Source organism: Haemorhous mexicanus, chromosome 3 (assembly GCF_027477595.1).
Source record: "Haemorhous mexicanus isolate bHaeMex1 chromosome 3, bHaeMex1.pri, whole genome shotgun sequence".
NCBI lineage: Eukaryota > Metazoa > Chordata > Aves > Passeriformes > Fringillidae > Haemorhous > Haemorhous mexicanus.
Window position 1 is genome coordinate 19207543 of NC_082343.1, and position 288358 is coordinate 19495900.

The 288358-nt window shown below is 41.7% G+C and overlaps 6 protein-coding genes, 2 long non-coding RNA genes and 1 other non-coding gene across 17 annotated transcripts; 4 read left to right on the forward strand and 5 right to left on the reverse strand.

The window, feature by feature from the left end:
* Positions 1 to 15906: 15906 nt before the first annotated feature.
* On the reverse strand, positions 15907 to 105813 carry DISP1 (dispatched RND transporter family member 1). 3 transcript variants are annotated; one of them, XM_059840982.1, is made up of 8 exons: positions 105662 to 105813; positions 47152 to 47688; positions 31887 to 31916; positions 28243 to 28366; positions 27129 to 27256; positions 26598 to 26695; positions 24432 to 24529; positions 15907 to 19562 (listed from the first exon to the last, which is right to left on the reverse strand). In XM_059840982.1, exons 1-8 carry the CDS (start codon positions 105781 to 105783, stop codon positions 15918 to 15920), a joined length of 4782 nt encoding a protein of 1593 aa, XP_059696965.1. In that variant the 5' UTR covers positions 105784 to 105813; the 3' UTR covers positions 15907 to 15917. The 3 variants fall into 3 exon arrangements, with proteins under 3 accessions (XP_059696965.1, XP_059696964.1, XP_059696967.1); XM_059840981.1 differs by lacking the exon at positions 105662 to 105813 and adding an exon at positions 54853 to 55159; XM_059840984.1 differs by lacking the exon at positions 105662 to 105813 and having other exon boundaries at positions 47483 to 47622.
* LOC132324642 (uncharacterized) lies at positions 59735 to 85008 on the reverse strand. Its single transcript, XR_009485691.1, has 2 exons — positions 84479 to 85008; positions 59735 to 60402 (listed from the first exon to the last, which is right to left on the reverse strand). It is a non-coding gene; the product is annotated as an uncharacterized LOC132324642 (long non-coding RNA).
* Positions 105814 to 117610: 11797 nt separating the features above from the next.
* BROX (BRO1 domain and CAAX motif containing) lies at positions 117611 to 135395 on the reverse strand. Of its 4 annotated transcripts, none has more exons than XM_059840991.1 (13): positions 135291 to 135395; positions 133268 to 133463; positions 132232 to 132338; positions 130635 to 130731; positions 129253 to 129348; positions 128532 to 128604; positions 128093 to 128198; positions 127452 to 127541; positions 126631 to 126716; positions 125231 to 125312; positions 124053 to 124203; positions 122478 to 122637; positions 117611 to 122013 (listed from the first exon to the last, which is right to left on the reverse strand). In XM_059840991.1, the coding sequence occupies exons 2-13, from the start codon at positions 133366 to 133368 to the stop codon at positions 121927 to 121929; spliced, it is 1236 nt and encodes a 411-aa protein (XP_059696974.1). In that variant the 5' UTR covers positions 133369 to 133463; positions 135291 to 135395; the 3' UTR covers positions 117611 to 121926. The 4 variants fall into 4 exon arrangements, with proteins under 4 accessions (XP_059696974.1, XP_059696972.1, XP_059696973.1 ...); XM_059840989.1 differs by having other exon boundaries at positions 133268 to 133398; positions 135291 to 135393; XM_059840990.1 differs by lacking the exon at positions 135291 to 135395 and adding an exon at positions 134862 to 135015 and having other exon boundaries at positions 133268 to 133398.
* Positions 135396 to 135443: 48 nt separating this feature from the next.
* AIDA (axin interactor, dorsalization associated) lies at positions 135444 to 193440 on the forward strand. Its single transcript, XM_059840993.1, has 10 exons — positions 135444 to 135717; positions 139405 to 139474; positions 145805 to 145858; positions 148334 to 148388; positions 153833 to 153896; positions 154339 to 154445; positions 158875 to 158997; positions 161237 to 161359; positions 190118 to 190235; positions 191115 to 193440. Exons 1-10 carry the CDS (start codon positions 135608 to 135610, stop codon positions 191209 to 191211), a joined length of 921 nt encoding a protein of 306 aa, XP_059696976.1. The 5' UTR covers positions 135444 to 135607; the 3' UTR covers positions 191212 to 193440.
* On the forward strand, positions 139481 to 142547 carry LOC132324647 (uncharacterized). Its single transcript, XR_009485692.1, has 2 exons — positions 139481 to 139680; positions 142260 to 142547. It is a non-coding gene; the product is annotated as an uncharacterized LOC132324647 (long non-coding RNA).
* Positions 193441 to 194365: 925 nt separating the features above from the next.
* On the reverse strand, positions 194366 to 222922 carry MIA3 (MIA SH3 domain ER export factor 3). 4 transcript variants are annotated; one of them, XM_059840985.1, is made up of 30 exons: positions 222727 to 222922; positions 221921 to 222054; positions 217343 to 217393; positions 216581 to 216667; positions 212058 to 214986; positions 210855 to 211142; positions 209121 to 209182; positions 207847 to 207978; positions 206485 to 206506; positions 204424 to 204512; positions 204198 to 204275; positions 203990 to 204100; positions 203101 to 203172; positions 202789 to 202893; positions 201893 to 202015; positions 201683 to 201800; positions 200955 to 201010; positions 200784 to 200874; positions 200536 to 200674; positions 198132 to 198233; positions 197970 to 198030; positions 197814 to 197849; positions 197655 to 197722; positions 197311 to 197408; positions 197063 to 197194; positions 196788 to 196856; positions 196596 to 196672; positions 196380 to 196451; positions 195593 to 195758; positions 194366 to 195225 (listed from the first exon to the last, which is right to left on the reverse strand). In XM_059840985.1, the coding sequence occupies exons 1-30, from the start codon at positions 222905 to 222907 to the stop codon at positions 194981 to 194983; spliced, it is 5994 nt and encodes a 1997-aa protein (XP_059696968.1). In that variant the 5' UTR covers positions 222908 to 222922; the 3' UTR covers positions 194366 to 194980. The 4 variants fall into 4 exon arrangements, with proteins under 4 accessions (XP_059696968.1, XP_059696969.1, XP_059696970.1 ...); XM_059840986.1 differs by lacking the exon at positions 217343 to 217393; XM_059840987.1 differs by lacking the exon at positions 196380 to 196451.
* A 3442-nt stretch (positions 222923 to 226364) lies between these two features.
* Positions 226365 to 238815, forward strand: TAF1A (TATA-box binding protein associated factor, RNA polymerase I subunit A). Its single transcript, XM_059840995.1, has 10 exons — positions 226365 to 226691; positions 228182 to 228351; positions 229174 to 229287; positions 230264 to 230462; positions 231172 to 231302; positions 232837 to 232995; positions 234067 to 234133; positions 235239 to 235359; positions 236519 to 236679; positions 237840 to 238815. Exons 1-10 carry the CDS (start codon positions 226553 to 226555, stop codon positions 237980 to 237982), a joined length of 1404 nt encoding a protein of 467 aa, XP_059696978.1. The 5' UTR covers positions 226365 to 226552; the 3' UTR covers positions 237983 to 238815.
* A 7171-nt stretch (positions 238816 to 245986) lies between these two features.
* Positions 245987 to 264886, forward strand: HHIPL2 (HHIP like 2). Its single transcript, XM_059840429.1, is given in 13 exon segments — positions 245987 to 246236; positions 248140 to 248246; positions 254704 to 254830; positions 255148 to 255441; positions 256540 to 256684; positions 257021 to 257190; positions 257731 to 257851; positions 258401 to 258558; positions 260014 to 260098; positions 262353 to 262408; positions 262411 to 262431; positions 263085 to 263166; positions 264373 to 264886. Coding segments are annotated over 13 exon segments (2130 nt in total).
* TRNAT-UGU (transfer RNA threonine (anticodon UGU)) lies at positions 264818 to 264890 on the reverse strand. Its single transcript has one exon. It is a non-coding gene; the product is annotated as a tRNA-Thr (tRNA).
* Positions 264891 to 288358: the final 23468 nt, after the last annotated feature.

Below are 288358 nucleotides of genomic sequence, written 5' to 3' on the forward strand. Positions count from 1 at the left end.
ACAAAATGTGAGAGTAAGTTATTATCTGTCATTTATGTTACAAGACTCAAAATGCCTGTCTTTGTGAAGATTATACTCTTATAGTGCTATGCAAAATAGAAAAACCTCCATGTACTGGAACTACCTACTGCTCCAAGGATTCAAACCAGTGTCAGTGTAACAGAGCCAGCCCTCTCTATTTCTGCCCTATTTTGTAGTGCAATACTGTAGGATTTGTGGCTGCTGTAGAGGGGATGAGACGACCCTCTCAAGCCTCTCCTACTTGAGGGAATCCTGGGCGGGTGGTCCAACTCCCAGGAGAGCTGTCTCCTCGATTCTCCTCACGCGCACACAATCCCAGGTAGCTCAAAAAGGTCCAACCAGATGAAGAAGAAGGACTCTGCACACTCTACGAAGGGTCCAGCCGGGTTTATTGAAGGAGCAGTAGAGGATCTTAGGCAGGGTGGGTAGGAGAGAAGCAGGGATACAACCAGGCTGAAGGAGAGCAGGTGGCAAGAAGCAAAGAGCTGGGCGGGAACAGGGTTTATAACAGGGTTTATAATTGTAGCAAGTAGGAGGGGCTAGGGTACAAGGAACCAATGGGATAGGGGACCAGGGGAGGAGCAGGAATGAAGTGATTGGGGATGTACAAATGAAATGAGGGGAAGAGGGTGGCACCAACATACAGGCCAATGGGGAAAGGGGAACCACAGAACTTTCTAGTTCTCTGGGAGGGAGCCATAGTTGACGGACACCTACAGGGGAGTGCCCTCCCAAGGCATCTCCACCCCACTGTCCCTAGGGTCTCCTCCCACATCTCCCCCTTTTCTGTTTATTAAAAAAGCTTCCCCCAGACTCTTCTGCAGAGCCTTCTTGAAACAACTAATTACCGCGAGTACAATCACTAGGATGATGATGATCCATAGAAAACCTTTTAGGATGGAAATCAGCCATTCAGGGACCCCCCATCGTCCAAACAGTCTGTCAAGCCAGTCGGCTGCCTTCTTCTCGGTTTGGATGTTTCTGACTTGGTTTTGCAGTCCTTTGATGTTGGATTGAATCGAGGTGCTGTGCGAGGATAGATTGAAGCAGCAAAGTCCCTCAAAATCTTCGCAGCCATGACAATGGGCAAGCAGAAGGAAGTCAATGGCAGCTCTGTTCTAGAGTGTGGCGTGTCTGGTGGTTTCCTCGTCCGCCAAGAGGTCGGATAGGGCGGCGGACGTTGCGTTGGCCTGCTTACTCAACCAGCACCCCAGGTGAGAAAGCTCACCGAGGGCCTTGGCAGCTGCAACCCAAGGAAGGAAAATGGACACCACAACCCTCTTGGTGGTACCCCAATTATATATTTGACTATCGCAGTTGGGGTCGAATTCTTCAAAGGATCTTTTTTGGCGGGCCAATTTATTTTTCTTCCAATTATTTATTAAGGTGGAATTTGGGGTGAGGGTAGTTAGCTGGCCAAGGCTGCAGGGACCCCCTTTGATGTTAGAGGGGATTCCTGCCTAAACCCTGTCGCCGCAGATGAGAAACACTCCCCGTGGGAGCACCCTGGGATAGGACATGGACTTGGATGGTGTGGTGCTGGTGTAATTGCACCATTCTGCTATATCGTATCGTTTATCATGGGGTGAGACATCTGTGCTTTGCGGTTTAGCTGTGGATTGCCAATTTGGTCTCGCCCTGTGCTCAAAGGTGACACAGTAAGTAGCTTTGGTGGTGCCCAGTAGATCTAATTCTTGGGGCTCCTGTGGTGCATGCGGGAAAATCCTCGTCCATTCATCCCAGGAGTCTGCAGGGTTGGGTTTCTTACCTACGTAAGGATATTCGTTTTGCGACAGGGGGATTCCCACCAGACACGTGGAGAGTGGGTCATCCACACTTCCCATGGTCATGCATAGATTTTCCTGTTGGAGGGACTTCGCTAAGGTGACCCATACGTTCTGTTTCGGCTGTGGAATGATCCAACCGCTGGCCACCTGGATGGTCAGAAGGAGATAGATGGTGGCAGCACCTGTGGCAGCATTCTTGGCGGCGCCAGTGTTGTCATGGGGGAATCTCGGGATCATCATGGAGGGAATTCTGGTTTTATAAAGCATGCTCTAGAAAGAAAACATGCATGAATTTCATATCATCTGTCGGCGGGTGGCCCATCTTTTCTCTCCCCATGGCTCTATCGAGCCTCCCCCTTCTTTATATTTAAAGAAAAGAGAAAGGGGAAAGGGGTGGAATACAGGGAAGAGCAAAGGGACAAGGGTCAGGCGGGGAAGAGTCAAAGGAGGGAGGGCTTGGGGAGGTCAACCTCTAAAGGTAGTGACAAAGGGAAGGTAGCAAATTGGAAGGGGCTTTAAGGGTGACAGTAGCTTGGAAAGGGTGGGGGTATGTCTTTGTCTGATATGTGGGTACAGTGTGTGGAAGGGATGTATCGGCGCGTTATAAGGACTCGCGCAACAAGGTTTGGATACGTCCCCTTCTTCTTCCTCCTTTTCCAGGAGAAAGCAGAGTTGTGTGTCCGGTGGTGCGTATAATTGACCTGCTCGTTGGCTGCTGCGTCTTCAGGTGTGCAGTCAAGGTATGGTTTCACATACCTGCCGGGAATCCATTTTGGTCCAGACCCTGTAGAAACACAAGCAAAGCCTCTCCCCCACCTAATCAGTGGAAAAGGTCCTTCGATCATTTTTGATTCTGGATCTCGAACGAGCACGGGAGGTTTTTCCTTGAGTTGTGCATGGGTGTTATTGTGAAAATGTTTGAGAATAGGGGGATTGGGCTCCTTCTGGGAGCAGTTCATGAAGTTCATAACGTACAGATCCTTGCACAACTTTTCAGGAGGGGAGGAGGTAACCGCTGCGTCATTTTGCTGTTCTAACAATCTTTTAATTTCTTTATGTGCTCGTTCGACGATTGATTGACCTGTTGGGTTATGAGGGATACCTGTGTTGTGTGAAATTCCCCACTGCTGGGTGAATTCCTTGAATCGTTTGGAAGTGTAAGCTGGACCACTGTCAGTTTTTATGGTCTTTGGGACTCCCAGGGTAGTGAAGGCCATGTAAAAATGTTTGAGCACGTCCCGTGCTTTCTCGCCTGCATGGGCTGGCGCAAACACAGCGCCTGAAAAAGTGTCGATAGACACATGTATATGTTTGAGCCTCCCAAAGGGGGCGTAGTGAGTAACGTCTGTCTGCCAGAGTTCAAGAGCACCCAAGCCTCTGGGATTGACACCGACTGACATTGATGGTAGGGAAAAGGCTTGGCAGCTGGGGCACGTCGCTATGATTGCTCTGGCTTGTTCCACAGAAATTTTAAATTGCTGCCTCAAGGCGGGGGCATTTTGGTGGTAAAACTTGTGGCTCAGCTGAGCTTGCTGAAAAGTGTCCGGAACAGTGTGGAGGGAGACACCCAAGGCGGGACTCGAGCTGGTTGCCATGGCTAAGTAGTCTGCTCTCCGATTACCCTCAGTGATGGGACTGGGCAGGTCTGTGTGAGACTGGACGTGTGTGATATGGTAAGGTTGCTCTCGGTGGGATATTAACCAAATTAATTCAGAGAGCAAGTTAAACAATTTTTCATTTTGGACTTCTTTCAGCAGAGCATGTTCTACCCGCTCAGCTATCCCGGAGACGTAGGCCGAATCTGTGACCACATTTAATGGTTGTTGGAATTTCCGGAATGCTCTCACGACCGCAGAAAGTTCTGCAATCTGGGGAGATCCATCAACAGTTCTGACATTGGATTCCCACTTCCCAGTGTCGTTGTTTCTCCAGGTGATCACTGACTTGTGGGACTTTCCAGACCCGTCAGTGAACACCGTGAGAGCATTCTTGAGTGGTACGTTGCTTTTGAGTGGTAGAGGAGCTAATTGTAATGAGTCTTTAAAAAATTTGTGTTTTGGATAGTGAGTGGAAAGTTGTCCGGGATAGCTATCTAGAGTGACCTGTAGATGTTCATTTGTCTGCAAGAGAGTGTCCAAATGATTGAGGGTAAATGGTAAGTAAAAACACGCTGGCTCACAGCCCGCAAGGGTCCGGAGGCGACTCCTAGCCTTAATTATAAGTTGTGACACCAGTTCTTGTGGTGTAGTGATGGTTTTATGTGGCTGGTGTGGCAGGAACAACCACTCGATGATGATGAGCGGGTCTTTTGAATTTGCGTCCCACTGAAAAATGAGCGCGTGGAACTGAGGGGCCTTACCTAACACCGCGATTTCCAGCGGAAGGGACCGGTCTACTCGATGGGCTTGGCAGGACTCCACCGCAGCTGCAACTCTGTCCAATGCTGTCCGAGCCTCTGGGGTCAAGGCGCGAGGTGAAACGAGGTCTCGGTCACCACGTAGCAGGTTGAACAACAGCGCCAATTCTTCTGTCGTGAGACCCAGGAAGGGCCGAATCCACGTGATGATCCCGCAAAGTTGTTGCAGATCGTGTAGTGTGCGTGGATTGTTCTGGATGGCAAGGGTCTGAGGCACGATGGTCCTTTCAGTGATCCGGAAGCCGAGATATTTCCACGGGCTGGAGAGCTGAATCTTGTCTGAAGCAATTTGGAGTCCTGCTTGCTCCACAGCAACCACCGTCTTGTCCAATGCCGCTTTTAGGTAGGCTTCAGTTGGCACGCATACAAGGATGTCATCCATGTAATGCAAGATGATGGCTTCAGGAAAAAGCTTGCGTACTGGAGAAAGGGCTTGAGCAACGAAAGTCTGGCAGAGCATTGGGCTGTTTTTCATTCCCTGGGGCAAAGTGACCCAATGGTACAGCTTATACGGTTCTTGTCGGTTGGTGGAAGGTACCGAAAAAGCGAACCTGGGGGCGTCTCCAGGGTGCAGCGGGATGTTAAAAAAGCAGTCTTTGATGTCGAGTACCGCGAGCGGCCAGTCTCTCGGGAGCATGGAGGGGGAGGGGAGACCAGGCTGAAGAGGACCCATGTCTTGAATGACCTCATTAACTTTTCTGAGGTCTTGAAGCAGGCGCCATTTGTCCTTGCCTGGTTTTTTGACCACAAAGACTGGGGTGTTCCAATGACTGTGGGAGGGGACAATGTGTCCCACGCGCAGCTGCTCTTCAACCAACTCGTTGAGCGCTTTCAATTTTTCTTCAGGAAGGGGCCACTGCTCCACCCATACCGGCTTATGTGACTTCCAAACAAGCGGTGGGGTGGTGCGCTCAGCAGTGGCCCAGGCTAAAAATCCCAGGTGACATCAGGAATATCAAGACGAGCCCCCCATTGAGACAAAACATCTCGGCCCAGTAAGGCTATGTCTGCGGTGGTAATGAATGGCCTTACCATTGCAATTTGCCCCTCCGGCCCCTCTATGGTGACAAGGTGCTTGCTCCGCAGAGAGTTGACTGTTCCACCAATCCCAGAGACAGTGCCGCAAGAGGGCACCAACTCCCAGTCGCGGGGCCACTTCGCCTTGGGGATGATGGTGACATCGGCTCCCGTGTCTGCCATCATGGTCAGCTCAAAGTTCCTGTCTTTCCAGGAAATTAATGTGCCAATGTTGGGTCTTTCCCTAGTAAGCACTCGAGAATAGAAAATGTCATGGTCAGTTTTATCACTGTCCTGTCCTGGGAGTACATACATCTGAGCAAAAGGAGCGTGCTTGCAAAGCGTAAAAGGTAGAGAGTTGCACGCAACTGTCACGGTGACTTCGTTGTACGGCCACACCGTTACGACCTCGGGGATGATGGAGAGTTCAAAGGGGGTGTGCTGGTTGTCCCCTAAAAGGAGTACTTTGACGGCTTGATTGTGAAATGGCGGAGGTAAGTAGCCTGCAGGGACTCGGACGATCTCTTCGTCATCTAACATGAGATGAACAGAGCTGTAGAGGACCCTGCAAAGGCGTTGATCTAATGTCCCTGTCCTTCGGAAGTATTTAAGTCCGTCTTCGTGGCTCCGCTCCTCTGAGATGATTCGACCGGGAGTGGGCTTTCCTGGATGGTGGGGAGAAACGACCTGCCATTTGGTGTCGTCACGCGGGGCCGCGGCGCGCTCTGCCACTCGTTTCCCGGCCGCCGAGGGGCATGATGGAGCCTTGGTGCATGTGGCGAGGTGTTAGAAGATGGGCATGCCGATGGCGAGGGCACAAAGGAGGAAATACGACCGTCCGACAGGGGATACGGGCAGTTGGCATACACATGACCATACTGTTTACAATTAAAGCACTGGGTGTTATGCAATGCGACCATCGCTTCCCTGACACCTTTGCTCACCGCTGCTGCTACCGTGCGTTCGATGGAGATGACCCTGGTGCAGGCGGTGACCATCTGGGTGATGGAGGGCTCAGGATCCTGAGGAAGGGCCCTGAGCACCTTCTTGGTGTCTGGGTTAGCATTGCTCATGGCCATCTTCCGCAACAGTTCATCTCTCGCCTCTACATTGTCGATCTGGCGCTCGATGGCTTCTCGCAACCGATCAACAAACTTAATAAAAGGCTCGTTGACTCCTTGGTGGATGGAGGAGAAGCTCTGGAGCGGGGTGGAACTGTCGGGCAATTTCAGGAGGGCGGTTCGGGCTGCTAACTTGATGTCATTCAAAACATCCATCGGCAGAGCGGCTTGGTCTTCGGGCCTGTCAAACACACCATCTCCCGAAAAGGGATCCAGAGCATCAATTCCCAGCCCATCCACTTGATGTTTCAAAAGGTTTCAACAGTTTTTTCCACTGAGCCTCCCAAAGGAGGAACTCAGTGGGGGACAACAGCGCCGTCATTATATAACGGAGGTCGTGGGGGATTAGAGTGTGTCCCGTGAAAGTTAGGTCTAGCAAACTTTTAAAATATGGAGAACCCCTCCCATAGTCCTTGGCCGCCTTTCGTAGCTCTTTTATTTCAGAGTACTGGATTTGCTCCCACCGCGTGTTCCTGTCTCGGCTCACGATGACTGAAGCCACGAACCGGTCGAGGTCCTTCGCGAACTCGAGGTCTCCCTCCCTGACTGCCTCCTCCCGGATCCGTGTCCAGCTACTACCCGGCCTGATAGTACGGCCAGGAGTGTAGCAAGCGACATCCTCATCGGACGATGAGACTGCACAGGCCAAGCCATGAGACCTACGGCTGACTGGAGGGTCCCGGTGACTGGAACTCCGGTGATCTAAGACGGCTGTCTTCCGGCCTGGCCCATTTCCGGTTCCAGTCTGGGAACTGGAAGAGGCTGGAGACCAGGGGGTGTGGCCCGAGGGGGCGTAGCCAGGTGGAAGGCTGACGTCACGCTCGGGGGTGGAGCCCTCTTGGGGAGTAGAACCACCCACTGAAGGCCCACCCAGGGGAGGCGCAAGCGAGGCAGGAGGGATGGAACCCGACGGACACGTCATCGCCGCGTTGGAAGGGGCGGGACCCGACGCAGGGGCGGGACACAACGCGATGGAAGGAGTGGTCGAAGGGGCGGGAGGTGCTGATGAAACGGTGGGAAAGCTATGAGGGGGTGAAGGGAAGCCATTTTGGGGCACCATGAGGTTGACGCCATTTTGTGAACCTGAACTGGGGACAGAACAAGGCTGTGAACTAGGAACATGGGTGTTTGGATTGAGAGTGAGGGTAGAGTCCAAGCTGGGGTGGCCAGTCCCAGGTTGGTGTAGGGACTGAGTGGGGCAGGAAGCAGCAGGGAGCAGGTGGCAACCCTGTGCCCTTGGGCAGGATCTGGGTCCTGTCCCACTCATAGGGGAAAAGGGCTTAGGGTCATGTGGGGAGGAACACGGGGGAGGAGAACTGGGGACCCCAACTTTCTCCCTTTCTTTTAATAACTTAAAAATCGGATCGAAAATAACATTGAATTTTCCCGTACGATAATTCCCTTTAACCTGTTCATTATAAATGCATCTCCCCACTTTTCCCCAAAACGAAAGAGAAGAGGCATCTCCCTGAGAAATGTCAGGAAAATGTTCAAAAAGAAATTTAACAAAAGATTTAAGTTCCCTCTTTTTAAAAGAAATGTTCCCCAACACCAGGGTAGTTTTAACTTGGAGATAAAACTCCTTCTCGGGGCGGGTTAATTTGAGACCCATCTCCCCGAACTCCCCCCAACAAGGTAAATGTGAAAAGGAAAAAGATGAGCCCAGGTGGAGCGCCCTTTGGCGCAAATTGACTCACCCAACCAGTCGGAAGCACCGGGCAAAAGGAAAGGTCCTTGCGGGGGCTGGCTGGCTCCTGCCGGTCCCTCGGAGTCGCTGATGCTCCCTCGGAGCTACTGAAGTTGCAGCAAAACGCAGAGGGGTGTCGGCAGGCCAGGCAGAGCAGTCCTCTGCACAATTGAGGAGTTTGCTCTCCCTGGAGCTGGAACAAAACGGCGCTTGTTTCCTGTCATGGCTGCTCACGGAGTGCCCACGTCGAGGAGTCGCTCTCAAGGACCTGGACGAGCCAATGACTGCCCAGGCCCCACGTTTGGGCGCCAGCTGTAGGATTTGTGGCTGCTGTAGAGGGGATGAGACGACCCTCTCAAGCCTCTCCTACTTGAGGGAATCCTGGGCGGGTGGTCCAACTCCCAGGAGAGCTGTCTCCTCGATTCTCCTCACGCGCACACAATCCCAGGTAGCTCAAAAAGGTCCAACCAGATGAAGAAGAAGGACTCTGCACACTCTGCTAAGGGTCCAACCAGGTTTATTGAAGGAGCAGTAGAGGATCTTAGGCAGGGTGGGTAGGAGAGAAGCAGGGATACAACCAGGCTGAAGGAGAGCAGGTGGCAAGAAGCAAAGAGCTGGGCGGGAACAGGGTTTATAACATTGTAGCAAGTAGGAGGGGCTAGGGTACAAGGAACCAATGGGATAGGGGACCAGGGGAGGAGCAGGAATGGAGTGATTGGGGATGTACAAATGAAATGAGGGGAAGAGGGTGGCACCAACATACAGGCCAATGGGGAAAGAGGAACCACAGAACTTTCTAGTTCTCTGGGAGGGAGCCATAGTTGACGGACACCTACAGGGGAGTGCCCTCCCAGGGCATCTCCACCCCACTGTCCCTAGGGTCTCCTCCCACACAATACTGCTGTGAAGTCTTAAAAAGCTGATACATTATACTCCCCAAATGTAAATAAAGCTTCTCTAATAAGAAAGGCTCAAAGAGATTATCCTACACCACTACAGAAGCTGTACTTCAGGAACTTGAGACATAAGACACCAACAAAAGGAGAGAAGGCCTGCTACAAGCCATTTTATGAACCCATGGGATACAGGCGAATTAGTTACCTTTAATGTATACTAATGACAGAATGAGCTACATTTGGTTCTTAACAGATTCAGTACTCTGTCAGGAAACAAAGCAAGCTCTCAGGGCATCTAAGAAAGGCAAAGAACATTTTTTAGGGAAAAGGCTTGATGTTCTGCCATGGCATATCAGGCCACTTGGAAAATTTTGGGACAATACTATCATATATTATAAAAGAGATATTTAAAACATGGGTTTTAAAAACATAGATTTAAAAATATATATAGAAACAGACTATTTTTGTAAGAGAAAGTGAAGGATAGTATCTAATTTTGTACTGCGGGATGACTCCAACAGATCGCTCCACTCAAAGCATAGCTAAACCTGCTTTTCTGTGCTGTCAAATCTTTCCAGAGATTCACATGCCTTCAGTTGCCAATTTTTGTTTGTTTTTACCTGGACTGTAAGAACTTTAATGGGTTTTTGTCCTAGGTTGACTATATGATGCTTTTATCCCCAATCGTCTCATTCTGTTTATGCTGATTAGTAAGTTTTGCACCTTTAAGACTTGCTTCAAAGATTGAGGTGGGGAGAGGAGGCACGCAGTTTGTTTTCAGACACTGAACTCACTCCTACACATTCCTGCTTCTGGACTGTGTGTTTCTGCGGGTGATCAGACGGCGGGACAGGGCTCTTTTTTTTTCCTTGCTTTTTAGTTAGCTTAGCTAGCTGAGGCAAAGAAGTTCCCTGGACTGCGCTTTTTTTCCCTTTTATTCCCCTTTCTCTGGACCTGTTCACACCTGCTCTGGACTGAACAACCATAAGAGCACCAGCAGCTCGCCTCGGTGGGCCGGGCCGGGCCTGGGCCACGGCATTTCCAGCGCCGGAGGGACTGATAAGGGACTGAGTGAGCTGAACTGGAATCTGGGGAGGGGACCTTCTGGGTTTGTCATCTCCTTTGGAGTAGCAAGGGGTTTTATTGTTTAATATTAAGTTTTCTTGTTTAATAAACAGTTTTTTTCCACTTTTCTCCAAGGAAGTATTTTCTCCTGGACCGGTTGGGGGAGGGGGTGGTAGAATCCGATTTCCTAGGGGGGTTCTCTCCCAAATTTGCCCTGAACCAGGGGATTGTGCATTTGCACATAAAAATACCTCCTCAAAAGTGGATTTTGGGCCAAACAAAATGGAATTTTGGAATTTTTACAAGAGCCAATAACTCAGCAGTTGTGATACCTCTCTTTCTTATACTAACGCAGCTCAAATAACTCCAATTAACTTACCTCTGATTTATACCACTAAAACAAGAGGTGAATTGCTCCAACACACAACATACTGAAAGGGTGTTTTATTACCAAGTGGAGAACTTTACCAGCGAGGGAGGGGGAGAAGAGGAAGCTGATGCAGTTGCTGCCCCTCTGCTCCCCATTACGCTGCAGGTACCTGGCTGCTCCTCTGTCAGCTCCTGAGTGCTGCCACCACAGCTAGGGGATGTCATGTGACCTGCTCTGAGAGTTGAGTGAGAGAGCAGACAGCCAGAAGTACCACCTCAAGAGACAAGCTGTCCTCACCTGTCACTTGTCCTGAAAATGACTTCAAATACACAAAAACTCAGTAAACTTGAGTACATCATCAATCTTACAATTTAAACTATGACATTTTCAATTACTGAATAATATTGTAAAAATATTATTGTATGCAGAAGACATGGCTTAGGTCAAATTTTTAAGGGCCTGCCAATATTGAGTGTGTATTTTAGTCACACTGTTTTCCAAGGATCAGGGCACTGTAAGAAAGACAGCATAACTAACTAGTCAGCCATGAATGATCTGCTCCTTTCCTAAGCCACAGAGAAACATTTCTAGAATTGCCATTAAGATTAATCTACAGAGAATTTTGGTTAAGGCTTTACAAGGGTTTGAGAAACTTTGTTTAGGCCTCAAAGCAAAGCTATCCTTCTGCTCTAAAGACTCACTGCTGGAAGGGTTCAATTTTGAACACTGCCACCAATTGTGGCCAGCTCTCAGCAAGAGAGCAAGTACTATCCTGCTGCTTTTAAGACAGATGAGCATCAGTTTTAAATTAACAGCTTGGGAACTAGACTCAACATACATTTCTAACTAACAGAATTTAAATAAAAGCAACAAGCAACAGCTCCTCTAGAATGTGTCTATCCATTTGCAGGTAAAATGACATTGACCAAAACTTAAAATAACAGAATCCAAACCCAAGCTGGACATATTACCTTTAATATATTTCAGGTGCACCAAAACAACCGAAATTACGTGTCTCCAGGAGACACCTGACTCCATGGAACTTTCTGAGGTGGGGATCTTAGGAAAAACTCTTGGAATACAGGCTGCCAAATAAAGGGAAACAGCAAAGTCAAGAGTCCTTGGTTTCAGACTACTTAGTATTCAGACAGTACTTCCTAAAAGCTGCAGCCTCTCTAAGCTGTGCATGATCTATGTCACAGGCTCTGCAGACCTCAGAGACCTTTTTCTGATAAAGTGAGTGAATAAATAGTCAAAGGATAACACAGTTAAAGTGTGGGTAGCTCTGCAATGGTGACACTGGATCCAAATTCATGAGTCTGCAGATATCTGTGATAAACTTGGAGAAGTTCTCGCCTTTCTTCCAGACTATAACTTCTCCAGGCTGAGCTTTTTATTGCAAAGGCAAGCCTTGTTTTGCACTGTGGGAATATGCAACACTTAGTAGGATGGTGTCCCAGCTCACCATCATAAAACAAATGCTGCATGTTGAGGCACTTCAGATGTTATTGGCAGAAGTAAAATTTAATACACCTTGCCAGCATGTGGAAAAAATTTAAGGTCCAATTCAATGAAGTCAGTGTGATTCTGGACTGAATCACCCATCTGCTACCTGTATTAAGTAGTATAACATTCTTTGTATAAATAAAAACATATTCAAATTTTATCACATTTGACATTTCTGATGGTGCTAAAATTTTTGTCATTTGTCAACCTGTATTTTTAGAGCTCTCTTGGACTAACTGCCAGGACTCCATCTGGCAATATGAGGGGTATTCCTAATCCAAAGCACTTCAAAGCAATTCTCCCATATCAGTTCAAAAAGATCAAATTAAAGTGATTATGGGTGATTGTAAAAAGATGGATTTTAATTTTCTTTAAAAACACAAACAATGAAACAGTAATTTAAAACTCCTTTATGTTACTCTATCAGCTACCTACCCAGCCCCCAGTCTTTTGTATGAGGTAGGTGCATTTCCAGTGGTTATATATTGAGCCAGGTTTAATATTTTAAAGAATTTGCTGTAAATTTTTTATTTTTTGCTAAATTGATCAATCTATTACCTGCACTATAAATGTGATTATGACCCGAAAAACACAGATCCTAAGGACAATACATAAGATAACTAAGGTATATATTATGTTAAACATAATTTTCTTTCCCCCTGCAAATTTGAGTGAGTTGGTCTCAGATACAAGCCCCACTCTTAGGAAGATTTTGGCTTGAAGTCTTTATTCCTGAAGAAAGCATACCAGCAACTTAAGACCTACAAAGAGACCACTGTCTTCTCACATAAAGTTTCTTTCCTTCCGTGAATAATCAAAGAGATGTCACTTTAAAGACCCTCTTGTAACATGTACAAGTAACTTAAGTCAAGCCTTTCCTTTCTGCCTTTGGAGAGGCAGAAAGCTCACCTGTCATGTCTCAAGCTACACGTGTCATCACTGACAGAACAATTCCCAAACAATCCCAGCATGGATTATCCATGGAAATATCTGCATCTTCCAAATCCAGGACCACTGGCTCGCTCTTCCCAGAGGAAGAGCGAGCCAGTGGCAGGGCCCTCAGCCCAACTGGGCAGCCTAAAGGAGAAGCACCTCATTAAGCCAATCTGTGTAGTGTGCACACATCCACATCCCCATGCCACCCCAAAGCAAGGCAGGACTTCGGTGACAGGAAATTAGTTAATGGAAATTCCAGTATTTTAACGTAATCAGCTTCCCTTGGGACTTGGCCATCACTGGCAAGTCTTTGAGAGATGTCTCAGCAGGATGTAATGGTTCTTGTTAAAATTTCCCGGAGCAGAACAGAATTCCACCTATCCTTGCTTGCTCCCAGTAGCCTGTAAAAACTTAATAATTAGCATTTATTCATTTCTCTCCTGGATTTTCTAGGGATGGAGTAATGCATACCCTCATCTACCTTCATCTGTCACTGGAACCAATTCCTATTCTCTTCCACTCTCCAGGAGTTGCACTGGCTTGGGTCTTAGAGTCTGAATTGACACAGATGCAGCACACACACACACATACGGTGCTACATCCATAACTATCAAACTTATTTAAGCCAGTGATTGCTCCTTGTCCAGCTAACCGATTTGGAAAAGATAAAGCACTTTGCAGGGAGGAAATGGCAAAGTCACAAAATATTAAGTAGCATCCATGATGTTTGTACATCTGAGGTGTAACACAAGACAAACTCCCTTTTGGTTATCAGACAACAGCGTCATTTATTGTGTCTTGCACCCTTTTATCCCCTTCCAAACTCCCAGGTCAGGGCAGGTCATTGGTCTATCTCTGTGTCTCCAGACTCTGAACCAATAAGATGCCTGCATCCTAGGAAACCTCCCATTGGCTGTGAGCTTCTGTCAGCTCAGAGGCTGCTCATGGAGCTGAATATAGCTGCTTACTATACTTGATTAATACTACTGCAACAACAAAAGGCAGATACAGCAGTGATCCTGCCCACTAGCCAAGCACATTAGTTCATTTTAATCTTTCCTAAGAGTGCATTACACCAGAACTCCTTATCTGCCCCATTTTTCTCACTGTATCAGCCTTTAAGAACATACAAATCATTATGGAAACATAACAATAATCACTATCACTTACATAACTGTTTCAAAACTAGTTATTAATACAAGCAATCGAAGGCAATTTCCTTACCCAGAATGCAGGATGGAAAACTGGCTTACAGAAAAATCTCATTTTGAGTTCATCAGCTGACAAAGTTCTCTGTTCTGTAGACACATTGGCTGGGGACCTCCCCAAAGGCCCATGTCTCAGAGCTGTGAATGACAGCTCATGTGACAGGCACTGTGGTAAGCATTACATGCTGCTTTGACTAGGTCTGACAAACTACACTTGAGCAGGTATGGTGGGCAGAAAAAAAGCTGGACAACAGCAACAGTCCAGTTTCTTTCTTATTCCCTTAAATAGCTTGCTATCACTGCAAGTGTTAGCTTGTAATTAATGGTGTCTGTAGTGCACGGAAAACTCATTACAGGATAAAGAATCAGGCTCTAAACTGAGTGACAAGTTCCAAAAAACTGAGTTTCTTTTTATTTTATAACTAAGAAAGAATGACACTCTTCTTAAACCATGTAAAACTAATTTAGGTTTTTCTGTAGATTTCAACCCCTTCCAGTCACTGGGACACATCAGCACTAATATCACTACTCCCAGCCAAACCAAAGTGGTTTTTTGCATGTTATGAACCTTCTGCATGCCTCCAACATGAACACTAGGACAGAATTATCCAGGCTTTTCCTCCAGTGATTCATTACACACCAAGTACCTGATATCACATCAGCCCATGAAATCTATCTTCCGTGTCTCATAAATCAACATCATCAGCATAACCAAGCGATGAAATGAAGAGATTTGTCATTAAGATACTCTGAAATTATGACATGCTACACAGTTCCAGCTCTCAAATCCACCCTCTTAGAGTGGTAAGACCAGCAAGTATTCCCATGATTACCCACAGCTATCATGTGACTAAACCCTGTGCTTACACAGATACAATATCTGAAATCCAACGTCTTGGTTACATGGGTAAGTTCAGTATTTATAACTTCATCTTGGTACTTCTCCAGATAGAACACTCAGAACACAGTATTTTAATTTATGTTTCTGAGCCTTTGGAGTTGACTTAATCTGATACTTACTGTTGGCAGTAAGTCTAGAGCCTGTGCATTAACACCTTTCTCCACAGCAGATTAACTCTGTGGGAGAAAGTTCAGTATTGCAAGGCACTTCATGTCCAATTTTACAAGTCCTGATTTTACATACGTCTGTCAGCTGCATAAACTGTATTTTTGTTGTCATCACTGAGAAGTCAATAATGTTCACTGACTATTGTTTTCACCTGTATTCTCTGGTATGTAATGGTAAAGTCTATACAGTAACTGTCAGAAAGGCAGTTTAAAATGTTTTACTGCACTATATATACAGAAATGCAACACAGGCAGTGCAAATGTTGTAGACCTCCACGAGCTTTTCTTTAGATTTTGTTAGGATGAATAGTTTAGAATATTTCCCAAACAGGCTACCCTGCAGAGCTGGTCTGTCAAACAATCCTGAAAGAACACAGTTACAGTTCTGCTGCCATTTCAAAGTGTGCAGAAGCCTGCCAAAGCAGCAGAAAAATAAAGGCAAATTATGTGCTCAGGAAATGTGGCAATCTCAGTCTGCCCCAAATGTTATTGATCTCACAAGCCCTGGTTTCAGAACAGGGAGAGCTTCTTTGTAATGCTTTATTTCTTGAAATGGTTTATAAGGAGAAATCAAACACTAATGCCCTGGAACAAAATCTAAATGAAGCATAATCTACCTTATGAGTTATAGCAAAAAAACATTCTGGACAACATCAGGTTTTACTACATGTAATGGCTTTATGAAATGTATAAATGTTATTGTTCTATAAAATACATTTTTCATTCCAAAAGGCAAATTATATTTCATATTTATTCACTTTCTAGTGCTTTAAACTTATTTTTAAAAGAAAGACACAGGATTGCCAAATTAAAGGTTTATTATAGTGTTTTTATTAACAAACTTTCATTGGAAAGTTCTGGGCGCATTAACATAGGAGGCACATTGGCTTCGATGTTTGGCGTTTGACAGTCAACAGAACTACACTTTACTGCAATTGCCTTGCCACAACAGCGTGAACTTTCATGGCAACCCTCAGAGCGAGCCTCTCTCCCTGACCTTTTCAGCAGGTGTTTTTTATCATTTTGGTCTACTTTCAAAACTCGGTCATTCTGCAAAGAACGCTTATCTATCTTGCTCTCAGCTTTCTTTTTCTGCTTTGACAGAGAGGCTTTCTTGCTTTCCACCTCATTTGCTTCTATACCACCCTTTTCATCACACTTGTCTGTCTGCTGACAGAATCCCTTTTGGTTATTTGAGACACTGCTCTCACATTCAGAGCAACGCACTATTAGAGGTGCTGCGTTTCGGCAGAGGAACTGTGAGGAGCTCATTACCTTTGGAACAGTCCTTAAATTTTCTTCTGGGTTTTGATGAACATGTGTATCTCTCCTGTTTATTCTTTGATGTGCCTGGAACTGTTGCACGGACTGGAGGAAAAAATTTTTAGGCAGAGAGTTTTGTGTCATCGTTCTTTTGAGCCTTCCTTGAAGGCAGCTGCAGTGGAGCATATGCTGGACTGGATGTACGTAACCCTCAGCAGCTTGCTGTAAAGCATTTATAGGAGCTACAGAGCTTTGGATCTGCACGGTCCCTGGGGAGGGAGAACACTGGTAACAGAAGGTGTCACTTAATTGCTGAGAGGAGTGTGGACTCCACTTCACTGTCACCTGCTTATATGCATCAGGACAGCTACACTGCCTGTTCTGAGAGAAAACTGGGCATATGGTGTGTTGGTCAATAGAGGTCTGGAGCACAGATGAATTAGCAACGTTTTTGATGCCTTTACTCACTTCACTATTATAGGCAGGATGCATAGGCACAGATGAGTTTTGGGGCTTGCTGCTGAAGAGCTCTGAACAGATATGAGTTTCTTCATATGCCACTTTCTCTGCAGGGTTACAGATTCTGGTTTGTGATGCCAGAGGTTCAAGCTCATAGTGCTCATGCTCCATTTCTGGTTTTTGGCTTCTGGAGTCCAGGCGGTACTTGCTTACAGGATGGGATTTGTTTTGACTTCTGCCCCCTTGGGGTCCTGAAAAGGTCTGAGAGAAGGCATTACACCGCATTTTTTTTGGTAGTGGGATCTGGCCACAAGTGCCCTGGGGCCCAAGGCATCGGCACATGCACTGGAAAAAGAACGTTGCAAAAGCCCAACTAATGCACATTATAAGCATCATAAAAGTGCCAAGCTGAGTGTATGCCAACACTGTCGAGGGCATCATCATTGCCCCAGCTACAAATGTAGTCAAGGCAGCCATTGCAATAGCAGAACCCATACGGCTTAAAGAAAAAATGACCTTCCCCTCTCGGTCAGGGTCTGGGGCCAAGCGATAAGCCACTCCATAATGAACAGCAAAGTCCACTGACAAGCCAACAGCCACTGAGATTGTGACAGATTCCAACACATTCAGCTCCCACCCAAGAAGAACCAGAGAACCTACAGTGACAAAAATAGTTCCAGCTATTGAAACTATTGCATAAAGGCTTATGATTATGTTCCAAGTTGTAAGAAGCATTACGCTAAATGCAACGGCAACTGAAAGGCCCATGGCAATCAGAGTACCATCAGAAAGACTGTCCTGAAGATCATAAAATTCAAGGTTACTCACAAACCAACCATTGCTAAGACCTTCAGGAGCAGAACTAAGCTCACTTGAAATCCACGAGTCCACCTCTTTGTAGAATTGATGCATTTTCTCATAAGCCAGTGTGAAGAGGTAGGTGCTTTGGAACTCTAACACTACTGCCCTGATGGTGTCATTAAGGTCAAAGCGAGGCCCTGGGGTTTTGCTATCTAAATGGTACCCTGTGCTTCTTTCTAGCTCCATTATAGCTCTCTTGATACATAATTCAAAAACTTCTTGTTTGTATGGAAAGCTCCAGTGGCTGCAGCAGGGGTAAAGAGATGGCTCATCACAGTCTTGATTCTCCATCCACTGCTTAAATGTTTCAATGAAGCAGCTTGTGAAGTCTTGTTCTTCTGTCTGATAAAAAAAGGTTTGATTTCTTAACTTTTGACAGAAACGTAAAATCCAAACCTGCGAAGCTGGGCTAGCAATATTAAAACTGGTATCTAGCTGCAGCTCTCCTTTGCTTTTAGGGTTTAAAGGGTCACCATTATCCTCAGGTGTGACACCCCAGATTACGGTAATCGGCATGTGGAGCTCTTCTCCATGGTGGACACGTTCAAACATAAAAAGTTTTTTGTATTCAGCATCGTATCGTTCAAATGGGTGAGAAGACCTAAACACCTGAAACTCTGAAAGCTCCAACGACGGCAGTTTCATCTTTGGATTTACACACACGATATATGCTCCACCAATTGTTAAGGCAAGGAACCAGAAAAGCCAAATATACCGAAATTTGATAACAATGCATGGCAAAACTTTCTCAAAAAATATCCTGGATGCTTCTGAGACTGCAAAAATAATCTTTTGGAACATTTGGCACAACACTGTCCAGCAGTTTTTGTTGTTGCATACCCTCTGCTGAGGTTTCTTAAAACAACTGAAAATACTGACAAGGTATCGTTCATGTAATACAACTACAGCAGGCAGCCATGTAACCATCAAAACATAATTAACCAGAATGGCTGTGCCAGCATAAACACCAAAACACCTGATTGCTGTGATATTGCTGACATAATTAGCATAGAAGGCAGCAGCGGTTGTAAAACTCGTGACAAACATGGAAAGAGCAGCATGTTGCAATGTGATGCTCACTGTCTCAGAGGTGCCAGCATGAGGTTTATCAAACTTTGTGTAGTTCCAAACATCACATAAGACAAAAGCATCATCTGCTCCGATCCCAACAAGGATAATCAATGCTGTGAGATTCATGAATGGAAAGAACTCAAAATTAAATACTACCCGATAGAGAAAATAAGATATAATCAAGGAACTAATTATTGCAAACATAGTCATCAGCGTGATAAACATGGACTTGGTGTACACACACATAACTAACAGGACAATTACAATGGCTATGGCAGGATACACAGTATCCATCAACAGATAATCCTGAAACAACCTATGTTTTATTCCGAACTCAATCCCCGTGACGGTTGTTACACCATCAGAAGCGTTCCAGTTCTCAAAGTTATCTAGGTAAATACTCATCATGCTTTCCCCTTTCTCAGTGGGAGAGAAGAGCATACTGTATTTTAAAGCTGGTGATACAAAGTCAGCTGTCTTTGGGCTTAGGAAATCCTTGTCCACTAGGTAGTGAAGGATCTGGTAAACAGCATTGTACTTGGTACATTTTCGAGGCACGTTTGTACACTTGAGTTGGTCCTTCCTTTTGGCATTCATGTCCCAGCAGTCCGGCCCCAGGGTTCCATTGTAGTAGTATTTGGCACAAGTGCGAAGCAGCTTTAGGGTGTGAGAGACATCCCGTTCGACGATTTTCTGACACGATGACCTGTTGTTCAGAATAGCAATATAGTTGCCTAGTGTCCAGCTGGGACAGCAAGAAGCAGCAGTGGCTCTCTGGCAGAGATCACCAAACTGGGAATGGGATCTGATCTGTATAAAGACAGACAGGGAGAAAAATCCAATTTAAAGTAACACTCTGAAACATTCGGTAACCAGAAAAAAAAAACAACCCAAGAAATTACTTTAAATTATGAAAATTCAGTTTACGTTAACCTTTGGCATTAACATATTAAATTCTTATTTCTACACACACTGCTTTTGATCGGTATCCTCTTGCATGCAGCAGACCAAACCAGTCAGTATACAGACTTGTCACAGTGGCACAGAATTGGCCAAACTGTTAGAGTATTATTTGAAGATCCACTGAGGTGTTTTGTTTCTTTCCAGTCTGAGGACTGTTAACTCTCTTCTATTATCTCATGCTATACTCCTGAGAATAAACAATCAGCCATCCATCAGTGAAGTTTCATTCTGCTTGGAATCATATCCCGAAGTTCCTAGGAGAGGCAAGGACTTACCATCCTGAAAGGAAGGATGTGACAGCTTTACCACAACTTCCATCACCTGATCTCTCTTCTACTTGAGACAGAGTAGAAATTTTCCAGGTTCCAGGGTAGAAATCCATTTTGATTTAGGTTAAATGTACATCTTTTAGTTAAGCCTTGGAATCTTAGCTGTTTAGTCTGAGCTCAGAGAAATTGCTTCAGTGAAAGACAGAGATAAGGGGGGGAGACAGGTCAACTTGGCCTAGGAATTCTTTCTGATAACAAAAGAACTAGCGCTAAATGTCACGAAAAGTCTGTAAAATGAATATGTATGAACCTATTGTGAAATTGTATGCATATGTATTTGGGAAGAAAGATAAAAAGGGACCTGAAGATCCCAGAGGCACGCATTCCTTTTAAGGGGAGTAATCCCCGAATGAGTCCAGCGCTGCAATAAACATACCAGCTTTACAACTTTTACAAAGTTGTGGAGTTTTTGATTTTCTCCGCAAAACATACTAGCCTGATTTTATTAATCTCTCTCAGCTCTTGTACAGCTGGCAGGCACTGTCCCCAAACAGCTCAGCTTGCCACCGAGGCACTTGCATGTCCCTAAGTCATGCAGGATTTCCAAAGCACAAGGTAATTCCACTGTCATGAAGCACCCCAAAATAAGAAGTCATGCCACTGAACGCTGCACCCACAGTGCATGGCACATTGTGGTTAAAGAGGTTCCTCAACCAAGTGAGTCTTACTCCCTTATGGGGATATTTTTCTTTTATTTCCAGAATACTCCAGATTTAGTTGAAGACAGTAAGAGCACGACTTAGCTAAATCACTTCAAGACATTTCTACACAAACTGAAAATAACTATAAACCAGAAATGAAACTCTAACAAGGCTAGATAGGGAAATTCTCTCAAGATGAGAAAACTCAATCTTTGTAGAGCACGAGGAATAAAAGTCTCCAAAACCAGAACTTCTGTTATATGTGACAAAGTAGAATTAGTCCTTCAAATAGTTAAGATATATGTCAAATTTATGTTTTGATCAAGTTACACAGAATCTTACACATATTAATACAGTCACATAAATAAAGCCATGTTCTTCAGATTTTATAGGAGTGCATCCTGAAACAGTTGTCCATGTATGCTTTAAGTGATCTGAAAGAAACCACTTAGCCTCTTTTTCTTCAGCAGAATTACACAGGCTTATTATTAGCAATCCTTCATAATGCAGACCAAAAAATACACTTAGGGATTCTCTCAGCAGTTATAAAAGCTTTAATATGGACCCAATTTTGTCAGCCAGTTTCTGAACAACAACAAATTGGCATTGCAAAACACCAGGGTAATTCACATTTGATTGTTTCCAGATAAAAACACACACACATGCAAACTCGGGAAAAACTGAACAACCAACTAAATAAAAGGAAGCAGCATATCTGGAATAGCATATCTGTGTTTTTCATGGCACATCTCCAGGTTAGTCCTATGAGGATATAATAGGCAAACTGGGAGGAAAGGATTGATTTGTCTTCTCTTTGTATTCAAGTTAAGATGGGACAACAAGGTTTATACACTGTTCTTCTATACTTGCTGCAGGCCATAAACATTCACTGGCAAAGTAACTGCTGCCAAAGATAAAGTAACATGAGCTGGTGGCTGGAAATTAGAAAGTAAAATACAAAACTTAGGTCCTGATAGCTCATTAAAATACTACATAAAATGTTAATAGATTGTAGCATTAGGCTTTGTTGGTGATCCAAAGGAACAGGAAAGGTCATTCTGGTGTTTTCAGACCTGCTCTGCCACTGGCACCACTTCAATTTACTTTGGAACAAGTAAGGAAATGAAACTGTGCAAGCTGCACACATCTGGGGGCAGATCTGCCCAAATGGCTTTCTGCAGTGACAGAGAATCACAAATCCACTGCTTTGGGGAAGCAGTCTTAAGACATAATATACAGTCATTAAAGTTTATAAAGTAACTGTTTACAGTTTATAGGGAAAACATTCTGCAATTTACAGGTGGAAAAAAAAAAGCTCTTCTAAAAAAATGAGAACACCTCCTATAACTATTTTGTATATAAAGTTTCCATGATGATTATGGGACTTGCATACGCTGAATGGCTGCAGGGTAGAGCCCCTAAATGTCAGTAAAACCTATTGTTAAAGTAGCTGCAAGCAGATAGGAATACAATTAATACATAGAGGATATGCTGTTAGTTCCATACTAAAGCCAGTACTAGTTGGTGCTGATATCCTACTCATCATCAGAAAAATACATAAATTCAAAGTTTACACTTCCAGCAAGCAGCGCCTGATTTTCCTGTCTTTGAATACAGAAAGCTTTTCCACTTAATTCAACAGAACTGTGGCCCTAAACAAGCAGGAGCTCAAAACCAAAAATAACTACAGCCAGAACAGAGTCTGTAAGACCCGAAGGTCACCAAAGTCATCGATTTTTTGTTATGGCTGCAGTGAAAGTCAGAATCCTCTGCCTCCCTAGGGACTGGCTGCTAGCAGAACTTTGCATTTAGAAGTGGGACATATCACAGCACTTTGTGAGTTCTAAGAAGTGTCAGAAGTACTTAAAAATTGCCAGAAAGTGTTCAAATATTTAAAAATATTATTTGTAAGTAACAACCATTTAAAAAGAAGCGATGAAAAAAACTTCATCCCTTTCTGAGTCCTGAGTAACTAATTTTTAAAATAAATTTATATGCACAGACCACCAAAAATACCAAAACCTAACCATAATCATTTTCCATACTAACTAGCTAAAAATCAATGCTGCTACCATGATGCACTATTATTCTGCTCAGCAGATGTGTTAAATTACTTTATTCCTAAGTAATTTACAAAGAAAGATCTGCAAGGCCATTATTTACAACAATATTCTTTATAAATATCTACACAGTTGTGGGTGTAGATGATGCATCAAACATATCATTTTCTGAAGTGTTCTTATTTCAAAGGAAGAACTGGTTTTATGGGCCTTGTTTGTTGTAGTAAAGTAGTTTCATCCTTTCCTCAGAAGGTATAGCTATTTTTGATATAATACATTTTTATCAAGGTGAGCAGATGGGGAGGAACAAAAGAAACAATTCTCAGTAGTAATGCAATCATTAGAGAGATACTCTTCAGAGGTAATTAACCATCGTCTGTTAAACAGAATTATGTTTTTTCATTCAGACTGCATTGCTTTGCAACAGTCTGCACTACCTGGGATTTACCTGCATCAGCTGCCTGTGTGACTGAACCTCTACAGTAAATGCACAGATTAGCATCTCCTCCCTCAGCCTCAATTTTTACCCTTTTAAAAGATTATTCTCCCCTGGATCTCCTGACTGAACTGGTGATGTGATGACTCCCTAGCTCAGCTCATTCAGAACTGAGCTGGGCTGCTTTAGATCCTGTACTCTTGCTCACCTGGCTCATTCTGATTGCAAAAAAAAAAAGATAAAACCACATGAGCCATCCTGTCAGTGCAATCATCTCTGATGGGGAAATAAGGAACATTTACAAGCATGTGAGGACAAAACTCACTTCCAACAGGGGAGCCAACCAGGACAAAATGCCTGTCAGCAGACTTCCAAGGGAGATTCATTATACAACGTTCCACCACAGTTCAACATTTTAAGCCAGCAAATGATGGCTGTTGTAGAAAAAACAGTTTGGGAATTTGCTAAATTAATATAGCTGTCTAATAGGCAATGATCAATCTAATAATGAAAATATTTCTCATTAAATAAATGAGAAATATGAATTAAGTTGTCTATGATTATTTTTGTTTTGGAGAAAAGCAAAGTGGAAATAATTTGTTCAGTATTAACAGATTAAAAACATATTGCTTCATTTCCATGCGAAGTCATCAGTATGTGAACCAAAAGTTCATTGTTACTCAGTTCAAAGGAGTTTGCTCCAGCAAGTGACAAGCTTATATTTTACAGATAAAGTTTAAATGAAAATTAGTACCTCTAGCTATTTGACCTAAGTTCCTTTGCTGTCCATTTAACAGTCTATTCTAAACTAACCAAAAAAAAAATTAATTTGAGTGAACCACCAGGTGTCAGAAAACAATGCATATATTACGAGATTATAGTTAGTTCACCTGGAGGTGAAAACACTAGAAAAATCAAATATTTGCTGGGACCCAAGTACAAAACTCCACAGAATAATATTCTCTAAGGAAACACACAGTAAAAGTTAAGATAGTCCTTTCCGGAAGCAACCCTATTCTACCCAATTCTGGATGCTATTAGTAGAAAATTCAAAGAAATTCCCCAATATATAACCTGATCCACAAATGTAAAGTTGTTTTTTAACTGTATGTACATGCTGACTGATCATTTGACAGGAGTTGAACCACATGAAGTCCTCTCATATGCTACTGGATGGCACTGGGCAGCAAAACAAAGTTTCAAATGCATGCTCTGTATCTGAAAGTGAAACAAATGCCAAATTGACTTACCCTCAAGTTGTCTACATTACACATTGATTTAATTGCATTCAAATTCCATAAATTCTCTCCTTCTGTTGATGTAAACACCACTCGTGAATAGCGATCACCTGAAATTACAGAAAAGGGGGTTTTTACTGATTGTTTGGGTGGGCCTGGTATCAAAGGCTGAGGCAAAATCCCACCATTCAAATGGCACACGGGAAATCTTTGTCGAGTCATGGGAATTCACCTCCTTTTCAAGATGAGCTGATTATCTGTAAGACTCACTCCACATGAAAGTTTCCATTTCCTTAAGGTGCTTATAGTAAATATGGCATCTTCAACACTACACACTACTCAGAAGCTCTACAGACTTCTATTCAAGCAAACTATCTTCTGAAATATGACAAACAAAAATCAGAAGATCTAATCAGCAAACTATGAAATTCTTGGCACAGTATAATGGCAGTACACTGATAACAGTAATCAAAGGGTGATTTAGTAAGTAATTTGGGAATATAAATAATAATTATAAAGCTGTTTCTACAAGAATGTTTTTGCTTTAGAAGCAAAAGACTGCAGTGGAAATTGTTGTGATATCCTTGAGGCCATTTTCAAGAATTCCACAGTTTAGACTCATGGAGCTTAAATTACAAATTAAATCACATTTATCAGAAGACAGATTTAGGAAAGAAAATAATTACTTAGTGGCAATGAGATCTGTCTGCAGAGCTCACAAGGGAAACAAATATACAAACACAAATATATACAACAGGCTAACACAGTTGGGTACTCTGGGTTAAAAAACATGATCACATTAATTAAAATATTCCAAAAACCCAAAAGGCTGAATTTTCGCCACTGCTGTGCAGCTGCAGAATTTCTGCCTTCCACAAAGCTGCAATGAAAAGACTCAGGGGCAGTACTTTATGATGTCCAACCATGCTTTACGATCAAGAGAACTGAAATCTAGAGGTCCTGGAGCAGACAAAGAAAGATACCAGGAATGACAAAAGTGGATCAAGAGGAAATCAACTGTTTTCTTTACATAATGGACTGGCAAATTTTCCCATAGAAATGCAATTCCTTCATGACTGTCACAACTGAGACTAGGCAGAAAGAGCAGAGGAAAGGAGGAGAGTGAGACTGTGCAGAACAGCAGCCTGGATAAGAGGAGTCAATTCCGCTTCAAGAATGCTCAGTAAAGTACCAACTACATTTTCTCTCCCTCACTCATGATATGCTAATTTGGTTCTGTTCACAGGAGTAGAAATTATGACCTTGCTCCCATCCTCTCACTTAAATGAAAGACTATACTGCAATTGACAAAAAAGAATAAAAATCTGTTTTTCACCCCGTTTTTCCCTGGTCATTGCTCTCTTAGACCAAGTAATCTAAACAAATAATTTCACAATTGTGTTTTTGTGCTGTGTTATCAGTCCTCACATGTGGAAGTAGCCACATAAGAGCTCAGGTTCTTCTATGAATAGAGGCAAGATCTACATCTCTCTGCCAGAACAGGAGAACAGTTCTGCAGTGTGCCTTGTAAAAAGTCAAAAGACCTTGTCTTTTTTGTCCTCTAGTTTAACTTAGTCAGCTTCATAGCCTACAGTGCTTTAAGATGGGGACATTTTATTTTTATTTCTGATTCTTTGAGGGGGATGTTTTCTTTGTTGCGTTTTTTTGTGTCTTTTTTTTTCCCCTACATAAACCCCTATATTCTGTACAAAATATAATTGGTGGATGCCTTTAGGACATACACAGGAAAAGTATTTTGATTTAGGTTTTTTATAATTAAATTAATGGCATGGACAAAGCATAACTCCTTCCCAAACGTGAATTAGCCACACACAAAACACTGATTTTACAATGTTCAGCACTATCAACAACTAATAAAATTCCTTACAGGAAATGGAAACACTTAAAGGAAGCACTTCAAGTAAATACAGTTTTTTTCTGAGAAAGAGCCAGTAGAATAGAACCAATAAGGCAAATCTTTAAATAATTCTGAAAGTGATTTTAAAACATTTCAGTCCAATTTTACCAAGATTTCTGCAAAGAGAAAGAAGGTATTTAATGTGCTTATATATTAAGTTAAAAATATCTTCCTAATATGGTATACAATATACAGAAGAGTTCAGAAAACTCTGAACTGTCAGAAGTTTTTAGCTTTCCTTGTATCATTTCTCCACTTACTTGGAATATCACAGAAAAAGGTATCCTTGTGGAAGTTCCAGTCTGCTTGCCTCCTCTCTCTTTCATAGTGATCATCTGACCATCTGTCATCTTGATGACTAAACCAGAACAAAGGATTTCACTTTACCTTAGCAAAGAAATCACTAAAAGAAGCACCATCCAAACAAGTCACACAGCTTAACAGCTCTGACACCTGATAAAACATATTTTTACCAATGTGATTTTGGGATACAAAAACTGAAACAGTAATTTAATTTTTTCTTTAAATTAAGAGACTTCAAATGAAAGGACATTGAGTCCAGGACCGAAAATATCCATAGAGAAAAGTACAATTATACATTTTTTAAAAAAGCTTGCACTGGGAAATATCTAGCCTGGTATGAAAGGCCTTAAATACTGTAGAATATTAGATTCTGCATTTATTGAAATCAGTGGCAGCACATATATTAACTTCAGAGCATACTGGTGAAAGCACGATATACATACAAAACCACCAATAAAACAAAATGCATTATAACTATAAAGCCTTACCTTTTAGCTTGCTCATCTGCATATTTGAAAGGGTAGTTTGCAAGTGTTGCTTTGTACCCTGTGTTTTTCACCATGTTGTTCCATGTGACAAGTCTCTGTCCTATGGCCGTCCCTCTGGGTTCAAAACCCTAAGGGAAGAGAAGCAAAAAATTCCACAATGCTATTCATTCTTCAGCTCAAACAGGAGAGTGGAAACACGATCAAAGTGATGGATAGCTTTCACTATGAAGCATAATTACTCCAGGCATCTACTATTAGAGGTAAAATGCTTCATGACAAATAATGACTGATTGTAGAGAGTGGCAAGGGATTAAGAATTCTTGCACGTCTTACTGCTCTCCCTGAGAAGAGATGATTTGGTCCATCCAATGTTCAACACTTGGTTTTCAGAGGAAGGGCATTCTACAAAGTACTCTTCTGTATCTCAATTATCACTCTTAATTAAGAATAAGGCAAATATTTAAATAATTTTGAAAGTGACTTTGAAACAATTTTAACAAATTGGCTGTTTTCAAGAAATATCCATTGCATATGGATTTGTACAGATACACATTCTATACTGTAAATACCAATAACTTACAGGAACAGTTTATTTTTATTTGAGGATACTGGTTAAATGCCATATTTTCAATTAAAAAAATCCTGAAAGCTACTCATGCTTAAGACAACTCATAAAAAGTAAAAAAAATGAGTGCAATATTTAGTGGAATCTGATAAAAATTACTTTTATCCTTTCAATACGGCTATCACTTCATCCTCAGAGGGGACTTAGAATCCCCTCTCCTTTAACAGCTCCTGGCCTTCATTCTTTGAAGCCTGATTTAGAAAGTATGGTCTGTGCTGTACACCTAAAACTGGGAAGAATTTATATTATTTATTCTGAAGCAGTTCTTTTGAAGGACACATGACCTTAGCAAAATGCAGAGGGCATGGAAACTAGTGGGTAATATACTTTGATGGCAACTGCAGCTTTGTATTATCATTTGCTGTTCCAATGTCAAGATTTAATACTGTATCATTGCTCTACTTGCATTTACTGTTTACTGGTTCCAATGGAAAACATGGCAAACAAAAAATACTTATTTGACAGGACAACTAATGGGCATTGACTTACCAGCAGTGGATCAGAGAAATCTGGAAGATCTGGAACTAATATTCCCACAAGTGCACACACCACTATGAGCACAGTGCACATGCCCAGGACCACCACAGGCCAGTCAGCGATGAGCGCGGCGTAGCTATGGGACAGGAGCAGGGAGAGGTGCTACAGCAACAAACACTGCACACAGAACTAATCCATACTTCTCTCAGGAGCTTTTCAGTTCAGACTATTATTTTTCCCCAGGATTTTGACAAAAAATGCAAGCTTATCTATGATTGCAAGCCACTAGAAAAAGATGATTTGTCAAAAATTTAGTGAGAGATAATGTCACTACTTGGGATCTTTTTTAAACTTAGGCATTTTAAAGGAAAATATTGAAGAAAGAAAAAGATCTGTTTTAAAGCAGAACTCAAAGAAAATACTTCCTCTACTTTTAAAACAGTCATTTAAAAAATATTCAAACCCTACATACTCATGATCCATGAACTCTGTTATAGTTCAAAGATGCAAGGGGTTGGCAACACGATATATAAACTAACATTAACTGTCTAGTCTTACAGCATAACATCCATTCTTGGGTTTTAACACCTAGTTCATTCTAAATTTTATAAGTGGAAGAATTGTTATATGCAAACCTAATTTTCATTATTTTTGTAAAATATTTTTATTTTTGTTAATTCAAGAGAAATTTTCAGAAAATTAAATGAAATCAAGAAATCTTCATTTCTAAATGATTTTTCTTACAATAAAGACTTGAATTCATAGAGTTTATGTCTCAAAAGCAACACTGTTTAATATTGGGAGAAATGAGTGCATAGGAAGTCCCAAAAAGGCGTTAGAAAAATAATTACAGGCTATGAATCCTTCTATACAAATGGTCTCTGTACACATTAAATACTGACCAAGATCTCCACTCTTATTTCCTCATCAACTTAAAGCAGCATAACATGAAAGTTTACTACAGAGAGCTCCTTTACTTATTTCTACTGTCTTGAAAGATTATGGCTCTTTTTCAGTTTTAAGAGCAACTTGCTAATTAATCACAATGCAATTATCAGCTTGACCGAAATTTTCTGTCCTGCTGCTAAGAAGGGACTGATTGTCCATCTCCCCACTCCAGATGTGGGTTACCAGTGCTCTGACTGCAAAATCAATGGCATATGCAAACTTATTCCTGTTTTTCCATAGCATGTGGAAATAGGCACCTCTAGGGGTCTAAGTACAGCTTTGAGGATCAAGGAAATCCAAAGCACTGGGTGTTTCTCCATTTCCCATTAAGTAAACATGGAATAATTCTGACATGCTCACACAAGAAGGTTAATTAGCAAAAGCTTGAAAAGCAATCTGAAGTCAAAGTTTTCATTAAAGTCAATCACAAAGCTTGCCAAATGAGCAATTGTACAAAGCTGAAGTGAAGTAAATGACCAAACAGAATTTTCCTATTTATAGTACTAAATGTTTTTCTAAACTCCATTACAGACATTTGCTCTGAAGTCATAAAAGTTATACCCAAAAGATTCATTTTCCTATTCATCACTAGTGCCAGATTTACCACTTTGACATGTTGTCTCTACAGTTCCATTCTCAGCTGAGCACTCTTAAATTGGGTAAATTCTTTCAGCAGTAAAAGAAACTCTGTCCTAAGAGTTTAATGGGATAATAAGCCACATACGAAAGTGCTTGTTTACATCTGCAAATTTCTCTTCTTTCTTTTACCACATACTGAACTAAAGACAAGCAAAGCTCACATGGGCTGACAAGTGGACTGACCACTCTATTTTTAATTTTACCTGTCTGAGTATTATTTATGCTGCTGAGGGCTCCAGCTCCAACTAAGTTACCTAAAAGCAGCCTCAACCCCAACCCACTGTACATGGCTAAAGAAATGGCAGGTTTTAATTTTTTTTATTCATTAAAAAGCTATAACATGAGTTTAGTTACTTTTTGTTTCTCTGTGAGGAGGAAGCCACCACCCTGACAGATTGGGCATAAATGACCAATTGCCTGAAAATGCCTGAGTACAAGGAAAAAGCTTAAATCAATTCCTCAGTGGAGGAATCCCATTCAGAAAGGGTATCCTTAGTGCTAAGCACATTCTTAAGTACTTTTCTAAATCAGGATAAAACCTCCCACTTTTGGATGCCTAATTAAAACTATTTCTTGTTCGTGCAATGACCTAGACATACAGCCACACTTACACCTTGGTTTTGTTTCATCCAAAATATTCCAGCACTGAATGATGAACTCATGTAAGTTTGACACTGAGTGAAATACCATTTTTATGCCATTTTTCACTGTTTTCAGTCTGTAAATGGTACTAATTTTAGCTAGCTATGTACCATTAAAATATAGCTTTCATTAATTTATTTCTTCCTGATGTTTTTTACACACCAAGAAAAGGTTTGATTTGCTTTTAGTATTTTTTTTTTTAATTCATGCTCTAAGTAATTCAAAATGCTTAGGAGATACAGTAATTCAATCTATATTTAGCACAATTAAAAGCACCACTGTTATAAAGCAATTTGTCTAAAGGTGATCCAAGACCTCAAATGTTTTCTTCAAAAGGAGAAGGTAAAAAAGAGAATGTTTAGGTTCTTTTCCCATTTTAAGCATAATATGTGGCTAGTGAAAAACTTTTCAAATCAGCTCCAAAATACAGATGTTCTCAGGTTCAACCACTCCTCAGGTTTGTACAGAGACAGAAATGTACCATATATAGATTTTGTATTGTAAAAAGGTCACTATGAACAATAGTTATTTGTGTGACCCAAATCATATCAACACACAGATTTCTGTAACTCAAATACTTACATATTACATGACATTTAACAAACAGGCCTGCTCTTTACTGAAAGCAAATCCTAAAGATGGACTGTGTTTTTAATGTCCTTTCACTTGAGATGGTTTCTTGTTGCCACTCTGATGCACTGACAGTTTTAGATATAATGGTCTGTTATTTTCTCTGTCCCTGCCATTCTACAGAACCTACAGAATCCAAACCCAGTGTTCTAAATTGCCTGGGAGTTTAGAAGAATTAAAAACTACTATGACAAAATTTTCAGAACTTGTCTGTCAGGTTTGTTTATCACTACTGATGATATGACCAAGCCACTTCTCAGAGCAACCCTTAACCAAAAAAGCACTGAGACATGGAGTATCCAGGCACAGATTGTAATAAAAATGCCTAAAATAGCTGAAAACAAGAAGCACTGAAATCTGCATAGATTTTAAAGTTCTGGCCTAGTATTAATGAGGAGACTGCTTTTCTGCCTGTAAATGGAGCCTGAGTTTGGATATCCTGCATGTTCTATCCCGTTCCTGCTCCCCCCCTATGATTCACAGATGTGTTTTTAGGGACATAAAAGAACTTGGCTCTGGCTCTTTGTTTCAGAGTTTATTTAGAGACCCACTGCAGATCAATTCTTCTAAATGTTGTTTGACCTTGCTGATAGTATCTGGTTTCCCATAGCAGTAGCAGAAGTTTACTACCCACTGCCTAAAGAAATACTTTTAAAGTCTGATTTAATTTGAATGTTTACTTTTTTCTTTGAATATTTCTTATTCTTGCTTTGTATGGGGAATAACAGTTTTGCCATCACCTCATCTACCACCTTTACAATTCCACAAACCACAGCTGTGACAGCACTGAACCTTACCTCTTTGGTAACTTCAATGGTCTGGCTGGCCTGAAAGAAGAGAAAAAAAGAGAGAAATTGAGAATGCATGAAATATGCATGCACACATCAATTTGTTTAATTATTCTCATACACAAGTAAGAAAATAAATTATAAAAATCAGATATTTTAGGATATTAATTATTTTGAAAGGTTCACAATCATATTTAATTGAGTCTTTGCAAACAAGTAGTTCAGAGAGTAATTACAGCTACAGACAGCTGGGTTTTCAAAAGTGGAATTTTATGCAGCTGATTTTTGGGATTACTATTCCTGAGGCTTTTCCAGTTTTCAACAAGAGACCAAATAAACTAATAAAAATTCAAATAAACGAAAAAAATTCAATACTATTGAAAATCATGACAAAGTTTGCATATGATGGAAACAGACAACCACAACACCATGTTCTGAGTGTAATTCACAAAACTTCATAGTTGTCCTTTATAATTTCATTTTAAAAAATTATTTTGGCCACAAATTCCATCTTGCCATAATACAGGAAGTAGAAAGACATAGGATACCTCTATAAAATATTTTTATCCAAGTTTTTGTTACTTCTTAAATGTCAAATATAAAGTATATTATTCTGAGAAGGAGGTGGCAAACCCAAGTGAAAATTATTTTAACATTGTTCAGCGTGCACTTCAATTTCTTAGCTACTGGACCAGTAAGATTCACATAAATTTCACTTAAAAAAACCTTTCATAAACAATCTGCAAATAATTTCAAGAATGTGACAGAAAATCACTCCGAAGCTGTAACCATACAATGGCTTCAGTTAAGATATGGATTTGTTTTACCACCAAGGACATTTAATATTACTTCTTTTAAAAAGTATGGAAAGCACTGAGTTAAGAAGCAGGTGCCTGCATAATATAGATCACTTAGTAACATCACACTGAGGTTGCCAAAAGCATAGATTTGCATGCTTTCACACACAGATAAACAAGTCAGACTCCTCAGAGATTTTCAGAAAAACTTAATCCCCTACATAGACATGAAATTTGCTGTTCTTCAAAGTAGTAAGAGTTGTTTACTACTACACAAGAGTAAGATTTGCTCCTTTCAGCCACAAGAAAATTGGAGAAAAGCAGATTCACCATTCTCTAGTTGTAGAGCAACTCAAGGATTAATGAAAGGTACAGACAAAGATTCTCGGTTGAATGCAGCCACAAGATTAAATTTATGAAGTGTCACCAACCTTCAGACTAGGTGCACAAATCTGACTTCCAGAGGTACAGAACATACCCAATTTTCCAATTCATGCTAAAAGCTGCTGGTGGCACTACAATAGACTCACCAGCAGCCAGAATGTAGAGAAACCCAACTGAACTGAGTTCTGAAATTACTTTGAACAGTAAATTCCCTGAGGCTGAAAAGAAGCTGTGGCAGGCTTGGGGGACTGCTCATTGTCTGATCTACAGCTGCAACCACAAAATCAACTTTTCCCAACTCAGGCTAGACTGGAGGATCAGAAACCAGGTACTGAAGTCAGAACTCACTCGAACCTGAAGTGAACAGTAACAGGACTCTGGATGAAGAGAAATGCTTAAACAGACAGTCCCTTTCATGAACTTGCACCAAGGCAGAGCACACACTGAACATGCCTTCACGACTGTATGGAAAAGGGGGCAAAGTCAGAGTGTTGGAAATAACAATTTTTTAACTGCAGCATAGAATCCTGGGTTTGATGAGAAAAAAATATAAGCAGACATACTTACTGTTGGTAAGGTAATTTAAACATTAATTTCTAGCTTTCGTTTCTAAAGATCTGAATTTCCATATATATATTCTTTGTCTGTGCCATAATAGGCTCTGCCGTGAGTAACAGTATCAGGCAACACTTTGGCACAAGCAGAGCCACCCAATAATGATTAGTACAGGCTTTGTATTTATGCTGACTTGTATAAAGGTTTCTATGACAATTCCGGTTTATATTAGCAGATTAAATTGTTTTCTTCTGCATGGGGGCTACTTTAAAATTAAATTTGTCTAATTTGGTTTACACAAAGTGGGTAAAAATACCAACACAGTCATTCCTCATCCTCCCCCAGTCCCATCAAAACCAAACTACATTTCCCTCTGTTTCCTCCACCTGCAAAATATATTCAGTGCTGAACAAATGATGATGCTTAAGTTCTTCAAAGCTAGGCAGGGTTAAAGGTCACACCTGCTATCAAACTTTTGTTTTGAAAAGCATGCATTGAAAAATCCTGGGTACACTCCGGTAAATTCCAGCAGTGTAACCAATCCCTTGCAGCTGTTGTGATAACTTTATTATATTGGTCAATAGGAAAAGTTATCCCTGAAAACTATGCCCCAAAATTCTTTAGTTATGCTCTAAAATACAGAAATGCATGGCAAAATGAGATCTTTCCCACTTAATGAATGTTGCTGTATCTAATTTTTTAAGTATTATACTTTCATTGAGCCAGTTTTAATAACAGCATCAGCCTCCAAAAAAAAGTGTGGACAAAAAGAGTCCTCATGAGTTTTTGTAAGAAAGAAGTGGTGAATTCCACTCTTTTGCTGGGACAAAAGCCAAGTTGATCTGTGTATTAAATTACCTTTGTACTTAGTTCTCACAAGTCTGATAGCAGAAAGTGACAATCACAGTTGTTGGTGACAAGACCAGCACAACCAAGTTACTGCACAAACTGCAGTCACTGATAAAATCTAACACACTGCACCAAGAAGGGAAAAGGGAAAGAGGAAGAAAAGGACGGGTTCTGTTCTAGCACCATTTACTGTGAGTGTCAGCCACTGCTCAACATATGCTTTGCTTCATCCTGTCCTTTCCTAGTGGCAAGTTTTGTCTGAACATCACACAATTAAGAAATACATAAAGAAAAGATAAATTGATTGGTTAAAACCCCCATATGTTTCTCAGTATGAAATGTATTTTGGATGCCCAGGATCCTTCTGTATAACATGCTGAAAAGGAGGAATGGTGTCTTTAAAAAGGGCTGCTGTAATATCAGCAAGTGTACTTGCTGATACTTACAAGTATCAGGAGGATTGATCAGCTTTGGACTGGACTACTACAGCTCCAATTATTCACTTTTCCAGCATAAATAAGCACTGAACCTCAGTGTTTCTATTGCTATTTTGAACAGTGATGTAGTAGAAATCATTCGTTTCTTTGTGAAGAAACCTACTTGAATAGGGGCAGTTCACAGGTATAAAAAATATGATTGCTTTTGATATTTTTCAACATGAGAAAGATAACGAACAACACTTGAGCTTCCTGGAGGGGAACATGCTGTGCCACATGGCAACATCCTGACTTTGGGTTCCCAGGGAAGCCAAAGCCTCCTTTTGATTACAGCACTAAATGAGTTTTCTCATGAAAGTTAATAGGGTAATCATAGAGGAGAGTTTGATCCTAATTTCAAATATCACACTGGAAAACAAGCTTTTGGAAATCCTACGTATTATTAAATCTAGTTCATAACCTTCATGTCACCTGGACATCACATGGCACAAGGCAATATTTCAAAACACATTCCACAGCATGGGACTTAATAATAACACTATGGCTGATTAACTTCATATGCAGTGTGTTTTATTAATCTAATGCATTTCAGGGAAATACAAACCTGAATGTGTCAGAGGACAACAAAACTATCTAGATATTCCAAGGCATTTTTTTCAGGCTTTCTTCACAAACCTCGGTTGTGAGAAAGGTATCAATATAAGCAACCCCTTGGCCTCACACCCCAAAGAATTAATGCTTGCTGCTTCCTTAGTGGGTGCAAGAAACCCTGAAGAATGTAGCCATGAAAGAGAAAATTAGGAAAACAGGCTCTGTTTTGAAGCGTACTTTGAAGAGTTTTCTAACTGTTATGAAGCACCCATCATTTCAAAGAAGTGTTAAAAAGGCAACTATCAATACCCTAAGAGGTTGAAAGAGATATTAATATGATTTTAAATAGGAACATTCCTGCTTACACTGGCAGTAATGTTGGTTGGGGTCTTTTTTTGAGTCAAAAAGCATCAACATATTCCAAATCATATCTTTGTACTAACTTATCCAAACATTACCTTCCTAAAATTCCTGTTACAATTCTGAATACTGCCCTGGCTAAACACTTGATTTCTGATTTATGCCATTTCACTTAGCTGCAATTAATTTCTATTTCACCATGAGCAGATGTAGAGACTGGAACTTGGATATAGAAAGGCTTTTCCTCTTTTTTTCTTTGGAGGAACAATAAGCCAGTTAGACTTTAAGCTGAAATTAATGGCTACCAGCCTGACATGGGGCAGCACAAAGGCTCTGCCTGTGATTGTTGTGCCCTATTTTTAGGTCTAAGGAAACAACAAAGAGCACTGGATAAATCCGAGACTGTCAGTGTGACTCCCCTGTCCAAGGATTATGAGGTATTTAACCTCAATGCTTTACTTTGCCAGAGGGAAACTATTCTCTTTGTTGGTAGATCTGGTTACCAGAAGTGATAAAACATAGCTTTTGGTCATTATTATACTCCTGGATAAGCGAAATCCCTGCAGGATAGAATGACATATGTATTGTGTTGTACATTCTCCATCAGAACATACAATACAAATTAAATCCCTGCACAGAAAGAAAATCCTTGTGTTTTCAGAATGTCACTGACCCAAGAGAGCAATCTGAATTGCTCCTAAATATCAGGTTAGCTTTTGCTGTTATATCTGACGTAACACCTATGTGCTTTATCATTTTAACAATCACTCAGACAACAAATCCAACAGATTGAGTTGCCAAAAAAGTTTTTATAAGCCTCCCAATTTAATTTTTTTGCTATGATGAGCAGTTTTCCATTATTTTAAGAATGAATTCTATCTAGATGTTCTTTAAACATGCAAAGTTCATTGTATTTGTCTGCACTTGTTTAGATCTCTAAGGAACAGGACAACCTACAGCAAAATGATGTTGTAAAGGAAACAGAGAATTCAGTTTTCTGGTAAGTTGCTTTTTTAAGGTTTAATAAAAACAAAGAAGAATGCAACTAATTTTCATGGGTTTTCCCCCACATAAAATATCAAGGAATAATCCAAAAGGATTTAATATTTTTTAATGTCTACATTATCAGGGTAAAATTATCTGAAACTAACTGCTATTTCATCCCGTAAAAATGTGCAAAATGTCAATGTTGCAACTTTTCTTAATGCTGTACACATGACTGTTCTTTTGCTTAAAATTAAGCAAAATGCAACTTAGCAGACCAAAAATCAATATGCTATTTGGCAACTGTATTACAGATGTCAATTCACATTTTTACAGTTGAGACATCAAGCTTTATAAAAGTTCCCATCTGCTTTTCTTGTTGTGTTCTTACTTATCTCTTCAGTTCCAACTGAGCATCTGCTCTATTTTCACAGCAAATAGGAGCATATAAGATTACCTTTCTGTGAAGAAAGCAACTGTAAGGAAGGTGTTAACAATAAAATCATTGTCTGACTGATTCTTCCTCTTACTGATTTAGATTCAGCATAGAAGTTTAAGCTTTACTGACCTACAGCATGCCCACTGGAAAAAACTCCATAGAGTGGGGCAAACCCTGTATCCTTAACTAAGCCAGCATTTCACTCACTCCCTTTCTGCTATAAAATCAATATTAAACTTTATTAACCTACTCTGCACAAGTAACAGGGAGTTTTGACACCTCTCATGGACAAAACTCTGGCTCATGCCAGAGTACAACAGGGAAATATGCTTCCATTAAGGCACCAGAGATGGAAATGATATTAACAAACTAGATGTATCTTCATTTGCAAGTTTAGTAACAGTACTGTGAGGAATGTCCTAAGAAGATGGGTTGAGGACTTTGGACTTGTCTAATTTGGAGAAAAGGAAGCTGAGCAGTGACCTCACTGCTCTCTACAGCTTCTTGAGGCAGGGAAGTAGAGAAGTGATCTCTTCTGCCTGGAATCCAGTGCTGGGACATGCAGGAATGGTTCAAAGCTGAGCCAGGGGACCTTTAGACTGGACATTTCTTTATCTAGAAGGTGGTCAAACACCTGACCAGATGGTCTTAGGAATGTGCTGATGTCCCAGTCCTGTCAGTGTTCAAGAGGCATTTGGACAATGCCCTTAACAAGATGCTTTAACTGGGTCAGCCCTGAATAGGTCAGGTGATCCTTGCAGGTCCCTCCCAACTGAAATAGTCTATTTTATTCTAACCCTGTATAAATCATTATATGCTAAAATTAAAACTTCTATAAATTTATAACATACAGAGGATTTGAAACAGAAATGATCCTCTTATAATTATCTCCAAGGCTGGGGGGATTGTTGGGTTTTTCCCCCCTCTCCTTTTCCTCACTGCTCTACAGGGATGGTATCCACATATAAGCCCAGGATTTACTGGCCAAGTCTTCAGTTTAAGGCTCCTTAGAAACCCATTTTTGCAATACTGACTTCTAATGTCTTTCCTCTTTCATCTTCAACAACTGACTAAGTATTATCAACCACTGGGAAAGCTGGCTCTTTATAGCATCTGCTTGGTTCACCTGTCTTGAAAAGGAATTAAATATCTTCTCTGTAGGAAAATCTGAGAGCATATGAAGGAGCCAAGTCACACACACTCCCCCAAACACTTTTTTTGTTTTCTTGTTTCCCTAAACTTTTCTCCAATGAGTGTAGCCACTTTTAAGCACTGCTCAAAAACTGTCAATAAGAAGATTGCCACCAAGCATACTTCAACTGGATTCTCCCTGCTTTAAATGGCAAAGTTTATACACAATTTAAAGTATACACTTCTTCAAAAGGTTTAATTGAAGCTATATATATATTCCTTAAACTTTTGAAACACTGAAGGCAAGACTACGTAGAGCACTGCCTGGCAAATTAAACAAACGTTCTGATCTATTAAAGAGAATTTTAAAAAAGATTAGTAAAATACCACCATGAATCATTATTTGAAAACAAGCCAACAGCTAATTTGGAGCAGACTAGTATTATATCAAGATCTTTCACAAGTCTAAAACCATTAGTCTTTTCTCTTTTCTTGGTAACTACAGTGAAATGAATAAATATGTTCTGGGATTTAAATGATGACTAGAATAGTTTTCAACATTTTTACTGGCAAGAAGTCCCTTCCTTAGAAATATTTCATTTCAAAGCTGTTTTTATTACACTTCCCAGTTGAATGGAGCAACACAAGGTCATGGCCACATCTTGGATTTCTCTGACAGAAAATTAACATGACTCAAGGAGTCACAACATACACAGAAGAAAACCCCCATCTCATGATACCACTGAGAATGAAAATGTCCAAGAGTGCCTATTTTTATGACGATGTCTCTCCACACAGGCTGAAGTACATGTTCCTGTAGATATTAAAGACTGACATTAAGCAGATGGAAGTTTGGTTCTGGAGTAGGGAGACTTGGAGTGTCATAAACCACACTTCAACTGATACATGCTTCAGTCTTCCTTTCTGTGCAGATATAAGACTTTGTGATTGTAAGTTACCAGGGAGTTCAGTTTTGCTCTCAGAAAACCTTCTTCAACCAGAGAGCCTTTCTAAAGATAGACTAAAGCACTTAAAATTTCTCCAGATTATTCATCTAACAACAGGGACAAACAACAGTTTTTACCTTTCCGCACATTCAATCTCTTGCAGCAAATGAAAATACTGTTACTTCAGATCTTTGTTCTAAATTTAGTCAAATATTTCTCTTCAGTGTTGAACTCCTGTTCCAATATCTGTGAATTTAGTCATTTAGAATGCTGTAACTTTTAAGTGATATAAAACAAATGTCTATTCAACATAATTAATATATTTAAAAGGATTTAAATATATAATTGCACAAAGAAGGCTCTCTAGCTTTTGCTAGTGCTAATGAAAACTTGTACAAATATAATGCAACATTATCTTCTGGATCTCCTGACATGAAATTTGTTTTGTATGCTCAGTAACAAGCAAGCAAAAAAAAAAAAAAAAAAAGGAAATATTTACTGAACATTTAAGTAGCTAAATACATCCAGTATTGCAGCTAAAACCCCAAAAAAGCGCTCTAGGATTGAACAGACTATAAAACAGATGTAACATAATCAATGTTCAGCAAAATGTTTGCAAAAGTTCATCCCTTTGACAGAACAAACTAAACATCCTACAAATAGAAATGTAACATAAGACTTTTGAGGAAAGGCATCCTATCAACATGCTAGAAAATATGGGAGAAGTGGCAGAAGTGATTCAAATCAGCTTTTCCAGTCCAGAACATAAATCTATGATTTTACTAGAAAAGAACTAAAACACAACCTAATATGCCAATAGTGAGACTAAGCTATCTGAAATATCAGCAGGATTTCTAGCTGTAACTTCACTTACCGCCACTGATCTGTCAGTGGTTCCATCTCAATTCTATTTTGCATTGATAGTCCAGTTTTTAAGAGATTTCTTTATTTAGTAGAATCTCACTGCAATTTTTGTGTAGCAAAATCGATGCCAAATTGCTCAGGTATCCTCTGTATTTCCCTCTGGCACTGTGTTTAGGGGTTTTGTTTTGTTTTGCTATTCTAGCACCACTGACCAATTAAAAGCGTGGACATCTATTATTATTCACTAGGAGATGAAGACGACGCTGAAATTATCAGAGAGGATGAACAAGTGATTTTAGAAAGAGTTAGAGACAGAAACAATGATGGTAACTCATAAAGAGCTTTCTGAAGGTGATGTTGATAATTTTGCACTTTCCCCCATAAAAGGAAGACTCAAAATTTTTATGAAGGAATATGCAAATCTTTCAAAACCCATCTCTTAAAGGGTGATGAAAATCAGGTCATTGGCCATGCATAGTTTAGACTGTTGTTCTTTGTTGTCTGGTGTTATCCACACTTGAACTTTACTACAACCTCATTCTAAATTAAAAGTATGTGAAAACAACCATACATCATCAAAATATTCCAACAAGCTGACATAATTTTGGATGTTGTGGGTTTTTTCTAAGTGTACATAAATGCTCAGTTTTAAAAGTCATCTCAAACCCCACACCAATTAGTCCTTTTCCAGAACAAGCACAGCTGATGCTGGTTTTCCAGTCAATTTGGTACAAAAGAAAGGAGCCATGCTTTTTTATGGTTTCCCTCCCATAAAGCTGAGTTTCCCGCAGCTTTTCATCTTCTAAGGAGAGCAGTTCAAAGGCCCAGCAGATTGCTAGTTATGAGTGAGCTCCTCTGTTGTTCAGGGAAAGGTGAGGGATACAGGGCACAGGAGATTCATCACAGGACCTGAATTCCCTAAGGAGCAGAACCTACACAGCAAAATACAGCCAGGCTGGTCTCCAGCTGCACTCAGACCAAAGCACCAAGCACCACATTCCTATGGCAAAATTGCTGGATTCCAAACAACCTAAAGTCTAGACCAACACTAATGTTTAATTAGTACAATTCCAAAGCCTCTAAAAATCCCCTGGAGAGCCCAGAATGACATTGGTTTCTTAAAATGCATTTAATACTTTCTTAGCCATGCTATTTTTAATTTGGTCAGCCACCAAATTATAAACGGCATTTTAATTTGCATTCTGGTATCTATGTGTCAGCTCTTTGCTTTCAGTTACAGAAAGTGCAGCAAGTTGTTTGCACTGCCAACAATGCATGATATTTAACATGGGAAGAGTAAATGAATTAATAAAACCAGAATAAAACTCTTAAGGTATCACACTCAGAGATCATGCAAGACTAAAATAAAAATGTGTGAAAAAGAAGAAGCACAGCTCAAATTAACTGACATGAAAAATTATTTCAAAGAAAGAAAAAAAACCCAGTTCATTTGGTCACAGGGAAAATCTACTTTTCCACACATGCTCAACAGAGAATCCCACATTTGGACTCGGATGCATGAGATGGCTTCACATTTCTTTTTTCTCAACTACATCAAAATCCCAAGTATGCCATTGGGTTGTTAATGCTTCATAATAAGGAGAACTCCTATTCTGGCATAGAAAAAATGGCTTAAATGAGAACAGAGCCAGAATTTGTATTTCAGGAACTCCTGATCTATAACATGAACCAAAATATTTCTAACACCCTGAACTATGAATGAAATGATGGTCACAGCTTTTGCTTTTTAGTTGCTAAACGCTGATAAAACATTTCAGAAATCCCACTTCCAGAAATCTAACCTAAAGGTTTCTTCTTAAAAATTCCTATTTTAATCTTCTTAGGGGAAGGCAGAAAGGCTCCTTTATTAATTTTTAAATCATTATATGCAAATGTATTTTGTACAAAAGACATTAGTATACGATTAAAATAAAAAGTAAAAACTAAAATATCTTTTAATGCATCAAATAAAGCAGAAGCTAATATCTTTCAAAATAGGATAGGTTGTTAAAAAAGCTCAGTGGAAAAATTTTTGTGAACAGTTCATGTTGCTGAAATGAGGCTATTTGAAAATATTTTATACATATGTATATGCAAAATCAGCTCTGCAAGCCATGCAGAATGTACTAGATAACCATGATACTTTTCCTGGAATCAAGCAGGGAAGTGTTTCATAACAAAGTCTCATTATTAAGATTGGCATTTAACAAATATTCCCTTGCTTTTTGAAAAAACAGGAGATTTTATTTTTTTTCTGGTTCTAATATTTATGCCAAATAACTAGAAGGAAAAATCTAAAATGGGTAAGAGGCAGCTGTAGTGCTCTATCCTCACTTCACAGCTTTTTCATTTCTACAGAGCTTTGTTTTAAAGTATTAAATGAAGTGTAAGTATTCACTCATGTCTGCAGTACTGTTTGAAACAGTGTGCAGTACAGAACGCTGAGACACCGCAAAACCCAGAGTCCCAGAACCATCACATAAATCTGCAATGCTAAAACACTCCAAAAGAGGTTTAAACTGAACTGAAAGCAAGATGTACAATACGTCTGGATGCTTTACCAGTTTCCTGACGTTGTCTTTTGGCTTTTTTGGAATATAAACTGGTCTAACAAGCAAAAGCTTTGAATCCAGCAATTTAAACTAACTAAGCTTTGGGAGCTAAAACCTCCAAAGTAGGCTGGCGGGGGATGAGGAGTAACTCTTAAATTTTATCCAAAGTAAGGATTCTATGAGGCTTTAAATAGATTTTATTTTCCTGTTCCAGCTTGAGATGATTGCATGATCATGGGGAGATCATCCCATATATTCTTTCAGCTTGTTTTTTTTTTTTACCACAGATAATTCAGATGCTTTTCAGAACAGTTTTCTTTACTTGTCTGCTTTAGTCAAAAGCATCAACAGTTTAGTTTAAAAAGTAAATAACAGTGGGTGACACAAAGCAGGTTCACCCTGAGCCAAGAATGCTTGTATGAATTTATTGGTTTGATACTGTGAAAGTGCAAGCACTGCACACACTGTCTGTCTGGAGCATTTTCCTTAGCAGCAGCACCAGCAGTACCTTCACAGCTCCCTGACCTCTTCTGCCCTACCTTTTATCTCTGAGTCCACAGACCTAAGCTTTCTAAATTTTATCACCAGAGAGATTCCAGCAGAGTTGACATCAAGATTAACAAGCACACAGGTAGCTTTTAACTGGTGTTTTCCTACTAAAAACTTCCCATACATGTCTGAAGGAAGCAATCCAATTTGGCACCAGAGATACCACCACTGTTATTCCATGCCTTCCTCAATCCTGAGACAACTTCCTAAATGATCTCCACACATCCTTCCTCTGCCACTCCTATTCACATGCATACATTCCTATATGAAGAAGAGGTTTTGAAAAACACCGGGAAATATTTTAAGAGTTTTTTTGCTTTTTAAAAATTGTAGTGTATAGTTCTTCTAGAGAACTATGCAACTGTTCACTATTTATTTTATCCTCCTTTCATCCCACTAAGCATGCTACTGGCCTGCACATTTTTTGCTTTTCCCTAGGGACTCCAAACTCAGTGCTTCCAGTCATTATGGATCAGTCTTCATGCTTCTTTCACAGTCTTACTTGGCTGGTTTTCCCCATTTCTACCCACCCTGATGAAGGCTGCTGATGACTACAGAAGCAGCAGCAAAGGGGGGGGCAGTAACTCATATCTTCCAGGGTGTCTAAGCCCCCAGGTTTCTTGAGATACGTAAGTGCATTCCAACAAAAACGGATACTTCAGCATGAGCTCCCCGAAGGGGCAGGGTAGGGGAACAAAAAAAACCCATCCAACAGTACTGAAGAGAATGAAATGTGTCATGCTCGTACACAGGTAAATTTAGAAATGGCTAGAGCAAATCAAACCCCAAGATAACTGCATTGTCATATGGAGAGATGGCTAGAATTTCCTAGGGAGTGTTTGTGCGGTCAAGATATTATGGCCACTGAAAAAAAGAAGTATGAACCAGTTTACATGAGCTACTTCTTAAATATGTGCACAAAACACCACAAGAAACTTTACTCAAGATCTTCCAACCTCAGAAAAACATACAAAAATCATCAGAATCATTACAACCAAATGTTGACTGCTTTTACCTATTTTTACAATATAATTTTTTACCACAATCATGCTGCAAAACACCAAACCACTCAAAATATTTCTTTTTATGCTACAGAATGTTTTTATCAACCTAAAAAAATTAACAGTTGTCCGGACTCTCAAGATGCAGTGGATAGATGATGTTTCCATGTAATTTAGTTAAACTTCAAAGCTGAACCCTCTACAAATTTCCAGATACAGCCAGCTCTAAGAGGATAGGAAAAGTGTGGCATTATTTCAATCTGCCTTTACTCACTCCAATCTGCAATGATATACCAGAGCCACATTCCTTTAATATTCGGTCACTGACAAATGTCAAGCCTTGGGCTTCAAAACCTGACAAAGCCTGTTGTGCTGAAACAATTGGTTACCTGCCCAGAGCCATAAGCATCAGTGATACAGTTTGTAAAGAGTGTTCACTGTCCTCTATCTAATCACAACTTTCCCCCCTCTTAAAATTATAACAATATTTGAATGCATTTTTTTAAAAAAGAAAGAAGCTAAATTAGGTGTAGTTTGACTACATACTGAATTTAACTAATGTATTGTATGAGAACCTGCATTTTAAATAATCCTGTTAAAACATGCACATTTCATAAAGCTGGATGATTTCCAATGAACCTTGTAATAAAATACCTGGAGAAGAAGCTGCTGTGCAGATTATAAACTCAAACTGCAATAAAATTAAGAGTGTGGAACAATACCACATTGAACTATCACACACCTAAGTGTTACTCTTCTGTTTACAGGAAGTGACCCAAACACATAAAAAATAAATACACATTTATCACCTCTCCTTTTTAGCAGTGCCAAGGAGCTACAAATGAGGCAGTCTGCTTCCTCCTCAGTGCACAGCCATCCACCTGCAAGGCTGCATCCAGTTGCTCCCAGTTTTTACCATCTCCCAACATGTCTACATTGACAGTGGCCTCCCAGGGTGATAACTTCACAATGTGATGACAGACTATTGTATTTAGACACACCTTCCTGAGTATGAAGAGAGAAGAGAAGTCTTTGGTTCCATGCTAAGTGATAGTTACATCAGTATACACTGTCCATTAATGCAGCCATGGGCAGTTTACAGAGTGAAAATTCATGGAAGCAGTACAGTAATCATTTGATAGGGATATGCAGGGTATGCTAACAGATAGAGCTGGTTAAATAAGTGTAAGTGCTTTAAAGGTTGGATTGCATCTTTGTTTTGACTGCTAGCAGTAAGACAAACCATTTATCATAAATCATTATTCATAATTCCTGTACATTTTTGTAGAAGGGTATGGTATGGCAAGGAAGATGAAAAACCAGTGTCTTGGCTCAAGAGCCCAAAATCAGAGCAGTTCAAACAGTTTTTGTATCTGTGAAGCGTGACGGAAAACATTATTTTATCATATACAGAAGAAATTTTCACTGGCTTTATTTCTAGACTAAAACCAGAAACCCAGACTATGGATGGCATTTGTTCCCTTCCTCATGACTATGGAATACAGATGAAGTTTAACAACCCTGATACACAGGGAGAAAAACAGTGAAATCAGTGCAACCATTCTGACAGTTTGAAAAGTATGACTGATCCTACAATAGTTCAACTTCCTGCATACCTTTGCATACAAAATTATACAACATCTTTGCTTGACATTTAAACTAGAATGGGGTGGAAAATAATCTTTGATTATAAGCAGTTTTGACAACTAAGATTTTTTCCATTTGTAAGTGGAATAACTGGCAGGAGAAAGCTGATTTGCGCTCTGTATTATCATCTATTTTTCATCTGCTTTTATCTTAGGTGAAAAAAGCTTTATTCACTTTGAGCTTTTCCACATGTTTTTCCCAGTCTGATATTTTTAGGAGTTTAAAATTAGCTCATATATTTCATCAAGACAAAATCATTGTAACTGACTGAGAAACACTTACAGCTCCAAGTTCTTGAATAAGGGTGCAGATGTTGGAGAACAGGGAGAAGGGTAGTTTTAATGCTCCCATGAAAATCCACCCCTTTTAGCCCAACTGCAACTCAGAAAAAAAAAAAAACCTTGCTTAAAAGCTTCAAAGTGTCTCCCTTCAATGGGAATTTGCTTTTCAGAAATTGCCTCTTAGATTGGCTTATTTTGCCTAGGACCAGGAGGCTGTAGAAGATTTTTCTTGTGTTTGTTGCTCCAAGAAGCTCTGGAACTCTGAAGCAACATATATAAAGAGGCAGGTTCTTATGAAATAGAGAACAGAAAGGACTAAAACCTGGAACAATCCCAAATTTCTCAATCCGAGCACAATTTTGAAGTTTAGCAGATAACCTACACTAAAAAGACATGAGGGCAACCCAATGAACCAGCTGACCTGGCAAAGAAAAAACACTCTGTACATTTGAGAAAAGAATTGTTGAAAATATTTTTTAATGCACCTTTTTAAGGAAATATGTATTTTGATTGGACTGTGCAGACATACCAGATCTTTCAGTGTATTCTTAGCTATCTCTATACTGGACTGTTTTACACAATAGAGGTGTACCCTGTGTCTTCTAAAAGAACTTATGGACTTCCAAACAATCCCCAAGAAGAAAAAAAAAAAACAACTGTTTTTTTTCTTCCAAGAAAGAACTGTTTCACTTCAGGTATATTCATGGAGCCCAGTAAAACAAATCTCCTGACTTGTTTTCTCCTGGAAATAATGACTTGGTAATGCATTGAAAATTGATCTGTAAAATCACTGGAAAAGAAATTTGGTTCATCTTCCTTTCAGATCTTCTACTTCTGTAAGAAAACAAAACAGTTCAGGGAAAGATTATCCATGCTGAGTACTAAGAAATAATGTAACCTGCTTACCTTGCCCTGGCTATGTGTTGCCGCACAGGCTGATGCTGGAAATGGTCAGGCCACTGATGGTGAAGGCAGAAGGATGGGGAGGGCTGAAGACAGCAGGCAGGCTGATAGACAGGGGTGTGTTTTTGGCAAATAGAGGCTGAGTACTCACTGTGTGGCTGCATACAGCATGAGGTCATAGGAGATGGTGCTGAGCTGCCCACCACTGAATGACATTCTTGCTTGCTATTATGGCTACTTAAAGAATTATGGTATGGACAAGGATGGCAGCATTGCGACAACATCTGCTGGGTTCTTTGGTTGTCTAAAGGCAGAAAGGATGGTTTGACTGTACCATTTAGTTGCAGGCAGCCATTTGGACTTGGTTTTGTTCTTGGTGTTTCCTTGGATGGCAGCTGTTGGACAGTGATGTCTCTGTCATTCGCTGCAACAACCCCTGGGCCAGCAGCATTTGACAAGATGCTGCCATTGCTCAGGACCACAGAGTCACTGGTGTTGCTCATAGCCATGCTCCAAGTTCTCAATGGACACGTGATGTTCCTGAAGAAACACATAAAGCATAGTTTAGAGAGCTGCAGTGTTTACAGATGCTCAAAAATAACTTTAAATTAACATGAGTAAAACTCTGCTCTGAGCTTCACCTTTTGCAACACAGCGAAAACAGGGAAAGGAGCCATGCACACTGCCAGGAATGTTTTAAAGTACTTAAATTTGTTCAACAAAATCTTAAGAGGGAAGTTACGTCAATTTTCAGTGATTACACCAAGCTATAAGTCAAATGAATAGAGATTTGTCAGTGTCTGTGTCACAGCTAACTAGTAATGGCTGACATGCACAGAGCAAGATCATTGTGCACAAAACTAAGCTATAGCCACTATTTATAAAAACAGATTTTGGTATAAACAATGTCACCATCCACACCTTGCACTGCAATTTACCCGTGTGCTTTGAAAAACTGCAGGAGATATGCCCACACTATAGAGATTATTTAATAACCAATAATGGGCTGGTTTCAGTAACCTCCTTTCCAATTTCTCTTAAAAACGAGGCATATTCAAGTTTATAAAGAAATTTTGAAAAGCCTTATTTGAATAAATCAAGCCATTTCAGCAGACATATCAAATTTTCTGAATAGTAGACTAGATCCTTAGCAGAAGCTCAAAATGAACTGTTATGAATACTTAAAAGATAGAATATAACCACATGTTTTTCCCAAGTTGACAAAAAAGTAATCCCAGGATTGAATTACTGTTGATTGAGAACCTCTCGCTTCTCAGTGACATGCAACATGTACTCTAAAGGCAGGGCATAACGTAACATGTTGTAAATAAAGGATATTAAAAGATTTTCTCCTAAGGTTTTTCAGGCAATATGTAGGTAAATGAGAACTATTAACATTGTAGATGTGACCACAGCTCAAGATCAAAACTTGTGTGAGGTGCTTACAGCAGCCAATTTCTCCCATCTTAAATACAACTTTCTTTTAATAAGATAAAAAGGTAAATTGGAGGTCATTACTTTGATAAATAACATGAAAGGTCAAACACCACACTCAGGTAAGAGTTTGCTTTCAATTTACATGACCCTGGGGGAGGGAGGAGGAAAAAGAACATGAAAAACACAGTAGTTATGTGCTACTCAGAAAAATCGATCAACACTTGCAGAAAAAACAGAATCAGTTAATTACAACTGCTTTGACTTTTTAATACCAAATTTAATTAACATCATTGTAAGTCCAAATTGCAAGGCTTGCATTACAGACACAAACTTTGCGGGGAGACACAACATACACAGATTAAGGCAGAACAGCAAGGAAGTTTTTAACTCATTTTCTTCCCTGATACCTTCGCTGAATGCTCAGAGAGCTAAGCCTGCCCAGCCAGCTGAGCTATTTAATTGCCTGAATGCTAATTCTGAGCAAAGTGCTTTGCAGACTGGAATGCTCCCCCTTGCAGTCCCCTGCGTAGCATCTCCCTGAGACAGACCTAAATCCTCCACTTCTGAAACAAAAATTAATCCTCTGCTGTTTGTTCTAGATCATGTGCAGAACCAGATGCCCTTGGAAATCACTTTCATTTAGATACCCACTCAGAACAGGAGAATATGCTGCTTGACAAGCAGATTTTTCCAGCCTTCAATTCCACACATTCCTGCTGGGTACCCTCTCCCCTGGCCCAGGGAAGTCAAGCCCAAGGAGGACTTTCTGCTGAGCACAGAGAGCAAATTCAAGGGGCTGGCTAAACTTCAGTTTGGTCTGAAGAGATGTATTAGTTATGTGAAATTCCACTGTGTATCAGCAGTCTGGTTTTCTCTCACACTGCAGGCAACATGAGAGCTGGACACTAAGGCAGAGAAAGCTCCTCTCCAGGTGTCTGGCAGCATTTTTGGAATTTCTGGTTGCTTATTTTTACATTCACTCACAGAAGAGATAGGCTGTACAGTGATGCTGTTCCATTTGTTCTAGGTTAGTTGGATCCATCCATATCATGACTTGAAACTGCTGTACACTGCTCAAAATTACTGTCTACTGTAATAATTGAACAGAAGGGACAGAGAGACTGCAAATATCTGATATTTCAGGAAGAGAGACACACATTCTTTTGCTTTAAACCCGGGACACTTACAACATTAATTTTTAATAGAAGTTTTCAACCACTTCATGAAGGAAACCACACATATCTGTGCCAAACACAGATGCTCAAACTCGTGCCTGCAGCTGCTGGGCAACCCCAGCACAGACACATGGGCTTGGCCCTTCAGCGTATCTGTGCCCCTTGAGAACACTGACATGGCAGTTGTAACTTTTGTCCAGACAGCTCAGCTGCCTTCATTTAATATGATCAAAGAGAAATGCTTTATTTTCCACAGATATAATAGCTACCTCTGTACCTTTTGTTCAGAAATGTTTTAGAACTACTACATTTGAAGAAAAGATCCTCAGTACCGCAACATATATTTCTGCCTTTGTTCTCCTGTTGAGCAAGCAATTCATGAACCATTTCAAACATTAACAGATAGGGCTAATTAATTCCTTTTTCTTAAGCCCTGAGGAACTCTTGAGTTCTGTTCATTTTTATGGACTCTTTTAGAAAGGCAATGAAAGCACCTGCTTGCCTTGAAGTTCTTTCAATGACACATTAAAGCAAGAGTACTTTGTATGATAAGGTAGCCATCTGATTAAATATTTTTTTCAGTCGCATCTACGAAGAACTGGGACTCAAACCAGTTCTCTAGAATGTGAGCTGGGCTGTACATTTTCATTTGGTTTAGTAACTTTTCTCTTTTGAGTCACTGAATTTGACCAAGCTAATGTCATTGGAGTTTTGTTTCACTCATGTTTGAGAGGATTAAAAAAGGATCTGTACTATGGTACTTCATTTGTGCCCCTCTTTACAGAAGTGGCTGTAAATCCACTGACAGCAAAACTTCACCTGCAGCTGTCACACCAAAATATATTCTTAACTCTCCACTGCATTTTGTCTCCTCTGCCATAACTGCAGTGACTGGGAACTTAGAGAGATGTAACAATGGCCCAATGAAATAGTTAATCAAGAGTCTTTTCTTTAGAGGATGAATAAATAAGCCAATTAACATGCGGCAAGCAAAAGCATACTAAGATTTTTAATACTACATGGGATGGGAAATCTAAGAACATACTGACCATGAAAAAAAGAATGTAAAAACAGGAATCTTTGAAAATTTAGTCTTTGAAAATTCTGAATTATTTCAATGTTCAAGTTTATTTTTGTTGCACTCCTCAGACTGCTTTAGGATCTAGCATTCTCCAGTACAGTGGGGGTTTCAAACTTATAAAAATTTATACCTGAAAGCTCTGAAGCAGTGGACAGGTAGCCTGAATAATGAAGTGACAGAAAATACAGATTCTAATGCAGGCAGCCCTACTTAACAGAAGATTAAATACAATTAGAAAAAGTGTTAATCTACATGTTTAATACATTCCACATCTCTAGCCAGTATTTTAATACATAAGGTATTTTAAATGTGATCATCTCTGTAGAAATTATGCCAGCTGGACTGATAAGGGAAAAAAAAAACAGAATTGTCTTTAATTACTGCACTCTTGATAGCAGTAACTGCTCAGAAAGGACTTGAGCCATGCAGTTCAAAACAACTCTTGGAAGAGCATCATATCTGGAATGTACCACAGTCTGCAGTGGCAATGTTCCCTCATAACAATTTTATGGAGTAATCCATCTATTATTTGTGGAGCTAACAGTGAACACAGCTCACCCAGTAGACAAGCATTGCAAGCCCTTCAGGAAATAAAGTAATCCTGCACAACACAAACTATGTGGGATTTGGTGTTCCCCAACTAGCATGATCTTTTAAAACTTGTATTAAGTTCACCTGTTCCTTTGGCTGCAACTGAAAGATTTTTTCATTGATTTAAGTTTCTCAAAAAGAAAAAAAAAAAAAAAACAACAACAAAAAAATACCAACCAGACTTAAAAAACATTGGTTCAACAAATCCAATCTGAACTCAGAATGCCTGCAATTGGGAATGACGGAAGTGCAAATCCAAGAGGGAATGACGCAGTGGAAATATAGTATAACCTAATATATTAGTACAGATAATTTATAGATTTTTAGAAGACAACAGAGAGAACAGCCAAGTGTTGAGGGTTATTTTAACCACATAAGAAAAAAAAAAAACAAAAAAACTAAAATCTGTAATTTGCTCAAAATGAAAACTAAACTGTATTAAGACTTTAGATTTTTCATTTAAGGTAGGAAAGAATTCAAATTTCATTTCAAAGTTATCTAAAGTTTTTCGGCTGTAGTCAGCATTGCACCAGTCAGCCAGCTGAACCAGCCCAGGCTTTATGGACTTCACAGACCTGTCAACTACAAAGCATCATAGTCCTGAGATAAACACAATGTCCAAAGTAACAAAAAATGTCTTTTCATGTCAAAATTCATCTAAAGCAGCTGGATTCTAGAAGCAGTGCATTTCTAAAATAAGCAACATTTAACAATCCCAGTGCTAACTGATAAGACTCCTTCAAGATAAAATACCATAATGGCCTTGGAGTCCTTTAGGATGCTTAAGTTTTCCAATGTGACCAAGTCTTACAGTCTGTAAATTCAGTTAAATCCTCTCCAGCCTTCGTCTGCTGTGCCAGCCAGTGCACAGCCATTCTAAAGGAGGGTTTGCTCCTCTTTCACATTACCAGAATTCTTTGTATCTTTGCTTTTTTCCATACCAAGAGAAGTAACAGGTGGTGCCTGGTGTTTGATACTGGGTTTCATGGGAGATGTCTACTTATCTATCATTGCAATGGTCTTTAGCAAGTCAAATTGCTTTTTAATGCTTCATGGTTGTTGATCTCCATTTTGGCTCCTAGCTAGACATTCTTCAAATTCTCCAGCTTTTACTCCAATGCTATCATATGTGGTACTTGGTTTCTCTCAATACTTCCATTCTCTCTCTTCCATTTCAGCCGTTAAGCCCTACCTCTTCCCTGAAAAGCTTTCTCTGTACAAAATACAGGCTCTTCCCAGAACGAGCCATCCCTGTGCTCTCCTTTTTTTCCCCCAGGTATTTCAAGTACATTAAATATAAGCATTTCAGCTTCAGGAAGTCTCAAATTCTTATTTCATCAACGAGCAAGTTTACCTGGTTTATTTATTAATGCAGCCATTTAACTGAGATTTGGTACAACACAGCTCCTATTTTTGAGAAATGCCATTACGGTCAGTGTGTTTTCTGCACAGTCTATAAATACCCATATTCTCAACTAATGTCACCTTATTAACAAGCAGATTTTCAGCAATTTAAGTCCTTATTCCACGAGGTAGTAGTTAGCAGACAATTATGAAGCAGAAGAGGTTTGTAGAGGGGAAATTTCCCCTCCTCCAAGTGTTCTGAGAGCCAGCTGTCCCTGCCATCCCTCTCCACAGCCTCTGAGGCTTTGAAGCTGTCCTGTTCTGAATCTGAGACTCTATGAGTTCATTTCCTGTGTCGCAGGCAGGCTCGGGAACCACAATTCCTGTAACAGGGTGTTTCCAGACGTCACCATGCCAGCACCACGGCTCATGTACAGATGGGCACTGGCAACCAGTGTTGCTAAACTGGAACAAGACAAAGACAGCTATGGGGTGAGGGAGCTGGGAAAGACTGCAAAGGATGGGAAAACCAATCTCTTCAGACCCTCAGAAATAGACTTTCCTTTGCTTTTAAGCTAAAGTTACTTCTTCTGGCACAGAGAACGAAACAACAGCAGACCATTTCCAGAAATCATTTGCAGGGCTTCAACTACAGAATTTAATGGTAGTGCTTTAACTACGAAGTCTTTTCAAAGTCAAAATTTACAATAGATATAATCAGACTATAGATAGAATCAACAACAAGGAGCTCTGAATTCTCTTCCAGAAGTTTTAATTTAAAAGAAAGAAAAAAAAAAAAGCATATCTATGTAGGGAAAATTGAAGAAAATGTATTAAAGTTCGAAAAAGTTTCAAATACTCTGAGTTTTGGAATGAGATACAGCTACAACCAGAAATTATTAGAACCACACTACTTCAAGAAAAAATGTGCATAGTTCTGGAAAGCAGGTGTATACCTCAGCAGAGTTTAAGAGCCCAGAAAGCTGTTAAAAACCCCAAACACTGCTTACAACTGCCACACTGTAATCGCACTAAATCTTATTTACCCAACTTACTGACCTTCCATTACCATATGAAAGACTTTAAAGTTTTTGTAATTGCAAATATTCTGATCCAAAATAGCTCTAAATCCTGCTTACACAGGAGGGGAAGAAACTAAAATACAGCTCTTTCTGGCTGTAAGAAGAGTTATTTGCATTGACAGTTCCACAGGTTTTTACTTCATTATGCTGTGGGACTAACATTGAAATTATTACAGCTTTAAAGAGACACAAAAGTAACACTTTAAGGTACAGCCCCAGCTATACCTAGCAGCACCCTGGCTACATAAATGTTACATAAGAGGTTAAGAAACCTCTCCACCATCTGCTTAGACTTTTTGGTTTCTGTCCAAATTTAAAGGCTATGTAGGAACACAGTAACATAGTAATAAGAATTGTTACTAATATTAGCATTTTTCTTCCATTTCTAATAGGAGCACTAATATAATCTCCCTCTACAGTACATTAAAGAAGGCAAAGAATCAGCGAGACCGTCAGGGCACATCAGGCAGGTACACACTGGCAGTTACACCTACTTGATAAACACAGAGCATTTTTGCACTTGGCTACAGAAAACACAGCAAAGCACTTTTACACTATCAGTCCAGCAATAATTTTCTCCGAAAAATAACATGGGAGTTGTTTGGTCCCGTCCCCCCCGCCCCGCTTCATTTCCAAAGCGTGAGTGGGTTTAAAGTCTCCCATTCGCTGAGCCGTGCTCTGAAGGTGAAATGATAAACCTCGTACGCCCCTTTTATGACAGCGTATCTACCCCCAAGAGCCGGATCTCGCTCGAGTCGGGGCGGGGGAGGAGGTTTTGCTTTCTCACCAGGCTCTTCAGCGCTGGCAGAGTCCTGTGCTAAGCTCTCCGGCATTTCCACTCAGCTGAAAAGTCTCTCACAATCCCAGGAGCCCATTTACATTACAAAGCAGTATTGCAGGGTAAATAACGCAGAGTTAAATCTCCATCCCCGCGCTTTCTTAAGGCACGGCCAGGTCCGAAGCGACCCAACGGGACGCAGCTCTTGGCACTCACCAGCCGCAAATCGGGGCAGATGGGCAGGAAGGAAGCGGCAGCCCACTCTCGATCCAGGTATCCCCCGGCTCCGAGCCCGCTCTCTCCGCAAACGGAGCCGCTGCTCCGCTCGCCCCAGCACTGGCCCCGAGCGGGGAGTGCCGGCAGTCGGGGCCGCCCCTCCCCGCGGCAGGTCCGGGCTCTGGCAGCGCCCGGCGGCTCCTCTCTACTCCTCCTGCTGCAGCGGGAGCCCCGGGCCGCTCCCCGCCCTCGCTCCCCTCGGATCGGGTTCGGGCGCGGGGCCCAACCGAGCACTGCCGCCTCACCTGCCCGCGCCCGCCGGGGCTGCGAGCCCCGCGGGCACCGCGCCAGCCACTCCACATGGAGAAGACGAGAGGCACTGCCTTAGCACCGGCTGCTGCAAAGGGAAAGAGCCGAGCAAGGCGGGAGACTGAAAACAGCTCCGGGGCTCATTTGGAGTGCTTTTCAAACTGACTTCAGCCCTCATTAGCACCGGGCAAGGGCTTCCCCCCCCAAGCACCAAGCTCTGACTTTATCCTTTAGTTGTCAGGCCAAATATTGGTGTGTGACTACAAATCTCCAAGAAGTCTCCACCAACAGAATACCTACTGGGATTAAAGGGCCTTTACCCCACCAGATTTTACGATATTTGTGCCTAAAAAGCTTCACCCATAGAGGAGTACTTGAGAACCTGCAGTTCATCTCCACATACATCTCAGACAACAATTCTTTATAACACTTTATAAATACAAACATAATTATTACAGACTATTAGTGCGAAAAACTGAACATTTCATGGTTCACAACTCAAAATGAAAAAACAGAGATTACCAAAGTCTGGAGATAGTTAAAACCTCAGTTCTAGGTATTAATATGGGGAACAGGGTACTTGCTTACTTAGCAGAGGTGTTCTATGAGGAGCTTAAAATCCTACCAGAGGAAGTGCTACAAACAGGTCTCAATCTGTGGTTTACTAGGATATTATGTTCAAACTAACTACGAAAGCTCACAGGCTCACAAGCCTTGTGTTTTGGGAGCTGACTCCTGGTTTTTCCTCAGCTCTGGGTATCTCAGATACAAACCTCAGAACTGGCATCTTCCTGGGGCAGATCTTGTGAATCAGTCTAGTAAATCCAAAGTAGATTACAATTCACAGGCCTCTGACTGGCTTTTTGAAGTGCTCTCCTTACTCTCTATTGAAATACAGGAGTTCTGATTTCAGGGTCAGGTTGAACTAGTTGGAGCAAAATTAATTGCTCATCTGTAAACAGCTTTACTCTTTGTAAAGCAAAAGATTTAACCAAAGGAAACACTGAAGCGTGATTTCCCTTAGTGTGACCTCAGAATTATGCATTCCAATAGTGATACAAGTGTTTACACAAGGCAGCTTTTCCTGCTAATTGGATAGGTGGTGAGAAACTGTGCTGCTTCCCCACTTCTAAGGGGAAACTTTTTTTGTTAAACCTGTCTTCCTTGACTTTCTCACTGAGCTTAAACTGGGAAATTTAACTGGCGTCAGCTGCCATCTCCACCTCCTCCACACCATCAATATCCCATCTAGAAAATAATTTTTCTAATATTAATGGATTCTCTAACAGAAAACTTGCTTTCTATCCAAGGTAGAACCATTCAGTGTTAATGATCTATGACAGATTTTATGTAAGAAATGTATTTTGCTCAAATCTATTTATTAAGAAAAACAGCACTACTACAAAGCAGGTAACTCAACCATAATTCAAAATGATAGTAGGATGGCAATACAATATTCACTTTCTGAATATCCGAAACACATAATATAGCCTGGAAGCACCGGAAGAATAATCTCAAAGTTACTCTTCCAAAGTCACACAACTCCATGTATTTTTGAAAAACATATCTACTAATATAAGTATTTCTGAAATGTGTCAATATTACTGTGTATCAGTTCACTGCAGATACTGTGTCCCTTGTATTTGTTAATCACCTAAAAGAAATGACAAGAGGCACATATTTGCTCACTGCTTTTATATCTAGAAGGAAAAGGACTATAAAAATCTAAAGGATTACAGTCTATTAAGATTCTTAAGATTATATGTACTGCAGAAAATTGTGTTAGTTTCTCAGCACATAAATTTAATGCAGATACTTTGTTCCCAAGGGTGACAGTAAAACAAATATATAATGCATGTTCAAAGATATTCTTAATAAAAGTATTTGTCCAAACGTAATTTAAACAGTGTATCATATATTAGAATTACAGCCTTGTAGTAATTATTGCCCTTACAGTATCTGAAAACCAAACTCAACACTAAGTGCTGAGAAACCTTTTCCCCATGATACACTTAGGCCCTGCAGAGCCTTGGTTGCCCTGGGTCCCCCCAACATATTCCTGGTTTGGACATTTCCATTATCCACCCTTTAACATCCCCTTCTGCATCACTTCTAATGTTGCTACTTATCCCACTATTCATCTCCAGCGATAGCGAACAAATGCTGACTTCTTTACTTGCAAGTGATTAAAAAATACAACTATGCCCTACAGCATATGGAATGCAGGTCTAGTGAAAAAGGATGGAAGAACTTAAAGTGATTCAAGGCAGATCAGGAATGTCAGATTTGATCTCTGGAAGCCTCGAGAGGATAAATGAGTTTATCCTATAATCTGTGCTATTCACTGCCTGGAAATGCATCTATGCAGGGAATCTGGAGCACATCTGTACTACTAGATCAGCCTTGGTTTAATTCAAAATGATCCTCAATGCATCAGGAAGTTCTGTCCATAGGTACATGGATCTGCCAATACAATTTACAAGTACTTTGATTGTTCAGGCAACGAAAAACTCTTTAACTTAGAGAAAGCATCTCTTATGATAACTATTTTTCTATCATAAATTGTGGTTTTTTAATTGAGATTTTAAAATAACATTTTTCACAGTATACTTCACAAATGAAATCAAGTAGTAGTAAAAAGACTAATACAGCTCCCAGATTTATGTATACAACACTTCGGAAAAAGCTCATGAAGATAACCGTGGTAGAGACTCAAAAGAGCTGTAGTCTGTGCAAGAAAATGAGCCTAAAAAACTGAAGCTTGTATTTACAAAGCAGGACAGAGTGTTGTAATGCAGACAAGATACAAAGAGCTGCAGTACTTGGCTATGACTCTTTCATAGCCTCTCCTAAACTGAAGACATGAGGCAATGCCATTGAGTGCAGCCACTTCTCCGACCTCTGTCTGCCCATGATCAAGAGCCATGACTAAGCTGCCACCCTTCCACCACAGGAAGTGCAGCTACACCTTGAACCTTCTCCTGGGTGGGTGCCCTCACCTGCCTCTCTGAGCTTAATATGACATTAATTATAGGTTCTTCTTGTCACAGTGTCACTCTTCCAAAGAGAGATCCAGAAGAAGCTGTAAGATTTTGAACATTACCTGTTAATAGGAGAGCCAGTGGAAGTCGTGGGTGTTCTGGGGACAAATGGGTGATTAAGGACTCAGCAAGTGCTCAGGAAAAAAGTGCAGAGGCTTCCAAAATCTTTGAAAGCCAGACAGAAGGCACAAGAGGTGCTGTAGAAATGCTGATGAATTGCTAATGAACTGGGGAAAATAAGGGTATACAGAATAAAAGAGCCAATTAAAGGTTAAAATGACAAAATGAATTCTGCACGTGGCACATGTACTCTGCACATATTTTATTACAATTCCTATCCACCTCCAGAATTTCCTGGCTGGTGGGTTGCTTTTTTTCTTGGATGCAAAAGTCTCTGTTGCCTTTTAGATGCCATAGCACAGTACTCACAGTAGGCAATTTACCAAATGCCTTTTAAAATTAACAACATAGCAGGAAAAATATTGGTTGGTAGGATCCAACCATTCATTTACTACTTTTCATACTAAAGTATATTTTTGTGCAACACTTGAGGTAATATGAACGTAGCAGCACCTAATTTAATTACTCAGAGGCACACAGGGCACAGCCCAGGAACTTCCAGCTTCTAGCAGCACTTGGGTCATGCCAGCACTGCACTGAGAAGTTAATTGGGCTGAGTCAGCTTGATCCATCAGCGATTACAAGGTCTACACTGCCACTGATCCTCACACCTGACAACCTGCAGAGAGATCCAAGAGCCTACATTGTGTTCCCAAGTGCTCTTGGGTTCACAGAAATATGAGGCACAGACACAAAGTGACCCGAGACTGCAGCCATGCCAATGTGAGCTATCTGCTTCTAAGCATAAACTGAACCTGAAAAGAGAATGCCTGTGTCCATAAGGAAATGAAGTTGGAAAGTCTCAAAATTTGCATTTGGAAGCCTCTGAACATTGGAGTTAATAGTCAACCTCCGTTAGCCTCCAGAGAAGAAAGAAAATATTGCAAAATATAAAAGCAAAAGTAGCCAGCAATGAAAATCTGGCACTTCAATCTGTAGGTTTATTTATCTGAGATACAGGCTGAAGAAAATGCAGTGACTGAAATTCAAGGTATTAAAATCTGCATCCTCTTACACTGGTATTCTTCTATACTGTTTTTTCTTCCCCTTGAAGCGTAGAAGACAGACCTTCTTATAATTACAGGTCATACTATAAGCAAAACTGATTCAATGTCATCATATACCTATGGCAGAAGCCTTAAGTACACTTACAGACTCTTCTACTTAGAGTCTGCTGCCTCCACAAAGATGAAATATTGTCTCATCAATAGAGGACGTGAAGTAAATTGACTGTCCTTCAGCTTCCACTCATCCAGACTTTATAATAAAATCTTTCATCCTGGAGAAAGACTGCTTTGCAAGGTTTAAAGATTTCTCAGCCTGTAAACTCACTCAATTCTCAGCCTTTCTCCAAGACTAGTGACAGGGGAAAAGTTCAGACATGCTCACTCTTCATGCTCTATTCCTTATGGTTGTTTTTTGGGCTTTGGTTTGTTTGTTTTGGTTGTTTGGGGTTAAGATATGCAAAGGACATCTGGCTTGGATCTGGAAAATTTAAACTCCACACACTACATTCAATACACCAGCTACCAATTTATTCTTTTTAATATGCTGGAAACTGGACATTTAAGGCCACATCAGCTTAAATAACACTGAAAGTCAAAGCACAGAAATAAATTTCTGGGGGCAAAGAGGGTCTTTCATTGTCCACAAAGTGCCTAGAACAATGTCCTCTCAGTCCCTAGTGTAATGAAAAAGTTAGTTCAGTATGAATCTGCAAACAAATACTGTGGAAACCCAGGGTACCAGGAATATTTCTCTGTCTGCTCTGGGATGCCCTGAGCCCCAGGGGAGCACTGACTTTGACCCTCATTCATGGAGAAAGTTTCCTAGACTTCAAGATAGACTAGAATCCACAAAAGTGTGAAATAGATTATAGAGAGTAGTGTAGGTGTATCAGTTGGTGAGAAATTTAGATTTTGGGATTTTTAGCGTGTTGTGGATGGAAGCAAGATGGAGGGCACAGGGTGTTGTCCTGGGTTTCCTCTTCATGCTTCTTCTTCCTTCTTCTTCATGGGTTTGGGTGGCATCTTGTAATTGGGCAGAAAAGTCCTCATTGCGGGCTCTTTAGGATCAGTTACTGGGTTAAAAGGGAAAATAATTTAGGAGTCAGCTCTTAATTGGATAGTTTAGTCTTAAAAGACCTTGTAACAAGAGATTGTTAGCCATTTTGTGCCTTCTAATGAAAAGCTGCTGAACTCACAGTAATGAGACTGTTTTACTGATAAGAAATAATAAACACTTGAATCCAAACATGAACTACCATTTCAAGCACCTTCAATCCAGACCCAGAGAAACTGACAACTGGGACCCCCACAAAATAGAGCCAGATTCTAAACTATTTTCTTTATTGATTTTTGCCCTTTATTGATTTTTTTAAAAAGCTCTCAAAGTATAATGACATTTTACAGTCTTGCCTCTTCTCCCAACTGAAACAAGTCACTGTCAGCATTTCCCTTACTTTTTTTCATTGAGATCCTGCGATTTTAAATGTGAAGGCTGAGTTTATATGACATATAAGACTGTCTTGTTTTATCTACTTACAGAACAGAAATACTAATACAGATTTAATGACTTTTTTTTTGGTGGACATCTAACACCAAGAAACCTTTTACTTTCCATGTTTCCAAACCACATGTACTCTGAGCTGAAATGCATATCTGAGGTTCCACAGTAACTTAAGTCCCACATTACACAAAAAGCCTTGAAAACCTACGAAGTTTTAAAATTCCCCACACTGGATGAAATTATTTATATTACTAAAAAAACCCTGAAAATTGTGCATTAACCATGAAAACCAGAAGAAAAGATTAGATTTAATACTCTGCAAAAAAGCTTTAATATGGAACATTTATAAGACTGTTTTATTAGCATCTCAAATAGTTTTCAGATACTAATACGAATTAAACTTGTTAAAAAAACAAATAAATCTGGAAGTAGAATTGAGTATCTATGCTTTTGATTTATCTACAGCTTACAGTGTTTTGAAGGAACTTTTAATAGCTCGTCTTCGGCTGTAAAAGTTTCATTCTCTAAACAGAATGCTCCAATAATAAATTACATTAAAACCCAGCTGCATAAACATGTTTACACACAGTTATATTTTCTCATTCACATTCCTTTCTCACAGGTGTACCTTTTCCTCTATGAAGTAACTAAACATAAATGTATCTTACATAGGTGCACACATGTATAATGTCACTTGTAAAATAGCCCAGACAGACCAGGGGGAAAAACTAACAGAATGCTTTATCTGAGTATAAAATAAACAAGTGACATAAATAGCAGTAATTCTACCACTTGTACAACACCAGCACTTAAATTACAACCACTAGCCTGACGGCAGTGAAAACAACTATTGCAGAGTAATTTTTTTTCCACGACAGGAGAAATGTATTTTACTAATACTGTTTTAATAACCACCACATTAACTTGTCTGTAATCAAAGAAGTAACAAAGAACTGTATTTCTCCCATCATTTGGAGAAATTCATATAGCAACAGTCCAGAAACCACAAGTACCACCAATTCCATTTCAGTTAGGGAAGCAAAGGAAATGCCACTTTTTGCAGATTCATATTCTTAGTTCAGGAAACAGCAAAGTCTTGCAATGTATGGGATTCTTTCCAAAGATATCAATTATTTTTAAGGTAGGGACAACTGTTTTGAAATTAATTTAGGGAAACTAAAAAGGTAGAATTCATATTTAACACAACTGCGTAAGTATTGCCATATAATGCTTATGCAATATTAACAGCTGTGTGCAAAATAAACTTTTTTGTCGCAGACATCAGAAAACTATTCATTTTGCTGTTCATTCACTTAGAGAGCTAAGTAGATGTTTCTTGCTATTCATTTAAGAGTAAACTGGGTAACAATGGCAATTCTGAAACATTTCTAAAACGTTAACCTATTGCACGTTCAGCCTTCAGCTTAGCCTAGCTCCCATGGCTTAGTAAAACTAAGGGGAGAGGAAATCCCTACCAGCTTTTTTGTTCTTAAGATTTTCAAAATTAGCTGCCTAAACCTTCCAACAATACATGAAAGAGTTCCCCCTCCTTTTGTGCTCAACCAACATCACACCTTCACCTTTCTTCATCAGAAAAGTGGAATAAGCACCAGAGCTAATATTCCCCCCCCCCCCCCCCCCCCCCCCCCCAGAAAAAAAGAGAGATCTAAGTGTTTGGAGTAAACAAGCATTGCTAGAGCCCAGAGAGAACCTTTTATTTGAAGTGAGCTTTACTGACACACTAAGGAAGGCCTGACAGTCAAGGCAGGAGAAAATGGTATTTGAGCACAACCTCAATGTTTGTTCACCAGGCTGCTTGCCTGCCAGAGGCTTACCCAAACACAGCCCCTGCAATGTGAAGTCAGTCTTTTCTGCCTGTCTCTTAGGAAACAGATGTGAGCCTGAGAATTCCTCATATATTCAGATAAATCAAGAACCAGACTGTTCAGAGCCTCAGCCTCCGTGGCTTTAGAAGGAGATGTCAGATTTCTGCAGAAGCCTCTGATTTCACACTACTTAGACTAAAATACAGTTATTGCCAGTCATGCAAGTCACATAATTTCCAAAACTCTTCACCAGGTTTGATACGCTTCCACTTCACCTGCTACTCTACGGGAAAAACCTTGAGACAACTCTAAACTAAAAAACACCTACGTAACATTCCCCTATGGATTTTTCTATGCTATCCCTATTCCTTTTGTATTATGCCCAAGGGTTGTGTCTTCTTAAAAAACTGATCTGGAGTTTTTTACTGTGCACAGGTTCCCTGGAGTCACACAGTTCTGACTGTACAGTACAAAACTGCAATTGCAAACCTTCCTGATCAATGCTTGACTCAAAAAATCTTTTAGAAAAGCACATGGCACAGAAACATTGCATTACAGTTGTAATACAAACCCAGATAAATTGCTTCTCTGCATGAGGTCCATTTAACAGACCACACTTTTTATACAGAAGATGACCCAGTATTGACCAAAATATCTAAGGTGAGGTACTTGAGAGCTTTTCAAGTTTAAAGGTACCCCTTGAAATTTACATTCAATAAATACAGCTGGATACCTACTTAAAGATGGAATTCAAGAGAAGACTTTGACTAGATTGCTTTATACATTCTGTGATGCATGTAGAAATTCAGTTGGACAATACTGATTTTACCATTTGATTGAATTACTATACAGGCTACACATGCTCAGTTTCTAGGAGTTTCATTGGAATGGGATTTGGTTCTGTACTGGTTGTATGAACTCTAGTATCAGGTTAACTCTCTTCACACAGGAATTAAGGAATCTAAAGAGGATCAGCTGCTGAAATGTATTTAGGAGTACAGTATGCTTTCATACCTAGGATTTGAGGATCAGGACTGTAAAGCAGCAAGACTGATAGCAGTTTGCAAAGGAAGCCAGGCTATGAGAATTGAGAGAACACTACTCAGTGTTGGTCATTAGAGACTACAACTGTGCAGTTGTTTTTTTCTTTTTATATCCTGGCAAAGAGGAGTGCCTGGGTATATGCCAGCAGTACCACAGCTGTACAAAGTTAACACCAACAAAGCACCTCCATATCAGACATGGAAACAAGGAAACAGCAGCTGTGGAAGATTCCTGGCAGCCCTAGGCAGCAGCAGCTGCCCAGCTATTCCATGGCTCCAAGGAAAGCTTGGTCCCTTTGCAATTCCCTCCCTTCCAGCTCCTTCAGTTGCACCATGTACTTGTTCCAGGGTATGGTGGCAATTTTAATGAACCTGAGAAATCTCTTTACTACCAAGCCATTGAACCTTTATAGCAAGTATTCAGATATTAAAACCTGAATATTCTTTTTATAATTTTAAATCTTACTTCACAGAACAGCCTTGTTTAGTCTACAGATTAAACAGTCACCAGCAGATATCATTTAAAAGAGTAACGCACACAAAATATACTGATTTTCCCAGCAAGAACTCACAGCCCAGCTATTAAAAAAAAAAGACCAGCCTCAGTAAGGTTGCTCCATTTGTCAGAAGATACTCATCTTTGCATATGCCCTTTCCAAAACAAGTTAAGTATAAATCTACCAGCAAAAAAAAAAAAAAAAAAATCTTTCTCAAAGAGTTTGTTTTAAAAACAAAGCCAAAAATAATCTAACCTTGAGGGAACCATCCCAATGAATTTTGCATGACTTGTTCTTCATACTCATATGACACATCCATGTTTTTCCTCAGAGTGGACAAAAAAAAAACCTATCACATGGATCTGGTCACAGTACTCAAAGGCACACAGAGGTATTGCTAGAGGCATTAGTAGAGACTGTAATTCCAGGCACTGTTCCTTCCACCTTTCCAGTACAGCTGAGTGTCAGCTGCCAGGCAGGACCAACGCTTTGTGCACACTGAGTGACCGTGAGCTCCTTGGTTACTGCCACATTATAAACCAGGGGTGAGAGCAAACTGCTCACACATATCAAGGGGAAGGGGGCTGGGAAGAAGGGAGAGAAAGGAACCTGGAATTCTTGGCCCAGGGTCAGAGGACAAAGAATTTCAGAGCTAGGTGGCAATTTTAAGAGGAAAGTGCCTATCATGCAAACATGTGCTCATCATGTTCACCCACACACCTCCTCTTCAGAAATTAGTTTTAATCCCAATAAATTTTCTAAATTCAACTCCCCACATACTTGCATAAACTTGTTTGCTGGCATAAGGATGGTGGCTACAGTAGGCAAGGATAACCAGATGGGGGCGATGCATTTCTTTCAGTGGCACTGATGATTTAGTTTCACTTAGGAGAACCCGTGCATATAATGTGTATATTAGAGTACAAACTGCAAAAGCAATAGCCTTTACAGGACTAAAGAGAAACTTTTTAAAAATGCTTAAAAAAAAAAAACATGCAGTACATGGAATGTAATGAAAAGGCAGAAATGCAAATCATAGGGATAAGCATGATGCACAATCTCTGCCTCTGATTTTTCTGTATAAAAGGTATTGCTGAACTAGTTTTGAATTCTCACAAAAAAACAAAGCAGAAGCAAAGGGCTGTGTTCAAAACACTTACAAACTGCAATTCCAGTTCCCTACATACAGGACTTTCTTTCATTAGGACAAGATGGAAAACAAGTCAGTGATTAGCATTCTAATTCAATACCAAAACATAGTGGGGTACAATTGGTAAAGGCACTGATGGGCATTTTTCCAGGTTCCTTGTTGAATGACTGCACTTTTTCTTTCAGAAAAAAATGTCAACTGTTCAACAACATCATCATCTGCTATGACTTTCCTCACAAGTGCTGCAGTAGTAAGCTCCTTCAATGGCTACTGTAAACACTGAGCAGGAGCATCGATGCTCTTCAGATTATCAGCCAGATCATGACTGAGAGCAGTCAGGCTTCTTGGGCACAGAAAACACCCCAAAGACTCCACAGCCATCAGGAGCTAGTTTTCAGGTAAACATGTGAGTGACAGCAGATAAAGCTGTATTCCACTAAAATGGCAGCAGCAAAACCTTCAGAAGGAGGTAATTCAAGGAAAACTGCTGTACATTGATTCTGCACAGTACTTCACAAAAGCCTCAAGATTGCAAAAATAAAAGAACAGGTTCTGTTTAATTTCCTGTGCTTGCTCCTCCTTATATTTAAAGGTGGAAATAAATATTTCCCTCAGGAAAGGGTGGCCCAGTTCATGATTTCTGGATTAAATCCATTACTATTAGCTGCAGAATGAAATTATTAAGTGACAGGTTCACAGAATTACCTCTTTACAGAGGTCACTGGAGCTTCCTAGAAACCTAAAACTGCCACTGTAAATTTAGCTAATAACAACTGAGTTTTTGAAACCAACTAAATTAGAGGGAAACATAATAAAGAACCTGCTTTAATACCCTAATCTAGTCATGCACTGTAGTACAATACATTTTCGTTTCTTCACTTTGAAGTTATAAACTGAGAAATAGAAGAGTTTGGACATTCACCACTATTAAATCAGCATTTTATATCCACATATGTGGATGTAGAATTTCTATTGATTTTAAATATGCTTATTTCTCTTTGAACTATAACACAAATCAAGAATAATTTTTCTGGCAAGTACACAAACCATAGCTTGATTAGCACATTTAAAATAAGATTATACAGAGGCTTAAAATAGGATTAAAAAAAGCTTTCGCCACGTAAAATTCAATTATGAAATGAATCAATTTTGCAATATCAAGAATCTGAAAGAAAAACCCACATGTACAAAAACCTTACTTTCATTTTATGTTTATTACCACCATTTTGAAATTTCGCTCAATTATTGATGAAGCACCTTAGACAGAAATTGTTCAGTTCACCACTTTATAGGTTACACTTAGTTCTCCTTAATCTTCCAAGACAGTTCATAAACTCTGTGTACTGTTTCATGTAAAGTACATACAGAGTCCAGCCAGTGTTTCCCCCTTCCAAGGAAGTGACCTCACCATCAGATTATAAAGTCCTGTTTCTCTTACTAGTGCTCTCTGTTGCTCTGGTCCTGTAAATTATGCATTCCTAGGAGTACAAAGGATATCCTCCATTCCAATCCAGTAAACAGCTGAGGAGTGAAGAGTCCACTACTTGGTGAGAAACCTCAGCTTGAAATCCTTCAGCTGGATTTCAGCATTAAGTCCAAGTCTTCCCTTTCTCAGGGTTATCACACAGCTGCCCAGCAATTATATCCCCACTTTGCAGGGCATGTGCAGACACTGGTGTGGTGCTGGGACACTGGGGCGCTGGCAGGAGCAGCACTGGGCACAGCTCTGCTCCCCAGCACACTAGTTTGCCGGGCTGCTAGGACCACAGAGGGACTGGATGTCACATTTGCTTACACCAAGCTGTCCACTCCTCCCACAAGCAATGAGAGCCTTCATCCCTGCTGTCCCTTCCCAACTTCTCATCTACTTTGTCAGAGGTTACTTCAACAACTCCCAGAAGTAATGCCATTCCAACCTAGCAAAATCCATTTTGACATGTCTGTTTTTACACAGTATAAAACAAACACCTTGAATTCTGGTTCATAAGGAATTGAGAGGTAAAATGGGGTTATAACTGAATTACTGGGGAAGAAATGGAACACCCCATGAGATGGTCCTCGTAAATCTTACACCAAATGAGGGTCACCTGTCACAACTGAGCCCTGTTCATTAGTATTGAACAGAAACCTAACAGAGTTCTTATAGTCTCACAAACCTTAAATAGATTTAAAATGTGCTCTGTTGTGATTTATTTTACCAGTGGAACACTATTGTGCAAAGATCATAGAATCCCACTGACCCTGGTCACGAGTTCCGTGCAACTATTACCAAAATTCCACAGTTGCCAGAGACCTTGAATTTGAAGAAGACTGATAATAATTTGCAATTAAGAGACTAACTTACCATAGAGTGCAGGTTTCTTGGTCTAAATTCAGTTTACTATGAATTCAGTTCTCTCTGTAATTCCTTTTTTTCTGCTTACTATTGTAAGGGGTTTTGTTTTAATAACTAATATATCTCATGGAACAACTAGACATACCCATAACAGATAAAGATGCAAAAGACTGAAAAAAGAGCTTGACTGATCAACTCTAAGATTTAATATCACCTTTTGTATAGGACATATCTGATTCTGAACAAGGAAGGCAAACATGCTCTGTGCTGCGCTAGTCTCTATCTTTGTGGTAGAGAGTAAGACTGTATTATTCCACTTCCTCTTGGCACTGGGTGACTAAACTGAAAAAAATTACCACATTCTCCAGTGTCTAGGTTGAGCAAATGACCTCACAGGAATAAGAATTTCTTTGAATTGTTCTAATTCAGAATTTGCAGAATACTCTCAGTATTCAGAATTTGCAGAATACTCTCAGTAAGAATAAGCCAAGAAAGGACAGGCATTTAAATCTTGAAGTGTTTCTCACCTTGCTAAAGAAACTTAGAGGTAACAAGTATTAATTTAAGAAAGTAACCAAAATGCTGAGAAAGTTTGCAAGGAAACTGAGGCACTGAAGTCTTGGAGTGGTCTAAACTATCTCCAAATATTACTTTACATGGTATTTCAGGAGTCTAGTCCTCTTGCAGAGCAACTTCTGCTAGCCTTCAGACATTAGGTGATCTAAAATTCAACAAACTCTGTCAGGGGCTGTGCTGAATTATCTGCCATCTGGAAACCGTAAAAATCAAAATTATAGGAAGGGACATGAAAAAAATATTAAAACACAACAGTGATGGTAAAGCTTGACAACTTTCCAATAGAACTGACTGAAAACCTGCCTTTTCTGAAGACCCATACAACCTGAAGCAAGCCAAGTGGGAGCTAAGAGCCCTGAGGCATCAGAAAAAGCTACCCAAGCAGACTCCTATCTGTGGAGGTTAAATTCTATTTCCTTCTACAATGAAATGCAGATTTTGTTTTAGCTTTTAAATTGGATGAAAAATATAAATCTAATTTCAAAACACTTGAGTTCTTTCTAAAAGTACAGTTCTCTTTATCCAGCCAACTCTATATAGTCTCTTTCTGAAAAACACAGCATTGCTCAAAATTAAGTTAAAGGATTATTTGGAGTTGTTTTGCATAAACACAAGCCAAGTATCAGCTTAAGTTACTATAATGGTCTTTATATAGGCTCATAAGTCACACAGCAAATTCTGGCAGAAACAGACTTCAGTCTTTGGACACATCTAGGTATTTGAACATGGTGCCAAAAATAAAGATAAGTGAAACACACCAGGTTTTAATATCCGAAGAGTTACTCAAGCTCAATTGAATTTATCAAGATAAAGAATACATTTTTCTTGCTATGCAGAGAACAGACTAATCTTTCTGCTCAATATTGAACAGCTGTTGAAAACAACAGATGCTGAAAACTCTCTAAGAGATTCTACAAAAAATCTTTCATAGAGCAAATCACTTTGCAACCTAAACACCAGAGTTCCTATAATGAAATCAATTTCTATGCCATGGTCTTAATTTCAGTTTACTTCGTATATACATTCAACCTATAGCCCCTTAGCTTTATATTCAAGAAGTTCTCATACCAGCAGTTGTCTTCCATAAAGAGCCTCGTTCCCTTAACAGTGCTAGTATTTGCTCAGTGAAATACTAGCTCCTGCAACCTGTCAGAAAGGGACTGCACAACAACACACTCTGGTCTGACCAAAAAAAAAAAAAAAAAAACCAACAAAAAACCTAAACAAGAACAAAAAGGACACATTTTCAAAACTGGGTGCTTTATTCTACACAGAATGGTTCCTGCTGATTCTGTACTCCACAGCTGAAAATTGTTATGTTTCACCAATTTACCAAAAAGCTTGAGTTTTTTTCACCCAACACTTAAGCCAAATGTGTCTCAGCACTGGATCCTAAACTTTAATTTCCTTCTACTTCTGCTATTGTTATGCCAGCACTTCTAAATATTTACCTTCTCAGATTCCTAAAATGGAAGAAGCCAGGGCTCTTTTGTAGTGCAGATGATTTGCACAGACCCCAAGCAGTGCAGAAATTCTCACGCTTTCATGGGAGGGAACTGGATTTATGGGACACTTTGCTCCTGACAGGGGAAAGTAATCTTTAATAAATTTAAACTGAGGTGCCTTTCTGGCACAGAGGGATTATGTATATCTTCCCTATGTACAATGATAAACATTAAAGGTATTAGGAAGCATTCCTTAGAGAACTGCAGATGTACATTTTTCATAAAGTGTAGATATTATTAAACTGCATCTAAAGCTGGAAATGTTTAGCACTACTGAAAAATCAGTTTTTTGTATATGTCACTCCAATTTATCTTCTGAAAAGTCAAACTGTCATTATAGATAAGGATTCAGTAAAAGCTTAATCAAAAATGTGAAGGCAGTACTAACAAAATGCAAGCATAAACAACATCAAAAAGAAAAATGCATTTTTATGCCTGCTGAATCTTTTGGAGTCTCCATAGGAGCAACTGAGTCCTTGGTATCAAAGAGGGAAGTCAGCTTGGTCTTTGCTGGCATCACACATTCAGCAAAGTGACCTACAAGAGAAATGCTCCATATACTGTTTATTTATTAAATCAACCCCATAGTCTAGAAAGTCATGCTACAGTAAATCTAATGGAGATATAAACATGTAAGATACTACACAGTCATCTGAGACAAAAGCAGTTTTCCTATTTTTATAAGCACACACTGAGTTATAGCCTCCTACTTAACAGAAATCTGTTGCTAAGGATAGAAGACTGTTTAAAACTTGCTGAAGCCATTGATTGTGTCATTTTAGCTGAAGCTGTAAATAAATGTATCAACATAGTATTCTTTATTTTGAAGTTGTCAAATTATGCACTCTAACTAAAGAATATCCTTCCAGAAAATCTTTGTGAGCACTGAGCCTCTTTAGTTATCAAAGTAAACATTTCTTTGTGTGTCCTTTCCATCTGACAAAGTTGGATTTTGCCCCCTTATGGATGCTGAAAACTTGGGGGATAAGAATCTAAATGAGTTCATTGTTTCCACATATTACAGAATTCTTTAAGAATTCATAAAAGTGCATGGTAATTGACAGAGGAATATAAGAAACTTAAAATAAAAGTGGTTTTTGCACAGTGGGAAGTTACAGTTTCTCAATACTGGACTCAGAACACATGGGCAAATCAAAAAAGGAGGGAAGAAAACAGAGGTTGTCCCAGTCTGCTTTTCAGCCTAAGGCAGCAAAATACCAAGTCATAATTTTTAAAAAAAACAGGACAAAAAAATATTTCAAAGGAATGGCTGTTATTGCCAAACCCACTTTACACAGTTCCACCAGTCTATCAAAAGAAATCTCTCCTTATGCTCCTGGTTCTGCACCATTCCTCCTCACTTTACATGGACCTTTGCTTCTTTCTCATCTCCTGCTTCTGTTTTTATCTCCTCTTGTGCTGAATTTCCCTAGTTACAAAGCCTTCCAAATCAGAAGAATCAGAAACTTTGATGAATAATTTCTACAAGAAGCAGTCTAGATAGGGAAGAAGAAATCTGCCTCTGTCCTGCAAGCAATCTCCCTGTGTAGAATACCTGTCTGCATAAACACCACTTACCATGGCAAGCAGTTTAGATGTGCAGGACAGTTTGAACAAATAACCAGAGAACTGCTGTGGGCACACAGGTTCCACAGACCCCCTTAACCATTTTCACCTTTTAATAATTTCAGTGACCTGTACTCTGCACTTGCATCTCACAAAACACTCAAGTGCCAGTCACCATAATGCTCCTTCATGAGGCATTCCTTGAGTTCTCCAATTTAGGGTAAGATTATTTCCAAGCTATTTAACCCCTAAGGGAAAGCGCTGCAAATCAAAATCTGAGGTTTTATTCATGAGACTAGGGAGAAACTGTAACATTCAAAGTTTTCATTAAAATGATTTTGTTTTTACAGACCGACTTCAAAACAACCCTTCAGAAAACCCTTTCTAAATGGTTTTAACTTAACCAGTAAGTTATAATATAGTTACATTTCAACAATTTCAGATTAAGCCAGGCAACTACTTTAAATTCTCAGAAGACCACTGAACAAGCAATAGTTACTTATCACAGAAGCTCCTATCTTTAGAAAATATTAAAAACCAGTGCTGAAACTTTAAACCCTTAAATAGAACTTCAGAAAATAACAGTGGATATTCACAAAATGTAGACACTTATTTTTCTTAACCTTTTTTTTTTTAATAGGTATAACAGTTGCTTTAGAAGTCATAAAAAAAATAAACAATTGTTTACCTCTCCCATTTAAAACTCATAGCTGAACAGTTAGGGTTTCACACATTAAGTAACATAGCTGCTGGCTTCAAAACCAGTAATTATAAGAAAATTTTAGTCTGAATAAAAAGCTAAACTTTTCATAGTCTCCCAACTGCAGTAACCTAAGGTTGAACACGACTGAGCATTGGACCAAACTTTTTAATACTCTTTATTCTACCTTTCCCATTTATTTGACTTAAAAGGTATGCTTTCCCCAAAACTGAATTAAAAGCAGAGAGGTAAGACAGCTAGCTGAACTGGAAACTATAATAGCATTAAAGTTACATAGATATGCAGCAAATAAATACATTGCTAATGCTGACTAGCAAGGTAAGAGTCCTATTTTCAGCTGAAAAACCACTTTTAAAGAGCAGTCAAGATGAATTTGCATAGAAAGGAATAGTCTTAAACTGGGAATTGTTTAGAGAGAGAGTTAACAGTTCTGCGTACATAATAAATAACATCCAGACAACAGGCCACAGATACAATCCTTTCCAAACAGGGTGTTATTCTCAGGAACCTTGCCCTCTGCAATGCAGAATGTATGATATCAGCTCTGGAGAGCACAGGCAAAAGGGAACAGCAGAAGAAAAGGCACCTAGAAAGAAGTAGGCCAGTTTTAGTTGGGATGATAATACACTGAAAGCTGCTGCATAAGGAGAAAAAGCAATTTTAATCAGCTCTTTGTGTTACTCTTCAATAGAAGATTTTAATGATGATGAAAATAAGGGAATCTGAAAAAAAAAATCTAACCTCAAGCTACATAAAAAAGAGAACATGTTCACAAGAAGAGATGAAAATACTTATTGCCCTTTCTTCCAATCATCACTGCGGACCAAGACATTCTAGATCCATATGTCCTATAATCTAAATTTCCATCAATGCTCCTCTCTAAAAGCAAGAAAGAAGTCACTTTCTGGTTCTGGATTAGTTACCTTGAACAAAGTGAGCTGACAACTGTAACAGCACCTTCCCAATAAAGCAAAATTAAAATCATGAATTTCCCAGAGCTGCACAAAGCAACTCCATCCTTCCATACCCAACCACGAGAGTGACTCTTGAAAATCAGCTGACTGCACACAGACTCAAGTCTCTGCTGGAAATCAGGAGCATGTGTTACATTTGATGTACTTCAGGCAAGTGAAGACCTTCATTAGATCATTCCAAACAGGTTTCCAGGAACAGCAGCACACTGAATTAGGGGCTTAAGGAAGAGGAGTTGTCAGTTTTAAGTGTACCAGAAAGAAAAACAGGAACACACTTCCTGTGGCTTTTTAAATTATACTTCAAGAGTTATTGTTACTAATAGCTGCTCTGAACTGTAAAAACTGCAGCCTTGGAGGGTAAAAGTCAAAGAAACCCTACTGTTTTTCCCCAGATTACTCACAGAATTAATAAATCATTTGGAAGGCAGCCTTGAGGTTATCAGAAATCTCCCATCACATGCCCACAGGAAACTTTTCCAACATTTCTGCTTACAACTCTTTAATGAACTGCAGCACTGAAGCAGAAATCCTCCAAATTGCATTCCAGCAGGTCGTGCTGGAATGCAATTTGGCCACCTATGTGCTTTGTGTTTCCAACAGCAAAGTTACCAAAAAAAAAAAAAAAAAAAAAAACAACAAAAAAAACCCAAGTAAGTCTTCAGCAGTTTTCCCCTACATGATTCTGAAATAGCTTTTTAAGGCATTTAGTGCAGTTACCACTGAAAAAATAAATATCAAAACTTATGTTTTAATATTATTACTGACAATATAAGCAAATTCTTTTGATCTTTCAGTACATAATCATATAGAACATTGCCTTAAAGTGCCATAGAAAGTGTTCCTTCTTCAAATACTCTTTAATGCAATAGCACTGGAACAGCTGTCTAGGGAGGTTATAGAGTCTCCCTCTGGAGACAGTCAAACCCCAGCTAGACACATTCCTGTTTCACCTGCTCCACGCGACCCTGCCTTGGCAGGGGGTTGGACTGGTGATCTCCAAAGGTCCCTCCCAACCACAACGAGTCTGGGATTCTGTAATAGGTCTCAGGCAGGTAGAAACAATCCGAACAATGAGTTTGAAGTTGAACTGTTCTGACACACAAAAAATCCTAAATATCAACAAAACTAAAGGCGAATATGATTCAAACAGATTCTTGTCAAGGAAAGAATTGTAGGATTTTAGCTACAGACATGTTTTCGCTGCACCACATTTAGGTACTTCAAGGATTTTGGCCCAAACCACTATTTGTGCACAAGTATCTCATATTCTGAGCACCTGGTTCAATGAAGTTCCCCACAAAACAGACATCAAGGTGGATATCAAAAATACAGCTTGCCAGCCAGAAGCTCAGATATTCACCATGAACTGGGAGCTCAGCAGGATGAGCACCATGACGGGAGCTCAGCAGAACAACCCAAACTGGTATGGCCACTACAGGACAGCTCACAGCCACAAGAATAAGCAGAAACAGGTAGAGATCAGACAAATAAAAATGACAATACTCATGGCAAAGCAGGATTTCAATTTGTCCCTAAAGTGATGGAGTTGGTTAAACACCTAGCATTGCTGGAAGTACATCTAGAAGTGTTACACATCTGAAAATCTGTTCTTTTGGCCTTTTGGACAAATTTTCTGAGAAGAAAATGAAAGGACTTGAAGGGGGTGAACCTCCCTTGGCGCAAGAGTAACATTAGAGAAGAGCAGAGACTGAACGCATGTCATCATCAGGTTGGAACCTAAGAGAATAAAATCCCCAAAACTTACTTCCCTCCCTAAAGTCAAAAAAGAGGCCAAAATCCCCAAAGCAGCCGGTCACAGGTAAGAGTCTGAGTTAACTTTTTTATTAATCTGAGAGTAACCAGTATTTGTGGAAGGATTTTGCTGTTTCATTCAGTACACTCATTGGTGTAGAGGGTGATCGTGTCCCCCAATGAGTTGCAGCTGGACCAGTTGCTGAAGATTGGAGGTGGGCCTGATCTTGACAGGCCACACCTGTAACCAACAAGAACTAGTGATATATAAGAGTAAGGAAAGAGGCGTGAGAGCAGTCAGATTACTACTGCAAGGACCTGGAACAGTCAGTGAGTAGAAGAGTTGCCTGTGATGAACATCAAGAAGGTATGAAGCTCTGACAATACGAAATCCTTGTGCTATGATATCGCTAGAACTTGTGTTATCTAAGACAACACATTGGAGTCTTAAGATAATCAGGCATTAACTGTCACAGCTTAAAACAATGTTTTGCAATATCTGACTTCCCCTCCTACATCCCAGGCAATCCAAAACGGATTCCAAGTAGGCAGAGAAATTAAGGGTCTTTAGCCAGTCACATCTGTTTTAGTTGAAAAGTTATAAGCAGCACAAATTCAACACATCATGAGGCAGAGGGAGCACAGACATCCATCCAAATACATTGCTCTAAGTTTCCAGAACAAAGTTAAATCAGAATGTGGAATGAGGTTGTGTCTCAACTGCTGTACATAAAACTTCACTGTCTTGAGAATGGGTAACAAGGAGAGCTTATTGACCACTTGACCATGCAAACCTTTGCATGTTTTTTTGCACATTAGAACCCGCCCTAATGCCCTAATGAGATATTTTAAGTCATAAATCCTGTTGCATGACATGCAGTTTTAACAAATCCCACGAGACTGCTGTTGTCTGCTATCTGGGCACTGCTGATTCACTGTTTTCATCCATGTGCTGCAAAGTTTGCTGTCACATGCAATGTTCTGCATCCAAGTTCTGCATCTTGTTTGTGTTGGCAGAAACTTTTGCCCACTCTGGACAGAAGCTTAAGATGACGTTTAGAAATTCCTTGGTCAGGGCAGATTCTCCCTTCTCCTCATACAACTCATGTCAGGGAGCAGGGAGGAAGAGAAGACAAGAGAAACAAACCTATTAATAAACTGTCAGACCAGAGAAGCATGGTCACATAAAATTTTGATAATCCAAGTGTCATGGTTTGACTCTGGCGCAATGCTAGTGCTTCTATGAAAATACTTTCTCCTTGGTGTCTGCTGTGAGATGTGATCAGAAATAGAGCAAAGCAGGCTCTAGCTTAGGAATAAAAGGGAAAAAACTTTTTTAACTTACAACTATATATAAAGAGAAACACACAGAACTCAGAATGAAAACTTTTCAAAAACATTCTTCCTCCCCCCACCATATTTCTAATACATCTACTTCTCAGATCATCAATTCTCAGTCCATCACTACACTTTAGATAATCAATTCTCAGTTCATCAAGGAGAGAGGAGTCTCTCTTGTAATACAGGCTTCCCCTGGAAACACAGTTGAAACCTCTTGTGTTTCCATGTCACACATGGCACCGCCCGGTGATCATCTGCCATCGTGACATCTTCCTTCCATGCCCAGTGCTCTCACCACTGTGCATGGACCAGAGCTGCTTCTAGGGTTTTCCTTTTTAAGGGTGCTTTGCCCAGTTCTAAAAAAAGCACAGTCTCTAACTTCTGGGACACCTGTCCCCCCCAAATTTCACCCCCTGGGGCCGAGGGGTCTCAAGAACAGACATCATCTTCCCTGAAGACGGAGAGCACCACCACCACCCTCCTCATCCATCATCTGTTCACGCCACTCCTTCACATACCATCACTGCACTCTCTTGCCTCCCCCCTAAATGCAGTCTCTGTGTCTCACAGGAAAAATGGTTCTGTCCATGGCTATACAAGAAAAGTCCAGCCAAAGGCCACTCCATCATCTCTTCCCAACTAGGATTCTTCTCAACTTCTCTCGTGGCTCATTTCCTCTTATCTCATCTCTGTCTCTCTTCTTATTCAACTCTAGGAAGATCAGCATTTGTAAAGTTTCTATCATCTGAGAAGAGTTAAAAATCTCAGGCTCTGCCTGTCCAGAACTTCCACGGTTGCCCTGCCGGGCACTTTCTCGCTGCACCCCCCCTTTCTCCTTCTTGGCTGGCCTGGCCGTGCTATCAAATTTCAAGGTGGCACAGACACCAGCTCTCCCTCTCTCTCTCACCTGAGGGCAGGAGGGGTGGCTGCCTGATGTCTCCACCCTTCCATCCTGCAGGGGCCTTCACCTTCCTTCTCTGTCCAAGGCCCCAGCCTACCTCACTCAGGCCTCATGGTTTCCCTCCCCCGCCCAGCCCAGAGCAGGGCAGAGGAGGTCCCCTCTCTTTCTCAGATGGAACCCAAGAGAGCTTCCCCCTGAGAGTTCTCTGCTTTTAACCCCCCTGTGTTCTCAGAGGCATATCTATGTCCTCAGTGGCCACACCAGGTGCCAATATTCAAATCTGAGCACTTATGGTTTGACCACAGCATCTCAAAAACTCACTTCCTCTCAAACGAGGACACCAATGTAGTATATAATACAGATAATTCATGCTATGTAGGTGTATAAAATATTATAAAGATCCAACAACTGCTTCTGACCATCATAAGCCGAAGGCAGAGTATTTTTTTATTCAAACAGTTCTCGGACATCATCCAGATAAAATCAGGTTGTCTGCTGCTCTGGCCGGAGCAAAGTCTATGCAAATATTTCCCAGACCTCAATCAGATAGCATCAAGTCCTCAATGTGTGAATGGGACCTTCCTGGACAATAAGTACCAATTTCCCAGGAATGCCAGACACTCACTGGAGACTGCACCTGGAGAGATTACATTGAAATCGGGCGACATCCCTGTTACATGTGAAAGAAAGTTACCCAGAAAACTCAGACGAGCCATTTGGATTTCTGGACTTACTTTTGTATATGTTCGAATCTGTATAGTCCCAGTTATACATATGAAGGGACGTACAGTAGTCTGTTGTCATTTCTGCCTCAGGCAGAATAAATGGTACATATGCCAACTGCTGGAAGCAATAGGGGTGAACCACATTGCAGATGCTGACACTCTGTCAGATGAATCCAGGGTTCACCCAGCGCTGACTCCCGGGGTTGACGCTGTCTTAGCTGTGGTGGGGGTTCTTTTCGCAATTCTATTTTTGTTGTCGATCTAATAAATTTTTATAATTTTTTTTTTTAAATTTGGCTACCGATCTGATCATTTACAACACCAAGTTACCAGCTATCTACATATTTAACTCCAAAGAAGATGGAACAATGGATATGTCTTACTTTCCCTGTACTGCTAAACCATAAGCTTGGACAGCTGCATGTCCTGCCTTGGACTCACTGATTTCCATCCAATCCCAACAGCAGCTCTTGGCCCCACTCCTTATTTTGTACCTTGTTCTCTCCATCAGCAGTAACATGAACCAAATTTGCCATTTAAATAGGTGGATAACAGTAGCTTGCTTGTCTTGGGCCTTCAGCTACCTTTAACTTTGGAAACTGCTAGGTACAAATATTCTTCTATCTGGATGATGCTTTGTAAGGTAAAGCAGCACAGTGTCAGCTGAAACACCCAACAGATGGGACAGAGGTGCACTGGCTGGTGACATCCATACCAGCAGGGATGCCGCAGACAAGTAAATGGTTGTAAATCATGGAGGTTATGAAAGAAAACCACTGTCTCAGAGAAGTCACAATGATAAGATGTGTGGATAATTTGCATTATCTGAAAGTAACAATCACATCAATTTCCTCATATGTCAATCTTGAAAAAAGACAGAAAATTTTACACTATGAAAAACAGGCGTCTGTCTTGAACTACTGGTAGCTAGAGACATCCATCAACTTCCCGACACTTATTTTTGTAGATTTTTTTGAGCCAACCAAATTTGGTCAATAAGCAAAGTTTCATCCTGCCATTACACAGGGAGTCCAAAGACTACTAGCCCAATATCTGTGCAACTCCCTAGAATTTGCCCTGCAAACCCTCTGTCAAAAAGGTTAACAATGACTTTTTTTCCCCCTTTTGCGCTGCTTCACCAGTGACCCCTGTTTTGGTTTGTCTGATACAACTAAAATCTAATTTCTGCATTTTCTGGATGATGACTTCTTGTCAGAACTATGTTATCTTGGGACTTTTAGACCAAGATGCAAGTTTTAGACAACAAGTTTAATAGGAATTATCATCACAATCTTATTCTCTCCACAAAGTAACTGGTACGGATTTATTATTTCATCTATACTATCTTTAAGCAAAAATTTTCAAGTCTGAAACAACATAGTGAAAGCAAACAACATTTACACTCCATATTTGAGTTTAGACATTACCAACAAAACAATTATCAACAAGTGTCTATTTAAATATTCATAAAGCTTTTAAAAACAAAATTTTAAATGCCTTAACCTGAAAACAAGGATTGAGAACTCACAAAGATACCAAGCACTAAATATGTCCACGCAAAATGGTTCAGAAAATAACTATAAAGCTTAGATACTAGGAGTAGGAGAGGAAGATCTCTAGCATGCTAGTTGATATTCAGCTTCAGGCAGCATCCATTAAAAAAAAAAAAAGTAAATCAGACAACTTTTTCACTGCTCATGCAAATTGAACAAATGACTTGATTTCAGAACTGAGAGTAAAAAGCTTTACTCGGTGGAAACATCAGGAATGATGGGAAGGGAGCAGACTTGCCTTCAAAAATGACCTGATATTATTTCAACATCCCTCAGAGATTATCACTGGGGCAGAAGACTCCCAAGGATGTCCCACTCAAAGCCTCTATGTTTGTTGTGCTGCGTGTGGAAAGCCACGTAAATTACCCTTCCAAGGAAATGTAATTCCTTGGCTGAAGCATCACTCTGATCTTGCCTACTACATGAATATAAAGTACCTTACTCAAAAGCCAAAATGTAATCAAATCTGTGTAACTGAAACAATCAAAAGGTGTGCAACTGATAGCAGATTTCTAATACTCTTAATATGTGATTAACATCAGGAATATGATCTCGTTTATCTATTTGACATGGAAAACAAACTAGTACAAAGTATTTGTGCTCATTTAGGAAAATCACATCTCTGCAAAGGATAATTATGAGAAAGACCAGAACGAAGTTTCTCATTATCAGAACACCATGCCACTTCACACTTTCTACATAGTTTTTCTAAGAAATCAAATTTTTCTTAGAGTGAAATATCAGTTGTACCTGGATTAAAAGTAAACAGTCTGAACCGATTAGCCTCATGAGGGGATCTCAGTGTAAATTTTTAAGTGCAGCTCTGCTTGGAATTTCAACAAAGTAATTAGATTTAGACCACTTCAAAGCGGGACATGTCTATACTGATCACTGAAACACACAGTACTGCAGAAAGGGAGCCAGTACTTCTAACAACATTTGAATAAAACATGAATTTAAAAAATTCTGTACTCTACAGGAAACATAAGAACAGACGGAGAGAATATCTGAGCAGGTCTGCTTTTCATTTTTTTCAGCTAACATTACTTACGTCTTTATCAAAAGCTTCTTTGGAAGCACCAGAACTTAGCTGTTGGCTCGAAACACCTTAACATAATTAGCGTGCTTTTAAACTTTAGTTATACGATGCTTCTTCACCCTTCTGTGCATACTGCAGGGGACTGAGGATCCAGTCTGTCTTCCCTCTTGCTGATCTAAGGCAGCATCACACCACAGCTTGTCTTGTTGGAACTCACTAGTGTGAAGCTTTCCAAGTCACAGCTCCTCTTCACAAAAGCTAAACTGTCAGTGTATTAATCTGTCTGGTGGAGAAGTAGGACTTACACCATTCTTTCCCCTCTGTCTGCAAGCACAAGTAAAACAAGTGTTTAATCACAGTATTTGAGAAGAGAATTGGCTGCTGGGCTCCAAGTTAGCTGATGTTGCAAAGCAATAGCTAACACAAGTAGTAGGGCAACTATCCACTGTTTAGCAAAAGACTTCTATGTGCTACACAATATCCAGATTTTTTTAGAAGGAAAAGTGAAAATGTACTTGTCTTTATCCTAAAATAGAATTTCTACTCCTGAGTTTACTGGTTTGGCTTCTTTTATTTTTTTTTTAATAACTAAATTCACAGTTCCTATATATCCCAATGCCCCAAAAAATATTTGCATCAAAAATATATTTTGTAGACTGAGGTGCAAAGACTCAATGAACTGAAACTTTGCCTATGATGACATCAGCTAGTTGCAAATAGAGTCTGGGTACACTGTCAGAACTGGGAATACAGGCCAAAAGCTCTGGCTCCCTCTCTGGAGACCTTGATAGAAAACAGTATTTCACTTTTAGGGTAGAATACAGAAAGAAAAATAATGTATCTGCCTTTTATAACAGAAGTTCATTTGGAGAGATGACCAAACAGGTCATAGCTTCAAATTACCACTATGAGATCCGGGGTGATTTTTCGAAGCTGTTTGTTTGTTTTTAAAATATAAACATACACACTCTTACAGTCATATTTTGCTCAATGAGCTTTATAAAAAATCTGTCATATTCTGCAGCTTTGCAAACTGAGACCATATGAGCATTATACACACCAGAATAAAAAGGCAAGCTGCCTATTCAGCTGAGCATCTCTTCCTGCACATGGACACAGATGGAAGCAGCTGTTGCCACTAAACCCACAGAGCTAAAATGCATATGAGAAACTGCTCCATTCCCTAGGCAGGACCTACTCTTATGGACTGTAGCAGAGCTGGATGGGATAGAAAGCAGATGCAAGTAGTGAGGTGGTTTGTCATTCCCCCTTCTTCTCCTGAAATGAGCTCTGCATAGATACTCATCCAGCTCTGAGAAATGAAAAGATGAATACAAACAGCACTTCCTCCTGTAATCCCTAAACTAAGCAGAAACACAAAGTGCACACTTTATTTTATTTTACAGCACAGCACAAACAAGAATTAGGCTTTTTGTACATTTGTGCATTAAAACATGCAATCAGCTCATCAGGTCACTGTAGGAGGATGACAAAAAAAGTAGTGTCTGCAACACTGGCTTGTACTGGAAAAACAAGGAGGAGGGAGGATGAGGTAATGGAAAGAGGGAAAGCAGTTTACCCCACTCACTCTCCTCTCAGAGAAGACTCAGAGTACTCAGGAATAGCAGGGGACTGTGTTCCTACTCATGACCTTTCTTTGAAAAAGTGCAGTGCAAAGTCTCAAAAGTAAAAATCAGGGAGGAGGCAGAAATCTGTCATCCCAGCACGCCCACTCCCAGTTTAAAACTTCAGGGCATACCGATTGCTATTTCACAGTCTGCTGATTTGCTCTACTTTCCATGAACCAAGAATGCTTAAGAAACTCTAATCTCTGCTTAATCATGTTAAAATTTTGCCTCTGGAATCTTGAATGTCATTAGTGGCAGTAGTGGGCCACTGAAAGTAAACATTCAACAAGAAAAAGAAAACTAAGAATCTCCTTGCTGGAGAAAAGTGAGCCAGAAGTCTCTTTTCTTGAGGATTTTAAAGACAGATTAGTTTCATTTGCATGTTTTTAGACAGGCATGCATCTTTAGGAGGAGAAATCACATGTAAATCAATACAGAAATAACAGAGTTCTCTCCAATATTTATCAGGTTAGGAGAAAACATTAGCAATACTGAAGCATATGTGTTTATGGAATAGAAGAGGCATTCATACTTTCTGTAGCTCATGAAATCATGTCTGTCATAGAAAGCAGATATAATACTACACACTGCAGTGTAAACAACTGTAGGTATTTACATTTCTGTGATTGAAATATAGGAATGATTGTGCTGAATCAATCCACAAAATAAGAACTTTATAAGCCTCAAAACCAAAATATCTGATTCTTCAGATAAAAGTATGATTATGTAGTATATAGTAAAGATAATTCATGCTATATATGTGTATAAAATATTGTAAAATCAAAGTTATATCTTTGACCACCCTGGCTGGGAGCAGAGTCTTATTTCTATTCAATTAGTTCCCAGACAACGGTAAGATAATATCAAGTCTGTTAACTTATGAATGAAACCTTCCCGGGCCATGACTGCTGACTTCCCTAGAATGTCTAAGCCACTCACCTGGGAAGACTGCATCTACCACACTCAAGCACCGGTGCCACTCTGCTACATGTGAATGCAGGCTCTTCCGAAGAATTCAGACAACCATCCAGACACCTGGACTGACTTTTGTATATTTCTGAACATGTATAGCCCCTGTTCTACATGTGAAGGGACACAAAAGAACATTCTGTCATTTCTGCCTCAGGCAGAATAAACGGTATATAAGCTGGCTGCATGAAGCAGTCGGGTTGAACCAATGGGGAGATGCTCACACATTGTCAGTCAGATCTCGGTTCACCCAGCGCCGACTCCCAGGGTCGACACTGCCTTGGCTGTGGTGGTTTTCCGAAATTCTATTTTTGTTAACGATCTAATAAATCTTTGTTAAATTTTATTATAAATTTGGCTGCTGATTTGATAATTTATAACATTTACCACAAAATGGACAATTCTATAGCGAATGCTTTCCCTAGGAGTTATTTGAGCTGTAAGTCCATAACTATGATTTTTTTTTTAATAATGCTTGAATAATGCTTCACTTTTGGAGTCTATGACATTTTTAAGGTAGGTTTCAGACATGGCAGAGGTCCTATCTCTGCATCATCAGTTCTGCACCATGAAACCAAATTGTCTGATCTACAAACTACGCCTCTTATTAACAAAGAACTGCAATTTTTGCATTTCCACAAAGCAAATAAATTTGTAGAAGCAGTTAATGCTGGATGCTGCTTTCCCCATCACAGAACTACTTTGCAATTAAATGACTAAAATTGTCAAGGTTTATATGAACACACAGTACCTCTCTAATATTTAGATATTATTATATAGGTGCAGTTTTGCTTGGACAAGTAGAAGGTAAATATTTTCAGCCACTGGCCCTTTAGAGATGTTGAGTGGGTAATGTAAACATGGAAAGAGGAAAGCACACACATGCAAGTTTTATTTGCAACTTTCACTCCCACTTCTGTCACCTAAAAACTTTATAAATTTTCCATTTCTACAGAGAAACCATGCCGGTATCTTCACCCAGACAAAGTACTTCTTTCATCAGATGAAAAAGGGTTAATTCCAAATTTCAAGTAAGTACTCCTACAGCCACCTTCATTACTTACCCAAGCAATGAGGTAAACCAAAGGAAAAAACCCCACCAAGTCAACACATCCATGAATCACACAGAAATTATTCTGCTTTCGCTGACAGAATCGATGTTTAAGTGAAGCACTGATGTCATTTTAGTGGCACACCCTCCCCTGCTGCTTTTAGGACCTCACCCTCCACAGCCTGTGCCCAGCTTCCATCCCACCCAAGCATATCCATTAGGTCTGCACTTCTGCAGCAGGCTGCACTTATGTCTGCACTATATTTTAAATAATTTAATTGTTCTACCTGCTTTTTAACAGAGTCAAAGCAGATATAACAATAATTACAAGCAGAACAATGAAAATAAAAAGATTCAGTAAAAAGAATCCTCAGTTACTTAATTGCCTCACAAATCCCATACATTCAACTTTGCTGTTTCCAGTTCTTTAGATACAATAATGGCTCATTTGAATGTTCTTATTTAAAAGTCAATTAATGCATTTGTAAAAATTTACCTTTAATGCAACTGCCACCCAAGACCTCTTCGTCATTTTTCTTGATTGATTCCTCTGGTCCTTCTCTCCAAGTAAACATTCTTATCAGTACTGCAGCATCTTTCACCAAGTCCCTGCTTTTCTTCTCCATCAGCATCAAGAAACCAATTCCAAATCACAGAATTTCCATCTGCCCTCCATCCTAATTCCTCCTAGTAAAAAACAACACTCCTGTCATTCTGACTTTCCCAGGTGTAGAGGGGAAAAGAAGCCCATCCATATCAAAAGACACTGAAATTAAAGAAGTTATTTCCCTTGCAAAGGAGCGTGTTATACTTACTAAAAGTTATATGGAGAATAACTTACACAGAGAGGTTCATCAGGACTGGGGAAACTCTGTCCTCATAGTCTCAAAGACAAGAGCCTCACACATTCCTGACCTTGCAATTTATATTTTCACCTTACATTCTTTCCCCCTGCAGCTGCCTGCATCTCCTGGGTTTGCACACAGCACTTTAATTTTCTTCCCCATACTTCACATGCTTTGAGCAAGATTCAGCTGTATGAAGCCACCAGGCATTTGGCATATGGAAATAACAAAGCAGGAAAGAGAGCAAAGCCTTATTACAGGCAGATGTTGCTGCTCTTACTGCAGCTCCATGCTCAGGAGTCTCATTATAAAGAATATTGCTCCCAGTTGCAGCCTAAAAGTGGAGAGAAATACAACAGAAGCAAAGCAAATTGTCTGCTCCTGACAAGGGAACATTCAATAAAAATCTAAATTTGGCACCTTAATGTCTTTGAAATCAATCAGCCTTTAAAATTCCCTGCCACATAATGCTAACCATGGAATACGGCAAAGTTTAGTGCACTGCAAATTTTTATGGTTGTCAGGAACTTTTAGCTGCTCATAGTATTAATGCCAACAGAAGGACTATTAGAAGAGAGGTGAATATCTGCTGTTTAGCATGTTAAGCTTTTCATGCCTCTGGCTCAAATAACTTCACACCCTCAGAGAGTAAGATTCCACGTTCTTCCTCAACTTGCCTTTTCTCCAGCTTAATAATGGTGCATTCTCCTCCTGCTTATTCTGTTCCTCCACACTTGCAAAAAACATCACTGCTCCTATAGACACCCAGCACTCTTACAGGCCTTGTACAAATAAGGATTTGGCTTCTTTCTGCCTTCTCACAGTTATTCAGTCTTTTGACATCTCCATCTCATCCCTCCTCAAACAACTGCAATATCAAAAAAAAAAGTAGTGAATAAATGGTACAGTGAAATGGTACTGAACAGCTCTTCCCTTTCTAATAAGGTTTTTAATGCCTTAGGCTAGATCAGATGTTTCTCTTCATGTTAGTACTGTTACCAATTTAGTATTTCCTTTCACTACACCAAGACTACGGTGCTACCAAATAGTAGTAAATCTCAACTAAACATTCTTACGAAATTAAGTTCTAAAATTAAGACTTGAAAGTAGTATTTTTTTTAGAACCTCTAATGACTACTGGAATGGGGGAAGGTATTAAAAAAAGGAAAACTGATTGAAGTGGTTTCATAGAACAGTGTAATTATAGATGAGCTTCTAGCATTTTATGATGACAAAAAGAAGTTATCTTTCTAAAACTGAATTATGACAAATTGTTCCTTCTCAGGTGTAGAACAACACAAAATTAGTACTACCAAAATCTTCAGCTGAGGCAAGGTATCTTCAACAAAATTTTTTATCTCTATTATGATCTTGTGGTCAGATGACTATTACATGGCCTAGCAACACCAACTTTAATATGAATATATTTCTAACCTATAGCTAAAGGAACCAAAGTAAACATTCATCTGCATCTGCTCCTTTATTTCCATTTGAAGAACATGAAGGTGTAAATACACAATGTTCCCCACAAGCTTTAGGAGATGGGACAATTCAGCTAGAACATTCCAACAGTGAAATCACCAAAGAAAGATCCTGGAGACAGAATATGGGAGAAGAGGAAAGGCAAACTGCTTTTGTGACCCATTTCAGAAGGACAGCAACTTTTCATTATTTAACATTTGTAAAAATCTTTAATTCAGGCATTCAAATAAAACCTTTATGATATCTCTAATCAAAATCTCTACATAAGAACACTATGCCTAGAAGGTGAATATATAAAGTGGAATATAAACATACCAACAGGAAAACTGGGATGAAACTCTCAGATCTCTCCTTCTTGCTTAAAACAGAGGGATTTTTGTAAGAACACTTGGTTTTTTGTCAACTACAGACAAATCACTAAGGTTGTAACTATGCAAAATAACCCATCAAAATTCAAACGTGCTCAGATGAACCATTCTGTAATTTCATCTGAGAAGTTCTGGAGTTTTTTGCTAGAAGTGCTAGTTTTCCCTAGCTCAAATAGCTCCCATTTCTAATATTTTAAATGAAGTCATCTGAAGTCTTTTTCTAATTGCCACTTAGGCCCAAATCAACCATGAGGACAAAAAATAAAACAAACACCAAAAAATTAAGACTATTCTGGTAAACAGTACTTTTGGTACCCAAGCCAAGCAGCACCCACAAGAATGCAGTCTGGCCACAATGAAGCTCTTGATATCCAGTCCCTGCCTCCCTGACTGACCCCTGATCACCCAGAACATTTCAACAATATCTGCAGGTTTGCCCTGAGACATTATTGTGACTACAACATGATACAGAATAAGCAATCTTCATCTTACAGCACTTTAACAATCTCCAGCCTCTCCCACAAATGCAAAGCTATTGATTATTTTATTTGTCCAAGACCAAGACCACATGCTAATGTTTGCCCAGTTTCACTGCCATCATTTTTCAAGACCAACTTAAATATTGTCCCAAAAAGTACTTTTAAAATTAGATCTTGTAAGCAATATATTAAATTTTTCCCTTAGAAGCAGGATCTCATTTTGTGCAAGTTTAAGATACCAAAAGCCCACCTAAAAATGCACATTATTTCTTGGCAAAGTTAATTATCTGTAGATGTAATTATTAAAGCTCAAAATCATGTTTCCTTACAAATAACTGAAACATCTCTTTAACAAAGCAGTAAACTGTTGTACAGCATGAACATTGTCACTGTCTCCTTTTAGCAGATAATTTCATTTCAGTGCATTTTATTGTAACTACCTTCCAGTACTTCTCCGCACTCAAAGTTTTCCTGTTTTGTAACACTCTGGAAACCCAACATCTTGCTTTGAAACAGCTTTGAAACCCTGGCTTATGGCCAACTTGCAACTGATACTACAGTTTAAATACCTTCCTAGCAAAGTTGCACAAACTTCAAAACACTCTGGGATCAGTCATTAAAATGTTTTTGTTTCAGTTACAGCACTAATGAAAACCAAATGTTTACATTTATTTTAGCCAGCTTAATGGTCTAGGGACTTTGCTTAAAAGAAAGCTCTGAATCAACCCTCATTTACTTGAATAGCAAAACAACATTGTACAGAGATACAGGATAATATTTTTAAAGGGTTTAATAAGAGTCAGCCTCAGATTCAATTAAGGAGACCAAATTAATTGCCTCAATTTTCTTCTTCTCTAAAGTCTTCAATTACAGCACACTCAAAACGATGCACTTTTAGCTGCAACTTTACAGGCTCAATTTGCAAACAGATTTAAGACCAAAAACTAATGTTGTGCTACAGGATAGACCATTGCAAATTAAATAAGGTACAAAATACCAGATCCTGCCTGAAGTTTGAGTCTTTCCAAAGTGCTTGCTTGTGAAAGATATCACTGTGCTATGCAAGTGTATCTCCCAGTTATACACACACCACATTCATCGGACATGGGAATATTTGGGGTGGAAATTGCAGCGTGCTAAATGAAATGCTCCATACAAAGTTGTCTTTCAGCTAGGAGTTGTGACATTCTGCTGCTGCTTTAATCCATACCTTCTACAATAAAGACAGCAAATTCTATGCTGGTTTTGTACAGCCTTAGCAATGCAAAATAAATTGATGTTTCAGCAACATTTTATGCCTAAATTCATTTTTGAACGCTTTGTATGTACTTCTCCACAGCAAAGAATACAGAAGGTCTGCTGAAGCAAAACCAACACAAGCTGGCACAAATATCTACATTTCAGTAACAACACTGTTAACCATCATTAGTATCTCAAGATATTTGGAGCATGCACCACCTGTTTCCAACTAGCTCTCATACTGTTCAACCGCATGACTAATGACAGCTGCTAAAAAGTCTAAAATATCAGGAAAAGCAAATAAAAGTGTAACAGCAGCTAGGCAGGATTGAGGCGAGCCACAGTCTTTTGCTAACTATGAGTCATTATAACACATACAATCCTCCGGTAACATGAATTTGCACTTTACAGACTCCCTTCACCACAATTATAACTCAAAAGTTAGTGTTTCTGTCTGCAGGAATGCCAGTGCCTCTGTGCAACAGCTGCTTCTAGGCCAGAAGGGTAAGCAGGCTGCCCGTGCACTTCCAGAGTTTTATAGACCTAAGGAATCCCTAGCAGATATTTCCCAGTACACATCCCTAACATGCACATTCATCCTATTTACCCAGAAACAGAAAATAGAGCAAAAACACTGCTCAAGAAGTGACACCAAGTGCACAAATGCTAATCCAAAAAGCAATTTAAAATGAATGAATCTCAAATAATCAATTTTTTATTCTGCAAAATGTGTAAAAACCGATATATAGCAAGAAAGTAAAGGTTATAAATAACTGATGAGCAAGTAAGTAAACTTGGTAACATTCACTTTAAGTGCATTACCACTATATTTGAAAGTGGTTTTTACTTATGAACACTGGCATTCTTGCCATGCTTTCAAAACTATGCAGAAATCTCCCTGTGTAAAAAACCTTCTTTCTAGTGCAGAAAGACATTGAAAAAAATCACATCCTTACAGTAATTCACTTGATTTCTCTATTTAGGAGATTTTTTTTTTTTCCCCCAGAAATTAGAATACAGAATTCTGGTACTAAGTAGCTGATAATTGCTCTTCTGTTAATCCCAAAGGAGGAGAAAGGAATAATACAGGAAGAAAAAAGAATACTTAAAATTAATACACTTATGTTTTATTAAAAAACCCCAATGCAACATAAAAGTCTTCCAAGGCCTTAGGTCTCTCCCGGTCACGACTTTATGGAAGATGGAGATCACATCAACAGCACCACACGCGAAAAATTCTTTCTCCAAGTTTCAGCTAAATTATCACTAAAAGCAACAGGAAATAAGATCAAATAGTTCAGCTATTTAAATGAGAATGCAAAAACAGCTGAGAATAATTTCTTATTCCTTTATTTTGTAAATCCACATACCTGCTCTTTACTACTTTGAGAAAGAATCATGGCATACTGCTTATATAGTTATTTTTCTTATGTGGATAAGAGAAGTATGAATTTAACCACACCCTTCAAGAACCTTCAAAAATAACATTTCTCAGTGTGAATTTTCTTGGACCCTGGCAGCCTTACAGAACAGTCACAGCCCCAGCCAACAAAGAGGTCCTCTTATAACATTTCAAATAGATACAACAATGCCTTCATTTATTTAACTGACCATACCTGCCTATCACAATTTCTCTCAGGCATTCAGCACAGAATAGTAATAAAGAGCACGTGAATCAAACAAGCAATACCCCCTGAGATCAAGAAAAACAAATTCCTGCAGGAACACAGTTGGAGCTAAGTTCCAACTTTTGAGTACTGTTTGCACAAAACAGCATAGAAGTGCAAATCACGAATTCTCATGAGACTCCCACATCCCATCTGCATACAAAGGGAACTTTTAAGTTTTAAAACCTAACCTATGGTTTGGGACAAACTTCTCAAATATGACTCTTTTAAGCAGAGCAATACACGATCATTTCTCTCTCAAAGGGAAATAATTACACCAAAAGCAGATTACAGAGAAACAGCAATACTGAAGAATTAAGTCTCATTAGTTCAGAATATTAAGACTGATTTTTATGGCTCATAGAACAAGCTTCTGTTCTTGCATGCAACAGGGTGTTTTCTTTTATATGAAAACACCTTGAGGAAAAGAGCCAGATAAATACTAAATATTTTCCAGCAAAACAGAACTTGACACTTGTCATATATTGAGCATTCTCACTTTAAAGCTTCATCTAATTCAGTTCAAAACATAACCCAAATCACATGACCTGTTCCAGAAGAGCAATATGGAAGTAAGGAGAGCTTAAGAACAAGGCGGCTGCTCAGCTTCCTCCACACTGACACACTCATGGGAGCAGTCACGCCTTTTGGAATAAGAAAAGAAATTCTGAGTATCTCTTTTTTAATCCCAACATTCTGCATCTGGGGCATTTTCTCACAGTGTATTAAGGGTTAACCAAAAAGCATTTAATAGAGATTACTCTGTGAATATTAGGATCTTGGTGGTTGGTAGTGTCAGCTTTGGAAGCTGGCTGTTGGGTCAAGCCATAAGGATTGATGAAAACTGAGATAATCAAACAAATGTACACAGCACTTTGGGTTTTCTTCCCTGTCACTAGAGCCAAGTGGCCTTTCTGCGTACAGCACAATCTCCAGGTATGCAAAATCAACATATGGGATGATTGAAAAAAAACCCCAACACACAAAACAAAAACATGGTGGCTTTTTATCTAAAAATCTACTTGGAAATTAGGCTTGAACTGCCATAAAAGCATTCTAACCCAAGAGCATTTGGTCACTGGTGATTATCAGCAGAAGAGATAGATTAGTATTATTAAAACAATAGCTAATAAAATGAAAGAACTGCAAAAGACATTCATCCCCAAGCACTGTTATGTTTTAGCATCCTGCTGAGTTTGTACACTTGTGGGATATGGGCTATATTAGAGCAGCACGTGGAGCCAGCACCACATCAGGCCTCACAATGCGAAGCTAGAAATCCACTTCTTGGCAATTCCAGTAAAGATTCTCACAACTTCATTTAGTCCTGGACATGTCTTCAGATCCATGCCCACTTTCTTCCCGAAGAAGCTGAACTCGTGTGAAAGAAACTAGACTACAGCTTGTCTCACAGCTCTGTAAGGGCTCCCTTCCTGGCACATACTCCTGACTGGATGTTTGGCTGCAGGGAAGGACCCAATGAAACTGTATCTATAAAGAGGTGCAGAAAGTACAGACTCCACATTACTCATTCTGAATGGAAAACACATTTTTTTACTAGCCCCATTCAATGTTTAATGGGGCTAGTATTAAGCTTACATGAACCACTCAAGATATTTTGCACTACATCTATAAAAGCAATGAAAGAGCTCTTCTACGAAACACAAACAGTTTCAAACACAGCTATCTCTGTACCTGTCACTTCACAAAGGCATCTCTGGCTATTGCTATGGATACTAAACCCAGAGAACATCTTGTCACCTTCATCTGGAAACTCAGACCTGCTACACTAAAATAGCACACTGAGGGTATTTCATTTACACTTTTAAAAACACACTTCTTTGTAGAGACATTTCTAGGTTTTGGAACACACAAGGCATAAGACTACCACACTTTTCTCAAAATACTTTTAATAAACTTTACATGTGAGGTAACTCTAAAAGGTTGACAGTATAGCTTATATGGGAACTGACTGGCACAGACTGACCATGCCCAGGCATGCTCCTCCACTCAAGAAACCACCTTTGATTACGAAGTGGAAGGGAGCAGAGTCATTGTGGCTGTGGAGTTTCACAACTAAATTTATCACAGAACGTACACAAGGACCAATTTTACCAAGAAAGCTGCTGCTAATTGTTTTACTCCACTAAGAGTGGTCACCCATTTTTAGCAGCTGCTTCTTTAACAGGTGTTTCTCTCTCTCACCCTTCACTTTCCACAACAGGATATTTACCTTTTCATTATTTTCCACTATGTTGCCTCTTGACTTTTGGTTACTCTTTTGGCTGTTTGACCCAAAACTGAAACAAGTGTCGTGCAGCAGCTGTCTCATCCTTAAGGGCTGCCCAGCTTACAGCGAGACATGAGCACCACTTAGTGACACCTTCACTGTGACACAGGGTTCGTTTTCCTCAGCTTTCAAACATGCCTGCCCACTCTTCTTCTAGTTTAACCTGGGAAAGGAACAAATTAAAGTTTGACTTCTGGTTTAATTGCATACTTTTTCTAGTGGTTACTTGACAGCAGAATCTAGTGCTGTGCAGGTCATTTGCATGGGCTCCAAAGCCAGCAGTTTGTATTTCTGAATCAAGATTTGAATGGTTATATAAACACATTTATCTTTGTGGGCTTTATTTTGGAAGTGGAGAAAAGTAAGTGTGCAGCTACAAAGGAGCAAAGAAGCTGACTTGGAAGGCAGAGAACAGATCAGAAACATACTTCAAGTGTTGTGTTATGTGATACAACATACAAATGCTCTCTCAGGCATTTCATCTATGCATGCAGGATTTTTATGGCTTGATTTCCTTGTTATGCCAGTTCTTAGCCAGAAAAAAATCACGACCCCTTTTCCCAATCACAGCAGGTCTAGGACCTCTTTGCTTTGTACAGGTGCATGAGATGCAGCACATTTTGCAGCAGCAGTTCCTTAGTTCTAGGCGTGTGCATTGCCTCCCTATTTCAAATGCTGACTGACAGACTTCAACACACAATACAAAGCACACAAAATTAGCAGGGTCTTTTTACTGCAGGGGGAATAAAGCAACTTTAGCAACTGACAAGTTAATGCAAAGTAAGGATATACACATGAACATCTCTGTTTTAACTCTTTTCAAAGTGAACTTAATTCTCAAAGCAGACAGACAGAATTCATGTTCGTTGGCCAGTTAGCTCCAGTGAGAACTGCATCAATTGAAAGCAGAACATGCATTTGAAAATAGCTACCATAAACCTTCTCTACCTCATTCCTCTGTAAACAAACATTAAGAACATATCCATGGCAACTTGCTCAGGAAATGAGAATTTAACATAACCTTTTAAAAAATGATGCCAGCTCTTTTACAAAGAATTCACTGAAAGAACTATAAACCCTGTAGGGTGACACCATAATTATAAATTTAAATGTCTGGGCAGACCTAACTTAAAACAAGCACCTGCAGGAAGAAGCCCACAGGGATTTCAACCTCATGCTACCAGTCTTGGAAAAGGTATTTCATTGCCCTAAAGACCCCACACACCCTCTCACTCTTCAACACTCCTGGTCTGTTGAACCAGAATGACATCATACAGCATTGTCCTCAGCCTCTAAAAGAACTTAAATTAAAAAATAAATCCTTTAGCTGTATTGCTGTATCAATGCTCCAAGACAAACCAGCTTATACCAATGCAGCCTCCTTGCTTAGAAAATAACAGGACTGGGATTCCAGTAAAATTTGAATTCTGCAATCTTTCTGTATCCTTATAAATCATGAATGAAGTAAAAAACCACACTGTACATTTGAAGTCTTTGAGAAAGCAGCTGTCTTCAACAACAGCAGGGAACCAAAAAAGGAAAGGAAGAAAAAAAAATTATTTTCCATATATTAAAAATGAAGGAAATTACCACAAGGTTAGATATTTTTAACCTATCAGAATTTTAAATTATTGTACTTTAACCTGAGGATACTGTAGCAGAAGAATTCAAACACAATTTAGGATTTCATGAATGAAACATTGGGCTTATATACTAACTTCTAATGTGGGAAGACAAGTCTGAGAGTTTTAACTCTACAGCTACAGATAAAAATTAATCCTTGCAGCATTACATTCTGTGTGTGGAAAACAGGGACAGGAATTAAACATTCCTTTCAGCAAATCATAATTCAACAACATGTCTAAGATTAAGATGCTGACAGTTCTGTCTCCCAGGCCCCAGTTCCTGCTATCAGAGTACAATGCCTCTTATTCATGCATTTTAATTGCCAGATTTAGAAAAAAAAAAAGGCATGCAAGATAAAGGCTACTATCTGCTAATGAGGGAATGGTTTATTTTATATCTTAATTCTGACTCGGAGGAATGAGCTAAACAGTCGGAAATTTTAGAATCTGATATCAAACTTACCTTGGGGTTTGAAGAGTATAACTTCTCCCTCATCCCCAAAGCAATTTTACATACAGCTAGGGAAGAAAGATGATTCTGGAAGTTTGTAGCCATCAGTATACACTTGGTGTATCAATTGGAAGATATTTACAGATGTGAAATGGAAGTGAGCCAGAAGATTTATAAAAATATTTCCCCCTCTCCCCCAGTGCAATATTACTTTCTTTGAAGAGCAGGGAGTGGAAAGGAGAGAGTACAGAGGTGCAATTTTGACAGCTAGACCCATTATCACAAAATGAGAAGGTGATTAACATGTGTCCAGTGCTATTAACCACTTTGATACCTTTTTAATTTGAATATCCCTGCTTTCTAGAAACCCTTCTAGGATTTTCTAATACTCTAATGGTTAGAAAGCAGCTCAATAAATCAGCTAATCCTGCCTCTCAGGGCTGAGGGAGAAAAACACAGTCTAGACAGAGTTAATCTGTGCCCTACGAGGCACTCTAAAAATGGCAATACCAGAGTCTTCCCAAGCAATCTGTTTCACTGGGTCACAGTTCTTTTCTCGTGTCCATTTCCACTCTCTGTTGCAGTTTAAGCACGTTACCAGAGGTTCTGTTGTCAGAGAGACTAAACTGAAAAATGCTCTCCGTGTTTATACCTCACCTGAAAAAAACTCTTCCTTCCCTCTGTAGTCTTCCATTCTGTAAGGGAAACACTTCTCAATCTTTCTGTGAATAAAATAATTACATTTTCAAGACTTCATTCTTTACTTACCTCTACACTGTCTTGTAATCAAGCTTTTCCTGGAGTGAAATGCTTAAGCCTGGCAAGAAGGACTATTATGTGCTTTGTAGAAACTCATCCTGCTTACATGTCACAGTACATCTAAGCTGTCTGCAGCAGCTGTGTTAACAGAATCATATCTGGCTTCTCAATTGCATCATCCCCAGAACTCTGCACAACACTCATTCTACTCCTCCACAGTCTTCTTGTACAAAGATGATAAATGAAGGATCTTGAATCTTGTCCTCATCCAAAAGGCATAGTTTTCTCCCTTCCAGACTGCATCTTCTCTGTCCTCAAGTCTCTCTGAACCCTATCCAGATTTTCCAACACACTCACAGCAATTCCAAGCTTGATACCATCTGCTGTTAATACTGCACAGCCTTAATGTTTCACTTAAGTCAAAATTAGTGACAGAACCCTGCAGTGAGCATTCAGTCTCCACATCCTCTTGTCTGACAGTGATCCATGAAACTATTTAAGGCTTTTCACCAACTTTATGGTATTTAGAGAAACATCCTTCCTTTAAATACAGAAAAAGCCATTAGAATAACTAACTAAACTCAGAACACATTTGTTCCTCCCAAAAAAGTCTGGATATCATGCCATAAAAGGATTTGACTGGTTATGAATTTTGATTTGAGAAAATCCACACTTATGTTTATTTAACACTTTTTGTACTTATTACTTGAAAAACTTATCCAATAGCTCACATTTGTTGCAGTACTTTTGCAAATGGACGCCAGAACTCTCGTGCTTCTTTTCTACCTGACCCACTTAGCTACAGGTGCCCAGCCTGGCTTGTCTCCCCATTTAAGAACTTTATCTGACAATCATTCTGTGACTAGGAAGCAGGTGAACCTTAATTTATCCTTTAAGTTTCACCTGCTTTCCAAATTACCCCTTGTGTAAGTGTTCTTCATCATCTTCCTTATATAACAAAAATTCCTATGCTTCTGTTTCTGGTGTCAGGCATAACTACAGCATATTCTGTAATGAAGATATATCTAAAACAAGTATACTAAACATACAGTCTAGAATTTTTAAATGTTTTCCTGGGAAGAAAGTTCATTTAAACCTTTTCCAAAAAGGTTGCAATCAATTGATTTTTTAGAATATTTTCACCACTCAGGTCTTTTATTAGTTGTCTACACCCTAATTTATAAACACCCAGTAGCATTTCACATTCAACTTCACAACAGTCCAGTCTGGTAAAGTGGGAAAAGAAAAGTTTTATGTTGCAAACACAAATGATCTCACTGACCACCAAACATCTCCTTGGTGCTAACTGAGGTCTCTTGCCTCCTGTCCTACATCCCACCATGCCTTGAGCTCTTTCTGTGTAGCCCTCAGCCAGGATCTTACAAGGACAAAGGATGACCACATCACTGGAGCACAGCTACTGCACACAGCAGCCACATCTACACCTAAAATTACTTGATATTATTAATTGTAGACAGCCTCTCAGGAAGCTGTCTGTAGATGTCTGAATTCACTGGAAGGAGGTAACTATGAGAAAAGAAGAATTTAAGCAGTGGAACAAAGCACCTGCCCTTCTCCATGTAATAGCCACAAGTGCTTGTTTTGGCCCATGGTTTATTACACGCCACATGCCATGGAAAGCTATCCAGAAATAGCTCACAGAAGAGATAATCACATCCAATTCACAACTACCAAAATATTTACTTTATTTCAACTTTTCACTTGCTGCATTTCTGTCCTCTACTCCACTCCAGTCATTCTGCTCAAAGCTGTAATACAATGGAGGAAATTTGCAACACAGATATGAACACAAATTTCCAGAAAAGACAAAGAAGATACCATAGAACATCCTCTTAACTGGGCTGACAGAAGGGCTGGTGTTATTTCTCGAAGAGTAAAGTAGTACAATTGCTTTGAGCTATCATTCAGACCCATTATTATAACATTTAGTTGACTAAATGTTAACCTAATACATCTTTTACACTAAGGCACTGACCACCAAAGCCTTCCCTGAACCAGAGAGGGCAATGATAAGAGAGAGCACTCAAAATGAAGAATTCCTCTCAGAGTCTCCTAATCCTGTTATTATGGCTTCTGTTTGTGGGTTTTACAGTTTTAGCAGCCCTCAACTTGTAGGTTCTACAGATTTAGCATGCTAAGTTCTAAAATCAGAACCTAAGTTCTAAAATAAGAACTCTAAACAGCATATTAAAATTGTCTTTGGGGGTTTGAGGATAAGATGCCAGAAAAAACAAAAGAAAAAAGAAAAAACAAAATCATGTTTGGCACAAGAAAACAGATGCAATTTTTCCTGCCTACATAGTGAAAACAAAAATAGAAAATCTTATCTTTTTGGAAGTCAGTAACTTCTTTATTGTGTATGCAATTAGTAAAGCCATAAAAGAGGAGATGTTAAAGAGCTTCACAAAGTAACAAAAGCTAAGAGAGGCACAAGCCTTCCCCAATCCATTCAATATCACACATCAGTGATCAAAATCTATTACAAAAAAATTAAAACCCCTTTCAATTTCCAAAAAAAAGTGGTTTGGTTTGTAAAATTCAACCATGTACAGGGAAATAACAAACCACCATGTGACCCTCTTATGGAAAGGCCATGAAAAAAAAGAAATTTGTCTGGAGTTTGTGCTGGCCAGGCAAATCAATATACTTAGTCATAATTCCACTTCACCACTTACAAAGCAAGTAATTGTTTTTCCACTAATGCCATGTTGTCTACCATTTTTTAACAGAGAACAAGTAGCCAAAGTACTCCGTTTGCAGATCAAACTGGCTTTACTTGACAGCAAAGAAAAGTAGTTTACTGATGCCACAGTTAAGCAGTAACACAGAAACCTCTCAGTTACAGCTCACAGTCAACCACAACTACTTTGTTCAGCTGTCATGGTGTATAAACATTATTACACAATGACATTTTCAAAACCCTTAAAGCAAATCTTGTTTGTAATCAAAGTTTATAAAGTTTCACTGTCACAGAAAATACCTGATGCCTAATTCAGGCCCAGAAAGTGTCCAGGACCATTCAAGATCCGAGACTTCACTGCCACAGAAGTGAGTTCTAAACTATATTAATGATCTTACTTTTAGCTTTAATAATGGATTTTGGTTTTAATTCCATTATGTTTTTATAAAGCCATCAGCATGACATACATTTCACAGGACTTACTTCAAAGGGTTAAGTTACTGAATTCTTGCAATACCTACTGTTGTTTTTTATAGTAGTAAAGAAGCTATTAATAATAAGTGAGAACGTATGTTTAAGACTAGGGTAAAGTTTATTCCAAAAGGCAAAAATTCCCTTCAGCTTTATATAATTATTTAGAACAGCATATGTATTAAAGAAAATATTTTAACTTACTTGCATATTCAAAGTATGTGGCATAGCACTCTGTAATTTTCTAAGCCTAAAACATCATAAACACAGCAATCTTTAATTAATTACCTAGTTCTCAAAATCCCCTCTTCCTTCCTCCCACCCAAAGATATCCCTACATCACCCAGTTTTGATGCAACTTCAAGAACTGCTGCCCAAGAGGGGTGTTTCAATATTAAATACTTTTACCATTAGAAATGGATCTTATTAGCTGTATTTCTGAGCACAGCAACTACTTTCAGTAAACACAACAGGGAGAAAATTCCTAAGAAATCTTTCAAGTTCACATCAAGTCTAAAAGCATTTTCAGTCTAAGCTTGTAAGTATCAAGCACCCTCTAGGTCTTACAACAAGTAATAAGAAAGTGCAAAACTTAGAAGACCACAAATGGGGCTTTGCAAAAAGACCAACAAACAAGTTCCAAAACTCCCAGCTTTAATTCCAACACTACCCTGAAGCACAAGTGTAATCTGAGCTGTACCATTCCACTCACATTCCAGGTAGAATGGATTTTGTGTTTACAAAATGCATCTTCTCAAATCTCACTAGCGATACTTCATCCTGTCTATAAATACTTAATCACAAACATTTCACAAAAGGCAGCTCATCGGCAGATGAATCTTCTCTAAGTTAAAACGAAGAAAAATTATGTTACAAATGAACAAGGTATTGGAAAAGAAGCCTTAAAGAGAGATGCATTCAAACAAACAATTTCTTAAGTCAGTCACTTTAGATCTAAAATATTTTTCAAGCATATTCATTGACCAGACATGTACAAGCCACAGGAAGATGATGCTGTACTTAAACTTCAAAACCTGAAACAATTCTCTTCGAGAGTTTCTCCAAACGCTCAGTAAACAGCAGACAGGATACTTTTAAAAAGCAAGGCACAAGCCCAGTATTAGCTGTGGCAATAAACCTTAGTGCCTTTGAGACTGACTTCCTCGTTCAGCTCCAGCAGGCACATCTTATCACATGCAAGGATGGCAAAGGTACAGGGAAATACCAGGAAGTCTAAAACAAGGCTGGTAACAGCCCCTGACCAACCATAGTCACGTAAAGAGGAAAGATAAGAATTTAAGCTCTAGGAGAGGGACATATTCTTGTCAACCCAGGAATAAAAAGTTTAATTTCTAAACACTCTGGCTCTGCACAAGAAGGGAGTACTGCTAAGCACACAAGCTTCACCCAGGAGCATAAGTGTTTTCAGATGACAAGGCAAACATTTTGCCTTATTAAAGCCTATTCCCCTCCCATTTCATCTGCAGTGAAGTTCATTAACAAGGAAATACTACACAAGACTAAAACACAGTTTCCATCTGCTATTAGTTATGGCTTAATTCAGTCACTTTTATTAATTTGTGTTCAATAGCACAAGAGTGATGTTGTACTATAGACAGCACAAGAATGTTTTTATCATGCTGTGTTCGTCTGTTTCTACAAAAACAACAATGCTATACATAAAGATACACAGCAAGACCTTTCTTCAGAGTCTTGAATGCAGAAAGATGTTATTTCCAGTCATATGTTGACTGCACCAACCCATGAAAGCAAGTTTCTCATGTCTCCCATAGAGGATAAAGATGGGGGAGAAATAAGAACAGAGAGGGCAGAAAGAATGTTTCTTTCACAGCTGCGCACACTGTGAGCAGCGCTCTGGGCTCTGCATCACAGAGAACACCCAGCACGGCACACTAACATGCCCCTAGGTTACCATACAGCTTCTCTCATTTGGGGCTGCAAGTGTTTAGCTGTGTCCATATCACAAGACCTCTGCTTCCCCACCTCAGCACTGAGGTTCTGCCCCCTCATGGGAATAGACTCCACATGTCCCTATTTGTGGGAGGAGACCCCAGGGATAGCAGGGTGGAGATGCCCTGGGAGGGCACTCCCCTGTAAACGTCCGTCAACTGTGGCTCCCTCCCAAAGAGCTAGAAAGTTCTGCGATTCCTCCTTCCCCATTAGCCTGTATGTTGGTGCCACCCTCTTCCCCTCATCTCATTCGTGCACCCCCAATCTCTCTGCTCCTGCTCCTCCCCTGGTCCCTTATCCCATTGGCTCTTTGTACCCTGGCCCCTCCTGCTTGCTACTATGTTATAAACCCTTTTCCCGCCCTGCTCTGGGCTTTTTGCCACCAGCTCTCCTTTAGTCTGGTTGTATCCCTGCTTCTCTCCTACCCACCCTGCCTAGGATCCTCTACTGCTCCTTGAATAAACCCGGCTGGACCCTTCGTAGAGTGTGCAGAGTCCTCCTTCTTCATCTGGTTGGACCTTTTTGAGCTACCTGGGATTGTGTGCGCGTGAGGTGAATCGAGGAGACAGCTCCCCTAGGAGTTGGACCACCTGCCCAGGATTCCCCTCAGCGGGAAAAACCTGAGAGGGTCATCTTGTCTCCCCAACAGCAGCTGCAGCTCCTGCACCTATTCTCATTTCCTACCACACACTTCAAGAACATGCACCTTACAATCACTAATTCTTTCTCTGGTGCCTTCAAATGTATTTCTACTTAATTTCAAATGGCACTTTCTTTCCTATATACCACACAGTTTCTGTCTCTCTTCAATGCCACCTTTACTAACCAGAAAACTATGCTCACAAGGTGAGCTCTACACTACTCTACAACACCATCAGCAACTTTTAGTCTTCTGTGATCCCTGGGCTTGCCCTATTCCATTTCCCAATACCACTTTTGCTGATTTTCTTTGCCCCACTCCCCTTACTTGAATGCTTCCACTTCCAGATCTCCTTCCAAAATCACCATCTGACACTGGTTCCCCTTCCCACAACTCTCCCAGACAGATTTATTTCTGTTAATATTGCATGCTGGAGAATCTCCCACAGAGAAACTTAAGCTGCTATTTACAAGCATAGAGTAAAGGTCAGCTTTAAAGATAAAAACCAGGATTTTTCACCTTTATAAAACTGCTTCAGAAGCAGCTCTGAGCTTCCCAATCAGACTCCTCTGTTATCCTAGCTTTCACCAGCTCAGATAGACTATGCTCCTTGATGCCCAGAAAGTTTCTCAGAAATCTTCATTTCCAATCTTAGAATCATTACAATTGGAAAAGACCTCTAAGATGATCGAGTCCAACCATTAAACAAACACCTGCCAAGTCCACCACTAAATCCCATCTGTAAGCACCACATCTGCATGTTTTTTGAACATTTCTAGGGACGGTGACCCCATTACTTCCCCGGGCAGCCTGCTTCAATGCTTGACCCATCTTTTTAATGAAGACATTTTTCCTAATATCCAATCTAAACCTCCTCTGGAGCAACCTGAAGCTGTTTCATCTAGTGCTATCACTTGGTACCCAGGAGAAGGAACCAACTCCCACCTGTCAACAACCTCCTTTCAGGTGGTTGTAAAAAGCAGTAAGGTCCTCCTGGGCCTCCTTTTCTCCAGACTAAACAACCCCAGTTCCCTCAGCTACTTCTCATGCGACAGATAGAATTCACACTTTTTTCATTACTGCAGGCCTCAAAAAATCAGAACTCAGATGTGTCATGACACATTTAACAATAGCATTAATGTATCACACTTCAAGAAGAAAACCCCTTAAAAGGGTATGATACTAAAAGAAGGGTCTCCTTTTTACAGAAGAAGGGTCTCCTTTTTACAGAGACAGAAGGGTCTCCTTTTACAGTTTGTTTATTTACAACTAAACACTGATCAGTTGATCATTATTTGCATTAAAAAACTTCAGTGTCAAACAAGTAGCAGTTACAAATTTGTACTGCTTTCACATAGCAGTCTCCCTGAAAGTGTGATTTAGAGGTTACAATCGACTTTTACCCCAAAGTTAAAGCAACCGTTTTTTTCTCTTTTAATATAAGAACATTTTTACACCTTCCCATAGTATTTATTTTTTGCTGCACTTCACACCAAAGCCCAGCTGACTCTGTAAAAACCACATACAGGAAATCACACTAAACTCAGAAATACCATATGGCTGCTGAATAAGAAAATAGCCATGGTTACCAAACCAAATTCATTGCATTGATCACTTTAAAGAGAGATAGATGTAAGCTTGCTAATTACCTGACGTGCTTATTATATATTTCAAAGTTTGAAAGTAATTCTATCCCTCTATCAAAGCCAGTAAATCAATAATCTCTGTTAAAGGCTGAGAGAAAAAGTCAAGCTTACTGCCCAAATAAATCTATGGTCAACATATGAGAAACATTACTATGAAAGCCATTCAAAAAGTCTCCTCAAGGGAAAGGGTAACATTTTGAGAACTAAGTGTTTTCATATGTTGTTTTTACCTTTGTTCTTTCAAAGTCTTACTTTTCACCTCTTCTATGGCAAGATTTTTTTTGGAGGCCGCTAATCTGAATTCCATCTCTTTCTTCTCAAGGCCCCTTGAGACCTTCTCAAGGCCCAAATTACTGTCCTTTGTTCCTGCTACAGTAATTCTCTGAGCAGTCAAAAATAGCTTCACATAGCATGCTCCAACAGAGCCAGGAATGTGTGATGGTAGCATATTTGGAAAGAAGGAGTGAAAAAAAAACTGAAGCGAAGAGAAAAAAACCTCATTCTCAGCAATGTTGAGACTCTGCTAAGAAAGATTCATCCTCAAGTTGTGTCTCCCTCTGCCCTGGAGAAGGCAAATCCATTGAAGCAAAGGTTTGGCTGTACAGACAGGAAAGCCCAGCCACTGACACTGCCCTTTCCCAGGTGCCTTGAAGGCAAACAGACATCGCTGTGGCCATATTTATCACTTCATATAACTGGCAAACAACCTTAACTTTGCTACAGTGAGCTCAAAAGCAGGCAAAAAAAATGGAAAAAGCCAATAATTGAATTTTATTCCCTATATATACACTGTGTCCCTCAAAAGGGGAAAAAACCCCTCCTGAGTGATGGCACAAGGTTTCAAAACTAAAGGCACTCTTCCATACTTGGCACCACTCTTAGTGTCAAGTCCACACTTCAACATCCATCTGCTTCTAACCAACAAACACATTTATGCTTCTACTCTCAAAGTAACTGTGTCCTCCAACTAGGCTATGACACTAGTACAGGATATCAGTCCCTTCACTCTAAAGGGGAAAACAAATCTTCCTGTGGAATCTGATTTTTCTTTCTATTTAACAACCACCAAAATATCCTACTCTAAACAATGATAAAGCTCAACCACTCTATTCTGAAACAGAACATGAGTGTCAAAGGCTGTTTTGTTTCCTTATTTTAATATTTAAAGACAATTACTTAAGAAAAAAAGCCCCCACCTGGATGTTTGCCTCTTTAATTTGTGTTTCCATTTACACAAGCATTCAGCAATCAGCACAGCAACCCCCCAGTAGTAGTTAAGAGTTGCTGGGAGCTACTAAAAAACTGAAGAAGCACAAGTAATTTATTTTATATTCAGAGAAAAACATAAATATATGTAAAATAAATACAATCTGTAAATGTTATATACATTCTACTATAGGGTGAAGGTTTGATTACAAGCTTAAATATCTGCCACAAGAGACTACAAATCACAGAATCTCCTGGGTTGGAAGAGAACCACAAGAATCATCCAGTCCAACGCCTGCACGGGACAGCCCCAAGAATCACACCGTGTGCCTGAGAGCATTGTCCAAACACTTGAACTCTGGCAGCCTTAGTGCCATGCCAACGTTTGAAATATTTATATATTTTTAATGCACTTTTCCCTGGCCCCACCTAGGCTGTTTGACATTAGATCTCTTCCACACCCATCCCTGCAGGCTGCTTGCTTCAGGCTCTTATTCCTTGATTCAGTTAAGAAATCCCTTATTCCTTCCAGTCTCAATTCATCCCATCTGATTCCTGGCACCTATTTTTGCCTGTAGTTCCACCAGTCAACACTCTTAAAGCTGAGCACTTTTATAAACTCACTGACAACCCAGATGCCTTGTCCTAAGTGTTTGTTACTATTTCACAAGTTTATCCAAGCCAGATATTCTATAACTAGCTACTTGCAAGTATAATCAGAGAGTTTTTGTTCATTTAAATCACACACATGCTACAGACACACTGAGTAACTACAGCTCTTCATCTCTCTCCTGAAGAGCTGGTTCTCATTTACATCCATGCTACATGAACCACCAACCATTCTGCAAAAATCTATTTTTCCATCTCCTCCAGAAGCTGAGAAAAAGAGAGTGTCATATCACAGAAAAGTTTTTCATTAAACTTCTAGTATCCTCTCAATCTCTCCTAGGACAAGGATGTGAAGAACCAGTAGGTGTGCCCCTGATACAGGAACTAAGCCATTCCCAAAGCGGGGTACAGCGAGAGCTCCTGCACTGGCTGCAGGTGCCAACTCCACAGAAGACATGGGAACTGGTTGCTCGCACAAAATCCAGAAATAGAAGAGGTTTCTAACCTCTCTGGACAGACCTCTGCCCTAATGGTCTCACCAACACCTCCAGCGTTTTCCACCGCCACTGGAAGCGATGAGCAACCTTATCACAACATCGGTTGTGCGACCAGAAGTCGGAAATTACCGTATCCTTATTTCCCAAAACAAAGGGCGCCATATGAGCTCCCTTTCGAAACCACTGCCTGTAGACCTGCTCTCAAGGAGTCTTTGCTCCTAACAAATAAAATAGGCAACTACAAGCACCGTGTGTCTGAACAAAGGGCAGAAGCACACGAAAGGCTGATCACATCTCAGCCCGCAGCGAAGGAATAAAGTTAGGTGCTTGAACGCCTTTAAATCAGGAGGAAAAAAAGACCCCAGGTCCCAGAAAAAAAAAAAAAAAACCACAAAAGATTCAGAAGTGAAGGGGAAGAATTAATTCATTTTTACAAGATATTTTAAGGTACGGCTCAGCCGACACAAGGGCACCGCCGCTCGCAGCAGGGCTCTCTCCGCGGCGGCAGGGCCGCCGCTGTCCCGCGGGTGCGGCTCCCCGAGGCGCTGCCCCCGGACCGGGGCTTCCTCCCCCGCTACACGAGCACGGGGCGGCCACGGCCACCGCCGCCGCCACCACGGCCGCCGCCGCCGCCACCTCCTCCCCTGGCGCTGCCAGCCCGACCTGGTACCTGGGCGGCGCGGAAAGACCGCCCCGCGGGGCCGGCCCGCCCGCCCCGGCGAACTCCTCTCACCTCGCGACCTGGCGGCTGCCGGCGGCGCGACCCCGGAGGCGGCGGCTGCCCGTCTTCGCGGGCCAGGGGAGGGCAGAAAGCGAAAGGCGGCAGCAGCGTCCCCACAGCGGCGCAGTTACCATGGGACGGACGCCCTCTCCCGCTCCCTCCGGAAGTCACAGCCGGCGGGGCGGGGGAAGGCGGGGCGGCCGGCGGGGCGGGGGAAGGCGGGGCGGCCGGCGCCGCCATCTTGAGCGTGGCGTGAAGACCCGCTCCGCCTCTTGCAGCCCTCCCGGCTTCTGGGGTAGTGGCTGCGATGAACGGAGCGTGTCCAAACCTCCCCAAAGAACCTCAGCCTAATAGACACACTTTTAAAAATGTATCGAAACTGTGGGAAAGTCTTGTTTGGCGTTGAAAGGATTCCCCATTAGTCTTAGGAGATTACACCGAGACAGTTTCATCCTAGGCAGTGAAACAGATCAGAGTCCATGTGATGGACCACCCTTCATCTATAAAAACATGTCAATATTGCGCATGAAAGTGCACAGAGGAAACAACATTATCTGTACGGATAAACTTGGTGCTTAAGAAGAGCTTACTCCAGACATAGTTGTGCCAATTTGTGCATAGGCCTCAATTTTTAATTACATGGTTGTGTACTTTTCTGTCCCAAAAGGCGTCTTTCCTATTTAGTGCACAGAATGGGCTAAAACACAAATGTGGTTTCCTAACCTTTGAGCCCTTCCTTTTGCAGTTGGAATAAAAGTATGTCTTTGTAATTTTTAAAGCCACAGCAACACACAGGATAATTTGCAGTGATCCCTTGCAGATAATGAGCTGTTTCACTTTCATCGTGTCCTGAGGGTAACTGCCTCTCCAAAAACCCTTCTGAAGCATGTGAAATATCCGGGTCAGGCTGCTGATGGTTTGAGAGCTGGAGTCTACAGCCTGAGTCAGACTCCGATCCCCTCCTTCTCTGCTAATTCTCCCCCTGGGGTTCATTTGGAGTGGTTTTTATTGAGGGCTCATTGTAATCTCCAGTTCTGACCCAGGCCTCCTCCTGAACACAGCCATTGCTGTGTCTCCTCCACCAGCCCAAGGGTTTGCCTTTGGTCATATGGGGCAGAATCAGAGTGTAAAATGTTTTGAAAGTTGATGTTTTTAACACTGTCAAGTTTGGGACTAGAACTGCACTCCAGGAGTGTTGTGGTGACACAGAGGGAGCATATGAATTCTGGAGGAGATTTTTCTGTGAAGCAACATGACCAAGAGAGAGAGGGAAAGTTACATTTCTCCCATCTGCAAAAGACTTTGCTGTCTGCCTTCGTTACTTAATATCACGTTCTGCCACTTTGCTTCTAATTGTACCAATTTCTTCCATAGACATCAAGAAACAACTGAGTCATGCAATAAAGCTTCTGTAATTCCTATGACTCTTTTCTTTCTTCCTTCCCCCCTCCCCCCACCCCCGAATAGATTACAGGATATTCATCCAGTGATCCTCCAATGAGGTGCACGAATATCAGGAAAATTTCCACACCTCAGCTCCTATCTTTCAGTGCCATCTAGTGCCCACTCATGGAAGAGATGGTGTAATTAATCGAATTTCTCCTCAGCAGATCGATTTGCTATAATTAATGCATTTTGGAAATTGATAGTTGGCACCAGTACAAGGTATGTTAATATATTATCTCTCTATATAAATATAGCGATATATACATTCATATTTTTCTTTTATGGCACTAAATTCTGACACAGATCTCTTTTACATTAAATAAATTAAAATCACTAGCACTCACAAATCAAACATATGTATATATACCAGTTATTTATTTTTGGCTATGCTGTTCTCTGTAATTAATTAGATTCCTTTGGAAAATAGTGTTCTTCTTAAAAAAAATAACTGAAATAATTTATCACCTTCTTAATTTTCAGCTCTACTGAAAAGGAGTTACCCCCACCCCGAGCCAAATGACAATTTATTTACAAAGTAAATTTGCAAGGCTTGCAGTAACAGGTCTTTCTATCCATCTACAAAAAGGAACAAGGTGATTTTTGAGGAAAAGACAAAAGATGAAAGGTTATCCAGAGATCATCTGACTTCAGGTTTATATCTTTCATCCCTTCTTGCCTTTCTTTACAGGAATGGCTGTATTATTCTCATCACCAGTGAAATAGTTCTTAACCTTGAAACACCGTTGTCTGCTTTTTACTGTAACACATAAACTTGAGAGATGCACATGATGGAGTTATGTCACCTCCCCATAATACCACAGAGAAAGCACTTAATGGCCTGTACAGATAATTCCCCCTTGAAGATCTCAGATTCTAAATTAAGATGCTAATTGTGGTAGCAAATACAACAAAAGGAATATGAATATGGAATTCTATATATAGAATTGTGCATATTCAGATCCTTTTTTATATTTAACAAATCTTACCTTTCCTACCTGGCCATGAAAGAACTGGAAAGTTACTATTATCTGAATTGGTCCAGCTAAAGAGGAAACAAAACAACATGCTGCTTTCATTCTAGTAAAAACCTAATTTAATTAGGGCATTTTCAAATCACAATTCTGACAGCTGTGTTTATCACACTTTCTTCAAAGGATAGAAATTAGCATTGACTGACATTAGCATCAAAGCTTATTTATTCACCCACCCACATCCTAGCAGCCCTTCTGAGTTTGTCTGTTTGTTTAGCACTGTAATAACACTACAGTAAATAAAATTTCTTTTCAGAGAGTTTCTGGTTTTTGTCAAAGCATTTAGTGCAGGCTTGTCGGAATGCTACAGTAGAGCCCCTCGTTGCAGGTTTGAGCAATTTGATTATTACTCATCAAATACCCAGTTTGATGAGCACTGGGTATTCTCCAGAAAAAGCATTTTAAATGGTTAGCAAAGACATAGTCTGGGATCCAGAATTTCTTTTTCTTTCTTTTTTGTCAACAACTAGAAAATATTTGTCTTTCAGCAGTAGTGAGAGACAACATGTCAATCCTTAAGCTGCAGAAGACTTCTCAAGTCTGCCAAAAGCTTGGATGGGGTGGATATGACCCAGACAGAAATTGCTGACCACAGGCCTCCTCTGTTATGCTTTGCTTACTTTATAAAATCAGGAGAAAGACAAACACAGCTCTGTGAGCAAAGGGGCAGTGTGGGCATTTTCTGCCTTGCAGTGAAACATCGAAACTAATGAGGGAAATAGCTGTTCCTTCCCAAGGTTTATCATGTACAGTCAGGACAGTAACCTCCCATAGACAGTGCTAGCAGCCTTAGTTGAAACAAAAAAAAATCAGATCTCTCGCTGAAAGATGTCATTCAGAACATAAACAAGGAACAGCACAGCTGTAAAAGTTCTCTCTCCAGTGGATATATGATTCTAAAGAGAAGTGAAATTAAAAGAAAAAAAAAAAAAAAAAAAAAAAAAACCACCAAAAACCACCAAAAAAATTTTTAAAACCCCACAGAGAATAACTAGAATAACTAATGGAAGTAAATTCCACTGCTTTGACCACAGAATTACTTTCACAAATCCTGGGACTTAATGTGCAACCGAATTATCATAAGACAGCGGTTCTGTGTAATGGAAATAATTTCAGTTTTGGTATTTCATCCAGCAGTGCAGCCAGGCCTGTGCAGTGTGCTATCTTAGCTGGAGCACTTATTGAGTCTGACCACTGGTTTATACAGCAGGAGCTGAAAAGTGACAAATTCAACTCTCCAATTCTGAAGTTAGGAAAAAGCAGAAACGCCAAGGAAATGAGACACTCAGCAGCTGGTTGGTGAGAGAGAGAGATGAAAAATGAACAACTTTCAATCACTCACAGCACATGTTGTGCAGAAAAAGACTGAGCTCCCAGTTTTGCTTTGGAGGTTGTGTCACTTCCAGTCTTTCCTGTGAGACTCAAGCATGGCTTATGTTGGCGATTTGCATGTGGATGAATGAAATGTCTGCTTTCAGTGATTGTATTTCTGATTTGGTTTTCCCTAGTTGAGAGAGAAAACAGCTTTTGGGAGGATATATTGCCCTTCTAAATATCCCCATGCTGTAAACCATTACACTCAGATTGACTTTTTTTTTTTTTAAAAGGAGGAAAAGGAAAAAGTAGGGGAGGCAACAGTGTTAACACTAATTTGCGTTTTTAACTGACAGCCCAGCAGCTGGAAAATTTTGTTTATTCTGTTTAGCTAGCCAGAAACCACACAGGCCCATGTAAACTCAAATTTTGGGCATGCTTTTTCTCAACTACCATGAAAATGTCAGGCAAAAGCATAATTTAAATATCCCTTCCAAACATGTCCAGAAAACTTGTCTTGCGTAGTACTTTACACAATCCAGTGGTTCCCCTCACTTTCTTCAGGCATACCAGCAAACACAAATGTGTAACCAAGAGTAGCTTAGGACAATATTAAGTATCTCATAGGAGATTACTGCAGCAGCATATCAATTAGGATAAAACTATTCTTCTTTTATTAGATTAGTTGATCTATAAAGCAAATCTACCTTCTTTATGAATACTGACCAACACTTTAATCTGCAACAAAAATATGAAACCTGAAGTGCAAGAACTGAGAAAATCACTATTTTTAATGTTCAACTACTTGCTTTGCTGAATATAGGTAAATTTTACATGTTTCCAGTCAGCCAAAGTTCTTTCTGCTTCCACTTGGTTACTTTGAGGAGTGAGAAAAAACAAAAAATCTACATTTGCCCAGACCGAGAGGATACTGTAGGCTGGTTTAGGGACATCAGGATATTGAATTCCTTTGTAATGGCCCGAGCATGAAGTTTTCCATGTTCAGAAATCATCAGCTAATGACAGCTTCAAGACCCATGCATCAGAAAACAAAAGCTTCAGTTAATGGGAATCAGCTGACAAGCTCCAGTGATTCCTTTAGCTTAAATAAAGCAGTAGATGCCACTGAGATCATGTTCTTCCTCACAAAACTCCGTTTCTCTTCGTGTTTTTTTCTCTACTTCACATTAAATCTTGCTGGCTGGGCAAAGGGAGGGGATGTGTTTTGCCACAAGTAGGTAAGAATTCACTCCTAGCCTGTTAAATTACTTTAGTCAGAGATATATTGGAACAACAGCAAAGAGTGTTTCGTTTTTGAGACACTTTTTGGGTCACATTCTGAAACTTCACTCATATTTGCAAAAGCACGTTGTGAGAAAAAAACATTGTATTCTTTATTGATCTTCAACACACTGTACCCCAAGGTGTCTTTTGTCACTCAAAAAGTCCATGTCATTTCCCTCAGAGCTTTTTCACTATCTCCATGTTCCTGAAGATAAACCAGTAAAACATTTATTAAATAAAGGGCAACTAATATAGGTGTCTTCTGTTAGGAACACTTAAAAAAATTATAATTGTCCCAGTGCTTCCACTTACCTTGCACTGAGACTCCATCACATAAGGCTGATTTATGGAGGTAGCTTACATGGTGAAGAGTGACAAGACATTTGCAGTATCAGAAGCCACAAAACTGTTAAAATAAATCTTGAAAAGCAACAGTGTGGAAACACCATCAACAAATCTGCTGTTACGTTTTAGAAATGAACCAGTTTAGCAGAAAAGAGCTGCAAGAAGCTGTATTAGAGCAGAGAGGGTGAGCTGCAATCATCTCTGGCTCATGTTTCAAGAGCCGGAACTCCTGTGCTAGCATTTTCCTCTCAAGTTACTCTGTCTACTAAGCAAGCCTGCTGTTATGTATCAAAGGTTCAAATTTAAGTCTTGTTAAACAGAAATAAAACAGAATTTTATGGAGAAGAATCAAGCTCAAGGGAAAGATCTCAGATTATGCTGCCAGAGCTGAGGTCCTGTTCTAAAATTCAGTTGTATCACACCTAAAACTTGGAAAACTACACTACCAGTTTTAGATACCACTTTTCCAAAGAAGACATTCACTTTAAAGCACAAACTTGCACAAGCTGATGCTTCAGGCTTTCTGGGAAGTTGTGTTGTACCTAAACTGCAAGAGCCCATGTGTGATTCTTTTAAGTTAAACTGGCTAACTTGAACTTCAAATACAGATTCAGACAGTTTCAAGTTTCAACAACTTTCTGGACCCCTTCATTTATAGGTAATGAAAACTGAATTTAAATTTACTAAGTCCATAATCTGTTATCTTCACATTAAAAAAAAAAAAAAATCCATATTTTCTGTAGAATTTTATTGCTAGAAAACCTCCACTACACATTTCATGCATCCTTAGTTACAAAATTACACCCAGCTGATCATCCATGATGGTCTTGGTTTCCTCAAGAAGTCCTGGGACTTACCTTGGATCATCTGAATGTCCTGTACAGCACCATTGTTGCAACCATAAGTAACTAGTCTAGTGTCACTCGTGCGCTGGGGTCAGGGCAGGAACAGACGAGAGGCAGGATCATAGCAAAGGCGAAGAACTTTATTCGAAAGAACCGCGCGGTTTTTATTGAGTGGTACAATAGATTCTATTCTATTGGCTAACTAACAGAAACATCTTTCTCACACACTGTCCTTGAGAGGAACAGAAAAACAAGGTAGAAAAACAGCACCTGCAAATTGTTTATAGTCAACAGGTTATCTCATCTTTCCAACTCCCTAAAATTTCTCACAAGCCACTGTGAGAAACGCTTGCCGTTTCTCTCTCCCTGTCCCATGGCATCCACAGTCTAGCAGTATAACAAAGAGGGGCAGGTTGTTTTCTTACTGGCAGGAATAAGTAAAGGATAATTGGAGTTACCTTACATTATCCCAACAGCAAACACCAATAATAGAACCAGGAGTGTTGCAACAGAACCACACACTTTAGCAACTTTCAGAGAACTGGTGACAGGAAAAAGGTTTAGAGATGAAAAAGGTTTTGGGAAGAGTTTTGTGTCATCTACATTCCCAAAGGTCCTTTATGGTTAGACAAAGTTAATCCTGTACAGTGTCATGAAGTTAGTGACCCATCAAAAAACTTTCACCTAACTCTTGGATCAGGCTGAATTTGGGATATTGCCTATTGCAAAGATGCACATAAAGGCTCAACTATTTTCTGTTTCATGTAGCTTTGTAGTATCAAATGATCTTCTCTGCACAGCCAGTGTGGTTGTCCTCATTAGCTTTCTCTCCACACCACATCCAGTTTTTTGCCATGGCTTTTGCTGAGGAATGGCACCCCTGCCTCTTCCTGGTCCCCATCCTGCTGAGAAATCTTGTGGCTTTGTGTCCCTCTCCCCCAGGACACACTTGGGCAGGTGCCTGTGACAGCAGTGTCCAGGAGCCCCAGGAAGGCCTTATTTGCAATGCAAGGCAAGAACACACCGAGTTTAACTTCACATTCCAGTGTTGTTCATGGAAAGTGGAAATGAGGGGAATAGACCAACATTTATTTATGGCAATCTTGTATCTCACAGGGTGATAGATTTCCATGGTTATATTGAGATTACTTTCCTACAGTCACATTGATTTCCTCTGAATAATTCCTTATTTGTATTCCTGTAATCAGGCCAGGAAGAATCAAATGTTCCATTTAAACATTTTTTTTTTTCAGCCAGTGGTAAATTTTTCATGCTCTTCTAGGTCTGAGTTCTGGACTAACTGTAAGTGAGTAAAATAAAATTGTGAGGGAAGAGAAAAGAACGAGATCTCCTTTATTTATATCAACTCATTTGCATTAAAATCAGTCGTGGCTGAGACTTTTTTGCAACATGCAGGGGGAGCTTTTTCAGGCCAGGTCCCTCAGCAGTTCTGTGCATACTCAGCACTGGGTTCAAAATTTTTCACTGGCATTCAAGAGTCTGTTAAATTTATCTCATTTTATTAGTATTTATTTATTAACAATTTGCAAAATCAGTTGTTCCCGCACTCTAACTATGCATTATTTATCTTATCCAAAAGAAAAGCTGGACACATGAAATCCTAGGGAAGGTTTCCTACTATAGCAACATTTAAAACTGCAGCCCCAGCGCAGGTTTCAATCTAATGCAGTATTTTTCCTTGAAACCTGCCTGCACATACATCCCAACTCTGTGTGGCAGTGAGGAGCAGTCTGAAGGTTATTGTTGTAGCTATGGAATATCAATACCTCCATGGCCACAAATGCAATTTCTATTTGCTTTTTAAAGCACCTAAACCCCCTATCTTTTACTGAATTATTATTTCTGTTGTGGTTATCTCCAGCTATTAAAAATAGGCAAAGTACATCCATTGGGTAGAAAGAGCCAAGTCTGTGTAAATTGTAAATCAGAACTCCCCACAACTGAACGAGCATAGGGGCACACAATTATTTGTGCCTCGGAATTCTTGCAGTAAGTGGATGCCCTTGGTTTCCTCCACAGGCCGTGCTGCCCATGTGCACTTGGTCAGGATGTTCTCTGAGATGATGGAGGGAAAGAGGTGAAAGGCAGTGACAGTCCTTCATGGCTCATTTCAGGCATGTCACTCAGTAACTGTCATATTTACCTGAAACTCTCCATAAAGTGTTTTCTTACCAAGATTTTTTATTTTGGCAGGAGACAGAAGAGATTGTGGAAGCTGCAGGAAGATTTTTTATCTGCCTTGCCAGTAGAAAGGCTTTTCCATTAATAGTTACAGCATGGCACAGTTTAAAGCTGTGTTGCCAAAAGCAAATGGTTTGAATTTTAATGTGTGGCTTTGAGTTCAACATTTTCCCCTTTCTCTGTTCATTAATTTCCTCTTATATTCCTAAGGATCTACCATGTATTACAGTACTTTTCACAGGAATTCATGTAATGTGATTTTAGGCTTTATGCAGATTCTTTTTCTGGTCAATTCATTAACATTTAAAAGTTTCTGCAGTTTGAAAAACAGGAGCAAGAAAGTCCTTAGTCAGGCTGACTAAACCTAGTGATACATGGCTCAAATTTAAAAAAACCTGGCAAGAATGACGACCTTTCTTGGTCCACCCTTGATTAGAATCATCCTGTTCTGATTTTTCTGCAAGTGCTTTCTGTCACACTGGTCTAGCTGTGAAGTTTGCACAAACTTCATACCATACCTAACATACCACACACTGATTGCTGTCTATCTGTATGATAACCGTGGTTTTCTGCTGTTTTCATCCACAAAGGCTGCATCTGGGCATGCAAAAGCTCAGGAAGTGGGTACAGTAAAACGTAACCTCTGGAAGAAGCTGATGGGCTGATACTATGCAATGTAGTCTGAATTGTATTGATAGAGTTTGCATCATTTGAACAAAAGAAAATAGCTAATTTTAAAAATCATCAAGGGTTTTAAATCCTAGTGATAATCCCTTCAGACACCACCAGTAAGTATTAAAAGGAGAAAAAATAGCAAAGTGCCAGCTTTGTTGCTTGAGTAGTGATTGCATTCCAGTTAATCCATCCTTAAAATTAATCAATCATATTAAAATTTTAAAAGGAAAAAAAAAAAAAACCTTTAACTTCCTAAGGAATTAAATCATTGCAATTCAAACTGTCCCAAACCAGAGATACATGGACTATGGAAACAAGAGAAAGCTTTAATTTTGAGCATAAAAACAAGTTAATCTGTGAAGTTGCCCCGAACACAGTTCTGTACCATTCAGCGTGCAAAACGATCTACCACTGTGCAAAGAAAACCTGTAGCCTCTTTTAATTATCTCCTTAGACTAGCCAGATTCAGCTAATATACTATTCACTTTAAATAATCCTACCATGGGTGGTAGGTTTTGATAGACTAGTTAGTGCATGCAACAGCCATACACCGAGTTTGGTAAGAACCAAGTCTTGGAGATACATCACCTGTATCCTGTTTGCCAGTTTGTCAAATCAAACAAGACAAAAATGGCAAAGTTCCATGTTTTATCCCACAAATTCCCAACTCTATGACTGAGCTCTCCAGACAAAAGGTTCACATCAACCTTAGCTGTGTCATTAAATGTGGCTACAGGAAGGCTCACTTGGCAGTCTTTATGAGTACCATAATTCCTGTATTTGTGACTGTCTCCATTCTTAATAGTGATGTTTTCCTGTGTGGAGATTTCTTGTGATACTCGTGATTTTTTCTAAACATCAACAGCTAAAGCTCCTGTTTCCTGCTGCAGTCCTGATCTGCAGATGCTGCTTGTGTCCCATCATTCAGATGTTATTTGCACAGGGCACTGTGTTAAGGTTTTACAGAAGTCTGTCATGATTTATTCCTTCTTGGCAGCTCAGCACCACACAGCCACTCACTCACTTCCTAGCCCTGAGGGAGAGAATCAGAAAGGTAAAAAAACACTGGTGGGTTGAGATAAAAGCAGTTTAACTAAATTAAAACAAAACCAAACCAAAACCAACCAAACAAAAAACCAACCAACCAAACAAACAAAAAAAAACACAAAGAAGAGGGAGGAAAAAACCTTGAAACACAATAAAAACAACAAACTGATGCCCAGCCAGTTTCTGAGCCAAGGGAGCCCCTGCTAACCTCCATCCCCATGGTTTGATTGCCGAGCATGGCATCACATGCTGTGGGAAATCCCTCTGGACACTGGGGGTCAGTTGCCCCGCTGTGTCCCCTTACAGCCTCCTGTGCACCCCCAGCCCGCTGGGGCATGCTGGCAGGGCAGTGTGCAGAGGAGAGAAGCCTTTGTTTCATATTTCCAGCTGCCCAAAGCCTCATTGTCCACCGCATGGCCTTTTCCCGTCAGCCATGAGCAGGCAGCTGATGACACAGCTTTGGGCAGCTGTGGCTCTGTCTTTGGGCTGGCTGGAAGGGGCTCTGGCCAAATTGAGGTAGCTGCTGCTCACAGAAGCTGCTCCTGCAGCCTTCCCACGTCAAACCCTTGCCACAGAAACCCGGCCTACGACCCTGGAGAAACCACAGAGATATATGCAGCATCTTCTCCCAAAGGGCAGATGCCCTTGAGAGGCTGCCAGGCCCTGGGACAGAGCAGCTGCTGGGACACAGGGCAAGAGATTGTCTGTTTGTCAGTGCTCCTGCTCCATGGCCTTGGCAATGTCCTCAATGGAGGGGTAGCTGCACTCCTAGTCACAAGCATGCACAGGCTCCTGGATGCCCCCCCATCAGTAATTACAGAGATGTTCCACATGAAATGATGTAGAAGGTGTAACTTGTGACACCTCTCCCCATTTTAAAGCTGCAGTGCTGCTCTTGGGTGCACACAGTCTGGGCTGGGCAGCTGTGTGGAAAAACTGCAGGAAAACATGGTCTTCTGCCCCTTGGTGGCCATTGCTTCAGCAGGGCCCTTTCACAATCTTTTATCCATCCGAGAGGACTCTGTTGGTGTTGTTCTGCAGGTTTTGACAATGTTTGGGGAGAAAGTATTCACTGAGTGGTGCTGGCAGAAACTGGGGAAGCATGGCCAGCAGACAAGAGGGTCCATGTGTCACAGAGAACAAGGTCCCTGACCTTGAGATTTGAGAGCAACTCAACAAAGCAAGGGCAGCCTTACATTCCAGGGGCCATCAACATGGACATTGCAAACGAGCCCTTCTTTGGGAAAGCCAGACAGGAAGATCGGAGGCATGAAACAAAATTATTAAAGACCACCACACAGCTCTGAGAGACAGATGGGACTCCTGGAGACAGCAGCAGATGCATCTCTGGTTCAGACAGGGAAGACTGAGCCTGCTGTGCTAGTGAGGCTTCATCCAGAATATCAGAGAAGTTATTTCCAAATAACCCTCTTGACATAGTATAATAGAACATCCCACAATGTCACAGACGTTGGCAAGTAGTGGGATTTTGCACAGCCATAAGAAATTCTGCCTAATTGCTTTCTTTTTTTCTAAACAAGAATTTGGAAAGCCCATCTCCTCTCTTCCTGCCTCAGGACTTGACATGCTTCATTGTAGCTACTACTTCCACAGGCATCCAATTCATGGATCTTCCTTATTTAAGTCTTCCTATAAGCAAGGATTAAGTATTCTCTATAATAACAAAGTTGCATTAAATTGCAGAAAGTAACAATCGAGACAGAGCCTCTTTCTTGCTACTCTATGTAAAATTTTAAATAATGAAACAAACATATTTGAAGATTGTTTATTTTAAATGGCATTCTGAAATTCATGGCTATATACAAATTTTCCAACTATGAAGCTTAAGACTGCACGGTGACTGTCTTCACAAAGTAAGGCTGCTTGGTCAGTGATCTCAGAGCCGATTCCATTGAAGTGGGATTACTCAGAATACAGGATGGCTTCTGGAAGCTTGTAATCCATGAAGACACCAACACCAAAGGAGGGAGGCCTTCCTACATAAAAAGCAAATCAAGGGTACTCTAGGTTGCCATGGGACCTTTGCTGAATTTGAGAGCATCACCAGCAGGGAAAGGTCTGAGACAAGCCAAGGGTCACTGTGGAAAGGCATCTGCACTGCACTCACAACTTGGAGACAGGTAGACACACTCCAGGGGATTTTCCATGCCAGCATACTCACTGTACTTTATTCCTCCCTCAGCTGGGCGAGTGACAGGAAAAAAACACAGAAAAAGGAAAAGAAAAAACATTTTGTGCTACTATGGTAATTTAAGAGTGATCTTTAGAGACAGAATCTTTTTAGGGATAACTAACAGGCATGAACAGGATTTATGTTAATGCTGAAACATCAGTTTAGATATCAGACACAGGGGTGGGATTAAATGTTTCACCCTGCAGCCAACAGACAGAAAGTCTTCACCTCCTAGAATTCCCATGGAAGACAGATGTGCTATTACTGCCTCCTCTCATGCTCCCCAATACTAAAGGCAGAGATATGCTTAATGAGTTTGAAGCACACACAGACAATTAAAAATACATTTTAGTAATGTTTCCCATTAAAACCTTACCCATAGCACAGTACTGAAATCAGTGCAACAAAATGACAGGAAGGAGTATTTACAAGCATATTGTATTGTACCAAATTTGCAAGAAAAGAAAATTCTAAAGTGCAAAGTTGTCTCTATTCTACACAGACACATGGATCTATTTTCCTGCTCATTGTACAAACGACTACCATTGTTACAGACACACCACGGCTCCATGCTGAACATCCAAGGGACCAAACACCATCCCTAGGCTGACAGGCAAAACTCCTCTACCAAATCCAGTGAGAGGAAGACATTAGCATCCAAGGGCCAGGTTTAGTCCCTCAGCTGTGAGTCACATGCTGGATGGAGAGTAACTACTGAAAACTCAGGAACACGAAACATGGAAGAAGTGTATTTAAATACATGGAGAAAGTATAATTAAATACACGGAGGAAGGTATTTAAATAGAAATCCTACAAAAAGCTTGATGGTTTGGTTTACAGTATATTAAAGACAATCACTGCTTTTCTTAAAGCACAAAACAGAGGGCCCAGCACTCTGTGCTTTATTCAGCAGCAGTTCTATCCTGCTTCAGATGGGGCACAGATTTTCAAACATTATTTACCCCAACAACATTTGCAGGCTTAGCCATGAGAGCCTCTAAAACCAGAGAGAGGCCACAAAAACAGGATCTTGCAGCATTAGAATATTAAAAAGTCACCATTCAAAATACCTCACTCCTAAAAATTACTACAGGGAGCTATAAGAGAAGGAGAGTGGCTGCTGGGTTTCCAGATTAACTGAAACTCCCAGTTCATTCACTCATATTCTTAAGCATATTGGACAGTTAATCTATATCTTATTTACAGTAATTCTTGCTACTACCCAACAAAACCAGAAGAGAAAGCTGCTCATTGCCTCAGAGCTCTCTCTACTTTGCAAACTGAACAGTCTCCATCTTCTTATTTTTTGGCAAAACCATCCAATGTTTGCCACAGGATTCCAGCTACAAGTAAACAAGGTTTGTCTTGAAAAGTAACTCATGTTAAATGAATTAATTTGTTCCATTATTCTATTTTTAAACTACTACATCATATTTACTGAAACAGCTATGGCACAAGAGGTTACACAGCTAGGCTTAAGTAATGTCATCACCTGACACAATTCACTTAGTTATGTCCCAAACTATTTACAGTGAACTTGATTCAGACAAATAGCTTGGTTTGAGAAAGTGTCCAAAGAATTCCAAGTCCATAAAATAGTCTTTCCTACCAAGATGTTTGGGAATGATTTAGTCATGATTTATTAATTTGATTTTAAGATACTCCTCTACAGGAACCCACCCATGGGTAAAAGCTGCATTGGAAATGAGTCCCAGGACCGACAAGTGCATTAGCAAATGAGGGTAAGTCTGTGCCACAGTTTGTAGCAGATGGAAGGGAAAATGAGGGGAGGAGGGAAAACAGGATCTAGTCTGCACAGAAAGAAAACTTTCAGTAGAGATGTGTACATATTGACAAAGAATTCTGAAAAACAATGAGTAGCTAAAAAAATTGTGATTATGAAACTATATCATGATCCTTAAAGGGGGCAGGCTGAACAAATATTGGTGACTACAGCTGGAATGCAGTTTTAGAATTAAAATCTATATAAGAAAACTAACTCCACACTCTACTCTGGCAAAACCTAAGCTGTTTTTTTAACAATGCGAGAAGTCTAATGAGTCAGCTGATCAAGTTAGGGACAGATTTGAGTAACTCTTCATGAAACATACACAAGGTCCCCATGCAGCACCAGAAGAAATGGAGCCATTTCAGGTATGTATTCTTCTTGATATTCATTATCTTCTAGGCTCCTGCAGAACAGAAACTTCTTCCAAAGAAACTCAGCTCACTTTACACTTAGTTTTATGTGCAGAACTGACAGAAAGAAAAATACATCATGGGAAGCAAGGAGGTCTGCATTTGATCAATCCATAATAGCCAGCATTAAAAGTCTCTTTGCCTTTTGGATCAACAAATTTTGTAATTCGGTCCAGTATCTCAGGAAGAGTCTTGAGTTCCCTATTAACTTCCTTGGCAGCTTTTGTTCCACAGGCCTTCAAGGAGTTATACACTTGCTCTCTAAGCTAAGTGTCCCCAAGCCCCAATAAGGATTTTAGAATCACAGCACAGTGTAAGGTGAACAAAGAGTACAAAGTGAGGAATGTGTTTACAGTTTACATCACAGTAAGTGCATTTGCCATCATGTTTGCTGGAAGGGTGAACATTGTCAGGCTGCTCAGTTTCTTTCTCAGACTAAGAGAAGTGCAGCAACTGGTACCCAGGGATTGCAAGGCTCTAACTTCAACACATGCACCATATGCCTTTGCATTTGCAACAAATCAGAAAGATGTTTAGTTGTCAAGGGCATTTTGCTGTGCTCAGCACTAAAGAATGCTGTCACATTTTCCACAGCAGGCAGAAATGGAAGCAAGTTCTACAAAATCCTTTCTTTCTCGGCCTTGACTGGGCTTGGCTTCATGCAAGTTTTCTTCAGAAAGAGCTGATTTTAGTGCAATACTGCAAAACCTGAGAAGCAGCACTGTTTACACAGGGCATAAAGGAAATCTAGAGCTTGGCTTCCCAGCTGTGCCATCAGCTCTTCAGTTTGTCTTTCCTCCCTGATCTCTTGACAGCTTCTTATAGACATCACCCAGATGGAAACACAGCAACTTACTTCCAAATCCATTACCTTAGCATGACAGTTTCAGGAATTCCAGTGCCAGGAGATTAGAACTGTCTGCAGCCCTCAAACTTAACAAAGCTTTGAAGATTCAAAAACTCTGAACGAATGACACAGGGATGCTTTGCTTTTAAGCACTTCCATATTGCTTGCTGCATCACTTTCAGATACACTTTGATACTAAAGGATTTGGATTAAAGGACAGACAAAGCTAAGGTACCTTACTACAAATTCTGATATAAAAACCTTAATCTATAGAGGAAAGAAGAGACTAATAGTTTCAGAACATAAATTGTGCTCCTGTTATGCAGAACTTGAGGTTTCCCAAGTCCTGTGAAATACCATATGACCATTACAAACCAAACTCAGATTTTCTTCCCTCACTACTATTAGGTGAATTCAGACACAACAAAGTGCTAAGCCTGAATGACAAAACTTGAATAAATACAACTGTTCATGCAAACTTCTGTTTGCAGAATTGGACATGATATAGCATGTAAGGTAATGGAAAAACCCTCAAGCATTACAATCATGATACTTCCTTTGCTATTTGTGGGTAAAACTAAACCCACAAAAAGAAACTCCCTAGAGGCACAATAGGAACATTTAAGCCCACTCATTCTATGATATCCCACTGAAACCAAAAATAAGTCAGATATAAATAACCTCCTAGAAATCCACCACAATCTTAAGCAAGATAGACACATATTAACAAAGGTAAATTAAATTAGCCTTGTAAATGAAGAGAGGAGAATGAGAAAAAGGAGATCAGAACAAAAGCCCCAGAGTCCTATGAATAGAGTTTCAAAGTGAATTCAAAGCACTTATGGCATTTAAGAAATCTGGCATCCACTGTCTTTTTGAGGCTTTATATTTGGTTCCTTCAGAGGTTTTACTTCTTCATCTGGTTTTGGTTTAGCCTGTAAACAAGAAGAAAAAAAAAAACCAACTAAATATCACAAATACAAACCACTGTGTCTGCATAGTATTTATGCACAGCTAGCTTTACATGTTATAATCTAAGAGTCCCCTCTCTTTTCAAGGCTGAAAACTTTGAGTAACCCCCAAGCAAGAGGGAAAAGACAACTGTTCCAACTGTTCTCTGTTTCAGCATCTTTAAATTAATCATTTTCTAAAACATAATCTTTCTTTAGCATGCTGTAACGTTACAGGACTTGGTAAAAAATTAGCTGATTTTCCAGATGCTGGCAGTGTGGCAGAGGTTAACTGACTTCCCCTGGCACAACAGAAGGATGAGTTTAGGTGGTAACCTTATGTCTGCTTCCCACACTGAGCTGGGGAGTATTATGGAAGAGCCAAACTAACTCTGTGTGATACACAGAATAAAGCCAGAGGGAAAGAACAGCACATGGGATTATCTTACAGGGTCCTCCTTTGGCCTCTTGGTGAGATCAAATGCTGCAACTGTTTCAGGAGTCCAGTGTGCATTCAAAGCTGGAAACTCAAAAGGAACAGGCTCTACTAAGCCATAGTTTGCTTTCAATTCCAGCTGGGGAGCCTCTCCTGGCACCTTCTGGAAATAGCTGGAACAGAATACAGAAATGTACTTAAAATACAGTGCACCATCTCTGCAAGTCTTGTTTGCAATTCTAAACAAAGCAATCTGGATTTTCACAGTGGCAAGCACTGCTGCTCTCTTCCATTTTATTAAGGCACTGCCTAACATGCATTCTGCCAGCAAGGTTCACAAGAACAAAAGCAACCCCTTCCTAGTATTGTTGTTTGTTCCCTAATTGTGTGGTGGGTTTTCTCCTACTTATTAACCATTATTCCCAGCGCTTTAATGAGAAGAGCATCTTTTGTCCAAAGAAACCCTCAAAATACAAATGAGGATTTAAAGTACTTTCCAAAGATGAAGAGGACAGTTATTTTCCTGAACAGTCCTAATGTGCCATAGTGGATGATGGCAACACAGCAGCCTCTCAAAGACTGGCTACAGGGCAAAGCCTGACTCAGGGTGTCCCTCTGCCCTTGGCAGGGCAGCAGGTGCTCACACGCTGACCTCACACTCTACCTCACTTCCTGTGTTGCACAGAGCTCTCCCAAAACAGTCACCACTTTCTCTTTCCAAGTTTCGTTCTAGAGGAACAGGGATGTGCTGAAATCTCCAGTATACTTTTGTTGTAAACTCTGACAATGGGTATTTGAACCAAAGCAGAGCAGAGCATTTCTCTTTCTATTTGCAGCTCACTTTGATGTACTTGACCATCCTTTCCATTTAGTCAGTTCCCCTATTCTGCAGGCCTTTAAATATCATAAAAATGAAAATAACAAACCTATTACGAAATGCTAAATCGTAATAGGAGGGAAGGGGAGAAATAAATGAGCAAAAGAACTCTAAAGACAAACTAATCTTGATTATTTTCAACTGAAATAAAAAATTGGTATTTCCAAACCCTTTTTGGAAGGACATTAATGAACAGAAAGCCCTATTCACAATATTAACTATACTTGGACTGGTAAAGCTCCTAGCACCCTAAGCATGATCTTCACTGAAGGTAGCACTGTTTTGACTTTCCGGCTTGCAAAGCAGAATTGCCTACTGGTCTTCTCCACTTCCCCTTCTGTCCTCTTTTTACCTACTAGACCTTGGGAGACAGGAAGAGAGCATTAGAGCAACACAGAAACTTCTGCAGATTTTGTCCTGGGCAGAAGGAAAAGTAACCAGGTGGCTGAGGAATGAGGGAAGAAAACTGCTCAACCTCTCCAGATGTCAGTCCAGCCCACATTGCTGAACTAGCACAGGACACAGAGTGGGACAGCACAGACCCACTGCAAATCTGCCAAGAGAAAATTATAGAATTGCAAATTTATCTTTAAGTTACATGCCATGCCCTAAAGGAATATAACAACTGGAGACTAAAATTTACCATCCCATCCTGAAATAAGGCAAATGACGTAATAAAACTTCATGCTGTACCAACCATGAGTTACTTACATAAATCCATTCTCTCTCTGGCATTTTTCTAATGTGTTCCTAATCAAACTTCCTAATTTCCTAAAGAAAAGATGTCCAGAAGGTTTGGCAGTAGTCCCAGGCCCTTTCGTTTCTCCATATTCTTTGCACAACACTTCAGCCTTGGCAAAAACTTTGCAAGAAAGAAAGGAAATAAAAATTATTTCCATGACCCTCTTAAATCATGGTTCTGCTCTACAGTGCTTCAGTCTTAGAAGACAGCAGAATCCAGTCAGGCCTCTTTCTTCTTAGAAACAAAACAAAACCAGTTCAAAGACAGTCAAGATTTATTGCATCCAACAAGTGACTAGGAACAGGAAAAGAAAAAGATAGCTTTTTGGGTGGGAAGATGCAGGAAAGCATTCTTATGTGTGGGGAAAAATGCAACAATAAGCCCAAGAACTGTGCCACATGGTAGGGAAAAACAGAGGGTATGAAGGTGTCCACACACAGCTGATGCCCCAAACCAAACAAGAATAACTGATATGGAGTGGGAGAAGAAGCACTCTTCTCTGAACAGCCGAACAGTATTTGTTTTATTCCAAGAAATCCAACTTAGTTTGTTCTTAATAAATTTCTGATTTATTTTTCAAACTAATATTAACGTTTTCACCTTGAAGATTTGAGCATTTTTATGAATTGCAGTAAAGTTATGCAGTGCAGGCCAATGGGGTACAAATAGCTTTGAAAAGAGAAGACTGGACAGAAGACCTTGAACTACTGCAAACTTCCCTGAATATACCTTTCAAATTAATAGAAAAGAAATAAGTTACTGAAATCTGTTTAAAAATAAACAAGAAAGATCTAGATTAACTATTTAACGTCCAAAGCATAAATGGCTGCACTACTCTAACACACAGACCAGAAAACAGGATGACCAGACCATTATGGGTTTTTATACTATATATTGCAGGCAGCTCAAAGCCAGTCTTTAAGCCAGGCTAAGAAGTGAAGAAGAAAATTTTCTGCAGAAATGTTATGAAAGACAGTAATTGGTAAGGCCATTAAAAAAAAAAATAGACTGTCTCTATTCAAAGATGTGCTGGATTTCCATCAGGTGACAGATAAAATCTTTACGGGAGAGCAAATTAACACAATACAGCAAAATAGAACAGGCATGGCATCATCAGACCCTGTACTCCAGTCTCAATCACACTTACATTTTTCTGATTCCTGCAGAGATCTGATTGCTTCCCCACATTTATCACTTGCCAGCAAAGTCTGGCCATGGTAACAGTATGCCTGATGGGAGAGGACAAAATCATTACCAACATCCCTGGGTCCTTCCTGAACCAATTCCCTCCTCCTGCTCCCTACAGGAGCTGCAGCTCTTTGAAGCTGCCATTCCCTGCAGATAGTTGACAGCTGGGAAATCCAAGTCAAAGCAGCATTCACTGAGCCATTAATACAGTTCAACATGAACACTGTGAGCCAGAATCACAAACACTTTGTATGAACCGAGCTCTCTCAGCTCTAGCCAAGAGTAACTGAGCTGCACAGAGCTGTTTGACCTGAAGCACTGGCACACAGGCCAGTCCAAGTTCTCACTGTAGCAGTGTGCAGCATCAAGCCCCAGCACAGAAAGAAGATGAACCCCAGGCAAGTTTACAAAGCTAAGACTGAAAACTAAAACTACTCGAACACTCAAAAACTCCATCTGTGACAAACATCACTGAATCTGGAAATGATGAAGTGTTCTGCTGTCTGAGATATTTTGTCATTGTCCAAATAACTTTTCCACCCCTAAAAAGTTGATTCCTGCACACTCATGCTTGAAGGTGGTATTGTATTCCAGTGAGAACTGAATTGCCTATTATCTGTTATCAGGAGCTGAGTTTAACTAGTAAACACAACAGGTGAAGGAACAATCCCATCAACGAATACCCACCTTGCCTCCCTTCCTTTAGTGTCTGTTCTCACAGGAAAAATCTATCTAAATCTACCACTGCCCAGATCACTTGTATCTAAAAAAAGGGAGAAGTACCACAACTCTGATCCTCACTCACCTCTCAAACCTGCTAACAAGGCAAGCAGATTTTAGCTACAGGTTCAGCCTAAGAGAAAGACAATTATGTAAACTGCTTAGCTTGAGCCTTTTGTACAGTATAAAAAAGACAGATTACAGGCTGTGGCAAGCTACAAGACACAGCAAATTGAGCAGCTGAGGATCTCAAGGGCACTCAGTACTTGCTAGGAGATCCATCAGGCAAATAGGGACAGCTCTTGGAATGGTACCTTTTGGTACTTGATGCAGTTTCATTCAGGGCCTTCATAAAGATGCTTAGCTCTGAACTGTGCCTAGGATCAGACTATGATGTAGACAACAGAGAGCACCATTATGCTCAGCCTGAGTGGCTTCAATTAAAGATCTGTGATCACAACAAATCCACACTGCTGCTATTTCACTTGGATCCACAAATCCAGTTCAAATGTCACTGACACTGCACAATTCCTCTTCACAGTATGCAAAGAAAGCCAAGGCAATACTTAGCCCCCATTCCCTATGCAGCCCTTGGCAGACAAACAACAAGCTGCGACTGCTGCCACCCAAAGTACTTACGTAGGCCATATAGAAACAGCTCTTCAAGTTTAAGTACTTCCTCCATTTACCTGCATAGGTTGGATCCAAACTGGATAATGTTTGATCTGTGAACACATAGGTAAAGTTATACTTAAGACATTTCCAAAAAGAAGAACCCCAAACACATTAAAAGACCAGAATTCTTAAACTTAGCACTAGATCCTAACTCTAAAGTATCCAGAAACAAGGGACAAAAATTCCTCCTGCAAAAGCACAGAAAAACCATGAGAAAACCACCAAAAATATACAGCTACCATGCAGTTGTCCCTAGAATTCCTGAAACTGCTGTCCACTAAGTCTGGATGGCTAATTTTCTAAGTATATTTAGGCAGCATTTCAAAACTTGCTCCTAGTTTAAGTTCCAGTAGTGACTCTCATACTTCTGCACTTCTCCCACTTGCCTCAGTAAGCCCAGAGATCATCTTACTCATCTGGAAGGTGGTACATAATGAACCCACTCCACTCTCCATGCTCTGCATCATGATCTGCTGCCCAAAGGCAGCTGGAACACACTCCACTGACATCAGGCCATTTGTCTGCTGCTAGTCTGTTTTCCTTCACTTAAGTTTCCTATCATCAGCTAGCATTTCCTACCATAGTACAAGATTCCCACAAAACCAAAAAGCCTTATCATAATACATGCTGATAACTGAAGCCTCAAATACGCAAAATAAAAGCTAGATACATACTCCATATCCACCGAGAACAACATTAATATTGCAATTTATGGGTAGGTGAAGTTTATCTGCTGGCAAGAGTGCATAAATGGAGTCACTAAGGATACAAAACAAGACACTCACCAGCTTTTTGGTAGAAGTTGGCTGTTTCATAAGCAAGAGCAGCTATTAGGCCTGGATTATGTTTCAGCTCAATAGCCCGAGCAATTGTCACTGAAAAATAGTTCCACACCATGGTTTAAGTTTAATTGAAATGTCCCATCACATCAAATCAGCAGAGGCATTTAGGGTTTTAAAACCCCTGCATGAACAGAAAATAGATGTTGTGCAGTCAAGCAAACAGCAGAATAAAGACAGAATGATTCCAATTTAATAGAAAAACTGAAGGAATGTTAGCCTTAAGATTAGCTAATAAACAGAAGCTGCAAATATTTTAAAGTAAAAGAACTGGGAATGTCTGTTAGACAAGCATGGTGGTGAAAGGGTTGCATTAAAGGAAGAAATACGAAAAAGGAGTAGTGCCACACACAAATTCTTCCAAAGTGAAAGATATTCCATATTACAATTCTAATATCAGACTGATTTTTGGCATTTCCCTTATATAATTGTAACATAATTTTCTTTAAAAGCAACCTGCCCCACTATGCCACAGTACTTCAGGAGAATAAAAAACCCATGGCCTTGCTACCAAGCAGAATTCATGACACAGAAGTGACCCACAAAGAGTCATTTCCCACAGCCAACCAATGTAGATTAGAAGATACCTTCTTGAGCTTCAGCTTGACACTGTATGATGTAGGAGTCTATAAGTCGAGCTTCTAAATCTCTTCCCTTTTCCACAGGTGTAATCAATTTTGGAATATGACTTTCCTAAATACAAAGCAAGTCTCAGAGTTAGTTTAGGCCCAGTGCAAAACAAGCGCTTCATTCCTAAATGGATGGGACACACTGAGTGAAGTGTCCCAAGACAGCACATGACAGCACATGTAGCACATGATATGGGCAGACAGACAAAACACTCTTCCAGTGCCACTGGGAATGAGTTGCAGGGATTGGGTGGTACCACAACACATCAACACCCTTCTGTTTCCTGCATCATTCAGGTGCTCTCAGGTATGTGTGTATAGCAAAGGCCTCTCTAAGACAAAAAGTCAAGTATTTGGAGACACCTTGAAGAACAGGCAGCAAAGAAGGTCCTTCTACCTTCAGGTGTTTAAAAATCCCAGCTGCTATCTTCAGGCTGCGGTGAACATCTTTTGCTTCATCCTCTGTTATACTGAGAAAATAGAATGAATTGGTAAAATTATAGTTAGAAAGGGACTCTAAGTGTCATTTAGTGCCACCTCCTGCTTTGGGGCACCACATTTCACAGCAGCAGATCAGGTCAGTTATGGATTTGTCTAGGTGAATCTTAAATCCTTCAAGAATCAAGAGCCCACTAAATTCCTAAGTGACCTATCCCACAGCTGTGCTACCCTCAGAGTAAAGAAGTTTCTTATAGTGTCCAATCATGAAATAATCATATATAACTTGCTTGAAAGAAAAGAAATGTAAGATCCTGTGATGACTCTCAAGTAAAAGGCAACATCAGTGTTAGAAGCCAAGGATTTAGAGGTTTATAAGGTTAAATGTCAGCAGAGCTGTGATGTTAAGAATCTCAGTTTTCTACCTGGACATTTAGAGGGGGACTGAGGAAGGGTTTATTGAGAACTGACACTTTCTCTGTATCACAGTCATGTAGTACTCCTGCACTCGGTTTACAGAGGCAAGAAGGGATTGAAGTGCTTGTGTGTAAAGACCAACTGCCTCCTGGAACTCCTCTGCCTGAGCTGGACATTTCCTATAGCAGGCAACCCCCAGAACCTGCTAAATCTTTGGTGGAGTATTGCTGCAGCAGAATTGTTAAGAAAAGAAAACAACTTACTCTTCTTTTCCAGCGAGTCTTGATGCATATTTTGTGTACCACAGAGCTACATTAAATCCCATGGAAACCAGTTCAAACACTACATCCTGCTGGGCACTAAAGAAAGACAGATAAAACCCCCCAAAAAACTTAATGCATTCAGTTTTGTTCTCACATCTCTCTCTGCTGATAGTTCACGTAGCAAAAGTCAACACTTCTCTCCATAAAACATTTTTCATTTAAGATGTCAACAATTTCCAATTCTGAACCTCCTACTTCACTGAACTACCGAAGAGAGACAATTTTTTTTACTTATTCCCTTTAAGAACTCAGAATCTAACACATTCAGACGCCCATCCTTCCCTTTTGGGAACTCCTATTTTAAAACTGTAACTTGAGATCTGTTTAGCTTTGGGTGTGGCTGACATTTTGCCCCCCCCCCCCCCCCCCCTTTTTTTTTTTCCCCAGTCGCACATTTTGTGCAAAGCCTTGCCCTGGAATGTCCACTTTAAAGTTGTACTGCTAAGTTAATAAGTCTGTTACAACTCTCTCAAATGAATGTTATTGCAATTATTTATGTAACTGCAGACAAACAGCATGTGCAAATAGCAGGAAATTTCAAAAGGTAAAAACAGAGTCTTTGAAAAGACTGAACTTGCAATCCCAAGCTCAGTTTAGCTTAGGAACTAGCAAACCTTTTCAAAAGAAAGATGTGGGAGTGGGAAGAGTAATATTGGCACAAGTGCAAGTGTTCATGACTGTGAGAAAATTAGAATAAAGTCCTAATCAACAAATTTTCTTCCGTGGGGAATTACACCTTTGAGGAGGTCAAGCACTTCTAGCTAAAGCTTGACAAATTTGTAGGCATGATTATACAACACAATTACCTCCAATAGCAAGAGACAAGTGAATAATTCAGAAGGTTACAGATCCGTATTCCTCCTGGAAACAGAAGATTTGTTTGTTTGAACCAAGAGGACATGTACTCAGAGCTTCAGAGGACAAGAACAAAATCAGATCACAGAAGTTCCTGGTCAGGCAATAGTGCCAAATTAAGTTTTAAACTGCAGTGAGCTTTGTTACCATGCGCAACTCACCAATACCCTCAAGGTTTTTCTTTGTGCTGCTCTAGCTAACTGCAGGTTCAGTTTGTAGATCAACTGAGACCTAATGGATCCTTCTACCATTATTGTGCATTCTCACAGCTTAACATAAAGGCCACTAGGCACAGTTCAGAACACCTAACATGGTACAGCAGTTAACAAAAACACAGCAACACCTTTTTAGAAACTACTTTATGTTCAAGACTTTGCTGCATTTCTGTTTCCCTTCAGGCCTGTGCATGTGTGTAACAGAGCAGCAGAGAGCAGCTGCATACCCCACACCCAAAAAAGCACACACACCTCGGGACTTGTCCTTGTAACGTGTCTGTCCACTTGAAATTCTGAATATATCTCAACTTGCACTCTTGGGATGAGTCATCCAGTGAAAGGATAAAACCTATGGAATAATAAAACAGGCAATCTCAAAGTAAGAAGCAGAAATGAGTAATGAAGGAGATGGATCAATAAGAATATAGATATAGATAAAGGAATGTTTCTTGCTGAACCCCTCAAAACCCCATGTTTACTTCCTGGGGTTTTTATTCCTCAGTATTTTGAGAAAAAAATGTGGAAAAAAACAACTGGCTACTACAGGAAACTGCTTGCCCAGCATGTTACCAACTCAATTCTGAGAATCTTGACTGTTCAAGGAAAACCTGGCAGACGAGTGTACATCCCATATGGTGACAAGTTGGGAGTGGGACTGGCCCAGGTACAGGATGACTGAAGGTCTTCAAGGTAAGTGAGTGGCTGTCTATGCCACCATAGTGCCAACTAGGAAACTGCAGGAAAAGCTGCCTGGTCAACAGGGAGAGGGAAAAGGGCTTCTAAGCATGGGCTCACCTAGTCATCATCTATCTCCAGGGCTACAGGAAATTGTTTATGTCCAGTGGCCCAGAAAACAGCAGTTAGTGGGATGAGGCTCATGCTATGGGATGTTCAAACCCGCACATATGCAGACCCAGGAATTTTTTAGTGAGGCTGAAGAAGGGCCCTGGTCTGATCAGGCCTTACAGACTTTAAGAGGACAAGAGCTTGCCAAAGCAGCTACTGGGGCTATACCTGTCAGTGTGTCACATATTTATAAAATCAGAAAATACTTGTTCCTTTCACATGCAGGAGATTTTAGTGGCCAAGCATGATATTTTCCTGAAGAAACTAACCAATTCTTGGCTGTTGCAACAGGGACTCTTATCTGACCTTTAGATGTGACATTAGCCTACACAGGAGCTCATTAAACCAATGTTTACTTCCCACAGACTGAAAGATCCCACTTTCCACAAATCAGCTGATTCCTGAAAACTCAGTCCTAAAAAAACTGGCTGAGCATCTGACTGCTAAGGAGAGTTACCCAAATATTGGCAGAAGGAAGGTTTCAAAGGAATGTGTCAGCACAGCTGAACCATCTACTGAAAATGCAGACATCATGCTAATGAACAACTACATATATACACACACCTAAGATAAGCAGCAGTAAAAGGTAAACTTGCAACAAGTCTATGGTCTAGTATTAGACAAACCAGCAGTTTACACTGAATACTAAATGAAATAAACTAATTAATAGACTCAATTTATACTTAGGGAGCAACTCACCACCACCTAAAATATAATACACCTTTTCTCCTCCAACAGGAAGCAGAATGAGGTTAAAGGCGGGAGGGCAGGGCAGCACTTAGTACTGCAAGGTCACAAAGGATACTGAAACATGGAGAAGGGGCCTGGCGAGCAGCCAGCACTGGCTGTATCAAGCACAGAACCCATGAAGGTACTCTCCTTCCTGAGAAGTGCAAAGCTTCTTTACAGGAGATCAGCACAATTAACATTATGAGAACTGCTATTAAAATTGAACTGATAGTTCTCTTGATGAATTAGTAGTACGGCTAACAAATCTCCCTACCTTGCAGGAGTGAGAAGTACAAGTCAGCTGCATTCTTCATCATTTCTGGATTACAACTTGAGTCTGTAAACAGCTCCAATAGCCGTGTTCGAGACAACCGCAAGTCACTAAATGAAAGGAGAAAAAAAAACAAAAAAAAAAAAAAAAAAACTATTAAAAATGTACTAATACAGAAAAATCTTCCTTTCTCCTCTGGATACATATGACTGGACGCACAGCACTGGATAATCAGTACTCAATCTACTGTTCTTACACTAAGTAAAATAACTGTGCCTTTACCTGCCACGAGGTTGGGTGCACAGAGAGGAAAGGGAAGCAACAAGCAGGAACAGTCTTCAACATTAGAATGGGATGATAAGATGAAGAGATAAGAATAGATCTGCAAAATAGGCTGAGATCCCTTTTCATTACATTCCTATCCACAACAGAAGAGTCAGGCCCTATCCACTTAAGGAAATTAAGCAATCTTCTGCAGAGGAACGCACAGTCATCAGAAAGACAATGAAGTGTTTAGTCTTTTGCCTCTGCATTGTTGTAATTGGCCTTGCTGTGCAGAGACTGGAGAATTCATTCTCTGTAAGCAAATGTTCTGTGTTAGCAGTGTCTTACCACCTCCCTGCCTACACATCTCTGTCGCTCGTGCGCTGGGGTCAGGGCAGGAACAGACAAGAGGCAGGATCGTAGCAAAGGCGAAGAAGAACCGCGCGGTTTTTGTTGAGTGGTACGATAGATTCTATTCTATTGGCTAACTAACAGAAACATCTTTCTCACACACTGTCCTTGAGAGGAACAGAAAAACAAGGTAGAAAAACAGCACCTGCAAATTGTTTATAGTCAACAGGTTATCACATCTTTCCAACTCCCTAAAATTTCTCACAAGCCACTGTGAGAAACGCTTGCCATTTCTCTCTCCCTGTCCCATGGCATCCACAGTCTTTAGTCATCTTCATCTCAAAAACTGAAGAGCAACCATTGCTTTTAAGGATTTCCTCCAAACTGTAAGAGGCAGAGTGAAGCTAGTCCCAAGTATACTTACTTGCAAACCTTTGTTGCAGCTGGAGTGGTGGCTACCCCATAATAATTAAATGAAACAGGAGCTGTAGCCTTCAGAGGGTTGCGATGGAACCAGTGGGTCATTTTCTTCCTGCGGTGTTGTTTATGCCGAATCTAAAGAGTGGAAAGACCAGCTGCAGGAACAGGTACAACTGAGATGCTGCCCATGTCCTGGTCCTCTGCTCGCAAAAAGATATTCCAAATGTAAATAACTAATTTAAAATTAATTTCTTTCTTTTCCCCATTTGAAATGCCAAGCTTCCATATGCCTCGTGCTCATTATCCACGTGCTTTGTGTGAGAATTACACTCCCTTGAAATAAAAATGCCTCAGAAAGCATTTAAAGTTAGGCAAAAGGCTACCACCTACTTTGCTCTATGTGAGCACACACATTGCTAGGAAAAAAACCTCCACATTTGTTACCTCCTGCTGAGGTAACAAGGCTGATCATATCTGTAAATTACATGAGAAATATCTAAGAATCACAGAATCAACTGGGTTGGAAAAGACCCTGAGATTACTGAGCCCAACCTTTGTGAGAACATTACCATGTCAACTAGACCATGGCACTGAGTGACACGTCCAGCCTTTCCTTAAACACCTCCAGGGATGGAGGTGGGTGACTCCACTACCTCCCTGGGCAGCCCATTCCAACGTTTAACAACTCCTTCTGTGAAGAAATCCTTCATAATGCAAAACCTGAACCTTCCTTGGCACAGCCTGAGGCCCCTTCCTCTCATTCTGTCACTTCATACCCGGAAGAGGAGGCTGATCCCCAACCTGCCACAACCTCCTTTCAGGGAGTTGTAGGGAGTGATAAGGTCACCTCTGAGGCTCCTTCCTCCTTTCCAGGCTAAATCTCAATTCACTGAGATCATTATACTGTGTCTGGTCCATCTGTGAATAGCTTGTATTTGGGAGCCTTTGGTATACGTGAACCTGCAACCACAAACACTGACTGAAAACATGGATCGATTTACACATGTGCATCAGACCTGGAAGGTTGGGAGGGCAGAGATAAACCCGACTCTCTCTTTCCTTTCACTTCAATTTCAGTAGCCAAATATAATACAAGCTTTGCAATGAGTTTTACAACAGCAGCGCAGGGTGATGGAACATAATGGACACATCGTGAACAAGGGAGGCCCCTACTGGGTAAAACGTCACCATGAGGACAGAAAAACCGAGAAGCAAGTTCTGCACTCTGCCTCTCAAAGGTTTTCCAGATATCAAGGGACAAAGCCCCGAGCCCCTGGTGTGACCTCGTAGCTGTATCTGCTTTGAGCAGGACGCTGGAAAGGAGGCCCCCTAGGACCTCCATCATCCCGTGGTCCTTTTGGAATCCCTTCCGTTCATCCCTATAAAAACACTCTGCAGCTTTGGTGAGAAACAAACAAACAAAACCAAAACAAACGCAAGAAGGTCTGCCAGCACTGATTTCCCGGCACTGCCCAGATCCCCCAGACCGAGCAGGGGGTTCGTTCATCGCGTCGGCACCTATGGCGCCGTGCTTACCGCGCCGGTACCTCTCGGGGTTTGTCCGTCAGGCCAGCGGCTGTCGCGCCGTGCCCACCCACCTGCGCAGCGCTGCTGACACCGCAGTGTCGCGGCCCGGCCCGGAAAGGTCCCTGAGAGGATCTCGAGGCCGCGGTACCCCGGCCCGGCCCCGCCGCTCCCGGCAGTGCGTCACGCGCCCGCTGCCGCAGGCAGCGCCAGCCGAGAGTCAATGGCACCGCCCCATCGCGGCCGATCGCATCGATCCCGCCGCTCGCCCTCCTCCCCACCGGAGTCCCCAGGCCGCCGCCAACAACAGCCCTGCGGCTGTAGGGCGATCCCCCGGGACAGCGGCCGCCGGTGCGGCCGGGGCCCACAGTCCTCCCGCGGGAAGGACCCCTGAACGCCACCAACACTGGCAGGAGTGGGGACGCCAGCAAACCAGCAACGGCACCGACCCTCCCGAAGGACGAAAGCCATCTGCGGCGCTGCTGGTGGGCGCCGGGGCTTACCTGGGGGCGGGCCTGTGGTGGCGGCACGACCGGGAGCGGCGGGAGGAGCGAAGGGAGGAGCGGAGCGACCCCGCCCGGGCCCCACCCGTGCGCACGTGATCGGCGCCATGACAGATACCGGGGCGGAAGTGGCGCCATCGCCTCGGTAGCGATGGCGCCGGCGGGCGCGGCCGGCACCGCCTCCGCGGTTGGGCAGTGCAGGCGGGAGGCGCCACGGCGCTCGGGTGTCCCCGAACGGCGCGGGGCTGGAGGGAGCGGCTGTACGGCGCGGTGGGTTCCCCGGCGCGGGGTGAGCATGGTGCCCTAGCACTGGGGCTATGTCGGAGGCGGCCCGCAGCCTCCTGCAGCGCTGGGGCGCCAGCTTCAGGAAGGGTACCGACTTCGACTCCTGGGGGCAGCTGGTGGAGGCGATCGACGAGTATCAGATGTGAGTGCGGGCCCGGCTTGGCCCCGGAGTCCCGGGCGAGGCTCCGGGGTGAGGGGGCAGCCCCGGCTGGGACGGGGCAGGGCAGGGCAGGGGGGTCCCGCAGGGCCCAGGCCGCGGGCCCCTCGCCCCTGGGGCGCCGCTGGCGGCTTCGGCCCTTCCCCAAGGCACGGGGCCAGGTGCCGAGGAGCTCGCTTGGGAGGTGCCCGGCCGGGGGGCGAGGCGGGAGCCGGCCGTTCTGCTCTCCTGGGAGGGCGGCAGCGGCTGGCGTGGAGCTTGGAGCAACCTGGTTTGGTAGAAGGTATGTCCCTGCCCATGGCAGTGGATGGAACAAGGTGATCTTTAATGACCCTTCCACCCCAAACCAGGTTGTGATTTTTGAGAGCCTGGGCTGCCGGAATGGTTCGTTGGTGGAGCCCCCGAGGCACCATTGGACCGGGATGCCCCCATCCCATCACCCTGTTGCCCTGGCACCATGCTTGTGGCAGTGGAGCAACCTGGCAAATGGGTGGGCTGCCTAAGTATCAGCCTTAACCAAAAAAACTCCACACAACCCATCAGAATGAAAAGGGGTCCATCATATTCTTGTGTGTTGTGTCCCTGATGGTACCAGGGTGGGAGAGTGGGGAACCTGGCAGCCCCAGTCAGGTTGGCTGGCACAGGGTGTGACTGCACTATCCATGAATCCTGTGGCAGCAGAGGAGTATCAGCTACAGGGCACTGATGATGGACTCTTTGGAAATGCACCTGGTACCTTTAGTCAGATGTTCTTCCCTACTACTCCATTTGCCATGACAATGAAAATTACTTTGTGATTGCAGTATTTCTGGCCAGGCTTCTCCTGGTTAATTTTCTGGAAGTTGACAAGAGGGTTCACAACTGTTTGCCAAGAGAAAGTCAGCTGAAAAGATGCTCCCTGAGGGGTCTTTTAGCACTGTTCAGGACTGGTCAAGTTGGGTTCTAACCATGCTGGTTGCCAGTTCAGTTGTCATTCAGAGTAACTGGCCTGCTGGCGACGTACTGGGTGGTCAGGAGAGGCTGTAATCTCATCATTTCATTCACTCACCAGGAAGGATGAAGTGTTACTTGTCACTGCAAGTTCACTGATGCTGACTATGATCACTATGCAGTTTGCTGATGGCCTTTAGAGTAGGGCAGGCTTTTACTCTACAAACCTTGCCAGAGAGATGAAAAGAAGTTCTCTTCCAGATCTGTATCTCAGCAGAAAAAAAGAATCATCAAGAAGTAAAATAAGATATTTTTACTAACTGCCCTTATGTGGATGTCTACAAGGAGTCCAGTAGAATATGAATGCTTTAAACTGTCTAAGCAGTCTGAGCAGTGAGTTTCATATAATGATGTTTCTTTGGAATGAAAAGTCTCTGGGCTCTCCTTCTGAGCTCTCTTCCTTGAGAAGTGAGGTCACTAAACATTTACAGACAGTCCATTTTGAGAATTGAAGTGCAACTTCTGTTGCCTTCCTCACTCTGTTGCTTGTGTCGGACAGAGCTGAGATGATCTCCACACCCTGGTTCTATTCTGACCTGGGAGCAGTGTAGTGTCTTTGGAAGGAAGCTCCTCTTGGGTGGAGGCTGCTCTTATCAGTGAGTTTCTACTAAATACTTGTCAATAGATGAACTCTGTGGTCTGAGGATTAGAAAAGAGAGAGAAGATCAAAGGATTACAGGGAGATATTTCCAAGGGAGGAGCAAAACCTTTTCTGTGTATATATTTTCTTTATCCTGTATCTTTAGGAGTAAATAAGTAAATTAATAACAGTATCAAGCTGTAGGATAGAAGTTGCAAACAAGCAGCACAGGAAAAGATACAGAGCTGTAGTTGCGGATAGATGTTGCAGGATGGGTTTATGTTGTTGCCTTTTCAAAGGCACCCTGAAATGGGATGAGGTGTGGTGCTGCTCTTGTCCAGGTGCTGTGGACACCAGCAGAGTCTGGGTTGATCCACACAAGCATCCTGGAGAGAAGCTGCTTATACAAGGCTTGCTGATGCTGAGAAAGTTTGGATTGGGAAGAATCTGAGTCCTGATGGCTGCTGATGTAAAGCAGAATTATGTACCTCCTGTGTCTATCTGCTCAGGTCTTCATGTTAACCCTAGAAGTTCAAGAAGCTTGGTACAAAGATTGGCCCTCAGTCATTTGGGTGATTATTTATGCAAGAACCCTTCGAGCTGTCAGCAGTGGCTTCCCTGTTAAGTGTCCCCATCATGGAACTTGGTCTTATCTAACTTTGAATGAGCTTCAAGAGGAATGCCAGATGCATTTATTTGGATTAGGGTGGATTTTTTTGTATTAGTGACAAATGGAAAGAGGGTTCTGTTAGTGATGCTTGCAGAAATGTTAATGCTGTGATGCTGCCTGTTGTGGGTGGCATATTGCTGCTATGATAATCTGTTTTCTTAAATCATTACTTTACAATGCTCTTTCTCTGTGTCCTGTGTATCATAGGGCAGGACAGTAGGCAAGGAGTGTACTTTTGCGTTCAAGTATGTTTATGCTTTTTGTCTTTTCTCAGCCCCAGTCTTTCTCCATTTTTGAAGTGGGACAATACCACCTAGTTGTGCAGTTACCTCATCCTGTTTGGTTGTGTTTTTTCTGGTAAGAGTTAAAAGCTACAGTGGCCTCAATCAGTATGGGCATTTTTTGAGAGCTGATTTTGAGGAAAAGCAAAGAAATTGAATTCTGATTTTGGTTCCTGTGGCTTTGACATCAATCTGTTCTGCTGGATGCATCTTGGTGTATATATTTTATAAACCCCTCCTACACTGGGCCAATGCCCACAGTAGTGGTGGAGGGAAGCAGAGTCCCTTTCACAGTGCAAACTTGTGAGGTTCCAGGAGGAAGCCTATTGTGATTTGCCTGGGTTTCCCCTCAACCCCTGTCCTCCCTCTCCCTCTGCTTGTAAAAAAAATTATTTACAAGGATTGGCAACAATTGCCCAGAGGTTTTGCTTGTTTAATGTTCTCCTTCCTCCCAGGACAGAAATTGTAACTCTTCCCATAGCTTCCCTCCAGCTTCTTTTTGCTTTCTCGAGCTGTTTGCTTACTGTTACTTTCCAAACCCCTTGGTATTCCTGTCTTGGTGATGACAAGGGGTGAGGTTTGTGCTCCGCCAGTGATGCTGACAGGCACAAATGTGAGTGGATTCACCCCAGCAGCCCAGGCCAAGCTGCCCTGTGCCTGGCTTCCAGTGCTGGGGGAGTGTGTGCCATAACTTAGGGTGCACTCACCTGAGCCCCCTGGCATCTCACTTGCCTCAGCCTCTCCCGGGAAATGTGCGTGGGATTGCACCACAGTGGGTCTTCACAGAGTCTGTGGTTTCTTATTGTAAAAGAAGGGGATTGTGAGAGGAAAAAAGTCAGTGCTTGTAAAAGGGGCTGTTGGCTATAATGACCCTCTTACCTGTTCTCCTTTCATGACGCATTAGTCTTTCCTGCCTAATGTAGTTGCACACTTTGTCCACCTTCTGCGTTTTTTTTTTAAGTACGAACTACCATGGCTGTAGAAAACTTTGTTTCAAAAGACAAAAACAAAGCAAAAACACAACAGCAAAACCAGCCCAAACCTCTTTGGAGGAGCAGTCTGTGAACCTTTTGGCTGACACATTTTCTGGGACTGGGGTGTGTGTGTTTGTGTTGTGTTCCCACTTTACAATTTTTTTTTTCCCCATCCAGATTAGCCAGGCACCTCCAGAAAGAGGCACAGTCTCAGCACAACAACTCGGAATTCACAGAAGATCAAAAGGTGAGTACTGCTGTTTGCTCAGGCAAGGAGCTTGACTCAGATGTTGATGTGTATTATGTTTTTTTATCTTGCAGGCCAGAGCCTTATGAGACCTTTTTTCCTCCCTCAATATACACAAACAGCAACAGAGCCCAGTGTGGCTAAAATGGTTGCTGTCATTAGATGTGAGGGATGCTCTGCTGCACTATTGAATGTCAGGCATGCTGGTCAGTGTCTTTCATAAACTGGGTATTTCTTTCTCTTTTTTTTTTTTTTTTTTTTTTTTTTTTTTTTTTTTTGATTAATGTTTGATAACTTACTTATTCAAGATTAGCACAATTTATGTTGTGAGTTCTGAATGCAAAACATCTTGAACTGCAGATATTGAAGGTGTGTGAGGGGGATGAAAGCTTAACATGTAACACCTGACAGGGAAGAGTCCTGGCAGAATACTCCCTACCAGTCTCTTAGAATGTTATTTGTTTATAATCTTTCAAAATATTGAAATTACTTTACTCCTCCCTCTCTCCCCTCAGTTGAAAAGGCTGTTTCTTGTCTCAGCAACATACTACTGCAGTTCTGTGATGGGATTTAAGTGGACTCATGCGCTCAGACATTTAGTGCAAAATAAAATCTTTTGAGATATGAGGCCCTACTAAATTTCCTTGTCTTCTATAAAGGCATGCTTTTCTTAAGAATAAAAAACTACAGACGTGTATTTTCAGATTTTCGTGTTAAACATAGCTGTTTCCTCTATGTGTACCAATATGAATAGCAAAGATCTGGTCCTCCATGTTCTGCTTACCTTCTGCAAAGATGATAAAGCTCATGATTGCCTTAAACAGAGCCATAATTTTGGAGAAGAATTTGGTCCACTTTTCCTGATTTGTAAGCCATGAGAGCCTTGTTAATGTTGGACTGCTGTTTATTCCTTGAATGCTTCTGCTCTCCCTCCCTTGCTGGTAGCCTTCACCATCATTCTCAGCTAGAGTCATCTTTACTGTGTGTTTCCCCTCTGTGGAGACTTTTGAAAATGTAGTTACTTCATGAAGGTAAAGCTGTTAATCTCACTTCTGGAGACATCATCTCCTGTGAGTATGGGAACCAGAACCACACAGGGCTTTGCCTCCAGATGTTCCCTGAGTCTTATGAAAAGGACCTTGAACCAGATTGTGGAAGTGAATGAGGTCAGCCATGAGGGAAGGCCTGGGGGGTTCAGGAAGTGGAGATAACTGACCTCAGATGTTTCATGCACAAGTGGTGTCATGTCTTAAGGCAACAGTCTTCTGCAAAGAAAAAAGTAATGGCTGGTGGTTTTACATCCTAGCAGAGTGATCCCCATTTCTAAAGCTGAAATAATTTATAAAAGAGGATGGCATTTCTATCACTGCTGGTTTTGCCGATCATGACATGGCTGATGCACTGAATCTTTGAGTCTGTTTATCAAGTAGCAGTGTCTGTTTCATTAGCCACATGCACAAACCAATTCCCCAACATTTTGTTGAAAGAACACTTTATCTCCTCTACCCTGAGGAATGATAGTCACAAAAAAAAAAAAAAAAAGATTGTGAGTGGAGTTTTGCTGTTGCTTAAAAAAAGCACTTTAAACTCTGCACAGCAAAATCTCTGATGTAAAGCTCCTTGCTGTGCTTGTCTTCCCTATTTCTGCAGGAGCTTGTCCAATATATCATCTAGTCAGTATGACTAATTACTATCATCACTAATATCATTCACATGGCATGTGGCTAGAGGGCTTGGTGCATACTGGGTTTGTAAGCAATTTGATTAAATGGAAATGTATCTTCTTTCCCCCTGCCCTTCTAAAAATCAGCTACAAATCAGTAACTTTTGCTCAACTGTTCTCCTGCCAGTGCACCCACCAGCATGATTTCTGAGGCTCTGTATGTTATACAAGAGCCACTTTTTTTTTTGGTTTTTTTTTTTTTAACTGTGGAAGAGTCTGTAACCTTCAGGGTTTGCTTATCTGATGTCACTGGCCAAGGCTATTTGCAGAATTTTGTAGATTGAAAGACCATGAAGCTGATTATGATTATTTCCAGTTGCTTGATCTACCCTCAGTGCAGTTTTTTTGGTAGATTTTCAGTCAGCTGCTTTCCAAAGGACCATAAATACTGCTGAGAATTGTTGTGAGGCCATCGTTTCTTACTTGACCTACTCTGTGGGGAAGATGGGTTTCAGCAGTGATTCCTCTGTAGCAAGGGGATGCTACTTTCTTTACAGCTGCAGGGGAAGGACAAGACTAGGTTCAAATCCTCATCCCTATCTGTCTGTATGAACTTTTACCATATTTGGGTTTATTTCATGCATCACAGGTTGTGCTACAGTGCAGATGTGGCCGCACAAAAATTGATGGTGTGTTACTTGCTAATGTAATCATACAATCTGTTAGTCTAAGAACACTTGACAGATACCACCAGTTTCTTTCCTGGTCATCCTGTGAACCAGTTATCATTTATCTTCTAATGCATGTATTGTTTATGGTAAGAATTCAGGCTTTTAAATAGTTGTATCTCCCATTTTTGCTCCTAAAGAATCAGTTTTGAAACACTATATGCTACTTGTCCTGAAAGAGCAGACTACAGATTTTGTTGTTCACTCCTGTATTTTCAAATTGTGATGGGTTGTCGTAACTATTGCTGGACATAATTCTGTATTTTTCGTTCTCTGTCTTAACTTGGGTAATTGACTGTGCTAGACTCTTCATTAGTGATTGTGAATTTTATTGAAGCATTTCTCTGCAGATCCTGTAAACAGCAAATCATTGTGTTTTGTTTCCCTTCAACAGCTATAAAGAGGCTGTGCAACAGTTTTATCACTGAGAGGCAGCATGTGTGGAATACTAAGAGATACAGCTCCTGATGAATTTACCTCGGTCCTACCATTTTGAATACTGCTGTTCACTGTTTTACCTCCATTCTCTAAAAATCCTGTCTTCATTCATGATCAACCACTGTGTTTTGTGATAGGAATCGTTCCAGTTAGGTTTGGCTATGTCTGTCAGCTTGCCTCCAGGTACCGTTACTCTCACCCAGTTCTCTGTGCAATAAATGTGACCTTTAAAGCCCTCTTCTAACCACGGTTGTTGCTTCTTGTGTAACTGTTTCTGTGCTAGGCTGAGTTTTCATCAGTGTTACAAAATCCTGCTTTTGAAGCCATGTTAACTTGCTGAAATACAAGTGCTGTTGAACAGTCTTAGCATGATTCATTAAACTACTGGTCTTCTAACAGTCTAAACTCTGGTTAAACCCAAGCTCTGCTCTGGCTCTGTGTTTGTGCAAACATCTTTGCTTTGACAGTTAGCACAGTCCTTACTCACACAACTCCTCTGAAGAAACCTTGACTACAAGATCAACTGACTTTTCCCCATTCTAATCATGAGTTTACATAAAACTGAATCTAAACTATATTTAACTAGCTAAGTTAATTATGGCTTCAGTCTTTCTAATGAGATGCAGAATGTTTTCCCTGCTGCAAAAAGGAGCCTTTGCAGCAGGGATAGTTGCAGCTGAAAATGATAGCAGTGTTTAGCTGCATTTTTAACTTTTGGGTTGGGTGTGGTCCCTTAAAGAAATAGTTATGAATAATGCCTGCTGGGAGCTTGCCATATTTCAATAGATTCCATGTAAAAACTATTCTTTACTATTTTAAGACTCCCAAACTCTCTTAAATTAATGTGTTTCTAGAGCCATTATTGCTCTTCAGCTCCCAGGAGCCAGAGGACACACATTTTGTATCGCTCTTTGTTCTGTGAGGGAGTTCCTAGTTCAGGCAGTTTTCAGAACACACAGTTATGAATCTGCAGGATAGGGAATAGTGGAGTTGTTGAATTTACTGGTGTATTGACGCAGGAGATAGGGGCTGAGCAGTGCTTCTGAGACCTTATTTATGGTGTGGGCTTAATGAGAAACCAGGAGGGGCAGAGCCAGGTGAAAATCTGTTTACATGTTCTGGTTCTGTGATGGAGCATGGAGGCTGTATGCTGGTACCCTGCAAACTCATAGCCCTCTTTCTGTTATGCAAATGGAGGAGTTTTGATCTCACACAGAATGGACATGCTTCTTGCTCAGCAGTCAACACTCAAACCATTGGAACAGCTGGACTTTTGCAAATGCTGGAGCTGTAGTCAAACCTCAGAGATTCCCCTCCCTTCCCTAGGGAACCTGTGGACTCATTTCTTTTACCCATTATTTCACACCTTCCTCTTTAAGAATCTACCTTTGCGGATATATTTTTCCAGATGTTCACAAATAGAAAAAGGAGTTCCTTTTGTTATACTACAGCTGATTAGATGGCTGTAGTATGTTCTGCTTCTAGGGACTAAGAATCTGCTTCTGCAGTACTACTTGGTGTCTTCCCACCCAGCCTGGCAGTCCATGTAAACAAATCGACAACACCTTCGTATGCAGTGTGGGTCTCAAAGTCTGAAAGTGAATTCAGGACTCTATGTGCTCTTTTCTGTTTCAAAATACCTGTGTTTTTTCAAGCTGTGCTGGAGATCCAGTCATGGGTCTCTGTTGCATTGCAGAATTTATTTTGGGGAGGAGGAAGTTTGTTGACTGAACAATGTGTCCTGTGTTAATAGGCATCACTCGCTGCTTTTTGGGAAGGTGCTCAGAAGAACTAAAGTTTTGAAAGGCTGCCATACAATGAACAGTAATAAAAAATTATGGAGATGAAAAGTCTGGCCTAGTGCCATGTTGTAACAATGTTAAGGAGAGATGCCAGCTGGGGAGGAATGGCTTCAAAAACTTTGATGAGCCTGTGGTGGCAGATGAAAATCAGATACCTGAGGCTTTTGAACACTCCAGCTCTTGGCTCTGCCCTTGAGGTATTGATGTCTAACCTACTTATGATTCCTGAATTCTTTCAACTTTCAATGTGACCTAAGGTGAACTGAAACTGCAGTCACTTAATTTGGTGAATTATTGGGGGCCTAGGAGCAGATTGAGAAGGATTTGTGACACCACTTTGGAGGAGAACCAGAACAGGTGATGGGGGAGGCACCTTTGAAAGCATGCATAGTTTTTATCTGCTGTTACCAGCCTCTTGGAGTCCAAGAAACATAACCGTCCTTTAGGACTTGACTGACACTGCATAGATTGCCAGGTGCCCATACTCTTGAAGTTCTTTGATGCTAGAATTGTGCTCTTGGAAATCTTTTCCTCCCCTTGCATCCAGCTTGTGGAAAAGCTGGTTTTATACTGCCTGATTTAAAAGGAGAGAAGGAATTACAGGTGTGTATTACAACTTTAGTCTTCCTTTTGGGGGGAATTATAATTTGAAAATAAACCTCTTTTCTTTGTAGCTTCATTGTTGCTGGTTTTCTTGCCCTATAAATGTTCCATGGAATATTTTGAATTTCTATCTGACACTTATTTCTGCACATCATCTGAGTTTTTCTTCACAAAAAGTTTTAGTCAAGTAAAAAACTTGTGATGGTCAGGAAAAATACACTGGGTAGTTGTGTTCTCTTCGTGTCACTCGTGAAAGTCTTAACTCCTCATTTCAGCTGGTAGTAACAGAAACAAATGTGACTTGCTGGAGAATCTTACTTTGTGAAACATAAAAGCTTAAAATTGTCTTCAAAGCAAGACTCCTTGCAATGGGCTATTTTGAAGCCCTTCCCTCTCTTCTGAAGTTTTAAATGAAAATGAGAAATTACTTCACAGTTCTGCTCACAGATATTTTAGATTGCTGACAAGTTTGAATTCAGGTATATATTCCATGATTCAGTCACAGTTTAAATCTCTTAAAATCACAAAAATAGAGAGTTAGAGAAATAGTTCACCTTTAGACTCCCTCTCCCACCAAAACCCACAGGAGTGGGCTGTGTTTTTTTTAGGGCTGAGATACTGGGCTGCTGTAATGTCTGATGTGAGTGGACTTAGTCTGCTGAGGTTGGGAGCTGTAGGCCTGGCTCCTAAAAGGGCAAATCAGCCCAAACAACTCAGGTTCTCAGGAGGCAATAGGTTGCTTAGCTTGGATTTTTTTTTTTTTCAGTCCCCTATCACCTGAGAGCAGTTGAGTTTATAAACAGTTTATGATGTGGTAGGCTTTATTACAGTTTCTTCAGAGTGAATGACCTCCATCTGTGTTGTTGGGCTGTAGGAGGGGAGTTAAGTGGCAGATGTCTTTCATCTATTGTGCTTTCAGTAAATCCTGCTTGCCTATAAAAAAAGCTTCTGATGCTCAATGGTCTGGTACTGAACAATAGACCTGAAACCTTGGCAAAAAAAACCCCAAAACCAACTGTTTGTGTTTACATTCTTTAAAAGTGTCAATGAGGACAAATACTAGTTTCAATACTAAATTTTTTTTTTTCCATTTCAGAAAACCATAGCTAAAATTGCAACATGCTTGGAACTGAGGAGTGCAGCTTTACAGGTATAGCTCTTTTTCCTATCTGACTTAATACTTTAGTAGCAAATAACTGTAGAGCTTTTTAAAACTTGTTTACTGTCTTCAGAAATACCCAAACTTCTGAAAATGGAGCGAACATTTGGAATTTCCAGGCTGTCGTCATAATGGCCCAGGTGCCTGCCTTAAGAACGGCTACAAGTGCTTATATGAGCATCTATTGGTGCTTGTACAGGAATTTAACTCCACATTTTGTGTCTTTGGTTCTCTGCCTCATTTTCACCCTTCTGAACTGTTTTGTTTCTCTTCCTAACCTGTGTGCAATGTTAAAAAGATCACCAGAATGACCCTTAGACTTATTCAGCTGCTTCACAATCATAATAGACCAGAAAGAAGAATGTCTGTGTAGAATAAAAGTTACTTTTTAGCAGTCATGAAAACTGGCAGCGCTCTAGGAAAATGTGGGAAAACAATAATTTGTAAATTACTCTTTGGGTTTTTTTCTGGACTGAAAGTAGATGTCATGGGACTGTGTTGTGGTGTGAAGCTCTGCTTTCTCCTTGTTTCCCCCCTGCCCTCTTCCTAATGGCTGTCTGTCCAGTTCCACATTCCAGCTAGGGCATCATGTGATTGGCAGAAGTTCAAAAGATGCTTTTCAGACCTGGAGTCATTGGCCTGTCCAGGTGTCATTGTCCCCTGAGACCCTCCCCCTCCCACCTGGTTGGTGGCTTACCTATCCTCTCCCTCCCACCTCCCGGTGAGTTTAAAAGGTGCTGGAACCATGTGGTCGGGGTCTGTCGGAACTGTACTGAGATTCAGAACTGTGTCACCTTGGAATAAACTCTGGATTTAACTCTCCGGCAGAACCCGCTCCTTTTCTCTTCACCATCGCCTGAACTTTTTTCACTAGAGGTAAACCGAGTTCCTACTTCGTATGGGTCTATCCCGAGTGCCTGCCTGCAGCTGCCAGCGAGCTAAAGGTGTCTCTGAGGAGAAGCATCCCCAGCAGTCATCTCTAGCGCAGTGCAATCAATAGGACTGGATATTGTTTCTTCTCAGCACATGCTTATCCCCAAAACAAAAAAACAAGTGACAGAAATTTCCAAAAGACCATGGATAGGGAAGGGATAAATCAAAGGCTGGGTTAGTGGATTACCTCTTTGCCAAGAAAGAGTGATGACAGGCAAATTTTGAATCACAGTTACTCCCAGCACCAGTAGCAAGTACTTCATGTTGCTGGACAAGGTGCTGCCTTCAGTTGTCTGAAAGGCTGGGATACAGCATGCTGGACTCATGAGGTGGGGGGCTGACTAGTCTCTAGGCTGTGCAGAATTTGAAGAATTATTTGGTTACCTCTACCTGTCATTCTATTTTGATCTAACCCTGGAGTGTTTGAAGAATGTTTCATTTGCTTGGAGTCACTGTGACTTTGAGGAGAGCCTGCATATTCCACTATGGAATAGCTTTGTGGGTCAGATCACATCTGGGAGCAGCAGCAGAAGCTGCAGCCATGTCATAACCTGCCAAGCTGGAGAGGTGGATGTTATGCAAGACCATCTCCTTGCTGTTGATTACCCAGCAGTAAGTCAAGGATTTTGTAACCTTATGAGAGAGTGCAAGAACTTCTTGCCTGCTTCACTTTGGGGAGGTTATGGTTTCTTAGCAGAGATTAAAGCAGTTAGTGAGTGTTCTCACCTTTTCCCACTCTCCTAACACTAAGTGTATAGCTGCTTTAATATCCTTACACAGTCTTGGAGAAGGTATTCACTCTTGGACAAAATCAAGAAAAAAAATCTCATTGGACCTTAAATGTTGAAAACAATGGGCAATCTTAAGGGATGCCAAGGGTGCAATGACATAATAGGTAAGACCTGACCATCCACTCAGAAGTGAATGTCCAGTGTCAATCCTCTTATTTCTACTTCTTTTTATGCCAGCTCTGCCACTTGTCTCAGAAAAAACTAATCTTACCAAACTGTTGGTGAGCTACCTCAGAATTAAAAATTAAGAATTTCTCTGTTGAGTTAGTCAGTAAGATAGGCCTTCTGAGAACTGTACATGTATGTGCTACAGAGGATGAAACCATCATCAGAGCTGGAGAAAAGAAAGATGGGAATTCCTCTTCTATTTTCAGTGAGTTCTTGGCTGAGTTTTTCAAGCTCATCCTGTGTACTGTAATTTCTGCTAGTATCACAATGTTGGACACGTCTTGAAATGTGAATGTTCCTGTGTGCAGTAAGGAAAAATTTATAACGAGTTGGTTTAAAAATATTTATCTTTCATTAGAGCTTGGAATATTGGATAAGTTTGTTCTTAATAAGTGAGAAGTAATGTAGTCTCTGCATCACCTGTGAACCTGCCTTTTGTTGGGGAGATTTTCTGGGGGGATGTAGCTTTGTAGTAACTTGGTGTGCCTGAACAAAGGAAGCACCTTGCGTCTTATTCTGAGATGAGGAGGGTGCATCTGAAGATCTGACTCTTTTATTTTTTGTACTGTCCTAGTCCACCCAGTCACAGGATGAGTTTAAGCTTGAGGATCTGAAGAAGTTGGAACCAAGTAAGTGGTATCTTTGTATTTTAAATGCCATTTATCATGACAGGGGAGGACATGACAGCAGCAGGGATATGACTAACCACACTGCAGTTCAACAGTGATGCTGGGTTTAGGTCCTTATTCCAAGTGTCTGTTACCACACAGAGAAAACTTGATGTGTATTAAGGAATGTAATGTGAGTAATTTAAAAGTACAGTAACCCAAATGTTTCAGATAATATATTCATCTTCATTTTCAAATGAACAGTTTGGGCGCTGCTAATTTTTGCACAAAATAGTGTTTTAAGCTATCAGTAGTACATTGTATAATTTACCTGCACATTTATTATTTGAACTGTATTTCACCACTTTGTGGTCTTCCTTCTTGCGGCATGACATTTTTTTTTTTTTCTTCTAAAAGTATTTAACTTGTGCTCATGGTAGCCAATCACCTATCGCCTCCCACTGTAATGTACCAGACCAGCGAAGATGAGAGTCAAAGTGAGGATGTGAGTCAGTCTTTGAAGGGTTTTGTGTGATGTTATTTTTTTCCAACTGATCCTGGGTCAGGTCTTGGTATGTCAATCCAGAAATAACTTTTTCATATAGGAAGTATCTATTTATCTGCTTCATTTTTTTTTTCTGTAATGCTGGCTGCTTTGTTCTCAAAGCATCTTTATGATAAGAGCTTTCACATCTAAGCAATATTATCCTGAATGTTAATGTTTCTGCAATTCTTAGGGAACAGAAAATGTGGAAGAACTTCTTTCATGCTGACTGAAGTTGGTTTTATTTTGCTTATGTCACAATTGTTACATTGAGCAGCATGTTGGGGATAAATATGATGGGCAGGCAAGTGTTTCCCCTTCATGAGTGGGCTGAGCTTCTCTGCACAGGATCCTACAGGGGAGCTTGTTAAGAAGGGGAGCATTGAGCTAAGCTTCCTAGTATCTCTACCAAAACATAGAGTCCAAATGCTTTTAAACTGTTCCTTGAAAGTGCAAAATGAAGGTGTGTTACAAAACTGCTGGGTCTTATGGGTGAAGACCATAACTCAGGAAAGGATTTAACTGTGTGTTGGAATATTTGGTCTTCCTCACACTACATGTTGCATGTCTGGCCTCTGAATTCTGACTTGGGATTTTTCTCTGCAGATTTTGCTCCTCTCTGTTTACAAAGAATTTTAAATGTTGTAATCATTGAATGACTGTGGATTTCAAATTCCATTGTGCAAATGCCCTGTGAATGACTGAATGATGGAAGAGAGACGGGAATCTTGTCCAAAATTTCAATTACGGTGCAACAGTCCTGTTGTTTATTTTGCCCTCCATCACAGAATTGATTTTTAGCTGTCAAAAAAACTGCTCAGCAGTGTGAAGTGCATTCAGCCCACAACTCATACATAAGCAACTTTATTAAAACTGAGGAAGAGTGTGTGGCCATCAATTTTCAAATACACTGAGTTATTTTCCTTCGAGGAGAACGGGTACTTCTACAACAACAATTGAACTTGATGCTCCTAATGCTGCTGTCTTACTTGGATGGTTCTGGCCTCTTTCTTTCTGAATTGTGCCTTTGTTTCGTGTTTTTAAGTATATCTTGAATAGAGTAAATCTTAATCAGGCCAATACCAGCCATTTCATAAAATCCACTGTGAAGTGTTTTAATTCACATGTTGTCAATTTTCTTTTGCATCCCACCAGAAAAAGCGAAAAAATCTGGGCTGGCAATGTAAATGAGTGATTCCTTTGTTAGGTCAAGCCATTCCATTAGGGTGGAACAAAACAGCTATTTATACAAAACAGCTATTCACACAATTCGGCTTGTTTTAATTACTTTTGTGCCTGAAGCTGTCAGAATGGTTTTGGTGTTGTTATAACAGCCAGGACCCTTAGAATTACTTTTTTCTTTTCCCTTAATCTTGTGCTGTTGAGTTCTAACTTTTCCTACTTGAGTTTGCATTTCATGCAGATTGGAAAGTGAAGCAGTTGGCTACTTCTGTTTGTTTATAGGATTTGTCACTGAATAGTTTGTGCTGGAATAATGTTACAGGAGGTTCCATACATACAAATGGCTTTTTTGAGTGTGCACTGTGTGAAGTCATTGTTAACACACTGGATTTCAAATCTATTTCTTTGTGGAAGCTTATACCAGTCTTAGAATGCACAGTACAAATGGATGGGCTGAGGCATCCCTTGTGCTTGGGTGATAATTATAAGACAAGTGGATACTGGGTTGTACTGAGGAGCATGGTGTCTGAATTATTTTATGTTGTTTATTTAAAAAAAATAAGTATAGGTATGAGAAAAAATCACTGTCACAGACAATCTAAATGGTCAGTGGTCTTTACCAAGTTAATGTGTCCTGATCTTCTGGCTTTTGTTGATAATTTATCTTAAAATCTTTCAAGAAAGAGCCAACTGCTGATAAAATCAGACTATGAGGATTGTGAAGGGCTTCGAGGGGTAGCCTTACGAGGAGTGGCTGCGGTCACTTGATCTGTTCAGGCTGGAGGAGACTGAGGGGAGACCTCACTGCTGTTACGACTTTGTCATGAGGGGCAGAGGAGGGGCAGGTGCTCTACTGTGACCGTGACAGGACCTGAGGGAATAGCCTGAAGTTGTCAAGGGAGGTTTAGGCTGAAGATCAGGAAAAGGTGCTACACCCAGAGAATGGTTGGGCACTGGAAGAGGATCCCCAGGGAAGTGGTCACAGCACCCACCTGACAGAGTTCAAGAAGTGTTGGGGTAATGCTCTCAGGTTCATGGTGTGATCCTTGGGGTGTTCTATGCAAGCCAGGAGCTGGACTGTGATGATCCTTGAGGGTCCATTCCAGCTCGAGAGTTTTAGTGATTCTATGCAAATCAAAGTGACACTGTCCAAAGAAAAGGCAACTTCTTTACAAGACCCTGCAGAACACTATTTTAAAAAGATTTCTGTTGGAAATACAGCACAGATGGAAGCTGTGATCTACCCATTAGTTGCACTTGTGGAGAATTTTCTGGGAATCATGTTCTCAAGCAGCAACATTACAGAGGGGAAGGGCTTTTTTCCCCGGAAGTGAATTGTGTTTTTGAAAATGAAACAGAGATCCAAAAAAGCCCAAACCAACCTTTTAAAGCTTGGATGTCTTACGCAGCATTACAAGGGAGATTCCTGTTCGTATTAACCTAATTTTTTTTCCTGTGGTCTGGTATTTTTATTTGAATCAACTGAAGCTCATACTTTGGCAGATGCAAAGAGGATTTTCCTTTTCCTCAAAGTTTTATTGCTTAGCTTTTTCTCAGTGGCTTTGAATAAGTATTTCACCAGGCTGAGTGCGGTGGACCTGTTGATCTTTAAAGGAGGACTTAGATTGCTGTGTTACAACTTTGCAAAATTATTTGCTATTGGTGGTGAGACAAGAATTGAAAGCTCTTAAAAAACTTGAGCCACAGCTTTGTGCAGCAAAAGGCAGGAGGTCCTGCTTCTGGACTGAATATTCAGCACATTTGTTCCTGGCAGGACAGGGTTGCTCAGCCTCTGGCAGCAGCGGCACGATTTTATGTGCTGTAGAGCTCTTTGCCTCTTGCCTGGGCTCACGTCAGTAGAGCTTTTTGGGCCCTCTAGTGATGCCTGAAGTGAATTAGGAGGAAGGTTTTTTTGCTTGTAAGGGGTCCTGGTTACTAGAAGAGGGGAGTCTAGCACTTTGGAAAGTGGGAGGAGAGCTACAGTGATGCCTGTCTCTTCTGTTTAATGTGCCTATGGTCTGTAAAAGATCTCACTTTACTGAGGTTTTCCTCCTTGGGTAGTTTCACTTTCTGTTTCTGGTGTGATGTATCTCTGAGAGCTGGGGAATTCTGAGAGTAATAAAAATCCCCTTCTTTTCCTGAACCTCAGCAGCACTGGAAGATGACTGTCTGCTGTTGATCAGCTGCTTTTCTGGTGGGAAGTGACTGTCAGTCTTCAGATTCATGTTGAGATCTGCATTACTGGTCCCTCAGAGCAGAAGTCTTTGGAGAGAGAGACATGGCATCAGTTTATTCTCTCATCAGACCTCTGACTGAAGGCACTTTAAACTTTTCTCTGTATTTATGTATTGTGACTGGCTGGGATTAGGCACTGATTACCCTCTCATGTTGTAGCACAAAAATCAGAAAAAAAATCAGTATGAGTAAAGAATGGAGAGACTTTTTGGTTTCCTTATAGTTTCCCAGAGGAATAATTTATTCTTAGAGCATTCAGATGGTGTCTGGTAAGCTAATGCAGGAGCCCAGACTGGGTGATGGGAATGTGAAGGCAGACAGGGAAGCTGTCCTCCACTGGCTGAGTTGTAGTGTGCTCGGAGGGGCCTGGCAGTGGCTTCTTAAACATAACTGGTATTTAAGTACCTCTTGGTATTTGTGTAATCTGAACGTTGTTTGAAAAGAGTTTTGTTTTCATTCAGAAGTCTTCAGGGGAGAATTCCTCTGCTCTGAGAGTGCTTATGGTGAAGTGAAGCTTTCTGAGGAGAGTCAGGGGTTTTTCTCTCTGCTCCCCCTTCCAGTCTGGGATATTCATTGTCTGGTAGGAGAGTGCCTCTCCCTGCAGGTATCCTCTTGTAAATTTTTAGGCCCTTTAGCCATCATGAAATGCTTATTTCTTTCACACGTCTTTGAAAGTTTCTCTTTCACTGGTAGTTGTGTTTGGAAATGGCAGCTAAAGTTGGGATTGCTAAAATGTGAGTAAATTTCCAATATAAACAGCAGAGCCATTCTGCATGAAATTCTGAAAGTGCAGGTGATGTCTCTGGGGCTTGGTGCCCAGATATTGTACTTTATCTCTCCTGAATTTCACCAATCTGCCCAGACATATGAGGGCAGGTAGAAAGAAAACACAAACAAACAAAGGCATCACCACCACCAAACAAAAACCCCAAAACACATGACTGAAGAAGTAGAAAATCTCACCAAAGATTTGTGCTAGCAGCACACTTGGTCTCCCATGGTGGCTGCCTGAATGTGCGCCCACATGTGTGAGCTCTGGAGATCTCAGTCTGTTTGGAGCTGATGCCAGTAACGCCACCACCCTGCTCTCAATAGCCACGAGTGATTGCTACCCTCACCCCAGGGGCTGAAGCTTTTTCTCATGAAGATTTTGGTTATTGCCACATTTATCTTCTCTGTCTGTGTGGGTGTGGTAGTAGTAATCTTGTACTGCAGTTGCAATTCACCTGTCTGAATGTTATAGTGATATAGATTTGATCATAGCCGTGCTGGTGTTTAAAATATGAGGGAAGAGGGGTGTTTTTTGTATGATCTGATTATTTTAAGAATTATTATTATTATTATTATTATTATTATTATTATTATTATTATTATTATTATTATTATTATTATTATTATTATTATTACTGTGTGAAGATGCTACCAGAATGGACATAGCTGTGCAAAGTAGTAGAATTAATGCTGGCTTATGAGTATGGATTTTTATTTTTTCTCTTCTCTTCAGTCTTAAAGAATATCCTCACTTACAATAAGGAGTTCCCCTTTGATGTTCAGCCCGTCCCACTCAGGTAAGAGACAACTTCTTGCATATCGCTTCATGTACAGATACGTACTTGAAAGGGAGTACAGCCTGGGCCTGGTATGTACCTAAAACACATTTCTAGAGCCATCTGCTTGCCAGACTGCTTTGTATAAACTGGTTAATAAAAGACCTTTTAAACTCTGTTTGTCTAGGTACCACTAAAAATCAAGACCATACTTTTGGTAAAATCGGTACTTGGTACATCCCTACATCTCTCTGAAATTTCCAGTATCATGTCCTGGCTTTAGATTCTGTGCTTTCCATTGGTCTGAACTCCTGCAATCTCTGTCAAAGTCTGTAGGTATAGGTAGAAGTTAAGAAGTATTAAATGGCATTAAAGAGTGTTGTCCATGCTCAGGTGCTGGATTGTGAATTGACAAGGTGATGGTTGAGTGTTGGTCTCATTTCTTCTTTCTTGTGTTTTACAGGAAGATTTTAGCACCTGGAGAAGAGGAACACTTGGAGTTTGAGGAGGATGATGAGGAAGGAGGAGCTGGAGCAGGGTCTCCAAACTCTTTTCCTGCTAGAGTTCCAGGTAGGGGCACTAGCCTTGCCATGCCAGCCTCTGTAGCATCTCTGAGTTCTGACTCTAAAAAGCTTCTTTTTCCACCTGTGATTTGAAAAGTTTCGTGGGAAGCTACAGGCTCATATAAACAAACCCTAATGCTGTACTGGAGAACCACAAGGGTGTCCAGCGAATTTTTTTTTTTCCAGCAAACAGTATCTTACTGTGAAACAGTTATGGAGAACCTGTGAGGGTGGTACCATCTACCTCAAATAATTAGCCTTTAATCCTGACTCAGACTCGGTATTTTCATACTGGTGCACTTTAACTATGTGAAGCACTTCAAATGTGTTCAAATGTAAGTTGTGGCAATGTTTCTCCTGCAAGGAGCAGCACATCTTTCTAGAGATGTGAAAAGTTATTGCTGCTTATTTTTGTGTTGCATTGTTTCGTGAGACAGTGGCTTAGAGTGAAGCCAGGCTGTGAGAAGAGAAATAGGAGGTATTGATTTTCATAGCTGAAGTCCTTGTCCATGTGAAAGTACTTTGTAGAACCCACAGATTCTAGAGAAGGTCTTCCTGAAGCTTCAGGTTTTGACAATTTAAATTTTGTATCAGAGGTTCTTTAGTGTTCCTGGTTCCTTTAGTTCCTGGTGTAATTTCTTTGCAGAAGAAACAAGTTTCTAATTTCAGAGCTGGCTGGCAAACTTTGTGTTTCAGGAATGAGATAACAAGTACAGAAACCAGTACTGGAATAATGGTCAAAAGAGCTAGGGTGTTGCATTACTTATGCCTGGAGAAAACAGATGATATTCAGATGTGATCCCAAGCACAGTGCTGAATATGGTCCCTCCAGGCTCACCTGATGTGGACATGCACAGTCTACAGCTATTCATGCCAAGCTCCCAGAAAGGCTATAATATATTGTGATATTGACGGCTAACATTTGCTGTCTTGATCCTTATTATTCACCATGATAAATCCATTTATGGAGATGCCTTCTGTCTGTCCCAAGTACAGCAGGAAGACTCAAACAAAAGCAGTTTGCAGCCCTGGGGTGAGCCTTATGAGCAAAGTGAATTTTCCTATCTGAAACTGACAGAGTTGTGTTGCACTCCTTGCTTTGATGTGCCCTTAATCCATCCAGTACTGTCTAATTGACCATGGTCTTGTCTTCTCCATGTATGACTTCATCATTATCACATTATCCCATTCATCTAACCTAGGAGCCAACAAAGGTATGAGAACCTCTTAGTATGTACAGTAATTTCTGTGCTCACATTCATGTAGCTGTGGTCTTCTTCATCCAGCTCTTACTGCCAATCCTCACTACACAATTTTTGGTAACAATCGCACTACTGGGCACCTATCTGTTGGTCTTCATTTGCCTTCAGTAAGGAGAAAAGGAAAGGTCATGTTTGTTGATTCAAACAGCTCTTTAGAGATCCTCCTATACTAATTAATGGGTTCTGGGTTATGGTGTAGCCAAGGGTGGGTGTAGCTGGATTTTATTTAGTGGAATACACATTTTATGGGAAATCTTACACAAAGAGTATTTGTGTAGTTAGACTTCTGTGCTGTGTGGAGCTGAACTGACCAATGGCTTGCTGCCTTTAACAGCAAAGGTTAACAGCAAAGGTTTCCTGCCTTTCTCCTGGTTATATATGACTTTATTCCAGTGCTGTGCTCTTCTATAGACCATTTCACCAGGAGACTTAGCACTTTTTTCCCCTTTCTCTGAACTGGTATTTGGGAGTGGAGAGCCTGAATGCCTGTGTCTTGGTGGCAGTAGGCTGCTGGGCTGGCTTACTGTCCCTGAAACCCACTTGGAGGAGGATACTTTTTGTAGGAAGGCCGCAGGGTTTGCGACCCCAACTTGTGTTAAAAGTCTCTGTTTCAGCCTGCGCGTTCAAAGGATGAATTGAAGCTCTTCAGTTTTTCAGCCTCAAGGTTGTTTATTGTATCTTATCTATAAAATTTTCCTCCTGCCCAGCCGAGGTCCACTCAGCAGGACAGTCAGAGGCACTCTGCCTGCCCCCAGGGCGGTGTAATCTTTATATACTACAAACTACGTATAACATGTTTACAATTATTTTCCAATACCTATCACCTATGTTAGACAGTGAGCTTCTACTCTAAACCAATCTAAAAGTGCCAACATCACCACTGAAGATGGAGGTAGAGAAGAAGAAGAAAGGCTAGACACACCCAAATCCCTCCATCTTGTCCCCAACAACCCCTATACTAAAAATCCCAAAACCTACATTTGCACCCTGTGATAACTTTATTATTACACTATTTAAACTGCTGTGGCTTTCATCTCTTCATGTAAAAGTGGCAGTTTGCTCCATGGTTCGTAATCAAACCCACTGGTGTCCTGGGCTGTGTGCCAGGGTCTCTGAGCCCCCTGGCAAGGGTCCCAGCAACTCCAGACTCCCAAAGGGATGTCCTGAGTTCTGACAACTTTTCATTTGCAGATGCTCCCATCCCCCTCTGGCACAGATGCCCTGTGGTTGTGTCTGGTGTGGCTGCAACTTTATCCTGAAAGGCCTCAGCGTAAGCCTGTTCAGGGGCCCAGGCTGTGGTGGTTGACAGGGGGGTGGTGCCCAGCCCAGGAAAGCTGTACCACGGAGAGGGCACTATTACCTGCTCTGGCTGCAGAGGCTCCAGCATAGCCCTGCCTGGGGCTGTGGCTCATGTGAGACAGGTTACAATCAGCTGCTCTAGTCCACTGTTGGCTTGGCTGTTCCTCCTGCTAAGGGCAGGAAGGAAATAGTGTTCCTTGGATACTGTCTGTCCTACTGTTCTCTTGTCTGCTGGAAGTGACTTTGACCCTTCTGTCCATTGCAATTTCACACATTCTGGAAAGCATTCTTCAAGAACAGAATAACTTCTCTTAAGCCAGAATTTTTATAATAAATTCCAGGCTGAGGTGTCTTTCAGCTGATTTTTCTGTCAAGTGAATGGAGTGATGGGCAGGAAAGCTGAAGGCTGCAGTTATTCCTGGCTTTGGGGGGCCATGCTACTTTTAGGAGACAACTGACATATGATGGAGCAAAGGTTTGTGCCAAAGAGAAGACAGGCTTGCTTCTTTCTTCACTTAGATTGAAATAAGAACTCTATTTTTTAACATCCCTTCAGGAAAGAAACAGAAATATTAGAGCATGAGCTGCTTTGCAGAAATGAGGGCTCTCTACTAAGTTTGCTCTCTAACATTTCTCCCATTGCACTCAGAAGCCTTTCCCATTGCTTCGAACACTGGGCTGAGCTCTGCTGTGCTGTGTTGAAATGTGTGGACACGGTGCTTTGGAGGCCCCGAGTCTCCTCAGGACAGGAAATACAGAAACACACAGCATCAGAGATGGAAATTCAAGTCTTGCACATGATTCTGAGAGGGGGATTGGATGCAGGAATGCTTATGAAATCTTGCTGAAGTTGAGCCTGTAGTTCTCAGAGCAGAATTCAGGGTCCCTCTTGCAAAGCCAGTCTTTCATAAGACAAAATCTTTGTGGTTCCACAGCTCCTCAAGCTGATGAGAGGAAAAAATTGTGTCAAGAAAACACCCGTATTGGACTTGTGGAAGGAAATTATTACATTGTAACTCAAACTTGCTTATGAGTCTGAGTATTTTCTATCCTGGTGCTTGTTTATCCAGTAGGGGAGAGGGGCTTGAAGTGTGCCAGTTTTTGCTAAATTCAGCATGAAGTAACCTACTCCATGTTTGATGACAGAATATTATGACTTTTAGTGAGTTTGAACAGTCTGGACAGCTGCACTGTCTTCCTCAACACTGTGAGGATTCATTTATACTGACCACCAAGTTTTGATGCTAGATATTCTTAATGCAAAGCTGGAGACTCCTTCCTTTAGGCAGAAGGGAACTTGGGGGATGCAAACACTTACATTCCACCCCCCCCCCCTTTTAAGTAGACGCCAGTAGCACTTACTTAAGAATCAATTTTCTGGTTCCCTTATGTTCTGTGTGATTTGCAACAATGCCATTTTCCTCCTTAATCTCCCAGTCTAAATGTTCAATGTGAAGCCAAGTCATGTTCAGTGGGGTTGGACTCCTGATCAAGTGTCTAAACCTCCTGCAACTGCAGATTGAATTCAGCCTCCCAAATTTAATCCTCAGAAATGCTTTCAAGTGAGTTCCATTAATGGTTATTCTGCGAAATAACACTTTAAACCCTGTTCCCCTCTATTTTTATGGCATTAGTTTTTTATCGGTTGATTTGACTTGAGGCAGTCCTGAGTTTTTTCTGGGGGGCTTTAAAGTCTGTCAAAGGACTTTGTGTGTCTGTGCATAGACATTCCCATAGTGGTGTGTACTACTGGGATAGGAATCTTTGGAGTTTCAACATCCTAAGAACAGCATCCTCCATGAGAGAAGATGGGACAAGTGAGACCTCTGCTGTGAGAAGACACCAAGGGTTAATAATATGCTTTACTCTTTCCAGGTACTTTATTGCCCAGATTGCCATCTGAACCCAGGATGACGTTACTCACCATCACCATAGAGAAAATTGGTCTGAAAGATGCTGGGCAGTGCATTGATCCTTACATCACTGTCAGTGTAAAGGGTAATGATTTCTGTTTTGCCTCCTCAGTGCTGCTTTGGAGAGAGTGCATTTTCTGAAGGCTCTATTGATTTTTCAGCCTACTGAGAAAAACATTTGTTGGCACTTCTATTGTGGATGTAGGGCTTCTGCTTTAATCAAAGATGAAAAATTCTGTATTTGACAGCTACTGGGAGGTGAATATCTGCAGGATACACTTCTCTCTGTGCACTTAGGGGTGGCTTGTCTATGCTGAGAGCTGAGTGACTTTGCCCTACTTCTCCATCATGGCTTCTACAGTGGACTCCTAAGTACAGATCTGCTAGGACTGTGTGTACTCCGCGTACTTACTGGTCTCTGGGCTTTCTGGAGGTGGGGAACCACAGCCCACTGACTCCATTCTTGCCCTCTCATTAAACTAATTTTGTAGTAATACAAATGTAATCTTACCAGGGCTTCAGGTTTAGAGGGATAGGTATGAAGCTGGGAAACAAAGCTTGCAAACAAAGTGAAATGAAATAAAATAAAAATGTGTTAGCCTGGCTTGTGAAATGCTTCAGCCAAAACCTGATGGGCTGAAAGGCTCCATGAATCTGGAAGAACCTCTCTCTCTCTGTCAGTCCACGATAGGCAACATGAGGATTTCTGTTTCAGATGGTAGCATAATTGGTATCTTTTGAGGCTAAGATTTTTGATATTCACACTCTTTCTAATGGGAGTATCACTATCCCCCGTTTTGCACTTAGCAGGAAGCCTCTGTAGTCAAACCTGCTTGCCCCTGCCTTGTGTTCTGCTTTACTTCAGGTTCTCTTAACAATCTTTAAAGGTAGGCAGAGGATTTTTTTTTTGTTTATCATGTAAAAATCTGTAGCTGAGCCTCTTGTTATTTTAAGTTGTCATAATGACCTTGAATGTATCCTCTTGAGATGTGCTATTGGATACTAAATGTAGGATGAAAGACATGTGAGATGTGTGATCAGTGCTTCTTCCACCAGACATCCTCTGTCAGGAGGAAGGTTCACAACATCAAATATCCCTTGAATACATACCAGGGCTTGTATAGCAAACATTCCTTGTTCCTTGCCACTGAAGTGTTTGTCTCATTGTACATTGCTAAAACTGCTGCTGTAGCTCTCATTTCCCTTTCTGAGCTAAGGGAAACTATTGCTGGGCTTGCTTTCCCAACAAGTCTCTGTTAACATGATGCTCCCTGTTTCCAAACTCATTCACCTATAAATAGTGGCTGCCAAGTAATGCGGTAGAAAATAGGATCAAAAAGTGAGGGTGTGGGCAGGCTATGGATGAGTCTGCTAATGGTGTCTTTTGATACTTTTATTTCCCAAGATTTTTGGTTAGGCAAACTCTGAGGACTCATTTTTTCTTCAGACTGTTAGGAGTCTGAAGACACTTAGTAGCTGATTTCCTTGGTTTTAAACCAAGCTGCTCTTCTACAGGTTTGGAGAGAGGTTTGTTCCTGATGCAGCATTGGCAATCCCAGGCCAAATCATGGATGAAGGGTATCACTGGTGCTCCAGGGCCTCAGCCTGAGCTCCAAGCACAACATGTGCACTCCATACCTGTAATCTTGGCTACATCGTTAGCAACTTCCTCTGCCTGACGGAAAGGGATCAGGAATGAGAGGAAAGACAGGACAAATGTACCCCTGGAAACAGCAGAGGCTTAGTGAGAAAAAATATTGGCTGTGCCAGCAAAACCAGGGGCTAGTGCTGAGAGCTGGAGTCCAACCCACAGCCCTACAATGCCTCTGTGGAAAACCCAAGAGGAATAATGCTTGTTGTATCTAGGGACAAAGCAGGGCACACACAGGATGTGTGAGCTGTGCCAGCTGTGCCCTGCAGACCCTGTGTAGAGGGCTGTCTTTGGTGTGTATCCCACTTGGGCTGGAGCTCTTCTGGAGTCCTGTGTGCACAGGGAATGGAATCTTTTGCTGACAGGAGAAAGAAATGCACTCTTAAAAATGAAAAGAAGGATAACTACAATTTTTTTATCTGAAATACTGCTAGAACTTTAGCTGCTTTTGTACTAAGCAGCTTTTGTACTTTTTGTTTTTCTTTTTGTTGTACTCAAAAAGAAAATTAACTGATTGTGAAGAGGTATGATTGCACCTTTTTAGGTTTTGTAGAAACATCCAGGTGTGGATTAATTTTTTGTGGCAGGATTAGGAGAGATTTTTAAATCTCTTAAAGCTGAACCCTGAAGTCTGAGAAACTTCTGCCATTCTCATGCCGTTTCTTTCCTGCAGATTTGAATGGGATAGATCTGACTCCTGTGCAGGATACTCCTGTGGCTTTGAGGAAGGAGGACACATACATCCATTTTAATGTGGACATTGAGATTCAGAAACACATTGAAAGACTAACAAAAGGTATGTGCTACCATGTCGGCAATGGAGAGAGAGAGAGGGAAGACTGATTTGGTGATTAGAATCCAATTTCATTGTGGGATACAAATGCTAAACTACTATTTCAGGGAGACTAGTAATGTGTACTACAATGATTAGGTTAAAATCACATACACAAACTTATGCGTATAACAACATCTCTTGCTTTCAGAGTTTAATGGGATTATCTTTTTCCAGTAAACCCATTTGATTTCATTCTCTTGCAGTCTAGGTCTAATTTTCAAAGTTCCGTTTGCTTTTCCCAAGGCATCCTGTTATCAAATCTCTTATGTTAACCAGGTCCAAAGTCCATCATCTGTCTTGTGTCCCCCCAAGACAGGTGTTTCCTTTTGACCAAAAATACTCTTTTAATGGCCTTATTAATTAATCTCTGCACACATTGAAAGGTATAATGATTAATACAATTATTATCAAAATTACCAAATACATACCTATCCTAAAAATAATATTTTAGTTAAAAACTCCAGCCACTAAAAGGTTCAGCCTTGATCCTTATAAACTAAAAACATTCCTTATGATTCCGCATTACTGGATTTAGAAAGGGTGCCGGAAGTGTAATTGTACCAAAAGGTTTGATTCTTATACATGGAGTGATAGGGAGAAACATCCCAAGCTTTAGACTGATTTCTTCCCATGTATCTAAAATTAACACAAAAATCCAATTTTACAGAACCCGGGAACTCTAATTCTTGGGGTTCCAAAGGTGTTTCAGGAAGGTATGGGATTCAATTTGATATGATTTTATTTGCTTTCAAAAAAAAATTTTTTTAGTGTAAAGTTCTGGAGGAGCTATATTCCCCCCTATTTTTTTTTTTTAATAACATGTGTGTTTCTTGTTATGAACATGAAGGTAACATAAAAGCAAAACAATATGTAACATAACAATAAACTTATACTGTAACATAACAATAAACTTATACTAAGTAAATATAAATCAGATAATAGATACAACTAGTAGCACATGAAAAATGGAACGGTGATTTAAAACAATGCCTTATAAATTTCTTTACAATTGTACTGTTACTTAGAGTCTATAGTAATTGGCAAGCTTTATTTTTTAAAGTGAGGGCTTGGAAAATCATTCCCGGGTAAAACTTCCAAGATCACCTTAAAAGGAGGTTTAGCTATTATAGGTCCAAATTAGGTAAGTCAAAATTACTTGAATATAATTTTGGTGCAGAAAATTTTCTCTACTAGTTAAGGCCAGGACTTGGCCAGGGTCCAGGCTCTTAACTGGAAGAGTCTTTTTAATATATTTTAGAAACTTCTTAGTTGTTAGAAAACTAATATATGTCTTATGAATAGCTATATAACAATAAGCTAAGGTTTGTAAAGTAGCTGGCTTTCTCATTTATCGTTAGTCAGTGGTACCATAGACAAATAGCAAATGAATAAAGTAATGCTTGTTATAAAAAGTCAGTTAATTCACATCATAAAATTAATAGCATAATCAGCGTTACTTAATAAATCAGTAGAAATTGTCTTAAGAAATTGAGGTTATATTTTCCTAGATATATATGATATTAAAGCAAAAAAGTAAAAAAAAGCATTAAATAACTCATAACTAATTACAGTCATAATATGGAGACTCATTCTTCAGTACTGAAGTGATATGCAGAATAAATAGACTCCACAACCTGATGTAGTTATGAAGTGGGTATGTATTGTCAGTGCCCGGCACAAGCGAGATAGCTCTTGTGAAAATTTGTGCCCCAAGCCCTGGTCTGAGCCACGTCTTTATTCACAAAGGTGTTCCATATACATTACATTGCACAACCTTTTCATGCATATTCAGCCCCTGGCCCCACCTGTCCTTGCCTCATATGGTAATTAGACCCATGCCCTTCTGAGCATGCCTTGTTCACAGTGGTGGTCTCGTGGGGGTCTTTGGTGGTCTATGAGGCTGAAGGCCATGGTCTTCTTCACGGTTGAACTTTTGAACTTCTTTGCACATGCGCTGCGGTCCCTTGGTGCTTATCTGAGTCTGTCTGTCAATTTTGATCAGCTTGGAGACAGAGCAGCTCCTTTATCTAGGTTTCTTGCATTCCTTGGTCTTCTCCCACTATTGTTCTTTATCACAAGAAGCTTCAGAAATTTTCCTATGCCCTTAGTACCATGGCAGAGGTTTCTTAAATAAAAGGATAAAATTTAACACATCATTCTTCTAGCTAAAATTTAAATGCTTAATTCGTATTGCTAACTTAAGCAAACCCCCAAAACCTCCATTTCAGTCCCTGTCTTTTCTTAAAATACAGTAAATTCTTTTACTACAGGTGTCCTGATCTAAATTCTGACCTGCTATCACGACAGTTCTCCTTCAGCAAGATTCCATGAGTTCTAGAGAGGGAAGTCAAAATGGCCACGCGTCTCAACATCCTCCAATTCCACATGAGTGTTAAAATAGAGACCATTAAACTTATAGTAACTAAAATTAATAAAACTATAATGGGGTGACATAAAGTGTTCATGATCCCAGTTGCAGTTGGTGACCATCCAAATAGTGCATCCCACCAGTTATGACTTGTATCTTGTTTTACTCTTTACAGGACTCTGTTTATTTCTGTTATATTGTGATGGACAGTTACCAGAGTTCTCTGCCCATTCTTTTGAATCTCTTTTACAATTTTGATTAGATCCTGATGTTTCATTATTTGTTTTACTAGGGTTAAATTCATTCTCATGGGTGTGGGTGGTAACTCGTTGTATGTTGTGTAGTTTGATTTTATTAACTGATGGGATATGACTGGTGCTGAATATACAAAGTCACACCCAGTAAGTTGCAAATACAAAAATTGGAATGATTCTTAATGGATAAGGGGACCTTGCTCTTACCAATCTCTATGATATCACACATAGTCCTTAAACACACACAGCTACCACCTATATGCACCAGTACAGTTTGTTGGTTGGTATCCGGGTGAATCTCAAAGTGGCAGATGCTTTGGTCAGTGTCAAGGCATGTGTCCTGAGAACTCATCTAATTACTCTCACAGATGAATCCCTGTTGTTCTTGAGCAATGCAAGGCTCCAAATTTACAGTTTTCCATTTCCCCTGGATTTTCCAGGCCCATGCCCTATTTTCTGAGGGGTATAATACCGACTCCTCGTGACTTAACCCTAAAGCAACAATGGGGTGAATAGCATGGACTGTGGCATTATGTATAGTGAGCACAAAGGCAGAAGCTGTGTTAGTGGTGGGATTATATGTAAAATTTACCACGGTTCACTATTGATTGCACTGTGCTAGAGATGACTGCTGGGGATGCTTCTCCTCAGAGACACCTTTAGCTCGCTGGCAGCTGCAGGCAGGCACTCGGGATAGACCCATACGAAGTAGGAACTCGGTTTACCTCTAGTGAAAAATGTTCAGGCGATGGTGAAGAGAAAAGGAGCAGGTTCTGCCGGAGAGTTAAATCCAGAGTTTATTCCAAGGTGACACAGTTCTGAATCTCAGTACAGTTCTGACAGACCCCGACCACATGGTTCCAGCACCTTTTAAACTCACCGGGAGGTGGGCGGGAGAGGATAGGGGAGCCACCAACCAGGTGGGAGGGGGAGGGTCTCAGGGGACAATGACACCTGGACAGGCCAATGACTCCAGGTCTGAAAAGCATCTTTTGATCTTCTGCCAATCACATGATGCCCTAGCTGGAATGTGGAACTGGACAGACAGCCATTAGGAAGAGGGCGGGGGGGGCAAGGAGGAAGCAGAGCTTCACACCACAACATCTCCCCCTAGTTTTGTTTAAAAAGAAGAGGACTGAGTTCGTGGTGCAGAAATTTTGCCAAACCATGGTTGGTAAATTGGCTCCTCCTCTGCAGGAGAGTCAGTGTTTTCCACTGAGGCTTCTATGTCATCTATTGGGGCACTAAGGGCTTCTAAATGGTAAACTTCAGGAGGGGAAGGTGAGCTTGAAATCAACTTGAGAACCATGTGTTTGATCAAACTGAAAACAAGGCTAACAACTACAATAACAATAATTAAAATAAACAGTATTAAGAACAAAGTTTTCAGAATAGATCCTAGCCAGCCCGAGAGTCCCCAGCCTTTTGAACAGTCCACTCAGCCAGTCGTCAGTTTCTCTCTTGATGTATGTTCGCTTTGGGTTGAGGGACTATCCAGATCACTGGAGAAATGATTGCGAGTAGGGCGAGGAGCAGGCTCGGTCTCATGGCGTCTTGAGACTGCACACTAACAGCGGGATTTACACTGGTGAAAGAAAACTTAAGACAAACATCTTACAAACTATTCCAGATAGGAGGCTTAAATGGAATTTCTTCCAGCGAGCACTCACGGCGTTTTCTTCTCCAGGCAGCATTAGCAACCTGGGGCGCTTCAGTAGATTTTTCTGAGACTTTGGGAACATAGGGCTTTACCCATTTGGAAGGAACCCACTTCAAACTAGAGGGGGTGGACACACAGGCATATCCACGACCCCAAGTAACTAATTTGTAAGGTCCCACCGTTTTCCAAGTCTCAGGGTCCATTACTAAAACCGGAGGCTTTTCCTTCATCAACTTATGACTGCTCCCCCCAAAATGGCGTAGGATGGGTGGATTTAAGCTGTCAAAGGAACAATTTAGAAAATTAATCATGAACAGTGCCCTGGACAACCGGATGTGGGGAGGCTCTACTTTCAGAACTTGATGTTGCTGATCTAGGACTCTTTTGATATCACGGTGAGTCCTTTCTACTATGGCTTGACCTGTAGGGGAGTAGGGGATGCCAGTTTTGTGCCCTACTCCCCATTGCTGCAGGAAGCTCCCGAATTCCTTGGACTTGTAAACAGGTCCATTATCAGTTTTCAACTCCTTGGGGATGCCCATGAAAGAAAAGGCTTGTAAGAGGTGCTTAATGGCATCAATAGATGATTCTCCTGTGTGGGCAGAGGCATAGACCGCTCCAGAAAAGGTATCTACACTAAAGTGAATGTATTTCTGCCGTCCAAATGACTGGACATGTGTAACATCTGTTTGCCACAGTTCACAACTGTTCAATCCCCTTGGGTTTGCTCCTGTACACACTGTAGGGAGTGCATGTTGTTGGCAATTTGGGCATGTGTCTACAATCACTTTGGCCTGTCCTCGAGTGATGTGAAACTGACAAACTAGGCCAGGTGCATTTTGGTGGAAAAGCTGGTGGCTGATTTTTGCCTGTTCAAAAACATTTGGGAGAGTGGCCATCTCTGCAGGCGCAGCGAGAGCATCTGCCCTTCTGTTGCCTTCAGCGATAAACCCTGGCAAGTTGGTGTGTGACCTGATGTGCATCACATAAAATGGTTGCTCTCGGTGGGTGACTAACTTTACAAGTTTTGAGAGTAATTCGAAAAGTGTGATGTTAGACACTTCTTGCAGTATTGCTTGATCTGCCCTGGATACTACTCCTGCCACATATGCAGAATCTGTAATCAAATTGAATGGTTTTGAGAACTTTTCAAAAGCTCTAACAACTGCAGCCAATTCCGCAACTTGAGGTGAACCTTCCACCTCAGCAACGTCCGTCTCCCACTGCTGGGTTTGAGGATCTTTCCAAGTCATAACAGACTTGTGAGACCTCCCGGATGCATCTGTAAAGACAGTCAGAGCCTTTTTTAAAGGTCTCCTACTTAAAGCACTTCTCAATTTCAGAGTGAATTGAACATCTTGTTCGAATGACTTGTGGGCAGGCCTCTGGACAGAAATTTGTCCTGAATAGGAGTCTAGAGCAAATTGCAAAACTACATTTTCTTGAAACAATTGTTCTAATATTTTCATAGTATTTTGGCCTGATTTTAATTCAATTGGAATGTGAATGCACTCAAAGTCACATCCTGCTAGCTCCCTGATCCGGGTCCTTGCTTTCCGGATCAGTTCTGCTACCAGCTCTTGAGGCTTTGTCATTCTCTTGGACCTTTTGTGACTGAGGAAAACCCACTGTATGACCAAGAGAGGGTCCCTCTGGTCTTGGTCCTCTTTTGGTGTATCTTTTGCCTTAGGTGTTTGTTTTTCCTCCCACTGGAAAATGATTCCATGGAGGTGTGGCAACGTACCTAAGATGATAAATTTGAATGGCAGTTCAGGCTGACATCGGTTGGCCTGTCTTGTGGACATTGCAATCTGAACCTTTTCTAGAGCTTTCCGTGCTTCTGGGGTAACGGACCTAGGAGCACCCGGGTCCTCTCCCCCTTTCAATAAATCAAAAAGAGGGGCAAGGTCTTCGTTTGTCAGACCTAGCCATGGCCTTACCCAGTTTAAAGACCCAGACAACTTGTGGATATCCGCAAGGGTCTTGATCTTTGGATTGATTTCTAGTTTTTGGGAAACAATGGTCCTATTTCTAATTTTTAGGCCCAAATATTTCCAAGGTGACGTCTTTTGAATTTTCTGTTCTTGGAGCTCGAACCCTGCAACAATCAATGCATCGATCGTTAGGTCAAGCGCATGTGTGAGTAAATCATCATTGGGGGCACACACAAGGATATCATCTATATAATGATAGATGATGGCTTTTTCTGTGGCTGCATGCACTGGGGAAAGCAAGGAAGAAACATACTGTTGGCAGATTGCTGGCGAGACTTTCAGTCCTTGAGGAAGAACAGTCCAATGGTACCTTTTCATAGGGGCTTCCATGTTGATGGTAGGGACTGAAAATGCGAAATGCGGCGCGTCGTCAGGGTGTAGGGGGATTTGGAAAAAACAATCTTTTATATCAATAACAGCTTATTTCCAATCTTGGGGAAGCATAGTTGGGGATGGCATACCAGGCTGGGGAGAACCCATATCTTCAATGACATTATTAATTTCTTGGAGGTCGTGGAGGAGCCGCCATCTTTTTTTGTCAGCTTTCTGAATGACAAACACAGGAGAGTTCCACGGGGACATGGTCTACACAATGTGACCTTTTTTTAATTGCTCCTCCACCAGCTCCTCAAGCGCCTTTATTTTTTGTTTACTGAGCGGCCATTGTTTCACCTCAACTGGTTCGTCTGTTTTCCACTTCAGTTTATGGGCAGGGCGCTGTTCAATGACCGCTGTACAAAAATCTTGTGGAGAGTCTGGAATATCAATTGTGACACCCCACTGGGCCATTAAATCTCTCCCTAATAATGGCTCCGAATAATCTAACACAAATGGACGGATATTTGCCAATTGTCCGTTTGGCCCCTCAATTTGGATGGCGCTCTTGGATCGTCTCGCCAATTGCAGACCTCCTACACCTTGAACGTGACCGGCACCGTCTTGCAAAGGCCAATGTGCTGGCCAGTCTTGTACTGGGATCACTGTGCAGTCTGCACCTGTGTCTACAAGCATTTCAATACGTTTAGACCCAACACCTCCACTGACATTACACCAGATTTTGGGTTTGTCTTTCCCAATAACTTGGACCCGGGCGACTGTGGGCCCTTGTTTCTCGATGCCTTCAGGTAAACACGGCACTGGGATAGCTTGAGCAACAATTTGTCCTTTGGGAAGAAACAGGGGTGGATGAAAACAGTGCACCCCAAGAACGAATTGCTCAGGATTTGATGATGTCATTCCTGGAGCAATTTCAATCTCTTGTGGTGTGTGTTTGGTGTCCCCAATGACGATGTACTTACAGCGAATTCGGTGCCAGGTACCCTCATGTTCTAGATTGACAGAGACAAAATGCCAGTTAGTGTCTATCAGGTGGAGTGATTCTGTCAGCTGCAACCTGTAAGACTCATTGACAGAAGATGTGGTTAATACGGGTTCACTTAAGTCATGACAAAGGTTATTTGGATTAGTAGACAATGGATTAACAGACGTGGTCTTTGAAGCATTTGCTTCACCTACAGAAATAGTAACATCACCGCGCGCTTGGTCTATTTTGTTTCCCTCATTCTCTTGGCCTGCTCTTTTTGTGTCTGTGCGCCTGGCAGGCCGGCGCTCCCTTGTCAGTTTTTTTTGTTGCTGTTGACTCTCTGGGAGTGTTTGTAGTTCTCTTCCCCTGCTATTTCTAAATTCATCAAATTGCTTTTTCAGGGGGCACTGGCTACTCCAGTGTCCAAGGTTGTTGCAAAGCAGGCATGGCTTTGTGGGGTCAACCATTGCTGGTCTTCACTGCTGCCCAGGGTGCTGCTGTTCTGAGGGAATGGGCGCAGGGCTGGCAACGCCGACACGCTGAGGGAGTCTTGATCTGGTGTCTTCAGCAACACTCATCAGAGGCACTTTCCTGTTACAAACTAGAAGCATATCTTTTAGTGTAGAGGGGGGGTTCTAGGGGAAGACTCAAAATTGCTGCTTGACACTGTTCATTTGCATTGGTAAATGCCATTTCTTCTAAAACTTCTTCTCTTGCATTTTCTTTTTTGACTTGTATTTCAATAGCCCTAGTTAACCTTTCTACAAATTTCAAAAAAGATTCTGATGGTAGCTGCTTGATTTTACTATAAGGCTCAAGAGGCCCTTCAGATTGGAGGGAAAAGAATGCTTTTTCAGCTGCATCTTTCACTTTCTCAAGTGTTTCTACAGGAATTACAGCAGCTTGGATTGAGGGTGAAGACTATTGGCCCTCACCGGAGAGATGCTCAATGGTAATTGGTTGGCCATTGGTATCTTTTGCTGTGTTTGGATCAGCCTGCAAGCTCGGGAGGGCTTCTTTTAGCAGTTGCTTCCATGCTAATTCCCATAATTTGAATTCTGTAGAGGTCATGAGGCATGAAAAAAGCTGTTTTAAATCATGTGGGACTACTACAGTCCTACTCAGTTCAGAATTTAAAAGGCCACGGAAATATGGACTGTGTGGGCCATGCTCTTTATGAGATTTACAGATTTCTTTAATCAATTGTCGTCCAAAAGAGCTCCAACTAGCAGTTGGGGCTGCTCCCCCTTGTGCTGCAGGCTGATATGTAACAGGAGCGAATGACAAAGTGGGACCCTAAACTGGGTCTGCAATTTCTAGCCCTGAATCATTTGAATTAGAAGCAGTGGGAGCACCAATACAGCTGTGTGGAGAAGCAGTGGGCGTGCCCCCACCGTGGGAACCCGGGGAGGGGGTGGGGAAACAATGGGCACAGGGGGCGGAGACACCGTGGGAACAGGGGGCGGGGATGTTTGGTGATGTCACATCGGCAGACGCCCCCTGGGAGGAGTAGAGGGGAGGAGCTGAGGGTACAGCAGGAAAGGGGGAGGGAAGGGAGGTGTCACGAGGAGCAGGAGGGGAGGGGGATGGGGGAGGAATTTTGGGATACTTAGGAGGATCTTGGGAAGAAGATGGCAAGGTATGGGAAGGTGCCACGTGGCATCCTCCATCTTGTGGACCCCCTAGGGCATGAGAGCCATTTAGGGGATCACTGCTCTCCGAAAAGCTAACACGTGCTCTGGGTTTCAGAGCAGGAGACGCAGGGTTTTGAGAAGGACTCCAAGCAGTGTGGCCAGGACTATGTGGAGAGAGAGACTCAGGCACTTCAAAATGCTCAGGAAGTCGAGTTTTCTGAGCATTTGTAGAATGTGCACGCTTTAAAACACTAAGTTTAGTGGTAAGAGGTTTAGAAGTGGGAGGGGGAACGACAGGGAGAGCAGAGTTACATTCCTTGTATTTTGGCTTTTTCTTCAATTCCTTTTGCTTGTGCAAGGCTGTTCGAACTTGTAAACTCCAGAACACAAATTTAGCTGAAGAAATATCTCCAGACTGTCCCAAGATTATCAATTTATTTCCTACTTTATCCCAAAAATTAGTATCATGGACTTCTTCAGGAGAAATTCGTGGGAAGTGTAGAAAAAGCCACTTTATAAACAGTTTCAATTTACCTTTACAGAACTTAACGTTACCACTGACTAAAATCCCAACAATATGATAATACACTCCTTTTTGTGCTGCACTTAAATTTGAGCCCATTTTAGATGTAAAAAAGGCGCAATACACAAAATCCCGCCGACCGAAAACAAAGCCAAATCAACTACTGATTTCTAAAAAAACTACAGATCAGAAGCAATAACGAGCAGACATTAGCTTTTCACAATGCAGCTGAGTACACTACTTTAAAAGTCGCTGCAGCAGCAGCTCTGAATTGGGAACTACTCTGCCACTGCGGAGGCTAGACAAAGCTTCCCCTGCTGGCTCCACGTGGCAAAGCCGAAACTGGGGCCGGCCCGCACCGCGTGTAGAGAGCCGAGAAAGCATGTGGGAGTTCAGCACATCACTCCTGATGTCCAGAGCTACCGAGAGAACCCTTGGGGGGCTCGGGAGTCCTGGAATGTTGCCAAAAGCACTTGGTGGCTTGATTTTGATCCATCTAGAGATGTGCCACCGATGTATGAGGAAACGGAACATGCGAGAACCACTCAGGTGTAAATAGTGAAGGGAAGATATTATTATAGGGTGAATTACAAATTTTGGGGTTTCGGTACAGGGGGATGGTAGAGACAAGATGGAGGAATCAGGGTGTGCCACCAGGCTTTTCCTTCTTCTTCCTGTCTTCCATCTTCTGGGGTGATGTTGGCACTTGTGGATTGGTCTGGGATGAGGGTGTACTTAGTGACGAAGATGATAGGTATTGGGGACAAAAATGTAAATATGATATACGTAGTTTTTGTTATAAAAGATGCGGCCGCCTTAGGGGTGGGCAGAGTGCCTTTGGCTGCCGTGCTGGTCAGATCCTTCAGGCAGAGAAAGGACTTTTTAGATAAGAGATAATAAACAAACTGAAGACCGAAAAAACCTAGCGTCCAGTCTCATCCTTTGAAGCCCAGCGTGCAAGAACCATCCTAAGCGTGTCTGGGGGCAGAGACAGACAGCCGACCCCAGAAAAGCACACCCCGCGCACTGCGTGTAGAGCCACCCCCCTGCACCGAGAGAGAGCAGCCTCCCCCCGCGCCACGTGTAGAGAGAGCAGCCGCTCCCCCGCGCTGAAAGAGCCGAACACGCAGCAGTGCCGAGCAGGGGGCGAAGGCTAGGGAGAGCTCTCCCGCTCTTCCACTGGCACCGCGAATTATGAAAGTGGCAAAGACACGCCGCTGTGAGCTATGTCTCACACGATATCGCTCCGGCTTAAAACAAACAGCTCACGGCAGAGACTGTTTAATAGCGAACAGTTTCACGGCAGAAACTGTTTAAAAGCGAACAGTACCCACGGCAAGGACTGGTGTTTTTTTTTTTTTAGTGGTTTTTCTACTCCCTCTAAAGAGCAGAAATACTCACTGAAATCGAAGTAGTTGCTGGCGAGGTAAAGGCAGGATGTCTCTTCACCAGAACAGGACCCCTGCGGGCAGAAGGGGGCTGCCCTATTCTCTCCTGGAAAATTGCTCACCAGAAAGGAGCTTGAATTTTTCTAGGAGTACCGAACAGTCCGCGGGACTTCTTCTGGGTTTAATCCCCAAGTCTCTACTGAGAGCAATGCAGTCAAAGCTCTTCCAGTGGGTGCTTGGCTGCCTTGAAGCTTTTCCGAGGTTCCGAGATTACTTCTTGGGGCTGCAAATTCGATGTGCCTCACGTTTGGGCGCCAATTATTGATTGCACTGTGCTAGAGATGACTGCTGGGGATGCTTCTCCTCAGAGACACCTTTAGCTCGCTGGCAGTTGCAGGCAGGCACTCGGGATAGACCCATATGAAATAGGAACTCGGTTTACCTCTAGTGAAAAAAGTTCAGGCGATGGTGAAGAGAAAAGGAGCGGGTTCTGCTGGAGAGTTAAATCCAGAGTTTATTCCAAGGTGACACAGTTCTGAATCTCAGTACAGTTCCGACAGACCCCGACCACATGGTTCCAGCACCTTTTAAACTCACCGGGAGGTGGGAGGGAGAGGATAGGGGAGCCACCAACCAGGTGGGAGGGGGAGGGTCTCAGGGGACAATGACACCTGGACAGGCCAATGACTCCAGGTCTGAAAAGCATCTTTTGATCTTCTGCCAATCACATGATGCCCTAGCTGGAATGTGGAACTTGACAGACAGCCATTAGGAAGAGGGCAGGGGGGGGCAAGGAGGAAGCAGAGCTTCACACCACAACAGTTCACCAAGATTGGAAATCTCTCTCAAAGTCTGTAGCACTGTCCCAGACAACCTTTCACACTTCAGTTGGAAACACCCCTTCACCTCCTTCTCTTATGATTAAAGCAGCTGTTGATTGTACCCATAATTGTGTTTGTATACAGCTAAGGACTAAAGATATGTTATGCTGAGCCCCCTTTAATGCATCTGCTAGTAAGCTATGGTCTTGATCTTCAATTTCCCTCCATTTCGGCAGCACCCTCGAGACTTGCCACTGACTATTTCCCAATGCCAATAGAGATGACTGTAAATGCTGTTTCAATTTTATCAGATTGGTAGTTGCTACAGCTGATTTATTCATTAATATTTCTGAGTCAATCCCATTCAAAACCCCTAACCCAGTCGCTAACATCCTGGTTAAATCCCTTTGCATTCTGTCTCTGAAGTGTACTTGTTTTTGTAGCCATCTTGTCCATCCCTTGAAGGATGACCTTAGGAAGGGGGAACAAGCTGGATGAGCTGTTGAGATACTAGTTTGAGCTAACAGTTCGACATGTTTAAGGGACCATTCTGGATTAAATACCAGTTGTTGACCCGTATTCCTTATTACATATGGGCCGATTTCACAAACCCTAGGTTCATGCTTAAATGGCGTATTTGGGTTTGTGCTTGTGTGCTGGGGTGGCTTGTAACGGGCTTAGCTATAGCATTTATTTTAAATTTGAAAGACAGCCCAATAGTGTTGCGGGCCCAGAGGCAAACCACATCGACAGTTTGTCTTAACATGAAGTTCTACCAACAGTCTAATTCATTTGGATGATTGCAAACGTTCTGGCGCTTATTTACACTGATTTGGGCTGCTTTACTATGGGTAGTCTCATTAATAATTTGACACCCTATCTTAATTACCTCCCCTGTAGTCCCTTGAAGTGACCACAACCTGTTTCTGCCACTCCTGCCTTTTATATATTTGGTTTTTGCACATGACCACAGTTGTTAGGTTTAAACCTTTTATATCAGAAGGTTTTCCCATGGATCTGGTGCATTGAGTAAAGGCTTGGGACCAAGGCCATTCAGCATTGCTCTGGCTAGGACTACTTTCTAATTCTTGGATTACGATTGTAAACAACACTTCAGCGAAAATCTCCACCCACCATGATATGTTCATTTTGTCCAAGTATATTTCAGTTTCAGTTCACCATCACCTATTGTTATTCTCCAAGGGGCTTCTGGAGCTTTCTTAACACGGCTGTGGTGGATCCAAGCACTTTGTTCCTTAATCTTCATTGCAGAGAAGGTAGTAAGGAGCACTTGGTACGGTCCCTCCCATTGTGGTTCCAGGGCCTTCTCTGTAAAAGACTTGACATATGCATAGTCTCTGGGTTGTACGTCATGGACTGGTGCATCGAGCCCTATACCCTGAGTTCCAGCCACATATTTTTCAGTTGCTCTAAGTTGTTTGGTCAGAGCGATCATTTAGGAGGTTAGCAACACGTCCTGGGCAGACATTCCCTTCTGCACCCCGTATGGTCTCCCATAAGGTAATTCAAAGGGACTTAGCTTTTCCTTAGTCCTGGGTTTGGTTTGAAACCGCAGCAGCGCTAACGGGAGGGAGTGAGGCCATGGCAAATTAGCCTCTTGTCCCAGTTGCATAATTTGTTGTTTGATCAAAAGATTCATTTTCTCTACCTGACCACTTGATTGTGGGTTATATGGGGTGTGAAGTTGCCAGTCTGTGCCCAAGTAAGTATTGGCTAACCTGTGTCACTAATTTTGCGATAAAATGTGGTCCTCTGAGGAGACTGTGGCCGGGACTCCAAAGTGTGGTATGATTTCCTGTATTATTTACCTCCTGAGCTTAAGAAGTCCTGGTGGGGAATGCTTCTGGCCATCCTGAAAAGGTATCTGTCAGGACCAGTAAAAACTTATACCCCCCCTTTTCTTGGCAATTCTGTGAAATCGATTTGCCATTGCCGCCCAGGTCCATGGCCCTTCCCAGTCTGGCCAAGTTTTGGTTTGGGAATATTCTTGGGGTTGGTCTGGAGGCAAAGGTCACATTGTCGAGTCACTTGGGTGATAGTGGCTTATAAATTTCTAGCAATGAACCTTTCATTTAGATATTTATGTAGGGCATCAATTCCCCAATGTGTTTTCTGATGTTCTTCCCTTATTAGGGACCATAATAAATAGGAGGGTATAACTAATTTTCCTTTTCTATGGTGGCCCATCCCTCTTGGTTATAGGCTCCTTTCTGCTAATAGATCAATTTTCTGGCTAATTTGTTGTATTTTGGCTTATCTTTGCCCGTCTGGAATCAGGGTCACCTCAGTTATTACCTCATTTTTCACTGCTTCTTTTGCTTCCCTATCCGCCAGCTCGTTCCCTTCTTCCAATTCTGAGTTTATCTTCTGATGTGCCTTAATGTGCATGATCACCACCTTCTCTGGTGACTGGACTGCTTCTAGGAGTCGCAGTATTTCTAATACATGTTTAGTGTTTTTCCCTTGAGAGTTCAGCAGTCCTCTTTCTTTCCAAATGGCTCTATGAGCATGCACTACTCCAAATGCATACTTTGAGTCCATCTATATGTTTATTTCTTTCCCTTTTGCCAGTTCTAGGGCCCGAGTTAGAGCAATTATCTCAGCCTTTTGTGCAGAGGTATTGGTTGGCAGGGGTCCAGATTCTATTACCTCCTTGCAGGTAGTAATTGTGTACCTGGCCTGTTGTTTTCCACTGATGACATAACTGCTTCCATCAGCAAACCAGACTTCTGCATTCTCGAAAGAGGTGTTGTCTAGGTTTGGAAAGACAGATGCCTGCTAAGGAAGGCAAGAGTCTCACCTGAAATGGAAAATGTAAACCCCCCCCCTCCAAATTGCTATGAATTTTAAATTAAGGGGCTCTCAGTCAATAAACTATGGGAGCAGGAAATAACAGTTCTTTATGAGGGAAGAAAATAAAAAGATAAAATAAACAATGCAGTAAACTAAAACAACATTGACAGAGTCAGAACAAAACCTGACACCCTGTTGGTCAGGGTGTTATTAGCAGTCCAATTGGAATTGTGCTGCAGTCCTCCTGGAGTGTCAGGCGTGGTTCTGTTGGAGCAGGGATTCTGTAAAAAAGGGTGTAGTCTTCCTTTGAAGATCCATTGGAAGAAGAGGCAGCTGTTCCTCTGGGAAAATCCAGTGGAGAAACCGTGCTGGTATTCCACAATCTCCAGATTATATCTCTGGTAGGAATGCTTGGCTCTCCCCTCTGGGCAGATCATCTCACAATGGAATGCTATAGTTCTTATCAGTCATGCAGTGACATTCAGTAGCCTGTTATCAGCAAATGTCTCCTCAGAGGGAGGAGTGGTTGTGGAAGAGATAAGGAAAACTGCCCACTTAAGAGAAGACAACTGCCATACAGATGGTAAATAGAATACAATTTGCTTGACAATCCAGGACAGGTGTCCTTCAAGTCATGGTGGCTGGAATAGGTTGCCTAGATAGTCTCCAGGTAGTCATGCTCCACTGGCTCCTCTTGGTTTCCACTGAGGAAGGAGGCTGGATTGTGGATGTTAGTCACTACTATGTCCACATGATCTTGTTCCACCATAATAGCTTGGTATCTGAGAAATCTTTGTGGGGAAAGCCAATGCCTGCCTTTCACCTCTAGCACTGTGGACACTGTGTGAGACCACAAGCACAATCATTTTCTGGCCCAAGCTGAATTTACATGCCTCTTGGATATTCAGTACAACTGCTGCAACAGCTCTGAGGCATCCAGGCCACCCTTAAGCTGCTGCATCCAATTGCTTAGAGAAGTAAGCAACTGCTCTCTGATGTAGTCCAAGGTCCTGTGCTAATATCCCCAGTATTGTTCCTCATGGGAAAAAAAAAAGAAAGGCTTACTCACATCTGGCAATCCCAGAGCTGGAGCTGACATGAGGCCTTTTTCAGCTGGTGGAAGGCCTGTGTAGCTTCCTTTGTCCATTGAATGTCCCTGTTTTCAGTTGCAGTAAGTTCATAAGGGCTTAACAAACAGTCCATAACCTGCACCCCCCTGTCATCCCCAGGAAAGTCCATAACTCTTTTGCAGTCTGAGGTTTTGGCGTCTGGCATATTGCCTCCTTCTGGCTTTGGCCCAGGGTGTGTTGTCCAGCACTGACTTCATAACCCAGAGAGGTTACTTTCAGCCTTTTTCTTTGACACCCTTGGAGCCCCAGAAAGTTCAAGAGGCTTACCGTCCAGGCCACGCACGCTTCCGTTGTCCATGTGGCTATTAGGATGTCATCTACTTATTGTGTCAGCTTCACTTCCTCTGTCAGCTTCCTCCCTCTGGAGGGTCTTCCCAGGTCTCTAATTCCTTTGCAAGGTGTTCTCCAAACAAAGTGGGCGAGTATTTAAATCCTTGTGGGAGTACTGTCCATGTAAGTTGAGTTTTTCGCCCGCTCTTAGGACTTTCCCATTCAAATGCAAAAATTTTCTGGCTGCCTTTGTAGATAGGAAGGCAAAAGAGAAGGCTTCTTTCAAATCTAAAATGGTAAACCAAGTTAGTTCAGGTGTTAAGCAAGTTAATAACGTGTATGGATTGGCCACCACAGGATACAGAACCTCAGTTACCTTGTTCATGGCTCACAGATCCTGTACTAACTGATATGACCCATCAGGTTTGTGGACTGGCAGGATAGGGATATTAAAATCAGTTTGACATTCTTTTAACAATCCTAGACCCAAAAAGTTCCCAATTACTGGGCTAATTCCTTCCTTATCCTCCTTCCTCAGGGGATACTGTTTAACCCTGACAGGTTGCTTTCCCTCTTTTAACTTGATCTGTATAGGAAGAGTGTTTTTCGCTCTCCCTGGTACATCAGAGGCCCGTACCCCAGGGAATACCTGATTCATTATTTCTTCATCAATTTCAGTTTCCCTTGTGACTTTGCTAGTGGTTAATATCAAACTCAATATTTCTACATACTTTTGATTGTTTACCTCCAGAGTCATTTCCCCATTTTTGAATGTAATAGTTGCCTGTAATTGTCCCAGCAAATCTTTGCCCAAAAGTGGCTCAGGGGAGTTGTACACATATTGGAATTTGTGGATCCCCCACTGCTTTCCCAGTGTGTATTTAAGCAGCCTAAAGAAAAATGCCTTTTCAGTTTGGCCAGTCGCTCCTGTAACCATAGCATAATCATCCCCTATGGGCATGAAGGCTGTGTTTAGAACCGAGTGCGTTGCCCCAGTTCGACTAGGAATTTTGCTTCTTTTTCCATTCCCCCAGCTTCAGTTTTATAACCAGAGGGCCTGCTGGGGTAGTCTCCTCGGTCTCCCCAAACCTCTTGCACATGGGCAACCACCCCTCCTCTCCTTTGATTCCCTTGACCATTCTGTTTCCATTCTGGACAGTCCCTCTTCCAATGGCCCTGTTTCTTACAGTTTGCACATTGATGTCTGCCTAATTACTTTGTGGTCCCTGCCCGCTTTCACATTTTTCTCTCCGTTCCTCCTGCACTATTTCTATTAAGTTGCTTCATCTCTCGTTTATACCACTCTTCTCTGTTGCTAAAGACTCTCCAAGTCTCTCCCAATAAAGTTTCTAAATTCCGTGCATCTTCTTCTTGGACTTTTTGGAGTTTGCACCTAATATTCCCTGTGGACTGTCCCAAAAATGGATTACTTAGTTGTTGTATCCCCACGTCAGATGCAGGGTCCAGTGGTGTATAGCATTGCATTGCGATTTTCAGGCAGTCTAGGTACTCTGTGGGGGATTCTGAGGGTCCCTCTTTAATAGCATATAAATCTGACCAATTTAAAGTTTTAGGCATTGCTCTTTCCGCTCCCAGTATAATCCAGTCCTGATAATTCTTTAGCCTCTGTCTTTCTGCTGGTAGGTTCAGGTTCCAGCCTGGGTCCTGAAGTGGAAAATGTTCTTTAGATTCACTTGTTGTTGTCTAAAGTGGTCTGCTATGAGGTTCCCAGCTGCTTTTAAAACCAACTATTTTTCTGTTTCAGTGAATGCATCTAATAACAATTGAATATCACCCCAGTCTGGATTGTGCTGCTTCATAATGTATCGTAGACACTTAGCAGTGTTTACTGGGTCATTTCAGTAATTTGCCACAACCCTTTCCCATGCTTCCAAATCAAGGGTGGAGAAGGGCACCTTAACCAATATCCTTTCTCCGCCTGGTATTACTGTCTCCTGCAAAGGGGTCTGCAGTATTTATCCTCTGATTCAGCATGCTATTGGGCTGCCTGGAGGGGTTGGAGCTGCTGTCTTCTCCAAAGGATGAGGAGGAGTAGGAGTAGGAAGAATAGGAGTAGGAGTAGGAACAGGAGTAGTTGGAGGAATAGGTGGAATAGGTGGAGGAGGAGATTCCATGAGATCTATTTATCTCTCATTAGGGGGAGGTGGTGTTGGCACCCCTCCCAAGTCCCTACCTCTTCCCCTCTGCCCTCCCAAGTGAGGGCTAAATAGGTTGGCTAGATCTTGTTTCTCTAGTGCTGCGTGATAAACTTTATCTGTCCTAGTGCATCTCTGTCTTATGCTACAGGCTGAGCAGCACCGTTTAAGTTCTCCCATTTTGCTTCTGTTTCCTCTTTCAAGAGCCAAAACAGGGGGGTCAGAGGGGGCCCGTATGCCACAGTCCCTTTGCCAATCAGGGTTATTTTGGGGGGAGAAGAACATAAGAAACCTCATTCCGCTTCCCTTCTCTCCGTAGAAACAGCATTAGCTAGGAGTCCACCTTGCCCTCTCCTCTAAGCAGTATAATGGCCACCAATGGGAGCAGTATTTAATTAGGCTTTTTTAATTTTCTGTGCTCCCTTTGCCTGCTATTTCTCTCCAATGTGCTCAGACACACCCTAATGGGCTGGCCTTAGGCACCTCCTTACTCTGCCTGGCTCCCATTATTTCTTTTTAAAGGAAGCTTAGCTTACCGAATGTTCTGAATATTCAAATAGGAGTCTTGAAAAATCAAAACTTTTTTTTTAAATAAAAATGTAATAATTAATCAAATAACCAAATTATATTTTAAATATTAATAACTAATTTAATAAATATCAACCAATAATACTTTAAATAATTCTTTTTATTAATAGTAAAATATTAATAATTAATTTATTAATTAGTAGATAATAATCAACCATCAACTTTTACTCCTAAGGGTTCAATCCAAGCCACTGGGGAAGAAAGCAAAAAAAAATTCCTTAGTTCTTCCTTCTGATATGGCTGTGCCACTCCTTTACCCTTTCCCAATCTTCTTCAAAAACTTCCCAGGTCTCAGGGACTAGATGACTTTCCAGAGATTAAACTCACTATTTCACACCTTGCATATACCTCTTGGTTTTAGTATTCCAGCAGTTCAGGGGTACATGCATGACACACAGGTCTTTGTCTATATGAAATACAATACCTCCTCTGTCACCTCCTCTGACACTTTCTGCATTGAAGGAGAACCCAAGCTGTGTGCCAGTCTGGCTTGCAGTGAAAAACTGCCAATCCACACACGAAACAGGGAATCACCCCTTCCAGCCCCCACCTCAAGGGGTTTCTAAGCACTCTTTCAACTGGGGGTTGATCCCAGTCAAAGGCCAGATAGTTCTTTGTTGAACTTTGGTATATCCCTCCCAAGAACACACTGTCTCTCCTTCCGCCTACCCATTCTATGACTACCCAGTCCCCTTCTGAGTGAAGAGACTGACTAGGTTCAAGCTGAAATGACCTGTGTAGAGCCTGTCTCGGAGGCTGGGCTGTCTCGGCCCGGGCTCGAAGTTCATCAGCCACTGTGGGCAAATCACCACTTGCTTGCAGCTATAAAAAAAGCAAGCAGTAAACCCCTTAATGCAAAGGATCTCCTAGCTTTCAACACTGAAGGGCAGTGTTGCCACACAGCAAACAACTCTTAGCCCAGCCGGGGTTGCTGGCTGCCTTCAGCTGGCTCCTGCCCCTTTAGCAACTAGCGATGCTTGTAAGCGGTGCTTGCAAGTCCCAGCTTGTACCATGCTCCTGCTAGCTGTGCTATCAGCGTTCAAAGCAACCCCACAAACCACGGCTTGTGCCTGGGCACCCGCTAGCCGCGCTATCAGCCAGCTACGCCTAAAGCAATTTTGCAAGCCCTGGCTTATGCCTCCATGCTGCGCTCCCTTCCCCCCCCCAGCCCCCCCCCCCGCTCGCTAGAGCCGGCCTGTGCTGCGCAAAGGCTGCCTGCTCCCTCAGGCAGTGCTGACTATGTGGGGAGCTGCTGCCCCCGCCTGCTAGTGCCAGCCTGCACAGCACCTGCCTTTCCCCTTAAAGCAGCGATCTCTGAGCAGCGTCCAGTGCGTGCCACCCGGTGCGCCTGAAATGTTCCTTTAAAAGCCACAGTTATCAGGGAAACTAAACTAAGACTATATGCCCTGCGGCATGTTTCACCGTTTCCCTCACACCCACACACATACAAGCATGCACATCCGGATGTAACAACCACACAATCACAGTTAAACCACCGCTCCAAAAGCTGCACTATCAGCTGGGGATGCACCACCGCTGGCCTCTCCCCCGGCAGGCAGTTGCTTGCAAGCCCCCTGGGCAAAACTGCACGCAAAGACGTCTCTATGCGACTTACCAATAGCCAATCCTGAAAAAATAAATTAATACATACCACTTCTGTCTGCAGTCGCAATGGGCTGTGGTCTGCCCCCCCGCAGTGTACAGCCAAGGCGCAGAGTCTCTCTCGGGGAAGAGCCCCGTGGCGCGCCTGAGGGAGTGTGCTCCCAACTGGACCAGCGGGTGAGCGGAGTCGGTCCTACCAGAGTCGCCAAATGAAGCGATAGGCAGAATAAATACACTCCTCAACCTGATGTAGTTATGAAGTGGGCATGTATTGTCAGAGCCCGGCACAAGCGAGATAGCTCTTGTGAAAATTTGTGCCCCAAGCCCTGGCTCCGCCTGTCCTTGCCTCGTATGGTAATTAGACCCATGCCCTTCAGAACATGCTTTGTTCACAGCGGTGGTCTCGTGGGGGTCTTTGGTGGTCTCTGAGGCTGAAGGCCATGATTTTCCTCAGTGAAATAGGGCAGGAGATCCTTCTCCTTTTTAACACCTTTATTAAAAATCAGCTCAGGTGGGAAGAATTGACAGGTTACACTCACGACACCACTGCTTCCCAGAGTGGCACAGAGGAGGAGAAAAACGTGCAGCTTTGTCCTCCGCTTGGCAGGCAGAGCCTAGGGGTTCCAGCCGCACAGGCACCACCAGGAGATTTCCCCATTTCTTGCTCTGACATTTGAGATCCTCTGTCCAGCCAACTTCTTTTGCGGTTATGGTGAGGGGCAAAAAAAAAAAAAGGTCTCAGCGTCTCTGCAGGCTCTGGACTTTGTTCCTTATGTCCAGACATCACTTTGAACTCTTACTTCTGGGTTGCCTCGTTGTTTTTGGGGGTTTATTTGCTGAGTTTGGTGAGGGGTTTACCCTGTTGCATCCTGGCTCCAAGGTTATTTGCATGTCAACTGCAAGGTCTCCTTTCACCGTCGGGGGGGATGCCATCCTCCTGGAAGCAGGCATGGTGGTACTGACAAAAAAGGGAATTCTCAACAATTGGGAGTTAATGACCGACTCTTAACAGGTGATTACAACCTGAAGCTAACAAAGAACTCTCCTCTGCCATAACTGGTTAAAGTTGTAATTCTACAACCTTTTTTAAAACAATGGGTAACCCTTTTTTTTACTCATAACACTCACGGTTGAACTTTTGAACTTTTCTTCTTTGCGCATGCGCTGCGGTCCCTTGGTGCTTATCTGAGTATGTCTGTCAATTTCGATCAGCTTGGAGACAGAGCAGCTCCTTTATCTAGGTTTCTTGCATTCCTTGGTCTTCTCCCACTACTGTTCTTTATCGCAAGAAGCTTCAGAAATTTTCCTATGCCCTTAGTACCATGGCAGAGGTTTCTTAAATAAAAGGATAAAATTTAACACATCATTCTTCTAGCTAAAATTTAAATGCTTAATTCGTATTGCTAACTTAAGCAAACCCCCAAAAATCTCCCTTTCAGTGTTAATCCTAAAAAATAAAATAGCAAAACCTGTTCTTATTTCTGTAGCAAAATAGCTGTATCTTGTAATTTCAATGAGGAAATTTTAACAAAAAAATCATTCAGTCTTTATGCCATTCACTTGTATAGCAAAGGAATTATATCTTATACCTCAAACAGTTATACTTGAACAAAACTTAAAATCAACTTTACTAAAACTTAACCTTAATAAATATATCTAAAAGGACTTAAAGTTAACATCACCAAGACTAAACAAAAATCAATCTTAACAAGAATTAACTTATTTAAACTCTATTATTACAAAAAGGTTGCTGAAAATTTGTCATATAATTGTTAAACATCAAAATAAAAAACATGCAAGTAAACAACTGTACTGAAGTTGAAATAAATAGGGCAGGAGATCTTTCTCCTTTTTAATGCCTTTATTTAAAGTGATCAGCTCAGGTTGGGAGACCTGATGGGTTCACAGTCACACCGCTGTTGCTCCCATGAGTGGCTTGGAGGAGGAGGAAAATGCAGCTTTGCCCATTAGGAGGCAGAGCTGGGGGGGGGGGGGGGGGGGGGGGGGAAGGAGGAGGCGGGGAGGTCCGTCCTCACGACAGCAGCAACAATACGCCTTGTTCTTTTTATTTTCGGTTTGAACTTGAGGGTGCTGGCTCTAGTCAACATCCGGTTATGGTGAGGGGCAAAAAAAGGGTCTCAGCGTCTCTGCCAGCTCGGGACTTTGTTCTTCAAGTCCAGACATCACTTTGATCTCTTAATTTTGTATTGGCTCGTTGTTTTAGGGGTTTTTGTCTAGGTTTGGTGAGGGGATCCCTCCCGTGGCATGCTGTACCCGATGTCATTTGCATGTCAATCTCGTCCTTTCACCGTCGGAGTGCCATCTCCCAGGAAACAGCCGGGCGATGCCCAGCAGCTGCCCCTGCGGGAAACGGCGACTCCGGCCGGTCCCCGCCCCTGGGACCACCGGTGCCACCCCCGCGGGCCTCTCCCCCGGCTGGGGCGGGACCCGCGCTGCGGTCGGGAGGGGCCCGCCGTTCCTAGGGCGGGGCTCCTCCCGGCCCTGCCGGAACCCATGTTTGAGGGGGGGTGGGCGCCCTGCCGGTCCCCGGGGCGGGTCCACACCCCAGGGGAACCACCCGTGGGGCTCCACCCGTGGGGCTCTCCCGGCCCCGCCGGGACCCGCGCTGAGGGAAGGGGCGTCCCACCGCTCCCGGGTCATCCCCGGTACGGGCGGGCCCGCGCCGAAAGGTGGGCGTGGGTCCCCACCTCTCCCGGGCGGCCCGGCAGCGGCGGGATGGCTCAGGGCACTGTTAAGAACAGGTAATTAAAGGAAACTGTTAACAGGATATTACAACATAAAATTATTAACAATAAATAGAACTCCAACTTGGCGGCAATTGGTTTAACTTGTGAACTTGGCAACCTTTTAAGAAATTGGCAGCTTTTTTTATTCAAAACAGAAATCTTTACAATAAAATTACCTTGTTAGAAGTATGAAGTAAAAAGCAAGCACTTAGTAAAGCTGACAGTGAGTTTATATATTAATTTTAGTTAAGTCTCAAATAATGACTGCAGATAAAGTTCAAGGTTTGTCTTGAATGTAAGCTAAAGAATCTTGAATTTATTACTTATCTAATTACTCTCCGTGAACTATGCAGTTTTGTTATGTTAATAATAGGTAAAAAGACACCACCTCTATACCAACACCTTTGAATTTTTCTAGTAACAATCATATTAAAAATCAAAATTCACAAGTTAGAAGGTAAATCTCAAGACTGGCTGGTGCCAGACGGGGCCGCACCCCCTGCAGCAGCTTTTAAAGATTGCTTGTAGGATAGATTTAAGTTTGACTTAATAAGAGTAGTGGGATATAAACATTGAAGGCCAAAATAAAATAAGATTTAGTTGTATAGTACTAAATAGCTGTACCAAAAAATTCTCAACAAAATACATTGTTTAAAAAAAAGGCAAATAACTGGAAATTTGACCAGGGCTGGGTGTTCCTTAGGGCTTTAGATATGTATGAACTGTGTCTTTTGACAGGGGGCTGGGCTGCTCCTTCCAGTGCTTGAAAGTGCCTGGGGCACTTCAGCCAGGGACCATTGTGGGGGTGTCAAGTGTCCCCAATGACTCCTGTACAAAATCTGAATGCATAAAATTTCCCCACTGTGTTAACACATCCCTCTCCCACAAAACCAGGGGGACAGACATCACAAAAAGTTTAACTGGTGATCCATCTATCAGGCCCTGTTATTTGCACCCAGTGTTGGCTTTGCAGGCTTTTGCTTCTTCCACCCATGCTCAGGAGTACCTGAGGCAGTTATTAGCGGCCACTCACTGGGCCTTTTGCTTTTTGAGGTAACATTCACATCTGCTCCTGTATCAATGAGTCCTGTTAGGAGTGTCTCTGCCTTTGAAAGTCACTTTGCATTGACATGTTGGACGCTCAGATGTAATACATTATGTCCATAAAATCTGTGGGACCCCTGTGGAATCAACCCGGCCTCCCCTTAGTTATGGGGGATGCAGATAGGGGTGCTGCTGGGGAAAATATGAGTTGAGCTATATGGCTCCCTGCCGGGACTACACAGGGCGGCTGGGGGGTGGTGTCCATGCCATGAGTCAGTCAATAGCTCCAGGGAGAACAAACAAACAAAGTATGCATATGCTGTCCAGGTAGTTGAAAACTCCTGTGGGAATCAAATGAAGAGATGAATGAATTAACGTTATTATGGTATTGGTTGGTATGCCCAGTGCTGTGCTGCCTGGTGTGGCTGGGTCATATGTCAGCCATTGAAATAAACAGGGCAGGAGATCTTTCTCCTTTTTGATGCCTTTATTAAAAGTGATCAGCTCAAGGCTGGGAGGCCCGACGGGTCCGTGGATTCGCTGTCGCAGCTCCCTGGAGTGACTCGGAGGAGGAGGAGGAGAATGCAGCTTTGTCCATCAGGGGGCAGAGCTGGGGGGTCCGTCCTCACGAGAGCAGGCACGGTTATATCCCTGGATGCCGATGTTGTAAATGATCAAATCGGCAGCCAAATTTATAAAAAAATTTTATAAATTTATTAGATTGACAACCAAAAAATAGAATATTATAAAACCGCCACAGCCAAGACAGTGTCAACCCCGGACTCTGACGCTGGGTGAACCTGGGTCGAGTCGACGTAGTGTCAGTGTCTCCCCAGAGTGTCACACCAACTGCTTCTGGTAGCCAGTTTATATAGTTTATTCTGCCTGGAGCAGAAATGACCTCAGATTTCTGTAAGTCTCTACATATGTATAACTCAGTCCCGTACAAAAGTCAGTCCATAGGTTTGGATGGCTATCAGGGCTCCTCAAGATAGTCTTCTTTTCAGTTGTAGCCAAGACATCGATGTAATCTCTTCCAGGTGCGTTCTGTAAATGTTCTGGACGTTCCTGGGAAATGGCCGATGATTGCCCAGGAAGGCCTTATTCATTTATTAATGGTCATGATTTTATCTGGGAGTCCGGGAAATTTTTTTGCCCTGCTTCTGGCTATGGCGACCAGAGGCATGGTTGGATCTTTATAATTTTTGTACAGCTACAAAGCACGAATCATCTCTGCTATATACTACACCAAATGTTGAGTTTTCCATCTAGGGTACTGGCCACAGCTGAGGTCTTCTAGTTAGGGCAAGGGACAACTAAGGTTTTCAGCATCTCTGCTGGCTTCTGACCTCACCCCTGATGTCCAGAGACCACTTTGATCTCTAAATTCTGTATTGGCTCACCGGTTTAGGGGTTCATTAGCTGTCGTTTGGTGGGGGGCTTGCCCCGTTGCATCTTGGCTCTAAACTTATTTGCATATAAACTCCTGGTCCCCTCCTCTCCACCGTCTTGGGGGGGGGGAGGATGCCATCCTCCCACCTGGCCACAAGCAGGGTGATGCTGATACAATAGAGTGAATTCTCAACAACAGATGTCTAACGACCTGATACTTAACAGGTGATTACAACATGCAGCTAAGAAAAGCACTCCTCTGAACTGGTTGAACTTGTAATTCTACAACCTTTGGTAAAAAACGGGTAACCCGTTTTTTGTTCATAACAGCCTCAATGGTCTGGCCAGGGCTGCTTGGGGAGACTGGGCTCAGGCTTGCAGCAGTCCACTCTGAGGCAGCGGCTGGGGCATCTGCGTCTTTGCATTGTGAGAGACAGCTGCTCACATTGAAAATTTAAAGAGGTTTATTAAAATTTACCAAAAATACAACAATACTACAAAAGGAAAAAGCTGCAGTGGTGAGAACAGCCCCTCGTGCATACCACGTGGCCAGTTAGTATTCTAGATGGATGCTCAGTCTTTTATTCTCCTGGAGGGTTGCATCAGCCAACCCTGGCCCCTCCCAAAGTCTGTCAGTCAGCTCTTCTTTGCCATTATTAGTGGAAACTGCTTTTATTTAACTTGATTGGAGGTCAGGTGTTGCCATGCCGTACCCCCTAAGCAACAAGCTTTTCCATTCTGTTAGGAAGATTAATCCACAAACCCCAGAGGTTTATGCCCAAAAAGGAGACAGAGGAGTCCTTTCTGGCTTTATTCAAATAAAGGGAGAGGCCATGGGGCATTCCCCTTGGATATCTCAAATTTTTGGAGGACGCAGCCTCCTTTTTATCCTAATTTCCTGGCCACATTTACCTTCTCTCTTTCTGCATTGGCTGAGGTTCTTGAGAGGTACAGACTTCCTGATACACCAGATACCAAAGATTTTCCTCTAATGTATAACCCTCCCTTTTAATTTTTAATTCTTATGGAATTTGGGGGTTTTTCTTCCCCATTGTTTCTTTCATCTCTTAATGTGTAATTTTGTTTATCAGCAAACCTAAAGTTCATTTGTAAAAGCAAATATCTTTTTCCATTCTTTAATCAGTGAAATCCTTCCCATTGTTTCTTTTATCTTCCAGATCTGGTTTTATCTACAGCCAGACCCACAGCTTGTTTGTAAAGACAAATCCGCTATTCCTCTCAACTCTCAACTGCCCAATGCAAGGGACACATGTGCACACCTTTTTTTACCTTTCCTAGACAACTCCAGCTGTCTGATGGCAACAATACAAGGGGTAAAAGGGACCTATGGGGAAAACAGAGGACATCTAAACTACAATAACATAACTATACATCACTTAGGCTTTTCTTAATATTCACACAATAGTTATCCCTTAATTGTGAGAACCAGTCATCTCATTATCCATCTATAACAACATGGTGCTGCTCCGTGCTTTGGCTCCGGTTTCCCAATATCGGACGCCCTTCAAAATCATACTTGGACCGACATTGATTGTGGCACCAAGGGAAAATACTGGGAGTTTTGGATCTGGCCTCCCCCTTTTCAAAACAGTCCTTTTTCAAATGCCAAGATTTCCCGCAAGTTTGGGGGTCTCCCTCCCTCCTTAAGGGCCTCTTTCTTTAGTTGCATTCATTTTTCACGACGGTCAGGAGGGAATGGATCAGTTTCATAATCTGAAAATATTGATCCTGGATAGAAAGGCTCCCCCTCTTCCTCACTGCTAGAGCTGGGGTCAGTGATATAAACTGGCAACAACCAGGATGGATGCCTTCCGCTCCTTTGTCTGGGCAGGGTTGATGGCTGTGGCTGCTCTCCAGTACGAGAGGTGCCAGTTTCAAGCGGGCAGGGAGAGTCAGAGTGAGGAGAGACAGCGGGGTAGGGGGTCGGCAGCATCCGTCCACTCTTGCTTTTTCAACATCTTAAAAAGTATTCTCCAGGACAGGAGTAAAAGTGACTTGAGGTCCTCCTTTAGAATGGGGGAGTTATGCTTGTCCAGAAGGGCGAGCATGGTTTCATGGATGTCTCTCTCTTTGGACATTTCCTTTCCCATTTTTAGTTCCTTTTTTAGTTCCCCTGGCTCACCTGTCAGTCGCAGCAGACAGGCGATTCTGGGCCCAGATGCGTCCTGGGCCCTGATTGTCACCATCATGATCAGTTTCAGGGGCTCGCCGACTGCCACCAGTCAGGGTGGCTCGTTCCCCCACACGGAGGTACCAATTGTCGGAGATGGAGAGAGACGGGGAGACTGACTCAGTGGTCATAATCTGATTTCATTGTGGGATACAAACGCTTATGTACTATTTCAGGGAGACTAGTAATGTGTACTACAATGATTAGGTTAAAATCACATACACAAACTTATGCATATAACAACACCTCTTGCTTTCAGAGCTTAATGGGATTTTCTTTTTCCAGTAAACCAGTTTGATTTAATTTTATTGCAGTCTAGGTCTGCTTTTGCCAAGGCATCTTGTTATCAAATCTCCTATGTTAACCAGGTCCAAAGTCCGTCATCTGTCTTGTGTCCCCCAACATTCCAACAGTACCAGAGTCCTGAAACAGGGCCCAAGAGCTTTGGGAGCACAGACACTGGGCTGCTTCTGGGCTGCTGCTGTAGGGCTCAAGATCCAGACAAGGATAAAAATAGACCTTTGCATCCTGTCCCTTTCAAATTGGTCATTGGGATGGCTTGCAGGCAAGGGAGAAATGAAAAGACATAAAAACAGAGCAGTCTGCTCTGCTACACAGGTATTGAGCTGCTTTATCACCTGCTTAGTCATTGGTACCTGGAGTGAAGAGTTTGAATTGTGGAGTGTTGTGAGCATTGTAAGAAGACATGTAGCTTTTGAGTAAATAACAGAAGTATGGGAGATAATTCCCTTCAATTTAAGTAGAGCAACTTAATGGCAGATAATTTTTCAGATAACTTTTAGCCATAATTGCTAACTTTTCTATTCATTTTCCCTCCAGGTGCAGCTATTTTCTTTGAATTCAAGCACTACAAGCCTAAGAAAAGGTTTACTAGCACCAAGTGCTTTGCTTTCATGGAGATGGATGAAATTAAACCTGGGGCAATTGTTATAGAACTGTAAGTGACTCACAATAATGGATGACAATGACAGAGGAAATGAACCAGCCTTCAGTTACAATGTGTGGCTTGTTGTATTAAGGAAGGTTTATTGGACTCATTAGATTTGCTTCCATAAGGAATATTTTATTTTCAGTGAAGAGGGGAAGATAAAATGCTTTTAGGCGAGTAAGATGGTTGGAGACTCTTCTCAGAAACTAGACCAGTTTCCAAATAAAATACTGGTGTTTGTAATTTAATTTTGTATTAATTTAATGAAGTCTGTAGGGGAGATTTTAATTTGGAGCTTAGCCTGACTGTCAGATCGGCTATATTTAAAAAAATAATCAACTCAGTCTTTTGGTACGGAACTTCTGCGAAGAAAATCTGATGTGAGGCATGAGATACCAATTTGTAGTTAACTTTGTGAACATTTCAAAGCAGTATTGAGTGGTTATGGTGTGCATCCTCTCCTTGCCGAGTGGCTGAAGGTGTGAGGGAGGGGTTTGAGGATTGGGGTTTGGTTTTTATATTCAAGAAGAAGGTGAATCTTGCAATTCTAGGAAGAGTGCTTAGTCTGTGCTAGTTGGAGTACTTCTGAAGTACTGAGTTACTGACACTGGGTCTCTCCTACAATCCAGAGTATTATGTTGGGAATCTCCTTACAAAAATACTACATTCACTTAGATATTGAAATCTTTCTTCTGTAAAAATAATCATCCAGAGAAAATAGCGTTTCTTCCTGTAAACCTACTCATGATTGTTGCTTACAGCAAGCCTTGTCAGATGTATTTAAAGGGTGAGGGTAACAAGATCTATACAGGATGAGCTTTCTAGTTTGCTTTCATCTTTCTGCACAGCCATTAGCACTTGGATTAATGCACTTTCTTGTGGTTACAGGTACAAAAAACCCACTGACTTTAAAAGGAAGAAATTGCAACTGTTGACCAAGAAACCACTTTACCTTCACCTCCATCAAACATTGCACAAGGAATGACCCCAGTTTTGAGACCTCTGTGAACTGAACCACAAGTCCTAGTAACTGTGTAGTAGCTTTAGGCTCCGAGGGGTGGGAAGATGACTCTGTTCATGCCAGTAGGTCACACGAGACCATCACCCACTGCACAGCACTACTTCAGGGGCAGGGACAAGCCCACCATGCAAGTGCAAGATTTTTTCAGTAACTTCCAGCTACAGGTTTTTCCAAGAGCCCTGATATAGGTTGACTGCTTTTCATAAATTTTCTGTTCATTACTTTTTATCTTTAAGTGTTCTCCTTTTGCCTCAAGCTCCCCCTGAAAATGGAGAGTACCCCTTTGTCAAACCTGCAGTAATAAAGATGAGGCAGGCCTACTAACTGTTTACACTGCTGTGCTGTTGTAGTTCCTCTCATCTGCATTTCAGAGTCCTCTGGAGTGAGTAGGGTGACAGAAGACTGGGAGAAGGACGAGGTGGGTTGGGAAGGAGATTGAGGTACTGCAAGGGCTTTGAAGTGAGGGAGCAGAGGATGCAGTCAGATGGGTGGCCACGAGTCCCTGTGGTCAGCTCAGGAGGAGGAGAAGTGCAGATGAGAACATTGAACTATGATTGAATAGCCTTGCCTGAGTTTTGAATACATGTTACAATCTTTTCAGTCACTCTTACTCCCTAATAGAGCTATTCTTTTCTGTACCTTGTCACAGAGTGGTTACAAAGGCAGATGGGGGATAAAGAGGCCTCCAGGGCTTTCTCCTGGTTGCAGTGGGCATTTTGCCATTTCAGTGACAGCAGGCTTCAGTGCTGAAGTTTCAGTTTCCAGAGCTTTATATAAAGTAGGTCTGGCTAGCAGGCTGACCCACCTTCTACATGAAACTGCTGTTCTTATGGAAACTGATTGTATGCAGTTTTCTGCATATTTTGTGCAAGTCTGGAAACTTACTAAAAAAATTGCCTTTTTATGTAAGTAGGTAGGATTATCATTAATTTTCTGTATTTTTTATTTGGTGCATAATAAGCTGCAGGACATTGGCTTATTGTGACACACTTGCATTCACCTTTTGACCCAAAAAAGGGAAAGAAGTAGAACCCAATCAAATCTTTCATATATTTGTGTGGATATTTAATACGATACTTTATGGTTTGATAAACTTCTTGCATATCTAACTAGTGCCTGAATACTCTGCTATGCTAACTACAGACCCAGCTTCCAAAATAATGTCAATTATTTTAAACAGCCTGGATGCAGGTGAATCATCCATTGTCTTTTCTGTCACCTCACCCCAAGATGTTCCATCATGTGTTAAGGGACGGGATGTTACTTTTCCTCATCCTGTTTGTGTCTACTCAGCTATTTGGCATTTCTGCCTTTCCCATATTGATTAGGATAAAAAGCCAGTTTTGAATGTCCTAATCTTCTTGCCTTTCTTTGCTCTGGTATAACTAGGAATGACATTATTTAGGTGTTACAACAAAAGTCAGCAACACTTTCCCAAATTCCACTGCTGGTTGGAGGGGAAAAAGGGCAGTTGAATTGTCCTGTTTATGGATCTCTACAATATCCCACTGGTTTTAAAGCTGATAGGTGATCATCAAGATATCCCTGTGAGTTATGGAAACTCCTCTGAATGCAGCATTCTGGACACCAGACTAAAGGAGAATACCTACACTGCTCAAAACCAAATACAAGTCATCCTCTGAACTCTGCAAAAGGACAAAGCAAAGCGTTAGTCTGTGGTTGCAAGTAATCTGAGCTTGGCCCATTTACCTGTCAGTAGTCTCTGGCTGGCTCAGGACTTGTTCTGACCAAGGAATTGCAGGATCTGAGTGTCTCTGAAAGGTGGAAGGGCTGGTTCTGGAGTTCGGTGCAGCTGCCATCCAGGGTAAGCACTGCAGTTGTGTGTGTGTGTCCAAGGTGAATGCTGGTGCATCCAGAGGGAGATTCCATCCAACTTTTGTTGCTGTTAGCTGGGATGGGCAAGGGGGGAGACACTGAGTATCACAAAGGTTTGTATGGAGAAGGAAAGATCCTGGACTTGGAGAACTTGACTTTTAATCATGGATGTTCATCAATTTGTGTATCATCAGCCACCTGCAAACTGAAATACTGTCCCTTGAAGTACAAACCCATTGTTTCTGCTGCTTACCTGGACCCTTCCCCATCTTGTAGATGTCTGTATTAATGCCAGTTATATGAAATGTAAACTTTGAAATATTTTTGTTAAATACACAAGTAGAGCTTTGTATTTAACTGTTTGTGAATTAATGTCTCTTGAGTGTGAAATACCATTTTTAAAGCTGCTTCTATCCCTTGCCTTTTTTCTGTGAACTGTCTCAATGCCAGGACTGCTGCTGCACACACCACAGGCTTGGGGATTTTTTTATGCTTCATTGATGTTCCAGGTTGTCTTTCACCTGAAATCTAAAAGCTTTACACTTGTACTGTAAGAATGTAACACCTAGATGGCAACTTTAATGTTTAATGGCTGCTTGTACTCTGGCAGTAAAGCTGTAATGGCCTCCCAGTAGGGCTTTTTATTATTCTGCATTGTTTTCCTTTTTTCCTCCCTCAGGCTTGTGAGAAGACTTATTCACTGAGACAGTCAAAAGCCTGCTATTCCAAATGCTTACACTAACACTTGACCTGCCAGTGTAGGGTGTGTTTTGAAAGTTGTTCAGTGGTGGTAGCTGCAGTAGGTGTTTACATACTCCCAACTCTGCTTTACAGAAAGTTACTTTTTTTTTTTTTTTAATGGAAGTAAAAAAGGTTCTCCAAATCCAGCCTTCCTTTTAAAGAAGCTGAATTGCTCTTAACCCTGAGGAAGATGAAAACTCGTTTCTCAAACTTCACTTGACGCTGCAAGGTGCTCTTGAAAGCAGAAAGCAATTAGGGACATTGTAAGTTTCTCTAGTGGAGAGGCACTGTAGTAACACAGGTCAACTCCACAACCTCATCAAGATTTCCAACTCTGGAAGTTGTATCCCCCATGGCCCTCATTACACGAAGCAAGTCCATATTGTGTCAGAGTAGATCAGCATGAAGGTAACATGGTCATTACCCTGCAGCAGCATTAATTAGGCCTTGATTCAATTCTTGTTCTCGGAACTGTAGCATTCTCTGTCACATTACTGAACCAATATCCTTTCTGAACAAAACATGGCACTGAAACAAAGCCTTTGGGGTTTAGCAAAAGGAATTTTGCTTTTTATTATAACTTTCCTTTGAATACAGTGTCATTTGTGCTTCTGATCTCTGACCAGACGTTTTTTAAAAAAAACTCAGAACCTCAAAGTCCTTATGTAAACCCCTGGTCTACAGTAACTGCAGCTCAATGATGTTACTGGGGAAGGAGAAGGTGTTAATGGAGAAGGCAGGTTGGATAGCATTTTACTTAAAAAATTATTTCCACAGGAAATGATTTGATATACATTTTTAACTAAATTAGTTCATTCGCCAACTGGTTACAAAGGCTACATTGAATTAAAACGCTCTTCACAGGTACTTCCTTCCTATTGCACTTTTAGAGTAGGTTAAGTCCATTACAGAAAAGTTCTTGCAGCCCAAGTGGATGGATGAGTTTGTGATCATAAATGCATGTAAGACATCTGTAGCAACTGGATAAAAATTAATCCTGCAAAAGCTGAGATATACTGAAATGACACCAATGTCTTCAAACCAAGAGCCATTTCCTAGAGTTGTGCACACAGGAGCCGGGTCTGTGGGGCTGACTGGGTGCTGCAGGCAGGGATCCTGCGCTGGGGATGTGCGTAGTCCTCGGGGCCAGCTGCCCTCAGTCCCTGGGTGCCGATGGAGGCAAGTCTCTGCTGGAAGAAGGAGCATAGTCCCTGGAAGCCTGCAGGGGTAGCCGAGGGCCTGGAGGATAATCCCTGGGGCCAGGAGGGCTGAGGGGGCGGAAGGGAGGATGCCCACGTGCGTAGCCTCTGGGATCAGGGGGAGGTGGGAGTGGGCCAGGAGGCAAACGTGGACTAGGTAAGAAATCTCTACCAGCTGGAGGTGGCAAGGGAGGACCACAACCTAGAAGGAAAGGAAATCATGGAGTTAAATGAAATCTTGCTTTAACCTAAACAGAGAAGCTCCTGATTAATTCCTCAGTTTTTCATTTTCTGGAGCAGCTCTGGAGTGGATGGATCACTGTCACATACAGGACTTCAAAGCCCATAAATTATTCTAGGGACTTTTGACTGCTGGTTTCCATTTTAGAGTAAACAAGGAAAAGTACCCTGGCATTAAGGAGGCTTGAGAAAACCCACCCAGTCCAAGCTTACTGAGCCAGCTAAAGCCCATGAAGCATGAGGAAGCCATGTGCTTAGGAAAAGCAGCTCTGAGTCCTGCAGTCAGGCTCCAGGAAGTGAAGTGCCAGCACAGGGCACTGCTGCTGTACCTGGAGGCCCAGGGAGAGGCCGAGGCCCGAAGTGCCCCCGCAGAGGAAGAGGTGGTGGTCCTGGCAGTCCGTAGCAAATGGGTGGTGGTGGTGGAGGCCCCATCACTGGGGAGCTCATCAGAGGTGTCCCAGGGAAAGGAGAGGGGCCTTTGGCGAAAGCGTTATCCTGGGCAAGATGAGGTTACATCTTAGTGAGTTACTGCAGCAGACAAGCACTGACACTGCTGGAACCCAACCACTCGCCCAGAGGCAAAAAGGTACAAGGGGGAGAGGAAAGAAAGAAAAATTACCCCAACACACTCCAAGCCACATTAAAGGCAGAAAACAGGGACAGCTACTGCACTATTATAATCCCTTCTCCCAGAACACTGCTGGTACTACCCAGGAGTGAGTGGTTTAGAGAGACAAGTTTGTTTAGATGAAGCTGTACTAAAGAAAAGTTCAAGCTCTGTTGAGGTGTCCCTGGCAGAAACCCCTTTGGTAAAAGACCTGGAACTTTGAATGATATATGGAATTGTGATTAAACACCACAAGTAAGTCAGCTACTAGGATTATTGTTGTAGTCACTCCAAAGTGTTTGCCCACAGTCCCTAACAAGAAACATCCTATTGCCTCAATCCCACAAAAACCGAGAGCAACTGCTCATCATTAGAGAAGCCCTTTGACACAGAGGGACCATTCCCTGGTTAGTTCCACAGAGCAGTTGTTATTCAGCAGTTCAGAACACCAAGCCTGTTACTCCTCTCCATCAAAGCAGCATCACCAAGTCCAGCCTTGGAATACTCACTGCAGCTAGTTCCATGGAGGAAGGTGAATCTGTAGTTACACTGGGAGCTTCAGACTCTTTGGGAGAGGGTTGCTTTTGGGGTTTTTTTGAACAGCAAATAGGGATAGTGACAGGATACAGACAAGACAGAACATGATACAGTTAAAGAAGCAGGAGGAAGTACAGTGAATCACATATTAAAAAGGCTTCCTGAAGGCTGAGGTGTTCTCAACTCACCACTCCATCAATTGTTGTGGAAGGGGAAGAGGTTCTTGGCTCACTGCTGATTAGGGATGCCACAGCAGGCCCAATATCTAAAAAGAGAACCAAGAATAAGTGTCCTACCATGCCAAGGGTAGGGAAGGTGGGCTTGAAATTGCCTTTTTGAAGGGAAAGAGTAATGAATAAGTTGCAGACCACACAACTTACCAGGAACAGACATCCTTCCAGGCAGCTCTGGAGGCCTTCGTGGGGCAGGGGGGCCATCCACCATTGTACCTTGATGGAAACGAGAACCCCAGAGACCCTAAATAACACAAGCCTGAGCTATTTCTTATTAATAAAACCCTACTACCAACCACTCATTAGTGTATTAATAAAGCAGTTATCAATACCAACATTCCTAGAACCAATATCTGACCTTAGTGTTTCTGGGTTTGTAGCCTAAGAGGCAATTTTCAAAATAGGGGAGTTTCACTGCTTACCAAATTCACCCCTCACACCTTCCCTTCGAGGAGCAGAGAGGGGCCGGGCAGGGACATCAATCATCTGTGTAGGGGATGGATTTCCTCCACTCACAGGTGATGGGCCAGAAGAGCCATCTCTGCTTAAGGGCCCTGTGCCAAAGAAATTAAACCACTTGATTTACTTTTCTACAATTTAGCACAGCCCAATGTTTTTATGATGTACTGACTCCAAGACCAAAGGTTTTAGGAGAACCAGCAGCATTTACCTCGTCGTGGTGGGATCTGGTGGTCAGGTCTGCCTGGAGTTGGCTTTACAATGACTGGTCTTTGAAGCATGATGATTTTTTGGTTTACCTCTATTAATCTGATTTTGGAAAATAAAGGTCTCATTATTATTCAAACAACACGTGTGAGTTGTATGTATTATAATGTAACAACTGCATTGTAAAATGTTATAGCTTTCACCAAGAAATGTTAGTTTAACCATCAAAACAGTTTAACAGTAGTTAAGATAAGTAACTTAAAAAATGCACTGCACATTCTGAGCTTCCCAACCCCCCCGCCCCCAACATGTTCAAAGAGCAATAGAGAGGGTCTGTTCTGAACTTACTTCTGTCTGAGGTTGGCTGCTTCTCTTTTCTCTTCAGCCAGAGCTCTCTCAGCAGAGCGGGCAATGAGCTGGTAGAGAAAATTTTGTCAACTGCATTACTGGCACCAATGTGACATCAAATATAAACTGTTGGCATCAGAAAAGGACAAACATTCTTACCCAGTTGTCATGAGCCTTTTTCTCATGAGCAGCAATCTGAGAAGGAAAGAAGCCATTTAGTTTTTATCCAACTACCAGTATTTCCAATAACTCATCACAGAGAACTGGAATGATGCAGAAAAAGATGGCACAACAACCAGCAAGCAAGAAGTTTACCTGGTTTTTGTAAGATCGCTCTGTTTTTTGCAATTCTTCTTCCATATCTTGGATCCTTTGCCTGTACAAAAGGAAAAAGAGGGGAAGGAAAGATGTTTGAATAAATTTTCCTCAGTAGCTGAAATAAATGGAAAATCAATAATTTTCAGAAATTCAAGTTACTTGTAAACTTTCACTTCCTCAATGGCCAGCACAGCTTTTTCATCTGCAACACACAATTTCTGCTCCTTCTCCTGACGCTCGTATTCTTCCTGGGTTAGTTTTCTGCATAGGGAAAAAAAATGCACCATATAGTCCAGCATTCTCCATCTATTAAAACTCAAAATTCTGACAATGACAGCAATATCAAACTCTACAATAATGTGTGAAATCAGAGACAAAAAAGGGATTTTTTTAGAAAGAGAGACAGAAATCCTGTCTTTTGAAACCAACAGACAAACCCTTTGTGTATAAAACCTTAAAATTACAGAGTTGACTAGAAAGTTTTGTCAGCTTCTGAAGATCTGTCAGAGTCTATCAACTACAAACAGTTCATCCCTTTAGATCCTGTAGTTTTCCTAGCAATGCCAAGATTGCAATCCAGATTTACAAAGGTACAAATAAGGAAATCCACTGGACTGACACCAACCATAGGAAATGAAAAAATGGATGTGTGGTGAGAAGGAACAAATTTAGGGCTCAGGTGACAAACACATTCAATAGTTGTTAACCATGTGGGAAGGTTTTTCCAAGTATTCTCCATACCAATTCATTGCACAACCAATTTCCAGAGTCTTTTTATAACATCATGGTTCATTATTTTTTGATTTTTGATATTTTTCTGGAAGTATTTAAGAGGTCTATAGTGTGTTCCTAGCTTACAAGAGCTACCCCACAAAACTGGAAACATTTAACTAATAGCAAGTTAATTACTGCTAATAGCCAGTTCAACATAATCCATTTCCTTGGCTAAAAGTCAAAGCAGTTTTCCAGAAAAAAAAAATAGCAAGAAGTTCTTCATTCTAATCAAGAAGTACTAACAGGCAGTGTAGCAGTCTTCTGTATGTTTTGGAAAGAACAGTGTTCTGAACTGCAAAGCAGGATGTATTCTATTACCATCTGTATGGCAGTTGTCTAGGTGTTAAGTGGGCAATTTCCCCTTATCTCTCTCCCTGAGAGATCACAATCACTCCTCCCTCAGCAGGGGGCATCCCGTGATAAGAGGCTATTGAATGTCACTGCATGGCTGATAAGAACTGTAACATCCCATTGTGAGATGCTCCACCCAGAGGGAGGAGCCGAGCATTGCTATCCAGATATCATCAGGAGATTCTGACACACCAGCACAGCTTCTCCACTGGATTCACCAGAGGAACAACAGCTGCTTCTACTTCCACGGATCTGCAGAGGAAGAATCACCCTTTTTCTACAGGACCCCCTGCTCCAACAGAACCACACCTGACACCTCAAGAAGACTGCAGCCACTTTTCCAACTGCACTGCTGCCAGCACCCTGACCAACAGGGTGTCAGGTTGAGTTCTGACTCTGTCATTTTAGTGTACTGCATTGTTTTTATTTTATCATTTTATGTTTTTTCCCCCCTTCCCTATTAAAGAACTGTTATTTCTTGCTCCCGTATTTTTTTGTTGCCTGAGAGCCCCTTAATTTAAAATTCATAGCAATTTAGAGGAGTGGGGAAGGTTTGCATTCTCCATTTCAGGGGAAGCTCCTGCCTTCTTTAGCAGGCACCTGTCTTATCCAAACCAAGACAAACAGAAATTCTTCACAGAGGTCAAGACAGATGAAGTTTTCCCTGAAAGGTGGGTTATGCTTCACCTCTCAGTTCTAAGTTTATTACACATCGATCCATGGAAGTTACAAGGTCAGGCAGTTTCACTACAGCCTCATTTCCAAACCTGTGCTTCCCTAAGCAAACACACTTAAGCCACAGGAACTTCAACTGCTTCTCCATCATAATTTCAGCTTTTCCACAGAATTTAGCTGAGAATGTCCCTGAATCCTATTCTCAAATTTTCCCCACAAAACTGAGAAGGTATTACAGTCATTTCAGTAAGTAAATAAATTAATGAGGAATGAACACATACAGAGCAGATCCTCACCACTAGCAATTCATTCCTCTCAACTGCCATCACCAATTCAGCCTTCATTTAGCCCTTTGAGAATGCAAGAAGCTCACAAGGCTGAAACACTGAAGTTTCTACATTATGAGAATTAGAGTCACTGAACAGAAGTCAGAGTAACAGAAAGAAATCTTAATGGCCCCTATGTTCTCTTTGACACTTCTGGATGATGTAACAGAGTAAACACAAAATTTGCAGACCAAGCCACCCATCCACCTTCTCCAGAAGTTTAAAAGTTTAAAAGTCAATATAGTGTGTGCACACTGACAGTCTTTTTAGAATTTCTGGAATAGTGGCAAAAGTAAAGAAAGGATGCCAGCTTCAGCTGTATTGAAAGAGTTGCCATCACTCATTCCACCCACAACTTCCAAGTTCTTTGAGCCTTCTGAGTGAAAAACATTTGGGCAGTGCCCATGATACAACAGACAGAGTAAGGAAAGGCTTACTTCTGGAGTGCCATCTCCTTCTGCTGGTACAGTTCACCAAGTATCTCCACTTTCTGCTGAAGAGTTTTGCATTCATTTTCCAGTTGAGTTTTGGCTGTATGCAGTGAAGAGGAATCGTGTTCCAAAGTTTTTATCTTCTCTGTTGGAGAAGCAGTTGCAGTAAGAACCATGATGGCCACTTACACGCTCTGTTTCTTTTTAAGCCACCAACAGCACTTCATCCTAAGCAGTTATTTTGCTAAACCTACCTTCCAGCTCATGCCTTGCTGCAACTTCATCATTCAGTTTGGACTGCAGAAGATTTCTGTCCTCTTCAACTATGGATAACATTGTTTTGACCTGAAAAACAGAGCAGAGAGTTTATGATCATAGGAATAGCAGTAATGTGACTGCAATAATTAGATTCTTGTGCAACATACCCTGGAGACATCCATCAACTGCTTAATCTGAGTCTTCATCTTCTCACTCTCAATATCTAAAAGAGGAAAATATCTTTGTTTTCCCTGTTTTTAAATCATGAACAATTCTGTGGACAACTGTTTAAAGGAACACTCCCTATACTTTAATCCCTACATCCTTATATTGTCAAAGGAAAAAAAAAACCCAAAAATCAAGAAGTGTAAATTTCCAACCCACATACACTTTAAGCAGAAAAAAGGACCAAAAAAAAAAAAAAAAAAAGGAACAAAAAAGGTTTTCAAAACCAGAGATGCAGCAAACACATGTGCAACATCACAAATGACAAACTGCCTCAAAAGCGTTGAAAACATCTATTTTGGTCCTTCAGATTTAAAAAATGTGATTACCTAAATTAGTTATTTATCTGGAGGCAAGCAGAAAGCTCATTAAAATTTCATCTCAAAAATAAATGTACCACAACAACAGAGCTGACACTCTCAGCTTTAGGAATGCTCTTAATTACCCACCTTTATACACAGTCTTTACAACTGTGTCACTATACTCATGGAATACCTAAAAGGTAATCTAAAAGCAATTACTGACCTTGTAGCCAGTTCCTCCCTTCAGTTATGGATATTTTGTGTTTGAGGATTCAAGCTGGCAGCTCTATATGCATGGATCCCTCTTGTTCCCTCTCTAATATGCCATGAGCACAGCACCACAGGATCCTCAGGTGGGATAACTGTACCTGATAACTCTCCATTGGCCAGATCATCCTCTGGGCTCCACTCATGCCCTCTGTCATCCTTCTTGGCTTCTGAATCCATGTCCAGCTGCTTCAGCTGCATAATGCAATTGGTTAAAACCTAGTAAAGAAATCAAAGGTTCAATTGCCCTGCATTTTGTGAAGTTTGACAGAGTATTTTATGGTTGAGCAAGCTGATTATAGAGAACCTACTTCAATTTCATTTTCTTTGTAGGCAAGTGTCTCCTCTATGTCCTTCTGAGACTTCTGATACAGTTGAATCTGCTCACGGAGCTCAGAGTGCCTCTCACTCCAACCTTCAGCTTCTTTTAGCAGCTGTATAAAGCACCAAGGCAAGATGATTATTGTATGGTGTATGCAATTAAAGTCTACTTTACCACCAGCTCTGGTGATAACTTATCACCATGAGTTTACCCTTTATCATAGATAAAGGGTAAACTTCAGTGATCAGGCTCACTGCTGTTCCACTGGCAGAACTGTATGCTGGGAATCTTTCTGCAGTTTATTATTAGGCAGCTTTACAAATTTGACATTTCCCCAGCTAATATCCCAAGATCAAACTGCTAACACACCTCAAAATATGAGAAAATTAATTGCAGTCCAGAGGTAATCAAAACACATTCCTTAAAGAGCCACTTACTTCACATATGAAGAAAGAAAACATATTTACAATCATTTGGAAAAGAACTGTCCTGATATTCCAGGGCTAAAACTCCTCCCCATTATCTTTGCTTTCTGAAATACTTTCTGGCAATTCTTCACCGTTACCTCCTTGAGCCCGGATCCGAAGTGGCAGTATCTCCATCATGCCTTGATAACCACCTCAGCATAGACTTTCTGTGACTTTGCTGACAAAAACTGCATCTAGGGAACTGGCAAAGCCTTCATACCAGAGATGTGGCTCAGCTGCACAAACAGCCTGTGCAAGCAGGCATAAAGCATTTGAATTTTATCATGGTAACAGAAAACATGGAATTCTGCCATGTTAAGAAAACAGAGACATGCTGAAGCTACACACAAAAAAACTAGGAATAAAAGCCAGATATTTTGTTTGAAAGATAAGGTTGCCTGGCCTGGGCATAACTTACCTGTTCCTTGCTCTTTTTCAGTCTAGCATTCTCTTCCCGCACATGATGAAGCTCAGATTTCACCTTTTCTTCACTCAGTTTAGCTTCATTAAGGGCTATCTGCACCTACACACAAAACAAAAAGGAACAAGAAAACAAAGTCAAACTATAGTGGAGCAACAGCTACAAAAAAATCTGGTTAAATGGAAAAAAAAAAGTTACATATGCACAAACAACCTACAACCTGTCAAGCCAGCATTTTCTGTTCCATAGATAAGAATTTTCCTGGCACAGAAACTTGTGTCTCTTGAGGGGGTGTAAATAATTCTTTACCTCTGAAAGCTCTGCAGAATGCATAGTGATAGCTTCCTGAAGCTTCTCCAAGGACTTCTGGGTTTCAGAGAGCTAAGAAAAAGATGAGCAGTGACTTAGTGTTATCCTGGCACAAACCTCAGCCTGAGTAATTATTTAACCTGTGTCTTCTGGAAGCATAAAAGCAAAGTCAAAACATGAACAAACTTCTATTTCAAGCATCCATTTGCTGGCAGCAACATAGCACTACCTTATCAACAAGGTAAGGAATAGAAACACTCAGCAAATTCGAATCAACTTCTACCCCTGACTCTGCCTGTCTGTGGCCAGGAAGTTCCCTGTACACCTGTGCAGTCCACAGCAAGAGGAACTGCTATCATTAGCAGCAACCTTTGACCAAAATAAGACCAAAGAGCTTGTTGATACAGAAAATTGGGCTTTAAAATGAAGAAAGAGAAAACAAATATCTCTGGACAACAAGAAAGAGGGGCAGTTCAGAGATCTTCACACTTACTGTAGAACTAAATGCTGCTCTGAGTACAAGAAAATGTCTATTCCCAAACTGAAGCCTTCAGCTTATATTGCCAAGGAACTTCCTGGCCAGCTAGGAAGTATTAGATTAGCCCATTACTTGAATGCATCTGTGTGTGAAAGCACATAACCACACAAGTCCATCAAGATCTTAAAAAAAAAAAAAAAAACCCAAACCTACAAAACCTCAAAAAACTCCAAACAAAATAAATCAGACTAATCCTGTGATCTTGGGATAAACCTAAAATTTTATTTAATCTCTCTTTTTTTAGGTGGGTCACCTTGTTTGTTCTACTCTATCTAATCCATCATGTCATGACCATCTTTCAGGGTGTGTCAAGCTAATGACAATGTAAGACACAAGTGTAATTGTTCAAACCTTTTTCTGTTTCTTCTCATTCTTTTTTCTCTCTGTTTCAAGCATGGTGTGCAAATTTTTCACTTTGTTATCTAGCTGCTGATTTGCTTCTTCCAATTCTTTTACAGTGTCCTTAAAAAAAAAAGAAAGGTGTAAAAGACCAACCTAAAGCAAACTATTTTTATTTGTATTGCTACTTTCAGTACAGAGACAGTTAACTTTCTCTTACCTTAAGCCCTGCAGTTTCATCTGAGAGAATGTCTTTTTGTTCTTGGGTCACTTTCACAGATTCCTTTGCTTCCTTTATCTAAACACAGAAACAACCACACAGAACTGAGTAAATTGTCAACATAATATGCAACACTAATAGAAAATAAAAGTATATTAGGTGTTGCATTAACTGTGTAATTAAAGCAATAACAGAAAATTAGAAACAAAGGACAACAGAGCAATACCTTTTGATCGTATTCTGACAGCTTTTCTAAGATTTCTGTTTTTTCTTGCAGAAGGTTTTTAATCTTTTCAGCAAGTTGCTCTTCAGTCACTAGGAAGAAAAAGAAAGCTTACAGTAACTACACTTCATACACTGGGGAAAAAAATCAGCTATCATTTCTACCATTTCAAAGAACATTTTCAAGTAATAACTAAAGCATAAATCAGGAGAGTATTAATTCCTTGGCAGTCAGCCCTTTCTGCATCTCCAGCTTTCACTTGAAGTTAGAATTGAAAACAAGACAGTAAAGCTGACACAAAGAACAAAGCTCCTGCATCCACTTCACAGAAGCTGCTCCCAGAACCCAGAGCAAAGTAAGGTGCTGGCTACGCACACCTGAGGTGTGTTCAGAGGAAGAGCTAACAGCGAGGATCTCAGAGCAGTCTCAGACACTCAGAGAGATACCACACCTTCCCTAACAACCACCTTTGTGCTCTATTGAAGCTGAATGTTTCATGAGCAACAGTAAGAGGATGAAAGCTCTGAAAGATCTACTGGGAACAGAACAGAGACAGCTGGGAGACAGCACCAGTAGGTCTTAAGGAGCTGCTCTGCTTAGACCTTCAGGCATGCATTTGCTTTTCACTCTAAACAAGCCACCAACCAAGTCTTAGGACTCAATGAAAACCATTAACATACTTCAATTATTTTATTGCAAGTTATTCAAAAAACACCTAATTTTTGTTGTTTTTCAAGTCCTAAGCCACCTTGATCTGGATCTGACTGCCTCAAGCACCATGTGCCTCACAGCAAACTCTGCAGCACAACAGGGAGCACTGGTTGTTCTAACTTCATCCCACAGACTGCAATGGCAACTGCTACTCCTCCTTTCCCTCCCACACAAGGGCTCCTGGGACAGTGAATTCCAGGCCTTTCCCACTCTGGAAAAGAGACAGCAAGTGGCTGCCAAGGTTCAAGACCGCTTTCAGCAGTTTAAGGGAAGCAGAGCAGCAATCCCTGCATTAGCTTGGCCTCCCAATTTTACTCTCTTTAAGAGAGGATAATAGATTTTTATCCTTGGGACTCCAAATGTAATCTATGTTTTAAAGCATTTTTGTCACTGTTAGTATTCCTCTATTTTGGATAAAGATTTTAATAACAATGTGGCCTGTATCACACTTGAAGAATATCTATTCTGATCTTTAGTAGTTTCTATACAGCATCAAGAGAAGAGTATTTGGGTGGTGGAATTAAATCCATGTTCCTAGATATTTTAGAGAAGGCTGCCAAGTAATTTCTGCACCACCAATACCAATATTCTTCCTGCACTACAGAAATCACCTCAGAGATCTAAGACGGGCTTTTTTCAGCTCATTAATTCTACGCTGTGTAGAAGGAAACTGCAGTATAACCAAATGAAACTAGAGAGAAATGACTGGTAAGTAAAATGTGAGGGAAGAAGAGACAGAGTTTCTATGAAGACAATTCTTCCAATTTGCATTTTTTATTCAATTATGAATTCCAGCAATCACCCTACTTTGATTTTTTTTCTATTCAATACACTTTAATTTTAAAAACCTGAAGCTGGAGAAAAACTCATGTAAAAAGTGATGTGCTGGCCACAGGAATGCCTGCATATTTAGATCTACATTTAAGAGTGTCTCTTTGCAACTGCACAGCAGCCAGTTTCAGGCTCCCCTCAATCCAAAAAACAAAAGGAACCAGCTCCTACTTTCTGAGCGAAACAGCAAGCAAAGGCAGACCCACTGCTGGTCAGAAAACCAAAACAAACTCTGCCCCATGAACCAGTGGTTCACATTTATGTTAAGCAAAGTGGAGCTTTTCCTTGCCCTTTACTTTACAGGTCCAAGTTGCATTGTTTCTCCTGATCAAAGCATTATCAAATGCAAAATTTAAACCCTCACATTCAACTAAGTATCATCTACTGGCCAAGCTTACACTGTAACCTTGGACTGAGTATTCTCCTTGAAAGGGAGTGAAGATGGATACTTGGTCCTCTGAAACAGTATAAATATTCAAAACTAATGCCTAAGCATCAACTACACTGAAGAGAGAAACTTACCTTGATATATTCTACTCTTTACCTACAGAAGAGAACAAACAAACAAAAAGATTAGCCATAAAAAGTGATAAGTGAAAAATGCTATTAATATTCCCTATGGAAAAAAGTGATCACTTCCCTGCAGGTTAAAGCAGCATATGGAAAACACATCCATCACTGCCAATGAGTGTTGAGTAACACTACAAACAAGCTTAAGCTGCTTTCTAATAAAAGCTCCCAGGCTAAAGCCCTGCCCCAAGCCTTAGTAAAGGTCTGTTTACTCACTCACTAAAGGGATGTCGGTAACTGCCCACAGCTAATTTGCACAGAAAATGAAGCCATTTTGCATCAAACCACAAACTGGCAAGAATGAAAAAAAAAAAAAACACCCTTGCAAACACCAAAAAAACCCCAAAAACAAAAACCCCCCAAACACAAAAGCCCCCAAAAAACAAACAAACAAACAAAAACAACCGACACACACAAAAAAAAACCAACAAACCAAACCAAACCAAACCAAAAAAACCAAAACCCTTGTATCCCAGCTGTGCACCCTCTAAAGCAATGTTTACGTGACAGGTGCTTACTTTGAAATTAACCCCATAAAAATTACTTTCAGAAGCTTTCTTACACTGTTCTATTAACACCGGTTTTTGCATTTGAAACTGACCCAGTGTACTCAATAGCAAAACTAAGCAAGGGAAAAAACTATCAATATTGTTATAGAAAAGATGTAGTTTATTTTTGTCAGGCAAATATGAAGCATTCCACAAATTTCTAGAGTATATCATGACTAAACTGTACAGCTGTAAAATAAATTTGCCTATTTGATTCTCAGCTCCCAAGGAAAAGCACTGCTGTAGTTGAGAATTGGTGATAGACTTTTTGTTGCACAGAAAATTATCCATGTAGGAATAAGAACAAATGGAAGAGGCTCTCCAATGAGAATTAATACAATGTTTTTAGGTTTCTAAATGCAGTACCTGCAAGCAGCAGGACAACATGAAGTGGGGAGGATTAACTGTTTGTTTTGGATATAGCCAGCAACATGTTTAAGCACATGGAAGGCTTCTCATTTCAAAGATATGCTGATCCTTTCCACAGCATTCTTTATTTACATCATACTCCTCTATGTTGCTTTTGAAATTACCTCTTACTAAGCAATCTTCAATTACCAGCTTATAGAAAATGCTTCTTAGTACTGCAACTTACTTTGGCTATTCAGCCCAGCATTTAGCTCCCATTAATGCTCTAAACAGAAAAAGTAAAACACAAAAGACTACATATTGCTTTGACTTCAGTAATGCTGAAACAGTTTAACCATACAAAAGACCATTCAGCTGGTGAAACATCAGCAGGCTTGCAAGCATGAAGTATACTCACTGAAAGGCAGGTTCTCCAGAAAAATATAGCAAGTGTGACAATTCCCACTAAGGCAGTTATAATAACGGGCTCCCATGGAAGTCCATGGAAATCAGGCCCAGGACGCATTTCCTCAGGCAGCGTGGCAACAAACTGCAAACCAACAACAGTGACAGTTATGAGTGTGTTTTCATTAAACAGGGGGGTAAAACAAGTCTGACAAGTGCCTTTATTCCCCTCATAAAACCAGAGGACTATCTGGAGGTTTCTTGCAAATTTTCTGCAAACTGAAAACCAAAAATGAAGAACACCACAGAGCAGCCTAGTGCTCATATTTCAGTGCAAAACTCTCGAGTACCAGGAGGACACCTGACAGTGGCAGTCTGCTGGCAAAGAAGAGCCACACCAAAACGAGTACCCACTGATGTGCACAATTTGCATTAGATAGCACTGGTAGTTATTTGACCTGTTTCCAATTAAAGCAATAAGGATGGAAAAATATAGGGAAAAAAAAACCAACCCCCAAACAGTTCTACATCTGGATGCCTGTACCAATCCAGTGCAAATGGTTCGGATCTTCTCCCAGCTGCTGCCCCTGTCAGAGGATCATATGACGTGAGTCTCCTCCTCTACCTGGAGGTCAGAGTGCAGCTGGGGAAGGTGCAAATGCTTGGTACAAGTTAAGGGGCTCACAGTGACATGGCATAGCGCTCAGGGAACAAACTGTGCGAGCCACACGGAAGCCGCTGCTTTCTCCCTTCCTTTCCTCCTACTTACCCTCTCTCCCCCTACCTTCTCCACAGCCAGCAGAGGGGGGAACATAAAGGAGAACGCACATCTGCCCCTACAGAGCGCGGCCGGGGGGCGAGCTGTCCCCCCCCCATCGGGGCAGCCGGCAGCGATCCCTGACGCCAGCGGCCGCCTCCGCTCCCGCGGGACTGCCCCACATTACGGCCCAGGGGCGCGAAATGCCAGCCGCCCTCACGGCGGGGTACGCCGGTGTGACCGCCTCAGGGACCCACCTCGCTCGGGGGAGGTGTGTCACCGCCGGGTCGGGCGGCCGAAACACCTCCGCCGCTCCTCACGGCCCGCCCGCCGCCGTTTGCCTGCCCTCACCTGCAACAGCCTCCGCCGCCCCGAGGGCTCCTCCACCGGCCACCCCCTGCCGCCCGCGGAATCCATGGCGGCCCGGGAGCGCCAGGCACACGTCAGCCCTCCCTCCCTCCCTCAGGCCCCGCCCCTCGGGGCCTCACCGCCCTCGCCCGCGTCACACGGCGCGCGCCGCCGACACTCACTCGCCGCAGCAGTTCCCGCGCCTCGGCCAGGGCCCCCCGCCAGGCGGAGCCCGCATCGGTACCTGCAGGGCGAGAGGGGAGCGGCGTCATCTCACGGGGCCACACGGGAGCCGCCTCGGTCACCGCGCTGGAGGACGGCCCCCCGTGCGCCGGGGCACTGAGGAAAGAGGCAGCGAGCCCTTGGGAAGTGCGCTGATACTCCACAGGCGGCGTTAGGTGGGGTGCCGCAGGACAGGACACGGCTGTGCGGTGGCACGGTGCCGAGCCTGGCTCAGACAGAGCATACCCATCTCCTCCAGCCATGAATCAGAGCAGCACACACTCTTCAATTCCTGACCCCGAATCCTTCCGATTAGTTCCCAGCAGCATTCACAGAACCACAGAATATTCTAAGTTGGAAGGGATCCACAAGGACTGTCAAGTCCAACTCCTGGCCCTGCACAGGACATCCCCAAGAAGGACACCATGTCAAACACTCCTGAACTCCGTCAGTACTCTGTAAGTATGGCAAAAGCTTTAAACCATCTCCAGCTCTGCCCTGTCCTGAATACTGCCCTCTCCTCTTGCTCCTTCTTCTGCCACACGTCTGGGCCAGCAGATTCCCCAGCTACCTGCCCAGCCTGTTTTCACACCGCGGAACAGCAGCTGTGACCAGCCATTCTACCATCGTCCACCTTGTTACTTCCCAGCACTTCTACCAGCCCTCCTAAGAATTCCTGCCAAGCAGCATTTAACCACATTTAAGGAAAAAATGGAAAATGGTCTAAAATACAGCTGAACATCTGACTGCTTAAACACTAAGTTATCTACGAGACATTTAAAATTCCTTCATTTTCTTGGAATTCAACCTAGAGCTTCCTTCAGATCTTAGAAGCTGCTCAAAAGCACTTGGCCCTGGAGATGGTATAGCACCTCAGCAATGTACAAAAGCTAACAATGATGTGCCTGGATTTTTCCTAAATGTTCAGTGGAGAGAGAATTATTAAGCATAATCAGTAGTGAAGGCAGAACAGCAAACTGACAGTAGCACTGAGAATACAGTCAAAGATTGTTTCATACCAAAACAGAACCAGGAAATATGACAGTAACAGGATCCCTCCTTGGCATAATGATGAGACAGCACTCCAGCTCCAGAGGGATAAGGCATCAGCCAGAGGGAGCCAAACATTTCTCCTACTCCAACACACAGAGAAATTATTGAGCTGCCTGAGGGGGAAGCTACACACTACCTTTCCTGGAAAATAATATGAACCAGAGATATGGGTTAAAAAAGAGGGCACACTATTCTGTGGGCAGTCCTGTCTGTAGAAACTGACCTTTATACTGTCAATCCATGAAAAAGAGGATGAAACCTGGGCTGATGGTGTGCTTCCAGGAATTTCTGCTCTTTCTCCACTACCACCCTGAGACACAGTCCACAAGCCAGTCATCCTGAGACACAGTCCAAAGAGCTCTAATTCTGACACTCACAAGAGCACTTTCCTTTTTCCTACATTGCAAAACCATAGTAGAAAAACTGCTGTGCTAAAGTTTGTACAGCAATTGTACATAATATTGTATAGCAATACAGGACTGCCACTAGAGGGACTGTCACCAGTCAGGGAAAGCCATGAGGATTACAGCAACATAAAATGAAAGTATCAGTGAAAACTCCTGCTATTTGCCTAAAAATCCTTTAAGCCATGCATGTCTTCAAGAGCAAAAGAACAAAATAAGCCAATTCCAAATGGTTACCTTCAGCAATGTGTTCGCTGGCACTCTCTCCTGAATCAACTGACTCAAAAGAAGTATCTTCCAGGAGTGATCCTTTTTCACTATCATACCCTTCTTCAGCTTCTCCATTATCTGAGAAGTTGGCCTCTTCATCCTTAGGTGGAACACTGACAGCCCTCTCGTCCTCCTCTTCAATAGGCTGCTCTGGCCTCTTATCTTCAATGAGCTGCAGAAATTCCTGATTGCCCTCATCAATGGTATTTGGGTTTCTGGTGGAAACACTGTCATATTCAGCCTCTTTTGCACCATCTGTGACAGACAAGGAGATATGAATTAAGCACAGAGCTAATGTGTATTACTTACAGCTACTTCAGTGAAATGCTGCATGTAACCAAGCTTTTGACACTTTTTAAATATTTCAGCTTGTGTATTGCTTCCAGTATATTCTCAATAAACTTTCAGTAACATCTAATTAAATGTCTGTATGAAATTCTTGCAAGATATCAACCACTGACCTTGCAGTGAAACACTGCAAGGTGAAATATTTGCATCATTCGTGACCTTATCAGAAATCACATACTTAACATGTATTACTGTAAGAGGAGCCTGGCTAAAAGTGTATCTTAACATCTTGCAAACTAATAGAAAACCCAGTAAGTTTGCAAAAGACTCTACCTCTGGTTCTTGCCCAATCAAAAGATGTTTGTTTGGTATTGCTACTTATGCACTCTTTTATGAATGCGGGCAAAAATATGATTATAAAGACATCCAAGACTTTAGGTGCCTGGATTTAGTACCTGAATTTTGCATTAATCACCAGATCTCTCACAATCAGGTGATAATTAGTTCAGGGGAAAAAAAAGTCCTCCAGAAAATTCTGCAGATTAGTATATATGAATCCCTGTTTCTTAAGGAGGTACAGACTTGTCCTGAATGGCTCCTTATGACCATATCCATCAATGGATCTCATTTATCTTACACAGAACTTGGTCCACAAGAACAGGTGTGCTGAACTCAATATCTTCCCTCAGGATTTGTCCCTGCGCCACTCTCATCACAATGCTAAAAATATGCATTAAAAATAAGCAAAATCCCAGGTTATTGCACAAGACCTCTTTAGATTTAACTTGCTCACCCTCTTCTTAAAGTTTCTATGTGTTAGTGTTGCTTGACACAGGGTTTTACTTCCATTTCATCTATTTATTAACTGTTTTAACATCCTACCTTGAATGTGCAGCTGGTCATCTTCCTGTTCTGGAGGAGAAGCAAGTGGGACACTCTCACTAGCATATGAATATTTACTTCTTAATGAATATATTAACTCTTGAATATCATCCATCAGTGCACTCTCCTCATCATACAAATCCATCTCCTTCACCACCTCCTCCTTATTTTCTGCCACCCTGGAATCCAGAACTTTTCCTACAACATCCATAATGCTCAATTCTGAAAACTCCAGTATCTCGTCCAGAGCTTTCTCTATATCTTCGTTATTCTGGCTCGCCTTCCGAGCAAGCTCCATCTCCGCCTTCATGTCGTGGAACATGGCTTCAACCCTAACCACGTGTTGGAGCCCAAGGTACTTCTGTAGGCGCATCATGCGCTTTTCATCCAGGAACTTTCTCATTATTGAGAGCCGCTTCACAGATTCATTGAAGTCTGTCACCATGTCATTGGTGGCTTCTGAGCTGTCTGCAGGGCTGGGGACATATGCAGATTGCTGGTGGTCATTTCTTGTTTGCTCTAAATTTTGCACCTCTTTTGAGTCTTTCTGTGAAATGCCCTCTGGGAGATGATCTTTCCTTTGGTCAAAGTCATTGCTGTCTTTTGTGTGAGGAGATTGGAAATTATGTTCTTCGAGAGCTGATGGTTCCTCAGGTTCAGAAGACTCCTCATCAGCTTCCATGACATGTTGCATCTCATCCAATTTAGCATCTTTTCTTACTGATACGTCAACTTCTTTGTTCCCAATCTCGCTTGCATGTTGCATGCTGATTGTTTTATCCTCCATAGGGAATGAAACCCCTCCTGTTTTGTAAGTAGGATTTGGAGTTCCTGAAACAGCTTCACTGAGTCCTAATTCAGGATTTGTATTTTCACCACCTAGTGTATTACCCTGGGCATTTGCAGCACTTGCTTGTGACAACTTTGCACTTGCTGCATTCTCATCTTCCAGTAGCTCATCATCCGCTTGTTTCAGGTCAGGGTCATCTTCATCATCAGAATGCAGTTCTGCTCTTTGTGTTGTTTCTTTAGCCAAATCTTTGCCGAGATTTCTGTCTGATCCTGCATCCTCAGGATGAGCAGTTCCTTGATGAGTAAGATTATCTGTATTAGTGTTCTGCTTAGTGCTTTTTGATTTTTCTTCAGGGGAACTTTTCTCAGTGCTTTCTTTAAACACTGGCATCTTGCCAGGATTTCTTGAAAGTTTTTCATTCATATCTGCCTCTGAATACTCAGTGTTATTTTCCCATGGCCTAGGTTTCTCAACAGCTCCACTATAGGTTGAGTCTCCTTCCTCTGCAGGGGTTTCTTTCATGTTTCTCTTTTTTATTTCCAGTTCTTTGTTAGAAGAGGCAGGATTTTTATTTTCATGATCAATTTTCCCTGCTTGTTTTAAATCTTCTTCATGTTTGAGAAGTTCTTTTTCCACAACAGGCATTCCACGCTCCACTTTCTGTCTCAAGAGGTCAGTATCTCCTAAGTCATCTTGAGATGCATTTTTTACTTCTTCCACTGGTTTTGCTGAAACATCAACTGGAGGCTTGTTCTCAGCTTCTGCCTTCTCCATTGTTTTCTCCCATGGTCTTTTGTACTTTAAATCACTTTCCAAGGACTCCTCCGAGGTATTGTCCTCAAACTGTTTCTCACTTTTCTCTATTGGAGCAAGTGGAACTCTTTCAGGACTTTCGTTGATATCATCATCAGATGGTTCTGAAGCATCTTCCTTATTTTCAAGAAATGATTTGGACTTCAGAGCACTGCCTGGACTAGGCAAAGCATGAGGATCAGGCATAGCTATACCTTTCGGTGCTCCAGAATGTGACTCTGTTCCATCAGTGAGCTGCTCTTCCAGCTGTTCAGTTTTGTTGGCTTTTTCTTTTGAACCCAGATCACCTCTACCCACAGGTTCCTTTCCAAGGAGTTCTTTGGAGACATCCTCAGGCTGAGTTGTTGCTGGTGCTTCTCTTTTACTAATTAGCACCACCTCCTCCTGTTTCTCTTCTGTTTGTCTAGATTCAGACCTGTCTACACTTAAACTGCTACCCGAATTCCTGCTCTTACTGAAGGCATCCTTAAGAATTAATGCATCTGAATTGCATTCCTCCCCATTTTCTCTTCGTTTATTTAGCTTTGTAGCACCCTTTGCATCTTCATCAGGTTTGTGATTTTGTGACTCAACATCATCATTTCCATCATCTTCTAAGTCCACAGGGAATGTAATTTCATCCTCTGCCAAAAAAGACAGCAAAGGGATTTCTGCAGACTGATCTGCAAACTCTGGCTCCTCCTCTTCATTGTGAGGATTAATGCTCAAATCTTCATTTAAATCATCTTCCAGTGATGTAACAAGGCGAGTCACTTCATCATCTGATACAACAGCATCAGCAGTTGAGCCAAATTTTGTTTTTAAATTCACAGAGAGCTCTCTGTTTAAAAGTGTATAGGCATTGACTTCATTCTCTTCGTCAAGTTGGCTGGTTTCACCCTGAGGAATACTAGTGTTTTTGGTACTTTCACTTTCTAGCCCTTTTAATTTTCCATGTAGCATTCCTTTCAAGTGCTCATGTGCAATTTGATCTCCCTGAGAGTTTTCTTTGTGACTATTGATACTGGAGTCTTCCCCAGTATTGTCAGTTCCTTCTGTATGAGAATTGTCAACTTTGTCTGTCAAGACAAAGTTTTCCTTTTCTTCTTCAGCACTTTGCTCAAGACTGTCTGTCTCCAAAGCACCAAGGGACTTTCCTCTATCAGTCTGTTCAGCTTCCTTATCCTTCTCAATTTCAATTCCTTCAGCTGGTTTTGTCCCTGCATCACTCGATTCAGTTTCCCCTTCTTTTGCTATTGTCTCTTGCAATGACTTCAGAAGTTCATCCACATTATAATTATCAAAATCATCCCTTCCTCCATCAAAGCAAACAAAGTCTGTTTCCTGAAATGAAAAACAACATGCAGTCAAAAAATGTTATTTTCTTTATAGCAGTAATGAAACCAAAAACATTTACGTATTTAAAGAGAGATGGAGCAACAAAAGAAATTATTTTAATCACATAGAATCAACCCCTTAACTCCTTAACCAAAGCTCTCTTTGAAACCAGTGGAAGTTTTGCTCAAGGACTCATTAAAAAATCTAAATAAAGAGGTTTTGCAGAACAAAGTGTAAGGCAGCAATGGAGGTGGCAGTATTACACTACACTGATCACCATATGTACTGAATGAAGAACAAGTCTATTGCTGAATGCCAGTGAACAGAAGAAAACAAATGTTGCTAAGCTTGTGTGTCACAACCTCTGTTAACTGGTGTTCCCTTAAAGGGCCAAGTCCTCCAAGCAGGAGCTCCCTGTCACACAGTTTCTGAAAAATAAATAGAAACAGTGTGAGACGCAGTTTCATAGAACCATAGAATGGCCTTGGGTTGAAAAGGGTTTAAAGGTCATCAGGGTCCAACCCCCTGCCATGGGCAGGGACATCTTCCACTAGACCAGGTAGCTCATAGCCCCATCCATCCTGCCTGTGAACACTTCCAGGGATGGGGCATCCACAACTTCTCTGGGCAACTTCTTTCAGTACCTCCAGAGAATTTCTTATTAATATCTAATATAAACCTGCTCTCTTTCAGTTTGAAGCCATTCCCTCTTGTCCTGTTACTACGTGCTCTTATAAAATGTCCCCCTCCATCTTTCTTGTATGCTCCCTTCAATTACTGGAAGGCTGCAATTAGGTCTCTCTGCAGCCTTCTCTTTCCCAAGCTAAACAAACCCACATCTCTCAACCTTTCCTCATAGGAAAAGTGCTCCATCCTTCAAATCACCTTAGTGGCCTCCTCTGGACTCATTCCAAGAGGCTGATGTCCTTCCTGTGCTGGGGACCCCAGAACTGGATGCAGCAATGCAGGTGGGGTCTCACCAGCGCAGAGCAGAGGGGCAGAATACCCTCCCTTGCCTTGCTGGCCGCACTGCCAGGATTCGCGTGGCTTTCTGCGCTGCAACACACAGCACGCCTAAAGCTACAGCCTCAAAAAGGCTTTATTGACACAACTCTGAAGTTGCTGCTATTAGTGCATGAAAGCCAGTCATGTGTGAAAGGGTTGCAGGACCAATTCTAGAATCAAAGGGCTGAGTGTACCCAGATTTGTTTGCTTCTGACAGTACTTTAAACTTGGAAAGTTTGGGAAAATAAGCCATTTTGATTACACACCAGAAGGCCTATACACAAGCCAGCTAGCAGGATGTATAGAGTTCAAGCCAAACAGATTTCTTTGGAAGAAAACCAGAACATTTGAGAAAAGGAAGGTCAATGCCCACATTCTGGGCTGATGCTTTCACACCCATCCACATACAGAGCTGCACAAACATTCCACCCCCATACATACATCTGCACCTCTGCAAGTATGTAGCTGCTTACTAACAAAAAATACTAAAAATCACTAGTATTCAAGGTTTCTTCCTTGGGAATTTTACTGAATGCCAAGGTAAGAAACAGTAAAACCCCAAGTGAAGAAAAAAACCAGAACAAGTAAGACTTACATCTGTTGGTAATTCTAGCTCCTCATTGGAATAGTTATGATTTATTTCAAGTAAATCCTTTGGAAAATATCCAAAATCACTTCCAACCTGCAAAAAAACAAATACGAATGAAAAACAGTAAAGAAGGTTTAGAAATGACATGACTATGTAAAAAATTGCAGACACCAGTAGCAAATATGTTGAACTGACTCTCAAGTATTCCACATGAAGTTTAACATAGTGAATAAAAGAAGACCAGGGATGCTTTGTTTATGCCAGAGTTTTCACTGAGGTTTTACATTTCACAACAGCCTTGTGAAGCTAGTTTAAATTTTACTGTTCATGTTTTAAAGCCTGACTTATAGCAACTTATTAGGAGAGCTGGGAATAAATCCCAGGCCTTCTGACTCAATTGCTTTAACTGCTATTGTGCAGGCACCAGAAGCACCACACACACTTCAAGGATTTTCTCAAGTAGCAAGCAGAAGATGATCTCTGACTAATAAGATTTACATCCACCCACAATATTATAGCCCAATATATGCTCACCTTGTAACTTATGGAAAAAAATTCTTAAAGCAGATTGTAGGGAAATGCAAAATTGCATCATTTTAAAATACAGAATTAATAATTTAAAAACCTGTGTGGAAAATATACCCCTCCTCCTCTGCATTGTTTCTCTTCAGTGCCTGACACAAGCAAAAAATCAGTCACAGAATGGTGATTTTCAATGTGCTAAGGCAAGGCAAACAGTGGAAGACAAGAATTTCTCTTTTCACTCACCAGATATGATCTACACAGAGTAATGCTTGCACTTAAGAGTTCTGAGAACAGCTGTCAAGAAGACAATATTAATAACATGCAATCACTACATTGATTAGATAATTGAGGTAATTAGAGTCTGGTGGAACCACCTAGAAAGGTACAAAGTTCCTAGACAACCAAAATATCTGGAGGAAAAAAAGTTGGTAATTTCCTCAATTATTTCTTACAGGAGAAAGATGACAACTGGCAATTTCCTTGAAGAGTTTGTGTGGAGAGAACACTCAGCTGAAGTTCAAACTAAAAAAGAAACTTGGTATGGGATATTAGGGATACACAGATATACTGTTACACTGATAGCACTGAAACAGGTTAACCTTGCCTGAAATCTTTCTCGATTTACAATGGTATTAAAAAAAAAAAAATTAGAAGAAATTAGTATCTAGTAAATAATATGTCCTAATAATTTTTGGAGGTGTTTGTTTTGATATGTGAGCGAAATACAAACTGATATATTACAGGACTTCCTTTTTAAACTACTTCTCATTCAGATCTTACCTTCCATAGTTAACATCCCAAGTTAGTCACACACGTATTAAGAAACCCTACATTGTTCCCTCCCCACCTTTTGTAAGCATACTCTCTTACTGGAAACAGATCGTGTATGCATGATTATTATTGGAAATTATGTTTACTGTTGTGAATTGCCAGTGGGAATGGGAAATTCATTTGGACAGGTCAAATCAAAAGCTTGTCTTTGCATAGTACACTAGAGTTTAACTGTAAATTGGCTTATTTCTCTCTCTAAACTTCAACTCCAGTTTTTAATGATCTTTCTGAAAACAAAAGTTAGAGCTTCAAAGCCTCCTTACAGACTAATCTCTGTGACAACCATTATAATCAGGCATCACAATTTGAAACTCCTTTATTGCAATCCAATCTGCTGACCATACAAGTCCTCTGCAGTGACCCAGCTTGCCACTTCTGTGGTTTATAAGCCATATGGAATCTGCCTGCCCAAAATTTCATCTGCTTCTCTCCTTACAAGTCCTGTCTTGTAAGGGGGAAAAAAATGCCTCATTGTGCAAATAAAGGAAACATTCATTCTCTACAGACACGACCGAGGAAAGGCACTATCAATGCCAAGCGTATAAAAGAGAAATAACCACTCTCTTCCCAGCTAAAAAGTTGTGCATGGACAAAACATGTGGCTGTGTGTACAGCATCTGGCCCCTCTGGTGCCCACCTGTCACAGGCAGCTGCTGCAGATTCACTGACCAAGAAGTGACACTCTCTCATCATTTATCAGAAAACAGACAGATGGGGAAGATGAAGTTCAAATCTTTTTAATCTTAAAGCCTAGAGCACAGGCATCACAGGTAACTAAAACTTCAAAACACAGGGCAAAGAAGAGCTGGTTTGCACCTACTGAGCATTGGCAGTGTTAAGAAAATACAATATTGCCCTGACCCTCTGAGTTCTCCAGAAATAGTCTTCCTGTTTTACTTAATTTTATCCATCCTGTCTTCTTTTCTACTAACCTATGTACAATGTTTGAAAACAAATAAACAAAAACAAAACAAAACCAACAACACAAAGAAGCCACAATCTGCAGTTAAGTCAATTTCTTGTAATATGAAGCCAGAAATGGTTTTTTCAACCTTGAATCAAAAGTATTAAGTTCATCCATTTGCTATAAGATAAAATAACAACCTTAAAATGTCTTTGACAAAATGCTTTGTGAAAAAGCAGCAGGTTTTACTTGGAATGATCTGAAGCACTTCTGATTTTCAAACCCTGCTAAAGTGAGGGCAGAATACAGGAAAAATGCACGGGAGTCTATAAAACAACTTGATCATGTAATCATCACAAGATTGATACTGAAGAGGAGACTGATTTACAGCAGAACACTGTGCAGAGGACAACAAGAGCACCTGATATGCTCTATCTTTTGGCTTTGGGGGAAAAAAATCAAGCCTTTTCCTGCAACTGATGTATTAATTCATAACATAAAATGACTATTAAATAATGGTCATAGAGTATTTTCCAAGCATTTGGCTTTGCTTTACTACTGAGGTTTAGAGAGCTCTGCTAAAAACTACAGGCTATATAATGCATAGTATACATATTACAGCTGGGTTCCAGAATTTTTTCACATGCAAAATACCCAGTGAACATAGTGTGTGCTCTGTAAGCAATTTAGTATTCAAGACTGGCATCACAAAATAAAGGAGCTATTTTGTCAATATACAACATGTTTGCTGGCACAGGGAAAAAAAATCAACAATGGCTTGTAAAGGGTGGAATGAATTAGAAAAGCAAAGGCAAATAAAGCCTAGTCCCAACTGCTATAGATTTTTCAGCCTTGGTGAAAGGCTTATTAGATCATATCCCTTCAGGTCAGAAATACTATTGTATTTCTCGTGGCTCCTTCAAATTGATTTTGGAATAAGAATCTGTATTTACAACTTGTTTGAAATAAGCCCCAGGTTGCATTAGTTGAAGCTTCTCATACACACATTTCCCTGAACTCTGCTCACACCTGACAATTAGAACTCCAGTTAGCCCTTGATTTCATAGCTTCTATTCTGCCCTAATAAATCCTCTCCCCAAAAAAACTTTGGGGAATGAAAAAAGGCAGTAGGGTACATGGATGGGATCAAATAATGCACACAAAGCCCACATGAAGTCACACAATAAGATCCCAAAAGGGCCATGTCCGAAGGTAGCATGCCTTCCATGGCATTGGAATTCTTTTAATGACAGACCTCACTGGGTAGCCTGGTTTTAATTAGCAAGCAGGAACAGCTTCCCCCTGGCTCCAAGACTTCACACAGCAGGCATGGCTGGCCTGCATAAATCAAGCTGTCCAGCCAAACCTGGCATGAGAAATCAGGCTGCCTAGCCAAATCTGACACAGGAAGTCACAATACAGGAGAGACCCCAGTGCTATCTGTGAGTCAGGGACAGGGGCAGCTGTGCCAGTGCCATACTCAAAATGCAAAGGCAGGCACCTCTGACCCTGCTTCAGTACTTCCATGCTGTTTGTTGCAGTGTTAGGATTAATGCAGCAGCAGTCAATCCAAGAGGGATAAAAGAAATAAAGGTTATAGGCACCAACCAAAAGGAATCAGTCTGGCAGCACTGTCCTAAAAGGAGCACTGAAAATCGTGTAACACAGCTGAAAAATGACAAGAAGTAAAATTGAGCTTGGCAATTCTTTCCAACCTGCCAACTGCAGCTTTTATTTTAAACTCAAAGCAAACATCCTTTTAACTTGGAGACGCACCTAACTGTTGCATGAGCTGCCTATCAGTGAATAATTAAACTGAATATTAACTCAGCAATTACCTTAACCTGCTATCTGATCTTGCAGCCTACATTATGCCTTGTTAGAGGATGCAAAATTGGCCCCACGCTGCTATTCTGCATCTCGAGAGCTGGCAGCCCTGGAAACCTGTACCAACTAATTACCCAGATTATTTATGGTACATTACATGTCAGAAGGGAATTACCAGCATGATAGAATTATTAATTCTTCTTTAACCAAGTGCTGCAGTTTTTCTGTTCACTTCTGCATCCTTCTAATTGGATGCAGCTCCTACTGAGAGCTTGGGTGTCCACGCCCAGCCTGAAGTGGTTACAGAAAGTGATACATCCTGATTTTCATTAATCCACTGGCCCTACAGTCAACACCCAGCTGTTTCAAGCACCCGAGACCACTGTCAAAATTGTTAATCCTCTGCAGAAAACTAGAGAAAGAAAAGAGGTTGAAGTAAACAATTTAGACACTAAAAAGGATGTAGGGGAAACATGGGGCGGAAACAACAGGGACTAGGTCTAAGCAACCTCTGGATTGCCAATATTTTCAAGGTAAACCCAGAGAAAGTGTTTTCCTCCATGGTATCTCAGTTCTGCCTCTGCCAGGCAAATAAGGTGGTTATGAAAGTCAAGAGGAGCTTTCTATGAAGTAACTGCAAGTATGGGGGTGTTCCTTCCCCATTAGAAAAAGCCTCTCAGATTGTCCAAGGACGCTGACACAGACAAGGCCACTACTCTGCAAGCTACAGCAGAGCTAAGGGAGACCTTTTAGAAATCAAATTTTCCCTAATCCTTTCTAGTTTTACTACTTATTTTCCCTCCAACTCTGCATGCAGCTTAGATAAAAAGCGGAAGAAGGCAAATGAATATTAGGATGAGAAGCACAATTAAAACATGCACATGCAGTGATCTTTAGCAGGATTACAGAGTGCAGGATGAGACAACATCATGGGAAAACAAAAGCACAGGCTTAAGCCTCCCTAAATGGGAAGGGAGGCTTAGCTTCCAGGTGGCCCTGTGGCCACCACCACTGACAATGCTGCAATAGGAGGTTTTCAACAGTTTTCTAACAGTTTTTAGACACATTAGAGTTGCCCATATTTCACAGCACTCAGGTTTGATCAAACCTCATCCCATTTCCCATCGGCCTCATGACAAAGCAGCATTCACTGTGTTATTTAGCCCTGTTCAAAACTCCAAGCATTCTCTTACAAGGCAAAAGGAATGAAAAAAGATTACCAAGAAGAGCTAACAGAATAAATGCTCTACAGTACTTACGCTTCCAGCCCAAAGCTCAGTGGATTCTCCTATTAGTTTATAATATACATACACTGCTTCTCCCTTCTTAAAATTTACAAAGCGACAATCCGGACCTTTAAAATCCCGCACGGCCTTCCCACGGCACATTAACACTGTCCAAAGAAAACAAAGAGAAGAGTATGACTTTTAATTTACATTAAAAGTGTCTTCACTAACTGGCAGTAAACAACACCTCGCACGCACCACTTTGCTGTTTTCTAGACTGGGTCAAGAGATAAGAAAGTAAATTGAAAGTATAACTAATAAATTAATAAATAAAAATATAACTAAATAGAAAGTATAACTAAGAAATTTTTAGCTATAATTAACACAAACAAGCCAAGTTATAACTAAAAAAAAAAAAAGGCAAGTTATAGCTAAAAAAGTAAAGCAAGCACTCTAGTCAAGACAAGGGTTTGACAAAGCATGGGAGAACTACACTTCGGAGGTGAGCTATGAAGCTGATTATTAATGTTAAATCAGAAAGATAACATCTGTGTCCCAGCGAATCGGTCCTGAAATTATCCGAGAAAACATCCAGAGAGCGGGTTTATCACGAGAGGGCTCTGCAGTAGGGGGAGAAAACCACACAGGGAGCTGCGGGGATCTGAAAACTTGGCCGAGCAGAGAGGGACGGCGCGCGTGGGCGTCGCGTTCCCGTTTCCCCTATTCCCCCCAGTTTCCGTGCCAGAGCCGGCGGAAGGAAGGAGCTTAGGGAAGAGTCTGCGGAGGCATCTTCGCCCACAACTCCCTCGCCAGGGCCGTGCCCGCCGCCCTCCACTCACTGCTGCACTCGAGGTCGGCGCAGCGCTTCCGCTCGGCGAAGCGGCGGCCCAGGTCGGGCGCGGGGGCGACGGCGGCGGCGGCGCACCGCGGGCTCGGAGGCGGCGGCGGCAGCAGCAGAAGCAGCAGCAGCAGCAGCGGGACGAGCAGCAGCCGGGGCTCCGGCGGCGCGGCTGCGGCCATGTCGGTGAGCGCCGCGGAGGGAGGGAGTCGGGCCGGGAAGGAGGGAGCAGACACGTCAGCAGCGCCAGCGGGAGGGCGATGTGGCGGGGGAGGGACAAGCCCAGCCCTGCCGCCGCCACCGCCGCGGGAGGAGGGCAGTGCACTCCCTGCCGGCGGCAGGGTTCCAATCCCGAGGAGCCAGCGCCCCTGACCGCTGCGCCGAGCAGGAGTCCGACTACTTTTCCCGCTTCGCAGGCCAGAAAAGAAGGAAGGTCCTGCCCCTTATTTGTGCGGGTTTCTCCAGCTGAGGATCGCTGGAGTAACAAGAACCTACAGAAAGGTTGTAGCTGCCGCCCTGTAAGGATACGACACATCTGAACTAGCACTTGGCTGCTCTCCCTCCTTCCCCGCCGAGCAGTTCTTATCTCTGCTGGAGAGAAGCAGCCGCCACTTTCCCGGTGACCTCCGAGAGTTTGAGGTTACACCTGCGGTGCAGCGGACGGAGGAGCTCATTCAGCCGTGATCCCACTGGGGAAAGTGCTGGGTTTCACAGCGAGCAGCCGAAAGCGCAGGATTTTCCGACAGGCCTATCCTTGCCCTTCTGTAGTTGCAGCTTCCACTCGATGGTACATTTTAAGTGTTGAATATTTGCAAGCCGAAAGATTGGCTGCTCACAAGTGTGCCTGTGCTTACCATTGCCTTTTCTTCACATCCATCACCTTAATATTGCCTTAGAGATCTAAAATGGCAAAATGACAGCAGAAGTCGCAATGCAGATGAACAGTACTTCTCTTTTCTCCTTTTCAGCCCCATGTTATTTGTTCAGCACAGTAGCCTGAGTAGACAAAAAGAATAAAAGATGCAGGTAAGAAAGGACAGGTGACATAAGAGAATCCTCTTGCTGGTGAATCAAATGACTACGTTTTTTATATTTTTTTTCTACTTTCCCGAGCAAATTCTGAAGTTACTCCCAAAATGAATAGGAACTGATAGTCAAGGGGAATATTTTTTTTTTTTTTTTTTGGTGCTTGTCAAAGCAGCTGAGGGTTTTTTCCCTGCTGTTAAAGAGAGAGCCATTTTAAATGCTACATCTCAAGACTTAGCAATCACTGTTGCATGTGTTACCCTTGCATCCTCATGCCAATTGATTTTCACTCCAGACTTCCAGACTCTCATTTCCACAGTCTCATTGTACAAGGCCTTAGATCCAGGCTTAGTTACTGCTGTGTAATCTCTGAAAAATATGTGTTTCATTTTCAACCCCCACCTAGAGCACTTTAATATTTTAATCACACTATGAAAAAGTGTCAAGGTAGAAATAGGTGTTGGTACCTCTTTGTCCAGCATCCCATGGACACCCTGGCATTTCTTACAGTCCTGTGTATCCCCAGGAACCACATGCTTCAGGAATGCAATGATTCATTCACCCAGTGCTCATATGTGTTCTCCAGGCCTAGCGTAGTTTAGCGACTGTAGCCCTCCTGCAATTTTGTTGACATTTTTGTGTTTCACATCTTAGAGAATGAGGATCTATTTGCCATCACTGATGTTGGCTGATTAAAAGCTCTAAGAAGGCCTAACTCAGAAAATCTGGAAGGTTGTCACAATTTACTCTATGGAAGTAAATTCAATCAAGTCACATTTTAGGATAATTGTATGAGTGAAAGATAAGCATTCTTTCCTCAACATTACTATTTCCTGTTTTGTAATGCTCACAGTATTAGGTCCAATTTCTTGTGAAGAAAGAGCTGTTTGGTTATTTTCCATCAATACAATTTATCAAACTTATCTTTATAAAAGACCAAGATAAAAGGTAATAGTGTCTGTGGTTGTAAAGACAAAGTCAAGAAAGGGAAGTGTGAAGAAAAACAAAATCACATACTTCTTGTATAAGTCACTGCCTTTATTGTACAATAATGAGCAGCTTGCAGTTGATACATATATACAAGTTTACCACTGCAACTGTCAAGTACTTCCTACAATTTCAAGTATTTCAGGCTAATAAGGTAGCCACTTATTAACAGACCTAGCTTTCCTCAACGTGTGAAAGAAAAGAAAAATATTTCACTTAGTTCAATTAAGATATTTCAGGCAAAATTTCCTTCCAGTTTTCAACCCCAGTCTTGGACATATGTATTCAGCTATGAGTGTAGTCCCACTGTACATGAGGTATCTAACATTCACCTACTCTTAAAAAGCAGTTCTCCTATCTTTTCTGTGCTAAAATATCTACTAAAGTAGCTGATACCCATTGACAAGATCAGTTGGCTAAGTTTACCTAAGGATCAGGAAACACTCACTTATGTATGAAACAGGAAAATAAAAATAACAAGCCAAAAGTAAATGTTCTTGTGTGCAAACATGAGAACTTTAACCAAAAAATGGGGGATAAGTTTGATTCTGAAATTAGAATACTGAGCTAACAGAAGATCAGGAGTGTTGTAGGAAGTGACATCAAACTTGGGGAACACCAGTGATCAGAGAGGCACTCACACAAGGTACAAAATATAAAGGACAGTCAAAGAAAATGGCAGTAATAAAGATGTGGTGTTACATAACATTCTATTGTTGTCAATCAAGTTAGCTAATTATCCATTAATAACAATACTCATGAACTGAAATGCTGGCCTTTATTGGAAGAACACAGGATTAAAAATAAAGAAAAAGCAAAGGGAGACTTCTGTTTTCCCCACATTGATTTATTAAATACCATATTAAGGTATGATATTGAGGTTTAAGTGTTTAAATGCTGTACACAACTGTTCTGTCTTGCACTATTCCCAACACTGCTTGTTGATCACAGCTGAACCAAGATACTGGAACCTTTAATCCGAGCCAGTTTATTATTTACTCACTCTCCCATTCCAGTTCTGGGAAAAAAAAAAAAAAAAAAAACAACTACTCTCTGAGATCTTATGCGGTAAACTGGACTTTATACACATCAAAACAGTCCGGGGCAAACTCAGTTCCAAAGTGGTTTAAAGAAAGTTCCAGCACAGATTTGTATAAACCGGATGCTGTGGCTAAGGCAGATGAATTCCCAAAATCCAGCAGGAGCACAGGCAGCATCATTACTCTACAATGCACAGGATTTTGATTCGGAATCTCTTTCTTCTGTAGAACGTTATGAGTAACAAAGGAACAGGAAAGAAGCAATACAGCTAATGGGAAGAGTGACAGGAGGATCTCGCTAATTTATCTTTGGAACAACCAGTGCATTAGCCACGGTTCTAGTCATGCTCTGACTGCGGTATATCTAGAAATAAACACCTCTCTGCTACACCCCTGCACACACCCAGCTACCCCCCGTGCTCCACCTCATCGCTCATGCTTCACCCTTGTCCCGCATCCCTCTTTTCCCCACACGCAAGGGGAAGAAGCGGGGGAAACGCCGCAGAGGTACCACGCACCCCCGCCCCCTCTCGGCGGCAGCGCCGCCCGGCCCCCTCGCCGCGCACGCGCAGGGGCCGCTCCCGCCCCGCGCTTCCCGGGACGCGGCGCCTGCCGGGATCTCCCGTCAATGCTGCCTGCCGGAGGTGCCGGCCTGAGAAGACGGTCCGGCCGCTGCCCGCCCGGCCCCTACTGAGCCCCCGCGTTTGGCTCGGCCGGCGCCTCCCGCCCCCCTGAACTGCAAGGTGAGGTCGGAGCCCGGCTGCCCGCGGCGCCATGGACAGCTTCCTGGAGGATTATGTGGAGGCTCCATCGGTGGTAGTGGAGGGAAAGAGGAGAAGAAGGAGGAGGAGCCCCGCCACTCAGGCGGCCTTGCAGCCGCCCCTGCATCTGCCCTTCCTGCCGCCGCAGCCGGGTAAGGGGGTGGCGTTTGTGCGTTCTCTTTGTGAACTCCTTCGTGCTGACCTGGGAATGGTGGCAGAGTTTCAGCTTCTATCCGCCCAACCGTCTGCTTGCGCCGGGAAGGAGGTTCGAAATAACCGTAGTTATTTTGTGAGCCGGCGGTGTGCCCTTGTGGGCAGCAGGGCCCATGGTATCATCGGGAAGAGCAGTGCCAGCAGGTCGAGGGAGGTGATCGTGTCCCTCTACTCAGCCCTGGTGAGGCACATCTGGAGTGCTGTGTCCATTTCTGGGCTCCTCAAGGTAGGAGAAACATGGAGCTCCTGCTCCAGCGGAGGGCACCAAGGATGATTCAGGGTCTGGAGCATATCTTATGAGGAGAGACTGAGGGAGCTGGGCCTCTTTAGAGGAGCTGGAGAAGACTGAGAGAGGATTTCATTAATGCATGTAAATATTTCAAAGACAAGTGCTAAGGGGATGATGCCAGACTTTTTAATGGTGCCCAGCAGCAGGACACGGTGCAGTGGCCATAAACTAAAGCACAAGAAGTTTCACCTCAGCATGAAGGAGATCTTTAGATTGAGGGTGGCAGAGCACTGGAACAGCTGCCCATGGAGTTTGTGGAGTCTCCCTCTCTGGAGACTTTTTTAAATCCCACCTGGACACCTTCCCGTGTCACCTGCTCCAGGTGACTCTGCCTTGGCAGCTGATTGGACTGGATAAGCTCCAGAGGTCCTTTCTAACTCTCATGGTTCTGTGATTACCTGACTTAGCCATTGTTTGAGTTATTCCTCTACCTACAGTATCCAGATAGGAGGTCTCTTGGTGAGCTCTTCATGTGCCTTGCAGGTGGCTTTTTCTGGATGAGAATTGTTGTAGGGTCATACAGCTGTGAGCTTTAAACACACTTCACAGGAATGAAGTTTCAGTTTTGTGCTGGTTTCAGTATAAATTGAACTACTGTTGATGTAAAAAGACCAAGAGACCTCTTTGCAGCCTTTTACTCAAATGAGAATAATTCTCTACATTTATCTTTGTGGGAATTGTTTAGCTTTTGGTACTGGAACAGTCTGTTTGTGTGCATGCAAATCTACAGCACCGTGGCATCGCAAACTTAGGTGATGACTAATAAGTGAAGAGAATAGTCCCCAAAATATGACAAAATGTACTGTGAAGTTATCAAAGCACCATGGCTCTGTGATTCTAGTAGGGCAGTAGTGTAACATAATTGGCTATTCACTGTTTCAAGTGAATGGCAATTTCAAGCACAGCTATGTGCTGCTTATGGAAAATGTCATTCCATATCACATTTCCAGCTTGTCCCATAATCTTGCTTCCCTGTTCATCTTCAAAACCACAGAGCTTAAGATGACTTTCTATAGTGTCCATACAAGAAAAATGCTGAAAGGGAGAGCATGTGGCTATCTGAATAAGGGCTGTGACTGCTGTGGGCTTAGTTGATTTGTTTGTTTGTTTGTTTGTTTGGGTTTTTTGTTCTTTATTTAGCATCTTCCAATGAACACAAGTTAAACTTCAAGAAGAGCAAGGAAGCATGTTTAAATTACATTCAAGATGCCTTGCTACAAAAGCAGTGGAAAAGGGCTGCAGAGTTCCTGATGTGCTATGTTGAGTCACTAGAAAAGGACTATTCCAGAGAACACATTGGTCCATCAGAGGTAAGCCCATGTTCCTTATCTGAGTTTTTTTGCAGCTGAAAAAATACTTGCAAAGCAGCATCCATATACTTCAGGACCAACGTCTGTCTTAATTAGCTAATCACAGGCTTGATTTTTTTTAATAGATCCTTGTCACAACAGAAGAAGACTTGGCTTTATATAAGTTCACTCTATCAGCAGTGTATATATGAAAAGTCAAGGTAGTCCTCTAAAATGGGAAAGCAGTAAATGTGTTTGGTTCTGGCATGTCATCAGTCAAAATCTGTTTGCAAGTTGGTGTCTTATTTAGGTTGTTACCAGCTTTTCCAGTAGCTGCAAAACTCCTTGCAGGTGTCAAGATGGAAGCAGGTGGAAGGAAAAGAATCAGAGTTTTAAATAAATGGAGTACTTGAGTATTGCTAGCTTTCAGACTTTGGAAACAAGTGCATGCAGTTGGGGAGCTACATCAAATTGGAAAGGATCTTTGCTATTAAGTTCAAAGAGTTGTGTATACCTGGTGTCTTAGTGGGATCATATAAAAAAAGAACATAACTTTTCAGTGAGGGGAGGAGGAACCCTCTGGCATGCAGTTTTCATAAACTCTTCTGGAGTGCTGCATTTATAATGAGCTATTCTGAACCACTGAATGACTCTAAAAGTCCTACTGGATGAGTAAGTAGGTTACTATAGCAGTAGATAATGCTTTGTAGTATTTTTTATTTGCAGCTCAAATGTACATTTTTCATGTCCTACAGTAACTGTAAGTTTAGTAAGACTATATGTGATGTCTGTTGCCATTTTTGTACTAAGGTTGGTTTTGATTTTCTTTCTCCCCATTAACAGATGATTTGGAGAATAGGAACTGAAATTTTGTGGCATCATTCCCAAAGCAGGATGAAAGAGTTCAGCTGTTTCATGGAACAGATGAAAACTTTAGGAGTAAAAAGGTACTTGAAGGTGAGTGTACTTAAAGCAGCCCTGATGATTTTTCACATTTATCTGAACACTTACTTGAATATTAATTTCCAGATCTCTTTTGAAATTACTGACATTAGTGTCAATAAAACTCAAAGCCAGTGTCAATAAAACTCAAACCCAGCATTTGAGTTACCAATTGCATGATATTTGAAGGTCATTTTATGCCTAACCTTATCTCATTTTGTCTGTATGTTTGATCACAGATGTATGTTCTCAATCCTTAGAAATGCTTAAAAACCCTTTAATCTTTTAATTTGAACCAAATTAATTTTCATGTATGTCCCAATGACATCTAAATACAGGTAATCACCTGCCAAGTTTTATTTTCAGTCTTTCATTTGACCACTGTGCTGCTGACTAAACATTTGTACTTAAATTTTGCCTCATTACCTCTCACTTTTTGAGTAGCTAATCTGATTATAAAACTGTATGTTGTGCACACCCATGTCACACAGTTGTGGGGTTTTTTAAAATGTTTTTTTCCCCTCTGGTTGCTCATTCAAACCTATAATGTTAGTTTCCTTGGCTGTTGTGCACTTGGGATGGTGCTTCTGTCTTTTATACTGTTTTTAAAGGTCTTCAAAAGAAGTTCCATACAAGGGTTTTCTGGAGCTAACAGAAGGTTTAGGCTTTTATCTTATCATGCCCAATCAACATGGTAGGATGGAAGAACATGCCTCTTTCAGGTGCTCTGAAAAATAAGCAAATGTGGCCCAGCTGGGTTTCCTCAGGTCATTTTTAGATCTTCTAAATCAGGTACAGCGCATGTTAAAGACAAGCAGGTTTTTGAGACAACACAAATAATTTAAATTCTTCATTACATGTCTTGGCAATATTTTTATGCACGTCAGCAAGTCTCCTCTTTATTTGCACCTGTGTGTAGAACTTTGCTGTATTGCTTAGACTCTCTGCATTTGAGTGTGGAATGCTGTGTTTTGGACTGTTTGGGTTGTAGGTCTGCTTGGAGCATGTCTTCCATCTCCTCTGTAATGGGCAAATAGATGAAGCCTACCAGAACCTGTCCCTGGCAGAAAGCTGGAGGTTTGGAGAGCAAACAGCCATTCAGGATAAGGAAATTAAGCTGATTCAGGCTTACAGGGGGCTCTTGGACTACTGTAGCTGGTCTAAGCAGAAGAAATTCCTGTTAGAGCATGGTAAGTGTTTTTTGGATTGAGCTGTAGCTTCAGCTTGCTCATGCAGATGCCATGGTTTGCAATGACACCTTTTCCTTTACCAGACATCAGTGTGTGATGGTGTGGCTGGTACAGAATTCTATATCAGCAGTGATGGCAGTGCCAAAATAGCACTTTCTGAAGTGCCCTGAAATGCTGTTCTGAAACTCTTTCTCCCCATGTCCAGCCAGCATCACCTAAAATAATGATCAAAGGAATGCATTCCCCTAAAGCAGTGGTTTAATAGGTGTGCAAGTGCATGATTGCTGCTGGAATATTGAGTGATAGCAAAGTCCTCAACACTCGTGTTTGAATTTCAGTTTCCTTAAAGATATGGAAGTTGCTACATGTGTCACATATGTTTCTATATATACCTACTGGCAGTGTTTTATCACTTGCACTAGATCTCTGTTTCTTTGAAAACCAGATGTTGAATTTGGCTTATGGACCTTGTGCTGGTAGCATCTTCTCTTGGCGTCCTACTCATTGTGCTCCATAAGTTGAAACTGATTATAAATTTGAATGAGAAACAGTGAAAATGTCTTGTTTCAGTACTGAGGAGTCTTTTCTTAAAAGCTCTCTGGCTGAAGTCCTTGCTTAGCAAAATGTGATCATCCCTAAGGTGCAGCACTTCAAGATCCCTGTGCTTGGCAGAGTTAATAATTTGTGACCTTCCTTTATCTTTTGGTAGGTGAGGATGGATTTGCAGACTTGGCTGTTGAGCAGGAAATGCACGGTTACTTCCGGAAAGCAGCAGTGAACTTGAAGGAGATTATTAAAATACCTGGAGTCTGGGATGTCTTTGTGAAATGCTATGTGGATGTAAGGGCTTGCTTTACAGATGGCTTTCTTTCTTTTGTGTTTCCCTGTCTAATTTTCATTAAGATGCCCATATGCAAATTATTTTCTGTGTGTGTAAGTGAAAACAAAGTATTTCAAAAGCAACACATTTGTATGTGCATGTCACGGTCTTTGATACAGAGCACAGCGTACTCCTGGTAAAGCTGCAGAGCCTGAGCTCAGTACAAAAAGAACTTTTATCTGTTCATTGTCAAGAAAAAGAAGTAGACAAACAGCTTACATGTTTTGTTTTTGTGGGGCTGCAAAAATTGGAGCATAGCTGCTTTAGTTCAAATTCCTGAGAACACTTTGATTTATGGCAGGGGCAGTATTTTCTCTGGATACATGAAATGGTAGAGATGCCAAATATGCAGCCCCTCTCTGTTCTGTTTTGGGTTTTTAAAATACCTACTTAGGATTTGTAACCAAGAATTAGTAATTTTAAAGAGATCTTTTACTTTTTGTGAACACTGATAAGCTCTGACTTCTCTAAGCACGTGTCTTGGTTTGGAAAGACAGGAGTCTGCTAAGGAAGGCAAGAGCCTCCCCTGAAATGGAAAATGTAAACTCCCTCTCTCCGAATTGTTATAAATTTGAAATTAAGGGAGGTTCTCAGGCAGAGATATGGGAACAGGAGTAACAGTTCTTTATTAGGGAAGAAAATAAAAATAAAATAAACGATGTGGTAAATGAAAACAGCACTGACAGAGTGAGAATACAAACTGACACCCTGTGGGTCAGGGTGTTGGTAGCAGTCCAGTTGAAATTGTGGCTGCAGTCCTCCTGGAGTGTCAGATGTGGTTCTGTTGGAGCAGTGATCCTGTAGAAGGGTGTAGTTTTCCTCTGAAGATTGGAAGTGAAGAGGCAGCTGTTCCACTGGGAATCCAGAACTCTTCCTCTGGGAATCCACTGGAAAGGCTGTTTTGCTGTCCCAGAATCTCAGATTATATGTAGTTATGAATGCTTGGCTCCTCCCCCTGGGCGGAGCATCTCACAATGGGATGCTGTAATTTTATCAGTCATGCAGTGAGAGTCAGTGGCCCATTAACAGATTATATCTCTCTGGAGGGAGGATGGGTTGTGGAAGAGAAGGAAAACTGCCTAATTAACAGAAGATAACTGCCACACCTCTAACACATACACATTGCTTGGCAATCTAGGACTCTCAAGAATTTTCCTTGGTGCTGTCATCTGCCAAGTTCTGTCTCTAGAGATATGGCAGATGCCTTCAGCATCTCTTTCCAGTGTGCAAGGGATGATAATCCTTTGACAATTAAGTAGGTATTAAGGCATTTTCTCCCAGAGCAGCTTCTGTGTGTGAATTCTTGTATCTCTGTCCTGAGAGTAGCCAGTAAAATTAAGATGGGTGTGTATGTAATTATCTAATATGCATTATCTAATACACTGCACTCTTTTATACAGACTGTGCTACTGGATGGCTCTGTGGCAGTCCAGAATTAATTGTAAGAGTTTGGTTCCCTGTATCTGACAAACTAATGACAGACTTAACTTCTAGTTGCTGGAGTTCTATGGTGATCACAACGAGGCCCACCAAGTGTTAAATGAATATGCCTACAACTCAAAGTTCCCTGCTAACCCCAATGCCCATGTCTACCTCTATCACTTCCTCAAGAGGCAGGGTGAATCAAAGAAATCCCTCATATCTGCACTGAAGGTAGGTATCCCTTAGGAGGTTCAGTCTGTGTCAGTCATGGGGTGGTCTGACAGCTTGCTTGAGCTCTGTAACATTATTTATCCTATTGTATACTTTGTGGGAAGTAGTGGTAAGTTAGTGGGAGGGAGCAGAATCCTTTACTCTCCTTGAATTCCAGTTCTTGTTTTGCTTTTGACTGGTACATCATATCACTTAAAGGCAGTAAGCAAGTTCAGAGAACATGTTCACATGGTTCCAGAAGTCTGTATCAGCAGACTTGTGTATAGCATGCATTGATTTCTCTTACAGTTTGATCCTTACAATATTGTACAAATCATTAAATGCCTTCTCTTTCACCTATTGATCCTGTCTAGCAATTAGTTTCTTTGCTTGTTTTCAATGAGCTGTACATTAAAGCTAAAAGTGAATGCCTGCTGGTTGTTGGCAGACAAGACCTTGTTGGGTTAAGCTTTTAAATTCCTGGTTTTCTTGCCCTTGGTACTCCTTGCAAACCATGGTTTGCCACTTGATGGCACAAATGTGCTTTTGTTAGTGCAAGTTTTGTTTAAAAACAGGTTTGTAAGGCTGTTTTGTTTGTTTTAGACTTTGAAACTGTAGCAGATTTGCATGAAATTCTCCTCTGCATTTTAGCAGTGGCTTTAGACATGAGTCTCTTAGAAAACAGAGATAAATCATAGAAATGGTTTGATAAGTCCAGAAACTGATTCAATGCACAGAGCAGTGTACAGGGGAGCTAGAACTGTCCTAGGGAAAAAATTACATTGCCTTCAAAAAAAGGGACACTGGATATGCATTTGGGCTGCTCCTTCAGAACATTGTATTTGCCAAAAGCAGTTTTTGTCAACAGCAATCAAGGTATTTCATCTGTGGTGTCACAGAGCAGTGTCACAAATGTGCAAAATGGACCTAGAGATCCGTTCTTTATATCAAAGCACCAAAGTTCCAGATTGCTTAATTTTCCAAACTAAAAGCACCCAAAGCTCTGAAGCCTGTGCTTTTCTTGGTCAGGTAAGAGTCTTCAAAAGTTTCACATTAAAATAACCTATCTGGGTTTTGTCTTTTATTTTTCAGATCTTGCACGATATTGTTCCTTCTCATGAACTAATGATAGATTTTAATACCATGCTTCAAAAATCAAGTAAGTCTTTACCTTTGTTCATTTCATTTATGGTAAATTCAGAAAACTATTCTGGATTATCCTACAGCCTTCTTTCTGCTTTTGAAGTGAGTTTTGTTTCTTAAGAAATAATCCCAAAAAACCCACTCAAATGCCGTCTTTTCAATCACCATAACCTCTTAAGATAGATGTATGAGCAATCATTTACAAACTTGTGTAAACAAGTGCTTTTTTTTTTATTTTAAAGGCTGAGCAAAGCAAGCAGTTGTACAGCACAGGCAGGATCTCAAAAACAACTTAATTTTTTTTTAGGCACCCTACTCCAAATTCCAAGGTCTACATTCCATTTTTGGAATCTCTATTTATTTTTTTCTTTCTTGGAATGTGTCTATTCTTTAGTTCATTGTTAATGATCAAACAGCAAAATTTTCCTTCTCTGTAAGGGAGCATTATCTTCAAACTGGTAGAAAAGTCTTCTAATCTGAAGACTATTTTTTTTCCATGCTGATCAATTGTACTCTAAGCTGTCTGTCTTCTTGTGGCTTGGTATGTCTCAGCAGGTCAACAGATTGGTGAAATGTAAATGAAGAAAGATTGTTCTCTTCTCTGATATGATGAGGGTTAATGGCTTCAAACTGACAGGGGGAGGTTTAGAAAAGATTTTGGGATTAAGTTCTTGATTGTCAGGGTTGTGAGGCACTGGCACAGGTTGTCCAGGGAAGCTGTGGATGCCCCATCCCTGGAAGTGTTCAAGGCCAGGATGGCTGGGGCTCTGAGCAACCTGCTCTAGTGGAAGATGTCCCTGCCCATGGCAGGGGGTTGTAACTTGATGATTTTTAAGGTCTTCTCCAACCCAAACCATTATTCTCCTTTGGGAGGGGGGAAAAAGAGACCTTTTGTCTGAAACCTCCCTTTTTCAGTTCATGTGTGACACATTTGCCAACTTTTCATAACTAATGAGAATAACCTGGAGTTTTTAAAGAAATTTATACCAATAAACATAACTTATGTTTAAAGTAGCAGCACTGGGGGGAGGGGCCAAGTGGAGAACTGTATTTCACTTGTGCCTTACTAATGAGTTTATCCTGATCTGTGTAATTCATTAATCAGCCTCATCTTTTTCCAGAGAAAAGAAAAAAGCGTCAGCTGGGCCTAGAAGTTATTTTTGCAGCCTTGGATTATGCTGGCTGGAAAGAAAATGCAAAAGCATGGAGCTGTTTGGCAAGACAGGTGAAACAAATTGTAATGTAAGTAGCTCTGATGCAGTGTGTTGAAACAAATTTGTCAAGTCTCCACATTTGGGCAGTGGACACAGCGACCCTCTGTGCTCTAACTTTGCCTTTATTTTTGTCTTTCATATACAACTTCAGAGTATCTTTAAATATACTGGGCAGTTTGATCACTGTATGGGAATGTCACTTCCCTGCTGTAGATAGTTTTATAGAATCCTAGAATAGTTTGGGTAGGAAGCGATCTGAAAGATCACCTTGTTCCAGCTCCCCTGCCATGGGCAGGGACACCTCCCATTAGAGCAGTGTAGTAGGCAGACCATGGCTGGATTCCAGGCACCCACCAAAGCTGCTCTATCCCTCTACTCTGCAACTGGATAGGGAGAGAAAATATAAGTGTTCATGGGTTGAGAGAAGGACAGGGAGAAACCACTCACCAAATACTATATTGGGCAAAACAGACCCAGGCCCTCACCATCAGAGTGAAAAATTTCTTCCTAATATCTAATCTAAACCTGTCGTTTGCCAGTTTAAAGCCATTCCTGACCCAGGGCCTCACCATCACAGTGAAGAATTTCTTCCTAATATTTAATCTAAACCTGTCCTTTTCCAGTTTAAAGCTGTTCCTCCTTGTCCTGTCTCTACCTTCCCTTGCAAAAACTCCCTCTTCGTGTTTCTTGCAGATTCCCTTGAGGGGTTGGAAGGAGTTTGTGTTGCTGAAATGCTTGGTTTAAGGGTGTTATTGCCTAACAGTAATAACTGTTGGGGATGAGTTAGTCTTTGAGTATGCTTGGAGTAACACAAACCTTTCCTAAGGACAAAGCAACCCCTTCATACTACTCATTTGTTGACAAACCTGGAGAAACTTCCATATTACTACTGAAAAACTGGCAGACAAGTGAAACGCTTGCTTAATTTTAAACCATAATCTGTGCTATTGCCAAGGCTTAATAAAACTGCTAGAGTTCACTTCCAGCCTCACAAGTGTTGCCAGAGATTAAAAAATAATTGTTAGTTTTATGTAAAAATGCTTGTATTAGTGTTTTGGTATAAAGTCAGTGTGTCTATGTTGGCAATTTAGGAGATTTGTAGCAAGCTGATTATAACATTCACTGTCTCCTAATAATCTTTCCATTACATTTTAACCTCTTCTTTAATTTGTTTAACCTTTTTCCAGCTCTGAGAAGCATCTTGACTGGATCAAGCAAGAGTGGAACTCCAGGAAGGACTGGTGGCCAGACTTCCATTTTAGCCGTTACTTGGCAAAAAGGAATTGGCAGGAAAATAAAAGCCTTTCATATGAAAAAGCTCTGGTGGCTGGAATTCTGCTGGGAAAGGGTATGATTTTCTTTTTTTTCTTTACAGTTCATGGAACAGAAATAATGTCTAGTTCTAGCCCTAATGACATGGGATGCAGCTGCTCTGCTGCCTGGAAGAAATACAGTTTCTTTCTTTTAAATAAGATTCTTGTTTTTGAAGCTAAACATGAAAGGTTCATTTAAGTTGGTTTGATATTTAACAGTGAGGCGTCTGGTCTTATTGTGGTTTAGAATTGTTTTATCTAGCCTTGTTGAGCAGCCACAATACCATTTGTCTTGTTTGACCTTCAAACCATAACTCCAAAAATGCACAACACCCTCATTAGGGAATATTGTGAGGAATGCAGGGAGTTTGCTTGCTGGATGCCAGCCTGGGCAGTATCTCAGCAATGCTGGGTGTCAGCTGGTCATTAAGGACCACGGGGATGTTGTAATGCAGGAAAAAGGAGGGAGAGTCTGAATGAAAAGCATCATCAATTTAGTAAAAAGGTGAAGATCATTACTCTTTAGTAGCATTATTTGAAATGCTGCCAAAACAAGGGGAGGATCAGGCCAAAAATCAGCTGTTAAATTGAGAATGGGAATATGGTGTGGAGACAATGGCTTGTAGACTGGTTTGACTTTTTCTTCTGCACTTCATAGAACAATTTCTCATAGAACAAACAGAGCTTAATGTTGGAAGCTCTTTGGATATTTTTGGTTTTGCTTTCAGTAGAATTAGGTATCTCCCTTTTATTTCCAGATGGCAAATAAAAGCATTCCCGTTCAGATTTTCTTGAATGAGGTTTCAGTACTTACTGGTCTCAATGTGAGCTTCTGTTTTCATTATCTAGCATCATAAATTAATATATGTATATATATGATAATGTATTATATCAATGCTGCTTTACACTCTTGAAATTTTACTTTCTGATCTTATTTGCAGAGCAAAAATGAAAGAGAAAAAAGCATTGTGCAAGATAACAAGCATTTAGATACATGTAGAATGTTTGCTGGGCTAAGTGAGGATAGATTATTTAATGCTGAAGTTATGTCTCTAATGAGCATGTCTTGGATTTTAATACCTTTAATTACTGAAAAGTTTCTTAGCTGTTTGCATATTATTTAAATAATGAAAGCATTTTGTATTTGCTTGTATCATGGTGTAACTTTAGTGTTGTTGTTTTTTTCTTTCCTTAGATTGCAAATACTTCAAATATGTATCACACCAAGGCTGCAAAGCTCGACTGAAAAGGTTTCGGATGCTGAAGAAGATTGTGACTAGGCACAATCCTGTCTGCCTGAGAATATGTGATCCTCCAGATTGCTCTGTTCAGCCTTGATGAGAAGGTGTCCCTAAGGTTCTTGGTACTTTTTCCTCTGTAAAACTGACTTTTGTATTGGTGGTACTCCAAAACCTTTAGGCAGACCCTCTTGACTCAGTACTAGACTTTTTGTTAATGTATTTATGTAAAACCACTTTGGTTGGTATTTATTTTATAATAAAATAAATGTAAATCAAGTGATAATGTCTGAAGAAAGAATTACCGAAAGAATTTTTGTAATGTTACTTTAATATTTGTGTGAAATGCAAACAGTGTTGATTTTAAATACATCTTAAAAGAGCAGAGGCACAGAAATACTGAGAAATCCTCTACCTCCTGGAAGAGACTTGTTTTTGCAGTCATGCCCATGAGTTGAAATATGCAGTGTTGCTGTGTCTGGAAAGCAACTGTTCATGTGTTATCACAAACCAGAATTCCAGTTTGCCTGAAAATAACAACAAAATGGTTTCCAAATACTACTTCTGTTTTAATGCCGCGTCTGTAGAATTATGGAGGGTTAAGTGCTTGAACCTCCCTCTGGGATTTTGGTCTGGGTTCACATGGGTCTTGTGAGAAGTGCCTTAAGACAACGTGTCTTAAACATTAAGTGAAATACTCGCTGTAACTATGTTTTGTTAAAGGCAATTACTCATCATTCCCAACCTTAGTGCTCCTTTACTTCTGACTCCCTAAGAATGCTGCTTCCGCACTGTTTAATAGTCAGGGGGTGTTACGTTGGATGTGGGGCAAGGGGCAAGGAGACAGAGACACAACTCACCCCCGATGTTCAATGTTCATGTGGCACAGAAGTTTATTTTCCCAGGCTACTCTTTATAAAGATTTTTAAAAGACCCGGTCTGGATATTCTCATTGGTCTGAACTCCATGCCCCCTCAGGATCTGGCCAGTGAAATGCTTGCAGCTTCATAAGAGATCTGACTGGGAGAAGGCCCTGTCAGTTGATCCTGGGACTTGGTAGCAAGCTCATATATGATATCCGACAACAAGGGGGTTGTGTTGGAGATTTTCAACTGGGTTTGGAGTATTTTAATTTAGATTGTGAAGTTTCAAAATGTTCTTCCCCAGCATCCCATAGGGTATCCCTCAGCCTTGGGAAGCAACTCCTCCTTAGGTGAGAGAGATGATCTAGACTTGCTCCCAGTGTCCACCTCACTGGAGTTCATGCCTGAATGTGGGTCTAAAGCTGTCCTGGGACAGCCCTGGCAGGCAACCAGGTGTCCCTTCCCTGGGGTCTTTATTTGGCTTCTTGCCGCCTATTGTGCTCCTCTGCTCCCCTGAACTTGCAAAGATTGACTTTGATGGGCTGATGACTCTCGTGTGATGCCGCTGAGAGCATCCCAGCAGGGTGTTACTTGGGCTTCCCCCTTCCATTATCTGCCTGTGTTCCTTTGAGGGTGTGAAAAATGCCAATAATTTGATTTTTAAAATTTTAATAGTAATAAAATGGTTATAAAAATAGTAATACAATTAGAGTAATAATAATTTGGACAATTTGAATTAGGACAGTATGAGACAATAGAAACAAAGAGTTATGGACGTCTGGGTACCTTTTTCTGGGCAGCACAAAGCCAGAAAAAGGGTAAGTATTTCTCAGGGGGGCAGTGGGGTAGATGAATATGTGTGAATGAGAGGTGGGCTGGTTGTCCCAGACCTGCCAAGTGAGTGCAGAGTCTCCCATGCTGCGTTTCCAACTTTCTGTAAGAAAAGCAGCCAGTAAAGAGACAAAGCGAGTGATAAAAGGAGTGAAAGAGTCCCCCGGGGTAACTGGGACTGGGTCTCAGGGAGGGGTTGGACCCCTCGGAGGTAGGGAGCAATGTTTCCTAGCCCAATCCACTAGGAAATGGGACAGGACGGGCCCCTAAAAACCTGCTGAGTTGAGGGATTTACATTCCTAGAGCATCCCAGAGCAGGGTTAAGCAGAATTCTGCTTGAGTGAGGATATACCCAAGAACACTTGGGGTTGGACAACACAGCTAGATTGAGGGATGAAAATTTGCCCAACTGCATCCAGGTTTGAACAACACAGCCAAAAATAAATGCCCAAGAGCATCTGTAGTTAGTTGTACCATACCGCTGGGTTGAGGGACAGAAAAATGCCCAAGAGCATCTGGGGTTGAACAACACAGCTGGATTGAAGGAAAAATAACCAAGTGTGGAAGGGGCTAACAGCTGGCCTATTAGTAAAGGAGTTAGAAGCAAGAAGAAGCTGATAAGGAACGCTCTCCAACGCCGTCACCAAGGAGACCAAGAGAAGAGAGGAATTGAAGAAAGATAAGAACTTTGCAGCAGGACGAAGTATTTTTAGAAAGTTAGTTATGTCACTGTAAATTCTCACCAATAAAATTATGTTGAATCATTGTGGCCAATAGTTAAGGTAGAAGAAGCATAAACAATTGGAAAGTGTATAAAAGATCAACCATGTTCAAGAATAAAGAGTTGCCAACTGAGACTGCTTGTGGTCTCTGCTTTGTGTCGTGACCACCTCAACAGCGACACCCAAGAGCATTTTGGGTTGGACAACACATCAGGATTCAGGGAAAAATACCCAAGAGCATCTTGGGTAGGACAACACAGCTGGGATGAGGGCTATCCAATAGCACCAGGACTGGCCAGTAACACTTAAACTTGTAATAAGTGATGTGAAAGTAAAAAGTACCTTATAATTGTCTTCTTGTGTGTGTGAGAATGAGTCACACACAAAATCAGCCTCAACTTCCCAGGCAGGTGGGAAGGGGGGGGCCAGTGGAAAGAGGAGTGTGTGACCCGCAAACCAGGCTACTGGTCCCCGGGCAGGTGGGGCTTTAGCTGAAGGGTGTGTGTGACCTGCAAACCAGGCTAGTGTTCCCTGGGCATGTGAGGGGGCCATAGCTGAAGAGTGTGAGTGACACACAAACAGCCTCAGAGGTGAACTGGCACCGGAGGCGACCAGAGTCAGGGCCCTTCCAGGAGGCCCGGCAATACTGAGACCCAGAGGCCAACCCCAAGGTGAGGGGGGCCACAGGGACCCGTGATTTTCTGGTGACAGGGATCCACTTTGTGTCTTGAGGGTGTGAAGGAATGTGTGAAAGTGAATGAGGAATAAAAGTGAATGAATGTAGACAAATGAAAGTATGGGTAATGTGGATTCTACATTTTAAGCCTTACCATATCTTCTTGGAGGGAGGTGTATTGTGTTGAAAAGTAGTGTGAGAAAAAGGTTTTTCTGTGTGTAAGTGGTTGAAAGAAAAGTGATATTTAAGCTGTTAGTGAAAGTGAGAAACTGGCAGGGGATGAAGAGATAAGATCTTGAATATGGAACAGAAAACCAGTAAGTTGGATACAGGGAAAAAAGGGGGAATAAAAGCATACTAGAAGAGATACCCCCAAGATAGCCCTTTGGGAGTTATGTTAGCTAACAGAAATACAACTCCTTGCAAAATACAGGGTATGCAGAAGTTGATGAGAGAAACATGCTAACTATAGAAAAAGGGAAATTACCCTTAAACTAGAAGGCTCAAACTTGTGAATTATATACTTTAAAAAGAGCACTAGAATATTTAACACAATAAAGGAGTTATATATTGATTCAAGGTATGCCTTTAGAGTAGCACATACCTTAAGAAAAATTTAAAAAGGGAGATTACTTAATTCAAAAGGAAAAGGATTAGTACATGAGAAACTTATTTTAGAGGTTTTAGAGGCATTAAAATTACCTAAGAGAGATAGCTATAGTACATATTAAGAGACATGAAAAGATAAAGACCCCAGAAATAAGAGGAAATAATTTGGCAGATCAGGAAGCTAAATTTGCAGCAGAAAATGGAGCTGAAAGAGTTAATATTAACTCCAAATGAGGAAAAACTGGAAATTCCAAAATTTAGGGAAGCTGAGGAAAAAAAGGAATTAAACAAGATAGGTGGTGAACAAGATAAATCAGGGAAATAGATATTTTGATGCAAGACAATCAGTTAATAAAATGCTTACTAGGGAATATTAGAAGACATGCATCAGAAAAACCAGGGGGATACTCAGGCTTTGTGCGATCATTTTTTTAAGGAACTATGGGTATGTTGAGATTTTTGGAGTAGAAAAACAAGTAACTGAAAGATGTATAATTTACCAAAAGATAAATAAAAGGGTGATGAGAAAAACATCATGAGAAGGTCGTGAGTTAGCTTGTCGACCATTTCAAAGTATCCAAGCAGAAGTCTGGATTTGTTAAGCTCTGGATTTATTAGTAAAAAGCCGTTTAATCCAGAAGAAAAAGAATATACCACATGCGGGGCGGGGTGGAAGAGACTGTAAGAAAATAACATCTTTAAAAAGCAATAAAAGAAAAACTGTGAAAGAAAAAGGCTGGGAACAAAATATTACCTCCTCCGTTTCATTTCTTCCCCCACCTATTCGCGGCTGCACCCCCAGCCCCTGTGCCGGCACTGGCACAGTCCGTCTGCCCCAGTCCCAACCGCTTGGCCCGCGGCCCGTCCGCCGACCATGCCGGCAGGGGTGGGGGTCTGTCCTGCCGTGTGGACCGTGGTCACCGCGCCGACCTCAGCGAGGGGGGGGGTCCCGTCTGCACCGTCTGTCCCATCCCCGGCTGCACTGACTCTGGTCGGCTACCGCCGGTGCAGCCGGTGCTGACTATGGGGTCAGTCGCCTGCTTTGTCTCTGCCGGATCAGCCGCCATTAGCCATGTGGGGGCTATCCACGCTCCAGCTCGGTCTGCACCGGAACATCCCCTCGGGCGAGTCCGCCTGCAGACCCCGCCTTTGGAGGACCGAGACTAGGGGCTATGCCAAGCCCCCCCCCCGCGTCCTGCCCCGAGCTCCGTTCCCTTGGTAACCACAGCTCCGGCTGGTCAGGGGAACTCTCTCTCTCTAAAGGAATCACCTTCTCGAAACACTAAAAGGTCAGTTAAAAGAAAGCCCTCTCCTGATTCTTCCTAAAAATACAGGAGAAAGGCTGTTGTAAATGATCAAATCGGCAGCCAAATTTATAAAAAAAATTTATAAATTTATTAGATCGACAACCAGATAGAATATTATAAAACCGCCACAGCCAAGACAGCGTCAACCCCGGACTTTGACGCTGGGTGAACTTGGATCGGACGGATGTAGTGTCAGCGTCTCCCCAGTGGTTCACCCTGACTGCTTCAGGTAGCCAGCTTATATACAGTTTATTCCACCTGAAGCAGAAATGACATAAGATTTCTGTATGTCCCTTCATATATAACGGGGACTATACAGATTCAGACTCATACAAAGGTAAGTCTATAGGTTCGGATGGCTGTCTGAGCTTCTCGAAATAGTCTTCTTTCAATTGTAACCAGAATGTGGCCAGTCCTCGATGTAATCTCTTCCAGGTGCAGCCCCGTGGCTTGATTTTATCTGGGCGAGTCCGGGAAATCTTTGAATAGAAAGAAGGCCCTGCTTCTGGCCATGGGGGTATGAGGCATGGTTGGATCTTATAATTTTTATACAGTTACAAAGCATGAATTATCTCTATCATATACTACAAAGACTATAGAAGATAAAAATCTGAAAAGAATGGGATAAAGGGATTGGTCTATTTCCATTAAGAGATGTTCCCATAAGAGGGGGTGGACCAGAGTTTGTAAATGCTCCTTAGACTTCGTCTGAAGTGAGAAATTTTAAGGAATAAATAAAAGAGATATTTGGAAGATCCCATAGGCATAGCTGAACAATTTAACTAATTTTTAGGTCCAAGCACTTATACTTGAGAAGAGATGTGGTCTATAATGAAAATAATATTTTTCTTAGGAAGAAAGGCAATTAATCAGAGCAGCTGGAATAAAAAGATTGGGAAAAAAAGATAATCCGCAGGGACCCGCAGAGAAGACAAAATGCCAACTGTACCTCCTGAGTCGGGTCAAAATAATGAGAACAGTAAACATATGAATAATTACTGTAATTACATAATCAAGGGAATAAATGAGACAGCATATCAAAAGCAAAATGCAAAAAAAAAAGGTTTTTAAGGGACAGCTTTTTAGAGGGAAAAGAAGAAACTCCAACTAAATAGATAAACAAACTTTAGAGAAATAGGAAAATGGTTCTAAGCAAGCAGAAGATCTGAAAATCTTTAAAGAGATGGGCACAGAGGAAGAATAGGGAGGTCATAGGCTCTATTTTTTAGGAGACAAATACCATCTGGAGCCTGTGATAACTTTAAAAGTGGGTCCCCAAGATGAAGAACTGGAATTTGTAATAGATACAGGGGTAGAGAGTACCTGCCTGTTAAATATTCCAAAAGGCTATAGTGTGAGCAAACATACAGTGAAAGTAACAAGAGAAAAAGGAGAAAGTTTTACAGTTCTGGTCATTAAAGATGTGGCTTTTGAGGGAAGAAACTAAAATTTAGATGAGAGATGTCTTATTAGTCCCAAGGGCAGGTACTTCCCAACTTTTTGGGAAGAGACTTACAAGTGCAATTAGGAATAGGAGTTATACCAGAAAATGGGAAAATGACAGCTAGAGTTTTAAAATTAGGCCAAGAAGATGAAGGAAAAAATCAACAAGGAAGTTTGGCCTGGGGAAGGAAAGAGGGAAGGATTAAATATTGACCCCATAAGGGTTACAACTGAGAGAGAAGATTGTCCCATACGTGTATGTCAGTATCCTATATCTTTAGAAGGAAGGGAAGATTTGAAGCCAGTAATAGAAGGACTAATAAAGGATTGTATATTAGAACCTTGTATGTCTCTTCATAATACCCCTATTCTCCCAGTAAAGAAGTCTGATGGGAGTTACAGACTAGTACAAGATTTAAGGGAGGTTAATAAAAGAACTCGGACTCGCTACCCAGTGGTACCAAATCCTTATACTCTTCTAAGTCCCACCCCAGCATCAGTGCTTTAGTGTGGTGGATCTTAAAGATGCTTTTTGGGCTTGCCCACTAGCCAAGGAGAGCCAAGATATTTTTGCCTTTGAATGAGAAGATCCTAACACTGGGAGAAAGCAGCAATTAAGATGGACAAAATTACCACAAGGGTTTACGGAATCCCTAAACTTATTTGAGCGAGCTTTAGAAACAATACTACAAGATTTCCCTACTCCTCCTGGAATACAGATTATCCAATATGTAGACGATCTTTTACTATCTGAAGAAGCTGAAGTGAGAGAGGCTACTATACAACTTTTAAATTTTCTTGGAGAAAAGAAGACTAAGGGTATCAAAAAAGAAACTGTAATTTGTAGAACAGAGGTAAAATATCTTAGACAATAAATAAAGGTAGCCAGAAACCCAGCCATGAGAGAATTGCAGGAATTTTATCCCTTCTCCCTCCCTCTTCAAAGAGGGAGATCAGAAAATTACTTAGATTATTGAAATATTATAGATTGAGGAGTACACACAAGCAGTAAAATTTGTGTATGAAAAATTAACAGAGAGAGATGATATAAAACAGACCACAGAAGATATTGTTAAATCAAGAGTTAAGTTAAAACTAGCCTAAGTACCAGCTTTAAGCTTACCCTTGTTAGAAAAATCCTTTATCATTTATACATAAATACAGAAAATAGAGTAGCTCATAAAAATTTAATTCAGGAGTGAAGAAGAGTAAAAAATTATCTAGTAGCTTATATATCAAAGATATTAGACCCAGTAAGCCACAGCTAGCCAGTATGAATTTAAGTTGTAACAGCTACTCCAATCATAGTAAAAGAGAGTTATAAGCTTACTTTTGGAAATAAATTAGTTGGGTATACCTCGTACCGTGTGAGGTGTGTTGAATCAAAAAAATAAAGAATAAGTAAGAAGAACAGAAAGAGAGAAGCTGAAGTAAGGGGATAGCAAACTCTGGGATGTTGGAATGTGGAGTGATGACAGTGCTAGGAGAGAGCAGAAGTGTGAATGCGGGTTATTTGCATGAAAGACAGGGAAGTGTCTTAACACATGGTGGTTAGGAAGTTATTCAATGCCGAACTAGAGTCCAGAAAGAGTTTAGCAGAACAGGCTCTCCTCGAAGAGAAAAGAGGATAAGTTGACTAAAGAAAGAAAAAGAATGTCAGGAGCACCTGAGAACACCAAGTTTGAGGTTGTCAAGGTTGGGAGGTGTCTGCCTGCTCCGGTACGAGCCGCATCGTCTCGGGGGCTGCGGCAGGGACCGATCCATGGAGGTGACCCAGTGGCGGTTCTGGGAGCAGATGACACGGGTTTGCCAGCCCAGGAGCGGGCTGGCTCAGTGGCGGAACTGCCCGGGGTGGCTCCCAGACTGTCGGGTTCCCGAGTCCAGGATGGCAGCGTCGGCCCCGGTTAGTGGGCTGAGAGAGAGAAAGAGAGAGAGAGAGAGAGAGAGAGAGAAGAGAGAGAGAGAGAGAGAGAGAGAGAGAGAGAGAGAGAGAAAGAAAAAGAGAGAGAGAAAAAGAGAGAGAGAAAAAAAGAGAGAGAGGGGGCAAAAGGGACCCAAGGCATGCCCCCAGGGACCCCATGCCCGTGGCTGTTTTCCCCTGCTCCCACCAGCCGGGAGCCTGCAGTGAGGTGGCAGCAGTGGGGGAAGGGCGAAGAACAGTCTTGACAGGAATGCTGTCAAAAGAGGAGGAGGGGGCTAGCACTAAAAGATAAAATCAAAGCAGAGATTGCTGATTCTCCAAATCTCACAAAGTGGTTTGTTTTTCTTAAGTAAAAAGGTTTATTTGTTTTGTTTTCTGTTTAAAAGAAGTTTTTTTTTCCTGAAGAATGGGTTTGTAAAGCTAAAACAATTAAATGTTGCCCAAAAAGTAAAGAGCAATAGATGTGATACATCTCGTGTTAAAATTGGTCTATCATTTTTTATTTAACTAACGGTAACTCACAGAAAGAAGAATTTGCCTCTGCAGCTATTAGCACAGCTAGATATAAGAAGAAGAGGCTGCTGTGGAGAAAGCTTTTAGTTAAACCCAGAAAGTTTGGAAGAAAAGCGAATAGTAAAAGTTAATGCAGTATTGTCTTTCTTTTATTACTATGCTATTAAGAAGTGAAATAAACAGTGCAAGAGATCCTTCTCCTTTTTAATACCTTTACTGAAAATGATCTTGCTCAGCATGGAGGGGGGGGGGTGTTCACAAGTCTGCGGTTCCCTGCCGCCGCGCCCACCCGTGACTCTGAAGAGGAGAAAAGTGCAGCTCTGTCCCCTGGGAGCGGAACGGGGAATCCACTTCTTGCGGGGGCAATGGGACTACACCCCAGGCTCAATGCGATTTGCCAGTCCAAGAGTCCTGGCCCCAAATGACTTCTTTTTAAGTGGGATGAGGGGCGACTGAGGTTTTCAGCGTCTCTGCCGGCTTTGGACCTAGCCCCTGCTGTCCGAACGCTACTTTGACCTCTCAATTCTGCTTTGGCTCGTTTGTTTTGGGGTTTTTCCCAGGATTTGGTGGGGATCCCGTCCCGTTGCAGTCTGGGTTGAGACCATATTTGCATGTCTCCTGAGATCTCCTCCCTTCCCTCCCTTCCCACCGTCAGGGGTTGGGGGGTAGGGGGGTTTGTCATCCTCCTGGCAGCAGGCAAGGGTGGTACTGAAAGACAAATTCTCCACAACTGAGGGTTAATGACTCGATACTCAACAGGTGATTACAACATTTAGCCAACAAAAGAACTCTCTTGGCCAGGGATCAGTTCCCAGCTTAACTTTAAACTCTGCAACCCTTTAAAAAAAAATGAGTAACTCTTTTTTCACTCATAACAGTCCCCCCTCCTCTTCTTTGATTGAGCTTAAGCTCGCTTCAACTTTAATTTTTTGTATTGATTATAAATTTCTTGAGCACTCTGGTAATCATAGTTACTTTGTTACTTTTCTTGGTTTCTTCAGGTTGGTCTGCACAGCAGATATTACTATTTTAATGAAGCAGGGACATAAGCATAGTAAAAAGAGCAATCCCCCAAGTATACACACAGTGGGGAAAGTTACTTTTTCCCATAAATCCTTTTTGAAAGTCCACAGGTTATCCCACCAATCAAGTGTAGGAGTCCGTTCTTGGTTGTTTACGTACACTAGTTTTTTTATCTCGTTTGAGATGTTTCTAATGATTGCATTCTTTATCTCTAATACTGCCTGGAGCCTGATGATTCTATTTAACATAGATATCCGGGTCCGAACCTGGCCCTTACAATTTTGGATTCTCCCAATTTCTATTGCACTTTGCTTCTTCTGTTTGGTTTCTCTTAAATCTTTGTATATAGGAACTCCTAAACTTGATCCAGATTCTTTGGGTAATAAAAAGAAATCTGGTTTTATCATTCCAGTAGTGCAACTGCCCGACCAGTCTCCTGACAATTTAGTGTATCCTGTAATACCAGAGATCAAAACCAGGGGTTTAAGGCTCTCCCAACATTTACACAGTTCTTTCATTTTTCAAAAGGGGTTTATCTCTTTTTCAGTACACTCATAAAGTTCATATACCTCATGGTAGATACACTTGTCCCTTTCTTTTTTCTCAACAGACTTAAATTTATTTTGATCTCTTGGGATCCACCGGGTAGCAAAACTCGTTACTGCTAAATACTTTTTACAAACCATTTTTCTTACCGCTTTTACCATATTTTGTCTTTTAACCAGATTTACTAAGCTTGCTTCAGTAACATCACGTTCAAAGCCCAAACCGGCTTCTCCTACAGGGCATTTGGACCTCTTCTGGGGAGAATAATATATTTAGAATGGAATTAATCTCTCCCCAAGTGTAGATATTTGGACCTAAGAATTGATCCACTTGGTTAGCTATGCCCACTGGGTCCTCAACAAAATGCCCTAACGCCTTCTTGAATCCTCTCACCTCAGAAGCAGTTAGAGGAGTGTTCACAAAACCAACACCTCCTGCTACTCCTCCCATAGGAGCTTCTCTGAGGGGAAAAAGTCTCTCTACCTTGGAGGTCCTAGATCGGGTATTGCAGTATGGCCCATCTTCAGACATCAAACTATTATACTGATTGCAAGGACTATAAATCTCATAATAGTGATGTCCAGCTTCCCTTGGTCAAAACTATTAATCCTTGAGTTGATGTTAATTTTCCTTTCTCCAGCTGCATGTTTCCTTTTTATATATTCTAAAGCTATAGTTTCAAAGATCCCTACTACGAGAAATATTCTAAAATTATACTTCAAAAGGTTATTGTTGCAAAACTCTTTAAGGCTTAACTACAATCAGAAAGTTCCTGTCAAAATAAACAACATCCTTTAATTCAAATGCTCCTAAATCAACTTAAGACTTATAAAGGATAGGTTCAACAAAGGGTAACCTTCTTCCATGCTTTACTTTCCTCAGTTATTATTAGAATTCGTCTTTATAACTGTCCCATGGTCGGTTTCCACACATATTACAATCACAAATACACATGTTGCCTGTATGTATCTGACACGAAACACAGCTTTGTATTTCACACGTTATCAAAGCATAGTCAGCTGCATGTAAATCCTTCCCAACAGAATTACAAGTGTGGAGGCTCTAGATTTTCCATTCAGTAAGGTGGGACTGAGCAGTCCAAGGGAGAGGTGATCAGAGCAGGGAAACAACCTGACAGAGCTCTGGAAATACCACAAATGACATTGAGAAGATGGATAAGGCTCATTTTCCCACAGAAGAAAAGAGGGAGTAACAGATGAAGGCAATAGGAGACAGGTTAAAAAACGCAGGTGAAAGGCTGCCAGAAGAAGCTGTAGCTGCTAAAGATGTACCTTGATGAAATATATTGGCTCAATTAATCTGATACATTAAATATACAGGCTAAATTAATCTGATACATGCACAGTCTTACCGAAGCAGACTGTAGGTGAGATTTAAAACTGATTCAAATAAGTAAATATCATCTCATGCAATTCCTGTAGATGTCATTGACTCTATCTCTGATCATCAGGAAAAAAAATACTGCACGCAACGTTTTCATGTGTTACAGATCTAAAATTAAGTTCCTTCGAATACCTTTAAGTATTTAGCTGTGTAAAATGTAGGATAAATTCTGAAAATCAAACATTGTGTTTGAATTTGTACCTAAATTTGAACTCACCTTGCGAACATTCTGGGCCAGAATTTCTGTAAAATGTTTCCATTAAGATCCCACCTCCATTTTAATCAGCACAAAGTTGCAAAGTTAAAGCAGAAGAGGCTACATACTACAGAAATATTTTACTGGTTTTCATGCCAGCAGCCCAAAACCAATCTTTTCAGTACTTTTATTTGACAGAGATGGAAGAGGGTAAGTACATGCACAGTCCAGGAATGTAAGTTACTACATCAGTAATTTTTCTGCCTCATTAAACAAGTTAGCTTCTTTAAACAGAATTTTAAAATCTGGGCAGTTATACAAGCACTGATTTTTTTGTTTGTCTTGTGCAAGTAGCAGCCTTTCCAGGATATCTAATACGAAGACTACAGACCTGTAGTATTGTTCACAAGGGTCCCAGGATGAGGGAAGAGACGAGAAAGTTGACTCCATGTATCAGAAGGCCTGATTTATTATTTTATGATAGATAATATATTAAAACTATACTAAAAGAATAGAAGAAAGGATTTCATCAGAAGGCTAAGCTAAGAATAGAAAAGGAATCAATAACAAAGGTTTGTCTCTGACCGAGACAGTCTGGACAGGTGAACTGTGATTGGCCATTAATTCGAAACAACCTGATGAGACCAATCACAGACGCCCCCTGTTGCATTCCACAGCAGCAGATAAGAATTGTTTACAGTTTGTTCCTGAGGCCTCTCAGCTTCTCAGGAGGGAAAAATCCTAAGGAAAGGATTTTTCATAAAACATGTCGGTGACACAGACCCTGATTCCAAACTTCTCAACCAAGTTGTTCTCTGCTCACAGCAACACCCAGGGGCTTTTGCCCAGAACAGGTATCACTTGTAACGAGTAAAGCCCTTGCAGATTTCGGATGGTGTAGGAAGTTTCTCATTTTTCAGTGCTGCCATTTGGTTACCAGAAAGCAGCACAGAATGACCTGGTCTCTGTTGCTTCCCCATCACATCTGTAAGGAATCTTTCCATCTTCCCAAATCCAAATTCTTCAGTCTTGCAAAGGGGAGCCAAGTTCCCCAGACCTGTCCTTGCAGTCTGACCCCAGTCCCAGCTGGCAGAACTACACCATTCCTTGTTGCAGCGTGGCAGGGTGGTAGAAACGCCGCAACCTTCTTTGAAACATCTCCTTCAGAAGCCACTCAGAGAAAGACCACAAGATCAGCCATTTCTAGTTCATGCACGCACACATACACATACTACAGATAGCTCAGCAGAGGAAAGACAGGAAGGGTCTCTGCGTGATATATTCCAGCGAGGGTTTATTGCATCCACCATGCCAAAGGGACCAGAGACAAAAGACCAAACCATGTGGTCTGCATGACTTAAGAATGGGGTCAGTGATCAATGACCTGAGGGCACAACGGCGGACAAAGGTCAGGGCAAAGGGCAGCAATAGGGGGGAGAAGGGATGAATAATTGGGGGGAGCAGTGTCAACTGGCCAATGGGGAAGGCAATCTAGTGTAGATTGGCAGTAGTGCTGCAGAGCATCATTGGCTGAGTCCCCTCTAGTAGCATAGGCGGGGAAAACTCTATGATATATTCTTCCAAGGCAAGGCCCTGGGGATTTCCCTGAAGGGGAGGAGTCAGAGGATTCCACAACTCCCCTGTTTTTTCTTGTTGAGAAAACTTCCCCATTGGACCTCTGCAGACACATAACGAAACAGGAAAACATACATAAAAAAAATGATTACAACCCAAAAATTCCTTTAACAAACTATGAAATCCACCCTGTCAACTCCCATTGTCTGAAAAGTTCATTGATGAAAACTGAGTTCTTAACTTTTAAGTCCTTTACTTCCTTCTTCAGCTTCTGGATGTTTGCGTGGATAGATGTCGAGTATGTGAAAAATGACAATAACTTATTTTTAAAATTTTTAAAGTCTAATAATAATAATAAAATGGTTATAAAAATAGCAATGTACTTAGAGTAATAATAATTTGGACAATTTGGATTAGGACAATATGAGACAATAAAAACAAAGAGTTACAGACTTCCGGGTACCTTTTTCTGGGCAAAATAAGCCCAAAAAAGGATACCCGTTAACAGAGGATTAACCATTAAAAACAATAGCCTCTTGCATATTCATACACCTCCTACATGATGCATAAATTCCATTCAAATACAGGATTCTGTCTGGTCAGTGTCAGCTTTGTCCTCTCAATCCTAATGGCATCTTCAGGACTGAGTGAGGCAGGAAGAATTTAGTTTCTTCTGATAAGAGAGCAATAAATTCCTTTTCTCTGAAAGATTTAGGTGTCCTGTGGCTGCTATTTCGGTGTGAGTCCTTTCTTTAAAAAAGTATCCTACATAGCGTAGTTTCTTTTTTAACATTATGTTATAACCTAAAACTATATTTAACACACTACTTGAGAAAATTAATACAGCATAACTTTCTAACATAACACAAATAATATTGATTTTAATATTTGTGAAAAGCCAATAATAAAATACACATTTTTCACAAGTACAAAGAAAGGTTAAAGCAGTACATCTTTTCAAAGTTTTGGCAGCTATGTCCAAAGGTGAGCAGTGAAAAGTCTATTGCTGCTTGGTTTTATAATGATACATGCATGGTGTTATTACCATTTGTTAGCAGCTCACTCAATGCTTAGTGTGTAGCCCTGGTTTGCTTACTTAGCCAGCACCTTTAATTCTCTTAGCATTTATTGAGTTTTTGCAGGAGCAACTCCAGGGGCCAATACTGAGGCTGCTATTTTCTTTTTTCTACCTCAAGAGTCAATTTCAGTTTTGCAGTCAGATTTAAACTGATGGACAAATCTGCTAATTAATTAATTAATTTTTTGATCACGAATTATGGTAAAGTCAGGTGCTAGCATAGGAGGCTTCCCCAAAGCCACAGGGTGTTTCAGCCATGGAACCATTTATTTGCTGGTTGGAAGTAAGATTTTGAAGAGGCTGCACAATTTAGTAAAGATTGAGTATTTGCAAATTTGAATTTCAGGGATTTGTTACGTCCAAAGTGAAGCAATACGTGGAATAAATAGACTTCACAACCTGATGCAGTTATGAAGTGGGTATGTATTGTCAGCGCCCGGCACAAGTGAGATAGCTCTTGTGAAAACTTGTGCCCCTGGAGTCTGAGCCAGGGGCAGTCTGAGCCACATCTTTATTCACAAAGGTGTTCCATATGCAATACATTTTGCAACCTTTCCATGCATATTCAACCCCTGGCCCCGCCTGTTCTTGCCTCTCATGGTAATCAGATCCACGCCCTTCTGGGCATGCATTGTTTGCTGTGGTGGTCGCACGGGGGTTTCTTGGTGGTCTCTGAGGCTGAAGGCTGTGGTCTTCCTCATGACTGAACTTTTGAACTTTTCTCATTTGTGCGTGCACTTTTGGTCCCTTGAATATATATCAGATATACCCAGATATACCCCTTATCTGGGTATATCTGTCGGCCTTGATCAGCTTGGACATGGAGGAGTCCCTTTATCTGGGTTCTTTGCATCCCTTGGTCTCCTCTGGTGTTGTTCTTTTAGGCAAGAAGCTTCAGAAATTTGTATTTTCCTATGTACTTTGTACCATGGCAGAGGTTTCTTAAGTAAAAGGGTTAAAATTCAACACATAGTTTTACAGGCTAAACTTTAAATGCTTAATTCATATTGCTAACTCAAGTGAACTCCAAAAATCTCTATTTCAGGGAGGGGAAGGGAAGGGAGGATCTCAGATGCTGTGTTGTGTGCTAAGGTGGGAAAACTATGCGCCACAGCATTCAAACTGGGAGATCCAGCCATGTAGCTAGTGCCACCTTGGCTGATAGGTGTGTGTGGAGGTTTAGGGTAAAGGTGTAGCAGGCGCAGGGCCGGCTACGGCTCCGTGGAGGGATGTTTAGAGATAGGTATTTGCTGAGTCATAGGAATTGAACCAGGAGTCCTCACTCTGGTCCTCCAGGCCTGCTTATCTCTCTGTGACCCCATAGGCTAGTTTCCCTAACCCTTACAATTGGTCAGTTTTCAATCCTCCCTAACCCTATAAAAGAGGCTGTCTTGGCCCATTTTTTGAGAAGAGCAGCTTCAAGACCCTTCGTGAGACCCTCGGAATAAACCATCGTGGAACACTCTTGGCCGCCTTCTCTCTCTCTCCTCGTCTGCCTTCCAGAAGCCACGGCCAGCCACAGCCCCTACGAGCAAGCTAAGAGCTGAAATCTTAAAAGAGCTGATTTTCACTAAGAGCTGACAATCACTAAGCTTGCTAGGAGCCATGGCTGTGCCGCAGTCTGGCCTAGGGCACCCCAGCCTCCAGAGGGCTGAGGTGTCCAGCCTTGAGACTGCTTGCCTGGGGCGCTTACCCTACGAGGGACCAGCTATCCGGCTAAGAAGCTAGCCCCTGTGGCTTCATTTTATTTTACATAAATGAATGTAGGAAAAAGGGTTGGGTTAGAGCCCAAGCTAGTATGGCCATTACTAGCCTGGAAAGGGGACAGGAGAGGACTGAAGGTGGCAGGAGGCAGGTAGCTCTCCTGTGGCTTTTTTAGTCAGTTTCCTTTTCCAGACCTGTCCTGAGGGCACAGGAGCACGGGGGAGGAATGCCAGAACTGGGGTATTAACTCACACTACACCTCTTTAAGAATATTACAGTTGTCAGAGTTTCATACTCAGTTTTTAAGCTAAATTCTAGAATTAGAATTTAGAATTTAGAATCTAGAACAACTCAGCTGAAGGTTGGACTCTAAACCTCTAAGTGCTTAGAACAAGTGTGCTGCACAACAGGTGCTGCAGAACTTGTCCCTGAGCTGCAGCCTGGGCTCGGTGCTGGATGAGCATGGGGGCTGTGTCCAGCTGTGCCTGGCTGAGGTTGCCAGTGGCCTGAGGAACCTGATGGCCCACGCCACTGACCGTGTTACTCATGCGCCGGGGTCGGGGCAGGAACGGATGAGAGGCAGGATCGTAGCAAAGGCGAAGAAGAACTTTATTTGAAAAGACTGTGCGGTTTTCATAGAGTGGTATGATAGTTTCTATTCTATTGGCTAACTAACAGAAACATCTTTCTCACTCACTGTCCTTGAGAGGAACAGAAAAACAAGGTAGAAAACAGCACCTGCAAATTGTTTATAGTCAACAGGTTATCACATCTTTCCAACTCCCTAAAATTTCTCACAAGCCACTGTGAGAAACGCTTGCCATTTCTCTCTCCCTGTCCCATGGCATCCACAGACTGGACCCACCATGCCTTCATAGCCAAGCAGCTTGGCCTCGTCTGGGTCTACCTACCCAATGGCAGCTGGCTGGAGGAGCCATTCCTGCATATTCAGAGCATGGCTACCCCATGGCTGGGGGATAAGAGGGGCTTCCTGGGGATGGCTTTTCACCCCAAGCACAAGGACAATGGGGAGTTTTATATCTGTTACTCATACATGGCTAAGAACTGAGTGGAAAAGATCAGGATCAGTGAATTGGAGGTTTTGGCATCTGATGCCAACAAAGCTGACCCAAGCTATGAAAGGTAAAGTTCATGTTATATGCTACTGTATGCCATGATGAGAAATAATTTTTCTCTGTCTCTGTTCAACCCCCAATATCAACACAGGTTGGGTATTGAGGGCAGCCCTGCCAAGAGAGACTTGAGGGTGCTGGTGGGTGAGAGGCTGGGCATAATCCAGCAATGTGAGCTTGCAGCTGAGAAAGCCAAACATGTCCTGGGCTGCATCCAAAGATTTGTGGCTATCAGGTCAAGAGAAGGGATTCTGCCCCTCTGTTCCACTTTCAGGAGGTCCAATCTGCAGTACTACACCCAGCTCTGGGGTCCCCAGCACAGGACACAGATCTGTTGGAGAGTTCAGTGGAGGCCACTAAGAGGATCAGAGGGATGAAGCACCTCTCCTATGAGGACAGGTTGAGAGAATTGGGAGTGTTCAGCCTAGGAAAGAGAATGCTTTGGGGTGACCTCATTGCAGCCTTCCAGTACCTGAAAGGAGCCTAAAAGAAAGATGGACAGAGACCATTTACAAGACCATGTAGTGACAGGACAAGGGGGAAAGGTTTAGATTAGATATTATGAAGAGGGTGGTGAGGCACTGGCACAGTTTGCCCATAGGAGTTGTGGATGCCCTGGAAGTGTTCAAGGCCAGGATAGATGGAGCTCTGAGCAACCTGGTCTAGTGGAATTTGTCCCTGCCCATGGCAGGGGGTTAAAACTTGATGATTTTTAAGGTCTTCTCCAACTCAAGCCAGTCTATGATCCTATTATTTTTTACACTGGCAGAACCTGCACATTCCCAGTCATTCTGGCCTGCTATGAAACTACCAGAATCAGGTTGGCTCAAGGTCACACAGAAAACTAAAATGGATTGAAAAGACTCACGAATAAGGTTGTCTTCTCTCTCCATCTTCTACTCTTGTCTTCTAAAGAGTAGTAACAGACTTTAATCTATTATGGAATTAACATCTGCCCTGTGAGGTTTGTACTGTAGAAGAGGACGTTTCATGACAGTACTATACTCTTATTTATCAGTCATGTGTGCATCTGCCCTGTCCCATGCTAAGATAAAAGCTAGTTCTTACTTTTTTTTTTCTTTTTTTTTTTTTTTTTTTTTAAATTCTTTTTAGGGGTTCTCCTGGAGCTTGAGGAACCAGCTGCAAATCACAACACTGGGCCACTGCTCTTTGTTGTGGATGGCTACTTGTATGTATTTACAGGGGATGGAGGGAAAGCTGGAGACCCTTTTGAAAAATTTGGGAATGCTCAGAACAAGTAAGTAGGAGAGCAGGTGAAAGCTTTGAGCTTGTTCACTGAGATACAAGGTTTGGAAAGGAGAAAATGTGGAAGAATAGAGTGCTTCCTGAAAATGCTCATGCATCTGCAAGTCTGTCCAAAGCAGTATTTCAAAAATGAAAATTTGACATGTTTAATGTCAAGTTGTTTAGAGAAAAGAAAGTTTTCTGGCTTAAGTGGGTTGCAAGACATACCAGCCTCTGGTTTATTTCTTTTTAGGCAGATAACTTTTCCTTTGAAAACGGGCGAGGAGAAGAAGGGTATTTTTGTGTTTTCAGATGGCTCTCATGCTGTGGTTTCTTTTTCTGCCTCTAGGAGCACTTTGTTGGGGAAAGTGTTGAAGATTGATGTGGATGGAAGAAGCCCTGATGGAAAGCCTTACCACATCCCTCCTAATAATCCATTCGTGTCTGATCCCAAAGCCTGCCTGGAGGTTTATGGCTATGGAGTCAGGAATATGGCTCTGTGGAATCTGATAATTCAGTGTGAAAAAGGGCTGAATTCAATTTTAACATTGCCAGAGGCAGAGTCTTTATTTTACAAGTCTCATGACATAAAATGGCGAGAGCATGCTCATTTATGCTCTGTGTTGTGTCAGTGAACCCACAAAGATGTTGAGGTCACTTGCAGTTTTGATCTTTTTCCCTTCTCTGAAAATACTGGAATTGGTGAAGATGATCCCTGCTAAAGTGATTGGTACAGTCACATACAAATAAGGTAACACTTGCTGTAGGCTGATGCCTTCCTGCATTTGTTCTTGATATAGAGAATGTTGGTTTTTTATCTTATGGAAGCTTATCATGACTAAGCCTTGATAAGCAACTACACAGAGAGGTCCTTAAAGCCCCTGGGTTGGTTCTGTCCCAGAATAAACTAATAAATTACCACTGAAATTTCGCTAACGTTAAACTGTATTGGTCCTTCTAGTAATTTTTATACCTGTCGGTGTCATTGAGCAACTGCTTTTTGATGCTCTCTGAAAGTAAACTTTCTTACTTTGTATTTCTGTGTGTTTGACAGATGACATTCTGCAATATTTGCATATGACTGCAGTGAGGGCAATTCAGTTACTGGAGGCTTTGTCTACAGGGGATGTGAATCACCCAACTTGAATGGCCTTTATATTTTTGGTGATTTCTTGAGCAGGTGAGTCTGAATGTTTCCTCTGCAGCTCCCATTCTGTACCCACATTTTCCTTGTCTGGGCAAATAAGTATATTGGAGCATCCCAAAACCTTTTGGGCTGGAGTAGATTAGAAACTTGGATATAGAGTAAGTTCTGTGTTTGACTATTACAACAACATTTTTGCTGGAATCTAAACTTCCTCCATTTCAGAATCCTTAGGATAAGTTTGCTTTTGTTCAGGTCTGTTTCTCCAAAATCCAGCCAACAGTCCTCCACAGATCCATGGAAGTAGAAGCAGCCGCTTTTCCTCTGGGGAATCCAGTGGGAAGCCGTGCTGGTGTTCCAGAACCTCCAGATTATATCTGGGTAGCAATGCTTGGCTCCTCCCTCTGGGTGGAGCATCTCACAAGGGGATGTTATAGTTCTTATCAGCCATGCAGTGACATTCAATAGCTTGTTATCAGCAGATGTGCCCTGCTGAGGGAGGAGTGATTGTGATCACTCAGAGAGAGAGAGAGATAAGGGGAATTGCCCACTTGACACAGGACAACTGCCATAAGATGGTAATAGAATACGCCTTGCCTTGCAATCTGGAACACAGGAAAATGAGAAGACAAATAAATGGAAGAAGCAGGATATCTGCGTTGGCTGCACAACAGCTTGTGCTTTCCCTGGAATGATCAGTTCCTAAAGCAAATTCATCATCTCATTTGCTGAGGATGAAGCAGGTGGGTATCATGCTGGCCACACCTTCAATGGAAACTGTACAGTCTGTTGTCTACTGTACAGAAAATGTGGAAAATTCTGTGGCTCTTGAGGGATTCCTAGAGAGCAGGCAGTGCAGAGAGGTTTGTGGCTGGCTCAGCACAGGGGCTGGTCTGAGGCTCAGGGAGGTCTCCTGCCCTGTGAAGCTGTTGCAGATCAGGTTGATGAAAAGCTCAGGAAACCAAAGCTCATATGAAACTTTTGTTTTGTTGTTGGTCTTTTGTACTCTTTGACTAATCAAAAGACCATATCAATGCAGTTCACTTTTTCATTATACCATCTCATCCTCACTTGAGTTCTTAGAGCTTCTCTGAACTTATCCTGCTTCCTTAGTATGAATTCCTCTGTCTTATTCACAACAATCCACAATTCACATCGTAGATCATAGACCAGGACTTTATTTGGGGATCAGGAAAGCCACTCATTTAAAAGTTTAGTGTAAAGGCCTCAGCACATGGGACACTACTAAGGTCATAAGGACCAGATCTCTCACCAATGTGAAAGTACCAATGAACACTCTTTCCTTTTCTACAGCCTTCTGACAGAGGTATGTAATACAAAAAGAAGCTGCAACTTTTTGGAAAGCACAGGCGCACTTTAGCACTTGATCATTCAGCAGAAAAGAGATTTGCTTGCCAGGAAAAGATCCTAGATTTTCTGCCTTGCATATTTTGTCAGAGCTGCATGGAGAGGCAGGCTTTGCTGTGAAATGTTTACAGTTTTTAACTGTTCTAACATAAGGAGTGAGTGAATGTGAAATGTCTCTTCTTCTGGTGGCCTGTTAGAAACCAACACAGTGTTATGTAGTTTGAAAGACAACAACACCTTTGCCTCTTGCAAGATACTCTAATTTCCCTTTCTGCTGGATATTGTTCTAGTGAGTGCTGAAGGGAAGGCACAAGGAGGATTTGTCTTCCACAGTTACCAGACATAAATGAGAAGCTTCTGTCTCCCACAGATTAGCCAATGTAGCTCTTGATGAATTTTTTCCTTTTTGGTATGATTATGAAATGGAAAATATATTTCTTGTGTGGTCTTCCCCTCTATTTGTAGTTTCTGGCTGCTTCTTTGGTACAAACAAGTTTTAAGGAATATGTATTTATACAGAGGAAAGCAACCTTTTCAGAGCCACAGAGGTGAGGTAATGAAGGTGCTGCCTGAAAGAGAGCTGCTGGTTCTGTGTGGAACCCTGCTGCAGCCAGGAGGTAATTTGGTGTTTCTGGGAGCCCACTGGCACAGGGCAGGGTGAGAACAAAGCCATTTCTTGGACATAAGGCATGGCCAAGGGGGTAGCTGAAGGAGTTTCCTTTTCTGACTACATGAATTACTGAAAAGCCAGGAAAGAGGGAAATGGAGAACTGGGATCCTGCTTGGGCACTTGAATCTAAGACCAGTTTTCTTTTTTCACTTCCATTTAGGTGAACTGTATTTTATGTCTACTTCTTATCCCAGTGCCTATACAGCACGTGGATCACTCTACAAGCTGATTGATCCTGCAGGTTTGTAATTAAAGATGGATTTCCATGCCAAATTCTTCTATAATCACCACTCTCCAGCTATCACAGTAAAAGAATGCCAAGTACTACTGATACAATATCACTGACATCTGCATCCAGTCCTTGGGTTTTGTTTACACACTGCACCTCTGGTGCAGCTTTAATCAGTTTGAGTGAATTTGTTCCTCACTCACCATATCTGTGCACAGAGAAATAGGAAAAATGTTCAAATTCCTTGAAGATCTGGGAGAGTTAAGGATTAAAAGAAAATTTCCTTGGTTGCATATCTGAATTACAGCAAAACAATGTCTTAAAAAGGACAGTCCACATCCTTTAGTTTCATTATATCAAATATCTATGATGCACATTAATATAAATAAAAAATAAACAGCACTCCACAGTTTTCTTCACAAAGATGAGAGAAAACTGGTGGTTCATGCCGTGCTCACATAATAACTGGAGCCTGAACCTGAGTTTTTCCAAGCAAAATGCCCATCAAGCAGTTACCCTTGCTAAAGTCTGTTTTTACAACAATAAGCACACTTATGTATTTTTTTTGCCTCCCTAGCTTTCCCATTTTGCTAAAAAACATTAAATGATTTCAAATCACTCTGTAGAGTAGATACACTACAAATATGTTTGTGCTTTTGCAGAGACCTTGGACACTCACAAAATGAAGAAAACAAGCTATGTTTTTTACTGCTCAAGATTTCTGCCTTTAACAGCTTATCATTTGCCAGGAAGTGCATTTACTGTGAGAGAAAAAAAAAAAAAAAAAAAAAAAATATATATGTGTGTGTGTGTGTGTGTGTGTGTATGTGACCTTGCATAAACATCAAGAGCTTGAGCAGAATCTATTTATCAAAAGAAATCTTTGTTGTCTGTATGCTACTCCTTAATGTGCCATGAAGACCCTGTGCTTTTGAAGCTTTGTGTCCATCACTTCTAGAACAGGACCAGGCACTTACTCCCTTGGCTCTTAAAATGTTTTCCTGCATTTTCCAGTTCCCCTTGTTTGCCTTAGCCCAGGTGGGGCTGTGTCAGCTCTGCCCTGGCCTGTTTGCACTTTGCAGGCATACCCAGGCTCCTCGGAGCCTGAGCAGGCTCTGGAGCACAGTCCTGACACCTCCAGCTCCTGGAGTGACTCTGGTCTCCTCATGAACCTTTCTCCTTTGATTTTACTGCTGTTTATAGGATTTTTCCGGGGGATAGCTGGCTTCTCTGCTGGGCATGGTCCCAGGCAGTGAATCCAGCATTTCCTGCCTCCTACCCACACAGCAGGAAGTGCACTGGCACGGACAGTAAGCCACACAAACTCTTGCTTCCAAAACATTGCCAGGGCCACTGTCATGTGCCTGATGGCAACTCAGACTTCCCGAGGAATGTGCCAGGACAGCTGATAGCAGCAGTGCCCTTTGTCCCCACTTCCGCTTGCCTCTGCAGCAGTACCCTTGGAGACAGCAGGGTGGCACCAAATTCTTTCTGTCCTGAGCAGAGAGAAAACGAGTTAGAATGTAATTTTAAAATCAGAGGGGAGGGAGATGAAGGGGGAAAAAAACCCACAACCCACCAGAAATCCCCACAAGCAATGCCTGCAACCCTGCTTTAGTTACATTTTTTAAAAAATTGAAGCACTTGGCTCTTGCCACTGTCTGAAGGAGAATGCTAATCACAAGAAAATATGATGCCTTAGGTCATGCTTTGCTTTGCTTGGTGCTGTCAAGCATGCCAAATTGAAAGAACCTGCTCTTACTTGTCCTACAGCAGTTCCCTTGGTGGGTAATAGAGAACACAGGTGTGTTGTGGTTCTTTGTATCTCTCTTCCTGTTGCTTAGCATGCAACATCTTTACCTCAGGGAAAATGTGTTTGGTTGGTTTTTGTTTTGGTGCTTTTGTACTGTGGGAAGTTATCAGGGGACAGAGGAGAGGAAGACAGACATGTTTCTTTGTAGTTGTGGTTCCTTCCCTCTGTGCCTGTTCCTCTCCTTTATCACGCCTCTTGCTGCAGCACTGTTGTTTCCAAAGAAAATCCCATTGAAGGTCACGTTCACCAGCTGCTGTTGGGACGGGGATTTTATGGCTTGCCAGCCCTGTGTCAGCCTCTTGAATTCCACCTGTGTTGCATTACAGGTGCCTAAAGTGTTTTCATGCCTCTTCCACCAGAGGCAAATGAGAACAGGGAATTGGTGTGTGTGCCTATGGAATAAATAAACTTCCTCAGCAATCTCTCAGATGCCTGCATCTGCCTGTTTTCCAAGGAGAGCTCCACCAGGGAAGCGTAAATACAAGCCTGTTCCAATGAAAACAAAGAGCAAGCGATACCATTTCTTCCACGAGCAAGTAAGTTGTCAGGCTTTGATTTTAATGAGAAGCAAAACATACATAAACTTACAGGCATGTGATTGAAACCTTCAGGAGTCTTAACAACTACAGCACTGAGCAGGAGCAATCCTGAATTTGGTTATCACATTTATGTGATAATCAAACACAGCTTCTGCTGTCTACTTGATGCTGTGCCTTTGCTTAGCTCCAGTCCCTGATTTTTTTTTTCCCCTAAGTTTTCCATCTTCCTTTTTCCAAGCTGCATTCTGTCTTAAAGTCCCATGCAGCTGGGGCAGGAGTTACATCTTGAGTAGAAAACAGTGTTTAGCAAGTTGATATTATTTTGTCTGGGATTTCCAGATATTAGTGTATTATGAACAATTAATATTCTTAAGTGTACTAGAGAAGTGTGCAAGGTTTTATCACTTTCTGTCTGGAACTAATTTTCCATACATACACATTCATAATTTCTAAAATCAATAATTTTATTTCCAAGAAAAACAAGGGTCTCTTGATGGAAGAAGAGAGGTTTATAGTATGCATTTCTTCTTGCATAATTTCAGGTGTTTTTCTTGAGTATAGGTCTAATAAGTGTTTCCCTCAGTCATATCTCTGAATTAGCCTTTTACCTTAAAGCAGGAAGGCTGAACCATGTTAATTACTTTCCTCAGAGACTGTCCTTGAGTTGCTAAATGAACCTTCAACAACCATACCTTCAAAAAAACCTTCTACCCTCACTGCAGCACCCCAAGAGTTTCTTCTAAGAAAGAAAAAAAAAACCCATCCACCAAAATAAAAGCATCAACAGCAAAACCAGCTCCATGTGGTAAAGAGAGACAGAGAGTCAAATCTGAGGCTAAACCTCACAAGGGAAAGAAGACTGGACATAACTCCAGAACAGCACCAGCACCACCTTTGCCAAAAAAGAAGAGCTTCCACCTAGCCAGAATCAAGGAGGTTCTTCCAAAGGAAGCAGCATTTCCTAAGGGAAAAGTGGAGAAGACAAGCAAAACAGCTTTTGTAGCTCAGTGATGTCCCAGAAAAAGAAAGTAGCCTATAAAATGGTGAAACAAAAGTGTTGAATAGTGACCAATTATAAGAGATTTTGGCTGACTTGTTATGGCGTGCTCCCAGGTGTGTCCCTATTAATGGTAGTGTTAGCAGTCTCTACATATGTTCTATTAATCATATTTAACTTTAACAGCACCAGCTTCCAGATCCTGCTGTGATGTCCTTTTCTGACATAAGTGGTTATGAGAGCCTGTGGTGGACATTCTGGTAAGATTTGGCTGTGTACGACTGTCTAATAAATCTGACTCTAAATTTCAGGACTTTAATTTTCTACTGAAGAATATGGAAGAGACATGTCAATTACCCCACCTTTATTTAATTTTTTTTTTTTTTTTTTTTTTTTTTTTTTTTTTTTTTAGTTGCCATGCAGGGATAAGTGTGTTTCAAGAGTAGTTGTCTTTCAGACAATGAAATTAGATTTTAATTTTTGAAGGAGGACAACTAAGATGCTCAAAGGGCTGGAGCACTTCTACTATGAGAGAATGGGGGTTGTTCAGCCTGGAAAAGAGAAGGCACCAGGGAAATCTTATAGCAGCCTTGGAGTCCCTGAAGGAGGACTTTGAAGGAGGCCCGCAAGAAAGCTGGAGATGGACTTTTTAGAAGGGCAGGTAGTAACAGGACAAGGGTGAAAGGATTCAAACTGACAGAGGGGAGGTTTAGATTAAATATTAGGAAGAAAATCTTCGCTGTGAGGGCAGTGAGGCACTGGCAAAGGTTGCCCAGAGAAGTTGTGGATGTTCCATCCTTGGAAGTGTTCTAAGCCAGGTTGGATGTGGCTCTGAGCAACCTGGTCTAGTGGAAGGTGTCCCTGCCCATGGCATGGGCTTGGAATGTGATGATCTTTAAAGTCCCTTCCAGCCCAAGTTATACTATGAATATTTTTTCAAGGTACGGCTCACCTGCAGCTTTCATTGGGTCCAGTAAGGGCTGGAAATGTTCAGCAACTCTGAAACACCAACACAATCAGAGCACTAGAAGCCAAGCAAATCCCCCAAAACCCCGCGTCAGAGCCGAGCTACGGGCTGGAACCATCCTGCGACTCCAGATACGCGGTGGAAGCTGCGCCGTAACAACCCCGGGGTTAAGATCTAGGGAAGTGATTGATTTGGGAAGCGGAGCCGGGACCGCCCTTGCGCTCCTGTCCCCGGAGGCAGCTGAGCCCACGTCGTGTTTGGAACTCCGACGCTTCGCTCGTCTCCCACCACCGCCCTCTGCAGGCGCCGTGCCGGGATGCAAAAGGCGACCCCCGCCGCCCGCTCTTCCCGGATCCCCACCCAGCTCGGTCAGGGAAGAAATAATAATTAAAAAACAATTCAAATACGAAAACCTAAGGAGGCCCCAGCGAGGATCGAACTCGCGACCCCTGGTTTACAAGACCAGTGCTCTAACCACTGAGCTATAGAGCCACACATTAATTACGAGCCTGCCGATGGCTCCTCTCCCTTTGAGAGGCAGCCTCCCCCGGCAATGCTGCGGGGTCCCTGCCCTCCGTCAGGGCTGGGCCCGGGGCAGCTCCTTGGAGCCGTCTGTGGGCGCCACACCTGCGCCCCTCCCGGGCCTGAACTGGGCCTCTGGATATCCTCCGGGAAAAAGCTGCCCTTGGCGGGGGAGGGAATCCAGCTCCCGGGCCACCCCCGCGACGTTACCCGAGCGTGACAGGAGGCCTTTCCCGTGTTTGATGAGGGGGCGGGCGCGCCTGCCGCGGACTGGGGGTGGACGTGCCTTTTGAGAGGGGAGTTTAGGTGGCACAGGGGCGAATTGCTCCCAGGAGTGACTCCCTCTTCTCCCGGGCATCCCCCACGCTGAGCGGGAGGGAGCAGCCTCTGCCTCAATCAAGGTTTTGGGAGGTAAGACTGCACAACACCTGGTTTTGTGCGGAGTGGAGAGACAGTCACTTTAGGCAGATGATACCTCCGTGTTGTAATTCTCCTCAGCTTTTGTGAAATCACTGTTGCACAACATCTGGTTAACTTTCGCAGATAAACCACACGTCTCGTTTGACTGGGGTATGAACCCAACAGCAAGACAGGAAGAGTGGAGCCTTCATTTTTTGATTTTTACTATGGAAGTTTGAAGGCATTTGAGGATTTTTCTCCTTTGCATGAAAGAACCAATCTGTCACACGCTCCATGAAAGCTTAGGTGAAGGTGAGAAGGTGAGGTGTGCAAAGGAAGTAGAGAGACTGCGGAGTTATAAATCCTGCAGCTCTGCTGTACACCAGTCATGTTCTAGAAATGCAGACATGATTTGCTGGGTGCAAGCCTCAAGCTATGTGTGACCAAAAGTAAAGCTCGATGAAATGAGAATAGACAGAAAAATCTCCATTAAGGAGCTAAAGACCTTTCATCCATCCCACACTCCACAAATCATGAACTAGGTCAATTTCCTCTTTTTTTTTTTTTTTCCCTCCTTGAATTTTATTTCACCTTCTCTTTAGAAATGGATATGATCTCTGTGGACAAACTAGATCAGTTCTGGTGAACTCTGTCTTGTTGTTTATGTAAGGCACTAAAATTACTTTGAAATATCTTCTTTTGACCTCTAATGTGGCAGCTGATAAATTCATGAAGTTGCAAATTTCTTTGGATGCTTTTTTTCCCCCTTTCCTTTGAAGATAGTGACTCTTTAGAGGGACTACAGCTCTTCCAAAGTGGGCTAAAATGTCTGCAGTGAGTGTTCTGCTAATGCCTCCGGGAACTGGAGTATAAACATAGCTTGTTTTATAACCTTCAAGTAGGCAGGAGCAGAACTGTCTTACACTTTTCATGGTATAAGACAAGGCTATCTTCATCAGCCTAACACAGCTGAGCAGCAGGATAAGATGTGTTCTGAGAGCAGAAGAGTGTTGAAATAAGTTTTCTTTGATAACATGGCTACTTGCCACTATTGGGCTTTTAAACTTAGGTTAAAATCTGTAACTGTTGTGATTGCCCTGCTTCCAGATGCCTTTTACTGCCTGCTGAGAGCTCCCTACAAGGTGGGCTGCACTTCAAGGGCTGTGTCAGTGTGTTTCTTAGTCAGCCTGGGTGGGATTCAGGAGGTGTGGTGGTGGTACTATGCTATCAGTAAGCCCCTTAGCTTCTCTTTGTAATGAAAATGAGGAAATGAGACACTTCTGAGATGTAATTCATCCCACCTGAAGGTAAACCTCTACAAAAAGTCATCCGAGTTCTGGTGTAGAAGTGCCTGTTCCTCAGCTGGCTGTGAAGGGAGTCGATGCAGCCTTCACAGGAACTTCCTCAGCCTCAGTTATAAATGGTAATTTAGTGGAAATACCACCACAGGTTATTTCTTCCAATTTTTAAGATCTTGTTTTAGCTCATGTTTTGTATTCAATGTTTCAAAGTGGATAATTCCTGTGGAATATGAAGAGCAATTATTTTTCTAAGGATTGATTGGGTCAAAACTGCAGAACTACATTTAAAGAAGACTCTATGATTCTTTCTGCAACTAGACCCACACCCATGTGAGAATTAAGCATTTAAGCAATAAAATGCCTGTCTACTCTGCTGTTCATGACTGGTGAAAGCCACTAGGTGGAACCTAAGGACTGCATCAAAAGATTAGGAAAGTAATTTTAACAGACTTCAAATGCTGAAAAGAGTGAATTTTTACAGTGCAGGTTTTTCAGAAGGATCTGTAGGATGACTGACCTTTAAAGGCGTGCCAGACATCTAAAGATGCACATTTATATATGCTATCTAAAATTTCTTCTCTAGGCCCAGACCGAGCACCAAGCTAGAAAATAGAGTGGTTAGTGTAAGAATAGGTGTGGTCAATGGACAAGTCAGTTTTTTATTACCCTGTGTAAAGCTGGTGGCAACCCACAGATGTCACCTGTGCTGCTGTGAGTTTTTGCCCATCTCGTTAAGCACAATGAGCTAATCCCAAGCACATCCCATGTTTTTACTGCCATACCTTTTATTCAGGGGAAACTAAAGCAATGAATCATCAGACAGCTGGTCCAAGGAAATTATTGGAAATCCTAGGAAATTATTGGAAATCCTTCGAAATTCTCTTGCACTGCTGTATTCCCTTTTCCAAACTCCTTTGCCTTGATTGCCACCCAGTTCTCTGCTGTGTTCAGTTGCACTGGTGTTTCATAGGGTTCGGTTCTTTGCTGCACAAAGCAGCTTTGGGCTGCTCTAGTATAAAATAAATAGCAGCCAATGTTTCCTCTGCAGACCTGGTGTGCCTCCTAACAGGTTGTCAGGCTTGCCCACCTTTGTCCTCCGCATCTGACTCTGTGTCCTGAGGGAACACTCTGTGTCCTGAGGGAATGTTGGTGCACCTGGGATTATCTCAGCAGAGATACAGATCAGCAAAATTGGCATGCTTGCCTTTCCTTGTTAACCTCTGGGAGAAAGGAACTGCAGCACAGCTTCAGTCTTCATGTAAAATGGGACATTCTGTGTGTTTTAATTGTTCGACAGGTTCAGCACTGTTGGTTTTCTTTCTTAAAGAAACTGTAGTAACCTAAAGGTGTCTGAGTTTAATGCAATTCATTTTAGTTGGCAAGTGCTGGTGGATTACTTTGTCTTGTGCAAATGCAAGGGTTTTTTTTTAATAAAATATTATCAAAATCAGGGAAACACTTCTGATTTTGGGTGGCTTTTGGAGGCAGTCCATGGGGTATTTTACGCATGTAATAATCTCAAAATTTGGTTGAAGCCTGCCTTGTTTTTTGAATGTGAACCTTTCCAAGTCCTGTTTGACTGAGATGTGCCTCAGGAAGTATCCTGTGGTTTTGCAGTTTTGACCCAATCAAACCTTAGAAAAATCATTGCTTTTCACATTATACAGGAATGATCCACTTTGAAACATTGGATACAAAACATGAGTTAGTTAGAATGAGATTTTAAAAACAGAAGAAATAACTTGCTGTGGTATTTCCACTAACAATTACCATATATGACAGAGGCTGGGGAAGTTGCTGTGAGGGCTCCTTCCAGGTTTTAGCTTGTGCATTGCTTGCACTCCTACTCCAAAGTAGCATGAGAGATCCTGGTGTGCGCCCTTCCTCTTCCCTGAAACTCTGATTTCCATGGGAAAGAAGTTCAAACATGCAACAGATACTGTGCCCTTCCAAAAGTAGTTTGGCAGGCTCAATACTCTTTTTTTTAGACAAACATCCATAACCACATACAAAAAAAATCTTGCCTTTTTAACAGTATTTTTGTGTGGCTTTGAAGAGAGAAAGGGATTGATGTTTCTGTGGAAATTTAGTTTGTTTTGTTCCTCAAAAAGGTGACAGAGCATACAGGGGAAATGTAAAGACAAATCAGAATCCTCTCATCTCTATTTGCTCGTAGCTCTGTTCCTGTAATGGGTGTCCATTTGTAGGGTTCATGTTGTGGTGTCCATTGCTGGTATTTGAGCATCAGTAGTTTTCTGTGGAGAAGCATCACTATTCCCAGGTCTTATTCCAGGGTAGCATTTCTGTCTCTGTCTCATTGTCCTCTCCAATTTTCTTAATGCAAGGGTTCTGAACAGAAGAGATGTTGTCTTCAAATGCTTTATGATTTGATCTTCCTGGAACTAGAATTTCTTTGCTTCAGGGTTATTTCTCTGATCCAGACCAGATTTGAAGCTATTTGTTATAACAACTTCACACACCATATCCAGTGGCACTTAGCTGTCACACTGCACCCAGTGGTGGAGGTGACAAAGCCATCTATTACAGGCAAAATCATCTGGAAATTTGATAGGAAGCAGCTTTTCATCAAATAAGATAAAATAAAAATATAAATAGCAAAGTAGTGAAAGAGCAAAGTATATTTTATTCTAATTTTAGAAAAAGAAAATTCTTGTATTTGAAGTAGAAAGATGCATAGTTTTTAGATTTAAAGGGGAAGAAAAAAAGCAGGAAATAGCTGACATGTGCTGGACAGTCTGTCACTACATGTGTATTTATGTCTGAATATTACATGTATATACACATGTAAACATGTTTGTGCTGTTGGGCAGAATGTAAACAGTTCTCCCCTCTGGAGATCACAGCCTGAAGGTCTCTGCTCAGTTGTTGGTTTCCACAAAGTGCAGGAACGTAAGGACCATTCCTGAGGCTGTAAATACTCTCAGATTTGTCTAAAGTCACCTGGCAAATTTGAAGGTGTCATGGTTTGACACTGGCGCAATGCCAGTGCCCCCATGAAAATACATTTTCCCTAGTGTTTGCTGTGAGATGTGACCAGGAATGGAGCAAAGCAGGCTCCAACTTAGGAAAAAAGGGAAAAAAACTTTATTAACCTACAATATATAAAAGAAACATACAGAACTCAGAATGAAAACCTTCCAAAAACATTCCTCCTCCTCCCCATCAAATTCCCAAAACATCACAGTAAGACAAAACTTTAGATTCTCAATTCAGTTACCACCTCTCAGATCACTAACTCTCAGTCCATCACCACCCTTCAGATAATCAATTCTCAGTTCATCAAGAAGAGAGGAGTCCCTCTTGTACCACAGGCTTCCCCTGGAAACACAGTTTAAACCTCTTGTGTTTCTGTGTCACACGTGGCACCGCCCAGAGATCATTTTGCCATCCTGACATCTTCCTTCCATGCCCAGTGCTCTCACCACTGCGCATGGACTAGAACTGCTTCTAGGGTTTTCCTTTTAAGGGTGCTTTGCCCAGTTCCAAAAAGAGCACAGTCACTTTCGGGACACCTGTCCCCCACAAATTTCACCCCCTGGGGCCAAGAGGTCATAAGAACAGAGATCTTCTTCTTCACTGAAGATCGAGGGCACCACCACTTTCCTCACCTGTCGTCTCTGTTCACGCACTCCTTCACATAACAACACTGAACTCTTTTGGCTCCAAGCCATTGCCTCCCCCTAAATGCAGTCTCTATGTCACAGGAAAAATGGTTCAGTCCATGGCTATACCAGAAAAGTCCAGCCAAAGTCCACTCCATCATCTCCTCCCACCTAGGATTCTTCTCAACTTCTCTCAGACATCTTTCACTTGCACAAACTTGCATCACACTTGCCCATTTCCTGTTATTCCATCTCTATCTCTCTCCTCATTCAGCTCCAGGAGGATCAGCATTTGTAACGTTTCCATCATCCAAGAAAATGGTTAAAATATCAGGCTCTGGGGAGCCCAGAACTCCCATGATGAGCTGCCGGGTGCTTTCTCGCTGCCAGGCCGTGCTATCAAATTTCAAGGTGGCACAGGCTCCTTCTCTCTCTCCCTTGGGGGTGGGGGGGGCTGCCTGATGTCTTTCAGGGTTCCTCCACCCTTCCATCCTGCAGAGGCCTTCACCTCCCTTCTCTGTCCGAGGCCCCAGCCTACCTCACTCAGGCCTCATGGTTTCCCTCCCCCGCCCAGCTCGGAGCTGGGCAGGAGAGCTCTGACCTCTTTCATGGATGGAACCCAAGAGAGTTTCCCCCTGAGAGTTCTCTGCTTTTAACCCCCCTGTGTTCTCAGAGGCATATCTATGTCCTCAGTGGCCACACTGCATGCCAATATTCAAATCTGAGAACCTATTGGTTTGACCACAGCATCCCAAAAAACTCACTTCCTCTCAAACCAGGACAGAAGGTTACTTGGGAGAGGAGCAGGCAACCAGGGTGGTTACATGAACCCCGCTTCCAGAGAAAACCAGGCTAAAAATGTACTGATCACATTTCCCTAGCAAGATTTTAAATTCTTTTGGAAAGCAGATGATTCAGGAATGTATAAGGCAGAGGAACCAGGAGATCCAGTATCCCAATCCTTACTCCAGTATGGATCCTGCTACTTAACTCTGTGCCCTCCCTCACAGCCTCCCAGAGGAATGGTAGGATGTTTGTTGGTAGCACAAATGCAAAGTCCTATTATCATCAGTGTAAAAACAGACTTTGGATATTTCAAGTGGGCTATAATGGAATAAAAATGTAGCAACAGGATGTCTCAAAATAAAACTTTTTGGGATGGTTTAAAGCTATAGATACTGAGTTCCTTTCGCAGTTCATTGGGCGGTAGGGAACTGGGAATGCGTCCCAGCACAGTCAGCATTGCTGTGGATGGGAAGCCGTTGTCTCAGCCATGGCCTGTTTGCAAGGGTTTGGATATTTGGCTCCACTGAGGATGCAGCCACCCAGGCAAGATGCAAATGTGAGTGTCTGCTCTGGGCTTCAGCTACTGGGAAAGGCAAAAGAAAAGAACTGTCACAACTGTCACACATTAGGCACCTTCCTCAAGTGCTCACATTCCCTTTCCTGTGAAACATATCTGAGTCCCAAAGGCAGACAGTCCCTATGCTAATCAAGAAAGAAATTGGGTTTTTTTTCTGAAGCTCTCTTTGGTAGATGGAGGAAAGATACTCGTATAATAAATATTACATAAACTGTGAAAAGCAAAATGTTGCTTAAGTGCCGGACATGATAACTGGACCTGGGTGATTTATGACTCCTGGAAAAAGCAAATCAGTTGAAAATGTGGTTTTGTTCCCAGCGCTGTTCCTCATTTTGCCATATGTTTAGTGCTAGAGACAGCAGTTTGTGGATTAGTCCCACAAGTATCTCTGTGTTATTCTCCTGTGCAGTCAGTTCAGAATATCCTGCTCCATTTCCAAGTGCCTGGGAAGAGCCATGCCCTGAGCTCCAGGTGTTCAGAGAGCTGCCCTCACCACTCTGAGATGGGGAGCTGGAGAAATGACTGGAGACCAGGTGTTTAATCCCCCTGGTAGGACTGGACACCAAATGGGAATGGGAATAGCTTGCCTTCTCTGTATGGTTAAGCTAGATGGACTTGCAGGCCTTGTCTCCACACAGGTCTGTCAGTGGTTCTGTGGACAAGATTTGATGCTCAGTAGCTCTTCCCTTCTCTCCCAGGAGAACACATTCATCTTCCTGCTTACTGGGCTGGACAAACATGTGCCACAGAACAAACTGAATAGAAAAAATATGATTCTGCTCCCAGCGTTATTCTAGTAATTGGTAGAACCCCTCCTCCCAAGGTTGCTATTGTGAAGCTTTTCTGAGCACAGTTTAGAAAGGTTTTGGAGGCCAGCTTTTGAGTGATCAGCTCCTCTTTGATACAATTTCCAGTAGCCTCGCATTGATCATGGAAAATTTCTCCTGCTTGAGTTTTAGGCAGTATTACTCTTTCAAAAGTATGCTTTGATTGACAAAGTATTGTCAGGTTTTCCAAGCGGTAACCTCAGTGTTTCCAAGTCCATTCTTTGCTTCTGAAGGACCAAATTGTCTGCAGACCCTTGAACATCCTTTCTTCTGAGTAACCTTGGACCCACAGATCAGCTTTGTGATTGGGTTTGTGTCTCTTTTGCCATTTATCCTGGTTTTGATTGGTTTGGAAATCCTGAGGGTACAGCCTTCCTGAGGGTGGTGTCTGTTTTCTTTGGCTTTCCCAAATTTAACACATGACACAGTTCTGAAAATAAATGAGAAGGGAATGATGAAAAATGTTTTGAGGATTTGGATTACGCTTTGTGTAAAGCAGTTGGTTTGAGGTTTGTCTCTGCTAAATTAGCTCACTATATATTAGGGCACTTCTATCTATCACTGAGGTCCCAGTGCAGGCTCAGGCAGGTGATCCCACATTCTTCAGTGCAGGCATCTAGTCTGCACTCTAATGGCTTTGACAAATCCCCTCAAGCAGAATTGTCAAACTGACTCCATGATCTAATGTGACCAAAAGCGTTAAAAGCTCCACTGGGAATCTCAGAGGGGACTGATGTGATTAAATCACATCTTCATGGGGGGATAAACTGTTCTTGAGTGTAATTAATAAACTGGAATATTGGACTGCTGTAATCAAACTCCAAGGGAGCCTCTCCATATGGCATCAATATTAGGAGCTACTCTTCATACATGAGAGGTCTGTTTCAAAGTTATACATGCCTGATAATCGTTCTCCTAACTAAACTTTAATTGCAGGATGCCTCAGCCTACCAGAGGGTAAAGAAGGGAGCTTAAGCATCTTAATTCACTTAGGTGACTGATTCATTAAGGCTCCTAGAGTTAGGCTTGTCCCGATCTACTTTGCCATTATGTGAGTGTCCTACGTACAAAGGACCCAGCTCTGGTGACCTTTCTACTGGTGCAACCTTAGGCAAAAACTTACTGAAAATTGCACTTACCTTTTGCTTAATCGTGGCTTTTCTTTTGGTGGAAGCAATTCCAGCAGTAGGATAAATCAGGCCAGTGGTGGATTGCTGCTTTTCTGTAAAAAACCAACCAACCAAACAAACCAAAAACCAACTAATTAATTTTGCATTTAGTTTTACAGTTAAAGCAGAGTTGCTTCAAGGTTGAAGTCACTAGTGCCCATTAATATACTCCAGGAGATTATGCCTGGGAAATTTCTCTTTCGGACAGTTCTGGAAAATAGAAATGTTCGTATCTTCAAGTAAACAAAAAGTCATCCATCCCTATTTATGGTAAATGATTAAGTACATATGAAGCACTAAAAAAAGATATGCTTTTAAAGACTGACTCAGCTATTGTAGTTTTGTAGAACAAGTGAATGAAACTTGTTTGGATTCTTCTCAGAATAAATACGCACATTTTTAGAGTCCTCAGGAGAACAGAAAAAGAAGCAGCAGTAATGCAGAAGCACTGGTTTAATCTCCAGTCCACCAGCTACTTCTGTACTACTGTGGAGTGCACGTGGTCAGTCTTAAACCATTCTTACGGCTCACATAATTATGTTTAACATTTGGAGTCCTTGGACATGTCTATGAAACACGACTTGAGAGACCTACATAACATTTAGTGCTCAAAGTTGAGAAGGAAAGGCAAAGAAGCGTGGGTTTGCTGATACCCAGCCCCTTAGACATATCCTTGTGCTGAGAGTTCTTTGTAAAAAAACAATTCTTGCTATATATTGTGGGATGTCTGGAAAATAGATAGTAATAAATACATCATTTTATGTGGAAGATGGATAATTCAGTGCCTAAGAATGTGAACTGGAGGATAAATCAATGCAAAGAGACTTTCTGTTCTTTGGTGTTCATTTCCCCTTTTTCTTTCCCCAGTGAATGTTCCTCAGTAGTCCCAGCAAAGGAATGTTTTTACAAATATCTTGCTGAAATACTCAGACCTAGCTGTGTTTTCTCATGAGAAGTGAGAGGTGCAGAGAGGAAGGTGCATCGCTGCAGCTCATGGTTAAGACAGTAAGTAGCAAGTCAAGGCACTTTCAAGATTAAGTTGTTGTTTGTAGCAGGACAAATAGTCACTTCCAAATCACTCTGACATGCCTAGTGAGAAGTAAAGCACAGTGTTGTCTCCTCTGAACTCCTGAATTTACTGTGATACTTTACCACATGAATCTCAGTTTAAGCTAGTCTCTAGTTGCCTCTTCCATTTTCATTTTACTCTTGTTTGCCCTGCAATGACCCCCTTTAGACTGCTAATTCTATAAATCTTTGTCACAAAGGGTCACTGGGCTGGGGAGAAGAGAGAAAAATCTGCGAACAAAAAGAAGTCTAATATGCTTTCTCCATTAGATGCTGTGTAAGAGGTAGTTTTGCTTGTTCCAGCCTGATTTAGCTAGTGCAGATGTCACTGCTAAATGCAAAAACTAAATACAGTCTAGTAGGGGGCTGTAATTAGTTTGTTTACAGAAGCACTTACAGGAACAGTTTGGTTCAGCTAGAGCTGATCAATCAAACTTCAGCTGAAGAAACCCCAGAGAGACTCTTTCTTTCCACCTGACCTGCTAGGAGACAGATTAGAAAATACTGATAACACCAGCAGCTATTTGCTGCTGCCGTGTGTGTTTAATGTTCTTTGTGCCTGTTTGGCTGAAACAGGGAGAGTGCTTTTTCCAGCTTAGTTGTAATGTTGCTTCTTTTTCAAATGCACCTTTGCCAAGAGAAAAAAATAACTGAAAGCCTAATAAAATGGAAGATTATGTAGATGAAAATGTCAAAGCCCTTGGGCCCTGACCACAGCATTGTTTTGCTGAATTGGCAGAGCCTGAAAACCTTTGTCTCATACTTCTGACCTAGGGTTATTCCTTTAAATGCCTTCTCCAAGCTAATTTTCACAGTTCCCATCTTAGCATCCCTCTAGTGGTGCAACTGAAGGAAGCTTAAAGCCTGTCTCCTCTTGAAGTGTTGCTTGCTAAAGGAGCAGAAGTGAGATCAATACTTATCCTGAGGATCAGGTTGTTGTGGCCCAGACAGGCTGGAATGATGTGTAGATGTTGTTGCTGGTGTGTGGTACCCAAATACAGCCTCAGAGGTGGGAGCAGTGTTTTCAGGAGTATATGTTCCACATCCACCTCTTCAGTTTTATTTTGCTGATGGGCACTGCCAGGTGCAAGGAGTCCTGGGTTCCTGGTATCCCTCCTCACCGGCAGAAGGCAACAAACACATTGTCCTTGAGGAAACTTCTTCCTTAAGTGCTCCTTATGCTTGGATGTAGCTGTCAGACTTTGTATGATCACTTGGTGTGACAGTGGCTGCCTTGAAGGTCCCTGTGGCTGTGCCCTACATTCTGGGTGCCCATGACAGGCATAGGGGAAGGTATTTTGTCTTCTTGGCACCATGACAGGTTGAGCTTCACAAAACTCTTCTGGCTGATCACAAGTTGAGCTGGTCTCTGTTGTTAGAAACAGTGGGACATCCAGCTGATGTACTTTGTGGAGGATGAGCAATTTACATGAGTTGCATAGCAGGTCAGAGGAGAAGTGAAGGACATGGAGTTTCTTACTTCTAGGGGCAAGCTGTGTACCCATAGTACATGCTGTAAAGTCCAGATCCTGCCTTATACCATGCTGATCTATGCTAGATGACAGCCTGAGCCTATAACTGTAGCAGGCGCAGGGCCAGCTACGGCTCCGTGGAGGGATGTTTAGAGATAGGTATTTGCTGAGTCATAGGAATTGAACCAGGAGTCCTCACTCTGGTCCTCCAGGCCTGCTTATCTCTCTGTGACCCCATAGGCTAGTTTCCCTAACCCTTACAATTGGTCAGTTTTCAATCCTCCCTAACCCTATAAAAGAGGCTGTCTTGGCCCATTTTTTGAGAAGAGCAGCTTCAAGACCCTTTGTGAGACCCTCGGAATAAACCATCGTGGAACACTCTTGGCCGCCTTCTCTCTCTCTCCTCGTCTGCCTTCCAGAAGCCACGGCCAGCCACAGCCCCTACGAGCAAGCTAAGAGCTGAAATCTTAAAAGAGCTGATTTTCACTAAGAGCTGACAATCACTAAGCTTGCTAGGAGCCACGGCTGTGCCGCAGTCTGGCCTAGGGCACCCCAGCCTCCAGAGGGCTGAGGTGTCCAGCCTTGAGACTGCTTGCCTGGGGCGCTTACCCTACAAGGGACCAGCTATCCGGCTAAGAAGCTAGCCCCTGTGGCTTCATTTTATTTTACATCTAACAATCTAAGCTAATGATTTTAAATGACAATTTGAGCCATGTAATTCAGAACTGGACATTCTTTTGAGGTGCTTGCATTTCAAAGTGCTTATGCTTAACATCCTATTTGTCTTTCATAGCTGCTGCTGGATGGAAAAATCTTTCTGTTTGTGGGATGCTATTTAATGAAAATAATTTCTTATGTCTGAATTTATAAACTGTGATCAGTGCCAATAAAAAAGCTGTAGGTGATCCCATCAACCAAATCTTTGTCAAGTGTTCCCTTCTGGTTTTCATTTTCACCTCAGAAGCAGGGAGAAGAAAGTGAGACCTTTTCAGAGCTCTAATCTGCAATTGTCCAATGAAATTTGAATTGCACACTGAGGTTGAAATTGTCCTTCTTCAGGAAAAGGCCATCATCTGAAACTGTCATATCTGGCATATATAAAACTGCACATTTGATAATTTGTCCAAAAACAAATAAGAGAGATGTCTTTGTCAGTGAAAATGTCCCACCTTGCAGATTTAGAGCAGGATGAAGTGATTTGCCAAGCCCTGCACTACCCCATCCATCCAGAGGCCAAGTCAGTCTTTCCTGTGTGCAATCCCACCTGCCTTTCTGTGTCAGGGCCAGGCAGCTGATGATGTACAGCATCACTGATCCACTGAGTCACATACAGATTGAAGCCTAGCATTAGCAGACTGCCATCTGTCTCTGGAACAAAGACCATGGCACAATGCATGAAGACTTTATTTGCCTTTTACTATTTATTGTTGTTATCTGACTTTCATCTGTAGTTCTGCTGGATAATAGTAGTAGGAAAACATTATGGAAGTGTACCAGAAGACTTGATCTCAGAATTACCAGTTATACTACCTAATAGTATATTCCTTCTGGTAATACAGGCTGTTTATCAATGCATCTGTAGACAAGAATTCCTTTGAAGAAAGTGCCTAGGGAGGGTGTCTTTCATGAGCTTGGAGAGAGAGGAAGTATATCAGGTTGAGAGTGAACCTGGAGCTGTGCAGAGGATTTTTTGACAGACATCACATGCAGCGTGAGATGTTGACAGGTGGAGCACAGGGAACTCATGAACAATGTATGGACAGGTCATGTGAGAAGAAGACAAATATGTATTGGGGAAATGACAGAATGTGTCTCAAGCACTGCCAAGCTTTGTGCAACTGCCCATGTAACACTAAAGAAAGCTCCAGCATCTATTGAAGTCATTTACAAACAACCTGCATGAAAGCTGTGAATTTATGCTGCATGACAGCTCTAAAGAATGGAATCACATGCTCATGTATAAGGTCATAGCAGGTCACTTCTCACCCCCTTAAGCCTGTCAGCTGAGTGCATCGATGATTCAAGGAGAAGCATGGAAAAATCTTCTGGGAACAGCGATGCTTCGAATCAGTATGGCTCCTGCAGTTCTTGTGTCTGGTGCTGCATCTGCCAGCTCAAGTGATGTAGTGAATCTGAGCTGTAGGAAGTGGCAGGGAGCTCATGCTCTCCCCACTCTTTGGATAAGGCAGCTTGTAACTTGTTTTGAGCAGGAGGGGTTCCCAACTAGTTCCTGATTGATTGAGTTCATGTGCAGCAGGGAGGATAATTAATTGTTTCTCTAACATCTCTACACGCTTGTCTTGCATTCAGCAGCAAGCCTGACATCCCAAAAACTCAAAGTGCTGTTGTTACCCTCCCAGCTTTTTGAGAGCTATAAACCAAGATATTTAAGGCAGGAATGCATGTAATCTTTTTAGTTTTGGTATGCCACAACCACCTAGTTTTAAAGGTTGTAAGGTGCCTCTGACTAGCACTTGCAGGCTTTGGGTTTGTTCCTCCTTTTATTAAAAAGACACTTACTGGCTGAGTTCTCACCTTCTGGCATGTTATGTAGGTGGGGTCTTCCAGCCTGAAATACCTTTTTGCAGCCTGTTTTCTCTTTGGTTGTACTCTAGCATCAGATTCCCTACTCTACTTTTGCAGGCACAATTTCCATTTGTTATACATACTCAAATATGTAGCAGCAGGTTTTCACTGGCTTTTTTAGGTATGCTGTCAAGTGTAATGTGTAGCCATTTAAGCAGGAATAGCTACATAAGGAATCTTGCATAGTGGAAAAGCATATTCCCTGTATGTTGAAATATATCACAATCAAATACCTGAACCAGAAAAGAAATGTGTGAAAACAAACACCCAGGAGTTGGTGGAGCAGGAGCTGAAGGTTACCTATAAAGCCTTTCTTTGTTCATCTGAGCATGTACAATAAATACAGATCTCAATGCAATTCTCAGCTGTGCAGTAGGAAACATGGGGCTTGTGGCTGCACAGCCACCTCTTCCATGAGTTGCAGGGTCCAAAGGAAATGTTATGGACTGTGAAGCTCAGCCCAGAGAAGAGGCACACACTATTTTGGCAGGAAGAGTCAGACATGGGCTGCAAGGTTAGTGTGAGGAGTAGGAAAAGTGGTCACATGTATCTTTTAAAGGCAGGTGAATTTAATTTGGGATGACAATGTCACAATTACTTCCAGAGTTTTACTCCTACCTCTACTTCTTCAGTCTTACTGGCATTCATAAACCAATACAGCTTGAGGCAGATCCCAGTTGCTGGTGTGAATGGGAAGGAGTGACAGGAGTGTGAAGTGGGAAAGTTGATTTTTGGCAGCAGTTGGTGGTTATGTTGGCTTAAAGTAGCCATGGAGCAAGAGCTTATGACTCTGGGCACTCACAGGTTTTAGTTCTAGCCCTGCAATTATATGTAGGTTTTTTCCAAGATCTAACACAAATTTCATTAAACTGAATATCTTGGGTTTTCTCTGCTTGTTTTAGAAAGACAGGTAATATGCCTTATGTACAGTATACCTCAAGTTGTTTTAAGCTCTCTCAAACCTTTCATGTCTTTTTGTTTGGACATCAAAGAGGACAAATTCCTGCTTAGAGTGGATTGATGTGAGGTAACCCTGTCTTGGTAGAGGGGTTGGACTAGATGATCTCCAAAGGTCCCTTCCAACATTAACAATTCTGTGATTCTGTGATTTACATCACTCACTACGGTGTTGTGATCATCTCCCTGTTGCCCTTTAACAGATCACAAAGCACACCTGGAAATGGGAGATCTTGAACTCTGCTATGGGCACTAATTTTCTGCTTTCTGTACCACAGCAGCTCAGTCTCTCCTCCGACGTTTTTCTTTCTTCCTCCACCTGTAACTGTGTGTTTTAGGCAGTAGCTCTCTCCCTTTACTCCAGAGTAGACAAAATATTTCAGTGAGAAATGTCACATGTGGGATGTTTGCTACTGGGTGCTCCTGGTACTGGGATATGTTGGTAAAACAATTGACAGAGGGTCACTGGGGCAATGTATTTGTGTGAGTCTGTTCACAGTCACTCTCCACTCAGCTCTGCTGCTCTGAAGTGGGAGGTGTGGGCTTTCCCCATTCTGTGGGTGTCCTCTGTCTTGCTTGTGTCAAAGGCAAGCTGTTTTCCTGAGCTTGTGGAAATGTTACAGGTTTGGGAGCTGCTTCCTTAGGCTGATGCTGGTGCAGACGGAAAGCCAAGAAAGGGAGGACAGGGTGAGTAAAGAGAAGGGCAGGCCAAATATGTGCTGTTCTCCCACTGGTCCACTGGATGGAGATGAGCTGTGAAGTACGTGCCTCAGTTTCCCTGTCTGTGCAGGTGGTGTAATTGCAAGTCTTTGAGGAGCATAAGAGAGAATTAATGTTTCCTTTGCTTAGATGAAAAGCATTATGAGCACAAAATGTTTGCTATTGAGAAACTGATTCTATTTCATGATGTTTGTCAACAGAATCATTTAGGTTGGAAAAGGCTTCTAAGATCATCAAGTCCAGCCTTTGACCAGTCACCATCTTGTCAATTAGATCACAGCACCAAGTGCCACATCCAGCTGTTTCTTGAACACAGGGATGGCAACTCCATCACCACCCTGGACACTACATTCAAATGCTTAAAAACTCTTTCAGTGAAGTTCTTCCTGAGATTATGTTCCTCTCCTTTGCTGCCCCACCCATTATGGGGGTGAGATGGCATCAGCAAGGTGTTCTGTTTGCTTCTTGTGATCCCTGATTCCCTTGCTGTTGGCTGAAAAATCATTAAGCTTGCTCAGAAGGAGACTGTGTGGATTTGTTTCTGAAAGCTTTACAGAAATCTGTGGAGAAATTGTCTGAGCCCAGGGCATTTCCAGATTGCATATCCTTAATTGTATTAAACACTTCAGAGCCATCTGACAGTTTGTCTCACAGTTCCACCATCTGGTCTGGAAACTTAGGCAAGCTTTACTTCATGAAAAACTCGGAGACACTCACATTTGAGTGTCATTAGAGGGGCCCTGGGCTGCTCTTTGAAGTAGAACAGGCTACTATAGTGTCACTGCTGATAACTGTGCTGATTGAGTGAAACAAGGTTTTAGAGGCTCATTAGTTCTGATTAATTAGGCTAAAATACAGCTTTCTTGCCCTTCTTGTCTTTGCAAAATTACTAGTTACCCTCCAATTCAAACCATAAAAATTGGCATTATTTTAGTTTCTTTTCATTTGTTGTTATAAATACACAAAGGAGTCTGCTTTCAAAACAAAATATTGTTGTGTTTTACTGGTTTACTTGATTACACAGCATTTGGAAGACTTTGATGCACTTGTAACAGCCATGCGAGGTAGGGTGTATGACTATCTTCACAGCAGCAACGGGAGGACCCACAGAAATAAGGTCATGTAGAAGAAGCTGCCTTTCACTGAGGACTACACCAGCTGCATGAAAAACCCTTTAGTGCTGATTTCACACCTATTAGCTCCTGTGTGCTCACTTGTTGTTTTTTGGGGTCCCCTGCTGAAGGGAGGAATGATGACTCTGACTCCATGTTCTTAGAAGGCTAATTTATTATTTTATGATCTATTTTATATTAAAGAATATTTACTATACTAAAACTATACTAAAGAATAAAGATGTAGACAGAAGGCTAAAAGATAATGAAAACTCATGACTCCTTCCAGAGTCCTAACACAGCCTGACCGTGATTGGTCATTAAGTCAAAACAATTCACATGTTGGATAAACAATCTCCAACCACATTCCAAAGCAGCAAAACACAGGAGAAGCAAATGAGATAATATTGTTTCCTTTTTCTCTGAGGCTTCTGAGCTTCCCAGGAGAGAAAGCCTGGGCAAGGGGATTTTCCCAGAAAATATGACGGTGACACTCACTCCCTTCCCCTGAGGCAGAGGAAACCCTGTAAATAACTTGCTAAGAGATTACTGAGGTGAGATGGGGGTCTCAAGCCAAGTGTGCAGACATGGCGTGCGGTGGGCTCAGGACTGCTCCTGTTTCAACGGGGAACTTATTAATGCCCTCTCATCATTTGGTCAGTGTGCCCTGTGCTGGCCAGCTCAGGGAGGTTGAGGATGCTGCCTTTCCATATCTGAAAACTCAGGAACAGGTTTTCATTCTCTTTTTTAGCTAACAAGGAGGGAGAGGGTGGCCACTACTGAAGGGCAAGAGAGGTGGTTAGAGAAATGCTTTCATTTGCATACTTTAACCACTGCAGACTCAGTTTTTGAGATAATTTTGGCCAATAAGCAAAGATTTTCTGTTTAAAATTATTTGAAGACCCAGAATCTATTTGTGTGCTTGAATCTGTCTGTGATTAGACCCAAGAATCCATCATGTTTCCTAGAAATGCTATGGATCACAGAAGGCTCTGCAAACCTGCATCGCCAGAATCCAATTAACAAATCCCTCTTTGGTAAACAATCTCCATAACACATTCTACATGTGTCAAACAAATCTTCTTCTCTGAGCTTTCTCACTGCCTTCCCCAGGATTTTTCCTGGGGAAGTTGTGCCTGCTGCTCTCTGTGAATAGAGCTATAGCCACAAACCTGTATCTCCAGAGAATCACTTTTGAATTTACAGGAGAAGCTGATTTGGTTTGAAATAAAATCCTGAACATTTAATTGACTTGAACCTCAATTGCATCTGGAGACATATCTGGAGGCCATCCCATTCCTCCCAGTTCCAGGTATGAAGCGAGTGAGTCCAGATGAGAAATTAAGTCTGCTCAGCTAGAACTTGTGCCCTGCCATCAGATATAAGCAGTCAGCAGTGGCAGATGAGAATGCTTTTCTCCTCTCTAGATTTGCCAGAGTCTTTCACCTGTAGGGCTGAACATCTTATAGCCTGTGTGGATCAGGACAGACTTCCCAGCTTCCTGCTTCGGCTTCTGTGTGTTCACCATACTGTTGGATAAATGCTGAATTGCTTTTTTAATCCCCTTTTGCTCCCCTCTCTCTCCCTCTTCCCAGCTCTCCCCATTGAGAGCATGTATTTTTAGGAAGAGCAGTTTCTTTGGCAGCCAATGTCATCCATCAGACACAGTCTGCTATCAGAGCACTTTTCTTGAGTAAGATTCATTATTTGTATGACACAGCAAAGTTCTTTGGTCGTTACCTGTTTAACCCTCTTCTTCTGATTAGGAAAAGCCTCAAGCCTGATTGCACTATCTGGGATGATCCCAAGATCAAAACTCAAATTTTGATTTTTTTTTTTTGTGCTAATAGAGGCTGATTGCTCCTGGATTTCAGAGGGTAATTCCAAAGCAATGCTGTGGAAGGGAAATTACATTAGTCAGTACTAGAGCCGGGATAAACATAAGCAGAAGCTGAGACATTTCCCTCTTCCTCTTAGGTGACACAGCAAGCAATGCTGACCTGCAGCAGGGGGCAATTTTAGGGTTGTTGGTGTCTGGGTAAAAGACACTGTTGGTTGAGGAGGCTGTTCTGCCCAGCTTTATTCCTGGCCCTCTTACAATCTGCTCTTACTTTCTGACATGCTTCCAAAGGTGCAGCTTCGGAAAGAGAGTACAACAGTGGCTTGAGGCATCTCTGCTTCTGTTCCTTAGTTTCTGAGCTGCTCAGGGGCCAGTTTAAATTAGAGCAGCCCCCGTGGGTGCTCCTGCAGGTGCTGTACCCAGCTGTTCCTGTTTCTGGAGCACAGAATGCCTCAGTTACATCCCTATCCCTGACTTTGCCCCTGTGCCAAGGACAGAGATGGTGGCACTGTACAAATATAGGCTTTGTGATGCTCCAGAGCAGCTGCTGTATTGTCTGGAGGCCAAAAATGCGTCTCTGTTCTCTGAAACATTTATAGGGTGTTGCAAGGGTTGGAGTCTAGGAACTTTGGTATTACAGAACCCAAATTTTAATATGATGGGGGCAAGTTTAGCTTGTGTCCCATAGTGGCAGAAATCAGGGTGGAGGCATTCCAGCTACATGTGAATTCTTGTGAGTTTGTCTAGCTCAGCATGTAACTAAAACCTTGCTGTGTGTCCCAGTGTAGCAATGCCAGTGGTGAAAAGCTGAAGAGAGAAGCCATGGATGCATTGCTCAGCTTCCCACCCATTCCTTAAGTAGATGATCTGGAGAGCAAAATAGGTTCTTCGAAGGTTTTCAGGAAAGACAGCCAAAGATTGTGTTTACGTGGGCCAATTCTTTTTTTAAAAAAATAGCATTTTGGTTGGCTAAGAAAACTTGGCATTCAATAATTTTATGGGGTATTTTGACAGAAAATAGGAATTGCTTAAAAAAAAAATCCGAATTGCAGATAAAGACAAAAAGAGACCATTTTTTCATGAAAAAATGGCACATGAACCACTCCTTCCAGGTCTTAAAATGGCTTCTTTATGTGGGTGAATTATTTATAACTAACTGGGCTTTCCTTCACTCAAGCCCCTATAGTTCTGTGCAATAGAAGAAATTTTCCATTACAGAGGCATGTAATGGGGTTTTGAATTTAATATTCATGTGGTGTGGTGTGGGTCTCTGAAACATCCTGCCTGAACATGAAGCATCAGCACTACCCTGGTTCAGCAGAATAGTGAACCCCTCTCATTTCATAGGCCTGGTTGTCTACTGTGTGTCACAGGCATAAGGGAGTGAAAACTGATCTCTTGCAATCCCACAGATGAGGGGTGTCATGATGTATTTGTTTGAAAAGATAGGTGTCTGCTAAGAAAAGGCAGGAGCCTCCCTTGAAATGGAAAATGTAAACACCCTCCCTCCGAATTATTATAATTTTGAAATTAAGGGGCTCTCAGGCAAAGATAAGGGAATCGGAATAATAGTTCTTTACGAGCAAAAATTAAAAATACAAATGCAATAGTACCAAAAAAATCCCCTACTGACAGTCAGAATACAACCTGATACCCTGTTGGTTCAGGTGTTGGTAGCAGTCTGATTAAATGGTGGCTGCAGTCCTCTTCCAATAACAGATGTGGTTTTGTTGAAGCAGTGATCCTGTAGAAGGGTGTAGTTTTCCTTTGAAGGTCCAGTGCTGATGTAGATGGGCCTGGTCTTCCTCTGGGAATCCAGTGGAAAAGGCTGTCTCTGGTGTTCTCTATCTCAGATTATATCCAGGTAGGAATGCTTGTTTCCTCCTCCTGGGCAGAGCATCTCCCAATGGGATGATGTAATTTTTATCAGTCATGCAGTGGCACTCAATGGCCCATTAACAGAAGATATTTCCTATAGGGAGGATTGGTTTGTGGAAGAGATAAAGAAAACTGTCCAATTAACAGAAGATAACTGCCCCGCCTGTAACAGTGGGCAAATCTACACACCCCCAGCTACATCTTCCAACCTAAGACACATGAAAAGCCTCCTCAAGGTTTTTCTACTTCTCCTGGCAGATTGCAGGAGCAGCCAGCAAGATGAGCTGGTGCTCCAGACAACTTTTATTTTAGTAGTCTCACTGCTTCAGTGAGATGTGTATTGTCCATACCAAATACAATTTCCTCATCCCAATGAAGAGGAAGAAAGCTGTGCCTCCTGTTGCCCCAGGTAATTAGCACAGACCTTCCCCAGGAGGCTAAAGGTCTCTCCTGCTGCTTAATTTTCGTGCCTTCTCCACAGTGAAGCTGCTTTTCCAAGGTGTAAACACTCTAGCAAAGGTTGTGTGCTGCTTGGAACAGTTTTTCCAGCAGGGACTGTGCTACTCTGATTGCCTCTCAATTTTCAATTAATTTTTAAATAATTTTCTTGTATAAATACAGAAAGCAGATACATCTATTGCTGGACTAGAAAGCTGAAAACTTCTAGTTTTCCACTTAGATCCACAAACAATTTATTTCTTGTATTTTTCTATATAAGTTTTTGTTCTGAGTATTGAATTTTCTAGTTTTTCCTTAACCTCATGAGGAAGTTTTTTTTAATATTTATGACGTATTTTCTCAACTGAAAGAGAGAAAATGGATTACTGATCTAAATATCAAGGATTTAATTGTTTTATCCCCCAGAAATGAGCATGAGAAGGAACTAATTTAGAAATATTTTTTCCTATTTGTGAAAAATGCATATTATATGATTGGCTCCTTGAAAATATTAAAATGAATACTATATGTGTTTTGTTAGAAAATTATGCTGTATTAATCTCTTTTAAGTAGTGTGATATGTGGCGTTGCGTGTTTTAAAAGATTGTTAATGTTGATTGCTTTCTGTTTGGAAATGGTTTGGTCCTCGGTTTCCCCTATGTAATCCCCTCACGATGGTTCCTTCCAAGTTGTTTTTCACCTACCTTTGCCACCAGTGGCCTGTCCCTCAGAGTGATTGCTCCTCTGCTCCTCCCCCTTCTGCCCTTAAAAGTCTCTTCCCCTCCCTATGGTGCTGCCCACTCCCCCTCCTTGTAATTGTAACCACGCCCCTTTATTTCTGAGAAGTTTCTGTATCAGTCATCCCTAGCCTGTTCTATGATTTGCCTCCGGGGCTTCTCCCTCCTCTGTACAATCCTCAAAGGTTCAGCTGTATTTTACATTCCTCCCCTGCCCTTAGCTTATTGGTTGTTCTATATATCTCCTTTCTTCACGCCCGCTCCCTTTATCAGTGCCTCCCCAAGCCCTCCTCCTGTGACACTTGTCCCTGGACCCATCCGGGAATAAAACTTCCTTGACACCCACACAAGTGTCCACTCTTTTCTTCCTTTACCTTGGGGCTTCGTAGCCTCACTCTCGCCTGAGCCACCCACACTGCAGATGGCACCACTACCAGGGGTCCACGAGGAGGACCCTGGAGTGGCCGATCTTGTGGCCACCTCCGGTCAAGCTCCAGGAGCAGCTAGCCGGCACTGTCCAGCTCCCGTGGCCACAGAGAAGGCTACAGTGATAAATATAGTTTTTAGGCTGTAGCATAATATTAAAATAGAAACTATGTGATGTAAGATACTTTTTGTAACTAGCTCAAGGAATGGATAAGATAATAAAAAAATTCTTTGCTTAGAGATAACAGCAACAAGACACCAAGATCTCAAGAGAAGAATTACTGCCTCCTTTTCGGGAAAACCCAGACTTTATGGGGACCAAGACAATTGATTTACAAGATGGGGGGGGGAAGCAGACATTAAACAGAAGCACCCTTAGGTTGAAAGGAATGTTTGAATCATTTATGAGATATATGAATATGCAATAGGCTATTGCTTTTAAGGGTTAATCCTTTGTTAGCAAAACATGCTTTGTGGCAGAGCAAAGCGCCCAGATGTCCATAATTCTTTGCTTTTTTATTGTCTTTTATTGTCCTAACTTTGAGTGTCCAATTTCTTATTGTCCTATTTTTTATTACTATTTTACTACTATTAAACTTCTAAAATTTTAACACAAGTGATTGGTGTTTTTCACACCCATCTTTTGTCCAGGGTAGCTAGACAATGTCCCTTGTAGCTGAAGTGGGGAATTTCCTTTCAAAACTCTCATTCTAATCTCACAGAACTCTAAGCTGGCCTCTGCCCATCCAAAGGCTGCTATGAGTTTTGGAGCAGCTGCTGGATTCTTAGCAGTTCAGTTCAGGCCCTGCTGAAGCTAGTGGTGATACAAGGGCACAAGTTGAGGTCAGGCAGTGATGGGGGGTGAACCAGCCCGGTCTTGTCTTTCACTGTCTACAGATGTGAGTTCTCAGGGGAGTGAACTCAAAGGAGTTTGGAGAAGGCCATTCCAGTTTCTGAAGTGCAACTGAAGTCAGTCACATGATTTACTTTGTGGAAGAATGCTGGTCAAGCCTTTCAGGACAAGATGTGCTATGGGCTTCAGGAATGCCATGGCATCCTTTATATAGCTGGTAAATAAAGCCAGTTAAAGCAAACCAGTTCCCTCTTTCTTGCAGCAGAACCACCCCCAACCTGGGGGCAGCCTGGGTTGTGACCATGATGCACCTAGAGCACTTCAGAGCTCTAGGGCCCCATCTCTACATGTTCCAGCTGTATGGTGGGTTTGAACAGGCACATTCTGAGCTGTGTCTGTCTGAAAAAAGAATGAGGAATCTGATACAGACCAATGCTGATAATGCTTTAACCGTGGGGTTGTTTGTTGTAAGACTCCATGTCTGGGCAGGCTGTTCAGGTCCAGCCTGGCTAGCTATGGACCCCAGCCTGCACAATCTTACATGGATGAAAGCAAAAGAGCAGAAGCACTCTTCTCCACATGGGGATGAATGTCCTCTGTTTATTGACTTGTGAGGTGACAGCTCAGACTCAGGCAACCCCCCAGGTAGAAAAGAGGGTGTTGTTTCGT

Coding starts and splice junctions, on each gene's coding strand:
- DISP1 (XM_059840982.1), bottom strand. CDS start 105,783: ATGGTAACTGCGCCGCTGTGGGGACGCTGCTGCCGCCTTTCGCTTTCT. Junction 28,367..31,886: donor CCATTGAAGTTACCAAAGAG/GTAAGGTTCAGT, acceptor CCTGTCCCATAG/CTACGCCGCGCTCATCGCTG. Junction 19,563..24,431: donor GTAATGTAGACAACTTGAGG/GTAAGTCAATTT, acceptor GTCTTTATACAG/ATCAGATCCCATTCCCAGTT.
- BROX (XM_059840991.1), bottom strand. CDS start 133,368: ATGACCCACTGGTTCCATCGCAACCCTCTGAAGGCTACAGCTCCTGTT. Junction 127,542..128,092: donor TCAAGCTGAAGCTCAAGAAG/GTATCTTCTAAT, acceptor ACTATTTTTCAG/TGACAATTGCTCGGGCTATT. Junction 125,313..126,630: donor GCTGTTTCTATATGGCCTAC/GTAAGTACTTTG, acceptor CTCTCCCATCAG/GCATACTGTTACCATGGCCA.
- AIDA (XM_059840993.1), top strand. CDS start 135,608: ATGTCGGAGGCGGCCCGCAGCCTCCTGCAGCGCTGGGGCGCCAGCTTC. Junction 154,446..158,874: donor TTTTCCTGCTAGAGTTCCAG/GTAGGGGCACTA, acceptor TACTCTTTCCAG/GTACTTTATTGCCCAGATTG. Junction 190,236..191,114: donor GGGGCAATTGTTATAGAACT/GTAAGTGACTCA, acceptor TTGTGGTTACAG/GTACAAAAAACCCACTGACT.
- MIA3 (XM_059840985.1), bottom strand. CDS start 222,907: ATGGCCGCAGCCGCGCCGCCGGAGCCCCGGCTGCTGCTCGTCCCGCTG. Junction 214,987..216,580: donor AGCTAGAATTACCAACAGAT/GTAAGTCTTACT, acceptor TTTTCATTTCAG/GAAACAGACTTTGTTTGCTT. Junction 200,875..200,954: donor AGTTGATGGATGTCTCCAGG/GTATGTTGCACA, acceptor TCTGTTTTTCAG/GTCAAAACAATGTTATCCAT.
- TAF1A (XM_059840995.1), top strand. CDS start 226,553: ATGGACAGCTTCCTGGAGGATTATGTGGAGGCTCCATCGGTGGTAGTG. Junction 230,463..231,171: donor GAAATTCCTGTTAGAGCATG/GTAAGTGTTTTT, acceptor ATCTTTTGGTAG/GTGAGGATGGATTTGCAGAC. Junction 231,303..232,836: donor TTGTGAAATGCTATGTGGAT/GTAAGGGCTTGC, acceptor CTTAACTTCTAG/TTGCTGGAGTTCTATGGTGA.